The sequence below is a fragment of the Somniosus microcephalus genome, chromosome 17, assembly GCF_052327205.1.
Source record: "Somniosus microcephalus isolate GS21.2 chromosome 17, FLI_Smic_1.0, whole genome shotgun sequence".
NCBI lineage: Eukaryota > Metazoa > Chordata > Chondrichthyes > Squaliformes > Somniosidae > Somniosus > Somniosus microcephalus.
This window is the reverse complement of record NC_141003.1, coordinates 38517981-38806338: the sequence shown is the minus strand read 5'-3', so window position 1 is coordinate 38806338 and position 288358 is coordinate 38517981. Positions and strand designations below refer to the sequence as shown.

Sequence of the window (288358 nt, the reverse complement as noted above, 5' to 3'; positions counted from 1 at the left end):
ACACTGCCATGTAACAGTGGGGGCAGTGTTTCCCAGTGTAGGAAGGGGGACATCCATCTATTTAAACATCAGACCCACTAATTAACCTAGTATCACTTCAGAAGTGGAGAAGCAGTGAATTTATTTTCCTATTGAAATCTCCTATTGCAGTTTTTTGTCAAATTACATTTTTAATAATGCACCCCAAATATACAGCATAATCCCAAAATATTAGTATCGATGCTTATTTGACAGAAATCACTTTATTTGCTGTCATCCACACTTTCGGTGTGCAGGTGCCTTTAATACCTGGTATTTCTGGGATTGTGCTTATTGCTTAATTACTGCCAGTAACTGGAGCTGCCATTTTACTTGCATTGGCACCAAATTGTAATGTCAGTATTTATAATAGATGAAGCCACTGAAGATACTGTTGTGAAAATGAAATCTCCCTAGTGTCGATGAAGTCTCTCTTTCATCAGCTAACAGCCAGGCAATTTTAAAAATTTGTTTTCCGGATGTGGATGATGTTGGCAAGGCCTCATTTAGTCCACCTGAGAAGGAGATGGAAGTGGTTGCTTTAGTAACAGAGTGGCTTTTTCAGCCACTTAAGAGAGCATTAAGAGTCATCACAGAGGCCGGAACCTTACTGGTGCTGCGGATGCGAGTTTGGAGGCGGGTCTGCTGTCAAAATGGCAGTGATTGACAGCGGGGCGGAAGCTCGCTCTGAAACTGCCTCCTTGTTAATTTCCCAAGTGCTGGCTCTGCCTGCGATTTGCAGACCTGGCACTAAGCCAAATTCAGTACCCTGTCCCTGCTTTCTCCCCATATCCCTTGATCCCTTTAGCCTTAAGAAATATATCTAACTCCTTCTTGAATATATTTAATAAGTTGGCCTCAACTGCCTTCTGTGGTAGAGAATTCCACAGGTTCACCACTCTCTGGGTGAAGAAATTCCTCCTCATCTCAGTCCTAAATAGCTTACCCCTTATCCTTAGACTGTGACCCCCTGGTTCTGGACTCCCCCGCCATCGGGAACATCCTTCCTGTATCTAGTCTGTATAGTCCTGTTAGAATTTTCTAAGTTTCAATCTTAGAAACTAGAGCCTATAGGATTTGGAATACACTTTTCAGCTTTGTGGAGGTTTGAAGTATTTGGAGCAAACTCTCTATCTAGTGTCACCTCCCTGGAGCAACCTCTCTCACCATTGACAGATCACTTCTGTCATCTTAACTTCAGCTGCCATCTATTCCATCAGCATCGGTGCCCTTGAAAAAATCTCACCTTGGTCCTCAGAACCTCACCACGATGAGCCCCAGCACCAGGTACACCAGCAGCACCAACAACATCACCAACCTTCTCTGCAATCACCTGATGCTGCACAGGACAGAGGACATCAGCACCCGAGCACATTGCTGCGCAGGAAGCCAGGGATGGCCTCACTATGGCCAGATTTACTTCACTTGATGGCTGCCAAATGATGCGCCAGGTTGGCACCACCCCACACCAACACCATGAAGCATCCCTACAATGACCAAGTCATTCCTTTCATACTCATCACCAGTGCGGGGGGTACCTTTATGTCTCACCATTCACTGCAACTCACTAAACCACTTCCAAAGGTGCACACAAATCTGTCCAAGAAGGCAAAGTGTTGAAAATAAAGATTCCAATGTTTGAAATCACATTAACAGAAACTTTACCTGAACATTGGCAATAACACCCAACTGCCTACCCTTGTGTGTTAGTTGGTATGATTGGACAAGGATGAGGGTGAGTGAGTGTGAGGGGTGGCTAGTGAGATGGGGAAGTGATAATGTAGATAGAGAGGGATAGATGGAAGTGCAAGGTAAATTGGTGTGAGTAAGGATGTGCAGGAGTAGGTAGGGAGTGATGGGGATGCGATGAGTGGCACAGCAGGATGAGGCCGAGTGTGGCTTTGCAGTAACATTTCGTGATCTACTGAGATCATTGAAAGGTTTGCGCCACTGCAGCCAGGTCCTCCTGACCACATCCCTGTTTGTGTCCTATGGAGCATGCAACCAGGCTGCGTTGGCCTCCTGGGGAGGTCTTTTCCGCCCATTGGAACCTCCCTGCGTGCTGTGACTCCCTAATGGGAGAGCCTGGGTGCAGCCTTGCGCCTTTATGCAGTGCTTGTCCGTGTTTGCAGAACCTCAATGCTGCAGAACACTGACAGCACAACTGTCAAAATGAATGTGGGCATGGTCCCTTTAAGGAAACCGGCTGATGACGCATCATCAGACCCGCTTCCTTTTAATTGGCTGGCAACCTCGCAGGGCGGGTTTAACAAGTCCAATCATCATAAAATCATGTTGATGGGCCGAATCGACACAGCTGCCAGGTCGGGACTCGCCAAGAACGTCGCCCGCCCCAGACTTGCCGAGGTTGGTAAAATGCAGCCCATAGTGTGGGACCAGAGTCACATGTAGGCCAGGCCAGGTAGAAATAGCAGATTCTCTTCTCTGAAGGGCGTTAGTGAAACAGTTTGGTTTTTAGGATAACCTAGAAGCTTTCATGATAAGTTATTTTTCCCCCAGCGCCAACCCACAAATTACTAGTTTTATTGAATTCATTTTCACAACTTGTTACTGTGGGATTTGAATTCTGGATTACTAACCCAGTATTATGAACTCTCCGCTACCGTACCTGAATTGTTTGATGTACAGCGGAGGACACCTGTGCACCTATCGGCCAGTCCCACAGTGGTACTGACGGTAGTCACCTGCCCTTCCTCCCCCAGGAAATTATGTGTGACTTAAAAGGAGAAGAGAATGATGGAATAAAATCATTAGATAAAAGCTAGTCTAGGCTCATTGCCATAAAATAAATTATATTTTATTATTAAGAATGAGATCTCTGAAGTTGAAGTTGGAGTTTCCTTTGCTGTTAGTTGCAGTGTTTGAATTTCCCAAGCCCAGAGGATCGGCCAAGGCTGCTCCCTGACTGGTTGAAAAGCTCAAAACACTGAAGCTGACATCAGAAGAAACTTATGTGCACGAGTGTGAAAATATAACACAATCAACTGGGGGCTTCGAGGGCCAGCTAATGGAGCATGCACGACACTCAGTCCTAAAGAGGTACAAAGTAGATTCCAATTCTTGCAAATTCCACAGTCCTCATATTTAAATATATTTTGCCCCTGTGCAAAGGAGACTTAATTTTTCTACTACAGGAGAGGTTGCACTAGATTGCGCTGCACGCAAACAGCTTTCAGATAAGAGATGTCGAAAATGTGGAAAATAGTGGACCCCAGTATTTCTGCGAATTAATTCTGTACTGATCTTGTATTGTCAGCAGATGGCAGCCTTCTCCTAGAACCCAGCAAACAGTCTATAGTAGCCTGGCATTTCAATGAAGATACGTAGAGTATAAGTCTTTTGGAATTTAGTTTTCATAAGTTCTCCATTTTGTCATAAAATGCATCATTTTATTTATATAACACACACACAACTGAAAATACTGAATCTCCTCTTACAAACATTTTTATTCCATGCATCACGCACTATAAAATACCATGGTTAATATAAAAGCTGAAGTTTGATTTCCAACCATTTAGATTTAATTCCCTTCTCTCCTTTGTACACCACAGTAACTTGTTAGTACTTTTCACACAGTGATTTGGCACTTATTGCACTAAATCAAGTCTTCAACTCTTTTTTAAAAAGAATTTCAGTTCCTTGCCATTAGCTGTACCAAAGGTTTTAAGTCTGCGACAGCCAAGGAAAGGCTGAGGGCCAAACCTGCAGGCATGTGATGCTGGCAGTTTATTCCATTTTTGCATGGCCTGGCAGTCAATAAGACCATCTTTGCGGTGGCTTAACAGAGGGGTCCCACATGCCATTGTTTAATATTAAAGTAAATTTGTCTCATGCAGATGCTTGTATGCATTGCCCAGCAGGGAGCATGTTTAAATAACTGAAGAGTCTTAAAAGTATTTTGAATTGCTCCAACTAACATGTTTATATCATTGTCCAAGTATTAACTGACACTGAGGGGAAATAGTGAAATCGATTACATTAATCGCTGCCACACGTCAGGAAACCATAAGGTGTTTGATTTAAACAGAGCAAGGCACCCAAACTATAAAATCTGGATTGAATCAAATTAAAAGGAAATGTAATTAAAGATTGTACTCTATTATCCCTTTGTAAGTAACCATTGGTAAAATAGAATTCTGTCCGATAAAGCGTATATCAGGAGATTAGTTAGGGCATTTAAGTGAGTAATTATGGAGTTATAAAAAATTAATTTGTTTGCAGGTCACAGTGGATTTGATGAAATATTAAGCCATCATTGTATACATTTTAAATGTGAATATATTACATTGAACACAAATGTTGGCAAGCATATACTAATTGCTATGCTTACTGCAATAATAAAAATAAGATGGAAGAAAATAAATTACTTTCAGTAAAACATTTTACAATAGGTTTATCAGTGTTAAAAGCAATTGCAAAAAAGATACAATGCCCCTCGATGGGTCCATAATTAAAATTCCCAAGGTATAGGTAGAGGCTAAGAAGGCATGCCAATGTTAAAAAATTTCTGTGCTCTCATATAATTAGCGTTTTTTATGGTGTGTCTTTTGCAAGGCCATTATTGCAATTTATTCAGTCCTCCTGGAATTATATTGCTGCTGCCTACTCCAACCTCCCTGAATGCCTCTTTGGCCAGCTGCCAGGAGTGAGATACTGACCAGGCGGGTTTACAATGTCCAATTTTGACTTCCTCTACTGGGAGACACTGCAGTCTCCACCAGTGGCATAGCTAGTTTTAGCCGATTGGGGGCACACGGTGGGTGGGAGGTGGTCATCAAACTCGAGATTTGGCCGACTTGGCAGGAAGGGGACCAAGCTGGGAACTGGAGCATACCAACATGCCTAGTCCAAAGGCCAAGCCGGGAACGGCACAGACTTGCAGGGTGAACCTGGAGGTCAAAAGCGGGCGACAGAGGTTCTTGGGGGCAATATAGAGGCGGTCCTCCAAAGCCACGTCAGCCGACCTCAAAATGATTGAGGGGGTCATGACCCCTCCTGACACTACCCCCTTCACCCCATGCCCACTGGTTGCCACTAATAATCCCCTAATTTGGATATCTGGTTATTGAGGCAGCAGCCTCCACTGTGCCATTGAACACTTACGGTCCAAAATTGAGTACAATTTCTCCACTTCTTTCAATCATTTTGTTTTTTTTGTTAGGGTGTGGGCAGTAAATGTGCTTATCAAAGGGAAGGCTGTTAATGCTGAGGAATGGAATGTTTCTCCCCTCTCGCAGTCCTCGTCAGGCTCAAACGTGCCCAAGCCAGGTACACCACAAGTTAAATCAAAGATTATTGCTACTTCTCTATCCCAACAGTTTGTTTCAACCCCAATCTCAACAGTTCACCTGGTATCTTAATAGTAGAACAGGATTTGAACACTACATATCGACAAGTTTTGTTTTCTTTTTTCCTTTCTTGTTCCATAGGAATTGAAGATATTGAATATTCAATCACAGTTTTCTTTGTATTTTTATAGAATGGTACAAGGTGTATGTCACCAGCAGGTTTACCACATATTCATGTCCCCAACTCACTGAGTTCATGAGCTGCATCACGATAAATGCCCCAAACAGATAATCTTCCTATTGTGAGGGGAATTTATCACTGGGCCACTCTCTCACATCCTCTAGCAACTGGTTCAGAGGCTTGGGAAGGTGAGAGGAAGAAATAGGAAACAAAGGCAGCTTAAAAAATACATTCATACATTCACAAAAAGAAACATTGTGCAGGAGCTGGTATTTCGAAGTGTAATTCAGTTTCCCTGCTATTTATTCCGAGCTGCCGCACACCATCTTAGTCACAATGCAACAAATTACTGTATATTAAATTCATTAACTCTTTCAGAGATTAAAGCACATTCTTGAAGTTTAAAAAGGATTGATTCAGAAATATACAACAAATCTGTAAGGATTATACATTTTAAAATAGTAGAAAGTCTTACTGTAACCTTATTTCTCCATCAGTCCAATGAAGACCAACAAATTAACAAGAATTGGAAAAGAGTGAGATGATTTATAGTATAATGTCTTCATGTTAGTCATAGATTACCTACAGATATATAAATGTGACACTGCTTGTATGACTAATGCATTTAATAATACATGAGAGAGTGAACATGACGCACAATAGACCTGACTGCAGACACATGGCAAGCCCAGTGACACATTCGCTGTAAAACTGCATTGCAAATTATGGGTTTTTAGAAAATTCAACCCTTTGAGGACTGCTCTGCAGCAATTCAAGAATACTGTCATCCAAGATGATCAGAATATTCAGAAAGTAGGAGTCTTAAATCTTACTTTTGACCATTAAAGATGAAAAATTATGAATTTATCTTGCTGTCGAACTATAGAAAAATCAGCTCAGAATAAAAAAATGATTAAAGCTTTAGTGTCGCACAGTTGCCCCATCTGCAGATTTGTTCATAATCTAAAACACTGACACAATAAACGACTGGAGTGAAATGCTCTCATTTGGTTTACTACAATCGGACTTTCATAGAATGGCTGGCAAGACTCTCTATGACTTGCCTTGCGTTAATGTGCTTTAATTTAGAAAGATACATGTTGGATGTACAATTGTGAATAAACGGATTTTAGTCACGGCTGCCAGTACTGTTTGTGGTTGCAATCGGTATACCCTGTGGGGAGATTACAGAGTAAGGGCTTTATAGTGCAGTCTACACTACAAATGCCATTGAATGATTGATGCAGTGTTCCTGGTGAAATAATATCTACCAAGAAATCTTTTACAGTTGAAAAGAAAAAGCTACATCTGAACAGTTATGTATCTGAATTATGAGCAGCTCCAGGAGATGCAATCAGTAGAAGGACTTCCCACAGGGCCAACAGAATCATCATAAGCTGCAAGCTTCTCGGTGAAAGTATGAGCACAAAATTGAAAAGTACAAGAGTCAATAGTAACACTATAGAGTTTTCAGCTGTATTGTTACATTATTTCTTCTAGTACCATTGTTAAGTCAGAACTGACTTACCCACAATCTATTAATATTCTGGTTTGCTGTTTTATGTGGTAACCACGTCTACTTTCAGACCCTATGAATGAAGTGAATGCAAATTAAAATCTGGAATAATATGTGGTGCATCTTGTGAAATGCAAAGCTGGCCTTTTGTTATCATCCTTTGATCTTCAGGTCAAAATACTTGAATTTGAATATTATTATAAATTGAACATCACGCTTAAAAATTGCTGTTATAAGTGGTGTTAAATGGAGTAATTCACTAGCATGCTGTAAGGCCCAGTATTTCAATTGTCAGACTGAATGAAAATGTTATTGGCATTGGACATTTTTTAAATGATCTCTAAACATATACAAGGATAAATGTAATGTCTATACATTTATCATACTGCGCCATGGGGCAACATGTGTTATAGTGCTATTGGTGACTGACTACACAAATCACTTCCACTGAAAATCATAACATAATTATATTCAAGTTCCTTTGTCAGCCTGTATATTTTTAAACAAACAATGTAATCTCCAAAGTTATAAATTTCCTGTAATTTTGCACTTCAAGCATCTGTTGCCATGTGCCTATGACATCAAACAAGAAATGCTATTTATTGTCAACAGCCTCTTCTGTTGTATAGTGCAAGATAGTAAGTTGAGATACATTAAATTAAAAAGGCTATTTAATGTTTAAAGATTTTATATTAGCTTTATTTTTAAAACTTTTAGTACGGGAATTGTTCTTAAAGTCACAAGAAATGGAGAAGGGAATAAGGATAATGATCTAAAAGTCCTGGATTTCAGACCATGATATTGTCTCAATAGACATCTACAAATATGCGAACCGAAGGACAATACAGAGGGTCTGTAGAGAAAGATTCAGATGATTAGGGGGCCTGGTCATTGTGAAAAAATCACTGACGATGAGTTACAGAGGTAAACCATAATAGCAAAAAAATCTTCCAATCTTCAAACAGCAAGAGGTTTGGGGTTGAAACTCTAAAGAAGTCATATTGATTTGGACATGAGGAGCAGGAGATAGTTAACAGGCTAAATGACTACCACTTGGCTTTTGTTTACCAGACAGGATACTAACCATATCAAACACATTGTGTGTGCTCCAAGACTTTGATGTTTGTGAAGTAAAGGTTTTAGATCGGCTGAACACCAATAGAATATCTGGGGTTGGTGAACTATATCCCAATATACTTAGAGAGAAAAAGGAGGAGATTTGGAAAACATTAATGGTTATTTCAAGAAAGTCAAATGAACACTGTGGAGGTTCCAACAGATTGGGAACAGGCAAATGTAGTTCAAAATATTGAAGAAGAGTGACAAGGATAAACTTAATAATATAGACCCATTAGCCTGAGCTCAATAATTAGGAACAAAATGGAAAAATAGCCAAATAAATGACAGCCAACACAGCTTTAGACCTCCCCTGATCAACTTCATAGACCTTTTTGAGAAGTGACATCCGAAAATGATGAACAGAAGCCATAGGGCGTGGTGTACCTTGACTTCCAAGATGCCTTTGATAAAGTACCACATCAGACTGCTTTACAAACTAAGATCAGTGGTTATCAAGGATAAGATAATGACACAATTTAGCAACCAGCTAAAAGGAAGGAAGCAGAGGGTAGTCAAAAAGGCAGGTAAGCCGAAATGAAGGGGTGGGTCGCCCAAGGGGACCCTCCTAGAACGCTTTCTGTTCTTGGTATACATAAAAGACCTGGAATCAAGGCAGTTAAATTCACATAAGATCAAGCTAGGGGTAATGTAGACTTAGAAGATTTTACAGAGAGCCTAAAGGTGTTTGAAGCGATACTGCGAAAAAAGAGAGCAATAACTTACTTTTATGCTGCTCTTTTCACATCCTTGGGATATCCCAAAGTGCTTCACAGCCAATGGATTACTTTTGAAGTGCAGTCAGTCGGGCATGCCCAGGGACCCCACCCAAATATGAGGCCCTTGGCTCATGACAAAGGTTAGGGCATATGGAATCTGGAGACAAATAGCATATTAGCTAAAAATTTAAAGCAGAGAGTAGGGATAAAAAGGGTAGTTACTCAGATTGGAAGAAGGTAGAAAGCGGTGTTCCACAAGGATCAGTGTTGGGACCACTGTTATTCATAATTTACATGAATGATTTGGACTTAGGAATAGGTAACTCAATATCAAAATTTGCAGATGATACCAAACTGGGCAGTATAGCTAAGACTGAGGAAGAATGCAACCTAATACAAGAAGACATTAGAAAACTTGCAGACTTGGCAGTTAACTGGCAAATGAACTTTAACATAGATAAATGTGAGGTGATGCACTTTGGTAGGAATAACAGAAACATTACCTACACCTCAGAAAATAAGAAACTCAATGGGGTAGAAGAGCAAAGGGATCTAGGGATACAGGTGAACAAATCATTAAAAGCAACATTGTAGGTCAGTGTTGTGGGATTTCTCTCTGCCCCAAAGCAGACGGAGACAAGCATGTACTGGTTCCAAGCGATCTTTATTCAAACACGTGCAGGGAGAGGCCCTCTCAGTCTGAGCTGAGACGGGTGTCTATTTTTTACATTCAAGCAGTTGGCTTATATACAATCTTACATCTTGTTTCCTTCACATCTTCAGGACTTGGCCAATTAATTGTCCAACACTTAATCACATCTCCACAAAACACATCTTGTTTATCTCATTTGCCCTCTTTCCACATATGCCATTGTTCTACTCTTTAGCTCTTATCCAATTTCGTACACTTAACCACATCTTCGCAAATCACATTAGCAGCCCATTGTTCAATGTATGGCCTCCTTGCCTTCTTTCACTCCCCCAATCATCGTGTAATATGCTTTTTCCAACTGTCTTTGCTCTGCCAGACTTCTCCTTTATTACATCAGCCAGCTAGTCAGTTAAGCTACTAATCTATCCTTTAACCCCTTCAGTCCCCCCTTTTGGCCCTTGGTGTTAGCCCAAGATGGCTGTGGTAAACCACTGTTATAACCTGTCTGTGTCTGTATGTGTATTCCACTCGGTACAGGTCTGGACATGCCTCGGCTGACTCCTCCCACTATTCCAGGTATATAAGTGACTACCTCCCAGTCCCTTAGTATTCTGGACGGGTCGACCACTCGAGACAAGACCTTCATTCTTTAGTTAATAAAAGCCTGATTGTTACTCGCTCAACCTCAGTCTTTTGAGTAATTGATGGCGCATCAATTTTATTAACTAAATTTTTTATAATGGAGAAGATCCTCACACCAGCATGCCTGGACCTGGACAGTCGGGAAGCGGACGCTTCCACCAAGTTTGCTCACCGGCTCACGTGCTTCGAGACATTCCTGACTGCCTCCACTGCAGTCGAAACGGATGCGGACAAACTGTCTGTCCTGTTCTCCAAGGTGAACCACCGAGTGTACTCAGTCATCCGGGACGCGACCTCGTACACAGCCGCCCTCCAGCTCCTCAAGACCCAGTACACGCGCCCTGTGAACGAAGTATACGCTAGGCACCTTCTGGGGAGTCGCAAGCAACAACCTGGGGAATCGACTGAGGAATACCTCCAAGCACTGTCCGTGCTTGGCCGGGCCTGTGGGTGTAAGGCGGTAACACCCACTAAGTACATGGAGGAACTGATCCGGGATGCCTTCGTAGCGGGCCACAGGTCCAACTACACCCGACAGCGACTGCTGGAGCAGAGTGACCTCACCCTCGACAAAGCCTCCGACATCGCACTAACGCTGGACGCAGCCTTCCGGGGCATGGATGCCTACTCCTCTGCACCGTGGACGCCGCGGGGAACGACAACCTGGGACACGGTAGGACAGCCCCATAGCACCGTGCCACCCCAGCCACAGCCCAACAACGGCCCAACTACCGCAGCAGTGTCCCAAAGCCAGACAGCAGTATCCCAAGGCCAGAAATGCTACTTCTGTGGCCAGGCCAAACACCCCAGAGCGCGCTGCCCGGCGAAGAATGCGACCTGCTCGGGCTGCGGGAAAAAGGGACACTACGCCAGCGTCTGCAAGGCCAAAGCCACCCCGAACGCCAGCAGCGCCGCGTGTGGGCCGTGTGAGCCGCCATCTTGGGCCCCCAACAGCGCCGCGTGCGGGCCGCCATCTTGGGCCTCCCCAGCCATGTGCGAACCACCGCAGCAGCAGCCATCTTGGACGACTCCAGCCACATGGGAATCATGGACGCAGCCATCTTGGACACCAGCCGGGACGCAGCAGATCGCCAACCCCCCCTCATCTGATACTCGCAGCGACACACCGACCCCTACGCTGGCCTCTGTGACGCTGGACCAAACGAGACCGCACCAGCTAGCTCGGTCCAAAATGGACGTTAAGGTAAATGGCCATGCAATAAACTGCCTTTTTGACTCCGGGAGCACAGAGAGCTTCATCCACCCCGACACGGTGCGGCGTTGCTCTCTCCCAGTCCTGCCTGCGCACCAGCGGATTTCTATGGCCTCCGAGTCCCAGTCAGCGGACATTGGCGGCTACTGCGTGGTGGCACTAGTAGTAGACGGGACTGTTCAAAAGTTTTAAACTCCTGGTCCTGCCCGACCTCTGCGCTGCCATTCTACTGGGGTTGGATTTCCAGTGCCACCTCAAAAGTGTTACGATGGCGTACGGTGGCCCCCTCCCCCCCACTCACAGTCCGCAGCCAGCAGCCTCCAAATTGCCCGCCGCGCACCAGATGCAACCTCTCCACACTCAGAGTCCCACCCCCCCCCCCCACTGTTTGCTAACCTCACCCCCGACTGTAAGCCCATCGCCACAAAGAGCAGGCGATACAGTGCCGGGGACAGGGTTTTCATCAAAACCGAAGTGGAACGGCTCCTGAAGGAGGGGATTATTGAGGGCAGCTCCAGCCCCTGGCGAGCCCAGGTTGTAGTCGTTAAGACCGGCGAGAAACAACGCCTGGTCATCGACTACAGCCAAACAATAAACCGCTACACCCTGCTGGACGCCTACCCACTCCCCCGCATAGCTGACATGGTCAACCAGATCGCGCAGTACCGCGTCTTTTCGACCATTGACCTGAAATCAGCATACCACCAGCTCCCCATCAGCCCTGAAGACCGCCAGTATACTGCTTTTGAGGCAAACGGCCGCCTCTATCACTTCCTTAGGGTTCCCTTCGGCGTTACTAACGGGGTCTCCGTCTTACAAAGGGAGATGGACCGGATGGTCGATCAAAACGAGCTGCAGGCCACTTTCCCTTACCTAGATAATGTGACCATCTGCGGCCATGACTTGCAGGACCATGACGCAAACCTCGAGAAATTCCTCCGCACCGCCCAACTCCTGAACCTGACATATAACAAGGAGAAGTGCATATTCCGCACAGACCGCCTCGCCATCCTTGGCTGTGTTGTGGAACACGGGGTCATCGGTCCCGACCCGGACCGGATGCGTCCCCTTATGGAACTCCCACTGCCCCACTGCCTAAAAGCTCTGAAGAGGTGCCTAGGGTTTTTTTCCTACTACGCTCAGTGGGTCCCCTACTATGCAGACAAAGCCCGTCCGCTGATCAAGTCCACCTCTTTTCCCGTGACGGCAGAGGCCCGCTTAGCCTTCCACCGTATCAAGGAAGACATTGCCAAAGCCACCATGCACGCAGTGGACGAATCCATCCCCTTCCAGGTGGAAAGCGATGCGTCCGACTTCGCTCTGGCCGCCACCCTTAATAAGGCGGGGACACCTGTGGCATTCTTCTCACGAACCCTCCAGGGCCCGGAGACCAGACACTCCGCGGTCGAGAAGGAGGCCCAGGCTATCGTGGAGGCTGTGCGTCATTGGAGGCACTACCTGGCCGGAAAACGATTTACCCTGCTCACTGACCAGCGTTCAGTTGCTTTTATGTTCAACAACAAGCAGAGGGGCAAAATCAAAAATGACAAGATCTTGAGGTGGAGAATCGAACTTTCCACCTACAATTACGAGATCTTGTACCGGCCTGGGAAGCTCAATGAACCCCCAGATGCCCTATCGCGTGGCACCTGCGCCAGCGCGCAGATCGATAGGCTGAGGGCCCTCCACAATGACCTCTGCCACCCGGGGGTCACCAGGTTCTTCCACTTTATCAAGGCCCGCAACCTGCCTTACTCCATCGAGGAGGTCAGGACCATGACCAAGAACTGCCAAGTCTGCGCTGAGTGCAAACCGCACTTTTATAGACCAGACAGAGCCCACCTGATAAAAGCCACTCGCCCTTTCGAACGCCTGAGCGTCGATTTCAAAGGGCCTCTCCCCTCCTCCGACCGCAATGTGTACTTCCTCAACATCATTGACGAGTACTCCCGGTTCCCGTTCGCTATCCCCTGCCCGGACATGACCAGTGCCACGGTCATTAAATCTCTGAACAGCCTCTTCACCCTGTTCGGTTTCCCCAGCTATATCCATAGCGACCGGGGCTCATCGTTTATGAGCGACGAACTCCGCCAGTACCTGCTCGCTAGGGGTATAGCCACAAGCAGGACCACCAGTTACAACCCCCGGGGGAACGGACAGGTGGAAAGAGAGAATGCAACAGTTTGGAAGGCCGCCCTACTAGCCTTAAAGTCTAGGGGCCTTCCGACCTCCCGCTGGCAGGAGGTGCTCCCTGATGCACTCCACTCGATTCGGTCACTGCCACCAATGCCACCCCTCACGAGAAAATGTTTGTCTTCCCAAGGAAGTCCACATCGGGGACATCGTTACCGCCATGGCTGACGTCCCCAGGGCCGGTACTACTGAGAAGACACGTGAGGGCCAATAAAACAGACCCCCTGGTCGAGAGGGTCGACCTGCTCCACGCCAACCCCCAGTACGCTTACATTGCGTACCCGGACGGGCGGAAGGACACAGTCTCCATACGAGACCTCGCACCCTCGGGGACCGCTGTAACCCACTACCCATTACCACCCCCCCCTCCCCAACGACCCGATATCCAACCCCAGCAGCCGGTTGCCTTGGACCGTCACCCACGAGGACTACACTCCAGGGCCCCAGCCTACACGGGACGCGACGCCGGAAGCTCCACCACCCCTGCCGTCGCCACGTCGATCACAGCGGCAGACAAGACCTCCGGAGAGACTCCAATACACGAACTTTTAAATACACTTCACCCCACCGGACTCATTTTCAAACAAGGGGTGAATGTGGTAAACCACTGTTATAACCTGTATGTGTATTCCACTAGGTACAGGTCTGGACATGCCTCGGCTGACTCCTCCCACTATTCCAGGTATATAAGTGACTACCTCCCAGTCCCTTCGTATTCTGGACGGGTCGACCACTCGAGACAAGACCTTCATTCTTTAGTTAATAAAAGCCTGATTGTTACTCGCTCAACCTCAGTCTTTTGAGTAATTGATGGCGCATCAATGGCCAACTAACTTCACCTGCTCGTGCTCCTCGCCCCATCACTGCTGGCCAGGCAGATGGTTGGACTTGCATGAGTGTGGCTACTTAAACCACCTCTAACATTCCCTGCTTCTCTCCCAATCTATACTGTGTTTTAACAACGGTTTTAGCAATGGGTCGGTTATGGCATCATTTACATCGAGTACAATACTCAAACATAAGTATGATGACAATTAGCAACTGCACCACCACCAATACATGAGATGCAATTCTGAACCAGGGGTGCATGTCCACCCTAATACCCCAGTCCCAAAGTGTCTGCCACCATGAGGCATCTTCCAGCTTGGCCTCCACATCCTTCCCCAGTTGTTTGACCTCTTGCTCAATTCGGTGACACTGCTTAATTATTGCCCAGGCCTCTTTCCTCAGTTCCAGTAGGTGTTCTGGTCGTTTCGGGATGTCCTTCCCCTCAGGGAGTACATATTTGAGCATGCTGTCCTTCAGGTCCTCAGTTGGACTCGCCCGTTCCTCGCGGGGCGACCGTAGGTAGGTTATGGTTGCATGTCCGATCGTTGTTGGGGCCCGGAGGCGGAAGCAGAAATTTGAGCTGGTCACTGGATGTTACCATACTGGTATTGAGATTCACTGGTGGTCACACGGTATTCTCCTTTTCCCCGGTGTGCTGCTCGCGTTGGCTCATGGCGGACGCTGGAAATTTCAACGGTACAGTTAGGGTGGTGTTGAAGCTGCACATGGTTCCTGGCTCCGTCCCCACGGGATGTGGGCAGACTACGTTACTCCCCCTTTTTCTGCATCCCTCTAGCGAGATCCCCGTCATGAAGGAACCTTTCTGGGTTGCATAACTGGGTGCGTGTTGGTACCTGAGCCAATTGCCATCTCTTATGATCCTGACATTCTCTACCTCATAGAGGGGCTTGCGTTCCCATTCCTGCAGACTGGGTACAGTTAATACCATTCCTATCCAGGGAATTAACTGTGGATGTCCCTGCACTGTAAGCAGTGGCTATGTCATTTACCAGGTTCCCTTGCGGCGAGATAGGCTCGACCGCACGTGTCCCCCCAGAGGCCCAGAGGGCATCATTGACTGTCATGTCGAGGAGCCGATGGTAAAACGACCTTGTACGCCACTCGCACCATTTGGATAACCCCATCTAGCTAATATTGAGGACAACCAAAACTATCTCATGATGTACATTCTCAAATAAGCGCCGATCAGAATCCCAGATCACGAGCCCCACTTTGGGTCCCGAGCTAGGCTGTGGTCACCTCAAGAGTTCCTCCGTAGTCAAAGTGGTGGGCTTCGGGGCTCCTGTTACTGGGGTGGTCATAGAAACATAGAAGATAGGAGCAGGAGTAGGCCATTCGGCCCCTCGAGCCTGCTCCGCCATTCAATGAGATCATGGCTGACCGTCCAAATTCAGTACCCTGTTCCTGCCTTCTCTCCATATCCCTTGATCCCTTTAGCCTTAAGAAATATATCCAACTCCTTCTTGAATATATTTAATGAATTGGCTCCTACTGCCGCCTTTGGTAGAGAATTCCACAGGTTCACCACTCTCTGGGTGAAGAAATTCCTCCTCATCTCTGTCCTAAATGGCTTACCCTTATCCTTAGACTGTGACCCCTGGTTCTGGACTCCCCGACCATCAGGAACATCCTTCCAGCATCTAGTCTGTTGAGTCCTGTTAGAATTTTATAAGTTTCGATGAGATCCCCTCTCATTCTTCTAAACTCCAGCGAGTACAAGCCCAATCGACCCAATCTCTCCTCATACGTCATTCCTGCCATCCCAGGTATCAGCCTGGTGAATCTTCGCTACACTCCTTCCATGGCAAGAACATCCTTCCTCAGATAAGGCGACCAAAACTGCACACAATACTCCAGATGTGGTCTCACCAAGGCCCTGTACAACTGCAGCAAGACATCCTTGTTCCTTTACTCAAACCCTCTCGCTACGAAGACCAACATACCATTTGCCTTCTTAACCGCCTGCTGCACCTGTATGCTTACTTTCAGCGACTGGTGCACAAGGACGCCCAGGTCTCATTTGCACTTCCCCTTCTCCCAATCTATTGCCATTCAGATAATAATCTGCCTTCCTGTTTTTGCCACCAAAGTGGATAACCTCGCATTTATCCACGTTATATTGCATCTGCCATGCTTCTGCCCAATCACCCAACCTGTCCAAATCATACTGGAGTTTCTCGGTATCCTCCTCACAGCACACACGCCCACCCAGCTTTGTGTCGTCTGCAAACTTGGAGATATTACATCTGGTTCCCTCATCCAGATCATTCATATATATTGTGAATAGCTGGGGTCCAAGGACCGATCCTTGCGGTACCCCACTAGTCACTGCCTGCCACTCGGAAAAAGAGCCGTTTAGTCCTACTCTTTGCTTTTTGTCTACTAACCAGTTCTCTATCCAAGTCAATACCTTGTCCCCAATCCCATGTGCCTTAATTTTACACGCTAATCTGTTATGCGGGACCTCATCAAAAGCCTTTTGAAAATCCAAATACACCACATCCACTGGTTCTCCCTTATCTATTTTACCAGTTACATCCTCAAAAAATTCCAGTAGATTTGTCAAGCACGATTTACCTTTTGTAAATCCATGTTGACTTTGTCCGATCCTGTCACTGTTTTCCAAGTGCTGTGCTATTACATCTTTTATAATGGACTCTAGCATTTTCCCCACTACCGATGTCAGGCTTACCGGTCTGTAATTCCCCGTTTTCTCTCTACCACCCTTTTTGAACAGTGGGGTAACATTAGCTACCCGCCAATCCATAGGTACTGTTCCAGAGTCTATCGAATTTTGGAAGATGACCCGCAATGCATCTACTATTTCTAGGGCCACTTCCTTACGTACCCTACGATGTAGATTATCAGGCGCTGGGGATTTATCGGCCCTCAATCCCATCAATTTCCCTAACACCATTTCCCTACAAATACTGATTTCTATCAGTCCTCCCTGTCATTAGACCCTATGTTCCCCGACATCTTTGGGAGGTTATTTGTGTCCTCCTTTGTGAAGACAGAACCAAAGTATGTATTTAATTGGTCTGCCATTTCTTTGTTCCCCATTATAAATTCCCCTGATTCTGACTGCAAGGGACCTACGCTTGACTTCACCAATCTTTTTCTCTTCACATATCTGTAAAAGCTTTTACAGTCAGTTTTTATGTTCCCTGAAAGCTTACTCTCATACTCTATTTTCCCCCCCTTAATTAATCCCTTTGTCCTCCTTTGTTGAATCCTAAACTGCTCCCAATCCTCAGGTTTACTGCTTTTTCTGGCCAATTTATATGTCCTCTCCTTGGATCTTATGCTATCCCTAATTTCCCTTGTTAGCCACGGTTGAGTCACCTTTTTTGTTTTATTTTTATGCCAAATTGGGATGAACAAATTCTGTAGTTCATTCATGCGATCTTTGAATGTTTGCCATTGCCCATCCACCGTCAACCCTTTGAGTGTCATTCCCCAATCAATCCTACCCAACTCGCACCTCATACCATCGTAGTCCTCTTTCTTTAAATTCAGGACCCTAGTCTCTGAGTCAACTATTTCACACTCCATCTTAATGAAGAATTCTATCATATTATGATCGCTCCAACCCAAGGGGCCTCGCACAATAAGATTGCTAATTAATCCTTTCTCATTACATAATACCCAGTCTAAGATGGCCTGATCTCTAGTTGGTTCCTCGACATATTGGTCCAGGAAACCATCCCGTATACACTCCAGGAATTCCTCCTCCACAGTATTGTTACTAATTTGGTTAGCCCAATCTATATGTAGATTAAAGTCACCCATGATAACTGCTGTGCCCTTATTGCACGCTTCTCTAATTTCCCATTTAATACCATCCCCGACCTCCGCATTACTGTTTGGAGGTCTATATACCACCTGGTCGGTGTGGTTGTGGTGGTGGGAGTATCCCGGTGGTTCAGCTTCCAACACCAGTCATCAGAGTTGGTGCACTTGGACGTTGGGTACAGTTCCCACCCTCCTCCTTCCTGCTGGGGTACCCCGGACATCTGAGTGAAATCCCTCCCACATCTTACTTGCACAGTTCCTCTCTGTAATGTATCATCACTCTTCTTCCTGAAGCATACCATGCTCATGTTTGTCCATTTAACAGCTATCCCCGTGTTACCCCTATCCCCTGTATCGCCTGGCTTGTTGTCAACATAGAAACATAGAAGATAGGAGCAGGAGTAGGCCATTCGGCCCCTCGAGCCTGCTCCGCCATTTGATGAGATCATGGCTGATCATCTAAATTCAGTACCCTGTCCCTGCTTTCTCCCCATATCCCTTGATCCCTTTAGCCTTAAGAAATATATCTAACTCCTTCTTGAATATATTTAATGAATTGGCCTCAACTGTCTTTTGTGGTAGAGAATTCCACAGGTTCACCACTCTCTGCGTGAAGAAATTCCTCCTCATCTCTGCCCTAAATGGCTTACCCCTTATCTTTAGACTGTGACCCCTGGTTCTGGACTCCCCCGCCATCGGGAACATCCCTCCTGCATCTAGTCTGTCTAGTGCTGTTAGAATTTTATAAGTTTCAATGAGATCCCCTCTCATTCTTCTAAACTCCAGCGAATATAAGCCCAATCGACACAATCTCTCCTCATACGTCATTCCTGCCATCCCAGGTATCAGACTGGTGAATCTTCGCTGCACTCCCTCCATGGCAAGAACATCCTTCCTCAGATAAGGCGACCAAAACTGCACACAATACTCAAGGTGTGGTCTCACCAAGGCCCTGTACAACTGCAGCAAGACATCCTTGCTCCTGTACTCGAATCCTCTCGCTATGAAGGCCAACATACCATTTGCCTTCTTAACTGCCTGCTGCACCTGCATGCTTACCTTCAGCGACTGGTGCACAAGGACACCCAGGTCTCGTTGCACTTCCCCTTCTCCCAATCTATTGCCGTTCAGATAATAATCTGTCTTCCTGCTTTTGCCACCAAGGTGGATAACCTCGCATTTATCCACATTATACTGCATCTGCCATGCTTCTGCCCAATCACCCAACCTGTCCAAATCATACTGGAGTTTCTCGGCATCCTCCTCACAGCACACACGCCCACCCAGCTTTGTGTCGTCTGCAAACTTGGAGATATTACATCTAGTTACCTCGTCTAGATCATCATTAATATATATTGTGAATAGCTGGGGTCCTAGCACCGATCCCTGCAATACCCCACTAGTCACTGCCTGCCACTCGGAAAAAGACCCGTTTATTCCAACTCTTTGCTTTGTGTCTGCCAAGCAGTTCTCTATCCAAGTCAGTACCTTACCCCCAATCCCATGTGCTTTAACTTTAAACGCTAATCTCTTATGCGGGACCTTATCGAAAGCCTTCTGAAAGTCCAAATACACCACATCCACTGGTTCTCCCTTATCTATTCTACCAGTTACATCCTCAAAAAATTCCAGTAGATTAGTCGAACATGATTTATCTTTTGTAAATCCATGTTGACTTTGTCCGATCCGGTCACTTTTTTCCAAGTGCTCTGCTATTACATCTTTTATAATGGACTCTAGCATTTTCCCCACTACTGATGTCAGGCTTACCAGTCTATAATTCCCTGTTTTCTCTCTACCACCTGTTTTGAATAGTGGGGTAACATTAGCTACCCTCCAATCCATGGGAACTGTTCCAGAGTCTATAGAATTTTGGAATATGTTTACGCCGGTTAACCCAGAGCTACAATTTAAATACACTGTTTTATCAACCGTGACAGTTACCTCCCCACGTTCCCGATCGCAACTGACGTCGCTCGAGTTCTTGTAATACAGGCCTCGTCGTTCCCTTCAGTCGACCGATGTGGCTCCTTCTGTGGTCGCTGTGGCCAGGCATATCAGTAAGGTCATCCATATCTGAGTCCTGTAGAAGGAGATAAACAGTGGGCACCGGTCATCACCGGTTTCGTCCTTATTATTTACTATGCTTTAGAATTTCTTAAGTTGCGTCCAGTGTTTCCACCAACCTTTTCCTTTCATATTTACGCATGCGCAAGTGTCGCTGGTCATTAGGACCTCATAGGGTCCCTGCCAGCGAGGTGCCCATCCTGGTCTGCCGGGTAAGACCCTTACCATCACCCTGTCCCCTACTACTGGTAAATTTTGTTCTTCCTCCGTTTCCTCCAATTCCATATCCCTTAATATTTGTTGGTCCCTGACTGCCTGTCTCAGATCATGCAGTTGTTTGCATAGTTCCTTAATAAACCACCTAATCCTGTCCTGGGCTGGTACCACGTCCTCACTACCCGTGATCGTGCCCTCGGGCAGTCATTAGTTCAAACGGGGTTAGTCCGGTTGTGCGATTGGGCATAGCCTTCAACCTCATTAGGATGCTAGGTAGTAGGCCCGCCCATCCCCTGCTGGTCTCGGCAATGGCCTTTGTGAGTGAGGCCTTTGAGGTTCTATTCATTCTCTCTACCATTCCTGAGCTCTGGGTGGTATGGTTTGTGAAACCTCTGTTTTACTCCTAATAGGGTGCATGTCTGCTTGATGCCTTTGCCAGTGAAGAGTGTTCCCTGATCTGAGTCTATTTGCAGTGGCACCCCCCCATCGGGGTACTATTTCCTCAGCGAAAATCTTTGCGATGGTGGTAGCAGAGCAATCCCTTGTAGCGAATGCTTCTACCCATCGTGTGAACTGGTCTATCACCACTAGGCAGTACGTTTTACCTTGGCTAGGGGGCAGTGGTCCGGTGAAGTCTATCTGGACCTGCTCCCAAGGCCCCTTAGGCCGAGGCTGGTGGGACAATCTGGTCTTTACGGGCTTGCCGGTATGGTACTGGGCACAGGTAAAACATCTGTGGCAATATTTTGCTACGTCCCTGCCCATCCCCGGCCACCACCAGCACCGTTCTATACTCCAGTGCATAGCATTTCTTCCGGAGTGTTAATTCCCATGATAGATTTTGAGCAGATTTTGCCGTATGCATTCAGGGGCTACTACTCGTCCCTCCTTTTTCCAAGTCCCATGCTCATCCTTGCCTGCCCCTTTCTTTCCCACCCCTCCTTCTCTGTTAAAGTCATTTCCTCATGTAATTTTTGCACATTTACTTCCTCTGGACCGATAGCACCAAGCTGCCAATGGCTCCAGCGTCTCCATCTCCACAGCCCCCTTTGCTGCCTCGTCTGCCCACTGATTTCCCCTTTGGATATCATCCTGGACTTTCTGGTGTGCCTTGACCTTTATTACTGATGTCTGTCTGGGCAGCTTTGCTGCCTCGACCAATTCCCTTACTGTCTCCTCGTGTCTACCTCGGTGGCCCACTCCACAACTTCCTCAATGTCAGTTCCCACCGGTATTCCTAATTCAAGGATCTTCTGGTGTTCTGCACTAAGTCCTTCCTTCAACATTTTTAGAAACACTGGATCGTCTCTGCCTGGGTTATCTGTTCCCGAGAAGTCGCAATACGTGGTGTATTTTCGCTCCGCGTACTCATGAACCCTTTCGCCTTTATTCTGGGTTAGTCCCACCACCGCTGACCAGTTAGATCGGGCTTCCCCATGTCTTCTCTTTACCAATCGCTTAAAATGGTTGCATTTTCCTAGCTGATCCAATTCCCGCGCATCCTTCCAATTTCCACTAAAGATTAAGTTGGGCATCCCTAGCCAGGTTTGCTGGAGTACCTTGGACTTTACGAGGACGAGTATATCTTCCGGGTGAAGTGAGTGTACATCTATCATCTCCTTTAACTTATTCCAAAAGCCGGTGTTTGCATGGTTTGTTTTAGGGGTCGGGAGGTCCCTCGTCATCATCTGTTTCTTGGCTGGAGTGAACGGGACATATCGTACTGTAAGCCTGCCCATTTCCCACTTGTCTAATCTCCGTCATAATAGGGGCCATGGCCATTCCGACCTTCGTCCCGGTTTTCGGCAGTGGTGGGGCCGATGGTCCCTTTGTGTTATATTTAGGTGGGGGCTCCCAAACCCTGTCATCGTCCTGTTTGTCGTAATCTGCGGCTTCCTTCTCTAATTCTCCCCAGTCCGTCATTATCGTCTGTCGCTCTAAACCTTGGACCCGGTGCCCGCACCGCACTGACCTTAACCTTTTCTTCTTCTGTATAACTTTGCACATGTTTACTGAGTCGTAAGTAACTACTAATAATTATAAGTATTTCTTTCTCCTCCTTACCCTTACACTGGGCGCCTCACCATTCCCTTTGCCTGTCCGGACTCCAGCCTTAAAAGAGTCAGAGTTATTCAGCACAGAAAGAGGCCCTAAGGCCCATCGTGTCCACGCCGGCCATCAAGCCCTGTCTATTCTAATCCCATTTTCCAGCACTTGGTCCGTAGCCTTGTATGCTATGGCGTTTCATGTGCTCACCTAAATGCTTCTTGAATGTTGTGAGGGTTCCTGCCTCTACCACCCTTTCAGGCAGTGAGTTCCAGATTCCAACCACCCTTTGGGGGGAAAAGTTTTTCCTCAAATCCCCTCTAAACCTCCTGCCCCTTACCTTGAAACTATGCCCCCTGGTTATTGACCCTTCTACTAAGGGGAAAAGTTCCTTTCTATCTATGCCCCTCATAATTTTGTACACCTTAATCAGGTCCCCCCTCAGCCTTCTCTGCTCTAAGGAAAACAACCCCAGCCTGTCCAGTCTCTCTCCATAGTTGAAGCGCTCCAGCCCAGGTAACATCCTGGTGAATCTCCTCTGCACCCTCTCCAATGCAATCACTTCCCTCCTATAGTGTGGTGACCAGAACTGCACACAGTATTCCAGCTGTGGCCTAACTAACGTTTTGTACAGCTCCATCATAACCTCCATGCTCTTATATTCTATGCCTCGGCTAATGAAGGCAAGTATCCCATATACCTTTTTAACCCCCTTATCTACCTGTCCTGCTGCCTTCAGGGATCTATGTACATGCACACCAAGGTCCCTCTGATCCTCTGTCGTTCCTAGGATCCTACCATTCATTGTGTATTCCGTTACCTTGTTTGTCCTCCCAAAATGCATCACCTCACACTTTTCAGGGTTAAATTCCATTTGGCACTGTTCTGCCCATCTAACCACCCCGTCTGTATCGTCCTGTAGTCTGAGGCTTCCCTCCTCGATATTTACCACTCCACCAATTTTCGTGTCATCTTCGAACTTACTGATCATACCTCCTGCATTCATATCTAAATCATTAATGTACACTACAAACAGCAAAGGACCCAGCACCGATCCCTGCGGCACACCACTGGATACAGGCTTCCAGTCACAAAAACAACCTTCGACCATCGCCCTCTGCCTCCTGCCACTAAGCCAATTTTGGATCCAATGTGCCAAATTGCCTTGGATCCCATGGGCTCTTACCTTCTTGACCAGTCTTCCATGTGGGACTTTGTCAAAAGCCTTACTGAAGTCCATGTAGACTACATCACTACATCAACTGCACTACCCTCGTCCACACACCTAGTCAACCCCTCGAAAAATTCAATCAAATTGGTCAGACATGATCTCCCCCTGACGAAGCCATGCTGACTATCCCTGATTAATTCCTGCCTCTCCAAGTGGAGACTAATTCTGTCCCTCAGAATATTTTCCAATCATTTCCCTACCACTGATGTTAGGCTCACTGGCCTGTAATTCCCTGGTTTATCCCTACTACCCTTCTTGAACAATGGTACTATGTTAGCTGTTCTCCAGTCCTCTGGCACCTCCCCTGTGGCCAGAGAGGTTCTGAAAATTTGTGTCAAAGCCCCTGCAATCTCCTCCCTTGCCTGACACAGCAGCCTGGGATACATCTCGTCAGGGCCTGGGGATTTATCCACTTTTAAGCCCACTAAAACCGTTAGTATCTCCTCCCTCTCAATACTAATTTGTTCAAGTATATCACAATCCCCCTGCCTGATTTCTTTGCCTATATCACCCTTCTCCATTGTGAACATAGATGCAAAATATTAATTTAAAACCTCACCTACATCTTCCGGCTCTACACACAGATTGCCACTTTGGTCCCTAATGGGCCCTATTCTTCCCCTGGTTATCCTCTTGCCCTTAATATACTTATAAAACACCTTGGGATTTTCCTTTATTTTGCCCGCCAGTGTTTTTTCATGCCCCCTTTTCGCTCTCCTAATTTCTTTTTTAAGTACCCCCTGCACTTTCTATACTCCTCTAGGGCTTCCACTGTTTTTAATCCTTTGTATCTGCTAAAAGCCTCCCTTTTTTTCCTAATCCATTCTTGTATATCCATTGACATCCAGGGTTCCCTGGGCTTGTTGGTCCCACCCTTGACCTTTACGGGAATATGTTGGTGCTGTACTCTCCTTTCTGAAAGACTTCCATTGCTCTGATGCGGATTTTCCTACAAGTAGCTGATCCCAGTCCATTTTGGCCAAATCCTGACTTATCATATTAAAATCGGCCTTCCCCCAATTTAGAACCTTTATTTCCGGTCCATCTTTGTCCTTTTCCATGACGACCTAAATCTCACCGAATTATGGTCAGTCACCAAAATGCTCTCCTACTGACACATCTACCACTTGCCCGGCTACATTCCCTAGAATTAGGTCCAGTTCCGCCCCCTCTCTTGAGGGACTTTCTACATGCTAGCTCAAAAAGCTCTCCTGGATGCACTTTAAGAATTCTGCACCCTCTAAGCCTTTCACACTCTGACTTTCTTTTTCATTTTGTCTGCTATAAATTTGGTTATGGATCCTTCCGGTTCCCAATCTTCCCCTCCTGTGGCCATTTTTTTTTATACCTCTGGCCTGCGCAAACGGTATCTCTGACCTTCCTGCTACAACGCGGTTCTGGTTACCTACAGCGGCTCGCAGTTCTACTGCGCAGAGATCACTCCAGTACCCGCTCGTCTCCTATTCTCATTCCCTCCAGTCTCACGTCCAGCCTTCTGGGGTTCCACACCTAACTATGGGTGGTAATATAAGGTACACACCCGACTTGCGGTCCCATTATGGTTGGTCGTTTGACTGCGTCCTGGGAATCCTGCCGACTACGCCAAGTTGTTGTGGGATTTCTCTCTGCCGCAAAGCAGACGGAGACGAGCGTGCACTGGTTCCAAGCGATTTTCGTTCAAGCACATGCAAGGAGAGGTCCTCTCAGTCTGAACTGAGACGGGAGTCTAATTTTTACATTCAAGCAGTTGGCTTATATACAATCTTACATTTTATTTCCTTCACATCTTCGGGGCTTGGCCAATTAATTGTCCAAGTCACATACAGTTAATCACATCCTCACAAAACACATCTTGTTTATCTTGATGTAAGATTGTATAGGCGCGAGTTGGGTAGCATTGATTGGGGAATGTTACTCAAAGGATTGACGGTGGATAGGCAATGGCAAACATTTAAAGATCGCATGGATGAACTACAGAATTTGTTCATCCCTGTTTGGCATAAAAATAAAACAAAAAAGGTGAATCAACCGTGGCTAACAAGGGAAATTAGGGCTAGCATAAGATCCAAGGAGAGGACATATAAATTGGCCAGAAAAAGCAGTAAACCTTAGGATTGGGATCAGTTTAGGATTCGACAAAGGGATTAATTAAGTGGGGGGAAATAGAGTATGAGAGTAAGCTTGCAAGGAACATAAAAACTGACTGTAAAAGCTTCTATAGATATGTGAAGAGAAAAGACTGGCGAAGTCAAGCGTAGGTCCCTTGCAGTCAGAATCAGGGGAATTCATAATGGGGAACAAAGAAATTGCAGACCAATTAAATACATACTTTGGTTCTGTCTTCACAAAGGAGGACACAAATAACCTCCCAGAGATGTCGGGGAACATAGGGTCTAATGAGAGGGAGGAACTGAAAGAAATAAGTATTTGTAGGGAAATGGTGATAGGGAAATTGACAGGATTGAAGGCCGATAAATCCCCAGGGCCTGATAATCTGCATCCTAGGGTACTTAAGGAAGTGGCCCCAGAAATAGTAGATACATTGCTGGTCATCTTCCAAAATTCCATAGACTCTGGAACAGTTCCCATGGATTGGAGGGTAGCTAATGTTACCCCACTATTCAAAAAGGGTGGTAGAGAGAAAACGGGGAATTACAGACCGGTAAGCCTGCCATCGGTAGTGGGGAAAATGCTAGAGTCCATTATAAAAGATGTAATAGCAGAGCACTTGGAAAACCGTGACAGGATCGGACAAAGTCAATATGGATTTACAAAAGGTAAATCGTGCTTGACTAATCTACTGGAATTTTCTGAGGATGTAACTGGGAAAATAGATAAGGGAGAACCAGTGGATGTGGTGTATTTGGACTTTCAGAAGGATGTCGTTGAAGTCCCGCATAAGAGATTAGCGTGTAAAGTTGAGGCACATGGGATTGGGGGCAAGGTACTGACTTGGATAGAGAACTGGTTGGCAGACAGGAAGCAAAGAGTTGGATTAAACGAGTCTTTTTCCGAGTGGCAGGCAGTGACTAGTGGGGTACCGCAAGGATCGGTCCTGGGACCCCAGCTATTCACAATATATTAATGATCTAGACGAGGGAACTAGATGTAATATCTCCAAGTTTGCAGACGAGACAAAGCTGGGTGGGCGTGTGTGCTGTGAGGAGGATGCCGAGAAACTCCAGTATGATTTGGACAGGTTGGGTGATTGGGCAGATGCATGGCAGATGCTGTATAATGTGGATAAATGCGAGGTTATCCACTTTGGTGGCAAAAACAGGAAGGCAGATTATTATCTGAACGGCAATAGATTGGGAGAAGGGGAAGTGCAACGGGACCTGGGTGCCCTTGTGCATCAGTCGCTGAAGGTAAGCATGCAGGTGCAGCAGGCGGTTAAGAAGGCAAATGGTATGTTGGCCTTCGTAGCGAGAATGTTCGAATAACAAGGATGTCTTGCTGCAGTTGTACAGGGCCTTGGTGAGACCACATCTGGAGTATTGTGTGCAGTTTTGGTCGCCTTATCTGAGGAAGGATGTTCTTGCCATGGAGGGAGTGCAGCGAAGATTCACCAGACTGATACCTGGGATGGCAGAAATGACGTATGAGGAGAGATTGGGTTGATTGGGCTTATACTCGCTGGAGTTTAAAAGAATGAGAGGGGATCTCATTGAAACTTATAAAATTCTAACAGCACTGGACAGACTAAATGCAGGAAGGATGTTCCCGATGGCCGGGGAGTCCAGAACCAGGGGTCACAGCCTAAGGATAAGGGGTAAGCCATTTAGGACAGAGATGAGGAGGAATTTCTTCACCCAGAGAGTGGTGAACCTGTGGAATTCTCTACCACAGAAGGCAGTGGAGGCCAATTCATTAAATACATTCAAGAAGGAGTTAGATATATTTCTTAAGGCTAAAGGGATCAAGGGATATGGAGAGAAGGCAGGAACAGGGTACTGAATTTGGATGATCAGCCATGATCTCATTGAATGGCGGAGCAGGCTCGAGGGGCCGAATGGCCTACTCCTGCTCCTATCTTCTATGTTTCTATCTCATTTGCCCTGTTTCCACATCTGCCATTGTTCTACTCTTTAGCTCTTTGTAGCAATTTCGTACACTTAACCACATCTTCGCAAATCACATTACCAGCCCATTGTTCAATGTATGGCCTCCTTGCCTTCTTTCAATCCCCCAGTCATCGTGTAACATGCTTTTTCTAACTGTCTTTGTTCTGCCAGACTTCTCCTTTATTACATCAGCAGGCTACTCAGTTAAGCCGCTAATCTAACTTTTAACCCCTTCAGTCAGCAAAGCAATTAAAAATGCTAACAAAGCACTGGGATTTATTTCTCGTGCCATAGAATTCAAGTCGTCTTCTTAGGCAGCCCTTCGGAACCAAGGATGACTTGCTTCCACATTAAAAATGAGTTCGCAGGTGACTGATGAGCCCAATGCGGGACCTACAGTCTCTGTTACAGGTGGGGCAGATGGTGGTTGAAGGGGCTGGTGGGTGGGGTGCTTGGGTTGATGTGCGCTGCCTGCGCTTGGCTTCAGCTTGCTCCCGGCGAAGAGACTCGAGGTGTTCGGCGCCTTCCCGGATGCTTCTCCTCCACTTTGTGCGGTCTTGGGCCAGAGATTCCCAGGTGTCGGTGGGGATGTTACACTTTTTCAAGGAGGCTTTGAGGGTGTCCTTGAAGCGTTTCCTCTGCCCACCTGGGGCTCTCTTGCCATGCCAGAGCTCCGAGTAGAACGCTTGTTTTGGGAGTCTCATATCGGGCATGCGGACAGTGTGACCCATCCATCGGAGCTGATTGAGCATGGTCAAAGCTTCGATGCTGGGGATGTTGGCCTGAGCAAGAACACTGACGTTGGTGCGCCTATCCTGCCAATGGATTTGCAGGATGTTGCGGAGGCAACGTTGGCGGTACCTCTCCAGTGCTTTGAGGTGCCTGCTGTACATGGTCCATGTCTCTGAGGCATGCAGCAGGGCGGGTATCACCGTGTAGACCATGAGCTTAGTGCCAGGTTTGAGGTCCTGGTCTTCAAACACTCAGTATGCAGACGACGCTTGCGTCTGCGCTCACTCGGAGGTCGAACTCCATACCGAAGTGTACGAGAGCATAGGCCTTACACTAAACATCCGTAAGACAAAGGTCCTCTACCAACCTGCCCCCGCCACATAATGCTGTCCCCCAATTATCAAAATCCACGACAAGGCCTTGGACAACGTGGACCACTTTCCATACCTCGGGAGCCTACTGTCAACAAGGGCAGACGTCGACGACGAAGTCCAACACCGCCTTCAGTCGCCTGAGGAAGAGTGTGTTTGAAGACCAGGACCTCAAACCCAGCACTAAGAATTCAAGTAGTGAAGTTATGTTAAACTTGTATAGGACCCTGGTCAGGCCTCACTTAGAGTACCGTGCACAATTCTGGTCTCCATGCTATAACAAGGCCATAGAAGCACTGGAGAAAGTGCAAAATCGATTTAGAAGGATGGTACCAGAACTGATAGATTACAGCTATCTGGAAAGATTGAACAGGGAAAAGAGAAGACTTAGAGGAGACCTGATAGTGGTCTTCAAAATTATTAATGGTTTAGACAGGGTAGATGTGGAGAAAATGTTTCCACTTGTGGGAGATTTCAAAACGAGGGGCCATAAATACAAGATAGTTACTAATAAATCCAAGAGAAATAGGAGAAATTTCTTTACTCGGAGAATGGTTAGAATGTGGAACTCATTACAACAGGAAGTGGTTGAGGCAAATAGCTTAGATGCTTTCAAAAGGAAACTAGACGAGCGCATGAGAGAAAAGAGAATAGAAGAAATGCTGAAAGGCTAAGATGAAGTAGATGGAATGGGTGAAGATTCGTGTGGAGTATAAACACCAGCATAGACTCATTGGGCCGAATGGCCTGTTTCATGCTGTATGTTCTATGTAGCTCATTGGAACGCAGAATAACTGCATACAACCACTGGATGAAAATATTCTAACATTTAAAAATACTGCTTTTTTATTAATGCAGTGTCAACATTCTATGAGCCTATTTTTTCATACATTTTACCACTTGTTACCGTTTTAATGGACCTGGGGGAGGGGGTGTTGTTGCCCCGAATGTTGTTGGTTCCCAGGGCCCCAAGAATTATTTATCGCTGTCTGCAGTCACTCTCGTTTTGTAGGCAAACACAGCAGCCAATTTGCACACAGTAAGGTCCCAGAAATGGCAGTGAGATAAATGATCAGTTAATCTGTTTTGCTGATGTGGGCCAAGATATTGGGAGAACCTCCCTGCTCTTCATTGAATAGCACCATGTGCTCTTTACATGCAACTGAACAGGCAGACGGAGCCTCAGTTTAATGTCTCCTGCAAAAGTTGGCACTGCTGCCAATGCTGCACTTTCTCAGTACTGCACTGAAATGTCACCCTAGGTTATGTGATAAACAATGGCCCGTAATTTCCGATCGGAGGCTTCCTGCGTGCGGAGGCCTCCGATCTGGAAAAAATCTACCCCCTTACCTGAGGACTCCGGAGGTCCGGACATTTCTGCTCCTGGACCTCTGCTCTATGAAATGCGCAGGGCCCAGGTATCCCAGGGGCACATGCGGTTCGCAAGCATCCCCGGGATCACGTGGGCCATGGGGAACCAATGAAGGAAGGGAATCCCCCTTCATACTTTTGACAGGTCTCAGCTTAGACCCGTCAAAGTATGAATGGGGATCACTCGAAAAACACATCAAAGCATTAAATAAATTTTAAAGACTTTGGCCTAGAAATTCAGTTGGGCGCGCCAGCTGTTAGCGCCTTAGGAGGAGTAGATCTCGAGCGCTAGGCGCTTAGCGCCCGGGCGCAGCGCGATCTGCGCCTCACCCCAACTTCAGTACACATTTAGCGCCGGCGCAAAGTCTTAGCGCGCGCCCTGCTGCGCGCGCAGATCATGACGTCATTTACTAGTGCAACGCCCTTTGTGCGCCCCGAACCGGAACTTCACTCGCGCCGCCCCCATTGTGCGCCGGGCGGCCCGAACGACTGTGAAGTGGAACGGTACACAGCCGAGGTGGGCCGCGGGGAGCGCTAATTAAAGGACACTTACCCTGCACTATAAAGGGCAGCCATTTTGCAGCATTCACTCTTGTGCAACGGTTTTTTGGAGAGAGACCAAGGAGGAGAGCTTACTGGTTTGGACCAACACTAGGACAGGTATTTTTGGCTCAGGCCAGAGCTTAGCAATTATCTTTGCCTTCATTGAGAGCTCATTGTTTCCCAGCATATAATGGGGGCTGCATTGGGTGCCAACGCTGACTTTCAGCCTTATGCCAGAAGGGCTTATAGACGCCGTGAGAGAGTGGCAGCCCTGGCTAGACGCAGAGGGGGCAACAGGCGTCGCCAACTGAGGCCTTACCCACCCAGGGTATACCGCCAGCAGTCCTCCTATCTGACCATGTCTGCCGCGATGTGTGTAAGGAGGCTGCGATTCAGAAGGGAGGTGGTTGCAGACATCTGCCAGCTGCTTCAGAGAGATCTGCAGCCACAGCTGATGCGCAGGACGTCTCTGTCGGTGGCAGTGAAGGTGACGGTGGCTCTCAACTTCTATGCCACCGGCTCCTTCCAATCCGCTGCTGGGGACATCGCTAACATCTCCCAGTTCGCCGTGCATTGCTGCATCCGCCAGGTGACCGAAGCCCTTTTCACAAGGAGACATCAATTCATCTCCTTCCCCATGACCCTGGACAAGCAGCAGCGTGCAGTGGGATTTGCAAGAATAGCGGGCTTCCCCATGGTGCAGGGCGCCATTGACTGCACGCATGTGGCTTTGCGGGCACCTCTGGAGCATGCCGAGGATTACCGCAACCGGAAGGGCTACCATTCCCTCAACGTACAGCTGGTGTGTGACCACAGGCAGCGCATCCTAGCTGTCAATGCCCGCTTTCCAGGCAGCAGCCACGATGCCTTTCTCCTGCGACAGACAACTGTGGCTGACATGTTCCAGGCACAGCCTCCCCCAAGAGGATGGCTTATCGGGGACAAAGGCTATCCTTTGTGTACCTGGCTCATGACCCCGCTCCGCGCGCCCACGACCCCTGCTGAAGAGGCATACAACGAGAGCCATCAAGCGACTAGGAACATCATAGAACAAACAATCGGCGTCCTCAAGCAACGGTTCTGCTGTCTCGATCGCTCCGGGGGAGCCCTCCAGTATTCGCAGGACCGAGTCTCCCAATTCGTCGTCGTTTGCTGCATGCTGCACAACCTGGCTATCCGCAGGACTCAGGCACTGCCACCTCACGTTGGACCCCCACCTCAGGAGGAGGAGCAGGAGGAGCATGAGGAGGAGGAGGACGAGGAGTACCAGCCCAGGAGGGAGGCACAAGGTCCAAGGGCCGCCCGTCGGCGGCTTATTGAACGTCACTTCTAGGCCCTCTGTCAGGGAATGGCTTGTGCCAATGAAAGAACATGATTGCAGCCGCTCCGCAAGCCCTCAGGCGGTTAAGGCAACAAACACTTCAAAGATCAAACATGGACAATGTTAATAAATAAAATGCTTTATTGTACAAACTCAGGGCCCTTCCCACATGAAAACCAAAAACAGACGAAACCCCCAAAAAACACTCAAACACATTACTCGCTCCCACAACCTGGAGAGGATTAACAAAACAGTGCAACTAAAATGGCCGTCATCCTCGGACTTCGTAAAATACAAACATCACATCCTCGGCCTTCAAAAAACAAACATCCAATTCTTGGCCTCAAAAAACAAACACAACTGGCCACACATTCGACTTTTTGGCCTGCTAGGTCGATGCCTTGGCCATCTTTGTGTGGCCCCTGCCCGCCCTGCTGCTCCTCAAAGTAAGGCCATTGGCTGCTGCAAGGCTGGGGGCAGGCTCCAGAGGGGCACATGTCGTGACGGCAGATGCCCTTGGGGGTCGGCCTAGTCGAGGTCTGGCCGTCGAGCGGGCGGCTGTTGAATGCTGCAGCTGTGGCTGGCCAGCATCAGTCGCTGCAGCAGCTCCTGGCAGCTCCACTGGGGGAGTGGCAGTGGCGGCTGGAGGAATGGGGGCAAGCTGGCGGATGGCAGGCGCTCGCTGGTCGCCTGAGACACTGGCACTCGCCCGGGCCAGCACTGCAGCATGCGTACCAATCTGCCGAGGGACAGACCGCTGTGCTGCTGCAGCGCGCCGGGTGCCCTGGCGATGCCTGGCTGACACAGCGAGTGTGGCAGCAGTGAGTGCCCGTGTTGACCTGTTCAGTGACCTCATCAGAGCACCCAGTGACTGCACGGCACCACTGATCAGCTGCCTGATCTGCCCCGAATGCCGCCCGACTCGCTGCCTGCTCTGCCCCGAATTCCGCCAAACTGATGGCCTGTGAGGCCCCGACGTCGGTGACACTCCGAGAGAGGGTCTCGATGGCCTCAGGCAACCGTGCCACTACCCCCATGAGCTCCGTGTGCCGGCGCTCCGAGTCCGCGGACAAGTCCTCGAGGCGTTCCATCTCCTCGGCGAAGACCATCTCCGGACTGGAGGCCGGACTCTCCCTCTGGGGAGAAGGCCGCCGAGCTGTCCGACCCTTCCTGCGTTGCTGGAGGCCGCTGGGCCCAGCAATTGGACTCCCCTGCGACCCTTCCCCCCTCTGGGGAGTAGGCCGCCGAGCTGGCACCCCCCTCCCGCGTTTCTGCAGGCCGCAGGTCCCATGAGCTCCCCTCCCCTCCGACACTTCCGCAACGCTCCCCTCCAGGGAAGACGTGTCCCCTACATTGGCATGGGTTGCCACGGCTGAGGGTTCCCCTGATGGGCCGCCTTCCTCTTGCTCCTCCTCCTCCTCCTCCTCTGAGGGGCTGTCACTGGCAAGTTCAGGGACCTCCTCCTCACCATCTGAAACCAGGAAGGCACAAGAGTAGCTTTAGAGTGAGGAGAGGGCGTCAGCGAGGGATGCATGAGTGGTGGCATTCAGCGCATTAGTCGGACAGTGGCAAAGGATGTAGATCTGATGCGCAAGTGGGACGAGAGAGGTCCAAACGTGGATGTCCTTACCATTGGTGCCCAGAACAGGGTCGGCATCTCCACATGCAACGGGGCCAATCACCCGGGCACCCATGATGCGCTCCACGCGATGTTGAAGCTCGGTGAGCTGCTGGATCTGGGGTCGGCCTCCCCCGGTCGCAGTCCGGCTCTTCCGATTATTAGCCAGCTTGGCCTGCAAGAGAAAGGACGGCCTCTAAGTACAGTGTGTCGCCCTGATCTTGTGTGCACTGCCTCCCATGGTGGAAGAGCCTGGCCAGTGTGTCGCCCTGATCTTGTGTGCACTGCCTCCCATGGTGGAAGAGCCTGGCCAGTGTGTTAAGTGCAGAATGTGCAATTGATGTTCATGCCTGTTCCATAGCTGCTGGATGAGGGCTGGCCATTAGGGCTTTCAGGTCCCTTTGCCCATAATGTGAGGTGCACATGCAAGGATAAGGAGGTCACTGGAAAGGGTACTCACCCTGACAATCCGCGTGAGGTCATTAAACATTTTGCGGGATTGGACACCGGTCCTGGGGACCTTGCTGTTGGCTGACACCTTGCTGGCGACATGCCTCCAGGCTCTCCGGTAAGCGCGGAGCGGCGCCTTCCTGCCGGGTACAAAATATGGCGCCTCTTCTCCACACCACCAACCAGCACACTCAGATCACGCTCTGAGAAGCGCTGCGCTCGTTCACGGGCCCTCTGCATGACTTCAGGCGCTATTTGGGTCCAGCAGCAGTGTTCAGGCCTAGCTGGAGGGCTCCACTATCCAGGGCGTGGCAGCAGACAAAGTCGACCCTTCCCCCTTAAGAGCTGGCCGGCGCCAGGGTGTCTGCTGTCAATCACGAGATGGCCGCACCTGCGCTGCGCCCGGCCTGGGCGCTCTCGCTCAGCACCTCCGGCTTAGCGCCTAAAGAGAGGCGTCCAGCACCAGTTTTAGCGCTCGAGCACTCTTAGGGCGAAGCTAATGAATATCGCAGAAGTGGCCTCGATTTGGCGGCGGGCGCAAACTTTAGCGGCCGCCCGACTTTAACGCCCCAAAAGTGGCTACAATGAATTTCCAGGCCTTTGTTTTTAAAATTACATTAAATTAAATATTTTAAACAAAAATTTAATTTTTTGAAAAAAATAAGTTTTTTTACAGGGCTAAAAATAAACTTTCTTTTGTTAAAAGTATTTTTTTTTAAATTATAAATGAGTGGGGGAAAAAAATATTTTTACTTTTTTAAACTCTTATGCTAGTACAAGCATGCCTTACGCCTGCTTTAACCAGGCATAAGATTTTTAAGGGATTTCAGTGGGCAGAGGTTGTGCAGAAAGCGGAACTCTCTCCCCGCAGAGGCCTTTCTCCAGGGCAGGTGGAGGATCTGTTGACAGATCCGGAAGTGCCGGTTTTCAGCTCGTGCGCTTCGCATGCCTGAAACCGGCACTTGCGAGGTCCCTATGGGTGTGTACACACCTCAAACACATCCGTAGGGATCAGATAATATGGGCCAATGTGGTTGACTCTTAACTGCCTTCTGAAGTGGCCTAGTAAGCCACTCGATTGTATCAAACAGCTCACAGCTCAAGAAGGCGGTCAACCACCACCTTCTCGGGCAACTATAGATGGGCAATAAATGCCCGCCATGCCAGTGATGCCCACATCCTGAGAATTTTTTTTTAAAGAGCTGGAGTGGGTGGAGCTTGAACTCATAATCTTTTGACTCTGAGATGAAAGTGCTACCACCAAGGCAAGCTGACACTTCAAAGTAAAATAGCAGGTATGTGTACTCCCTGGGTGGGATAGAACTTGCCTAGGGAATGTTAAGAGATCTCGGGCTGTTGGTCGATTCCTATCTAAATAGTGTGAGGTGGCAATAAACAAAATGAGATTGCTGATTATAACTCCCAAAATGAACCGATGTGCTGTCAGCCAGTGCACTACAACTGCCTCCAAAACAATGCCCGCTTCTACCTCCTTCCCAAGATCCACAAACAGGACTGCCCTGGTAGACCCATCCTTTCAGCCTATTCTTGCCCCACGGAACTTATCTCTTCCTATCTCGACTCTCTTTTCTCCCCTTGTCCAGTCTCTTCCCACCTGCATCCGCGACTCTTCCGACGCCCTCCGCCACTCTAACAGTTTCCAGTTTCCTGGCCCCAACCACCACCTTTTCACCATGGACGTACAATCCCTCTACACTTCCATCCCCCACCAGGATGGCCTGAGGGCGCTCCGCTTCTTCCTTGAACAGAGGCCCGACCAGTCCCCATCCACCACCACCTTCCTCTGCCTGGCTGAACTTGTTCTCACATTGAACAACAACTCCTTTGACTCCACTCATTTCCTCCAAATCAAAGGTGTTGCTGTGGGTACCCACATGGGTCCTAGCTATGCCTGCCTTTTCATGGGATATGTGGAATACTCTTTGTTCCAGTCCTACTCGGGTCCCCTCCCTCACCTCTTTTTCCAGTACATTGATGACTGTATCAGTGCCGTTTCCTGCTCTCGCCCTGAACTAGACAATTTAATTCACTTTGCCTCCAATTTCCACCCTTCCCTCACCTTCACATGGTCTATCTCCGACTCTTCCCTTCCCTTCCTCGACTTCTCCGTCCCCATCTCTGGGGATAGGTTATTGACCAACATTCACTACAAGCCCACTGACTCCCACAGCTACCTGGACTACACTTCCTCCCACCCCGCCTTCTGTAAGGACTCTATTCCATTCTCCCAGTTTCTCCGTCTCCACTGTATCTGCTCCGACGATGCCACCTTCCACACCAGTGCTTCCGACATGTCTTCCTTTTTCCTCAACCGAGGATTCCCCTCTACCGTGGTTGACACGGCCCTTGACCGTGTCCGTTCTATCTCCTGCACTTCTGCCCTCACCCCTGCTCCTCCCTCCCGGAACGATGACAGTGTTCCCCTTGTCCTCACCTTTCACCCCACCAGCCTCCACATTCAACGGATCATCCTCTGCCATTTCCGCCACCTCCAACGTGATCCCACCACCAAACGCATCTTCCCCTCCCCTCCCCTTTCAGCATTCCGTAGGGACCGCTTCCTCCGAGACACCCTAGTCCACTCCTCTATCACCCCCAGAACCCCTTCCCCTTTGCCCGGCACCTTCCTGTGCAAGCGCAGGAGATGCAACACCTGCCCTTATACCTCCCCCCTTCCCATTGTCCAAGGCCCCAAACACCCCTTCCAGGTGAAACAGCGACTTACTTGTACTTTTTGCAATTTAGTATACTGTATTCGCTGCTCACGATGTGGTCTCCTTTACATTGGGGATACCAAACGCAGATTGGGTGACCGCTTTGCGGAACACCTCCGTTCAGTCCGTAAGGGTGACCCCGAGCTTCCGGCCGCCTGTCATTTTAATTCACCGCTCCATTCCCACTCAGACCTCGCTGTACTCGGGCTCTTGCATTGTTCCACGGAAGCTCAGCGTAAGCTCGAGGAACAGCACCTCATCTTCCAATTAGGCACTTTACAGCCTTCCGGACTCAATATCGAGTTCAACAATTTCAGATCATAACCTCGGCCCCCATTACATTTTTACTCATTTTTTATCCACACCTTTGTTTGGCCCTCCCCCCTTTTTTCTCTCCCACATGGCAGCTGTCTCCCATTCTGCCAGCGCATTTCACACCTAACCTAGAGCCGTTTTCTGTCTCCAGTAGTCCTATCACCATCTCATCTCATTTTGAATACCTCTTAATGTCTCTTCACTTCTCTTTTGTTCTCTCCCAGCCCCCAGACTGACCTTTTAATCTGTTTCATTTCCTGTGCTTCTTCAGTCTTGACAAAGGGTTTCGACCTGAAACGTTGACTCTATTTCTCTCTTCACGAATGTTGCCTGGCCTGCTGAGTTTTTCCAGCATTTTCTGTTGTTAATGTAGATAAGTTTTCCACTGCTGCCACGAACGTCACTGCTGAAATTGGACATCTTTACCTTGATTACTCCCCATTAACACCACCTTCACACCCATTCATGAAGAATTGAGTCGTTGCTGCATCTGGCTGTGTAGAATACTTTAAGGAGCTGTTGGTCGCCTTGACCCTTTTCTCATCATGAATCTTGTGTTCAGCTCCCTGCATCCGATAGCAGAGAGCTCTGTACTTACTCATGATTTAAGATACTGTTAGCTTTGTTGCTATTTTTATATGCCTGTCCTTTGAGGTGATATTTAAACCTGTGAAAACTTTCCACATTATTCCAATTAATCTTTAAATATCCTTTAAGAATGAGCAACAGAGGTCTTCAGGCTTCCAAATCTTTCATGAAATCCAGCTAACCAACAACCTTAGTCTTCTAAATATTATAATAGTTCTGTACTGTGGACCATTAAAGTCAGGTTTTGTTGCCAGTTTAAAAACCTGTTTTGGGGTATTTTTCAGATTTTATCTTTAAGCTTCAAAAAGTGGGAAAAGCAGAAAAACCTCAAAACAAATCCAGGTAAATTTAGAGAAAATAAATATTTATTTGGAAAACCACTGAAACTCCAAAAAAAAAGGCAGGGACTTAAAAAAAAAAAAAAAAAAAAAAAAAAAATTGCTTTATTGATGAAAGCAATTACTGAGACTCTAGACCAGTTGTGTGAGGCACTGTTGAGCTATAAGCAAAGCCGCATGCTAGAGGTGAACGGACAGTGTTGGGCCACAGCACCATCCTTAATATATCTTTACATTTTCAAGTGGCAGTGACCCGGCTATTAGTTGGCACCAAAGATAGGTCTGGAGTTAGTTGTTTAGATCAAGAGTGATGGGTGGGGTATTTGTGAAGCTTCCTCATGAAGAGCCGTTTGAGGCACCTGTGCGCAGTAATACATCCCCAACCATTAAGTCGCAAAACCACCATTTCTTTTCCTGTTGAAAATTGGGACTCGAGATGCGTGTACATTGGATTTGTGATGTCATCACGCACATTGTGTGCTGTACTAGTTGTGCACAATACCTGGTACCTTCAGCTTGCAGTGCATGTGATAACATCACCAATGAGATGCACATGCATCTTGGAACCTGATTTTCAGCGCAAAGAGCGGGAAGATTTGTTTTTTTAAATCGGGAATGGTATTTTATCAATTCAGCAACCTGAAAAAAATAGTGGATTTATGATGAAACTTTTTTTTTTAATGGCCTTCAGTGACCCTTACAGACATAGTTATAGGTGCTGCTGTTATACAAGAACTTTTTTTTTGCTTTTCCAAAGGAAGAAAGCAAATTCAGTAAAATTATAGCCCCGATTTTAACCGAACCCACCCAACCGACAAGAAGGGGCTGGTTTGGGTCGGATGCTCGCTCCATGGGCATGAAATCTTGCCGGGCGTAGTTCAGGTGCCTGAGCAGAACCCACCCTGTTCTCGTCAGGAGGGTTTAGCTTGAAATCGGGGCTACTGGCACTCTCCGAGCCTTCATTGCATTTTTCTCCAACCTGCAGCAAATATAATAAGTTACCATATTTATCATTGTACTCTTACACCCGAAACATTGTTACAAAATTGTTGCTTAACATAGGAAATTTTGAAGCATGGAAGAATGGCAATAGATACTTTTTTGGTTAATGGAAACATTTGGGCAGTAGAATAGTTATACAGCTTTTATTTACATTCAAGTGATTTTTGTTCACTCGAAGTGAATTAGGAGAGTGATCATTGGTGATATTATTTGAATAGCTACTCAACACTGGAGAACTATCCATAGAAAATGTGAGACCATCTTGTGGACTACACAGAACTTGATCATCTTCCCCTGAGCAATAAATTATCAGTGAATGAAACACACCAATTCATCACAAAAAACATTGTGAAGTGATTGTGTGACAGTAATTGCTTTCTGAATTTATCTTTTCAAGTTTAGGGGAGATTATGTGCAAAGAACCTGCCAACCGTTCCTTATTTTAATTGGTTGCAGTATCTTGTCAAAAATAGAACATTCTTTATATGAACAACTGGAGAAATTAAAATGCATTTAGTCTTAACGCACAAGTTTAATCAAGTTTAAAGAAGCTTCGTACAATCAGAGACTTAGTAGCCGAATTGAAGTACATTTTCAGACTTCAATACACAATATTGTATTTACAGTTCAACCACCACCAGTATTGGTGAGATTTTCAAAGCATTGTTCATAATTTCATTACAGCAGCAGGAACATAGGAACAGGAGTAGGCCACTTAACCCCTCGTGCCTGTTCCGCCATTTAATGAGATCTCGGCTGATCTGTGACTTAATTCATATAGTAGGGCGGTGCATTTTATAGAACAAGGTTTAAAAGTAAGAATTAGTAATAACTTTTTTTAACTGAGAATAATTGCTGTATTCCTGGTCCAGATACCTACTCTAGTTGCTGTGTTTCCACTCGGCCAGCTGCCCAAGTCCCCCTGAGCTGGTTCACTCTGAGTTCTCCAGCTTTGCACTCGGCCCAAGCAATTCTCCCATACTCGTACTCTACACACCCATACCAATTTGTTTATTTTCAATTTTCCTAGCCTCAACAGCTTTTTAGGGGAGAAAGTTACAGATTTCCACTACCTTTTTTGGGAAGAAATGCTTTCTGACATGACCTCCAAATGGCCCAGCTCTAATTTTAAGGTTACGCCCCCTTGTTCTGGACTCTCACACCAGAGGAAATAGTTTCTCTCTTTCTACTCTATCTAATCCTTTAATCATCTTAAACACCTCAATTAGATGTGAAAGGATCCCTCAGTATAAAAGGTATAAAATATTTTGGTATTGATTTTGGCAATTCTCAATCACTTCTAATGAAATATAAACAAAAAGTTACATGACGATATATTTAAATCAATACTATTTAGTTACAGTGGCAATAGCAGCAGATGTTATGATGTTACAACTGTAGGGGGGATATACATGGGTGTGTGATTTTGACCAATAGGTTAGGAGGACGTGACAGAACTGGGAGCTCTTTAGGAAAGAGACCAAAATGAAGAACTAGATCCAGGGGATCACAAAAATGCAAGAACAAAATGGAGAAAGGTGGAAGCTCAAAGCTGACTGGGCTAATTAAAGAAAAAAAAAGAGAACACGAACAAAAATCTACAGGAAGATGGAAAAAATAAACAACATTAAACAGAAATAGAATAGAAAGACTGAGAACTAAAAATAAGTTAGGAGAAACAAAATAAAGAGTAAGAACAAAAAGAAAAGTGATGGGAAAATAGGATATGAAAAGGAAATGAGGAAAATGTAGTGAAAGATAGGGGAATATGAACAGAAGGTCGCAAGGAGGAAAGAGAGGTAGTGGGAATGGTGGCATAGTGGTTATGTTACTGAACTAGTAATCTAGAGGCCTGGACTAATGATCCAGAGACGTGAGTTCAAATCCCACCACGGCAGCTGGGGAATTTAAATTCAGTTAATTCAATAAATCTAGAATAAAAAGCTAGTATCGGTAATGGTGACCATGAAACTATCAGATTGTTGTAAAAACCCATCTGGTTCACTAATTTCCTTTCGGGAAGGAAATCTGCCATCCTTACCTGGTCTGGCCTATATATGACTCCAGACCCACAGCAATGTGGTTGACTCTTAACTGCCCTCTGAAATGGCCAAGCAAGCCACTCAGTTATACACAACCGCTACGAAAAACCATAAGAATAAAACCGGATGGACCACCCAGCATCGACTTCGGCACCGGCTACGGACACAACAATGGCACACCCAACCCAGTCGACCCTGCAATTTCCTTCTCACAAACATCTGGGAACTTGTGCCAAAATTGGGGGGGCTGTCCCACAGACAAAATCATCCTCACAGAATCATACCTTTCAGCCAATGTCCCAAACTCCTCCATCAACATCCCTGGGTATGTCTTGTCCCACCGGCAGGACAGACCAGAGGTGGTGCACAGTGGTATACAATGGAGGGAGTGGCCCTGGGAGTCCTCAACATTGACTCTGGACCCCATGAAATCTCATGGCTTCAGGTCAAGCATGGGCAAGGAAACCTCCTCCTGATTACCACCTACTGCCGTCCCTCAGATGAATCAGTACGGCTCTATGTTGAACACCACTTGGAAGGGCACAATGTACTCTGGGTGGGGGACTTCAATGTCCATCACCATGAATGGCTCGGTAGCACCACTACTGACATAGCTGCCAGACTGGGGCTGCGACAGGTGGCGAGAGAAACAACACAAAGAAAAAACCTACTTGACCTCGTCCTCACCAATCTACCTATCGCAAATTCATCTGTCCATGACAGCATTGGTAGACGAAGTCCCATCTTCACACTGAGGGCACCCTCCATCGTGTTGTGTGGCACTACCACCGTGCTAAATGGTATAGATTCAGAACAGATCTAGCAGCTCAAAACTGGGCATCCATGAGACGCTGTGGGGCAGCAGCAGAATTGTATTCCACCACAATCTGTAACCTCATGGCCCGGCATATCCCTCACTCTACCATTACCGTCAAGCCAGGGGACCAACCCTGCCAGGAGCAGCACCAGGCGTACCTAATGAGGTGCCAACCTGGGGAAGCTGCTACACAGGATTACATGCATGCTAAAAAGTAGAAGTAGCATGCTATAGACAGGGCTAAGCGATCCCACAATCAACGGATCAGATCAAAGCTCTGCAGTCCTGCCACATCCAGTCACGAATGGTGGTGGACCATTAAAGAACTAACGGGAGGAGGAGGCTCCATGAATATCCCCATCCTCAATGATTTTGGAGCTCAGCACGTGAGTGCAAAAGACAAGGCTGAAGCGTTTGCAACCATCTTCAGCCAGAAGTGCCGAATGGATGATCCCTCTCGGCCTCCTCCTGACGTCCCCACCATCACAGAAGCCAGTTTTCAGCCAATTCAATTCACTCCACGTGATATCAAGAAACGGCTGAGTGCACTGGATACGGCAAAGGCTATGGACTCCTACAACATCCTGGAAATCGCGCTAAAGACTTGTGCTCCAGAACTGGCTGTGCCGCTAGCCAAGCTGTTCCAGTACAGCTACAACACTGGCATCTATCTGACAATGTGGTAAACTGCCCAGGTATGTCCTGTCCACAAAAAGCAGGGCAAATCCAATCTAGCCAATTACCGCCCCATCAGTCTACTCTCAATCAACAGCAAAGTGATGGAAGGTGTCATCGATAGTGCTACCAAGTGGCACTTACTCACCAATAGCCTGCTCACTGATGCCCAGTTTGGGATCCGCCAGGACCGCTTGGCTCCAGACCTCATTACAGCCTTAGTCCAAACATGGACAAAAGAGCTGAATTCCAGAGGTGAGGTGAGAATGACTGCCCTTGAGATCAAGGCAGCATTTGACCGAGTGTGGAGCCCTAGTAAAACTGAAGGGGTGGGGGGGGTGGGGGTTGAAACTCTCCACTGGCTGGAGTCATACCTAACATAAAGGAAGATGGTTGTGGTGGTTGAAGGTCAATCATCACAGCCCCAGGACATCCCTGCAGGAGTTCTTCAGGACAATGTCCTCTGCCCAACCATCTTCAGCTGCTTCATCAATTACCTTCCCTCCATCATGTCAGAAGTGGGGATGTTCGCTGATGACTGCACAGTGTTCAGTTCCATTCACAACTCCTCAGATAATGAAGCAGCCCATGCCTGCATGCAGCAAGACCTGGACAACATTCAGGCTTGGGCTGATAAGTGCCAAGTAACATTCGCACCACAGAAGTTCCAGGCAATGACTATCTCCCAACAAGCGAGAGTCCAACCCCCCTTGAAATTCAACGGCATTACAATAGCCGAATCCCCTACCATCAACATCCTGGGGGATCACCGTTTACCAGAAACTTAACTGGACCAGCCGCATAAATACTGTGGCAACAAGAGCAGGTCAGAGGCTAGGTACTGTGCGGCGAGTGTCTCACCTCCTGACTCCCCAAAGCCTTTCCACCATCTACAAGGCACAAGTCAGGAGTGTGATGGAATACTCTCCACTAACCTGGATGAGTGCAGCTCCAACAACATTGAAGAAGCTCGACACCATCCAGGACAAAACAGCCCATTTGATTGGCACACCATCTACCACCTTAATCATTCACTCCCTCCACCACCAGCGTACCGGGGCTGCAGTGTGTACCTTCTACAAGATGCACTGCAGCACTCGCCAAGGCTTCTTCGGCAGCACTTCCCAAACTCCTCTACCACCTAGAAGGACAAGGGCAGCAGGCACACGGCAACACCATCACCTCCAAGTTCCCCTGCAAGTCACACACCATCCTGACTTGGCAGTATATCGCCGATCCTTCATCGTTGCTGGGTCAAAATCCTGGAACTCCCTCCTTAACAGCACTGTGGAAGTACCTTCACCACATGGACTGCAGCGGTTCAAGAAGGCAGCTCACCACCACCTTCTCAAGGGCAACTTGGGATGGGTAATAAATGCTGGCCTTGCTAGCGATGCCCACATCCCATGAACGAATAAGAAAAATATATATTTTTCTCTTGAAACCATACACCTTATAGAGTTGAGCTATTCTATGGATAAATAATACTCCAGCTTGTTTTAAGCACAAGGACTGAAATGTTGAACCAACTGCAGCAAAATTACAATTTGATAATTTAATACAGGAAACTTTCGATTAACTGGCCACTAAATAACCGGAAATGTCGGTTAACCGCAAAATTCAGGAGTCGGTTCAGATAACTTTTTTTTACTTTTAGTTACTTTTTTTTACTCATTTCTGGCTGTGCAAGCGTCTAACTGAAGCTGTTGCTAAGCTACAGAGACGCTTGCAAGCTGTGCTGATTGTTTTGAAGCTGGGTTTGTTGCCTTAGACGGAGCGCTGAGCTCCGTATCTTTTAACTATAGCGCTCGATTCTCTGGCATTGTTGATAGACCGGCACCAGCTCGGTCCCGTCCGTGCCGGATACCAGAAAGTTTCCTGTAATCTTCTTTAGAAACTTATTTTTGTCATTTTTAGTTTTTTTTTAAATTTGCTGGTGTGGCTTCCTGCATTAAGTTCTGATTTCCAATTACATGCTACCATTAACAATTTTACTTTAATGTTCTACGGCTTAAATTTAAATGAGTCTAGCTCAAATTTGTATTCAGTTCACCAGTTTCTATGTAACTTGAAATGGTGAACTGAATAAATTTCAGATCAACGATTTTCATCCTGTTTGTGACATCCAGTTGCATTACAGGGCCAGTGACGACAGACAATCTGAAATTGTCTGCAGTTATATCTCTCACAACCAGTTCTAAATCAGATTACAATGCATCAGTAAACATTGTTCGTTTTGTTCAATAGTCTTCAAAATGTTCACTTCCCTTTCAAAACCAATTTGAAGGATACTTAATGGAGGCTTAAGAAATGCAAAGTTTATTCCACATTCTAAGAACATCTGCGCACAAGTAGCAAATCATATGAAATTGTTATTAAGATCAAGATTGGTCTAGTCGATAGAAATGAAATATACCACTATCACTATAATTCTTTTCACAGCCCAACTGATATTAAGAGGTGTTTTAACATTTCTTTTTAGTGCATACTGAGTCAGAAAGCTAAAACTTTTGCTTCATAACTCAGTGTTCCTGTAGGTTGGGGCCAAACTGGCGCATTTGTGCTATAACTTCAGGAGTGTGCCACAAGTGCTACAACTCAGGCTGGGACCTAGTGACACTGGATCCAGCTTTAGGGATTCCATGGGGTCTGCTAAGGGGCGGTACCTTCACCTTCCCCAAACAGGGCCAGAGGTGTTGGAGGAGGCGGGGAGGTAGTGGACAGGGAATCCCAAAGCCGCAAGTTTCTGCGTCCCCCAGCCTCTCAGTACAGTAGTTGGATGGATCATTGGCAGCCAGTGTGCTGGGTGAGACCAAGATCTGGTGAAGAGTGCCACAGTTTGAAGCCTCTTTCCTACTGGCATCTACGTCCACTGGAATCTACATCAGGTAAAAGAGGGAATTTCCCCCCAACCCCAGAAAGTCTGCCATGCTCAGCGCTGGAGATTCATGGCGGGCACAGCCCGGTATTTAAGCTCGGGTATAGCCACTGCAGATTTTTGTGACCCCCTTCTATATTTGAGTTAGAGTTCGCTGACGAATTCCTGCAAATCCCTATGAATATTTTCAATGTGGCGATAAAGAGATAGTGTGGGAGTGGGATGGAAAATGTTGCAAGAGTTTTAAGAATATTAAAACGTACCAAATTTCCTGGCTGTCTTCATTTTTTTTTGTTTGTATTGCTCGGTACACCAGGTAACAGAAACTCCCTGATACCAGGGGGTATTAATGTCAGTGTGTGGCCAACAGCTGACCTCAGTTACAAATGTATGATGATATAATTTTCTATTTTCCTGAAGTCACTTGAGATCTAGGAATGAGTGATGTGCTGGGGAGAAAGCAGTTGATCTTCTTTCAAGCGTAGCTTTTTGCTATGGGACAGCTTTAGCATTATATTTGTCTTGTGGTTTAGAAAAGCAGTAAACAATGGAAGAGAAATAATAGCCTAGATATTGCTGTCCGGGTTAAGCTTGATGCCGATGGCAACTGTCCGATTGTGGTTAGCAATTTCAGGAGTGCGATATAGCACTTGCGTCCCACCATTTTATAATTGTTAGCAGAGTTTGTAGTTTCAATTCATGCAGTAACTGAAATTGCCCAGCAAATTAGATACTTAATCGTGTATTGCTGTAGTAAAACAATGCTCCCTTGATGAATTAATTTTGTTCAGATGGGCGAGGCTCCAGTGAGAAAGATGGATTTTTCATTTAAGGATAAGTTACTGCAAATTTTCTTTCCACATTATCGACTTGTGTACACTAACTAGCACTGCACTTGGCAGAGGAAGAGCAGCGAGAGCACCAAAGGGCTGGCTGTGATGGCTTGCAATGCAAGCTGTCAGGTCTTGCTACTCTGCTATATAATGGGTCTTCCGTATCAGACACAGCTACCCGGGAATGACAATAATGATGTGAATAAGGAAGCATCAATACAACTATGCCATCTCCTTCAGGGGTACCTCCACATAACATGTAACATCCATATGGTACAGTTGCAGGCAGTCAATGTAGCTCCCAAGAACATAAGTAGGAGCAGGAGTAAGTTATACGGTCCCTCAAGTCGCACACCATCCTGACTTAGAAGTATATTGCTGATCCTTCGTCGCTGGGTCAAAATCCTGGAACTCCCTACCTAACAGCACTGTGGGAGTACCATCACCACATGGACTGCAGCGGTTCAAGAAGGTGGCTCACCACCACCTTCTCAAGGGCAACTAGGGATGGGCAATAAATGCTGGCATTGCCAGCGACGCCCTGATCCCATAAATGAATTAAAAAAAAACTATCCATCTAGGGGAAACAGCCTCTTAGCATCTAACCTGTCAAGCCCTGTAAGAATGTTACATATTTCAATTAGATCACCTCTCATTCTTCAAAACTCCAGAGAATATAGGCCCATTCTACTCAATCTCTCGTAGAACAGCTCTCTCATCCCAGGAATCAATCTAGTGAACCTTCGTTGCACCCCCTCTAAGGGAAGTATAATCTTCCTCAGGTAAGGAGATCTACGCTGTACACTTTACTCCAGGTGTGGTCTCACCATTGCCCTGTATAATTGCAGCAAGACTTCCTTACTCTGTGGGTCTGAGCACGTGGGAGAATTGGCGGCTCGGCTGGGCTCAGTCGGAGTTGGGCGGCAAACAGTAACGCGGGGTGGGGGTCACCGGTGGAAAGTGGGCCCAGCAGCAGCAGTAATGGTAACGAAGCGCGGGCACAAAGACACCATGGGGGTGGAGAAAAGCCTCCATTTTAAGGGGAGGGAAGGTGGGGGGGGGGGGGCGGGGGCGGCGGGAGGTTGAGTTGGGAGCAATGCGGGCAACGGCCTGAGGTGAACGCCAGCACGCAAGTGGCAGGGGCGGGAAGGTGTCGAGGCCCTTGGTTTCCAGAGGGGGGAGGGGCTGTCAAGTTCTCTCCTCCCTCCCCCACCCCCCCCCCCCCCCCCGTCGTTGGGTGGATGTGAGTGCGCACGTGCGCCTCCTCGCGGCGGCTTGTTGGGCACACCCTGGCTGCTCCGCCGTGGACCGTGGAGCCTATAGGTTAAACTGCGAAGTTCGCATTTATTATCGGTTGGAACTTAATTGATGGCACCCATCAAAAGGCAGCAAGTGCCCCCCCCCCCCCTTAAAGGAGCACATCCAATAAAACTAACTTAAACAGTTACATGGAGAGGCTGGGGTTGTTCTCTTTCGAGCAGAGAAGAGTGAGAGGAGATTTGATAGAGGTGTTCAAAATCATGAGGGGTCTGGACAATGTAGAGAGAAACTGTTCCCATTGGCAGAAAGGTCGAGAACCAGAGGACACAGATTTAAGGTGATTGGCAAAAGAACCAAAGGCGACATAAGAAAAAACTTGTTTACACAGCGAGTGGTTATGATCTGGAATGCACTGCCTGAAAGGGTGGTGGAGGCATATTCAATCACGGCTTTCAAGAGGGAGTTGGATAAGTACCTGAAAGTAAAAAATTTGCAGAGCTACAGGGAAAGGGCAGGGGAGTGGGACTAGCTGAAGTGCTCTTGCAGAGAGCTGGCACGGACTCGACGGGCTGAATGGCCTTCTTCCGTGCCGTAACCATTCTATGATTCTATAATCCCCTTGCAATAAGGGTTAACATACCATTTGCCTTCCTAACTGCTTGCTGTACCGGCATGTTAACTTTCTGTGATTTGTGTACAAGGACACCCAAATTCCTTTAAATACCAACACTTCCCAGCCTCTCAGCTTTTAAAAAAAATTCTGCTTTTCTACTCTTCTGACCCAAGTGGATAATTTCACACTTCCCCGCATTATACTCCATCAGACACCCTCTTGCCCACTCACTTAACATATCTGTATCTCTTTGCAGCCTCACAGCTTACATAAGTGTTAGCCGTGGCTCAGTTGGTTGCACTCTCGCCTGAGTCAGAAGGTTATGGGTTCAAGTCCCACTCCAGGGACTTCAGCACAAAAAGCTAGGCTGACACTCCTGTGCAGTGCTGAGGGAGCGCTGTCCTGTCGGAGGTGCCTTCTTTCAAATGAGATGTTAAACCGAGGCCCCGTCTGCTCTCTCAGGTGGACGTAAAAGATCCCATGGCACTATTTCGAAGAAGAGCAGGCCAGTTATCCCCGGTGTCCTGGCCAATATTTATCCCTTAATCAACGTCACTAAAAACAGATTATCTGGTCATTATCACATTGTTGTTTGTGGGAGCTTGCTGTGTGCAATTTGGCTGCCGCATTTACAACAGTGACTGCACTTCAAAAAGTATCTTCATTGGCTGTAAAGTGCTTTGGAACATCCGGGGGTTGTGAAAGGCATGATAAATGCAAGTCTTTTTTCTTTACTTTCCCAGCTATCTTTGTATTGTCAGCAAACTTGGATACATTACACTCGGTCCCCTCATCTAAGTCATTGATATAGATTATAAATGGCTGAGGCTCAAGCACTGATCCTTGCAGCACCCCACTAGTTACAACCTCCAACCTAAAAATGACCCGTTTATTCCTACTCTCTGTTTTCTGTCCATTAACCAATCCTCAACCCAAGCTAATATATTAACCCAATCCCATGAACCCTAATCTTGTGTAACAACCTCTTTAACACCCTTAAAAAATCTAATGGATTTGTAAAACACGATTTCCCTTTCATAAATACATGTTGACTCTCCCTAATCATATTATCATTTTCTAAGTGCCCTGTTACCACGTCCCTATTGATAGCATTTTCCCTACTACTGCTATCAGGCTAACTGGCCTATAGTTCCCTGTTTTTTTCTCTCCCTCCTTTCTTGAATAGCGGGGTTACATTTGCTACCTTCCAATCCATGGGGACCGTTCTACATCTAGGAAATCCTGGAAGATCAAAACCAATGTATCCACTATCTCTGCAGCCACCTCTTTTAAAATTCTAGGATGTAGGCCATCAGGTCCAGGGGATTTGTTGGCTTTTAGTCCCATTAATTTCTCTTTACTTCAAATTCCTCACTCTCATTAGATCCTTGGTTCCCCACTATTTCTGGTATTTTTTTGTGCCTTCTGCTGTGAAGACAGGTACAAAACATTTGTTTAACGTCTCTGCCGTTTCCTTATTCCCCATTATAATTTCTTCTGTCTCAGCCTCTAAGGGACCCACGTTTACTTTTGCTAATATCTTCCTTTTTACATACTTGTCGAAGCTCTGATCAGTTTTTATATTTCTTGCTAATTTACTCTCATTCTATTTTCTCCCTCCTTAGCAATTTCTTGGTCATCCTTTGCTGATTTATAATGTGGTAGGGGATAGTAAAGTCAGGGCGACAGGTACTGTTCTCTAGCTGTGACTGGGTGTCCCGAAGTCTGTGACACCTGACTGCTGTCAGAGTTAAGGACATTCCCTCGTAGCTGGAGAAGAACTTGGAGCAGGAGGGGCCGAATCCAGTTATCGTGGTTCACGTAGGAACCGACGACATAGGTAGAACGAGGAATGAGGTTCTGCTGAGGGAGTTTGAGGAGCTAGGGTGCAAATTAAAAAGCAAAACCTCAAAGGTAATAATGTCTGGATTACAGATGGACTGTTTGTTTTATTCATTCTTGGGATATGAGCATTGCGAGCAAGGCCACTATTTAGTGCCCATCCCTAGTTGCCCTTGAGAAGGTGGCAGTGATCCTCCTTCTTGAACTGTTGCAGTCCATGTGGTAAAGGTACTCCCACAGTGCTGCCAGGTAAGGAATTGCAGGATTTTGACCCAGCAAAAATACGTGTCCAAGTCAGGATGGCGTGTGAATTGGAGGTGATGGTGTTCACATACACCTTTTGGGTGTCTGAACTCACATTCTCTGGATTACTAGCCCAGTAAAATAATTGCTATGCTACCGTACCCCCTCTGAAGGTAGGTAACTTTTGAGGAAGTAATAGTCTTGTTGGTCTTTTGAAAATGCAAATGTCACTTTGTTTTTCCTTTTTTTTTAAGGTTAAAAATCTTTCAGTTGTGAAGTACAAAAATGCTTAACGTTAGCCAGAATACATCATTTTAATATAAAAGTTTTCTAGAGGAGCATGCCCCAGAGATCCCTAGAAATGCACCACCAATTGTGCCCCTTCAACTTTTGTATTTGCCCATCAGGTTTCAATATATATTTTTTACCAAAACAAGTGAAGGAATATTGGGTATACCTGTGCTGCCTTCCTTTAGGAATTTATGTTAGTTTTCCAGTTAATTCAGGGGTTTGAGTAATTTGGGTCGATTTCCATTGTGTGCCGCCACCTAGTGGATATTTGGTACCTAGCAAGTGCGGTAAAGCGCAGTAAGGTGCAGTAAAGTAAACTGTATATCACAGACCTGCAGCTCGACACGTGGTCTGGCAGTTATTTTCTTGTTACGCTCCGGCCTTGGACACTATTTGTCTGTAAGTACTTGAGAATGTTATAGATGATTAGTTTACACTATATTTTGCAGAAAATGTTTAGTTTGTAACTTTTCTCTGTAAGCAAACTTACACAGCTAGCCGTGAAGTGCTCGCTCTCTGTCTAGCTGGTTAACTTGTAGCTGTATTTTGATGCACTATGTACAGGGCTAATTTAAAGTGAATGTAAGAGAATGCCTTTCAGTTTGCTAAATGTATATTAACAGTAAGCTGTGCTTCCACGTGTTTTGGTAAGTTACATGCCAAATGTACTGTGTTGCTCAGGCTTACCTAAATTTGTGTATGCATATCAGTTATGTGCTTGTATACTAATGTGTGCTTCCATTCCTGTATTGTATTTCAGTTTCACAATAAGAATCTTTCAGTAAAGTTTACAAGAAAAGTCAAGCCTTGTGATTTTTATGGGAAGATATCAAGTTGTTAGCTACCTGTCTAGCTTTGCATAGGAACGTGCTGCAAGGGCAGAATAATACCCTTAGTTTAAATTATAAAGCCTGTATAACTACTTGTCTCCACAAGTCACAGGCTTATAACCAGGGCTGTTCGTATGTTGTCAACTTTTTGGGGGCTGTTAGGTCAGCTTTTGCTGTCTTTCTAAGTTGTTATGTATGCCTAACCAGTCACTCCTTTTACTGGCTGACTGCATGGCTACGTTGACAAGCTACTGGGGGTTGTGGGGGGGGGGGGCGGGAGGTTGCGGTGGTGAGCGGGATTTTTTAAAAATTCATTCCTGAGATGTGGGCGTCGCTGGCAAGCCAGCATTAATTGCCCTTGAGAAGGTGGTGGTGAGCCACCTTTTTGAGCCACTGTAGTCCGTGTGATGAAGGTACTCCCACAGTGCTGTTAGGGAGGGAGTTCCAGGATTTTGACCCAACGACGATGAAGGAATGACGATATATTTCTGGATGGTGTGTGACTTGGAGGGGAACTTGGAGGTGATGGTGTTCCCATGTGCCTGCTGCCCTGTCCTTCTAGGTGGTAGAGGTCATGGGTTTGGGAGAAGCTGTTGAAGAAGCCATGGCGAGTTGCTGCAGTGCATCTTGTAGATGGTACACACTCAAGTCACGGTGCGCCGGTGGTGGAGGGAGTGAATGTTTAAGGGGGTGGATGGGGTACCAATCAAGCGGGCTGCTTTGTCCTGAATGATGTCGAGCTTCTTGAGTGTTGTAGCTGCACTCATCCAGGCAAGTGGAGAGTATTCCATCACTTGTGCCTTGTGGATGGTGGAAAGGCTTTGGGGAGTCAGGAAGTGAGACACTCGCCACAGAATACCCAGCCTCTGACCAGCTCTTGTTGGCACAGTATTTATGTGGCTGGTCCAGTTAAGTTTCTGGTTAATGGTGACCCCCAGGATGTTGATGGTGGGGGATTCGGTGATGGTAATGCCGTTGAATGTCAAGGGGCAGTGGTTAGACGCTCTCTTGTTGGAGATAATCATTGCCTGGTACTTGTGTGGCGCGAATGTTACTTGGCACTTATCAGCCCAAGCTTGAATGTCGTCCAGGTCTTGCTACATGCGGGCACAGACTGCTTCATTATCTGAGGAGTTGCAAATGGAACTGACACTGTGCAGTCATCAGCGAACATCCCCACTTTTGACCTTATGATGGAGGGAAGGTCATTGATGAAGCAGCTGAAGATGGTTGGGCCTCGCACACTGCCCTGAGGAACTCTTGCATTGACTTCAGTTTTACTAGGGCTCGTTGATGCCACACTCAGTCAAATGCTGCCATGATCTCAAGGGCAGTCACTCTCGCCTCACCTCTGGAATTCAGCTCTTTTGTCCATGTTTGGACTGAGGCTGTAATGAGGTCTAGAGCCGAGTGGTCCTGCCGGAACCCAAACTGAGCAGCGGTGAGCAGGTTATTGGATGAGTAAGTGACACTTGATAGCACTGTCGCCAACACCTTCCATCAATTTTCTGATGATTGAGAGTAGACTGATGGGGCAGCAATTGACTGGATTAGATTTGTCCTGCTTTTTGTGGACAGGACATACCTGGGCAGTTTTCCACATTGTCGGATAGATGCCAGTGTTGTAGCTGTACTGGAACAGCTGGGCTAGAGGTGCGGCTAGTTCTGGAGCACAAGCCTTCAGCACGATAGCCGGGATGTTGTCAGGGCCCATAGCCTTTTGCTGTATCCAGTGTGCTGAGCCGCTTCTTGATATCACATGGAGTGAATCGAATTGGCTGAGGACTGGCTTCTGTGATGGTGGGGATCTCAGGAGGAGGCCGATATGGATCATCCACTCTGCACTTCTGGCTGAAGATGGTTGCAAACGCTTCAGCCTTGTCTTTTGCACCCATGTGCTGGGCTCCACCATCATTGAGGATGGGGATATTCATGGAGCCTCCTCCTCCCATCAGTTGTTTAATGGTCCACCACCATTCACAACTGGCTGTGGCAGGACTGCAGAGCTTTGATCTGATCCGTTGATTGTGGGATTGCTTAGCCCTGTCTATTGCATGCTGCTTCTGCTTTTTAGCATGCATGTAGTCCTGTGTTGCAGCTTCCCCAGGTTGGCACCTCATTTTTAGGTACACCTGGTGCTACTTCTGGCTTGCGCTTCTACACTCCTTATTGAACCAGGGTTGGTCCCCTGGCTTGGTGGTAATGGTAGAGTGAGGGATATGCCAGGCCCTGAGGTTACAGATTGTGGCGGAATACATTTCTGCTGCTGCTGATGGCCCACAGCGCCTCATGGATGCCCAGTTTTGAGCTGCTAGATCTGTTCTGAATCTATCCCATTTAGCACGGTGGTAGTGCCACACAACGCGATGGAGGGTGTCCTCGGTGTGAAGACGGGACTTCGTTTCCACAATGACTGTGCGGTGGTCACTGCTACCAATATTGTCATGGACAGATGCATCTGCGACAGGTAGATTGGAGAAGATGAGGTCAAGTAGGTTTTTCCCTCGTGTTGGTTCTCTCACCACCTGTTGCCGGCCCAGACTGGCAGTTATGTCCTTCAGGACTCGGCCAGCTCGGTCAGTAGTGGTGCTACCAAGCCACTCTTGGTGATGAACATTGAAGTCTCCCACCGAGAGTACATTCTGTGCCCTTACTACTCTCAGTGCTTCTTCCAAGTGGTGTTCAACATGGAGGAGTACTGATTCATCAGCTGAGGGAGGGCGGTAGGTGGTAATCAGCAGAAGGTTTCCTTGCCCATGTTTGACCTGATGCCATGAGACTTCATGGGGTTGGGAGTCAATGTTGAGGACTCCCAGGGCCACTCCTTCCCGACTGTATACCACTGTGCCACCACCCCTGGTGGGTCTGTCCTGCCGGTGGGACAGGACATACCCAGGAATGGCGATGGAGGAGTTTGGGACATTGGCTGAAAGGTATGATTCTGTGAGTATGACTGTGTCAGGCTGTTGCTTGACTAGTCTGTGGGACAGCTCTCCAAATTTTGGCACAAGTCCACAGATGTTGGTGAGGTGGACATTGCAGTTGGGAGGGTGTGCCTTTGTCCTGCCCAAAGCCAGTGCCAGGTGGTCCTTGACCTCCTTGGGCCCTGCATTGCGATGACCCTTCATGTGAGTCAGCCACATTTTATGGCTGGCTGGTGTTGGCTGCTTTTAGCCACCAGATTACAAACAGCAATGTCCTGTAAACCAGCAGGCTTTACTCACAAAAGCCTTCCCTAACCCACAGTTATCCCCTGAATATCGAGCATGCTATCAACAATTTCTCGGCTAAGAGATGTCTTGCCGTGGATTGAGATATTGTGAAATTTTTGGTTTTAATTGCTTTACTTGTTATGTATGATATATGTTACTCTGAGGTTAATGTGTGTTATACCCTTAGGTCACACCAAATCCTATCTGATTGTAATGCAAATAGACATTTCTGTAATGTTAATTCCACGACTACAAATTGTCTCATAATGCAGGATGACAAACCCGAATCTTCTGGCAGTCAATTACAAAGCCAACCGATTAGCATAGTTAATTCAAAAGAAGAGATTGAAGCAGTGTTTTGTAACACACTTGTTTGCCCAAACTGCACAGAGATTGAGTACCCAGCAGCGCTGCTGTTAAATCTAAACCCTGTGCTTCATTTAATCCCAAAGTCTCTAATCATGTCAAAAATTTTAATTAAAGGGTCTTTATATGTCAATTGCATATCCTCAATACGCCACGCAGTATACTACATGACCAAGTTTATAATACCTTATCGAGGGCAACTGGGGATGGGCAATAAATGCTGGCTTTGCCAGCGACACCCACATCCCATGAACGAATAAAAAAAAATAGTGCACTCGAGATCAATTTGTAAGATAGCTTAGGGTGGTAGAGACAGATTTGAAGAAGGGTCAAACCCGAAACGTCAACTCAAATTTCTCTCCACGGATGTTGCCTGACCTGCTGAGTTTTTCCAGCATTTTCTGTTGTTATTAGAGACAGATTCTACTTTTGCTAAAAATCTACTTTTTGGTGAGGGAAATGTAATCAGTGGTTCTAGACCCCGCTTCCATTTGCCCTTGAGAGAAACGGGTATATTTCTATGTTATAAATAAACAAATCAGTTCTGTGACATTGAAGCTGGATGCACAATTTATTAAGACATCACCATGAGTCAACAAAATGTGCATATCTTGTCTGCCTTACATTACATGATGTGATATGATCTGTAAGCAAAGTCAAACAAGTTGGTGCTTTTAGGTAGATTTTATTTGCCAATAAAATTCTATCTCACAACAAAAATGCATTGGATGTGAATTGGTGCCAACTATATATCCTCATTTAGACACTAATCCCATACTGCTAATTCTTTAAGGTCATCATTGTTTACATTGTTTACACCCCCTCCGAACCAGGTCTCCCATCAACTGTTTTGAAGAAGGGTCAAATTTCTCTCCACGGATGTTGCCTGACTTGCTGAGTTTTTCCAGCATTTTCTGTTGTTATCTCCCATCACCTTACTCAATTAAATCATCTTCCCCATCCTCCACACTGTGCATCTCCTCATCCTTGGTGACGTTGACTTGCACCTAAACGCAATGGAATATTCTGAGTTTTCAGCCCTTCTGCCCTTTCTGAAGCTTATTCTTCTCACAAACTCCTCCACCCACAACCACACGCCTGGCTTTGTCATTACACAAAGCCTCACTAGCTTTTCCAGCCATTTTCTTACCTCTATTATTATAAAATTGCTTGCCTGCCTCTACTGCCTCCAACCTCTCCTTTTTCCTGTAGAAAATCTATCCCTCACTCCCTCACAAATTCCCCCTCCTATTTCCAACTCCATCAGTCTGCTGCACAGCAGACTTGCCCGTTATTGACATCCTTGTCCACAGACTTGTCTTCCACTCCATCTCTGTCTTCCATCCTCACTTTGGACACGAAGTGTGAGGAACTCATTGCATCAAAAGTTGAGGTCACAATATGGCTGCCACTCTCTTCTCCTTTCTTTGCTTCCCACTCCTTCCATCTCAGCCCCTTCCAGATATGAGCATCCTGTCACAAATTCACAAGTGGGGGAGAAAAAGAAGAGCAGCAGCAGACAGTTGTGGGGAAGAGAAGAGAAAGTGAAGCAAGGAGAGGGGGAGAGAAGCAGAGCTAAAGGGATGTGCAGGGACAGTGAGTGAGAAGGTGATTAGAGGATAAATATCTTCCATATATATGCTGACAACACTCAACTCTACCTATCTGCTTCCACCATTGAATTCTAAACTGTTACTATAATTCCTGACTTCCTATTCAACATCAAGGCCTATTCATTGTTGACTGAAACCATCGTCTTGGCCATCTGCCAGCACTTACATGCCTCTGGCCTTGTCTCCTCCTTGGTTGCACTCAGATTCAATCTGAATGTGCCCGGCCTCAACATTTTGTTCAACCCTGACCTGAGCTTCCTTCCCCCAGATCTGGTTTGTTGCCATTACTGTTCTCTTTCACCTACCTAGCATTGTCGGCTTATGTCTCAACTTCTCCCTCACCATTTCTAAAATCTTTGTCACATTTACATCACCTTGACTGTTGCCTTCTCAAAAGCTTTTATCCCCAAATTCCCTGTCTTCACCATATATACAATCTAAGTTATTCAGCATCCCATGGCCTATATCCTGTGACTGCACAAAGTCTTCCACAACCATCACCCTTGCTCTTCCAAGGTCTACTGGCTCCCTGATAGCAATGAATCAACTCCCTCATATTTGTTTTCAAATCCCTCCATGGCCTCACTGCATTCGAAATGATGTTCTCCATCTGTCTTTCCAACACTCAGTTCAGTTCAGTTCAGTTCAAATGCTTTATTGGCATGAAAGTTTACAGAGAACCATATTGCCAAAGCTTACATAGCAAAAAGGTACAGTTTTCCAACATTCTGTAGGTGTCAATCGATTTGACATTTGTTGGGTATATACAATATTACTTTTAAACAATATTAATTTTAAACAGTCTTTCTACTTCATTTGGTACGTTCAATATTAATTTTAAACAGTCTTACTTTTAAACAGTCCTCAGGTTGTGACATGTTGTTACATATTTAGCCCCAAGGTATGGTCTGTCTCCTTCTCCTAGGACTAATCTCAATTTTGACAGATCATCCAATTCCTTGAAATCTGGGGTTGTTTGGCTTAGCTTGTTGAATAATATGTTTCTTGATGTGTTGAATTTTTCGCATTTTAGGAGGAAATGCATTTCTGTTTCAACCTCGCCAGCCAGACATTGATCGCATATTCTATTCTCTCTAGGCTGCCAGGATTTCTTGTATCTGCCTTTTTCAATTTCCAGTTGGTGGTCGCTTAGTCTGTACCTGGTGAGGGTCTGTCTCTGTTTTGTGTCTCTGATGGTCGTGAGGTAGTCTGCCAGTTTATATTCTCTTTTTAGGGCCCGGTAACATTCTAATCTGCTTTGGCTTTCGGTTATTTTGTTCCAATGTTCCAGGTAGGTTTCTTTGCATTTTTTAATGATTTGGTTCACTCGGATTGGTGTTTGGACGGCTGTATTGGTCTGGGGCTGGTCAGGGTCCGGCTGAGTACTTAGTTTCAGTAGCAGCTGACTCAGGGGACTCTTTTCTGGGTTTAGCTCTTGGGTCTGAAAGGCTTTGAAATGAAGGGTGTCTGGGGAGCTAGATTTGAGGTGATTTAGGAAGTTTAGTGCTCGTTTTTGGATGTTTATTATCAGTGGGTATCTGCCTAGTTCGGCTCTGCATGCATTTGTTGGCGTTTTTCTTTGGGTGCGAAGGATGCTTCGGCAGAATTCTGCATGTAGGGCTTCTATTGTGTGTTTTTCCCATTTAGTGTAGCTTTGGTGATTTAGCGGGCCCCATACTTCACTACCGTACAGTGCAATGGGCAGGATTATGCTGTCAAAAATTTTGAGCCAGATTTTGATTGGGATTTGGATGTTGTAGAATTTTCTTTTTATTGCATATAGGGCTCTTCGGGCTTTTTCTTTTAGTGCATTCACTGCTATGCTGAAGCTCCCTGATGCTGTAATAGTTAGACCAAGGTAGGTGTAGCTCATAGTGTGTCCTATAGTGGTATCACTGAGGGTAAACTGGTATTTGTTTTCCTGACATCTGGGTCTTTTCTGAAAAATCATGATGTTGGTTTTCTTTAGATTTACTGTTAGAGCCCAATTTTGGCAGTATTTGTCGAGTAGGTCTAGTTGTTGCTGTAATCCCTGTTCTGTGGGAGACAGCAGAACCAGGTCGTCCGCATAGAACAGGGACTTCACTTCTCCATCCAGGAGACGGAGACCTGGTGACTCGCTTTGCTCCAGCATGTCTGCTAATTCATTTATGTATATGTTGAACAGGGTCGGGCTCAAATTGCAGCCCTGCCGGACGCCTCTTCTCTGGGTGAAGAAATCGGTGCGTTTGTCTCCAATTTTGACCCCGCATTTGTTTTTCAGATACATTGATTTAATAAGGTCATAGACTTTGCCCCCTATTCCACACTGAAGAAGTTTATAATAGAGCCCTTCGTGCCATATAGAGTCAAAGGCTTTCTTGAAGTCGATGAAACAGGCGAATATTTTCCCATTTTTTGTTTGGTGTTTATGTTTTTCAATGAGGGTGTGAAGGGTATAGATATGGTCGGCGGTGCGGTGTTTTGGAAGAAAGCCTATTTGGTTTTTTCTGAGGATATTATGTTTGTTAAGAAAATCAAGTAATCTACTATTTAGAATACTGCAGAATAACTTCCCTAGACAACTGTTGACACAGATGCCGCGGTAGTTATTTGGGTCTGATTTGTTTCCACTTTTATATATGGGGGAGATTAGTCCTTGGCACCAGATATCGGGAAAACAGCCTGAGCGTAATATGATGTTGAATAGTTTGAGTATCGCACCCTGCATCTCCATATTGCTGAACTTTAGCATTTCATTTTTGATGTTGTCTGGGCCACAGGCTTTCTTTAGGTGGAGAGATTTTGTTTTTGTGGCCAGTTCTTTCCATGTGATTGGGGAGTCTAGAGGGTTTTGGTTGTCTTTAATTGTTGCTTCTAATGTGTGGAGTTTTTCTGTGACCTGATGTTGACTTGGGTTTGTTTTGTTTTTTGGGATGTCTTTGTAGAGGTTTTCAAAATGTGTTCTCCAGATGTCGCCATCTTGGATTGGTAATGCTTGCAATTGTGTTGTACTCAGGTTATTCCACATTTCCCAGAATTGTTTTGGATTGGTGGAGTTTTCAATTTCTTCGAGTATTTTGTGGGTATAGTTTTGTGTTTTGTTCCTAATGGTGTGTTTATATCTTTTGAGGGTTTCATTGTATCTAGTACGTAGGTCCGGATTGTTTGGTTGCCGATGCTTTTGGTTTGATATTCACTCACTCTACACTCCTATGATACTATTTGTTCTTCATCCACCATGGGAGATGATTATTTCAGTAACTACTCTCTGGTACCTGCATTCTCCCCTCAGATCACTTTACCTCACTACAGCCTTCCCCCCAAAAGCCATTTGAAAACCATTGGGCCAGTAATTCCGGTCCCAACGCGTGAGTACGGACGAGGTACTCGCGTGGGCCTGTTGGAAGTGCCGGATTTCAGCATGCAAAACGCACGCGTGGGAAACCGGCATTTCCTCCAAGGGGTTCGGAGGTCCAACGCGTGCGCGCAGGACTCTGCGTGCACGCGTTGAACTTCCTTCTTTTTGACAGGTTTGCCCGTGTGTAAGGGCCTGAACTTTTTAGAAATGTAAAAAGGAGATGTAAGGACTTGATTCTTTAAGGTAAGTGGTCTATCATTTAAAATTATAACATTTTTTCCACAGCTTTATTGTTTTTAAGGACTTCATAGTAAGGTAAGTTTATTTTTAGACCCGATTTCTTAAAAAATTATTTTTTTCAAAAATTTGATTAATTGTTTAAAATAGTTTTTTAAAGCTATTTATAGTTCATTTAATTAGTGGGATGTTTTTAAAAAATTTATTTAAAGTTTAAGTAGTGTTTTGGGCGCCCGTAGTTTTCATGAGTTTGACAGTTCTTACTATCAAACTCATGAATGAAGTTTTCCCTCCCCTGATTGGCTGCCCAGTGCTCACCTGATCCCAGCCGGCACATCGAACTAACTACGCCGCTGGATCAGGCAAGCACAGCGCGCCGACAGCTGAACCGGGCCAGTGACAGGAATTCCAAGCAGTCCCAGGCTTCAGTTGTCGGCGCGCCGGGTAAGTGCACATCGGGGGCTTGCACGCGCGGCAAGCCCCCGAACCTAATTTCTGGGCCATTGTATTTGAGCAGTCATTCTTTCCACTCTCCACCTCACATTTCTCTTCTTGGTGCTCAGTACCTACCTTTACTACCTTGTTGAGTCCTCTGAGATATTTTATCTCGCATCAAGAGTGTTCTGTTTATATTTGTAATGGATTTGTTATTCTCCAGCACATTCCGGTTACTGAAAGTAAACTTCTAACAGTTCTTTCTCCAGACAACTATTTGGAAATAGACATTTGCTAAATATGTGATAAATTAAATTGAGATCATTCAAAATGTGGCCGTTTTGGAAAGCTGCACAGTTTTCTATAGTCTTTTATACATCTTATTAATTTAAGAGTGCAGTCTTTGATCGGCAATCTAATCCCTAAACAGCTAACCTGGAAGTACTATCCAGAGGGAAATAATATTCTTGCACAGAATGTTGAAAAATGTAAATTTTACGATTTAGTGCTTCTGGTGTGAAGAGCCATATAACGAGAACACATCGTCTGCTCGGGCTTGGCGGTCAGTGTGCCTAATTTAGCTTGCATGATTTTGTCTTATTTAAGAAAAATTGTGTGGGTTGGAAATTGGCCAAATTAGTGATCTGGGCTCCTGTTGTATGAGGCCCTTTCCAGGAGTGCTAAGTCATTAACCCATTATTAGGAAGAATAAATCAGTGGAAAGCATCAAATAGCAATTTTATTTGGTCAATTAAAAGTGCAGGAGATCACAAAGTCACAAGGTAGGTTTGGATGAAGAAGGCCTGTCACCCTATTTGATCTCATCATTCAGAATACCAGCCCTAGACGATGTGATCTGTCATGCCATGAGCCAGATTTTACTCATGCCTTTTTGCATTTTTTATTTTATACCTCACAAGTTTGAAGTTTGTTTTGAAGCATTTAACCTTTCCCAATTGACTCACTTTATAGATCTCCTCAGATTAAATTTCTGAGGTGATCCCTGGTGTGCGGAGTATCAAAAACTAGGGAACTCATTGGGATTCCTATACAATTTTGAAAACTCCTCATACCCTTTGTGTTGATGATACATCCTTTGAATACTGGCTATTCGTTTCTGGCAGCAATCTAATTTATTACAATATAAAGGCAGATACTTTAGAGATAGTGCTATTCATTATTTCTGTGTGATTTTCAAATAACAAACCCTTCGGTGATTATAGTTCCAAAGTTTAAGGCTCCCTCTTGAATGAGAAACCACAGAAAACGCTCCTATTTGCTTCTTGTGTGTGTTTTTGTATGTCTCTCAAAGCGAGCCTTTTACCAAGTTGGTGCATAATTGCTCATTTATGTTCTAAATAACTAGCTTGAAACCATTTTCTCTAAACTAACTGTAGTAGAGTTTCTGTTAGTAATATCAGTGCAATCCGGGCGGATTCGGCCGAACCAGCACAAAAGATCGGAGAATTTTAACCGTAAGTGAGTTACGCCCAAAAGCACTTAGGCTCGTGTTCTCCACGATCTTTTACCCTGGTTTAAGATTCAATTCACCTGAGTCAGGCCCCACCCATAAAACTGGCCGCGTGAAATTGAATGATTCCACCGATTGTGCTGGCTCTGGAAGGCTCTTCAAATCGCGCTCAGTTTCTTAGGCGTACAGGCAGGAGTAGGCACATTTTAAAGTGTTTTTCATGTCAAAAAATATTTAATTTGCTAAGAAACTGGCTAGTGTACACCAATTAAACTATTGAATGGTCCAGTAATCGGGTTACTCACAGGTGGAGGACTGAACCCTCTTATTAGAAATGTTTCTTTTTGGTGATAAACCCATTTTCAGTTGTGTTAATAAAACTGTACCAGGTCACTACTCTTAAATACATCCAGGAGTATTTTTTAAAGGCAAGAAAAAAAAAGAAACAAATATGTTCTATTACGTTGTGCTGGTTCATTGAAGATTTTACATTTGTGATTACGCAAATTAATTTTATCAGAAACTTTAACTGTAACCTCTAACCTGTGCATTTTGGGCACAATTTCCCACTAAATCCATTCACAATGCGATAATCGTGTGACCTAGCAAAAATATTCTGGCATTGGTTGACATGTTACATCACTTCCCCCCCCTCCATTGTGTCCATCTCTAATATTCACAATACATATCAAAAAGCCAATCTAGTAAGAAGCTTGATTCTGTATCTTGTTACTGTTATTTGCATTAGCTTCCAGCAAGAAAAATATAACTGTGTATGTCTGCTGCTGTGGAGAGGACTAGAAAACATTATGTAATAAACCCATCTCAGACATTAACTTTAAATATTATTAGTTCCCTTTAACAGATGCAGAGGTAACATTGAATTAAAAAAAAGAATAACGAAATTCAATCCAGATTTGTGGATCACCAACCAAAATCCCTGCAGTCAAAGTAAATTGGAATCTAATAAATGTGGCATGCTATAAATTATATATGATTCTTGTAAAACAGACCACCAACAATAAATTGAAAAGATTCTAACTGCTCAAAAATGCTGCCTTTTCCAAAAAAAGATTCTACATCTGGACAGCGCACACAGTTAGAACCTATAGCATAATAGAGCCTATATCCTAAAATTTGGCAAAATCTGGAAGGATGGATGTGATATCACCTTTCGCAAATGATAAAGGCTTTACGCATTTTGTAATTAATCATAAACACAACGTAACTTTACAGGATCACTTTATTTAACACTAATTTTTACTCTCTGAAGCCATGCATTGCTTCAAAACACAACTCAGTAATGCATATTGAAATTAATTTAGCAACAATTTTCTTAAACCCAGCCATTTCATATTGATTCCTTCATATTTCTCTCTTTATAAATGACATTACATTGTTGAGATACCGCGGCAAACGTGGGAGTCGAGACCAGAGCTAGTAAAACACAACTGCTTTATTCAACCTCATGGCAAAGAGGAACTGGAAAAGCCCGCGCATCCACTTAAATACTCCCCAGACAGGAAGTGCTCCCGGCAGCCTGTCCCTGCGGGAAACAAGTTGCTGGAGGAAAGGGCCCCCGGCTGGGGGCGTCTGCTTAAACTGTCCGTGCTGCCGTGAGCGGATTATGTCCAGTGGTGGCGTGTCGCCACAGAGCTCCCCCCAGAATCCGCTTAGGAGGAGTGGACGAGTCGTGACGGTGGTCTGATGGTTCTGCCGCAGCGGCTCTGAGTGGTCGCCAGTCTAGTTGGTGGGGCCGGGCGGTTCGCCGCCGGCTGTGCTGGCTTGCTGGCGGGACGGCCTCTAGTTGGAGGCCGGGCCACGGGGATCTGTTCCCCTGGTTCTGTGTGTGCTGGTTTGAGCCAGTCAATGAAGACTGTGTCGACCCTGTCGCCGAGTCGCAGCTTGAAGACCTTGTCCCCGGTTTGGAGTACCTCGTACGGTCCATCGTACGGGGGTCGCAGGGGCCCGCGGTGCGCGTCGTGTCGCACGAAGACGAAGCGCGCCTGCTGTAAATTTGGCGGGACGTGAGGTGCGAGTTCGCCGTGTCAGTTGACCGGAAGTGGGGCGAACTGCTGAGCGGAAGAGAAAGAGTTGAGCCGCTGCTGTTCGGCCGACCAAGGCGTGGTAGCCTCCGGAAGGAATTCGCCTGGGACGCGCAGCGTTTGTCCGTAGACTAACTCCGCTGCCGAGGACTGGAGGTCTTCCTTGACCGCGGTGCGTAGGCCTAGTAGCACCCACGGTAGGCGGTCAGTCCAGGTACTGTCCTGCAGGCCGGCATGGAGTGAGGCCTTGAGTGACCTGTGGAAGCGTTCACACAGCCCATTGGCCTGCGGGTGGTACGCCGTGGTTCGGTGGAGCGTCACCCCGAGGTTGCGTGCTGTGGCCGTCCAGAGTTCGGAGGTGAACTGGGCGCCTCTGTCGGAGGTTATGTCGGCTGGTCCGCCGAACCTTGCGACCCAGGTGTTAACGAACGCCCTGGTGATGTCGGCTGCAGTGGTGGAGGGCAGCGGCACTGCCTCAGGCCAGCGTGTGTAGCGGTCGACCATCGTGAGGGGATAAGTTTGGCCTTGCGATGGTGGCAGAGGACCGACGATGTCGACGTGTACGTGGTCGAAGCGGCGGCTGGGTACCTCGAAGTCTCCCAGGGGTGCTTTTGTGTGAAGCTGTACCATAGCCCGTTGGCAGGCGAGGCAGGAGGTGGCCCAAGTCCGAACATTTTTGCTGAGGCCGCGCCAGACGAAACGCTGGGAGAGGAGTTTGACGGATGCGCGGGCACCCGGATGGGAGAGCGCGTGTAGCACGTCGAAAATGCGGCGGTGCCAGGTTGCAGGGACAACCGGCCTGGGTTGGCCGAGTGAGACATCGCAAGTGACTGCCGTGGCTTCGGGCCCGTGCGTGACCTTGGCTAGGCATAGCCCTGGCAGGCTGGTAGCCGCCGAGAGGAGGTCTGGGTCCGTGAGCTGGGCCGCTGCTAGTTGCGCGTAGTCGACCGCGAGGTGATTCGCGCAGATGGCGGGACGGGAAAGGCAGTCGGCGACAACGTTGTCTCTACCGGAGACGTGCTGGATGTCCGTAGTAAACTCGGACACGGCCGCGAGCTGGCGTTGCTGCCTAGCGGACCAGGGTTCGGTGTGCTTGGCCATCGCGTATGTGAGCGGCTTGTGGTCCACGTACGCGGTGAAGGGGCGGCCTTCCAGGAGGAACCTGAAATGGCGGACCGACAGGTGGAGCGCGAGAAGCTCGCGGTCGAAAGTGGAGTATTTGACCTCCGGGGGGCGCAGTTGGCGGCTGTAGAAGGCAAGTGGCTGCCACGCGCCATTGACCCACTGCTCGAACACGGCTCCGACTGCGTGGTCGGAGGCGTCGGTGGTGAGCGCGACCCGGGCATCGGCCCTCAGGTGCGCGAGCAGGGTGGCGTCGGCGAGCGCGTTTTTGGTGGCGTCGAAGGCGGCTGACGTGTCAGTGGTCCAGGCTACGTCCATCTTGCCGGATTTACCTCGGAGGGAGTCGTATAGGGGCTTCATGAGGGCTGCAGCTCTGGGGATGAACCTGTTGTAGGAGTTCACCATCCCGAGGAACTCCTGGAGGCCCTTGGTGGTTTTGGGGCGGGGGAATTGCTGGACGGCCTGCACCTTGTTGGGCAGGGGGACGGCCCCAGCATGGGTGATGTGGTGACCGAGAAAATCGATCTCGGTTAGGCCGAATTGGCACTTCGCCGGGCTGAGGATGAGCCCGTGTTGGGCTAGGCGCCCGAACAGGATGCGAAGGTGTTCGAGGGGTTCCTGTTTGGAGGAGCTGGCCACGAGAATGTCGTCTAGATAGACGAATAGGAAGTTCAGGTCCCGGAGGACTGAGTCCATAAGGCGCTGGAAAACCTGGGCTGCATTCTTGAGGCCGAAGGGCATCCTCAGGAACTCGAACAGGCCGAATGGGGTGATGACGGCCGTTTTAGGGATGTCCGCGGGGTGTACGGGGACTTGGTGGTAACCGCGCACCAGGCCGACCTTGGAAAAGACGGTTCGTCCGGCCAGTCGGGCCGAGAAGTCCTGGATGTGTGGCACCGGGTATCGGTCGGGGGTGGTGGCATCGTTGAGGCGGCAGTAGTCCCCGCAAGGGCGCCAGCCTCCGCCGGGCTTGGGGGCGATGTGGAGGGGCGAGGCCCAAGGGCTGCTGGAGCGGCGGATGATGCCGAGTTGTTCCATGGTGGTGAACTTGGCCCGCGCGATTTCCAGCTTGGCCGGGTTGAGTCTGCGGGCGTGGGCAGAAACTGGGGGGCCGGTGGTGGGGATATAGTGCTCCACACCATGTTTGGCGGCTTTGGCCGAAAAGGTCGGGTTAGTGAGGGCGGGAAACTCGGCTAGGAGTGCCGAGTAGTCGTCGGTGGCTCTGGCGAGGCAGTAGGTCGTCAGGCCGGCCGAACGGGCCGGGGTGAATGCGCCGGGGATGGGGGCCATAGTGTTGATGTCGACAAGGCGGTGCCTCGGAATGTCGACAAGGAGGCCGTGGGCGCGTAGGAAGTCGGCGCCGATGAGTGGGCAGAGGACCTTAGCTGTGAGGAACTCCCAGCGGTAGCGGCGGCCTGCGAGGTCGAGCGTGACCATGCGGGTGCCATATGTGCGGATGTCAGAGCCATTGGCTGCGGCCAGCGTGATACCCCGTGTGCCACGTTGGATTTCGAGGGCGGAGGCGGGGGTGATGCTGTGCTGGGCCCCTGTGTCGCACAGAAATCGGCGGTTGGTTCTGTCGTCGGTGACGTAGAGTAGAGGCCCCTTTTGCCCCGCGGCCATCGCGGGGGCCGGTGCGGGGGGGGTTTGAAAGTGCACGGTGGCGTGCAGCGTTGGGCCCTAGTGCCAAAACGTGTGTGGTAGTAGCAGTGACCCGGAGTGGTAGGGCGGTCGGGCCTAGTGGGCCGGGAAGACCGCGTGGTCGTTGCCGTGAGGTCGGGCGCGACGTCGCGAGCGGACTGCGCAGAGAGCAGCCGGTCGGCCTTTTCGGCTATGTCATTCAGGTCCGTGGAGCCAGATTCCACAATGAGCGGGCGGATGCTGGCGGGGAGCTGCCGAATGAAAAGCGTGCGAAAGAGGGCGCCGGTGTTTTTGTCGTCCGAGAGGGACAGCATGTGGGAAAGCAGATCCGAGGGTGAAGCGTCACCAAGGCCAGGGAGGTCAAGGAGTTGGCAGTTGCGCTGGTAAGAGGACGTTTGAAATTTTTTAAGGAGCGCAGCCTTCAGATGTTCGTACTTGCCTTCCACTGGTGGATCCTGCAGCGCTGCCCAAACCTTGGGGACTGTGGCGTAGGTGAGAGAGGAGACGAGGTAGTCGTACTTTGTGGCGTCAACTGTAATGTGTTTCAGCCGGAATCTGGACTCAGCTTGAACAAACCAGGCTTCGGCCAGGTTCTCCCAAAAGTCCGTTAGTTTAACCGTGACTGCGTTTGTATCCGCCATGCTAGCTTAGGATTCGTCCTGAGCGTCGGGGTCACCAGTGTTGAGATACCGCGGCAAACGTGGGAGTCGAGACCAGAGCTAGTAAAACACAACTGCTTTATTCAACCTCATGGCAAAGAGGAACTGGAAAAGCCCGCGCATCCACTTAAATACTCCCCAGACAGGAAGTGCTCCCGGCAGCCTGTCCCTGCGGGAAACAAGTTGCTGGAGGAAAGGGCCCCCGGCTGGGGGCGTCTGCTTAAACTGTCCGTGCCGCCATGAGCAGATTATGTCCAGTGGTGGCGTGTCGCCACAGCATTATCTTAACTAGGTGTGTTAACTCCAGAAGAACAGAACAAGTCATTTTAGCCTCTGTTACAATTTTGTGCGATAGCATTTGCCTACATCAGTTTCTAAATCTCTTTGAGAGCAATACTTGAGGGTAGAAATTCGTCTGGGCCTATTTTTCTCTCTAGAATTGGCACCCCAGCACGGGAGGCCCCGAAGATGGCCTTAAATTTGGCTTTGGGCCTTGTTTCAATCATTTAGGCAAGCTGCCGGCACTTGCTGGGATAGGGAGGGAGGTCAGTGGGAGGTTGGGTGGTGGGGGGTTGGCGGGGTGCCTGTTGTGAAGTCAGGAGTAGCACTCCTATTCCTCCTGGATCCACATGAATTTTTTTTTTAATGTAAATTTACCTTTTAGGCAGCAGCAGGTTCCTAGGCTGCATCCATGCCAGGAAAAGCTGAGCGGAGCAGGCTGCTCAGAGTAGGCCATATCCTCGGAGGGGTGTTAGGCCCATTGCATATGCTAATGAAGGTCCAAATTCCTGTTTTAGGCAGCCAGAGGCCTGAAAATCTTCCACGCCCAATATGGCATCAGATATTTTTCAGGCTTCCCTGGGGCCCAGGGCATTGTGAAATTGATAATTTTTGCCCCTATTTGCCAGACGGCAAATGAGCCAGGAGGAAATCCTGAGGGAGGATATGACCCAAGTATAAGACCATCCGCTATCCCTGAGGTTTAGTCCCAAGCAGGAGATTATATAATTTGTTTGGAAGATTATCTAAGAAAAGTAAGAGACTGCAAAATCTAGCAGCTGATAAAAATGCATCAGTTTAAGAGCAAATAGCCATTTTCCTGTCTCATGTACTTCCTCAAAAGGTAGAAAGCTTGTTCTTCTATATAAATATTCAGTATTAACTTTTTTTTAAACAAGGAGTAAAATATAGTATAGCAAGCGTTCTTATTCTATATCATGCCAAGAATACCCATTTGACCATGGGGATTTTTTATGTGTAAATGTTTTTAGCTTCTACAAGTATGTAAAAAGGAAGAGTAGCAGGAGTAAGCGTTGGACCCTTAGAGGCTGAGACAAGTGAAATTATAATGGAGAATAAAGAAATTGGAGTCTTTAATCAAATATTTTGTATCTATCTTCACAGTAGAAGACACAAAAACATACCAAAAATAGTGGGGAACCAAGGGTGAGGAACTTAATGGCCCAGAAATTCCGTTTGCAGCCCTCCCGCAGGCTGCGATCCTGAAAAATCTGCGCCTGGACCGGAGGGCTCCCGGGACACACAGAATTCCGTTGCTGTGCCTCTTCAAACTGCCGGTGTGCAGGGCACGTGTACCCCAGGGGCGCAGGCGGTTCGCAGCGTCCCTGGGATCACGTGGGCAATGGGGAGCCAATTAGAGCAGGGAATCTCCATTCATAGATTTGACAGGAAGATCTGTCAAATCTATGAATAGAGATCTGCCCCAAAACATAAGTAAAACTTCAAATACATTTTTTTAAATCACATTTTTTAAATGATTATAAATGACATATATTAACTATTTTAAACAAAAATTTAAATTTTTGAAAAAAATAATTAAAGTTTTTAACGGGGTTAAAAATAAACTTACCTTTCTTTAAAGTATTTTAAAATGATAAATCAGTGGGGGAAAAAATGTATTTTACTTTCGTCACCTCTTACCTTGTTAAAAGCAGGCCTTGTGCCTGCTTTTCTAGGCGCAGCTGTTTCAGACTTACCTGGGCTGAAGCAACTGCTGAAAAAAATGGAAGTTCCAGCCGTAAGCGCTGCCTCTCCGGCGCAGGCATTTGACCATTGAAGCCCTTTCTTTGAAGAACGGAAGTTCCGGTTTCCAGCGCATGCGCAGTGCATGCATAAAACCGGCACTTCCGTTGGCCCTACGAGCGAGTACACAGCGCGTACACACCCGTAGGGAATGGAATTTATGGGCAATGGAATTAATATCAGTAGAGAAAAAGCACTTGAGAAACTAATGGGACTGAAAGGCAACAAATCCCTTGGACCTGATGGGCTACATCCTAGGGTTCTAAAAGAGGTGGCTGCAGAGATAGTGAATGCATTTGCTGTGATTTTCCAAAATTCCCTCGATTCTAAAACGGTCCCAGCGGATTGGAAGGTAGTAATTGTAACCCCACTATTCAAGAAAGAAGGGAGAAAGAAAACAGGGAACTGCAGGCCAGTTAGCCTGATATCAGTCATTGGGCAAATGCTGGAATCCATTATTAAGGAAGTGGTAACACGTCACTTAGAAAATCGTAATATGATTAGGCAGAGTCAACATGGTTTTATGAAAGGGAAATTGTGTTTAACAAATTTATTACAGTTTTTTGAGGATATAACTTGTAGGGTAGATAAAGGGGAATCAGTGGATGTAGTACATTTGGATTTCCAAAAGGCATTTGATAAGCTTCCACATAAAAGGTTGCTACACTTGATGGGGTTGGGGGTAATATATTAGCATGGATAGAGGATTGGTTAACGGACAGAAAACAGAGAGTAGGGATAAACGGGTCATTTTCCGGTTGGCAGGTAATAACTAATGGGGTGCCGCAAGGATCAGTGCTTGGGCCTCAGTTATTTACAATCTATATTAATGACTTAGATGAAGGGACCGAGTGTAATGTATCCGGGTTTGCTGATGATACAAAGCTAGGTGGGAAAGTAAGCTATGAGGAGGACGGAAAGAGCCTGCAAAAAGATATAAGGGGTAAAATTGGGTCGCGCCCCCTTTGGGGCGTTAACTTCGCCGGGGTGCTACTTTTCACTGGTAGTGCCCCAAGAGGGAGGCGGGGCGCAACTGGAAGCGCCCCACCTCCCTCTTGGGGCGCTACGAGTGAATATTGCGGCGCTACGTGCCGCAGTACTGCAGGCCTTCCTCCCCTTATTAAAGGGGAGGGGCCTTGCACAGCGAGTCCCGGGGCCCAGCTGGGCCACCAGGGATTGGCGTGCCGGCAAAAGAGCCTGGTGCTCAGAGTGCAGCTGGCAGCCCGCAGGGGAGCTTCACAGGAGGCCGGGAACGGCAACGAGGGCAGGTGCTGGCAGGCGGCCATCAACAAAAATGGGCGCCTGGCACCTCCCCTTTAATTTGCACCACCCCGGCCGCAGGTAGGCCCCCTTGACCCTGTCGGACATAGCGTCTGGCGATAAGTCAGGGGGCGCTACCGAAGATCGCGAGCGGGGCGCTGTGCATGGCGATGACATCGCCGCAGGGCACTAACATTTAACCTCCCACTGAATTTCACCGGAGGTGTTAGCGGTGCCGCACCCGGGTACTAGTTGCTTTGTGTCCCGTTAGCGCCCTAGGCACTAACGGGAGGCGCAAATCAACCAAATAATTCCCCCATAGGCCGGTTAAGTGAGTGGGCAATAAGGTGACAGCTGGAGTATAATGTGGGGAAATATGAGGTTATTCACTTTGGTAGGAAGAATGGGAAAACAGAATATTTTTTAAATGGTGAGAATTATTAAATGTTGGTGTTCAAAGAGATTTCGGAGTCCTTGTACAGGAAACGCAGAGAGTTAGCATGCAGGTACAGCATGCAATTAGGAAGGCAAATGACATGTTGGCCTTTATTTCAAGGGATTTGGAGTGCAAGAGTAAGGAAGTCTTACTACAATTGTACAGGGCTTTGGTGAGACCACACCTGGAGTACTGTGCACAGCTTTGGTCTCCTTACCTGAGAAAGGACATACTTGCCTTAGAGGCGGTGCAACAAAGGTTCACTAGCTTGATCCCTGGAATGAGAGGGTTGACTTATAAGGAGAAATTGAGTAGATTAAGCCTATACTCTTTGGAGTTTAGAAGAATGAGAGGTGATCTCATTGAAACATATAAGATTCTGAGGGGGATTGACAGGGTAGTTGTTGATAGGTTGTTTCTCCTGGCTGGAGAGTCTAGAACTAGGGGGCATAGACTCAGGATAAGGGGTTGGCCATTTAAGACTGAGATGAGGAGGAATTTCTTCACTCAGCGGGTTGTGAATCTTTGGAATTCTTTAGCCAAAAGAGTTGTGAATGCTGAGTCGTTGAGTATATTCAAGGCTGAGGTAGATAGATTTTTGGACTCTAGGGGAATCAAGGGATATGGGGATCAGGCGGGAAAGTGGAGTTGAGGTCGAAGATTAGCCATGATCTTAGTGAATGGCGGAGCAGGCTCGAAGAGCCATATGGCCTACTCCTGCTCCTAATTCTTATGTTATGTTATCAACCACTTCCTAAATTTATTTTCAGTTGTGGGAGAATTCAAGATGGGTATATTGTTGTCTAACGTCAATTTTATATTTCATGACTTAATTTCTTTGAAACATAAGCAAATACGCATCAGTAAATAAAATGACAATACTCCTAATGAATGTGGCTGTGAATGGAAATGATTATCAAGTTATGACATTCAGTAATAAATTAGTTATCTGACTGCCAAGATACAGGAATGCTATCATTATTTTGCATTTCAATCGAGGATCTGAAACATGTAAAATTACCCCCAATGTAAAGTTAAAACGAGACACTTAAAAGTGACAAAATACAGCACTTGCCAGACTGCTGAGTGCCAAAAGTGAGAGCATACACTGCCTTGAGAATTGAAACATGCACTAACATTACTAGGGCCACACAACAGTTAACCCATGATGTGTGGAAGTTTACAGTCAGAGCTCTATGGTTTGGAATTATAGACATTGTGCTTTTTTAAAAATTTTGCCTAGTTTGGAAAACACTGATTTAAGAAGTGAAACGCAGTGGCTGCATTGCCCAATGTTATGTTGAACTTTGTGCTTCCTCTGGTCAAAGGGATCGAAGGTGGCAGTTGACAAAATGTTCTTGTCGGATGTAGTCATGTTATTTCTGATTTAAGTCTATAAATGTTTGATTTTCTCTATTACATGACCTCCTTTATGCATAGAAAGTAAATATACGTAATACTAAGTAATCTACTTTTTACCAATCTCTGTACATATCATCTAATTCGGTTTTCCACCTCTGTCCGCTTAGTGTTGTGCAGTTGTTTATTACCAGGGCAATTTATATTTTTTATGTTTCTTTGACTTTATCTGGGAGTCATAGGCCAGGATTTTCATTGGGCCGTGGAGGCGTAATTGGAGGCATGTGGGGGGTTAAAATTGCGAAAACTGGCGGTCGGGACCACCCCCTGCCTGGTTCCCGACTCCGAGCAACTTTAACTCAGTCGTGTCTAATGGTCCCGATTCCGTCCCGCCTCCAACAGGCGGGATAGGTCATTAAGGCCCTTAACAAGCACTAAATAGCCTCTATAATCCTATTTTGAAAGGCCCTTGCAAATTTAACCCTTTCACAATGGTGAAACCTGGCGAGAGCACTATTGGATTGCTGACTATCAGCTGCAGGTCAACCATTATTCAATTCAATTTTATTCAATTCAATTTTATTTGTCATATATGCAGCAGATGTGTGTACTGCACAATGAAATGTTGATTTTTACGAGTCCTCCCAACATTGGAAAAAATATGGCATAACAATGATAAAAATACTAATAGAAAGACAGTAATAATAAATAAAACAACAGTAATAAATAATAAATTAATCGTTCATGAGTCTTATGGCCTGGGGGTAGAAGCTGTTTCGAAACCTGTTGGTACGAGACCGTATGCTTCGGTATTTCTTACCGGACGGGAGCAGGGCCAAGAGGTTGTGGCTGGGGTGACTCACGTTTTTAATGATTCTCAGGGCCTTCCCCCGGCACCTCTCGGGGTAGATATCCTGCACAGCAGGTAGTTTAATTCCTATAGTGTGTTGTGCAGCTTTCACTACCATCTGTAGAGCCTTGCGGTCTGTGGCGGTGCAGTTGCCATACCAGGTAGTGATGCAGCCGGACAGGATACTCTCGATGGTGCACCGATAGAAGTTGGTGAGAATCTGGGGGGCCATTCCAAATTTCTTCAGTCTCCTGAGGAAGAACAGGCGTTGGCATGCCTTCTTTGTTACAACGTCGATGTGATGGGACCACATTAAGTCCTCCGTAATGAATACACCCAGGAATTTGAAGCTGCTGACCCTCTCCACCTCAGCCCCTTCGATGTAGATTGGGGTGTGTCCCTCCCCCTGCCGCTTCCTGTAGTCCACGATCATCTCCTTTGTTTTGCTGATGTTGAGGGAGAGGTTGTTGTACTTGCACCATTCTCCTAGGGCTCTTACCTCCTCCCTGTAGCCTGTCTCGTCGCCATCTGTGATCAGGCCTACAACGGTAGTGTCATCAGCAAACTTGATGATGGAGTTGAAGTTGTGCGTGGCCACGCAATCATGAGTAAACAGGGAGTACAGAAGGGGGCTGAGCACATAACCCTGGGGAGCTCCCGTGTTCAGGATCAGTGTGGAGGAGGTGTTTCTGCCTATTTTCACCACCTGGGGTCTTCCCGTCAGGAAGTCCAGGATCCAGTTGCATAGGGAGGTGTTAAGTCCTAGCTCACTGAGCTTGTTGACAAGCTTGGAGGGGATAATGGTATTGAATGCTGAACTATAATCAATGAACAACATTCTCACATAGGTGTTCCTCTTATCCAGGTGTGATAAGGCAGTGTGCAGTACAGTGGCGATGGCATTATCCCTAGATCTGTTTGGGCGGTAGGCAAATTGGAGTGGGTCCAGTGTATCAGGTAGTAACGAGTTGATGTGGGTTTTGACCAGCCTCTCAAAGCACTTCATGATGACAGAAGTGAGTGCTATGGGGCGGTAGTCGTTTAAACAGGTTACTTTTGTTTTTTTGGGGACTGGAATAACCGATGTCATCTTGAAGCGGGTGGGGACTACAGACTGGTATAGTGAACGGTTGAATATATCCGTAAACACAGCTGCCAGCTGGTCAGCGCATGCTCTAAGGACACGCCCAGGGATTCCAGAGGAGATTTGATGAGCCATCATTTGCAGGTGGCAGGACTTTGTTGTCTCGGGTCTGGGGGAACTTTTAGAAGGCATAATCATAGCTGTGGAAGTTTGGAGCCTGACACCCATCTCCAGTGTGACCTCCTGGGAAATCCCTCTCGCCACCCTCACTGAGCGCTTCCTCAACTAAGGCATATACCAGAAGCATGGGAGCCATTTATTTCCTTCCCTTCTGGGCATTAGATGAGCTCGAGCACCAGCCGCGGCACCAGCAGAACCAGGAACAACAGCAGCAGCAACAGGAGCGCCAGGCTGCTGCTCACCCACCTGAAGCTGTACAAGCCAGAAGAGGCCAGCGCTTGGAAGCCTGTCGATGCAGGAGATACCCCCCAAACAGGGTCTACAGACACAGGGTCAGCTACCTCAACATGTCCGAGCAGCAGTGCCAAAGGCGGCTCTGACTTTCGCGAGAGGTAGTGAGTGACATCTGCGCAATGCTGCAACAAAGTGAGAATGAAGGAGTGCGTGTAGAGATTCCATAGCATCGATACTTAGAAGGAGACAAAGATGGAGTGAGGTGGCAAGACCAAGGGCCCTCCCTGTGTGTTGTCAGTTGTTTGCAAAGCATCAGAGTGATAGGGAGTGTGAGGGCTGCATAGTCAAATAGTTATGTGAATGTGACCATAGAGAGAAAGGGAATGGGTAAGGGTGCATGAATGTCAGTGTCAAGTGGGATGTGGAAGAAGAGATTGCAGAAGCAGCCGAGTGCTGGTGAGGAAAGGCAATGGGGATCAGATTGAGGGTGATGGGAAAATCATACTCACTTTTCCAGTGCGGAGAAGGTCATGAAATCTCTTGCGGCACTGAATCCAGGTTCTGCGGGGGATTCCCAAGGAGTTGACCTCAGCCACCTGCATCCACACTGCCTTGGTCTGCTTGGGAGGCCTCTTCCTCCCTGTAGAAGGGAAGAGCACCTCCCTGTTGGCTGCAGCCCCATCTACTACAGCCTGCAAGGCCACCTCGTCAAAACGAGGAGCTGATCTGGGTCTCCCACTGCTCGTGGTGCCTCCAGGTCCCTCTCACTCCACAGTCAAAAAGCTTGGCAGTCTGCAGAAGAAGCAAGGCTTGCTGTAGACCTTAAATGCAGCAGCAATGATGACATCATCGGAGGCAACTTTCAGTCAGGAGAAACTCATTTGCCAAGGGTTCCCGCACGTTGGAAATCAATTGGACAATTAAGTTAAAATTGCATCAATCTCCCACATCCATTTAGATTTGTGTGGATAACACGAAATGCGGATTACACGACACCAACCCGCACCTGAATGAAAATCCAGCCCATAGTGTATTCATTCTGCTTCAGGGACTGTTGCATTCTCATTACCTATTTCAGATCCTTACCTATTTCAGATCCTAACATTTTCCCCAGATGTACTGGGAGGGCTAAAAGTTTGCACTAAGAAATAAAAAACTAAGTTGGAGAGTCAAAAATAAGCGGGGAGCAGTAAAGCTAAAGGTATAGAGTTAAAAATAAAATATATGGTTTAGATCACAGCTCTCCTAATTAGCACATTTAAATTCTGTATCTCATGTTCATGGATTGAAATGGTAGCATTGCATTAGGGAGAATTGAAGTAGACCCAATTACAAAAGTTGGTGCTCCATTACTATAGTGGTTCACAAATGTTTACCACCAAAAAATTCTTAAAGCCTTTTGCAATCCCACTAGTTATGGATAGTGTTTCTAGAAATAGCTGGAGAGGGCTAAAGATGTTGGATAAATATTTCCAGCGTTGGGTTCTGGCAGCATTCTTCCCTGCCTCATGAAATTTTAACTATTTGATGCATTTTCCATTTTTGAAGTTGAGTTTTCATATAAGTGTCCCTTGATGTGCAATTTTTCAAAAAACTTATGATTCAATTTATCTGTGAAGCCCCTTAGGATGTTTTATGCGTTAAAGACGCTATGTAAGTATGAGTTGCTGTTGTTATTTCATATGAGATAGCTTAGTGTTAAAATAAAAGAATATACCCCACCGAGCTGGATAGAAATCAACTATAGTGATAAATCATGTGTACTATAGTAATCTATCGTTAGCAAAATATTTTCCTTTTTTTCCTTATCTCTGATCTGTTCTTGCAAATTCCCCATTTATTTTATTATATTTTTCTTCCATATGAACCTAATTTGGTTTCAGTTACTAACACTCTTTCTTTGTACTAACCATTCCCATTCTTGTTTTAATCTCTTGTTTACTATTTGTTCACCACACTTGTTTCTATACTTGCCCTCTCACACCTACATCAGACACCCGTCAACAATCTTTACTTCTTGTGCACTGATCACTTTCCTTCCCGCTCTTTCCATTGGCCATTTATTTTTATCTGTCACAGTGCAGTGTGCTCCAGGAGAATTTGCAGGAAACATAGGGTCTTTTGAATTGTCTCCTTCGTAATTCTGTACTCGGGTGGCCAACTGCTTCAATGGTTTTAATCCATGCTTCCCTCACAGCTGCAGATCAACCTAGATGTTCTCCCCTGGGTGTTTCTGCATTTGAAAGCTCTGCATATATCTGTAGCAAGTTTTTCTTTCGGGCAAAGTGTTAATTCGGAGAAGCTTAAAGATGCCTTGGTGTTGAGCAGGGAGTAATTTTTGAAATGTCCTTGGAACCATTCCATTCCATCCTGGGTGACAGAGAGGAAGCAGCACAAGGGTTTCTGCAATAGTTGTCAAAACTTGTCATCCCAGCACATTTCCCGATACCTTTCCCAAAAAAAGACTTGATTTTTCCACTTGTGGGCGAGTCCAAAACTAGAGATCATAAAAATAAGATACGTCATTAATAAATCCAACAAGGAATTCAGGAGAAACTTCTTTACCCAGAAGGCGATTAGAATGTGGAACTCGTGGAGTGGTTGAGGCGAATAGCATCGATGCATTTAAGGATAAGTACATGAGGGAGAAAGGAATAGAAGGATATGCTGATAGGGCGAGTTAAAGTAGGGTGGGAGGAGGGTCCTGTGGAGCATAAACACCGGCATAGACCAGTTGGGCCGAATGGCCTGTTTCTGTGCTGTGAATTCCATGTAATATAAATGCAAGTTTTTAAAATTATTTTGATCCTACTGTATTACAGAACAATCTCACTGCATATATATTATCTCCATGATGTTACACAGATATGTGTACACCTTATGTGAAATAAAACGGGCACAAATTGAAGGTTACAGACAGGAGACTCTTCTACCACCGCAATCCCTCCCCCACCACCCTTTCCCACCAGAGTGATCTCCAGTCAGTGTAATTGGAGCTGCCCTATAATAATTCTGATGATGTGACAATTTGTATTGATCTATGTACAAGTAAAGTTTCTAAAGATTTTTTAAAAAAAATTCTTACTTGGGTGGAACATAGTGCCACTAATAGGGCTTTATAAATCCTGTTTCTTCCACTTTTTCCCTTGCCCTCAATTTCATTGTCCTCTCATTGGTGGTTCTTCAATGTCAGAGCAGGTTAAGGTTCTTCCATATTATGGAATGCTTAGCATTTAGTTTAAAATTCAAACAGATGGGAGGTGGCAGCAGGACGGGAGAGTCGGGAGGGAGAAGGCAGCAGGACGGGAGAGTCAGGAGAGAAGGCAGCAGGACGGGAGAGTCGGGAGGGAGAAGGCAGCAGGACGGGAGAGTCGGGAGGGAGAAGGCAGCAGGACGGGAGAGTCGGGAGAGAGAAGGCAGCAGGACGGGAGGGGAGGGAGGGAGAAGGCAGCAGGACGGGAGAGTCGGGAGAGAGAAGGCAGCAGGACGGGAGGGGAGGGAGGGAGAAGGCAGCAGGACGGGAGAGTCGGGAGAGAGAAGGCAGCAGGACGGGAGGGGAGGGAGGGAGAAGGCAGCAGGATGGGAGGGGAGGGAGAAGGCAGCAGGATGGGAGAGTCGGGAGAGAGAAGGCAGCAGGACGGGAGAGTCGGGAGGGAGAAGGCAGCGGGAGGGGAGGGAGAAGGCAGCAGGACGGGAGAGTCGGGAGAGAGAAGGCAGCAGGACGGGAGAGTCGGGAGGGAGAAGGCAGCAGGACGGGAGGGGAGGGAGAAGGCGGGAGGGGAGGGAGAAGGCAGCAGGACGGGAGAGTCGGGAGAGAGAAGGCAGCAGGACGGGAGAGTCGGGAGAGAGAAGGCAGCGGGAGGGGAGGGAGAAGGCAGCAGGACGGGAGAGTCGGGAGAGAGAAGGCAGCAGGACGGGAGAGTCGGGAGGGAGAAGGCAGCAGGACGGGAGAGTCGGGAGAGAGAAGGCAGCAGGACGGGAGAGTCGGGAGAGAGAAGGCAGCAGGACGGGAGAGTCGGGAGGGAGAAGGCAGCAGGACGGGAGGGGAGGGAGGGAGGGAGAAGGCAGCAGGACGGGAGAGTCGGGAGAGAGAAGGCAGCAGGACGGGAGAGTCGGGAGGGAGAAGGCAGCAGGATTTGAAATTTGGACAGGAGGTGGCTGCGCCCGGTGGGAGGCAGCTGGTCAAAGGTAGTGGCAAATTAGGAGCTGGCAGTTATTTTCATACCCCTCAATGTATCCCATGCCATGCCCTGTGTCTCACCATTGGGGCACAGCCCATGTTTTGAGAACCATTACATTATGACTGAGGATTTTTACAGATGTAGTTTGCTATATAACACAGATCACTCAATATATAACGCAAAATGGAGGACGCTCTTTTGGTCGGAAGAAGTTAGCATAAAGCAGTAGTTGTTTGTTTTCTTGTTACTGATGGACTTTCCTGCCTGAGTTTATTAACTTATTTAGGATAGATGCAGTATGTATAGTTCAATTGTAAAAGTAAAGCATCAAGATAGCAATTCTATCTACAATTGGTGTGGTAATACCTGTAGTTAAAATGTATACAATACTTTATATCCTGAAAGGGTAGGGAACTAAATTCTTTCTCTCGTTCAATTCATATATAGATCTGGTTTCCAATAGTGGTGGTGTAGACATTGAAAACCAGCAACACTTTTGTATGATTGGTTAAAATTCCCCGAGAGAAAATTGTTCTGCTTCCATAAATTATTTAACAAAAAAAATTGTAATATTTTGCTCCTAATTGATTTTGATGGATTGCTGTTCCTGCCTTCTCACCATCTCCTGGTGCTGGTATATGGCATATGTTGCTACTTTGAATAATATTATAAGGGTCTATTTTGCATATTCTTTCTAAGTTACTTTTTTTTTCCAACAGCGAGACCGTCCATCTCCTCCAATAAACCCGCCACAGACAGATGAGGAAGAAGGAGAGAAGAGCTGTGGGCCAGCAAGACTATGGGAAGCTTTCACTCCCTGTAATGGCTGCCGACCACTTGGTTTCCCAATTTTAACACAGGTTGACATTTTACTTTCTGTATGACACTTTTCTGCTGGAATAACATATCCATCAAATAGATAGCTGTTCTAGTTAAAGAAGCTCTTTGTTCATAAGTAACAGTCCAGATAGGAATATTCTGAGTTCAAAACAGAAGGAGTTTAATTTTGAATGAATTTAACACGTTGCAGTTAAGTTTCAAAAAGATTAGTCTCATGCATCTGTGAGTCATGCATACTCATGGGTTCTCCTGTGCAAACTGGGAGTAGCTTTGCAGCAATGACCTTATTCTGTTTAAATGTTGCTGCATCTGATGGTGTGCGATCTAGGACACTCCGCTAGCTTCAAACGCCGGTCACCATCAAATCCACCTAACTCCACTTCCACCTCCGCCTGCCTCCAACCCTACCCCACCCATGTTGCTACTGAAAATTCCATAATGCACTTGTCCCCTCTCTTCACCAGCCTCCTCGAACTATGCCCCTTCACAGCCTGCATCCTATCCTGTATAAAGTTCCCCATATCCATCACCCCTGTCCTCATTCACCACCTCCACCTGCTCCTCAACCCCAGCATTTTGATTTTAAAATCCTATTCTTTGTCTATAAATCTTTACATGGTATTTCCCCACATTACCTTTGCAACTTTTTCCAGCCGTGTCCCAGTCACGCCTCCACTCTCTTGACTCTGGTCTACTGTGCATTTCCTCCTGCCCTCCTGCTCCTCCATTAGTGGCAAGAACTTGCAGTTGTCGCACCCTTAAGCTCTATTTTCTTCCTACCCTCCCCCCCCCCCCCCTCCATTTCTCACTACATCTCCCTACCCTTTCAAATGTCTCCCCAAAACTTATCTTCCACCACACATTAGTGACCTCTCCTAACTCTGCCCTAATTCTTGTGCAGTATCCGTGCCCCCCCCACCCATCCCCATGAGGTGTTTGGGATATGTTGCCATGTTAAGGCCACCATATAATTCCAAGTTATTATTTTATCGTTTCTAACCTGGTGTGAAATTTTCTAAAATCCTGGAAGCTCATGCATTCATCCTGCTGCACTGAATATACTGGTCTTAGTATTAAAAAAAAACTAGAAATGGCAGGAAATGTTGTTTTGGATTCCTTTTCTTCACTTTTTTTTTGAAGTCTAACCACTTATAAAATACAATTGTTATAAACATTTCCTTTTATACTTAGTTGTTTTTATAAAGATATAATTGACTATGAGTAGTGTTTTGTTAGACAGTAAAGACATTTTAACCAGTGTATCACTGCTGAGCTGCAGGCGTCATGATAGCCTCGTATTCTAATTCCTAGTGTTCAAAGTTTGAAACAGACGAGCAAGCTAAGAGCAGAGAGGAAGGAAGCACTATATTTGGGTATAGAAGGATACTGGTCTGTAGTGATGGAGTGTTATGGTAATGAACAAAAACTGTGAAGCTGAACAACCTCCAGGTCTGACGTAGGAATAATTGTGTCTATAAAAATTCAAAAAGCACAGGACAATTTTTTTTAACTCTTTGAATGCTGTAGTAGAATTTATGCACTAAAATTCAAAAAATAACCTGCTTAAATCATTTCAATTTATTCAGATTCTACTGATAACAAACACATATTCTGTGTCTTTGTACATTTCTCCAATTTACTTCATAATCAACATTACAGATTTATATAAGATTGGTGGAGACTATAAGACAACAGAGGTGCATATTTTGGAAGGGGCTGTCCAATGAGTTCAAACAGTGCACAGAATTTGAGGTGAATGAATTGGTGGCCAAATACCTATTCTTTCACTTATGATGCGTAATAACAGTTAGGGTGTTAAAATACGTTTAGCCTTTTCATCAAGTACTTGCCAAGCGAAAGATTCATTAGTAATGTCAAGAACATCACACCCACACAGTCACACTGCAGTGAATGCATAAGAGACTCTAATACGTATTCAGGAGATGAGTAATCAGCAGGAGCTAATGATACCCTGCTGTACACTGATGTTAAATGCACATATTAAAAAGAAACACAAAAGGAAGTGTGCATTAGCAACTTTTTTTTTATGTCATTGTCCGAGTTTCTTGTATCTGGATGATGAAAGAAGAGATTATTGATATTTTAAATGCATATGTCTGTGCTTCCTTAATTTACAAAACAAAGGCAGGGGACGCTGTACACATCCTGTTTCCTTTCAGCATTTTCTTCCTCAAAGAAAATTCATCATATTTATTTGTACAGCAGGAGTTGCTGTTAGCAACACAAACACCTTAGATACCAGATTTTTAAAAACTTTTGTATGCTCATTGCAAAGATAAAAATAAATTCAAAACAACGCATGTACAGTTTCAAAATGCTTGCTGAAGCCGACCATATTATCTTTGCATTATTCTCTCAGCCCCGATACTGACATTTTATTTCAGTCTAGAACATCTTTGGGTATTTTTAGATAAGAGAAAAATAGCTTACAAGACTAATTTATATTGAAGTTCAGCAGCATCAGTAATTAACTCATAAGTAATAAGTTTCAATCACTATATAGATCATAAATATTCATGATAAAATATTTAAAATTAAACGTTACCAGCTATTCATCAGGAAAAATAATACTTTAATTTTCTGGAAAATATTTTTTTGAAGTGTTTTAGGAAGTAAATGTTTTTTTTGCCCCTTTCGTTTAATTTGGTAGTGAACTCTCTACTGCAGGTTTAGTATGGAGAAAAATTAGTTTACCAGTATTACTTGTCACTCTAATTACATTATAAAATCAGAGGTGGCTGTGCTGGACTCCCATTTTGAGGGCAGCAGTTTGAACCATAGCCCTCTGAGGAGCATTTGAACTTGGCTGCTGTCATTAATGACTTTTAGCTAGCTCTTGGCCATGCTGCTTCATGTCAGCAGCAGCAAAATAAAGAGTAGAATGAGTAAAGTACATCCTTCTTTATTTACCATCGTCCATGCACAACAAAAGCTAGGCCTAGCTTGATGGCTTCCGGGGAAACTATTTGAATGTAGCATTCACTAAAAAAAAATGTGTCAGAGACTGGCGGCACTCAGTGTAGTCTCCTACTCTCAAAGCCTGTGAAGTGCCAGGACTGCACAATATTACATAGAATTTACAGCATAGGAACAGGCCATTTGGCCCAACTGGCCATTGCCGGTGTTTATGCTCCACATGAGCCTCCTCCCACCCTACTTCATCTCGCCTTATCAGCATAACCTTCTAATCCTTTCTCCCTCATGTACTTACCTAGCTTCCTCTTAAATGCATCTGTGCTATTTACCTCAACCACTCCTTCTGGTAGCAAGTTCCATATTCTAACCACACTCTGGGTAAAAAAGTTTTTCCTGAATTCCTTACTGGATTTATTAGTGACTGTTTAGATTTATGACCCCTGGTGTTGGATTCCCCTACAAGTGGAAACCTTTTCTCTACATCTACCCTACCAAACCCCTTCATAATTTTAAACACCTTGATTAGGTCACCCCTCAGCCTTCTCTTTTCTAGAGAAAAGAACCACAGCCTGTTCAGTTTTTCCTGATAGTTATAACTTCTCAGTTCTGATAGCATATTTTACCCAGTTAACATTCTTTGCTCCTAAAGTCACATACCCAAAGTCAAATTGGATCAGTGCTTTAACTTATCGCTGCTTGTAGGTCAGAAGAGATAGGATTTAGCACAGTTTGTATCTTTTCTTTTCAAGTTTCTATTTTTGGACCAAGGGTGTCAGTATGAGCTGATGCATTTCAAACAAAGAAACAAACAATCATCTTAAGATTCCAGACATCAGCACTGTTTGGCACTGGCCAAAGTGCTTTAAAAAAGCTTGCATTATGAGGACACACAGAAAATAACTTGCATCTCCACAGTTCTCCAGGTAAAAATCTCAGAGAACTTTGCAATAAGAAGGAAAGAGGCACAATGAAAACAGCGCATGGGGAAAAATAGCAAATGGGGAACTAAAGGCATGGTCGAAGAGGAAGTTTTTTGAATGTGTTTACCACCTATTTTGTGCACCGCCGAAGTTCAGTTTTAACCTGAATCAATGTTCCCTTATAACCATCGGCCGTGAGCAAACACAAATACTGCCTGCATCCAATGTTTGCATCAACTTATGACAAAGAATTAAACAAAGTTCAAAATCAATAACTCATTCACTATCACCCATGGGCATGAAAATATGCCTTAATTATTCGTAACATATTACATGGCACCAAGTCATTGGTTCATGCTGAATATCCTAAGGCAGGTTATATCCAACCTGTTGCAGGAAGAAGCCTTGGACTGGTAGGACAGAATTAAGGACAGATCCAAAATTATTTTGTATGTTTTAAGAATCATGGATGAATGCAATTCCCTTTAGTATGTTTCATCAAAGTCAGTGTTTACTTGTAACCCAGTACCTTATTTGTTTTTTAATACATTATTGCCACTAAACATTATGTTGGTGGTTTCATAGATTTAACCATATAAACTCTATCACTTTTCTTATGAGCATGTTCTACTATTGTTCCATTTAACGCATACTTCCTCTCTTGGTTACTTGTTCCCATACTAATTATTACATATTTATCCACATTAAATTGTATCTGCCACAAATTGACCCAGTTATCTAAATCCTTCTGACTATGCTTGTGTTGTTCCTCATTATTTGCCCTGCCGCCTATTTTGGCATCTGCAATTTTTACCATTTTACTTACTATACCCTCATCCAAATCATTAAGTTACCACCCTGGTTAAAGAAAAATGCATAAGGAGTTGGAGCGGACCAAAAGAATATTACACTACAAATTAGGATCAAAGTGTGACTTGCATGTAGCGATCATAACTCTGGTGGCTATGATAATTCAAATATTAATGAAAAATTCTTAATGCGCTTATTACTACAGGATAGCCACATTCATTTTCATTTTAGATAAGGCTACCGCAATGTGATCTGTAGCCTCCCACACCAGTGTGCTGCATTCTCAATCAGAGGATCTGAGTGGAATTCAAACTCGGCCAGAAGTAGTGGTTATCAGCAATAAATAAGAAGAAAGTTTAACACATCTGGTGAAGAGATGCTGCCAGTCTTAAGGTAGCTTAACGCACAGCAGCAACATCAAACTAATAATAAAGACCTCTAGTATGGAATAAATTGATTCTTCAGTACAGTGTTAGCACATCTGTAGTGCCATAAAAATCCGGGTATATGTTGTATCCATAATCTTTGCGCCAAGCTTCATAAAATCACTTGCACTGGTCCATAAATTATACATGCCATAAATAAACCTAAGCACTGGATAGGGGCAAACTTTGATGAGCTCGATGGTCTTTTCTCATCTGTGATCTTTGTTATGTACTTGTGCCAATATCGTGGTTGTCAACTATAAAACTTAATGATGGTTGAACTGACAAATATTTCATTGAATTAACATTTTCAAGTTGTTGCTTGACAAGTGCACTTTTATGGGTTTTCTCAGAGTAGCAAGTAAGATGCTATTTATCATTTTAACATTCTGAGATAAGTACCTGTCATCAAGCTTAGAGCTTAATCATGTCCAGTCACAGTATTTAATAGATGAGTTATCAGGAAATAAAGATCCTTCATACAAAATGCCATTTATCATTTTTGTGCATAAATGTTCTAGACAAGCCAAGCCAATAATAAATACGTTGAATAAAGTAGCAAATATAGAATATTCAGTTCTAAAGCAGATTGAATCTCGAGTTCATTAAGGAACACCAAACAGGCTTTCTCATAACTTGTATACCATTTTTTAGTACTATAGGCCACAACTTGTATGAAGTTTTTACACTTCAAGGCAACTGATGTGGCTTTTATGCATGCGGTTTTATGCATGGTGAGTACAGCTGCAGAGCATGACAACCACGTCTCTGGGTGTGTAGTGGAAGCTCTGGAGTTAGGTGTGGCTCCTTAGGGCTCAATTTTCATGCAATGTATAGACTGTGATTGTGATCTGTGCAGACGGTGGATGAAATACAAACATGGCTGATAAGCATTAACCTTCAGAAATGTGAGGCAGTTTGTGACGGGTATATGCATGAACTATGGTATTGAGAGAGGCTGAGGAACTGGATAGGTTGCTGTTGAGGGTGACTGGGTTTTGGCTTATTGGTGGCTGTGATGTCATGGCAATGCCTAGGGAGATAGCGAGATGGAGCAGGGAGGACATGAACTGAAACGCAAGTAGTTCCATGCACCAGCCTGAGGACCACTGGCAGCCACAGGAATGCATGTGCTTTTGCATAGTTATGTTATAAAAGGTCCACACTGCTGCCAGAAATAACTGGTTGACAACGGTCTTTCTACCCTTGTCCAAACTGGGGAGAAAATTATCCAAGTAGAGAGTTAGTACCAAGGACTAACGCACCATGTTTTACTTTTGGATTAGCCACTGGATGAGTCATGTATACTGTCAGCCTTTCTTCTATCTAGTTAAACTGTAGTCAGTGCAGCCTGTCTCCAGTCAGTGCACAGCAACTGAATCAGTTCTGGACCCATATATTTAAACACAATGGCCTGGATTTTGTGGTCAGCGGCAAAGGAACGGCGCTCGCCTTCATTACGCTTACAGCTGCCACAGACTTTTCGTGGGCTTTTGAGCGGCAACTTGCAGTTACTGGAGATCCTTTACAGTCCGGCCCCTCTACAGGGGATCTGTGGCATGTGTGAGTGGGACAAGCAACAGCGTGTCGCTTCAACCAATCAGATTGAAGAATTCTCACTGAGACACGCAGAGTCTAAACCAGGAAATATAAATTAGAATATTTAATTCAATGTAAAATCATGTACAGAAAGTTTAATAAAGAGAAGGAAATAAAGATGTTAGATGAAAGAAAAAGTTTTTTTTAAATTAATTTTTAATTAAAAAGAAATCTCCAACAGTAATTAAAATCTGGAGGAATGAGATTCCACACATGTAAAATTACATTTTCAGTGCCAGAGAGGCTGTTTGGCAGTAATTAAGATTTATCACACCGTTAAAAATTCACTTACACCTGAATGCACAGGCCCTACCTTTTTCTGGCATGTTTAGTGGGTAACCCAACCCCACGCCCTTCATGTGTTTCAGTGCCGAGTCTTTCGGCAAGGTACTGATAAGCAAAGCTTGTGGAGGAGCAGGGCAACTCAGACAGCAACTTTGTGATTTCCGTGGTTAACTGTGCATGTACAGACACCGGAAGTTGCTGTCAGATTTACTCCATAATAACAGTTATCCTGATAGCCTCACTGTTATTCTTAACACAAAATCCAAGCCCATGTGTAATAGTGATCAAAGGGAAATGCTAAAAGAAAGAAGGCAGTTAAATCACTCCATATATGGGTATGGGGCCTAACTCCTTTCTTACTCAAAAGCTTTGACTAGGTGTGTGCTATCTACAGTGGTAAATATTGAGCAATATGCCATCTTTATCTATACCACTTGATATCTTTTTCTGATATTAGATAACAAGTACATTTTCTTGAGATCAAACCTAAAACAATTTCAGCTTCTTGAGCAGCAGTTTATATTCAAATGTGTTAAATTACTTATGTAGGTCACAAGAGACTTGGCCAACAATTAAACTGCAATCAAACTCTGATGAGATATGGTGAATAAATTATGCGAGAGCTTTTAATACTGAAATGTTCTGATCTGAAGCCAGATTGAATCTGGTTACTGAGTCTGCTGGAATCAATGATCATTACATATTTGCCAAAATAATGACATGCTTTGGACAATAAGGCATTGAAATAAATAAGGATAAATCTTGGGGTGATATTTTACAATGATATTTTCTTTAAAGGAACAAATGCCATTGGGGGAGAAATTCACTACCTTAGCACCACCCATTAGCACGGCATTAAGTCAAGAAAGTGGCAGCCACCGCTCTTCTGCCAGCTGGTGGTGGGTCCTGCGGCATCTTCCATTTTCGACGTCCTGGTAGCGCTACTGTTCTTAAGTAGCGCTCTGAAAAAATAAAGCGGAGTGGTGACGCACGCCGACTTAACGTCACCACTGCGAATTTCGACCTTAGTGCTGAGTTCAGCACTGGGTCCTAAGCATGCCAGGTAAACCTAGCGTGCAAGCACATTGACAGAAGTGCTGTCAGCACCTCTTAAAGGGATCACACACATCTTTCAGGTAAGTCCGCACTTAAACTTTTGGCCTTTTTAAAAATTTTATTAAAGTAGTGGCTTGGGCAATAGCTGTTAAAAGTTTTAAGTGTGCAGGGAGTTCTGCTGGGTGTGTGCAAGGCTTCGGATGGTAAAGGAAGGTCTCTGAGAAGACAGAAAATGCTGCAAATACTCAGCAGGTCAGGCAACATCCATGGAGAGAGAAACAGAGTTTACGTATCAGGTAGAGATGTTGCCTGACCAGCTGAGTATTTCCAACATTTTATGCTGTCATTTCAGATTTACAGCATCCGCTCGTATAGGGAGGAGGAAGCTGAAGGAAGGATGCAACCCAGACAGCCCCTTTCTGGCCATGGTATCCAAGATGGAATCATCCGTCTGCGGTCCCAGTGACCACAACCCCAATTTCCCTTTCAACATTAGTCCCACACCTTGCCTTCCCTCTGTTACTGACCATCACAGCGTCCTTTTGGCCACAATGCTGAAATAAAAGCCACCACAAAGCAAAACTTCCAATCTAACTTTGTACATCTAAACATCCAGTATGACATCAAGAAATCAACTTATCATTATACATTCCCTTCGTGACTGTCTTGTGTGTGTCTTTGCCTATCCTACTGATGTCACGCAGTGCTACCCCAGTGGCTGCAGCATGGCTGGTGGAAGGCTGCTGACTTTCAGTGGGGGCCACTGCAAATTGCCTTTTTGGTCAACCTTGAGGAGCTGGTGGCTGGGGGTGTCAAATCAATCATCTTCATTACTTTCCTCTCCCTCTTCTTGGCCAACCACTGGCTGGGCAGGCTGCATTTCTTGGGTGTGTGAAATGAGGAAGGCACAAGGGTGGAGTTGTGGCGAGGGAAGGGTGGGAAAGAAAGACTGACTTGCATTTATATAGCGTCTTTAATGACCACCGAACGTCCCAAAGCACTTTACAGCCAATGAAGTACTTTTTGAAGTGCAGTCACTTTTATAATGTAGGTTAAGCAAGATTTGCATGCCAGAAAGGGGATAACGTATGAGGATAGCAACATCTTGTATTCTTTCTGCCCCATCGCTGGCCCTGCCAAGAATGTCCTGCACTGTCTTCTCCAAGGGGGTGAGGTGAGGGTAGGAATGGGAGGTGTGCCTTGTGATTGGTACAGATTGTTGGTAGGTGAATGATTGTTGGGGTGGGGGTGGGTGGCGGAGTTGTGCATTGAGCAGTGAGTGAGGCTAGTAGTGCAGTTGGTAGGAGACTACTCTTGAAGATGCATTCATTGACCTTGACCTCGGGCCTGAGGTCATGAAGCTTCTTTGGGCACTGGAGCCAGGTGGTGGGAGCGACACTGCTGGCAGTGACGGTCTTAGTGATGTGATCCCACATCGTTTTTTCTGGAGGGCCTCCAGGTCTCTGTGGGTAGAGGACCCTTCTTGCAGTGTTGACCCCCTGCACAAAGCTGGAGTGCAGCGTGCGAGACCCTGGGTGCCCGTCCCTGGCTTGCTGAGCCATTTGTTAGTGCTGAAGCACTTTTACCATTTTTTAGGTGCACAAGACAATTCAGCTTTAAGAGCTGAAGACTGCCATTTGGGACTTATTTTTAATGTTCATGTTTTTTTTTGAAAGGCTGTAAGGGCTGAAAAATGCATTTTTTCACTTGATTTAATTTTTATTTGTTGGGAACGCAGTGCCCCTTTAAATCATAGCCCTTTTAATTGCCCACAATTCATTGCGAACTCCACAGCCTCGCTCCCAGAGGCTGTAAGAAACTGCAACGCCGCTCCTGGACGGGAACTTCAGGTCGGATGCCTCCACTAATGCCACCAGGTAGTACTGCGGACATTTTCAGCAGCTGTAAATCTGAGGCTGCGGTGACAACGCTAAAAATAATTGGGGAAAAATTGGACATTGGCAGGTTTATGTCGATGTCCAATTTTTCCCCAATTATTTTTAGCAATCTGAAATCAAAGATAACCAAACCTTTCTGAAATTATTCTTACTGGTATTTGTAATTTAAGACATGCAGTAAAGCCACAATTGATACCACTAGGCATGTATTGCCGTGGAGTGCCAAAGTTATACTTGTGCTGCCTTTAGTTGCACAGTCATTCTTATGAGGTCCACTCTTAGTCTTTTCCTATGATGTCAATGTGCGATCACAGAGTACACTCATTCTGTCATGGCATAATCTGTGCTTTCATCACCACAAGGTTACAACAAAAGGAAGGAATTCAAGTGTGTTCAAGCATTGCTGGTCACTTCTTGACGCATACATCCCCCTATCATTAGGAATGACAGGATGGCCAATGAATTATAAAATAAAATTTACTGTGCCATGTCTTGCCTTCCGGGCAATTTAGAATCTCAATGTTGATTGGCTGCAGAAGGAGATAAACATGTTGACATCCTCTAGTATTTCTTCTCAGAGTTTTATTTGTATATGTTTATGTTCATTGAAGACTGTCAGCAACTTTGTCTTCTCAAAGCTAATTGCAAGTCTACAGGCACTGTCAACATCACGCACTTTAACGATTTCTTTTGAAGGTTTTTCTCTGTGACCAAAATAAATGCAATATTATTGGTGAGTGTCAAGATATTCAATTGATCACACACGTTAAAACTTGCAGCCATCTCCTTCACAATCACGAGCATGACAACAAGTGTAATCTATGGTGATAGTGCACACGGCTGTGTTTTTGCTACTGCTTTTACATTTAAATTACCATAAATAGAAAGAAAAGAAAGAACTTGCATTTATCTCACGTTTCACGACCTCCGAACGTCCCAAACCACTTTACAGCCAATTTAGTTCTTTTGAAGCATAGTTGCTGTTGTAATGTAGGAAACACAGCAGCCAATTTGCACACAGCAAGGTTCCACAAACAGCAAATAGATAAATGACCAGATTATTTGTTTTTAGTGGTGCTGGTTGAGGGAGAAATATTGGCCAAGGATCTTTTGCGCCCACCTGAGAAGGCAGATGGGGGGCTTGGTTTAACATCTCATCTGAAAGATGGCACCTCTGACAATGCAGCATTCCCTTATTATTGCACGGAAGTATCAACCTAAATTATGTGCTTAAGTCCCTGGAGTGGGACTTGAATCAAAGATGTTCTGACTAAGAGGTGAGAATGCTACCGCTGAGCCAAGGCTGACGCCCTAAATATGCATGTACTGTTAAAAACTAAGTACATTTATCTTTTTATGCTGGTCATTTAGTCCAATTTCTATAGATTTTTAATATTTTGGTATGGAACTGTTTAGTTGTACAGTGCTTAAGTTAAAAGATTGATTATATATATTTTATTTGTTGAAAATGGAGTCTGTAAGGAACATAATCTAAATTTCAGTATTTTAAGTCACATATATTTATTTCTTCATAAAATTCAACAATTAAATGAGTTGAAGACCAAGCAGCTAACTGGGATTGTTTAACTGATTTGATTGAGGTTTCATTTGAAACCCTTATTGTTTAGTTCAACTTAAACCCACATCCTCCTCTGTTTCTATTCGATCTGTAAATTACCAGAAATTATCTCATTCTTTATTGCAGATGATGCAGTGCAATAAAGTCTCAGGTATGCGTAGAACATAGAAACTGAGCTCTAACATAAACGTATGGAGCCCAAAGTTTGTGTGATGTAAAACTGGTGGCGTAGCAGACTGGAATTTGAGGCGCCTGCCAGATACACCAGAATTACAGCTATCCTAAAATAGAGGTTAAATTCCGATAGAATTGGCTGCTAGCCCCCAAAGTGGCAGGTATGCAAATTACTGAGGATACTGAGGGTGAAAGTTGCTGTCCTAGAAATTATGCCATTTGCATCAGAATTACACCTGACTTAAGTTAAGCTTGTAGAAAAGAGGGGCAAGATATCTGCTAACATTCCATTAGCTTTTTAATTATTTTTTGCACCTGTCCATTAACTTTTAGTGATTTCTGTACTTGGATCCCTAAATCTCTCTGCTACTCCACAGTTCCTAGCTTTTAACCGTTTAGAAAATACCGTGATCTATCTTTCTTAGGTCCAAAGTGGATGACCTCACACTTCTCCACTTTAAACTCCATCTGCCACAGTTTTTCCCACTCACTTAATCTATCAATGTCCCTTTTTAGCTTTCATCTATACTACTTGCTGTGCCACCTAACTTAGTGTCATCAGCAAACTTGGATATACGGCTCTCTATTCCTTCATCTAGGATATCATATTGTATCATTAGCCTCTTCAGATTAAAGGCATTCATTTCTATTTTACCTTATCATGTCTCTCTCAAATGCCTGAAACCAGAATTATGTTGTAGTGCATGTTGATGTATAGGCAAACATAGCAGCCATTATGGGTGCAGGAAGATCCCTCAAACCTAAGTGAGGTGAAATAACAACAGAAGATGCTGGAAAAACTCAGCAGGCCAGGCAACATCCGTAGAGAGAAATACAGTCAACGTTTCAGGTTGAAACCCTTCTTCAGAACTGAGAAAAAAAGGCAGGAAATGAAACAGATTAAAAGGCAGTTTGGGGGCTGGGAAATGGGGGAGGGATGAAAGAAGAGACATTAAGAGATATTCAAGGTGAGACGAGATGGTAATAGGACAGGTAAAGAAACAAACAATGGCTCTAGATGAAGTGTGAAATGCGCTGGCAGAGTGAAAGACAGCTGCCATGTGGGAGGCCCCTATTATATTTTCATATTTTTTATCCACACTTTCAGTTTGTGCCTTTTCCTTTTTTTTCTCTCTCCCAAACTTTTTTTTAAAGTTTGTTCACTAACTGATCCAATGTGAGCAGTCACTGGCCAATTACATATTGATGGAATATAACTCCTTTCTATGCATGTAGGCCATTGCATTATGGCTAAGGGCCTAGATGCTCACTGAGGTACCATCAATCATTCCATATATTTTCAGAAAGCTTGCATCTGGTGGAATTGGGCAGCTCTGTCATACTGCTGCTGCTGTTCAGTGGGGAAGAAAATTAGAACACTTACTCCTGAATAAAGCATTAGTCATCTTATTACTGGGCATCTGTAAACACCACATTGGCTGACACTACCTGCATTAGCCTGGAAGGCACCAGAGGCTTAAGAATTGAGGATTGTGGTCACCTTGTCGGCCACTGGCAATGCAGTCCCTATGTTTGAAGTTGTTTGGAGGTCTTTGTGAAATAGATGACATAGCTCTGTACCTGACTCCCTGCTAAACTTGAGCCTCTGGCAGCAGTACTGTTCAGTTATTGTCAGGTAGCTGTGCCTCAGCCTGTAGATGTGATGGGTGTTGACAGTATGCATCTGGTGCCGTTTGACCCTTGGCAGCTCTTCTCTGCTCCTGCTCATCGTCCTCTGCTAAGCCAAGTGCCAGGGGTGCACTGAAGGCAACTCTGATTGTATTGTACTGTAGATTTCTGCCATCTCATTTGCCGTTAGATGTTGCATAAGAATGGCCTGGGAGAAACTGCCCTCTGATCCTTTTCCAACTGTTCCTGTGGGTAATGGCTGTTGTGAGACTAAATCCCATGCACCCTAAGGTTATGTGACATCACATGAGAGCTTTCATGGTAAAAGAAAAAAAAACCTGCATTATAACACCCCTTGGTTTATTTGAGGATTTATGATTTAAACCATTTTCTCACACTTCCCTGCAAAATAATGGTCGGGAATTTCCTTGGAGCTGCTCCTGCTCTGCCAAGGTTTCCGCCGCACTTCTGGTGAAGTGACAGCAGCAGAGCGAGAGCAGCTGTGAGGGGTCCAGGCCAATGTTTTATGAGGGACCAAAAGAAATGCATTCAGTCCTAGGACAAGATCACTTCCTTTTGCATCCTTGTACTCCCATTAACTTAATTGGGAGAATACGTAATGACACGTGCTGTCCACTGCTGTGCCATACTGCAGGCATAATGGTAATGTTTGCTTTTTATATAGAGTACATAATATAGTAAATTTATACTTCTAAAAATGTTGTATCCAAAATAAGCTAAATATCTTAGAGATGTAACATATTGGGAGCTTGGGGAAAAAGACAGAAGCCATCAGCTCTCTCAGACATAATGGTCCCCACTGACTCCATGTTATCCAAACTTCACCCATGTCCAGTGAGCCCCATAAACTATATGCAGTCCTCAATCTACATATCTACTGTTGCCATGTAACATCTAAATGTCCTGCATTACAACAGTGACTATACTTCACAAAGTACTTCACTGGCTGTAAAGCACTTTGAGATATCCTGAGGCTGTGAAAGATGTGTTATAAATGTCTGCCTTTCTTTCTTAAATTACCATGACCAAAGAAAGTGTGTAAACTTTGCTGAATTCAATTGCAAAAATGATTATGCATCGAAGAAACATCAATGTTAACTATTATTAATGTTATTCCATAAGGCGAAAGGACTTGATTAAATTATAGCATTTTATAATGTTATAGTTTTCTGCTGTCATTATCAAAATTGAAACAATAGTGGATGTATTATGAATAAATCACAGTAGTGGATCACTGGATTTATCACTCATGAGGGATATTGCAATTTACTTGCATCTGTCATGCTCATGAATTATGGGGTTTTCATAGTCATGAAATAAACCCAGTAATGAAACGTCACTAATGTAATATCTTCTGTATAACTAAATTACATGCATCAATGAAATAACCAAGGTTAATTTTCATAGATAAAGGCATTCTAATTGTTTAAATTAAATCCCTGACCTAACATCATTCACTTTTCAATTCTGACAGCTGTTGGTCCCTTACTAGGACCAAGTGTTCAACAGTTTCAGAAAGAAAATCTTGTATCCGCAACTGAATTTGCTCAGATTTAGACCATGGCTTTTTCAGTCAAACAGTCCATCAAGAACAAGGGAAATTCAACAACAAACCTAAACGTATTTTCAAGATTTTAAACTTTGAATGTGTTGTTTTAATAAAGGTTCTATTACTTTTGAGAATTTTGAGTTATTCAATTAGATTGGGGATTTACTGTTAACTTTAACAGGTTTTTTATGCTCAGAAAAGTGCACTTATAAATGTTATATTGCCAAATACCCTAAACATAAATCATTGGGCTAGATTTTCGGGGAGCCGTCAGGCGGGGTTTCAGGCGTGTGGGGGGCGGGGGGGGGGAAATCCCGAATTTGGGGGTCCTGACACCACCCCGCCCAAAACCCCGCCCCACGTAAGTTTCAGGGTCGGCGGGTACCCGCCCCGCACTGGGACCCACCGAAACCAGGCGGGAAGGGATTCGTGCTACTTAACTGCCTGTTAACAGGTAGTTAACAGGCAGTTTTTAGCCTAATCCCTATTTTGAGGGGTTTCGTGTGGGTTTCCCGATGGCTCCAAACCACGCCAGGTAGAGCAGGTGGGCCGTCGGGTTGAAGGAGCTGGAGGGGTCGCGATGTCGGCGCTCAGGTGAGTGATGGGTGCATGAGTGCAAAGGTAAGTGTGTTTGGTGTGTCTAAAGTGTGTAAAGAACTTTTACTTACCTGTACTTACCTTAACAGCCTTTCTTCCTGTAGCCGTCGGGAGCGCATCACTCAGCCGGAACTGAAAGCTGAACGGCTGCGATCTGTCAAAAGTGACAGCCTTCAGCTTTGAGTGCCGGTGTGAGTTCTAACTGAGTCTGTGCAGAATGACTCATGTCAGAACTCAGACTCAGTGTTTCACAGCTTCAAACAGCTGTCAAACGCTGATATTTCATCTGTCAAGGACTCTTGACAGATGAAATTTCAGTCTGTGACATCACCTGTTGCCGGGTGGCCCTTAATTGGCCTGCTGAGCCCGCTGGGCGGGCTCAACAAGGTCAATCAAGGGAAAATCGCACGGATTGGCTGGACGTCGAAGTAGGCGGGTCAAAAACCCGAAAGGGGAAGTCCCGCCGCCTTCTCGACAGGTTCGGCAAAATCTACCCCATTGTCTTTATATTTGACTAGTTGACTGGAATTGAACTGCTCCAGTTCAGGCTGCATCAGTATTGCCAGATGTGTTTCCTGAAAAGTCCACAGCAAATCTTGCATATCTATCTGTAAATGTTTATAAGTTAAAGGAACTCTGGGTTTAAGGTATGGCATAGGTTTTGAATAAATGCAATCACAGAAATCTCCCAGCTATGTAGTCTCTTAATACAATTTTAGGACATAGATTCGAGCATAGTTGATATGATAGTGAAATGATAACATATAAACCATCTTGTGCTGCAATACAGTAACATTTACTTAGTTACTTTTACTGTATATCACTTTCCACTTTTGTCACTATGGGAGATTGGAACACTGTACTTTTTGTTCTTTAGTTCAATATTCCCAGATCTACAGACAGGAACCACATTGTGAACTGACATCGGGGCAGGAAACTGTAGACCTGTTCAATGGGGTTTTGTTCCACAGATTTTGAGCTCACTTAGGAAATGTCGAACACTGTAGAAAATAAAATAAGAATGGGAAGGAGAACAACAAAAAAATCATGGAAAGAAATAGCAAGGAATAAAAGAAGCAGTGAAACTAAGAGAGTTGAGCAGAACAGCAAATGGAGAGCTAAAGACAAACTAAAAGACTGGAAAAGTAGGACGTACAGAGCTGAAACAGAAGGACAGATGCAACATATACCATTTCCACAGAAATGAGGATGGAGAGACATGTTGCACAACCACATATACTCCCCTACTAATTACAAGTTTTCTTACCATAGATTACTGGTTTCCAAAGTTGCTACTCATTGCTTGTTTTGATCATTAGCAACAATCACATATTGCACTTATATTCAGAAAGCTGTTTATCAACTTGTAATCTCCAAGTTGATAATTTCACTGTTTAATGATTTCATTTTTGACTGATAATTTCCTTTTTATTTAGCATAAGGATAATTAATGACATGCACATTCAGTGTGTAGGTCATTAATTATCCTTATGCTGAATAACAAGGAAATGGGAAATTCTGAAATTGTACTCTGAAAAAGCTACTGAATACTATTATAGCAGTGCATAAATAAACTGAAACATACTGGTTTACATTTGTAACAAGTGTACCATGGTTTTCAAATAGTTGATCTAATGTAAGCTGTATTTCTTTTTTAAAGTTTTGAAGTAATCAAAAATGGATCCTACTGTATAAGTGCTCCAGGTAAAGATCAGAGTGAATCTTTCAGTTGAATGGAATTAGTTGGGCCACATTCATGACAAGAACTCGCTTGACTGGGAATTTATGGCTTTTTTTTTGGTTTCCTCTGGGGTTTTTGTTTTATTTCTGGCACAAAATTCTCAAAACAGGTAATTTTTCATTTTTTCCTGGGAAAGGTGAGTGAATCTGCATGTTATTGGCTAACTCTTACAAATAGCCTTTGTAATGTATATACCTTTAAGGGGGGAACTATCTTTTACAGCTCATGTATACTGCAGTACCGGCAGTGACCACACCTGTATATAGTACTGAGTAGTAATCTGTACAGATCAGTTCCAGTGTGAGCCACGTTGAGTAAACACCTGTTGTACTGTTCTCCTGCAGTCTGTGTCTTATTATACACAGACACAACATTGGCGACAAGGCAAGTTCGAACCTACCTGTAACTCTGCATCACCTCCCGGGGATTCGTTGCTGGAGGTCAGTGGATTGGAGGTCAAGGCCAGAGACTCGGGCGTCGACCACGGGCAACCGCCCAGTCATCCAGCAGAGACTCGAGAATTGCGGGGGAGGCTGTCGAGAGCCAGGCTTGGCTTTCCAGTCGAGGTGGTCCAGCAAAACAGGCTGGCAACAGGTAGTGCGCAGACCCTTCCCGGACAGCGGCGGGCTAGAGCCCGACCGAGTGGCACAGCAAAGGGCCGAGCAGCGTCGACGGGGGAGAGAGAGAGAGGGCAGAGCGCACAGGGCGCAGCCGGTGTTCAGGGGCCGAGCAGCATCGAAGAGGGGGAGAGAGAGACGCGCAGAAACCTGCGAGGCGCCGCCATTGCCACGAGGACCGCCGAGAGCGGCGTTGGCAGCAGCGCAGGAGAAGCGCGCGAAACCTACAGGGCGCCGCCATTGAACCGAGATCCGCCGGGAGCGGCGTTGGCAGCAGCGGGGGAGGAAGGAAAGCGTGGGAGACGCCATTTTAAACCACACCCAAAATGCCGAAGAGTGGCAGTATCACCGCATTTGACAATGAAGTCGAAGATTGGACTGCATATGTCGAACGAATAGAGGTATACTGCAAGGCAAATGAGGTGTCAGATGACAAGAAAGCGTCGGTATTGTTAAATTTAATGGGTGCAAAGACGTATGGTTTATTACAAAATCTAGTAACCCCAACGAAGCCAATGGAGAAGAGTTTTGAAGACATCGTAACGATACTACAGGAACATTTAAACCCCACACTGCTGCTGATAGCAGAAAGATTCAAGTTTCACAAACGGAACCAGCATAAGGATGAAAGCAATGCTGATTATTTAACAGAACTGCACAAACTATCGAAACACTGCCAGTTTGGAGCGGGACTGGCAGATACCTTAAGGGACAAGTTTGTGCGTGGGCTTCAAAGTGAAGGAACCCAGAAACGGCTTTTATCTGAAAAGGACCTTACGCTGGAAAAGGCTTTCAGCATTGCGGTATCATATGAAGCAGCAGCACGGGGCGCTGCAGAGATACAACAGAGACCGCAAGAATATGGCACAAACGAAATGTCATATGGAACAGAGAAGTGCTATCGCTGCGGCAGAACAACACACGACCAGAATGATTGCTGGTTCAAAGACAAAGTGTGCAGACAGTGTGGAAAAGTAGGACACATAGCACGAGTCTGCAGGTCGGGAAAGAAAACCAGCAATAAGAAACCTACCAAAGAAAAGTACAAGAAGGTACATAAGATGACAGAGAATAGTTCAGACGAACAAAAGAGTGATAACGACTCCGAAAGCAGGGAACTGAGTTGTCTGAAACTACATAATGTGATCACAACGGAGGATCACCGAACCATTTGGGTCACTCTCAAGATAGCAGGAGTCCAGGTAAAGATGGAATTGGACACAGAATCAGCCCTAACAGTCATAAACCGACGGGACTACGAGCGGCTATTCTCACACATACCCTTGAGAGACACACACATTATTTTGAAGACGTACACGGGGCAAAAAGTCTACCCCAAAGGAAAAATAAGGGTGACCGTTAAATATAACGGTAAGGAAACACCAAAACTAGACCTGTATGTATTGCAAGATGGAGGACCACCATTACTGGGACGTGAATGGATCCGGAAAATACAACTGGATTGGCATTCCATACAGGCACTGACTGTGGCTGACAAAAAGGATGACGACGTCACACCTGGGCGACTGTCAAAGATCCTAACTGACGCGAAAGAAGTGTTCCAGCAAGGACTCGGAACACTAAAAGGCATGACAGCGACGATTAAAATTGAAGAAAACGCAAGCCCAAAATTTTTTAAGGCCTTATGCGATCCGCCCAGCCGTCGAAGCAGAGCTGGAGAGTCTGGAACGTTCAGGTGTACTGTCCGAGGTAGACTGGAGTGAGTGGGCTACACCCATCATCCCTGTGATGAAAAAGTCGTTGAGCAGCACGCCTGGGGAACCAAGGAAGGTTCGCATCTGTGGGGACTTTAAGGTAACAGTGAACCCAGTCCTTCGTACCATACAATATCCACTTCCGCGGATTGAAGATATTTTCGGCACGCTATCTGGAGGGAAACGCTTCACTAAGATTGATCTGGCCCAGGCATATCTGCAAATGGAGGTAGAAGAAGCATCAAAAAAATACCTCACAATCAACACCCATAAAGGTCTCTACCAATACAACCGGCTGATATTCGGGGCAGCATCAGCTCCGGCTATTTGGCAGAGGGCAATGGAACAAGTCCTGCAAAGGATCCCAGGGACCCAGTGTTATTTGGATGCCATCCTGGTCACGGGTGAAAATGACAGTGATCACCTTGCCAACCTGGAGCAGGTGCTCACTAGATTGCAGGAATGTGGGCTCCGAGCTAACCGCCCCAAATGCGAGTTTTTTAGAAAACAGATCTCGTATTGTGGCCACGTTATCGATAAAGAGGGGTTACATAAGTCCCCAGAGAAGATTGAGGCAGTAGTCAAGGCTCCAGCACCGGAAAATGTGTCACAACTGAGGTCGTTCCTTGGGCTGGTAAACTACTACCTTAAGTTCTTGCCAAATTTGTCTACAATACTACACCCACTGAACACCCTACTGCAAACTGGGGTGCCATGGAAGTGGAGTGACGAATGTAGATGAGCTTTCCAGAAGAGCAAAACACTAATCACATCGAAAGAGGTATTGGCCCATTACAACCCGGCATTACCAATTCAGTTGGCATGTGATGCGTCACCCTACAGCATTGGAGCAGTGCTGTCGCACAAATTCTTGGACGGCTCAGAGAGGCCAATAGCCTTTGCGTCACGATCACTAACCTCAGCCGAGCGTAACTACGCCCAGATTGACAGGGAGGCCCTCAGCCTAGTGTGGGGAGTGAAAAAGTTCAATCACTATCTGCACGGGCAGAAATTCACCTTGCTGACTGATCACCAGCCTCTTGTCTCCATTTTTAATCCGAAGAAGGGCGTTCCGGTGATGACTGCGCAACGACTACAAAGATGGTCACTTTTTCTAGGGGTGCACCACTATGAGATTGAATATAAGGGCATGAAACAGCATGGAAATGCTGATGGGCTATCACGCCTGTCACTGCCTACTGCGGAGGAAGCACCAGCAGTGGATCCTGTCGAAATATTCCATTCGACTATAGTTGAATACCTACCGGTAACTAACGTTTGTATCGAAAAGGAAACCCGAAATGACCCGACACTGTCTCGGGTATATGATTTGACGGTGAAGGGATGGCCAGCACATGGCGACTCACTGTTGCCAGCATTCTCGACAAGGAGAGAACAGCTGTCAGTGTGCCGGGGGACCTTGATGTGTGGATCCCGAGTGGTAATTCCACCCAAGTTAAGGGATAGAGTGCTCAATGAGCTTCATGGGGGTCATCTGGGAGGGGTAAAAATGAAAAGCCTAGCCAGGGCTTATGTGTGGTGGCCGGGAATCGATAAACAAATCGAGGACCTGACCAAGAGCTGCTCAGGATGCCAGAAAGTCCAAAATGCATCACCACAGGCCCCTCTACACCCATGGGCATGGCCCTCATCTCCATGGCAACGGGTGCATATTGATTTTGCTGGTCCATTCATGGACTCAATGTTTTTAATAGCCGTGGATGCGCACTCGAAATGGCCTGAGGTCATCAAAATGCCCTCCACCACCACGGAGAAAACTATTGCAGTCCTACGGACCATTTTTGCCAGGAATGGCTTGCCAGAACAGATTTGCTCCGACAACGGACCACAGTTTGTGTCCGAAGAGTTCCGTAGGTTCTTGAAAAAGAATGGGGTAAGGCATTACACATCCGCCCCGTATCATCCAGCCACAAATGGATTGGCTGAGAGGTTCGTACAAACCTTTAAGAAGGCAATAAAGGTTATGTACAATGACAACATGCCGCTGCAGCACAAGGTGGACAATTTCCTGTTCGCCTACCGGAATGCGACACATGCAGTCACCAACCAGGCCCCAGCCATGATGTTCTTTAACCGAAGGTTAAGATCTCGCCTGGATTTGCTCAGACGAAACGTATGAAGAGATGTTGAGAGTAAGCAATTCCAGCACATCCATGAGAAGCCAACAAGGAGCTTCAATGTAGGGCAACCAGTCTTGGCCCACGACTACCGAACAGAAAAATGGCAGCCAGGAACGATATGCACACAGCAGGGCCCACTAATGTACACAGTGGACGTTGGGGAGAGCATCGTGAGACGCCATGCTGACCAGATCCTAGAGTCACAGGAACAAGTCAACCCCATGCCTCGCCCATACGTACCTGGTGATGAACCCGACGTACAGGTCGCATCCTCCCCCGAAACGGTAGCATTGGAAGCTGATGAACCAACCGACGACAGGGGGCCAGAATCGCCTCCGCACCAGAGCAAGACACTCGGGAAAGGCGCTATCCAGAAAGGATCAGGAAGCCTCCCCAAAGACTGAATATATAAAGAGACTATTTTCAGCTAATGTTGCATGTTAAAAGTGTTAATTGTAATTAGTTTGATATTTAATTGTTAAATGAGTGTTATGGTACTGTTAATCTAAAAGGGGAGGAATTGTAATGTATATACCTTTTAAGGGGGGAAACTATCTTTTACAGCTCATATATACTGCAGTACCGGCAGTGACCACACCTGTATATAGTACTGAGTAGTAATCTGTACAGATCAGTTCCAGTGTGAGCCACGTTGAGTAAACACCTGTTGTACCGTTCTCCTGCAGTCTGTGTCTTATTATACACAGACACAACAGCCTTAATGATTGAAAACAGCAAGGGACTTCTTGAGATGCAAGAACTTGGGGGTATATTTTTCTTCATTCTCTGGAAAAAGTGTCATGCGCATAGAAATGTTTATCTCTATTTTGTTTCCCACTTCATACGCTCATCCACATTTTCACTAAAATTTGCACAGAAAAGAAAATGTAGCCCTCTGTTTCTAAAGTTCAAACTTCAGGAGCATGCTTTAGTTTGTCTTGCTGTAGACACAAATCCATATTTTCACTATGTGGTAAACCACGTTCACTATCGTTAGCACTGTTCACCACTGTTCGTTATAACTGTATCACTGACCACTATTGTATCACGGTACGAGGTCGCCTCTTGCCACACTGCTATACCTGGGATGACCACTGCCGACTCCGCCTTGGCTCCACCCACCAGGCCAGGTATAAAGGTGAGCGACTGGCTGGTATTCCTCCTGCTTGGATCGGATCACCCACGAGAGTGGGCTGTTATTTAGTCAATAAAAACCTTTAGTCACCTTCGTAACTCTTCGCCTTTTATTGGAGGAATTGATAGGTATATCAATTTTATTGACTAAATTTAATGATGTCCGACAACGAGTCACAACCGGCGGAGGAGCCACCAGCGCAGCTCCCAGGAGCACAGCCACACCAGCCAGCTTGGCTGCGAGCCCTCAGACCGCCGTACCTGGACCTGAACCCACGAGCAGCAAACTCAGCCGCAGACTTTAAACACTGGCTGGTCTGCTTCGAATCATACCTGAGAGAATCCAGCGTCCCTCAGGCATCCAAACTAAGTGTCCTGCAGGCACAACTGAGCCCGAGAGTATACACTCTCATCGAGGACATGACTACCTACGAGACCGCCATCAACCTGCTGAAACAGAAGTACCGGACCCCGGTAAACTACATGTACGCTAGGCACCTCCTAAGATCACGGCCGCAACAGCCAGGAGAATCAGTAGCCGAATTCTCACAGGCGCTATATGCACTCGCCAGGAACTGTGACTTTAAATCGGTGTCGGCAGCCGAAAATACTGAAGATAATATCCGCGACGCATTCCTGAAAGGCCTACGGTCCGAGTACTCACGGCAAAGACTGCTGGAAGCTAAAGACCTCAGCATGGAAAAAGCTGAAGCCCTCGCTATCTCCCTGGAAGTGGCCCACCAAGATCAGGAAGCATTCACCAGGTACTGCTCGCGACCCTGGGACTCGGGCCCGACCCCTACCACAGCACCCTTCCCAGCGCCGCCCCCGGGACCTACCTCTGCGTCGGCGTCCCGGACCCGACCGGCCCCGCCACCCCCGGCACCGGCCCCGACATCGGGCATCCGCGATCGGGCCGCCGGCTGTTTTTTTTGTGGCCAGGAGAAGCACCCGAGGTCGCGCTGCCCAGCCAAGAACTCCATATGTAGAACCTGCCTGAAGAAAGGCCACTTCTCCAAGGCCTGCAGGAGCGGATCCTCAGAGGCCAGCAGTGCCGCATGCGAACTATGGGGGCGGCCATCTTCGTTTAGGGCAACTGAGGCCAGCATCCCCACACATGAGTCATGGGGGCGGCCATCTTTGTTTAGGGCAACTGAGGCCAGCATCCCCACACATGAGTCATGGGGGCGGCCATCTTTGATTAAGGCAACCGACCCCAATAGTGCCTCATGGGGCCCTACCTCGTGGGAGACGCCATTTTACTCACCACGCCCGACCGCCTCGCCCGCAGATGACAACGACTCGCTCAGCTACACACTAGCTTCCGTCACCCTGGACCAAGCCCGCCCGCACCATCTGTCCAAGTCAATGATGGACATCAAAGTGAACGGCCACGCCACGACCTGCCTGTTCGACAGCGGAAGCACGGAGAGCTTCATCCACCCAGACACGGTGAGCCACTACTCCCTCTCTGTCCTACCAACGCGCAGCCGAATCTCGATGGCATCGAGGTCCCACGCCACGGACATCAGCGGCTACTGTGTCGTGACCCTGTCGGTTAAGGGCACGGAGTATAAAAACTTTAAACTCCTCGTCCTCCCCCATCTCTGCGCTGCCGTCCTACTAGGGCTGGACTTCCAATCCCACCTCCAAAGCGTAACCCTAGCATACGGTGGACCCCTCCCCCCACTCACAGTCAACAACCAGCAAACGTTAAACCGCCCACCGCGTAACACCTGCAGCCTCTCCACCCTCAAGGTCCCGCCACCCTCTCTGTTTGCTAACCTTACCCCTGACTGCAAACCCGTCGCTACCAAAAGCAGGCGGTATAGCGCCGGGGACAGAGCCTTCATTAGCTCTGAGGTGCGGCGCCTCCTGAAAGAGGGCATTATCGAGGGGAGCAGCAGCCCCTGGCGTGCCCAGGTCGTAGTCGTAAAGACCGGCGATAAAAACCGCCTGGTCATCGACTACAGCCAGACCATAAACAGATATACCCAGCTGGACGCATACCCCCTCCCCCGCATATCTGACATGGTCAATCAGATTGCACAGTATAAAGTATTCTCGACCATCGACCTGAAGTCGGCCTACCACCAACTCCCTATCCACCCTGAGGACCGCCAGTATACCGCCTTCGAGGCGAATGGGCGCCTATACCACTTCCTTAGGGTCCCCTTCGGTGTCACTAATGGGGTCTCGGTCTTCCAAAGGGAGATGGACCAGATGGTTGACCAGAACGAACTGCAGGCTACATTCCCCTACCTAGATAACGTCACTATCTGCGGCCGCGACCAGCAGGAACATGACGCGAATCTGGAGAAATTCCTCCGTACGGCCCAACGGCTGAACCTCACCTACAATAAGGAGAAATGCGTGTTTAACACCACGCGCCTTGCCATCCTCGGCTGCGTAGTGGAGAACGGAATCATCGGCCCCGACCCAGAAAGAATGCGCCCCCTCATGGAGCTACCCCTCCCCCACTGCCCTAAAGCACTTAGGAGAACCCTGGGGCTTTTCGCCTACTATGCCCAATGGGTACCCAATTACGCGGACAAAGCCAGACCCCTCCTGAAAGCCACTTCCTTCCCCCTCACGGAGGAGGCGTGCGCGGCCTTCTCCCTCATTAAGGGAGACATAGCCAAGGCCACGATGCACGCAGTGGACGAGTCCATCCCCTTTCAGGTGGAGAGCGACGCCTCCGACTTCGCCTTAGCCGCCACCCTAAACCAGGAGGGGAGGCCAGTGGCCTTCTTCTCAAGGACCCTACAGGGCCCCGAGATCCGACATTCGTCGGTCGAGAAAGAGGCCCAGGCGATCGTGGAGGCAGTACGGCGCTGGAGGCACTACCTGGCAGGCAAACGATTTACCCTCCTCACCGACCAGCGTTCGGTGGCTTTCATGTTTAATAACAAGCTGAAGGGCAAAATCAAGAATGACAAGATTTTGAGATGGAGAATCGAGCTCTCCACCTACGATTATGAGATCTTGTACCGGCCAGGCAAGCTGAACGAATCCCCTGATGCCCTTTCACGAATGACATGCGCCAGCGCGCATATCGATAGGCTTCAGACCCTCCACGACCAGCTCTGCCACCCCGGAGTCACCAGACTCTACCATTTCATTAAGGCCCGCAACCTGACCTACTCCATCGAGGAGGTCAGGACCATGACCAGGAACTGCCAGACCTGTGCGGAGTGCAAACCGCACTTCTATAGGCCGGACCGAGCAAGCCTGATCAAGGCCACCCGCCCCTTCGAGCGCCTGAGCATCGACTTTAAGGGGCCCCTCCCGTCCTCTGACCGTAATGTGTACTTCCTCAACATCGTTGATGAGTACTCCCGTTTCCCCTTTGCCTTCCCCTGCCCCGACATGACCAGTAGCACGGTCATTAAGTGCCTGAATGCCCTCTTCGCCTTGTTCGGGTTCCCGAACTATATACACAGCGACCGGGGCTCCTCCTTCATGAGCGAGGAACTCCGGCAATTCCTCCTAGAGAGAGGTATTGCAGCAAGCAGGACCACCAGCTACAACCCCAGAGGTAACGGTCAGGTGGAAAGAGAGAACGCGACGGTATGGAAGGCCGTCCTCTTAGCCTTAAAGTCTAAGGGCCTCCCAACCTCCCGCTGGCAAGAAGTCCTCCCGACAGCGCTGCACTCCATCCGGTCATTACTTTGCACGGCCACTAACACCACCCCCCATGAACGAATGTTCGTTTTCCCCAGGAAGTCGACTACGGGAACCACTCTACCAACCTGGCTGACCGCCCCGGGGCCGGTCTGGCTGCGGAAACACGTGAGGACCCATAAAACGGACCCCCTGGTCGAGAGGGTGAACCTCCTGCACGCCAACCCCCAGTACGCCTACGTGGCGTACCCAGACGGGCGGGAGGACACTGTCTCCCTACGAGACCTCGCACCCTCAGCCGATCCGGAAACACCGCCACCACCCCCCCCAACCTCAGTCCAGGTAGACGGCATGCCGGAACCCCACGAGCCCTCGCCGACCACGCAAACACCAGCATCAACACCGGATAAGGCACCAGCACCGGATAAGGCAACACCACCGCTGCGGCGATCGGAGAGGCTTACGAAGCCTCCGGACAGACTGACCTACCAGAATTGGTAGTACACTTCACCCCGCCGGACTTAATTCTAAACAAGGGGTGAATGTGGTAAACCACGTTCACTATCGTTAGCACTGTTCACCACTGTTCGTTATAACTGTATCACTGACCACTATTGTATCACGGTACGAGGTCGCCTCTTGCCACACTGCTATACCTGGGATGACCACTGCCGACTCCGCCTTGGCTCCACCCACCAGGCCAGGTATAAAGGTGAGCGACTGGCTGGTATTCCTCCTGCTTGGATCGGATCACCCACGAGAGTGGGCTGTTATTTAGTCAATAAAAACCTTTAGTCACCTTCGTAACTCTTCGCCTTTTATTGGAGGAATTGATAGGTATATCACACTATTTTTGAAATCCATTGAATCAGTGAAGAAAAGCTTTTGTCTAAATGTATCTGTGCTGTGGGTATTGTACTGGCAAGAAGGGGAAGCATTTCAATGTCTGCTTGAATTGCTGTGCCACTAATTTAGGCCAGTGTGTGTTCTTCACTAAATTACTAATGGCTTCCTAGGGCAAGACTGGTGCTATGGCAATCCATGTGGGCATTAGAACCATTATTGCTGATATGTTGGAAACAAAGCTAGCTCCACGGAATATTCTTTTTGGACAGCATTTGTAAATAAATTGAAATATTTTGAAGCAAGTATTCCACAGCTGTCAAATAGTTAACTGAATATAATGTTGGATTCTGCCCTGTACTGCCTGTAGGCTGAGTGTGGGAGAAACTGATGGAGAGCTTTTCCTGGGGGAGGAGAGGATGTTTTGAACATTTCATTACCTTATCATATCTTTTTAATTGGTTAACTTGAGCATGATTAGGTTTTTATTTTATTTTTCAACTAATAAAAGTGATACAGTAATGAGAGTGGGGTTCCCCCAGCCACCTGAAGAGCTGATTTAAAGCATGTCCCTGTATGAATCGAATGCTATGAAGCTGAAAGACTTGCGTCAGTTGCTAGGATGCATCAAATCCGGAAGGTGCATGGGTGGGGAAAAACTCTCACTGCGTCAAGCACTGTTTGTCCTAGTTTTCCCACGCAGCTATGTAATAAAGCTGAATCAGAGGTGCAAATAATTTTTAGAAAGTTCCTACTGTATGCTCATCAGCCACTAATGAGCATCACAATGTTCCTAGTCGCTGGCAAATTTAGGCTATATGACGTGCATTAAAATAAGAAATCACACGGTACCAATTGCAACATCAGTAAGTGGATTTAAAGATGACTCAAGTTTTTACTGGCAGATATATAGAGATGTGTTGGTTTACAGCCCACTGACGCAGCAGACTGTTGCAGTGACGCGCTGTGCTGTAGAATGTTATAATGAGGGCAAGCCCTGTGGCTCTCAACACAGTGCAGCCCTGGTATCAGCTGGGCTATCTCAGGGAGGTACAGGAAAACAACCAAGTAACTTCTTCAGAGAGAGGGCAGGAAATCAGAGAATCAATTAACCCACACTGTTACTGTGTATTTCCCAACAGCCAGCTCTAGAGTAACTTTAGTTGCGGTTTGGATCAATACTTAACCTGCTTTCTTCTCTCATTTGGGGAGTTGGGTCTGGTGAGGCAGTCCTAAAATGGCCAGAGAAATCAGGTTTTAAACATGGGGGAGATAGTGGAACTCCACCAATTAATGAAGGAAAAATGCTGACAGAAATGTAACCAATTTACTGATTGGCTTGTTATTGAACCTGTTGATATAGGTGTGGTGCTGTACAGTACACATGTAATTTGGTCATGTTGTTTACTGCAGCAGACTAGTGATACAGTTTATAACTAATACTGAAAAGCATTTTAGGTCTTTATCTTATTAGCTTGACGAGAGACATAAATATTTGCTGAAGATAGCTAACTTCAATGAGCATGTGCTCAGTCATCCTAAAGTTCATACACTGGTGTGCACTGAATGCACGTTTAACCAAGAGGTTCCAACATCTGTATGATAGGTTTATATTTGAGGATTCAGTTTTGCAGGGTATTTGAAGAATGTATTTAGAAACCACTTTGATCCAAGATTATATAACAGGTATTGTATGTGGAGCTAATCTTGTGACTCTAATTTGAGAAGTTGTTAACCTTTTTAAATCTCAATTAAAGAAAGTGTAGAAAATTATAGTTCATTCTATTCAGTAGCATTTCCTCTGCCAGTATAAATTGGTAATATGCAAAATTATGTTGTGAACCAATTAACTTTGGGGAAAAAATGTAGCTTCTATTTTTTTTCAAAATGTTTGTTTTTCATATGGCCTGATTGTGAGCAATAAAATAGGAATATGACCATATATAAAATACATACCTGATTGGATACTGGGTTTTAAAATTGACATTAGAATAAAGAAACACCAATGTGCGATAGCGTGAGGTATGGGGATGTAGGTTTTATTCCTTCATTTTGACGGGTTCCCCATCTCGGCCATGCTGCCAAGTAGATTTAATCACGATTCTCGTGCCCAAAAATAAAATTTCTGAGATATTCTGACCAAAACACGGCCTACAACGCCTACAGAACAATGATAGTCCATGAAAAACATTCATCACAGAGTAATTAAAAAAAAAAAATTTCATCAGGATGTGGGCAATGGTGTCCACTTTTGTCTGATTACACTCTGTTAAGCACCCTGGGATATTTTCCTCTGTTAAAGGGACTATATAAAGGCAAGTTGCTGTTGGCATGTTTGGCTGAAGTTGCTTGCTTTTCTCTTGCACTCACAGGCTGCCACCATAGTTGAGGATGAAGATGTTCATGGAGCTTCCTCCCCCTGTTAGTTGCTTGATTATCCCCACCATTCTAAAGTAATGTCTGAGTATAGAATTACAGAGGGATGATTCTGTGATTCTTCACTCCCAGTGGCAGAAGCTGCATTCGCATAGAGTATGCATCACAGATACGGCGAAAACATTGTCGCCCCATTTCTCGACCCTGTGACTGCAGCTCCCTGCTAGAGGCACAGAATTACCGCTTATTCCATATTTTCTTGTGTGGGAATGTTTTCATTGATTTCATACAGCTAAAATACAAGCTTACTTCACAAAATTGGAAGTTTTGTAAATTGAAAGGGAGTGGAAGAAAAAACTTTTAACAAATCTAGTTAGTTAGGATTTGAGCTGCTTTAATTTTTTACAATAGAGCTGCTCTGAAAGCCAGTAATCAATAGGCCAGAATATTTCATTTTTTACATACAAAGGTGAGGCTCCCTTTTGTTTCTTCAATTCCTATTGGTCTTCCTGCACCACACACCAAGGTGGGCAGGTGTCCAGCTAGTGGCCCTCTGCCAATACTGCCGTGCAATTGACCAGTGAGAGGTATACACAAGTAGCCTGAGATAAAGCTTTCACTTTTTCTCCATGTGAGGAAGTGATTGAACTCTGGGTGTCTCAGCTGGACGGCTAAAATAAAGGAAAAAAGAACCAAAAGAAAGAACGTGCATTTATATAGCGCCTCTCACATCCTCGGGACGTCCCAACATGCTTCACACCCAATGAATTGCTTTCAAACTATAATCACTGTTATTTTGTAGCCAAATGCGGCAGCCAGTTTGCACACAGCAAGGTCCAACAAACAGCAGTGCGATAAATGAGCAGAAAATCTTTCTTTGGAGGCACTGATTAGGGGATAAATGTTAGCCAGAGATCTGGAATAGTGCCATGGGATCATTTATGTCCACCTGAACAGGCAGACAGGGCTTGATTTAACACCTCATCTGGAAGCCACCACCTCTAACAATACAGCATTCCCTCTACTGCATTCATGAATCAGCTGAGATTAAGTGCTCAAGTCGGTGCGTGAGACTTGAACCCACAACCTTCTGATTGAGAGGTGGCAGAGCCAGCACTGGGCCAAGCTGACAATTAAAAGAGTTTTATATGCAGGAATTGCTGGCACAAACTTGTATGCTTCCACTCCATGGCAGCATATGGTACCACTATCAGAATATATTGTTTTAATAATCAGTAGACAGTTACATCACCAAATGTGTGGTTTCCACAGCATGGCACAGGCAACTGATCCAGTTAGTCCTTTTTGCCTTTAATCTTAAAAACTAGCAAGACAACAACAGCTTGCATTTCTATAGTGCCCTTTTCTACAGAAAGATGTTTTCAAGCAATTTACAAGGTGGTGGAAACCATTAAATCGCAGGGTAGGAAGGGAAAGGTCTGGTTGAAGAGAGCGGTTTTAAGGAGGCATTTGAAAGTAGGAAGAGAGGTGGCAGGATGGAGGGATTTAGGGAGGGAGTTCCAGGGAGCAGAGACAGTGCAACTGAAAGAGCTGCCATTGATAGAGTGAAGAGAGTAGAACAAGGGGTAAACTTGGCTGCCCGTGTCCTAACTCGCACAAAATCCCGTTCACCCATCACCCCTGTGCTCGTTGACCTACATTGGCTCCCAGTTAAGCAGCACCCCGATTTCAAAATTCTCATCCTTATTTTCAAATCCCTCCATGGCCTCGCCCCTCCCGATCTCTAATCTCCTCCAGCCCCACAACCCCCTGAGACATCTGCGCTCCTCTAATTCTGCCCTCTTGAGCATCCCTGATTATAATCGCTCAACCATTGGTGGCCGTGCCTTCTGTTGCCTAGGCCCTAAGCTCTGGAATTCCCTGCCTAAACCTCTCTGCCTCTCTTTCCTCTAAAACGCTCCTTAAAACCTACCGCTATTCATCTGCCCTAATTTCCCCTTATGTGGCTCGGTGTCAAATTTTTTTCTTATAATACTCCTGCGAAGCGCCTTGGAACGTTTTACAACGTTAAAGGCGCTGCATAAATACAAGTTGTTGTTGTAAACCAGTTTCAAAGGCGGTGCATTGAGTAAATTCCTGAGATAGGGTGGAGCAAAACTGTGGAGGGATTTTACAGTGAGGGCAAAGACTGTGACATTGATTGAGTTGAATGAAATCACAGAAGTGATGAATAAACTTCACTAAACTATTAAAAACAATTGAGTGGATAATTACATCATTTAGGTAAATAGCCATGTTTCCATTTTAAACCTGTCAGAAGGCTGTCTATCAGCAGTCTATGAAAAGTGCTGGGGCGTAGACATAGTCGAACAGTATCTTGTTGAATTCACTGATGTCTGTATAGAGACTTCAATTTGCAATAGCCTGAGGCAAGATTGTTCCAAAATATCAGGCATCAGCTGAAATATCCATCATATTACCTATTCTTAGTGCACAAAACATTTATTTTTTCCACATTTAATTGATAGTAACCAATACAAATTCCTGCTGAGCCCTTTTATATTTATAATAAAATGGGCTGACAAATGGCAAGTAACATTCGCACCACACAAGTGCCAGGCAATGACCATCTCCAACAAGCGAGACTCTAACCATCTCCCTTTGACATTCAATGGCATTACCATTGCTGAATCCCCCACTATCAACATCCTGGGGGTTACCATTGATCAGAAACTGAACTGGACCAGCCATATAAATACTGTGGCTACAAGAGCAGGCCAGAGGCTGGGAATTCTGCAGCGAGTGTCTCACCTCCTGACTCCCCAAAGCCTTTCCACCATCTACAAGGCACAAGTCAGGAGTGTGATGGAATACTCTCCACTTGCCTGGATGAGTGCAGCTCCAACAACACTCAAGAAGCTCGACACCATTCAGGATAAAGCAGCCCGCTTGATTGGCACTCCATCCACCTTCAACATTCACTCCCTCCACCACCGGCGCACGGTGGCTGCAGTGTGTACCATCTACAAGATGCACTGCAGCAACTGGCCAAAGCTCCTTCAACAGCACCTTCCAAACCCGCGACCTCTACCACTTAGAAGGACAAGGGCAGCAGACGCATGGGAACATCACCACCTACAAGTTCCCCTCCAAGCCACACACCATCCTGACTTGGACCTGTATCGCCGTTCCTTCACTGTCGCTGGGCCAAAATCCTGGAACTCCCGTCCTAACAGCATTGTGGGTGTACCTACACCATATGGACTGCAGCGGTTCAAGAAGGCGGCTCACCACCATCTTCTCAAGGGCAATTAGGGATGGGCACTAAATGCAGGCCTAGCCAGCGACGCCCACATCCCATCAATGAATAAAAAAAAAGGAGCTAGCTATGAACTAGATGGTGGCCTAATCAGTATCTTAATTGAGCTTGTATTACATTAAGTTTCTAATAACTGGTCATTGTATTACCAGAACCTTGTATTGCTTCATCGATAGGAGTTGTATCCTCTATTGGTAATCTGCCTTCTAGATCATTGTCACCTTCTGCAAAGATATATTAGTAATGGTTCATAGGCACTGCAGTACGTGAAAGGTTCATTTGAATTAATTTAGGGCTTCATGTGTTTTGTGATCATATTGTATTTTTAATGCATATTCCAATCAGTTTTTGGATGTGCTTCCACATCCCCCACTCACTTTGCCCACCATGGGCAGCCATGCCATCAGCCGTGCAGGCCCTAAGCTCTGGAATTCTCTCCTTAAACCTCTCCGCCTCTCCACATCTCTCTCCTCCTTTAAGGTAGTTCTTTAAATTTATGGTGAAGCTTTCAGTCACCCCTCCTAATATCTCCTCCTTTGGCTCGGTGTCAATTAATTTGTGAAGCATCTTGTGGCATTTTCTACGTTAAAGGCACTATGTAAATGCAAGTAGTTACTGTTTTGTCAAACAATCTATATATAATTAACAGTCTTGCATCTATCGTCAGTCTGTGGCATAACTTCTTTCAAAGGTGTCATACCTGAAACTATAGCCTCAGAGGTGAAATCTGACAAAGCATCACTCATCCATGGGAAAAATAGTAATTTGCTGAAAAAGCACTTATCTTTTACGTTACCAATATTGGAACTTTAAACTTTAGCTTGGGTGTAAAACAGGCGCTATCGGATCAGCCGCCTGTTATACATCCCTCGTGACTTGTCTTTCTGTTGAAGCCAATGGAAAGGAAAATTGGGCATAGTGTTTAATGGGCAGCCTCCTAAAAATGCAAATCAGATGCTGTCACTTAGATAGGACACAATACTATTTTACCTGCTACGTGGGGCCCCCACGTGGACAATCCACTCAGGAAAACTTAGCGGACACCCAGAGGCTCTGTAAGGCAAGTGTAAAACTTGCCGTTGTAGGGCCCAGAGGAGCAGGAATCTTCGCACTGTTCCAGGGCGAGCAGCCCATGTGTCTCTCCAGCTTCCCACCCGGGGTGTTAAAATTTCCCCCTCTGATTAACTTAGTGACCAATATGGGATGAGTAAGCAGCGGAACACTGAGCAACCAAATAGGCCAATCTTTTTTTTCCACAGCTATCAATCCCAAACTGGCATGTTGCAGACACCAACCAATCAAATCACCCAACTAATACTGTAAATATATTTTGAACCACCACCTTGGTTTTTCAGCTAGCTGAATATATGCCCTTATAGGTAATAGTTCTAACATAAGGAATCCGTTGTAAATGACAATTGAGGATAAACACTTATTCTTATTCATAGAGTCACCTGTACAGTGTTGTAAATTCTTGGAAAACATTTTTGTGTCGAGGTTAATGTCAGCAACCTGGGGCCCAATTTTGAGTACTTGCCTGGAACTTCAATTATTGACTTAGGTTTTGCTTTTTTTGGGCTGGAAAAGATTCCTCAATCACGCATACAGAGCCCAACAGCTGTGATTAACATTCAATGCCAGCTCCCTCTGCCCAAATTATTGATGTTATGCTGCTCCCTTCTCTCCCAATTCCCTGAAGTTGTGCTGTTCCTTTCCCACCTGTTCCTTAATGTTTAGCTGCTCCTGTCACCCAGTTCCCCGAGTTGTGATATTCCTCTCCGGTTCCACACCTCGATGTGCAGTTGCTACTGTACCCATTCCCTATTTTTTGACATTCTATTCCCTGATGCGATGCTGCCCTTCTCTTTCCCCCATTCTCCAATGTTATGCTGGATTCAGCCCACCTTTACCAAGAGGAGATCAGAAAACACATTTTATATTTAGATAAATTTTATGAAATTTTCTTTTCTAAACTTTGATAAAATATGCCGAATCACAGGTAAAATTACTATAAGTAAAATGAATGTAAATAAAATCTATTTAATTCAGTGGATGTTTCCTGTAGATTTGTGAAGCATTTCTGTCTGTTGGTGTCTATATCTTATCTTCTATCTTCTATCTATCTTCTTCTATCTTCTATATCTTATATATATATATATATTTATATATTTTTTTATCTATATATATAAATCGGTACTTCTGTCTGTCATTCTGTCTGTCATCGCGTGTACGTCTTGCGGGTATGCGCTCGAAAGTTACAGGGCGTACCTACGCGCGCGTTACCTCCAAAGAAAGCTTACGCTTCCGAGACGGTTTTAAGCGTATTTACGTTTCGGCCGGGCTAAAATTGCGCCCGCGGTATCCCAAAAACCTTCAACATTCCGCTCATTAGCATCTCCTTATCCGCTCATTAGCGACAGAGTGACCTCGAGCTCGACCAATCGTACGCCGGGTTGCTGGCGTGTGCCGCCGGGCCAATCGGTGCGTGTGTGGCCGGGCTTTATCGTTCTGAACCGAGGTGAGTCGCCGCCATCTTGATTCCAAACTTTTCCTTTCTTTTTCCCGCTTTCTGCGTCTTAAAAAAAAACGTTGCTTTTAAAACACGTATTGTTTTTTAAAAAAATGATATAGAAAGTAATTAACTTATCTAATCTCATTAATTTTCCTACCTTTCCCCGTTTTTCCAGGTAGGCCTAGAAGCCTCGGCGTCTCCTCCGCACCCACGCCCGAGCTAGGCACCTCCCGGCCCCACTCGAAGGCTGGAGGGCCGAGCCTCAGCCCAGCGCCGCTAGGGTGCGCGCGCAGCAGGAGCTGAGACGCGCTGTCTCTCTCTGGCCGGCCGGGGCTTGCTGAGCGTCAAGCGTTACCCTGGCAACCCCGGCCGGCCGTCTCGCACAGCCGCAATCGGCGGTCTTCACCTCGGGGGGGGGGGGGGGGGGGGCGCCGCGACCCTCGGGCGGGGGGGGGGGGCGCGCGCGCAGCAGGAGCAGCTGAGACGCGGCGTCTCTCTCTCTCTGGCTCGGCCCGGGGGCGGGGCTTGGTTCGCGTCACAGTTACCCTGGCAACCGGGCCCGCCGGCCGCCAGAGAGAGACGCCGCGTCTCAGCTCCTGCTGCGCGCGCAATCGGCGGTCTTCACCTCGGGGGGCGGGGGGGGGCCTCCCGCCCCGCCCCCTTTCACCCTCCGCCCTCCCCCCTCCCTTCCCCCGCCCTCCCTCCCCCCTCCCCTCCCCCCACTCTCTTCCCCCCCCACTCTCTTCCCCCCCACTCTCTTCCCCCCCACTCTCTTCCCCCCAGTCGCTCTCTCTCTTCCCCCCAGTCGCTCTCTCTTCCCCCCAGTCGCTCTCTCTTCCCCCCAGTCGCTCTCTCTCTTCCCCCCAGTCGCTCTCTCTCTTCCCCCCAGTCGCTCTCTCTCTTCCCCCCCAGTCGCTCTCTCTCTTCCCCCCAGTCGCTCTCTCTCTTCCCCCCAGTCGCTCTCTCTCTTCCCCCCAGTCGCTCTCTCTCTTCCCCCCAGTCGATCTCTCTCTTCCCCCCAGTCGCTCTCTCTCTTCCCCCCAGTCGCGCTCTCTCTTCCCCCGTCGCGCTCTCTCTTCCCCCCAGTCGCTCTCTCTCTTCCCCCCAGTCGCTCTCTCTCTTCCCCCCAGTCGCTCTCTCTCTTCCCCCCAGTCGCTCTCTCTCTTCCCCCCAGTCGCTCTCTCTCTTCCCCCCAGTCGCTCTCTCCCTTCCCCCCAGTCGCTCTCTCCCTTCCCCCCAGTCGCTCTCTCCCTTCCCCCCAGTCGCTCTCTCCCTTCCCCCCAGTCGCTCTCTCTCTTCCCCCCAGTCGCTCTCTCTCTTCCCCCCAGTCGCTCTCTCTCTTCCCCCCAGTCGCTCTCTCTCTTCCCCCCAGTCGCTCTCTCTCTTCCCCCCAGTCGCTCTCTCTCTTCCCCCCAGTCGCTCTCTCTCTTCCCCCCCCAGTCGCTCTCTCTCTTCCCCCCCAGTCGCTCTCTTCCCCCCCAGTCGCTCTCTTCCCCCCCAGTCGCTCTCTCTCTTCCCCCCAGTCGCTCTCTCTCTTCCCCCCAGTCGCTCTCTCTCTTCCCCCCAGTCGCTCTCTCTCTTCCCCCCAGTCGCTCTCTCTCTTCCCCCCAGTCGCTCTCTCTCTTCCCCCCAGTCGCTCTCTCTCTTCCCCCCAGTCGCTCTCTCTCTTCCCCCCAGTCGCTCTCTCTCTTCCCCCCAGTCGCTCTCTCTCTTCCCCCCAGTCGCTCTCTCTCTTCCCCCCAGCCGCTCTCTCTCTTCCCCCCAGCCGCTCTCTCTCTTCCCCCCAGCCGCTCTCTCTCTTCCCCCCAGCCGCTCTCTCTCTTCCCCCCAGCCGCTCTCTCTCTTCCCCCCAGCCGCTCTCTCTCTTCCCCCCAGCCGCTCTCTCTCTTCCCCCCCAGTCGCTCTCTCTCTTCCCCCCCAGTCGCTCTCTCTCTTCCCCCCCAGTCGCTCTCTCTCTTCCCCCCCAGTCGCTCTCTCTCTTCCCCCCCAGTCGCTCTCTCTCTTCCCCCCCAGTCGCTCTCTCTCTTCCCCCCCAGTCGCTCTCTCTCTTCCCCCCCAGTCGCTCTCTCTCTTCCCCCCCAGTCGCTCTCTCTCTTCCCCCCCAGTCGCTCTCTCTCTTCCCCCCCAGTCGCTCTCTCTCTTCCCCCCCAGTCGCTCTCTCTCTTCCCCCCCAGTCGCTCTCTCTCTTCCCCCCCAGTCGCTCTCTCTCTTCCCCCCCAGTCGCTCTCTCTCTTCCCCCCCAGTCGCTCTCTCTCTTCCCCCCCCAGTCGCTCTCTCTCTTCCCCCCCAGTCGCTCTCTCTCTTCCCCCCCAGTCGCTCTCTCTCTTCCCCCCCAGTCGCTCTCTCTCTTCCCCCCCAGTCGCTCTCTCTCTTTCCCCCCAGTCGCTCTCTCTCTTTCCCCCCAGTCGCTCTCTCTCTTCCCCCCCAGTCGCTCTCTCTCTTCCCCCCCAGTCGCTCTCTCTCTTCCCCCCCCAGTCGCTCTCTCTCTTCCCCCCCAGTCGCTCTCTCTCTTCCCCCCCAGTCGCTCTCTCTCTTCCCCCCCCAGTCGCTCTCTCTCTTCCCCCCCAGTCGCTCTCTCTCTTCCCCCCCAGTCGCTCTCTCTCTTCCCCCCCAGTCGCTCTCTCTCTTCCCCCCCAGTCGCTCTCTCTCTTCCCCCCCAGTCGCTCTCTCTCTCTTCCAACAACAACATGCCCTCGAAAAAGCCTCGGCACCGCCGGGCACTTCAGCTAGTATAAATATAAATCGGTACTTCTGTCCTTCTGTCTGTCATCGCCTGTGCGTTTGTCGGGCTATGCGCTCGAAAGTTACAGGGCGTACCTACGCGCGCGTTACCTCCAAAGAAAGCTTACGCTTCCGAGACGGTTTTAAGCGTATTTACTTTTCGGTCGGACGAAAATTGTTCGCGCCTTATGCAAAAAACCTTCAAAATTAAACTCATTATCTGCTAGCATTGATTGACTGACGTCAAGGTTCCACCAATCCTGTTCCGTCACGATTGACCAATCCTACAGTACGGTCCCCTGATGGTTGGCCAATCGGTGTGTGTGTGGGCGGGACTATTCGTTTTCATCTCGGGGATGTGGCAGCCATTGTTTCACTACCAGCTCTGTTCAGCTTCCAGCTCAAATGACTTCAGCTTCCAGCTAAACCTACTTTGAAAGTTAGTATCTCTTTTAAAAATAACAAGATTTACCAAAAGCGTTTTATAAGTACTTTCACTTTCATTTTTCAAGCTTTTAAAAGGTAGACAGGGCCCTAAAGCCTGGCACTCGATTTAAAATGTTGCCCAGCACCAGATTCACAAAGGGACACAGACAGGGCCCCAAAGCCTGGCACTCGATTTAAACCGCCTGCCCCAAAACAGCCCTGGCAACGCCGGGCTCTCCAGCTAGTCTATAAAATAAATTGACTGTCTTCAGTGTCCCCAAAAGAGCTGATTGGTTTGTGGCAAGAATATGTTTGAAAATTCCTATCTATCGCTTGGCCTTGGTAACCACTGCTCATTGGTCCTTAGTAACCACATGATTGTTTCCATGGTAACTACAGCTCATTGAGCCCTGTTAAACACATGACTATTTCCAAGGTAACTGCTGTCTTTTGGCCCTTGACTATTCAGCATTTAAAATAGCTGTGCAGATTGAGGTATATAGAAAGCTATTGTTCATGTCATTGGTCAGCCTGGCTCAGTTGGTCGTCCTCTTGCTCTTGGATAAAAAGGCTGTGATTTAGGCCTCTTTATTCAAAGTAATTGACATGTTTGCTCACGTAACAATAGTCACTACACTTCAAGGAAATTTACTTTATGTGAACTACTTGGAGACGTGACAATACTAGATCATAGAATCATACAGCACATCTTTTAAAGAAAGCCTTCGAACCAACACCTTCATTTCTTTTGAGTTCTGTGATTGGTCTGTGGATCTAAATATTCCAAACTGATATTTTCACTGTGAATAAAGTCACAGGAGATCAATTATACTGTATAGTATATGGTTTAAAGCTCCAGTATCCACTGAGTGGTGTCAGCCATGGCTCAGTGGTAGCACTCTCGCCTCTCGTCCGAACCTTGTCAGAAGGTTGTGGGTTCAAGTCCCACTCCAGAGACTTGAGCACAAAATCTAGGCTGACACTCCAGTGCAGTACTGAGGGAGCGCTGCACTGTCAGAGGGTTAGGGTTTGTTGGGTCATTGATGATGTCTCAGAAAGTTAGGGGGATTGTTTGATCAACTGCTAATTGCACACCACAAAATGGGGATTAAGTCAAAATCCACATTATTGCTGAATTTTAAATATGTATATGTCCTGGAATATGAAAAAAAATGGATACACGCAAAAACATTAACTGAGTGGCAGTAACACCCAAACACATTGCTTGGGGTTGATTATGACTTTTGGACAACGAACTGGCAGAGCAATAAAATAGCAGTTGGGATCCTGTACCTTGATTTGCATGTTAAAAGGGGCCTCCCGCCTGAAACCGCGGGTGCTTTGGATGCCCAGCCGTAGGCCCCTTCCAAAATGTCGCCAGCCGCATCGTTAGGGTTAACGGGGCGGTAAGGCTACCAACTCCATTTTGATGCCATTACGCCAGGCGAAACCAGCTAAAATCGACTCCTTTGTGTGGAGAATCAGAGACTGGGGCCACTCGGCAGATTCAGTTTCTTTTTAGATATGTCGTCATGTGTAATATAATCTGCCTCTGGGCGTATGAAATTTTCTGGTGTAATCTTCCAAGCTGAGGTAACGTGACTATTACAGCACAAAAGCATTAATCAGGAGGGGATAGAGAGGATGAGTTGCTAAGATTTTGGTTTGAACATTGCAGGCATACCAACAGGAATTTTAGCCTTATCAGACACTGCCACACTCTGAATGGCAGATATAGGGTGCTAAGCTGGTTTTAAGAATTCATGCAGTGGCTGAATTTTCAGAGTAAATTTAATTCTAGAAATAGAAGAAGAAGCAGGCTGTGAAAACAAACTGCAGTTCGTTGCCTAGGAAATGCTCTCCACATAATCACTGCAAATTTAATCTGTGTGAGCACTGTAAAGACCAACCGTGGCAAAATTATACAGATCCCTGTTCCTGGTCTCATTAAACTGAAGTCATATTTGCTACATTTTTGGCCAGGCACTGAGTGTTCACCGTAAGACTAGTAATTTGTGCTCTTAAAATAAGGTGAAATAAAATGACATTTGTCGTGGCATATTATATATATATATACATGTTAGATGAAAGCTATAGAAAAGGACAACCTTAAAATAGTTTGCCCTTTAGGTGGCAAGTATAATAGCCAAAGCTTGTATAACAATCACTTTCGCTAATGAGATGCCACTGGACTCGGCCACACAAATGTTTCATTATAAAAAATATAGGGAGGCCAAGGTCCAGTTATCTGTAGAATTACCCAGTGCGAAAGATTTCATAAATTTCAGGAATAATGGACGTATTAATTTTCAAAATTCTCACCTTTATTATCTTCTTGTGAGAGGAACACCATCATGGATTTCAATGTGACCCTCCATCATTGCCATTCCATTCAATCCCACATCTTTCCAGTATATAATAGTTCTTGTTCAGCAACCTTTAATTGGTCTTTTTGCATTGTTCATTGGCATTGAGTGGCTGGTCTATTGCTCTCTTACCTGGCCCATTGCCTAGCTGTTACTGTCAGTCCATTGGAACAATTATTTATTCGCCTGGTACGTATTATTTATTTCCTCACACCAATCTGTGCTTAGACCTCTCTTAATGGTGTTTTTATAAATGATGGAGCTACAAGAGCAGCCCAAGCTGATGCTCCCTACCTACAGGGAAGCACACCTCCTCCAATTTCTAGTTCCCCGAGATGGTATGGCTTTCACTGGTAACTCATTGTAAGGGAAAATTTCAAGAGCAGAGGAGTGTCAGTGGTAGCACTCTCACCTCCGAGTCATGAGGTCATGGTTCAAGCCTCACTCTAGAGTTTGAACAAGTAAACTAGGCTGGTGCTTCAGTGTAGTACTCAAGGAGTGCTACTTTGTCGGAGGTGATGCTTTTTGAATGAGGCATTAAACCAAGGCCCCATTTGTTGTTTAGGTGGGCATAAAAGATTCCATTGCACAATTTGAAAAACAGTAGGGAAGTTTTCCCATTGTCCTGGGCAATATTTATCCTTTAACCAAAACGATCACAACAGCTTACTCTCATTTGCTTCTGTGGGACCTTCCTGTGTGCAAATTTGTTGTTGCATTTGCCTACATAACAGTTACACAAGTAATTCATTGGCTGCGAAGCACTTTGGGATGTTCTGAGGACATTCTTTATTTTTCTCTGTGCACTGTATAGTAAAATCATAAACCTGTTCTTTACAAACTGGTTTATGACTTTGTTAGACATGACCCACAGAGGAAACCTCCCCACTTCCCCTCTCCCCGTGAGAGGAATCTCGGGGACGAACCCTATCCTCGTCTCTTTACTTTCCGAAGACCATCTCATTTATTATTCAAACTTTCTATATGATGGTCAATACAATTTTGTAATTGCATAATTTTGAATGCTGGAAGCTTCTAGTCCTTCTACAGTGTTCAAAATTTGTCGGATCACTCACACTTTCACAGCCTCACAATGAATTGTGTGTTGAGAACCATGATTATTTTTGCTGTGATGTATTTGGAGATCTCATTGTAATTCAACATCAATCCTTAAATGCCTGAAAGGTGGCCAATTTGTTGAACATACTAGCATTCTGTCCAAGCTCTGATTAGCTAGTCTAGTTGATGTATTCATTTAGAACCATTTAATATTATCAATAGTAATCCTCTGTCCATGTTTATTATCTCTGCATTCAAGCAGGATTTTCAGAGAGAAAAACATAAATGCTCAAATGTAGAACAAAAGCAGAACAATCCAGACAATGTACAATAGTTGAGTCACCATCCAAAAGAGAAATACATGTCAACATTTTGGGTGAGATTCTTCATGAGAAGTGACATGGTAAAGGGAAAACCTTGTTATAGAACTTACCAGAAGAGAACTCTTGAGTACAGAAACTGTAACTGATTTCACAAAGAGGGACCAAATAGAATTATCAACCTGTAAATATATATCGAAATGCAGGAAAGAAGGTATAAAGTGTTGTGTACTGTACAAAGATCAATTCGGTCATATGAAAAGACATTTGGGAAGACAAAAGGGTAAATGAATGTCCATTCCATATCCAAGAGAAAGTGATGTAATATGGATAGGGAAATCCAGCAGGGAAGGTGGGTACATTGTTGGGGGAAAAATTCGGTTGGTTACTGCCTCCCGTTAGCGCCCGAGTGCAGCGATTTTAGCGCCGCTTGCGAAATTGACCAGTCATTTTGTGGTGGTGCTAAACACTACCGCCATGATCTCCTGCGTCCACAGATTGTGACGTCAGTCAAGCGTGCAACACCCCGGTAGCGCCCCAGACCAGATATTGAATCGCGCCCCCTGCCTTAGTGCCTGCCACTCGGAACGACAGGTAGAGGGGAACGTTTTCAAGTAGGGAAGGGGCTGGGGGAGCGCTATTTAAAGGCGGGCACTTCCTGACTTTTCTTGTCGGCAACATTTTTGGTTTTAATGCTGTCCTAAGGCGTTTGGGCCCTCAGCACCGCTAGTGAGGTTCCTAAGCGCTGAGCTCTTTCCCTGGACCTATCCATTAGTGCTTCCAACACAGTTGCTTTTGAAGTCTCTCCAGGCCGAGATTCAAGGCTGCAATGAGCAGGGTGTGGCTGGCCAGCAAGATGGCCCCTCTCCTTTAAGAACTGGACAGTGCCAGTCTGTCTGGCTTCCATGGTAATTGGCATCATCTGAGCTTCGGTAGCGTTCTGAGGTAGCGCCTCACCCCCTGATGTTTGCACCTTAAGAAAGGTGTGTAGCGCCTGATTTAGCACTCAAATCACCTCCCGGGGCGATAGAGGTGAATTTTGCAGTCTGAGGCAACAATTAGCACCGGGCGCTAAACTTTGCGCCCGGCCGATATTAGTGCCCCAAAATGGGCGATACCGAATTTTTCCCCCTTTATGTTTGAAGTTGTTGAAGAAAGTGTTCAGTCCAGTGAGTTGAAGTGCACAAGAAGTTGATGAGATACTGTTCCTGAAGTTTGAGTGAAACTTAATTCAAACAGTGTAGGAGGCCAAAGACAGAAAGATGAAAATAAAAATGGGAAGGGGAGTTTAACTGGCAAGTAGGCAGGAACATACTTTGGTCAGAATGGTAAAGTGATTTCCTGAACTGCACCTAATCTTCCAAGTGTGGATGAGAACAACCAGTCAATATAATAGAGTAGAGGAGGTACATATCAATCACTGTAATGTCTTGCCCAGATTATACTACCCTCTACCTTATGGTATAAATCTTCAACAATGCAACAAGATTTGGTTATATGTTGAACAAGTTGTAAAATTCATCGTGCTACATTTCAGACATGGTTAGATTTTTTTTGGAGATCAATAGTTACACACTGTAGCTCCCTTTGTTATTCCAAATATGTTCTTGATATCTTTCTAAGAGTGAAAATCGACTCAGCTAAACTGTACATGACCAGAAGTCAGATTGTCAATGCATTATTTATTCCTTGGTGGTTTCCTGCATAACCTTATTGTAAGGCAAATTAGATTGATAATATGACGCTTTTAGTACTAAGATGACTCTCCCTTTCAATTTCCCCTCTCGTCTGTCGAAGTCTGTGTGGGGAGTGCTATATTTTCTGTGTGTCGGATATAATTTGTTATCTTAGATGTAAAAGATTCCATTTCTTTCCAATGTTCTTCCCTCCTTGCCTTAAGATGCAGACTCTTTCTGGATTTCAGTTAACCAGTTACCAGAAGCCCTGCAGTGCCTTGCCTCAGTGCCCATCCTTCATAAGTCAGCCTAAGCAGTAAGTGACCGTAGAGGGTGTCACAACAAAGGGCCCATACACGCGTATTTTCCAACAGTAGTCACTGGATAGCTATCGGGAGTAGGTATCTTGTCTGATTTTTTTTTTTCCTTACTAGCCCAGAGATGGTGAGGCACCAGCTGAAATCTGCTAACTCCATTCATTCAGACTGGGAATCAAACCTGAGGCCACCTGGTCTGCATTTCTTCATGTTAAATCGGGCAGTCCCTCATTACTGTACCTACTGGGTCATCAGGGGAGCAAGTTTGTCACATTTTAACTATATTTGGCAAGTCCTATCCTGATTACCTCAGCTTGCTCTTTAGAAGCAGACAGGCTGGAATTTTCATAGTCCCCTGTTCCATGTTGTAAGAAGTAATGTGGCATCTCAGCTAGATTTTCTGCTTTTAGAAATTTTTGTTGTATGTTAGCAGTGGTGAATAGAAGTACAACGTTTGTTTAACAGGAGTTTGTTAGCAATACTGGCAGAAACCTGGCCAATCAGGACTCATCTGTAATAATATCAATTTTGCATCTTTCAAGTAGTTTAACTGGTCAAGTAATAGACAAGGATGTGAAATCAGGCAGAACAGTGAATTTCTCCATCTTGTCTCACTGATGGTCATTTCTGGATTTTTATCTCGCGGTATTAGAAGCAAGCTATTTGCTCGTCTGTGTGTAATCAGCCTCAGTTTTGAAATTAGTAACAGAGGAGCTTATTTTAACCTGACATGTCTGGCGAGAAACTCATTGGATCAGATCGGCCAATCGCCAAAACTATTGATCTCCAAATCAATCGAGAGTGCAATGGGGCAGGGTGTAAAACGGGTGGACGATCCAATCCCATCATAGAAACATAGAAGATAGGAGCAGGAGTAGGCCATTCGGCCCTTTGAGCCTGCTCCGCCATTCAATGAGATCATGGCTGATCATCCAAATTCAGTACCCTGTCCCTGCCTTCTCCCCATATCCCTTGATCCCTTTAGCCTCAAGAAATATATCCAACTCTTTCTTGAATATATTTAATGAACTGGCCTCCACCGCCCTCTGTGGTAGAGAATTCCACAGGTTCACCACTCTCTGGGTGAAGAAATTCCTCCTCATTTCAGTCCCAAATGGCTTACCCCTTATCCTTAGACTATGACCCCTGGTTCTGGACTCACCGGCCATCAGAAACATCCTTCCTGCATCTAGTCTGTCCAGACCTGACAGAATTTTATAGGTTTCGATGAGATCCCCTCTCAATCTTCTAAACTCCAGCGAGTATAAGCCCAGTCGACACAATCTCTCCTCATACGTCATTCCTGCCATCCCAGGTATCAGCCTGGTGAATCTTCGCTGCACTCCCTCCATGGCAAGAACGTCCTTCCTCAGGTAAGGTGACCAAAACTGCACACAATACTCAAGGTCTCACCAAGGCCCTGTACAACTGTAGCAAGACATCCTTGTTCCTGTACTCGAACCCTCTTGCTACAAAGGCCAACATACCATTTGCCTTCTTAACCGCCTGCTGCACCTGCATGCTTACCTTCAGCGACTGGTGTACAATAACACCCAGGTCTCTTTGCACTTCCCCTTCTCCCAATCTATTGCCATTCAAATAATAATCTGCCTTCCTGTTTTTGCCACCAAAATGGATAACCTCACATTTATCCACATTATAGCGCATTTGCCATGTTTCTGCCCAATCACCCAACCTGCCCAAATCGTACTGGAGTTTCACGACATCCTCCTCACAGCTTACCCTCCCACCCAGCTTTGTGTCGTCTGCAAATTTGGAGATATTACATCCAATTCCCTCGTCCAGATCATTAATATATATTGTGAACAGCTGGGGTCCTAGGACCGATCCTTGCGGTACCCCACTAGTCACTGCCTGCCACGCGGAAAACGACCCGTTTATTCCAACTCTTTGCTTTCTGTCCGCCAACCAGTTCTCTATCCAAGTCAATACCGTGCCCCCAATCCCATGTGCCTTAATTTTGCACGCTAATCTCTTAAGTGGGACCTTATCGAAAGCTTTCTGAAAGTCCAAATACACCACATCCACTGGTTCTCCCTTATCTATTTTACCAGTTACATCCTCAAAAAATTCCAGTAGATTCGTCAAGCATGATTTACCTTTTGTAAATCCATGTTGACTTTGTCCGATCCTGTCACTGCTTTCCAAGTGCTCTGCTATTACATCTTTTATAATAGACTCTAGCATTTTCCCCACTACCGATGTCAGGCTTACCGGTCTATAATTACCTGCTTTTTCTCTACCACCTTTTTTGAATAGTGGGGTAACATTAGCTACCCTCCAATCCATGGGTACCGTTCCAGAGTCTATCGAGTTCTGGAAGATGACCAGCAATGCATCTACTATCTCTAGGGCCACTTCCTTAAGTACCCTGGGATGTAAACCATCAGGCCCTGGGGATTTATCGGCCTTCAGTCCCATCAATCTTCCTAACACCATTTCCCTACAAATACTGATTTCTTTCAGTTCCTCCCTTTCATCAGACCCTATGTTCCCCAGCATCTCTGGGAGGTTATTTGTGTCCTCCTTTGTGAAGACAGAACCAAAGTATGTATTTAGTTGGTCTGCCATTTCCTTGTTTCCCATTATAAATTCCCCTGATTCTGACTGTAAGGGACCTATGCTTGACTTCACCAATCTTTTTCTCTTCACATATCTATAAAAGTTTTTACAGTCAGTTTTTATGTTCCCTGCAAGCTTACTCTCATATTCTATGTTCCCTTTCTTAATTAATCCCTTTGTCCTCCTTTGTTGACTCCTAAACTGCTCCCAATCCTCAGGATTATTGCTTTTTCTAGCCAATTTATATGTCCTCCTTGGATCTTATGCTATCCCTAATTTCCCTTGTTAGCCACGGTTGAGTCACCTTTTTTGTTTTATTTTTATGCCAAACTGGGATGAACAAATTCTGTAGCTCATCCATTCGGTCTTTGAATGTTTGCCATTGCCTATCCACCGTCAACCCTTTGAGTGCCATTCCCCAATCAATCCTACCCAACTCGCTCCTCAGACCATCATAGTTTCCTTTATTTAAATTGAGGACCCTTGTCTCTGAGTCAACTACTTCATTCTCCATCTTAATGAAGAATTCGATCATATTATGATCGCTCCGACCCAAGGGGCCTCGTACAACAAGATTGCTAATTAATCCTTTCTCGTTACATAATACCCAGTCTAAGATGGCCTGATCTCTGGTTGGTTCCTCGACATATTGGTCCAGGAAACCATCCCGTAAACACTCCAGGAATTCCTCCTCCACAGTATTGTTACTAATTTGGTTGGCCCAATCTGTATGTAGGTTAAAGTCACCCATGATGACTGCTGTGCCCTTATTGCACGCTTCTTTAATTTCCCTTTTGATGCCATCCCCAACCTCCGCCTTACTGTTTGGAGGTCTATATACCACTCCCACTAATGTTTTTTTCCCCTTAGTATTTCTCAATTCTACCCATACAGATTCCACATCATCAGAGCTAATATCCTTCATTACAATTGTATTAATCCCTTCTTTAACCAGTAATGCTACCCCAACTCCCTTTCCTTTTTGCCTATCTTTCCTGAATATCGAATACCCCTGGATGTTGAGTTCCCAGTCTTGGCCATCCTTGAGCCATGTTTCCGTAATCCCAACCAAATCATATTCGTTTACCTCTATTTGCGCAGCCAATTCATCCACCTTATTACAAATGCTCCTCGCATTAAGACACAAAGCCTTCAGGCTTGTTTTTTTTAATGCTCTTAGACCTATTAGAATTATTATTTACTGTGGCCATGTTTGATTTAAACCGTTGATTTCTCTGACTGCCACTTTTGTTTTTCTCCTTCCTATCTTTTGCTTTTATCCCTGTTTTCCTTTCCTCTGTCTCCCTGCTCAGGTTCCCAACCCCCTGCCATTTTAGTTTAAACCCCCCCCGAACAGTGCTAGCAAACCTCCCCGCAAGGATATTTGTCCCGCTCTGGTTCAGGTGCAACCCGTCTGACTTGTACAAGTCCCACCTTCCCCAGAAGCAGGCCCAGTGATCCAGGAAGCTAAAGCCCTCCCTCCTGCACCAACTCTTTAGCCATGCATTCATCAGCTCTATCCTCCTATTCCTATACTCACTAGCACGTGGCACCGGGAGTAATCCAGAGATTACAACCTTTGAGGTCCTACTCTTTAATCTGCTACCTAGCTCCCTAAATTCTTGCTGCAGGACCTCATCCCTCTTCCTACCTATGTCGTTGGTCCCAATGTGAACCACAACCTCTGCCTGTTCACCCTCCCCCTTCAGAATGCCCTGCAGCCGTTCAGTGACATCCTTGACCCTGGCACCAGGGAGGCAACAAACCATCCTGGAGTCGCGTCTACGGCCACAGAAATGCCTATCTGTTCCCCTTACGATAGAATCCCCTACCACTATTGCTCTCCCACTCTTTTTCCTCCCTTCCTGAGCAGCAGAAGCACCCCCTGGTGCCAGGAAGTTGGCTGCTGCTGCCTTCCCCTGGTGAGTCATCCCCCTCAACAGTATCCAAATTGGTATACCTGTTTGAAAGGGGGATGGCCACAGGGGACCCCTGCACTACCTGCCTGTGCCTAGTACTCTGCCTGTTGGTCACCCGTTCCCTTTCTTCCTGTCCAACCTCTACCTGTGGTGTGTCCAACTCCCTAAACGTGCTATTCACGATGTCCCGAGCATCGCGAACGCTCCAGTATGCATCCAATCGCAGCTCCAGCGCCGCAATGCAGTCTGTCAGTAGCTGCAGCTGGGTGCACTTCCTTTAATTAATTGAGTTTAAATTAAATCAATCAATCCCACTAATTACACTACAGTTAAATAGTTTACCAACAGTCCCCGCTACACCAGAGAGACCTTAGAAACTATAAACCAAAGTTAAAGTTTTATACCTCGCCGTGCTCGATGCTGCTCTCCCCCAGGTCCAGCCGCTGTGGTCGGGCCTCGTTCGCTGCCGCCGGTTTTATACCTCGCCGCGCTCGATGCTGCTCTCCCCCAGGTCCAGCCGCTGTGGTCGGGCCTCGTTCGCTGCCGCCGGTTTTATACCTCGCCGCGCTCGATGCTGCTCTCCCCCAGGTCCAGCCGCTGTGGTCAGGCCTCGTTCGCTGCCGCCGGTTTTATACCTCGCCGCGTTCGATGCTGCTCTCCCCCAGGTCCAGCCGCTGTGGTCACTTTCCCACTGTCGGGTTAGATTAAAATGACCCCAAAGAATAAACTACAGTCACGCATTAATAATAGTGTTCATTGTCTACTGTGGAGTTGTGTCTAAAAAAGCAAGCTTCCAACAAAACCTACCTTCATGATGCCTGTTTATTTACTCATTCATAAGCTGGGATTCAATTGTGTAGTTGGTGTCAATGTCAGTTTTCTTCTTGTGATGTTATTGCATGGAGGGAAACTCAGTTTTTTGTGGGATATATTTAATAATACATTGCAAGGAAGTGATTGAATGTTTTCACATGTTTGTATTATAATTTGTAATTCTAATTGAAAGAACGTGTGGGAAAGATGAAAGTGGCACTCATAGTTGCAACATCAGTTTCAGGGAGTGGGAGTTCTAATTCCTTCCTCGTCTCGGTGACCAACTGCACCCTCATCCCTAATATTACATTTCGTCAAAAGGCTAGTTCAAATTCTAGCTCGGTAACTCGCTATCTCCTCCTCAGCAAAATATACTTTTAAACATGATAAAGCTGAATATCAAGGGATCACAATCTTACAATATTCGCAATTCATGCTCTGTATTTTACAGCTCAGTGACTTCTGCTCAGTGGACATTGAAATATGTATGTGATGAGAGGACTGCATGAACTGTGAGACAAAGCTAGGGTTAACAATTCCAATAAAAATGCAATCCTTAACTATTTAACTTTTATCATGTTAAAAACTGGGTAAGAATCCAAGTTAGAAACTTTGTACATGGTTCTGTCACAAATAAGTAATATTTAATATTGTGTCATTGTACACTTTCAAATTAGGCTCCAGAGACTAGATTTTCAAAGAGCCACTTAAAATAGCCCTCTGCTCTAATATGTGTCTATATTATAATGAATACAAACAAGATTTAGAAATAATAGTAAATTTAATGGAGCAAACCAAATACTGTATGAAATGAGTGGTAACCGAAAAATATTTTCCTTTTATGGTATTGTCTGTAGCTCATGAGATCTTTTGTGAGTCATCCAGCTACCCACTCATGAAAATAATGTTTAACAAACACCCTCACACTCACCAGCAACAGGGATTTGAACTTCTTGTTTTATAAATAAGTCTTTGCTCCCAACAACGACCTGCTTCCTTCCCCGTAACTTTGACTTTGTCACTCGGTTAGTTCTAACTCCATTACCCAAAGCCAGTGTTTACAGATAGATAAATAGATGTAGTTTGTAGTTTCCAACTCATCTAATACTGAAAGGAACCTAAGAATCCAAATATTACCTACTTTTCTTCAAGTTTTCTGTTTTAAGCTAAAATGTTCAAATGCAGAAAATTTAGGGATCACAAAACTTGCATGTATTTTTAAGGATTGATGCCACTGGCCAGGTTTTGTGAAGATCCAAAAATATTGCTTTCACTTGGTTGTGCGGCCTGTTTTCTCATGTTGTTTAATGACAGCAACCATGGAAAAAAACAAAAGATGAACGGAAACCACAATTTCCCCCCCCTCCCCCCCATTACACACTCAATAAACACGATTCAAATTGGTTTAAAAAGAAATTGAAAAATCTATGATTGCTTGTTAAAGCATTGTTAATGAGCTTTCAGCAAAAGGCCTGGCAGTTTATTTTGAGGGGGAATTACATTGACAAGATTGAAATTAGCTCACCTGCTGAGCTGAAGTCAAATCAACAGTAAAGCAGCTAAATTATTTGCCACAGTAGGGCCAAATTTCCCACAACCTGAGGTTTGTCAGCACAGAACATGCAGTCATGGGCTGGGACGTGACGTGTAACTCCCTTGCATCCGTTCCCAGTCTGTTTCACTCTGAGCTTGAACCCTGCCTGGATCTATGTGCGCTAGAGTGTTCTTGCATGAAATGTGCAGGAGCTCCATTACAGGGCTGAAATTTATTGAAATATGTTCAAATTCCCCGAGGGTGATATTTCTGCATATTTTTGTGCTGGGAAAGCACAAACTGGCCTTTGAGAGATTGGAGCTTTTCTTCCTGGAATTTGCTTCTTGGAATTGTGCTTTATGCTTTTAGCTTTCCTGCATTTTCATTGCATTTGTTTTGGAATTGTTTTCCATTTTTGTCAGCTTTTCCATCTTTGGATACCTAAGAGCTGCAATTTCAGAACTTGCCCTATGGAAAGCCACTCGCACTCGTAACTTCACCTAATGTTACTTCCTGAAACTTACGACCTACGTCCATTGGAGTAAGTGTACCTGGGCTGGTGCTTGTGAGAGTGAGTGATGCAGGATGTTATGAGGTGCTGGGCTTATTGTCACAACTGCCATCTGCTTCTGGATCTTCCTCGATTTCTGTATGTTAGCAAGACACATCTTCAAACAGTGTTCACATGGCACGATATGCTATGGAATCCAATGTGTGTCCGCATGTTACTGAGTAAGAGGAAGGAAGGAAATAAGAAAGGATGGTACGATTGGTAATCTTTGACCTCTCCCTACCCACTAGCTCTCTGGACTGCAGCCCCAGAATTTTCAGTGCACTGTCTGAATGACTTCAGGACCAAAATTTGTGAGCTCCCCTCCTCTCTGTGCACCATTGCTCATGTCTTTCGTATGCCATCATCTCCTGCATGCAGAAACAAAGTGGAGAAATGTTGGAATTTTGAAAAGCAGAGTCAATTACATCCAAGTGATGGTTCCCTCCAAAAAGGCAGATAATGCGATGCCACTGTAATCTGATTTTATTTTCCCGATTACATAACATTTACAGCGCAGAAACAGGCCATTTGGCTCAGCCAGTCAATGTGCGGTGTTTATGTTCCACACGAGCCTTCTCCCACTCTATTTTGTCCCATGAACATTTTGTCAGATAATCAAGAAGTGGAATGAATGTTTTCCTGTATTAACACGGGAATGTGCTCAAGCACATAATTCACTTTCCTTATGTGACACTTTTTTGTTGATCAGCCAGATTTCAAAAATGTGGCAAACCCATCAGCATGTTTAAGAATCTCCAAACCAAGGTACTGAGAAATGCACACAGGTAAAGATTTTGTTTTCCTTGAGCAGAGAGCATACTCTCACTTGTGTGTGAATGAATGAACATGCAGCGTGCACCTATCTTTTCTCAAAACCAAGCTTTCCAAACTTTGTGTGTGCCAGTTGTTGCATATTTCAGTGCCACATGTGTTATGGACATGCCTGTGTGTATGTGAAAGAGCTGAGAGGTTGTTTGCATGCTGTCTGGTGAACCTGTGCCAGTTTGAAAGTGAACTCTTTGTGCCATGCATATTGTGGCAATATACTTTGTTTAGACAAAGCTGTGTACTCTTACCATGGCTATCTTCCTGAAGTTGCCCAACTAACTACCACATGGAGTGATTGAGGTGAATAGCATAGATGCATTTACGGAGAGGCTAGTTAAGTACACGCGGGAGAAAGGAATAGAAGGATATGGTGATGGGGCAAACTGAAATAAATAGAGTGGGAGAAGGCTCGTGTGGAACATAAACAGCGCACATTGACTGGCTGAGCCAAATGGCCTGTTTCTGTGCTGTAAATGTTATGTAATCGGGAAAATAAAATCAGATTACAGTGGCATCGCATTATCTGCCTTTTTGGAGGGAACCATTTGTGGATAACTGAGTCCCCAAATTTTGGACTCTCTCATATGGTACAGCAATAATCACGGCATGGGAATGCAGACAAGTACAATCAAACAACATAAACTGAGTTTAATCTTTGTTGTGCAGTGAGGTTGATTTGTGTCAGACCAGAGGCAATTAGTGTTGGTGAACCGTGCAGTGCTACGTCTCGCACAAGGCTTTGTCCCATGAACATTTTGTCAGATAATCAAGAAGTGGAATGAATGTTTTCCTGTATTAACACGAGAATGTGGTCAAGCACATAATTCACTTTCCTTATATGACACTTTTTTGTTGATCAGCCAGATTTCAAAAATGTGGCAAACCCATCAGCATGTTTAAGAATCTCGAAACCAAGGTACTGAGAAATGCACACAGGTAAAGATTTTGTGTTTCCTTGAGCAGAGAGCATACTCTCACTTGTAGGAATACATCACACCAACCTAAATCCAGATAGTTTAGGCGCAGGTTCACAGAGTCAAGATTTAGGGCCCCAGTTGTGGATTGGAACATTACTGGAGTTTAACGAACTAAAGTCATGTACCCTGCCCATGTGACAATTGAAACTTCGTATTTATGATTTTACGTTGCTTGTTTATGTTGTAATATGTTCTAAATGGTTAAGAGCTGTTGAAAATATTTTTAATAGAGAATACAAAAACAGCAAAAAAAAGTTACCAATGTTGAGTCTGCCCCGGATTCAGTCTCCTTTAAGCAGACCCTGCATCCCTTATGATCAGGAGTTAACCTTTACTGCCCAGTATCTTGTCATATGATCATGAGACCTGCGTGCTGTAACAATGAAAAACTTCGCAATATGAACTGGATGCTGGAATTATATATGTGCTGCCATGTACACGTCCCCAATCTTCCTAAAGGTGGAACTGATTAAAACTTTAGTAAGACGAGGTCAAATATATGAATTGACAAGCTAATTTATTTTACAAACATTGAATGAAATGAACAGAGTAACCATTGCAACAAATTATAGTTTATTTTGTAACATTCTTCGTAACATGGAAAATAAAACATGAAACCCGTCACACTGTCTCTGTTAGCAGGCTAAATATAACTTTTCTTATCAGTAGTTCCTCTGAACCTGGTCAGTTCTATCATAAGGCGGGCATTCTTAATCCCTGTGCTTGTCTTCTTTATCGGTTCTTCCAATCTAACCAGAGCCATGCATTTATTTGTCCTTTTGTTTCTTAGCTGGATGGGAAGCTAAGGGCTTGACTTCTGATCCCCCTTCCTCTCTATGGCTAGGGACTGGCCAGTTGAGCTGCTTAATAAGCCTTGTACTCTCACTCCCACATCCCCCCGCCCCCCACCCCAGCACAGGCAAGTGCTCGCTGTAACTATCCCTTGCTATTCTCAGATCAATAGGCCATTAGGCCATCCCAACATATTGATTACGGAAATGGCTAAATTACTTCTATTGTCTCAATTTGGAGTAGTATGCCTGAGCGCCATTCTGGATGGACAGTTCGTCTGACTTCGAATCCACATCTCCCAGCACTTGACCGCTCTGTTGATTTAATGGCCCAGAAATTCGGGTCGGGGGCTTCCTGCGGGTGCAAGCCCCCGATCTGCACTTAGCTTGTGCGCCGGCCGTTGAGCTGTGGGCCCCCGTGGAATTCCGATCTGGGGCCTGGTCCAGCTGCCGGCGCGCAGTGCTTGCGTATCCCAGGGGCGCAGTTAGTTCGATGTGGGCCATGGGGAGCCAATCGGAGCAGGGAATGCTCCATTAATAAATCTGACAGGGAGTGCTGTCAAGACTTATAAATACTACGGCCCCAAAACAGCACTAAATCTTCAAATAATTTTTTTTCTAAATCACATTTTTTAAATAAACTATAAATTACATGAAATAACTATTTTAAACAATAATTTAAATTTTTGAAAAAAATAATTTTATTTTCTAACGGGGCTAAAAATAAACTTACCTTGCTTTAAAGTATTTAAAAATAATAAACCTGTGGAAAAAAATGTTTTAATTTTAATTAATTCACCACTTACCTTGTAAAAAGCAGGCCTTATGCTTGCTTTTTACATTTCTAACTTCTGGAGACTTACCCTCCAGGGGAAAACCTGTATATTAAAAAAAAAAAAAAACAAGTTCGATGCGCACGCGCAGCCCTTCCTGTGCACGCGTTCGACCTCTGAACCCCTTCGTTCAGAGGAACGGAAGTGCCGGTTTCCCGTGCATGCAGGAAACCAGCACTTCCATTGGGCCTATGGGTGAGTACCCCGTGCGTACTCACCCGTGGAGACCCGAATTTCTGGGCCATTCCCTTTCACTGGGGATTAAATTAACAGTGTTAATCTTCATTTGTTTCAGAAAATGTTTAGTATTTTGTATGTAGTGACAGCATCAAACATGACTAGATGATTTGCAACACAAATCAGATGTGATGTCAAGCTAATCTCCATATTATCTTTATTTGCAATCTGAGTTTCCACTGCACCACTGTGACTTTGTGACACCTTGCTTTCTGGTCTAAATTTACCATTTGATACACTGGCAGAAACAGATATTATCAGCACAGAATAATTATGTATAAGTGTATATATATAATATATATATTGTGTGTGTGTGACTAAGAAAAATGATACCAACAGTATATGAGACACTTGGAGAAATCGGATGTTTACGTAAGGCTTTCATTTATTATACAAATATCCATATTAAAACTTTTGTTTTTGTAAGAATTCATGTAATTCTTATGTTGTTAATTGTAGGGCATCATAAATGTTCCATGTTAGCCATACATTAATTGGTCACCTGGACCAATCAGATCCAGTAATGTCGTATTTACATCTGTTTCTCGTTATTTTCTACTTTTTTGGAATTTTTTTCCCTTTCTCCTCCGTCTCCCAGTGTCCTTCTGACTACCTGTTCTGGAGCCCAACTATAGTCTCATCCTAGGATAGATTCTATTCAAGGTGCCGCTCCAAACTTCCGAGCCCCCCAGCATTTATGGTATGCAGCCCCTTTATGCAAATGAACCCATCCCCAGGATGTGAGACAGGGTCAGTGCCAGGGCAAACTGGTAGGCATGAGTTCTGCCAAGACTTCCAGGAACATTCTCTTTATACCCCTCTTTGTGTTGGTGTTTTGGTTGTTATCAGGTCTAGCTTTTGCTCACTCAAAACACTAACCAGTCCCAATGTCAGTCGTCATTTATCTTTTTCCTCAGTCATCATGCTGCTGTGGTAGTCGGGAAAATTTAGCCGCTGTTGTACAGTACTAGTAAAGTGTAATGCTATTACTCACAGCTTCTGGGCTATTTGACAGATTTCAGTCAGTACATCGGTAAACCAACATTTCAATTATCTATCAGCTTGTTTTCTAATGTTCTTTTCACCCTGTTGTCTCCTGAGAGCACCAACTTTCACTGGGTTATGGTTGCATAGACACTGCCCCTCCCTGGCACTTTGCCAAAGTGACCTCCTTCATTTTGGCTTTTTTAAAAATCGTGCCAGACATTACAGTTGAACTTGATTTGTCTTTAACCAATGTCCACCTGTGCTTTCCATCAGGGACTACTGGATAAAAGAAAGGAAGATTTGTATTTCTATAGTGCTTTCCACAACCTCAGGACGTCCCAAAATGCTTCACAGCCAATGAAGTGTAGTTACTAATGTAGGAAACGTAGCAGCCAATTTGCGCACAGTAAGGGCCGACAAACTGCAGTGAAATAAATGACCAGATCATCTGTTTTGGTAATGTTGGGTGAGGGAAAATATTGGCCAGGAGACCGGGGAGAACTCCCCTGCTATTCTTCGAAAAGTGCCGTGGGATCTTTGACGTCCACCAGAGAGGGCAGACGGGGTCTCGGTTTAACGTCTCATCTGAAAGATGGCACCTCCAACAATGCAGCACTCCCTCAGTACTGCACTGAAGTGCCAGCCTAGATTATGTGCTCATGTCTCTGGAGTGGGCCTCCGAGGCGAGAGAATGCTACCACTGAGTTACCGCTGACACTTAGGGTCTTTAACAATTTAAATGCCTGATTTTTTTTAAAAAAAGGAAAATTGTTATTGGGTATGTTTTCCCTTGGCCTTTCATCTGAATTATAACGTTGATTTTTCCACTCTGGAGAAAAATATACTGCTCTGTTTAAGAGAATGTGTGGAGGTCAGGCTCTGCATTCTAAAAAAGAATGCATCATAAGATTGTGAAACCTCAAATTTTATTTTTAATATGGCAGATGGATTAATCACTTGAGCCACATTATCTCCTCAAACAAGAAACCTAGGAGGTTGATAACCTGGATGTATATTTAATACTTGACGCTAACTGAAGCTACCCCTTATACTTTATTTTGATTATGGAGGAATCATTAGCAATATTCTAACTTCTGCAAATTTATGTGCAGTAACTACATCAAAGTAGCTTTGGCTTTAACCATTTTGCATACTGTAACTTTTGAAATTTTCAGCCTCTATGTCTTTATCTGATCAAATTAATTAATTTTTAAGAGAAGAATTAGCCTGGGACTTGACGCATGAGTTATCAGTGATATTAGCAGCATCTTAAAAATTCTGATCGGCGAGTCAGTGTGAAAAATATAAAAAAGTCAATAAGTTACATTCATCGACACATTTGATCTTCTGAGATGTGACATATGGACATCAACATTGGAATCATACTCCATTGTACTTACTGAAAAAGACTATTGCTTTATAGATGAAGTGACTTCAAAGCTGTTGAAAATATGTCAAGATAGATCTCGCAGTGCTAAGGTCACCAATTTATTACTAGGATGGTTTGCCTGGAGATTGCGTAAGATCTTCTGAATAAGATGGATAAGCCAGTCACTAAGCTCAGGAAGCATAGAAAGCAACTGTGATACAGCTACACGTAGGGGAAAAAAAAGAAAATTGATTGGAGTTCAAAATTGGTCTAGGGATGCTGTGATTGTCATGGAACTATTCCTTTTATTATAGACCATGACCTCAATTTCTGAACCCATGACTAACGGAAACCTTTTATTTTTCTGAAGTTACCATCCCAATCAATACCAAGCTGCTTCACCTATCATTCTACTCTTCTGAGCTACACCAGACTAGTGTTCCAAATGAATTTTATGATGTATTAACAGTGTTATCAGTTTCTGTTTATAATGAAGCAGGATAGGCGCACCAACGTCAGTGTTCTTGCTCAGGCCAACATCCCCAGCATCGAAGCTTTGACAACGCTCGCCTGATACGAGACTCCCAAAACAAGCGCGCTACTCTGAGCTCCGGCACGGCAAGAGAGCCCCAGGTGGGCAGAGGAAACGCTTCAAGGACACCCTCAAAGCCTCCTTGAAAAAGTGTAACATCCCCACCGACACCTGGGAATCCCTGGCCCAAGACCGCACAAAGTGGAGGAGAAGCATCCGGGAAGGCGCCGAACACCTTGAGTCTCTTCGCCGGGAGCAAGCAGAAGCCAAGCGCAAGGAGTGAATGTCAACCCAAGCACCCCAGCCACCCGCCCCTTCAACCACTGTCTGCCCCACCTGTGACCTCATCCTGCAAACTCATTTTTAATGTGGAAGCAAATCATCCTCGGTTCCGAGGGACTGCCTAAGAGAGATAATGAAGTGAATACTTGGAAATTACATTAGAAATGTTTTCCCTTAAGTCAATTAATGAAATGTCCTAGTTTGATACTCATACTGCTGTGCTTTGATAAGGGCCATGGTCACTTAACAACAGCTTCTTTAGCAAATGGTATAATACAGCTTTCTCCGTGCTGCAATCAAGATGAAATGAGACAGGATGATTTAAAGGGTGGTCATAAAGATCCTGGGCCAAGTCTTGCTGGAGCGGGGCATCTCGTCGCAAGTGTTGTAAGATTTTTTTCTGCGCCCTTCAGCTCAAATCTTTTTTGTGCCTTAACTTGCTGGAAAGTGCGAACTGACAATGGTGCGGCGAGGCAACAGAGCATCTGGGACCTGAGTGCACAACGGGACCAACAGTGTGTCTCTTTAACCCATGCGGTTTAAGGATTGAGAAAGAAACAGGAACGATGGAGAAGGAGGGTAGAATCGTAGAAAGTTACAGCACAGAAGGAGGCCATTTCAGCCCATTGTGTGCACGCCAGCCGACAAAGAGCTATCCAGCCTAATCTCACTTTCCAGCTCTTGGTCCGTAGCCCTGCAGGTTACAGCATCCCAAGTGCACATCCAAGTACTTTTAAATGTGGTTAGGGTTCCTGCCTCTACCATCCTTTCAGGCAGTGAGTTCCAGACCCCCACAACCCTCTGGGTGAAGAAATTTCCCCTCAAATCCCCTCTAAACCTTCTACCAATTACTTTAAGTCTGTGCCCCCCTGGTTTTTGACTCCTCTGCTAAGGGAAATAGGTCCTTTCTATCCACTTTATCTGTGCCTCTCGTAATTTTATACACCTCAATAAGGTCTCCCCTCAGCCCCCTCTGTTCCAAGGAAAACAGACCCAGCCTATCCAGTCTTTCCTCATAGCTAAGATTCTCTACTCCCGGCAATATCCTTGTAAATCTCCTCTGTACCCTCTCTAGTGCAATCACATCTTTCCTGTAATGTGGTGACCAGAAATGCACGCAGTACTCTAGCTGAGGCCTAACTAGTGTTTTGTACAGTTGAAGCATAACCCCCCCTGCTCTTGTATTCTGTGCCACGGCTAATAAAGGCAAGCATTCCGTATGCCTTCTTAACCACCTTATCTACCTGGCCTGCTACCTTCAGGGATCTGTGGACATGCACTCCAAGGCCTCTTTGTTCCTCTACACTTCTCAGTGTCCTACCATTTAATGTGTATTCCCTTTCCTTGTTAGCCCTCCCCAAATGCATTAGAGCCAAATCAGAGCCAGAAAGGGAAAGAAAGACCGTATTAAGAAAGAGAGAAAAAAGAGTCAGAAAGGAAAAGTAAGTAAAAAATGTAAAAATTTTCTATGCTTTGATTTAATTAATTTTCTGTTTATAAAGCATAGCATTATTAGTCAGACCCAAGTAGTTACCTGATATCAGTCACGAACAGATACCTGGTTTTATCTATGTTGTGTGGATGAGAGTCACATGTAGGCCAGACCAGGTAGGGAAGGCAGGTCCCCTTCCCTCAACAAGTTGGGTTTTTACAATAATCCAGCAGCTTTTATGATCATTTTTCTCCCTTGCTATCCCACAAATTACCAGATTTATTGATTAAATTTCACAACTTGCCATGATGGGATTTGAACTCACCATTGTACCATACCAAAGATATATACAAACTGTCCTGCAATTTCCACTAAGTTGAGACAGCAACTTTCCAGTGGTGAAGGGTCTAAAGTATTCACAGTATGCATTATAATCAAGAACCGTCTGTAGACTCAAAAGAAGTGTGGTTGCTATGACTACTAAAGAAAACACAACCTGTGCAATCAGCCAAATAGGTTGTAAATGCTGGAAAAATAATAGAACAAAATAATAATGTGTGGGCATTGCATTTCATTTTGCACAATACTTTCAAAAACTCTGTTCCTGAGTGATGCCTCAAAACTCCCAGGATATACATTTCACAAACTAATTAGTGCGCTATACACAGGTATAACACACCTCCTTTCATATAGGCCCACCTCAAGAGAGTTGACCCTTTCTGCTGCGCAGCAACTCATAAGAGAGCTAAAACTTTTTTTTACCTTTAACTTTGGCATTAACTCACTTATTTTGAATTACCAACATTACCCTGTAGCTTAACTTTTAACATTCCCAGTACTCACCTGAACCAGCTCCTGAGAATATCTGCCTCATAGCTCTTATTAAATAACCAGCTTCAGTCAGTCTTACTCCTTTGATATTCTGCAAATCATTCTATATTTCACTCAGCTAAGGAGGTGGTATCATCGATCTCTTCCTACATCCAGGTATGAAGGGCTACTTTGGTGCAGGAAGTTAGATTATATTGTAACAATGTGGAAAGCTGCCCAGGTATATCCTGTCCACAAAAGAAGGACAAATCCAATCCAGCCAATTACCACCCCATCAGTCTACTCTCAATCATCAGCAAAGTAATGGAAGGTGGCATCAATAGTGCTATCAAGCGGCACTTACTCACCAATAACCTGCTCACTGATGCGCAGTTTGGGTTCTGCCATTACCACTCGGCTCCAGACCTCATTACAGCCTTGGTCCAAACATGGACAAAGGAGCTGAATTCCAAAGGTGAGGTGAGAGTGACTGCCTTTGACATCAAGGCAGCATTTGACCTAGTGTGGCATCAAGGAGCCTTAGTAAAACTGAAGTCAATGGGAATCAGGGGGGAAACGCTCCACTGGCTGGAGTCATACCTAGCACAAAGGAAGATGGTTGTGGTGATTGGAGGTCAATCATCACAGCCCCAGGACATCGCTGCAGGAGTTCCTCAGGGCAGTGTCCTAGGCCCGACCATCTTCAGCTGCTTCATCAATGACCTTCCCTCCAACATAAGGTCAGAAATGGGGATGTTTGCTGATGACTGCACAGTGTTCTGTGCCATTGACAACTCCTCAGATAATGAAGCAGTCCATGCCCGCATGCAACAAGACCTGGATGACGTTCAGGCTTGGGCTGATAAGTGGCAGGTAACATTCGCGCCACACAAGTGCCAGGCAATGACTATCTCCAACAAGCGAGAGTTGAACCATTGCCCCTTGACATTCAACGGCATTACCATCGCTGAATCCCCCACCATCAACATCCTGGGGGTCACCATTGACCAGAAACTTAACTGGACCAACCACATAAATACTATGGCAATAAGAGCTGTACCATCTAGAAGGACAAGGACAGCAGGCGCACCACCACCTCCAAGTTCCCCTCCAAATCACACACCATCCTGACTTGGAAGTATATCGCTGTTCTTTCATTGTCGCTGGGCAAAATCCTGGAACTCCCTCCCTAACAGCACTGTGGGAGTATCTTCACCACACGGACTACAGCGGCTCAAGAAGGCGGCTCACTACTGCCTTCTCAATGGCCATTAGGGATGGGCAATAAATGCTGGCCTTGCCAGCAACGCCCACATCCCATAAACGAATAAGAAAAAAAATACTCTTAGTGCATTGAGAATGTGTTAAATGTGAGTTCAGCTTTCTTGCATTTGTTTTAATGTACTTTCTGGCAATTACAGCTTTACTGTGTATGCTTTCTGCAAGATTGAGTCCAATAAGACCAACACATACTGAGTAGTAATCAACCAGAAAACAGCTGCAATAATGGTGCAGAATCACCTATAACTAGCAAATGGCCACTTTACCAGTATAAATAGGACAAGGTGGAACAGTTCAGCTTTCGATCATGTTATATTGAGTGGTCCTGGAGTGAGAATCCAGACTGTACAAAGCCCAGTTTACTGAGTAGGCTCTGCATGTTATGATAAATGATCTGATGACACAGCAAAGGATGGAAGAACAACCCACTGATATACAATGTTGCACCACACATAGGAGGCAATCAAGCAGGCACTGGACATGATTTCACCCAACTGCCACACATGGGAAAGTGTGAGCAAGAAGGTGTCTGACATGAAAAAAAAATGCAGAGGTGACCAATAAGGATGAATGTGAATAATCTGAGTCAGCCATATATGGGTATTAATGTATATTGCAGGTGTCAAACGGGTTTGTTTGACCAGCTGTACAAATAGTATACTTAACCTGAATTTATCCACTGATGTGGTAGAACTGCAGCTCAAAGGAAACTAATGAAGATTGTTGAGAAGTATCAGAACAGGCTATCTAAGAACAACATCCAAAGTACTATGCATAACGTGGCCTGCAATAAGTGAGCGTGGCACAGCAGAAAAAAAAATCACTTGCATGGTTTGAGGAGGCCATATTGAAAATCATAGCTTTGGAAGGCTGTAGAGGGCTTGAATGCTGCACAACCTGGAAAAAATGACAACACTCCTGGTTTGACCAATTCTTTCTATTTACATATATTAGCCAAGCCAATGCATGTGGCGTGGTTAATTTATGAAGTGCAGCAACATCATGCCTAACTACACTCATACACATCATGCACCATAGAAATGTCACCATCCCATAAGGAGCAAGCTGAACATTTGGGAATATATTGCATTTTGCATCACAATTTGAAGCAGAGACTTGCTCACATGTACACACTTCAGATGCTTTCTGTGAATTAGAGGAGGAAACATAATATGTGCCACACCTCATGGGTTTGGAAGGGACAGAGCTGAAGACTAAAGACAAGCTGTTGCTGCTGGGCAGAGGCCTCGCTTGACCAGCACCACCCCCCACGCCACCCCAACCCACCCCACTGCTGTGTTGCATCATGATTCAATGCAATAGAGGTTGTTTTTCAAATGGGAATGTGTCTCCTTGTAAAACACACAAGAAGCAGGTGTGGTTAGTGTTGTCACGTCTTTACGGTCCAAACTGCAAGATGCAATAAACCCTGTGGTCACTGTGCAAGGGGGCAAACTTGGGACAACCATGACTTGCTGAATCATGATTCCTGGAGCATGGAATCTGTAGTTTGCCCATTGGTACCAAGTACAATTTCTAGGCTCTTGGCAATGACTAGTTCATTGCATTTTTCTCTGGCTGTATTTTGCTGCTATTAATCTCTTTCACAGAATTATCCTCATCATTTGTTGGAAAGCCTTTACAACTTCATTCACATCCTCCAGCCCTTGGCTAAAGAAACTACTCTCCATATATTGAGGACACCATTCAAAATGTCACAGTGCAACTCAGAAGTCTTGCAGATCTCTCTACTCGAGACTCCATACAACTTTTGAAATGCGTGGTGTGAAATATTCAAATTGGGCTCCTGGATATTGCAGGATACTCAGACTAAGATAGTTGATCTTGTGTGAGGTGGCTATCTGTTTTTGGGGAACAAGTCCGAATACTCCAATGTGCTACAGGAGTCAGCAGACCATGAGAATGATCCCAAATGGTTTAGGCCTGCAAAAACCCGGCACAACTTCCTCTTCTAGCAATAGGGTCAGTAAGACTCTCTGGCCTAGAAATTCGGTGGGCTGCGCCACCAGTTAGCGCCTAAAGAGGGCACTCAGTGGCTTTAGCGCCACTGGACGCGCCTCCCACGATATTTAGCTGGGGCGCCAATGGCGGCGTTAATCTGTTGCGCTGCGCCGCCTCCGATGACGTCATCGGTGTGCACAGCGCCCCGCTACCACCCCAATTGCGATACTTGGCAGCGACCGTCTCTGTGGCGCCATTCGCAAATGGCGCCCGGTTTACGGGGCCTTCCTGTGGCGGCAGTGGCGCAAATTAAGGTGGAGGTGCGGGGCGGCCATTTTTTCGGCGGCCGCCTGCCAGCACCTCCGTCCCCGGCCTCCTGATCGTCCCCCCCCCCCCGTGGCATTGCCGGCTGTTTTCCAAGAGGCCGGCACTTCTCGGTGCCGGGCTCTTTTGCCGGCACTCACGATCTCCGATCGCGCTGGTGCAGGCCCCTCCCCCTTAAGAATGGGAGGAAGGCCTGCAGTACCGCAGCGCGCCGTGCCGCAGCGATATTCAGTTTCAGCGCCCTAAGAGGGACGCGGAGCGCCTCGAGCCTCGCCCCGTGTCCCTCTTGGGGCGCTCAAGCTGAATTTCCGGCGGTCGCTACTGCTCCAAACGCTGCGCTAAATCTGGCGCCCAGGCGAGCTTGGCGCCCCGTTTGCGGCTCCACCCAATTTCTCCCCCTCTGTTTCACGACTTTCCATATTCATGTGAATGATTTACTAACAATACCACTGTGAATCTCAGCACATGAATACAACTGAGAGCTGATACTACTATCTCCTTCTCCCCTTCAATGCTATGCTCACACAGTCTAACAGACCTTCACAAATAATCCTTGCAAACTCATTTTTTGATTCTCCACCCGGGAGCAACGAATATCAGACAACTGGGGAAATTCCTTTATAGGCATAATATCACTCCAACTCACCCATTGTTCTGATATTCACTGTGCCCAGGTGATCCACTGCATCTGGGCACAGACACAGGGGAATTCCCCTTCTATCTGTTGTTTTTTGACATTATAATAGGTGCAGAATGAAGGTATTCCTCCTCCTGTAAAAGGAAGGGGACATACAGTGTTGTCTTACTGGGCTAGGATTGGATCAGCCTCTTTATTGTGTAATGCTGAGGTTCAAGGTACATCTCAATTTTATTTGCAGAAAAATACCAGCAGAATTGAAGGGAATCTTTCCACCTAGATAAGAAAGTCAGATCTGTCCTAGGTCTGGAGGTGGGATGAAGTCTGTGGCTCATATTACGTTTTATTTTTTGATAGCGTTTATAGGCCTTGAGATTTTAGTTACCTTCTTCTCCTCGGACCCCCTCCGCTTTTCCTGGCCACTCAGGCCACATGTCAACTGCAGCGGAGAGGGTGGGCGTGTGATCTGCTCCCAATCCTCCTCTTGCATGCTAGGAGAGCAGCTGATTGACTTTTCTTGCTTGAGTTTCCTTTCCATCCCTTACCCCTGTGTGGAAGCACCAGACCTCTTCAGCAAATTTCTGACACTCCATGGTGTTGTGAATTAGAGCTTCAATCCCGTTTGCTACCATACTGCTGACCTTGGATCTTAGAGACCTGTTCTAAACCCAATAGTACTGGCGTATTGAAACTCACTTTGTTAAAAATGCTGCGCTGCTGATTTGTTATCATAAATAATAAGCATGGCTTATTATTTCCTACATCCTTATAACCTGTAAATGAGATGAGTAAAGCCTTAAGCAACATGGCAGTATCTAATATATATAAAATCCACTATTTCTTTGTGTATGATTTGGAAGTGTGAGTATTCCACTACTCAGCTGATTTTTTCCCCCATTGCTGTGGTTTGTGTACTGCGCTAAAGTCTTACTCATTGGAAGACAAAAAATGGGACAATAATGAATGAATGGTATTGAACTGGCTAAGGCGAGGCTGAAAGAGATTTGGGTGCAATAGTAGACTCATCACTGGCCTTTGTCCAGTCATTGCAGAGCAACAAATAACAAAGCAAAAAGAATGCTGGCCTTTATTGCCAAGTCAATAGAGCTGCAGTTTGACATATTCATGTTGCAGTTATATAGTGCACTGATCAAGCTGCACCTTGATTACTGTTTTCAGTTCTGGTCACTCACTGAGGCACAACAGAAACATCTAAATTATAGAAATAAATGCAGAGAGGGGCCACAAGTCCCAACCCTAGTGTCAGAGGACTGAGTTATGAGGAAAGGTTCTGAAGACCTGAACTCTTCAGCCGTGAAAGAAGATAGGACCTTGTAAAGGTATCTATCTCTATATATAAAAAAGGATCGTGGTGTCTGTGTGCCTGTCTGTGTGTATGTCCGGGCTTCACTCAACAAGTTATAGAGCGTACCTACACATATGTTATATCAAAAGAAAGGTTATGATTAGGGGAGTGTCATAGGCGTATTTACTTTTAAAAAACGTTCAAAAGACGGACAAAATCCGCTGATTAGCGGTTGGCCAATCATACGGGGGAATCCGCTCATTAGCATTGAGTGACGTGAAGGTTGACCAATCCTACAGGGGGAGCGCGCTGCGTCACAGGGGGCGTTTCATGGCGTGTGTGGGCGGGGCCTAATCCTTCAACCTGCCGTTAGTGCGGCCATTGTTAGTTTGGGCGTGTTGCTAACTCTGCCTCTGTCTGACCATGGGCCCCAGTCGCACCCTCACCCTCCTCCTCCTCCTCCGCTTTCTCCCCTCTCTCCTGTCACCCTGGCCTCTCCCCCGGGGCATCGTGGCCGCTTTCGGAGTAGCCTGTGTAGGACAGATTTACAGGTGAGGAGGGTGTTTGTTGTTCACGTTGGGCGGCGGTTCGGAGCGGCAGCTCATCTCGGGTGACTCGGGCCGGGCCTCAGGTGCTATGCCGCCCACGGGGTCTCCGGGGCGGCGGGACGCAGCGCGAGCTCAGCTGGGGTGACTTGGGCTGGGCCTCTTCCTCTCTTTCCCTCACTCTCTGCTTCTCTCTCTCTCTCCTTCCCTCTCTCTCTCCTTCCCTCTCTCTCTCTCTATCTCTCTCTCCTTCCCTCTCTATCTCTCTCTCCTTACATCTCTCTCTCCTTCCCCGCAATGTCAATCAACAAGGCACAGGGGCAGACTTTGCACCGGCACCGCTGGGCACTCCAGCTAGTTTAAGATAAATAGGATAGGAAAGGTTCATCCTCATCACTTTTTTCAAGTTAAACCAGAATTGTAGAACAAGGGGACATCAGTACAAACTGGTAAAAGATAAGCTCAAGACTAATGTCAGGCAACACTTCTTCAAGCAAAAAGTGATTAATATTGGAATGACCTTCTAGGTAGGATGATGGAGGCACAAACTTTGAAATAATTCAAGAGGCAGTGGATGCTGTGGAAGGATGAGCTGAATTCCCTCCCGTGTCTGTACATAGCTTTGTAACAGCTGCATAAGTTAAACATTTTAAAAACAGTGATGTTTTGTCCAGTTTCATGGCCTGCCAATGTCTGTTGAGGCTGAGAATAGCCAATAGTTGGAGCGGAGAGGATATAAAATGTTTTTCAAGAATAGACCTATGAAGAGAGGTAGAGTAGTTGTACTATTATTAAAGAAGGATGTAACAGCTATAGAAAAGACAGATTTCACAACATAAGGGGAAAGGTTAAAAATAAATTATTAATTGCTAATGGCTATAGATTACCAACTATCTGTGATTTTGCCACATTCCTTTGTAGACTGGAGCAGGTGTAATATAATTCCACTTATTGGATCAGTCAGTAATCAAGCCCATGTTGAAAGGTAATGGATGGGCCTCATGTGAAATATTTGTAAAGTTAGTGATGCAGCCCAGAATAGGATTTGTTTGGTATTGTAGAACTTATTAATTTGTCTAAAACTTTGTGGACATATGAAATTGGTTATCTTTGCCAAATAGTACTGTGTTATTCTGTTTTATGGCAATGGTCTATATAGCACATCAAAGATACAGCACCAATAAATGCAACACAAAAATTGCGTTCTGTAAATAAACAAGAAATAAATCTGACTTACAGGCCTGGATTTTACAGGGCCTATGACTGCATACGCGACCATAAGTGCCCCACAAGTTCCGGGTTTCCACATGCACGAAAACAGGCTACTTGCAATCTGTCAAGTTTCAGCTCGACAGATCATCCGCATGTGCAGGAAATGGACATTCGCTGGCGGCGATTACCGCCCAGCGAATGCCCGTGAAACCCTTACGCCTGGTAAAAGCAGGCTTAGGGGTCTTCTTTTACCAGAGAAAGGGTGAAAATAAATAGTAAAATTTAAAAAAAATCATTTAAACATTTAAAAATCTTTAAAAATTAGTTGAGATTATATTTGGCCCTTTTAAAAATGTTTACATTTATTTTTCAAAAATTACATTTTTGTTTTAAATTGTATTTTTATTAATTTTAAACCTGTAGTGATTTATTTTTATTTAGGTTGTGTGGAAGTGTGTTTTTTATGTCATTCCTTATATGTTTATGGGGATTCCGTAACGTAAATGGAATGCCATAGGCATAATGGGAATCCCCCTTTTTTGATTGGTTGGGCCGGCCCACGTGATCCCAGGGACGCTTGCGAACCGCCTGCACCCCTGGGATACGTGGGCCTCTACGGAGGCGTACTCCTGCAGGACTGCAAAAGTCCAAGGATACAGAGGCACCAGGCAGGTGTGAACTTTTCTTGTGGATCAGAGGCATTTGCCCACTGGAAGCCTCCAACCGCAATGTCAGGGCCATTATGTATTTTTTGAAATATTGCATATGTATACTGATGTAAAAAGACTACTGAATGCTTGGTTTGAGTATAAAACAAGGCTTTAATCAACTGTTTCAAAACCATGAGATTTCTAGTTACATCACTAGTTCCTGGTTACAGAAACATCCTGAGCAAGCTGGGCCCACGCCCGAGTATTTATACTCCTTGGATGGCGCCACCAGCTGGCCGCCCAGTGTTACTTCATGAGTTATTTCTTCATGAATGATGAGATTCATGACATATACCACAGATAACAAAACATTTATTTTGTCAGAGTGAAGAAAACTACTTTGAATGCTTATTTGTGACAGTATAACATAATCAGATAAAAATATTTAAACCTCCTTTTGTGATATTTTGCAGGAATCAGAAACAAAGAAAGACGACCAGACTCTGGACATAAGGTTGTCTCCGTCATTGGACAGTTTCCCTCTAGAAGAGGAGGACAATCCTTATGAATTCTTGGCTACAGCAGTCACCAAGAAACCCCGTTCATTGGAAATATCCAGGGTGTCTTCAGGAATAACAGGTATTGGAACTTGGGAGCCATTGGGTTTTTGTATTTTGCTTTCAACTCCTGGACTTGGGTTCAAAGTTAGCTGAGATAAATATAGGGGGGAATGAGGTGGTACTGGTGAAACACCGCTCGGACATCAGCTCCTCAGGCACTGCACGCACCTGCACCCCACTGAGCTGATCTGACTTGATAATACAAGGTTAGCTCATTTAAATATTTTTGAGAGATTTCTGGCACTTGGTGCATGATGGGTTGGAGCACCAATATGGTCAGAATGTCAGATGACAGCAGATAGAAACATAGAAAAATAGGAGCAGGAGTAGGCCATTTGGCCCTTCGAGCCTGTTCCACCATTCAATGTGATCATGGCTGATCCTCTCTCAATACCATATTCCTGCTCTCTCCCCATACCCCTTGACGCATTTTGTGTCTAGAAATCTGTTGTGTCTCAAGGGTTTTTTATACCCTTACCTAAATAACAATTAACTAAACTCTCCCCCCCGGAGTCCTTCTTAACGGCCATTTTATTTACAATGTGCTTCTTCACTCAATGCACTACATTTCCCATAGTGCATTGCAAATCACCACTACGGCATCCCATGTGGGACAATTCTAATACACATTCAAAATACACAACATATTTCCTCCCCCTTAAAATAGAATGACCACAAAACAGAATAACTGAAAATGACTATAACTTTGGAAGAGAGGGTAGACTGCCTCTACATTCCGCTAACCCTGGGGATTATTCTGCCCCATGCACACAAGTTAGCACTAACTAACTAAGGCGCTCTGGAGGCTGCCTTTCTCTTTGGGGGTAACGCCTAGTCTCAGGAGCAGGCTCTGGCTGGCTCTCCCGTGACCCTGCAGGCGTGGCTTCCTCCCTCGATGGCACAAGAGTGGATGGTGCCACCGTCTCAGGGTTGGACGACCAGTCCCTGCTGGAGCCCCCAGCAGGTCCTTGATCCTCTGTTTCTTGGGTTACCTGTGGCGACTGTCTTGGCAGTAACTGGTCTACATCCCGTCTCCATGTTCGGTCGTTTCCGGTGTGGACTCGATATGAAATGGGGCCCGTCTTTTGAATGACCGTAGCCGGGACCCACCACTCCGGGGTGGTGTAGTTACGTGCGAGGACTTTGCCCCCCACCACAAAGTGTCGTTCTTTGGACCTCTGAGCTCGTCTGCTGACTTGATCCTGCTGATTGGCGTGCACCACTGCTTCTGTGGACGTTGGCCTCAGCAGGTCAAGGCGTGTCCGTAGCTGCCTTCCCATGATTAGGTAAGCAGGAGATGCTCCAGTCGTAGCATGAGGTGTGTTTCAGTATTTCAGCAAGAAAGCATTAAGGCGCTGCTTTAGAGGAGCATCACTTCTTGCCGCTTTCAACGCGCGTTTCAGCGTTCTAACAAATCCCTCCACCAATCCATACATGGATGGATGATAAGGTGCGGAGAACGTGTGCTGGATTCCATTGCTCTTGAGGAACTCCTCCATCTCCTGGGATGTGAACTGTGTTCCATTGTCGGTTACGATCTGCTCCGGCAGACCAAATCGCCCGAACATCTCTGAGTCTCGATGGTTTTCTCCGTAGTGGTAGTGGACATTACTGCAACCTCTGGCCATTTGGAATGGGAGTCCACCGCGACCAGGAACATCGCTCCTTCCACTGGTCCTGCGAAGTCCAGATGGATCCGTTGCCACGGTGTCGCCGGCCATTCCCATGGATGCAGCGACGCTGCTCTTGGCGTATTCCTGGTTGTCTCGCATGATGGGCATGATTTTGCTTCAACTTCAATTTCATGATCCAGATCGGGCCACCAGAAGTAGCTTTGTGTCAGCTCCTTCATCCGGACAATACCACAATGTCCTGAGTGCAGCTCGTTGAGGACATGTTTCCGCATCTTTGGTGGTATGATCACTCGCATGCCCCAAAGGAGGCATCCTGACGTGACAGACAACTCCTTCCCTCTTGACAGGTAAGGTTGGAGCTCAGGTGGTGCGTCTGACACCCGTGATCCGTCTCCTCGCATCACCCGATCCAGCACCTTGGATAGCGTAGGGTCCACTCTGGTCTCTTTCTTGACCTGCCGGGCCGTGACAGGGGCATTGCTCACCATGTCAAAGTAGAAAATCTTCTGCTCACAGCCTTCAGAGGGCACAGGCAGCGGAAGTCTTGACAATCCGTCCGCATTGCCATGTGCTGCTGACCTCCGGTATTTGATGTTGTAATTGTGAGCGCTCAACATCAGCGCCCAGCGCTGCATCGTGCACGCTGCCAGGGAGGGTATTCCCGTGTGTGGACCAAAGATCGATGTCAGAGGACGATGATCCGTCAGCAAGGTGAATTTCCTTCCGAACAAGTAGTGATGGAACTTTTTGATTCCAAAGATGATGCCCAAAGCCTCTTTTTCGATCTGCGGGTATTTCACCTCCGCCTTGCTCAGGGACCTTGACGCGAATGCAATCGGCTTCTCTTCGTCTGAGGGAAAGATGTGGGACACGACCGCGCCGACGCCATAAGGCGATGCGTCACAGGCCAGCTGAATCTGCAACGACGGGTCAAAGTGCGTCAACACTCTGGGGTCAGTCAAAGCTGCTTTGGCTTTCTTGAATGCAGCTTCGCACTCCTTTGTCCAGGCCTTGCCCTGACACAGCAACTCATATAATGGCTTCAACAGTGATGCCAGCTGTGGAATAAACATTCCGTAATAGTTCAGGAGACCTAAGAATGACCGCATCTGGCCGACATTCGTAGGTGCAGGAGCGTCGGCAATGGCTTTCACTTTCGATGGTGCTGTGTGTAGGCCGTCCGCGTCAATGACATGGCCTAGGTACTCCACTGATGGCTTGAAAAATTCGCATTTGTCCTTGCGAACGCGCAAGCCATATTCGTCAAGGCTTCCCAGTGTCTTCGTCAGGTTCTGCAGATGCTCCTTGTCGTCCTTTCCTGTGACCAGGATATCGTTAAGATAACATTGTACCCCTGGAATGCCGCTTAAGATCTGGTCCATAGCCCGCTGAAACAATGCTGGTGCTGACGTTATACCAAAGGGTAGGCGGCAGTACCTGTAGAGGCCCTTGTGGGTGGTGATGGTGAGGTACTTCTGTGAGTCCTCTTCCACATGCATCTGCAAGTAGGCTTGGCATAGATCAATCTTGCTAAACTTCTGACCGCCTGCTAGACCCGCGAAAAGATCTTCAATGATGGGGAGGGGGTACTGTTCAGCTGAGAGCACAGGATTCACTGTTACTTTGAAATCTCCACATAAGCGAACCGCGCCGTCACTCTTCATCACTGGTACCACGGGCGTGGCCCACTCACTGTGCGAAACCGGCACCAGGACCCCTATCTTGACCAGACACTCCAGGTCAGCCTCCACCTTTGGTCTGAGGGTGTAGGGAACGTTCCTGGCCTTCAGGAATCGTGGCTGGCTGTCAGGCTTCACTTTGAGTTTGACCGTAATCCCCTTCATACTCCCCAATTCTCCGTCAAAGACAGCCGCATGCTTTGTCAACACTGCCGCTAGCCCCGCCTCTTCGACTGACACCGCATTCACTTTTTTCCAATCCAGATGAATTTTCTCCAACCATGGCCTGCCCATCAGGAATGGATAGTCACCCTTGACCACGTAAACTGGCAGCATCACGGTTTGTCCATTAAGCTCCACCTTGACCTCCGTCTTACCCAGCATTGGGACTGTTTCCCCAGTGTAGGTCTTTAAGATGAGCTTGGCCGGCATCAGTGATAGGTGGTTCAGTTTTTCTTTGAATAGCTTCTCTGAAATCAAGGAGACAGCGGCCCCCATATCCAGCTCCATTTTGACCGGTATTCCCTCTAGTGGTGGAGTGACTCCACAGCCTGATGAACCTCCATTCACCGTTAACACATGGAGATTCAGCTCCCCATCAGAGTCTGTGTCACTGTCTTCCTGTTCTTGTTTCACCATGTGTAGGTTTTTCTTTTTAGAACGCCAGTTGGATGTGTTTCCTTGTTTGTTTTTGTGTCTCTCTGTGTAGGATGGTTTGCTTTGCCCTTTGCACACACGTTCAATGTGTCCTTTTCACATTTCCGACAGGTCAGATCTTTACACCAGCAGTCAGATGGCTGATGACCTGACCTTCCACATCTGTAACACACTCTGGCGCCCCTTGCATGCTTATCCGGTGTAGCTGCTACCCTGTGCACTCTTGTTGCAGCCCCCAACAGCTGTGCATCTTTAGCTGCTAACTCCATAGACACAGCGAACTCCTCTGCTGATTTAAGCGTCAGTTTGTCAGTCGTGAGCAAGCGCTTCTGTGTTGCTTCACATCTTAATCCACACACAAACCTATCACGGACAGTGTCATTTAGAGTTTCACCAAACTCACAATGCTCAGTTAGCTTCTTTAGCACTGCAACATATTCGTCTATGGACTCACCCTCCCCTTGGTTTCGTTTGTGAAACCTGAACCTCTCGGCAATCAGCAGCGGCTTGGGTGCGAAATGTGTTTCCAAAACTTCCACAATCTGATCATATGTCTTAGCGCCGGGCTTATCCAGGTGCATCAAACTCCGTAACAAGCCAAATGTTTTTGCTCCGATCACACTGAGGAACGTCGCCACTTTCACGTCATCTTTAATGCCATTTGCAGTCACGAAAAATCCGAAATGCTCTGTATAAGCACTCCATTGCTCCGCCGTTTCATCAAATGGTCCAAACGCTCCGGTTAGCATAGCCATTTTGTTTTATTTTTTTAAATTTTTACAGTCCTTTTCCTCCACTTCGTTTCACTGTATCGTTACTCTCCCCCTTCTTATTTGTGTAATACACGAACCGCCACCTTTACGAGGCTGTTGCATCAGCACTAACCTGCAGGCGCGCCATTAAGAAAAGACAGGAACTTCTTACTTTAAACATCGCCGATTCCAGTGCAAAGTGATGCGCAAGTCCGTCGTCCTCGTCGCCAGTTTTGTTGTGTCTCAGGGGCTTTTATACCCTTACCTATATAAAAATTAAGGAGGACTCTGGGGTGGAGAGTTTAGTTAACGGCCATTTTATTTACAATGTGCTTCTTCACTCAATGCACTACATTTCTCATAGTGCATTGCAAATCACCACTACGGTATCCCATGTGGGACAATTCTAAATCCGATTCAAAATACACAACAAAATCTCCTTCTTAAATATATTCAGTGACTTGGCCTCCACAGCCTTCTGTGGTAGAAAATTCCACAGGTTCACCACCCTCTGAGTGAAGAAATTTCTCCTCATCTCAGTCCTAAATGTCCTACCCCTTATCCTGAGACTGTGACCCCTCGTTCTAGAGCCCCCAGCCAGGGGAAAACATCCTCCCTGCATCCAGTTATCGTTGCTTGACTTCAAAGTGACACACCTTTTCCAACTGAAAATCCGTCTGAGGCACGGCGGCCCGCTTTGATCGATTGGCCTTTGGAGATCAGAGAGGCATGGTGTTGGAACAAAATATGGCTCTATTGATAGGATAGGACCACGCAGGAGGCAAAGGTCGCCGCTGAAGCACCTGTTCCAAACAGTTGCTGACCATTTTCGCCGTATCATGGGAAGGGGGGAGTCCTTAATTAGCATTCAAATTGGGCCTTAATCCTAGTGCACAGTTTGTGCATGGCTCCCAGTATGTAGTAGGCCTTCGATCTTCCAGTGCAAAGTGCTGAGGTGCTTTAGGCACATGACATCATAGTATCAGCCCAATAGGATTTTAAGTGAAATGAACTAGTCAATTTCAATAAATTTCATTTTGTGCTAAAATGACAGGCATATTTGATACAAAATAAAATAAATTGATATATGTACATATTTATTTCCCATGACGTTTCACACAGCATTCAGAGAATATGATATGGTCAGAAATACTCAGCAGGTCAGGCAGCACCTGTAGAGAGAGAAACAGAGTTAACGTTTCAGGTCACTGAGCCTTCGTCAGATTTCCAGCATCCACAGTATTTTGCTTTTGTAATATGATATGGTCTATCTGTTTCATGTCTTTGTGTTGTTTTTTTTCCTGTTGTTCCTCTTCTGCCTCTCTTCAGCTTCCCTCTTTCTAACTCTTATTGTTTCACTCTCTGTCCTTTTGCCTCGCTGTCTTTTTCTTTTTTTTAAAGAGTTGATGGGTGGCATGTCACATGTTTTTGGAGGGAAAGGATCCACCAACAACTGCAGACTGCATTTGGGGGGAGCGGGTGGTGGGGGATTGTGGCCCTCAGTATCTCCTTTCCCATCCACTCCTCAAATCACTTGTGCTTCCCCCACCCTCTCACTCCCATCATTTATCCTGCCCCTTCACCTTCCCAGTTCCTCCTCTGCTTCCTGCCACGTTTTCACTTCCAACACTACACCCACCTCTTTCCTTTCCTCAACCCCTGTCCCATCCTCTTCCCCCTTCCTCTATTGTGATTCACTTCACCCTTCATCCACTCCCTGCACTCCTACTCTCTCCCTCCAAACTCCTACTTTCTCCACCTTGGATGGGTGGCAAGAAGCCAGCGGTCCTCTCCCCTCTCCTTTCCCCTTTTTCCTGTCACCCCTACCCTCTCACCTTTCCTTCCTCTCTCCTGCCCCTGTCTATTTTCCTTCTCCCCTCTCTCCTTCACCCTCCCCTTACCCTTTTACCTCTTCCTTCTTGACTCTCCCCTTTCACCTCTTGCCACCCTCCACCCCACCTTCACCTCTGTTGTTTTTCTTTGCAAGCACTAACATAAAGAAAGACACACTTGCTCTCGCTTTCTTTTTCACTCTCTCAATTTTATATACTTTCTGAAGTTTATAGAGTACAATTAAAAAATTACGATGCATGTCTAATCAGAACACTGTCCTTTTTTCACATTCACAGACACCCTGCCTGCTTTTTAAAAATAAGTCAAATAAACTTTGCTGCAATAAAGCTTTTCAAATATGTCCTCTTAATTGTGTAAATTGTTTCACCTATTACCTAAAAAAATTTAATTATTAAAATTTATGCCCATCGACTGCTTAAGAATCCAAAACAGAACAGGCCTGACTACTGTTACTGCTCTGTGATATCCAGTTTAGCAAAGGAGACCCAAATCAAGCTTTAGGTCTCCATTTACATGAATAAGGGGCCTGACACCTGAAAAATGGCTTGAGCTAATATCAGGTTAGACGTCTTTCGGGTGTCCTTTGGGCTTGGGATGTTGGTCCCTATAATTGATCTTCATTGTGCCCATTTCACGCCTGTAAAACGGATGCAACCAGATTCAATTTCTACCCCAATGTGTATTCAACCATCAAAAAAGTCTAGTGTTACACAATTCAGCCTATTATTAATATCCTTTTGCAGAATTAAGTGTAGACCCCACACATTTCCATCACCAAACATTTGTTTTCTCATTTTAACTCGAGTTTTATGTTAACTTGTGTTATTTATTTTTAATCAGACAGGTTTTTTAAATAAGGGCAAAGCATTAATACGTTGAGCAAGGTGATGTGTTTCAGTAATACATGAATGTTTAAATGTTTAAAATGACGTATGAGGAGAGATTGTGTCGATTGGGCTTATACTCACTGGAGTCTAGAAGATTGAGAGGGGATCTCATCGAAACCTATAAAATTCTGTCAGGTCTGGACAGACTAGATGCAGGAAGGATGTTTCTGATGGCCGGGGAGTCCAGAACCAGGGGTCATAGTCTAAGGATAAGGGGTAAGCCATTTAGGACTGAAATGAGGAGGAATTTCTTCACCCAGAGAGTGGTGAACCTGTGGAATTCTCTACCACAGAAGACAGTTGAGGCCAATCATTAAATATATTCAAGAAGGAGTTAGATATATTTCTTAAGGCTAAGGGGATCAAGGGATATGGGGAGAAAGCAGGAACAGGGTACTGAATTTGGATGATCAGCCATGATCGCATTGAATGGCGGAGCAGGCTCGAGGGGCCGAATGGCCTACTCCTGCTCCTTTCTTCTATGTTTCTATTCTCTGAGGAGTTGCGAATGGCACTGAACACTGTGCAATCATCAGCAAACATCCCCACTTCTGACCTTATGATGGAGGGAAAGTCATTGATGAAGCAGCTGAAGATGGTTGGTCATACAAATTCACAAAAAGCTATTATTGCACATGCTGTGTAAAGTTTGTAAAAAAACATTTACATTTTGAAAATTGCCAAGTACACGTGTACTTTAAAGCTTGTAGCTTAATAAACGCTGTTCATCAAATTTGTGCTATAAAAGATTAAAATCGAGCCGTGTCAAATGCCAGCATTCAATTACAACTACTGCATTATTTTGATTTGTTACATAAGTACACCCTGCGGCAAGACTGAATAAATTGTTACATATTTACTTGCAAAGTATTTCATATCTTATTGAAAGAGTAACATGGTCAGTACAATCTGTGGAATTACAAATAAGTTATTCACCCCCCCCCCACCCCAACAATGAGATCCTGATCCTTGTTGTGACACGAGAATGAGGGAATTATTGGAGGTCAAGCAGTTTCACACTGGGACATTGGAAAATTTAGTGCATGAGTCACCGAGTGAAATTATCATCTAGTGCCTGGATTAATTGAGCTGCTAGATTGCCAGCCGCTTCCTCCGGGAGATAAAATCAGGTGTACGAAACTCATTTTTGTAAATATAAAAAAAGCAGATTAATCCTTTGCTATAAGTAGTTAGCTATAAGGTCAAACAGCAAACCATAAATGTAGTTGGAAATCTGTGACTGACACCTCAGAATCAGCAAATTTATCGTTGGTGACCATGTACCTAAAACAAGCCTCACTAAATGAACGGTCCATGCAAGAGAGATGGATTATATTCTCACAATGTTTACACGTGTCATCTTATATCAGACCATTTTTTAAAGTTATTTTTCCTCCCCCACACCAATTCTCACTCTGTTAGAAACAAGCAGTGGTCTGGTCTAGCAGATCAATTAATTCTCATTCTCATGTCACAACAAGGACATAATCTCATTGTTGGGGTAGGTGATTGGAGGGGTGGTGAATAACTTATTTTTACTTCCACAGATTGTACTGATCATGTTACTCTTGCAATCAGATGAAATACAGGTACTTTGCAAAGTAAATATGTAGCAAAATCAAAATGATGCTGTAGCTGTAATTGGATGCCGACATTTGACATGGCTTGATTTTAATCTTTTATACTACAAATTTGATCGCTCAGCATTTATTAAGCCACAAGCTTAATTCATTGACCATTTAAAGGTCTAAGTAATATGTCTGTTTCAAACTTATAAAAACTGCAGCATCCATGTTATCATGTACTTGGCAATTTTCAAAACGTACATTTTTTTTGCAAACTTTACACAGCATGTGCAATAATAGCTTTATGTGAATTTGTACGATCAGCTGTATACAGTGCCATAGAATATTTACTACTTTGTTAAATTTTCTAAATAAAATGGATGTTGCAGTTTTTATCAGTTTGTGACTGCAGACCTTTAAATGGTAAAGGCTTTACCGATTTTAACAGTCCGGGCCTCAGCTGAATCCTGCTTCTCAGCTGCTCTGCAGATAATGGAGGCTGGCCGGCGGGGAAGGACGACAATCGGGCAGCCCCATGGCCGCCTGCTGGCACCAGAAGGCTGCCACCGGCAACAAGGTAAGTCCCGGTGGGCGGGCTGTTTGAGGGTCTTGCAGCCTGAGGCAGGGGGTGGGGGGTAGCCTGGGGCAGTAGAGGCCCAGACATCCCTTGTGGGTCCCAGAGGAGCGCTCTTTATCCTTCGGGCCCCAATAAAGGAAATTTTATCTTAACTTATGTCAGTGATGCTCGCTGGCTTCATGCCAGGTTTACCCTCAAGAGCTGATTGAAATTCCATCGGTGGCCCATGTACATACAGTATATGGGACTCCGATTACATTTGTTAGCGAGGCTCCCGCCAGAGTTCAGCAGAAGTCTTAACCTCCGCCAAAACCAGCAGCGTTAAAATTGTAGATCGGTGGGAATGGAGCGGAAAATGGAGCCATTCCATTTTAACTGCTCCCCGCTCCGTTCCTGCCGATCAGGGAAAGTGAAAATCGCCCCTTGTGTTTTTTTGTTGCTAAACCCAAAGCTAATGATAACAGTTAATGTTGAGAGTGTGTTGGTAATATGTCTCTAGTGATTATTCCCAATATGGTTCCAGTGAGTCTTAATTGTAACTTACATATCAGGATCTGATTTATTATCACAAAGCTTGCTGCCAAAATTACTTAATATTTGAGTCTATCCCAAACATAATATAAGCAAATTCATTGATGGATTTGACCCATGAAAGCTTGTTCTACTAGTACTCTAATTTGTCCATCACAACATGCAACTGTATCTTGAAGACCATCATTGTTTTTGTCTTTATTGTCCTGCCTGATAGACAGAACCTATGAATGAGCAGGACTGGAAATGAGCATGGCAATCTAACTAGCTGGTCTCCAAGTTCAGTAATAAACTATGGGAGAGATTTTCCAGTTGGGCCTAAAACAGGCACCACATTGACCCAAAAAACGATCTGTCTCCCCATCTCCCTAGACAGTCTTCTGCACATTCACCACCCTGTGTGTGATGTACTTGCATCTAAACTGTGTTAGCTTGTCCTATTCTGAGCTTTAGTATGCACCCATTGTTCACAGAATTTGTGCATATTTTGAACAATTTTTATTAGAGTTTAGTTTCTCTACATCCCTTAAAATCTTGAAAGCTTTGCTTACGTCTTCCATGAGCCTTTATTCTCCAGTGTAAATGTTCTCAGTTGCCAAAGCTTCTCCTCGTAGCTCAGGTACCTAATCCCCAGATCAAGCTTAGTTTCCCCTCCTCTTTACCCTCTCCAAACGGTCCCCATTGTTAACAAAATTGTATGCCGATCTCCAGCTGATGCGTGCTGTATACACGCTTGCTACTATCTTATGGGGGTTATGTTCTATCTCTCTGGCATTTCATCCTAAGGTTTTGTTTACCTTTACTGCTGTTGTATGCTAGTCTGATGGTTAAACAGCTATATACCAGCAACCCCCAGATCGCGCTCTCATTTTGTGTCCTGTTGTCTACAGTTTATCGTATTGCACTGTATAATTCCTCTTTTGTAGTCACATGACCTTGCATTGGTCCACATTAAGCTGCATCTGCCCATTTATCTTCCACACTGTCCAGGAGCTCCCATATATGGTCCACTTGTCCTCTGCTTATCTCCAGTCCCCCTGCCTCCCACCTTGTATAGACAGTTCCCTTTTTATCCCCACTTCCAAATAATGTAAATAATAATGGCTCAAATATGATTCCTGAGGCACCCTGCTAATTATATTTGTCCATTCTGTTTCAGTTCTATGTACAACTGCAACAACAACTTACATTTATGTAGCACTTTTAACGTAGTAAAGCATCCCAAGAAGCATCACAGGAGCATTATCAGACATAATTTGACACCGAGCCACAAAAAGAGATATTAGGACAGGTGACCAAAAGCTTGGTCAAAGAGGTAGGTTTTAAGGAGCATCTTAAAGGAGGAGAGAGAGGTTTAGGGAGGGAATTCCAGAGCTTATTGCCGAGGCAGCTCAAAGGGATGGCTGCCAACGGCGGAGCGATGAAAATCAGGGATGTACAAGAGGCCAAAATTGGAGGAGTGCAGAGATCTCGGAGGGTTGTAGGACTTTGCTTCTGATTCACTCTCGAAGCTTCCCCTGAAATTCTGTGCCTTCTGCCTTTGTGGACCAGCCTCCAGGTGTCTTTGCTAAAATCAAAACATCCAAGTCCTGGAATTGTGCAATAATTTCAAGGTCATTCCTGGGTGGGGTAAGGGTCAAAAAATTGCTGCCCAGCCAATTGCTCCATCTCCTTTATGTCATACTGCTAATTGAGGGTCTTTACAGGCATATTCCTGGACTTCCTCAGGATTTCTACCAGAGGTGGCCCTGTGAGCCCGACATGTGCCGAGAGCAGATGTTGGTTCAGGTGTGGGCCGACATTGGGGCCTAAAGTTGAAAAGGCAAATGACAATCAATCCCAGAATGATCAATTGCATTGCAACAGCGCCCAGATGTTGAGGGGTTTAAAAAGAAGAAAGATTTTTGTTATCTATAAAGTGTGATGCAGAACTGGAAGTTCGGAGTTATACTGCCAAACTCCATTCACCAGCTTCTGAACAGTGGTTACATTTTAATGTTCTCGAAGAGCTAGCAGGATCGTAAATTCTCTGCATACATTAAAAGTATTAACATTAAGCTTAATAAGTACCCAATGGACCATGCACAATCCTTTTAAATTTAGCTTTCCACTTGACTACAATTACTCTGCGTGAAACGCAACTTGTATGAAACTTTTGGAGGCGATTTTAACCCTACCCACCTGACGCAAACCAGGCAGGCGGGCAGTTCAAATCGCTCAAGTTACTTATCTGTCCTGGAGCCGCTGGGTGTTGATGGGTTCTGATTTTCACCTGCTCGCTTGAACAGGCGGCAAGGACAGCTGCCCAAAGCCACTATTAATATAGGCATCCAGATGACATCATCAGAACCTAACTGCCTGAGCATATGTAGCAGTGAGTTCCCTGCTTGGCCAACCCAGCGACGAAGATGATCTGGGCATTAAAAGGCACAACCAGGTAAGTTTTTAATTTAACTTTTCTTGTGGGGCCAGGAGCAGCAGGAGTGCTCCTCTGGGCCCCACATGGAAAGCTTAGACCTTCCCCTCCTCCCAGCTCTGAGCCCAGGACCCTCCGTGGGATACGCGACAACTGTTCCCGCCACTAACCTTCTGTCAGCGGGCCAGGCAATTTTCCACCAATTCCCACCAACCACAGGTGGGAAGCCAGCCGGTCGGATTTAAATGTGGCCCAGGAGTTAAAATACCTGACTATTTCCCAAGCTGTGGGTGAATTTCTAACTCACACCGCTGCTCACCTACCGTAATTTGTACCAGAGTTAAAATCGGGGCCTATCTCCTGACATTCAGCTTGCGTCTCTTACCTATAATATGTTTGGTGGTCAGGTTACCAACCTACCAGTCAAACAATTTGCTTCTGTAGGATTTTACCCACTTTGTAGGATTTCACTCTAATGTCTGTAGAAATTTAAGTTCAAATCCAGAGGCAAGATCAGTCACAGACATAAATCAACTTAATGGTAAAATCAACAATGCTTCAATAGACAGTTAACAATAATACAACCCTAAAAGAGAATCTGTATAATGCCCAAAACAAGTGTTTATCACACCCTAGTCTGAGCGTACAGTTTTGACATCTTCTTTCATCTTGGAAGGTGGACTCTGTCCCTGCCGACTGCAACCTTGTCTCTTCCTCTTTTAGAGGGTTAAACAATCCTTCTTTATACCCCGGCTGCAGGCAAACTAAATTTCTCAGTAACTTTCCATCCTCACGCTCGCTCCCTGATGCAGAAGCAGTTTTATAATGTTCACACAGTCTCTCAAGGTTTAGCTGGGCAGCTGTCTTCTTCAACCTTGACCATTATCTTCACGAAAGTACATTGTCTCATTTAGCCTTGGAAGCAGTTAGGTGAACAATTCTGTGTTCTATCTATTGTTAATACTTTTAACCAAATCCTGCTTTTTGAGCAATCCAGGGTTTCTTTTTGGTTCCTTAAAACTGGTAGTTTGTGTAAGTGGCCATTTATCAGTAAAGGGTGATTGACTGCTTCTAATTGGTTTCAATTAGCCATCTTGCAAATTGCATGTAGGCTGAAAAAGTAACAGATTCATTCTCTCTAACCAGAATTTGCCATGACACAATCAAATCCATTATTGTTTAACCTTGTTTTATTAATTGATACTGATTAGTTAACACATTTTTGAAATGGGCTAAGAATTTCTCTCAGCCTGCCTTTGCTTTTCTGGGGACATTTTATATTCTTAACATTTTAATCATTATAATGAAGATTTTGTGATTATAAGGATTATATTCTGTACTATTTATAATGCGGCTGAAGGAGATTTTTGCAGAAGAGTTCTACTGAAAGAATCCTTATGAAATATTTATAAATGATTATGACTGTAATGATTTCTATCCAAAGTTTTTTTGTATTCTTATAACTCAATTTATTATAGTGATGATGTTACAATACTTGTACTTTTCTAGCCAGATTCTAAGCATGTGAAATTTAAATGATATTTTCACTGAGGCATCCCCATGCACTATTGGATGCAGTAGTCACAAACTGCCCACTGCCCAGGATAAAGTCTCCTGCAACTGGGGAGGTCACATCATGGGGTAGATTTTAACCCCCCCCCCCTTGCCTGGCAGGAACAGTATGGGTAGTGGGGGGAGGTTAAGATGGTAGCGGGGATGGGGTGGGTGTTGCTCAAAGTTCCTGTTCCTGCCATCCCACCATCTTTACTTACCTTAACACGGGAACGGCACACGCTCCTGGCAGGCAAGAGAGCGGGGTGGGGGGGGCGGGTGCGGGTGAAGGGGCTACATTACATTTCCTGCAAACCAAAAGTATGAACAGGCAACCTATTCTCAGGGCTCTACCAATTGCCTTCCAAAATACCCAGTTTTATGCACATGACAGTAGGTGAGAATAATTATCACTCTGATTTTCCCATCGGTTTTGTGAGGCGAATCATAACCACTGCTCCTTTATCTCCCAAAGCTGTATGACTGAGATCGGGAATACAGAGCATGGAGATCAAACTTTCCTCCATGATTATGTATACTGGTGCTTCAATGCCAAGCACCAATGCAGCTCAACTTTGACTTCTGTAATAGTGAAATAATTGGGAGAAATATTGCCAATGACATGACATTTTCGATCTATGGCAGGAAGTGATTGACTGCAATTTCTTGCCACAGCAACAGAAGTCAACTACAGTACATTGATATTCTGACACCAGCATGTGTGCCTCGTTAGATCCACACGATATTAACTATACCACCAAATTATTTTTAATTTTCTCCACAATACTAAACTGGATTCGATATTGCCCAGAATTTCTACGTGATTGTACTCTGTATTAACAGCAAAAGGATCATCTTGCCATCTAACAATAGTTTGTTTTGACTTCAGAAGATATTAAGAAACAAAAAATGAACTTGCATTTATACAGCGCCTTATCATGACCTCAGGATGTCGAAAAGTGCTTCACAAACAGTGAATGACTTTTGAAGTGCAGGCACTGTTATATAAGCAAATGTGCCAGTTAATTTGTGCACAACAAACTCCTACAAACAGTAAATGAGTTAATTTGCTTTTAGTGGTGTTGATTGAGGAATTATGTTCACCAGGACATCAGGTAGACTCTCTGCTGTTCTTAAAATACTTGACTCGGAATACAGTCTTCTACTAACTGAGTGAAACTGACTCCTGACATTCATGCTTTTAGACAGATGTGTAGATCTCACCGAAAAAAGTAAGTGGATAAGTACAGCGGGAGTTGAGATACTGATCCATCAATATCAACAAGGTCCCCAGATTTGATCTGTGCTTAGCTTAATTTCATTTGCGCCAGTGTTGGGCACAGAATAACCCCAGTCACGATAGGAGCCAATTTTCCTGTTCCTGATTGCTGTCCTTTGACCCCCTGCTACATATTGGCATAGTGGATATTGCATGAATACCGGATTGGGCTCAACTCTAATCTGTGTTCAGATTGCTTGCCAATGCTCGCTGGATAGGCTTGCACATTAAAAGTGGCTAGCTGAATGAGGTACTGGAGACGTGCCCCTATCTGTACCCCAGCATGAGTCTAGCTTCAGGAGAGGAAGGGAGAAAAGGGGATGAAAATTTTAATGAAAATATTCTTTAAGAATTACAAAAGTCAGATTATAGACTGTATATCAAAGGCTGTATGGTACCGATTGTAAGCACAGCCAATGTGTATGATGTTGATGAGAAGTTTATGGGGACATTGAAAAGTTAAGCAGAATGTATATTTTTAAGACTTGCACATGCTACAGAAAGTTTAACATCATGATGTCATGTTGCCCGATATCATCTCCCATCGTTTTTTAAAATTTGTGACAAATATAACCTTTAAATCCATTTTATAAACAGAAAACATGCCAGAATCCCTTTGGATGTGATATTTTACCAATGAATTGATCTGAAATCATTGCTGTTACATTATTCAAGAAGATCAGTCTATTGCTTAAATATTAAAACCAGCTAGTCCCCCATGCGAGTCTTTATTTATTGTTGTTTTCAATTTGCCAGCCAAAAAAGTGGCAAACAGATGGACTGCACTCTAATATTATTGTCACTCCATAGTATGGACATTTCCTTCGGGAAACGCTCACAGAACACTTGTGTTGCTATAAAAAGATTGTGCAATAATTATTTATCTATTTCTCATTGCATGCTCCTGCAGAATTATCGGCATTTTGACTGCATTGCAAATTCAAAGGGAACACTACTCCTCTGAGAGCATCCCTTCTCCTTTTGTACACAGAGCTTGTTAAACAGCAGGGATCCACACATCAAAGGAAATGCACAATTGTATTAGAATATACACCAATTAAAATCTGGCGAAGTAGAAATGCGGATCAGACGAACTGTTTTGATAATGTAATATATGTAACGCCATTAATTCTTGGAGCCATCAATAGTACATGATAATCCTTAAACATTGACTGCAATTAATGATGGGAAAAACCTTCCATTCAATTGTTCATGCAATGAGAAGTGTTATTAATTTGAAAAGGAGATAATGTACACACACATTGATACGGTGCGTTTTGTACAGTTATGATTGTGATCCATTTTTGTTGTATTTGTCCCATATCCATTCCATTATCAGGGCTACCTTCATCCACCTGTTTACAAACATTCCTCAGCCACCCTAGATCCCTCTTTCTCACCAATCTCTGAAATCAAAGTAGTTTGTTGCTATTTTGAACTTAATAATGAAGATGTGAAAATAAATTAAAAAGCAGGACCTCAAAGGTAGTAATCTCAGGATTACTCCCAGTGCCACATGCTAGCGAGAGCAGAAATAGGAGAATAGACCAGATGAATGCGTGGCTGGAGAGATGGTGCAGGAGGGAGGGATTTAAATTCCTGAGGCATTGGGACCGATTCTGGGGAAGGTGGGACCTGCACAAGCTGGACGGGTTACACCGCAGCAGAAATGGGACCAACATCCTCGCAGGGGGGTTTGCTAGTGCTGTTGGGAAGGATTTAACCTAGTTTGTCAGGGGGCTGAGAACTTAAGTGTGGGCCCAGAGCACAGAGAAACAAAGCTGGAAGTGCAAGTTAGAAAAGTAGTCAGCAAAACTAGTAGGGAGCAGAAACAAAGGCCAACAGTAAAGAGGGTCAAAGTGCAGAAAAATATTAAACAGGCAAAGTTGAAGGCACTTTATCTAAATGCATGTAGCATTCGCAACAAGGTGGATGAATTAATGGCACTAATAGAAGTAAATGGGCATGATGTAATTACCATTACAGAGACATAGTTGCAGGGTAACCAAAGCTGGGAACTGAATGTTCCAGGGTACTCAACATTTAGGAAGGACAGACAAAAAAGAAAAGGAGGTGGCGTAGCGCTGTTAATAAGGGATGAGATCGGTACGGTAGAGATAAAAGATCTTGGCTTGGCAGATCGTGATGTAGGATCTGGAATCAGTTTGGGTGGAGCTAAGAAAAAGCAAAGGGCGGAAAACATTGGTGGGAGTTGTGTATAGGCCACCTAACAGTAATGGTAATGTAGGGCACAGTATCAATTAAGAGATTAGAAGTGCATGTAACAAGGGCAATACAGTAATCATGGGGGACTTTAATCTACATATTGACTGGGCAAATCAAATTACCACTGTGGGCCCAGACGGAGAGAAACAAAGCTGGAAGTGCAAGTTAGAAAAGTAGTCAGCAAAACTAGTAGGGAGCAGAAACTGTGTGGAGGATGAATTCTTGGAATGCATGCGAGATCGTTTCCTGGATCAGTATGTGGAGGAACCAACCAGGGAACAGGCTGTTCTGGATCTGGTATTGTGTAATGAGAGAGGGCTAATCAATAATCTTGTGGTAAAGGGGCCTTTAGGGACAAGTGACCATAATATGATTGAATTTTACATTACGTTTGAGAGTGATGTAGTCCAATCTGAAACTAAGGTCTTCAATCTAAACAGAGGAAATTACAGGAAACTTTGTGCTATCCGGAGGTGAGCTATCCGGCAATCTGGAGCCTCCGGCAAAAATCAGCAGCTGTTTTTTATTCTTTTTGTTTGTTTTTTTTTGCTTTGTTTGAACAGTCAAGCTGTGCAAGGTCTGTAGCTATAGCAACAGCTTCAGCTACAGAGCTTTAGGGCCACACCCGAGTGTTTAGAAGCTGTTGCTAAGCAACAGTGTTTGTTGTCAAATACGGAGATAAGAATCTCCGTATCTCTCAACATTAACTCTGGAGAGTACAGCAGTTTTGAGGCAACGGCAGCAGCTCGGTCCCGTGGTTGCCGGATAGCACAAAGTTTCCTGTACAAGGGTATGAGGGACAAGTTGGCCATGGTAGATTGGGAGACTACACTAAAAGGTATGAAGGTGGACATACAATGGCTAACATTCAAGGAAATAATGCATAATTTGCAACAAACATATATTCCTCCAGGGCATAAAAACCCAAAAGGAAAAGTGATCCAACCATGGCTAACAAAAGAAATTAAAGCTAGTATTAAGTCAAAGGAGGAAGCTTATAAAGTTGCCAGAAAAAGCGGTCAGCCTGAGGATTGGGATCTTTTTAGAAATCAGCAAAGGGGGACCAAGAAATTGATAAAGAAGGAAAATGGAATATGAGCCTAAACTAGCGAAAAATATAAAAATGGATTGTACAAGCTTCTATAGGTATGTGAAAAGGAAAAGACTGGCGAAGGTAAATGTAGGTCCTTTACAGTCCGAAACGGGAGAATTTATAATGGGGAATGAGGAAATGGCTGAGAAATTAAATAAATACTTTGTTTCTGTCTTAACAGAGGAAGACACAAAAAACTTCCCAGAAATACAAGAAAACCAAGGGTGTGACGAGAATGAGGAACTTAAAGAAATTATTATTAGTTAAAAAAAACAGTACTAGCAAAATTAATGGGACTAGAAGTTGATAAATCTCAAGGAACGGATGACCTACATCCTAGGGTTTTGAAAGAGCTGGCCATTGGAATAGTGGATGCATTGGTTGTCATCTTTCAAAATTCTATAGATTCTGGAACGGTTCCTGCAGATTGGAGGATAGCAAATGTAACCCCGCTATTCAAGAAAGGAGGGAGAGAGAAAACAGGGAACTACAGACCTGTTAGCCTCACATTTATGAAAGGGAAATCCTGTTTGACAAGCCTATTGGAGTTCTTTGAGGATGTAACTAGTGGAGTAGACAAAGGGGAACCGGTAGATGCGGTGTATCTGGATTTTCAGAAGGCCTTCGATAAGGTCCTACACAAGAGGTTGGTGAACAAAATTAGGGCACATGGAATTAGGGGTAATATACTAGCACGGATTGTGAATTGGTTAACAGACAGAAAACAAAGAGTAGGGATAAACGGGTCTTTTTCAGGATAGTAGGCTGTGACTAGTGGGGTACTGCAAGGATCGGTGCTTGGGCCCCAGCTATTCGCAATCTATATCAATGATTTGGATGAGGGGACTAAATGTAACATTTCCAAATTTGCTGATGATACAAAGCTAGGTGGCAGTGTGAGGATGTGAAGAGGCTTCAAGGGGATCTCGACAGGCTCAGTAAGTGGGCGAGAACATGGCAGATGGAATATAATGTGGATAAATGTGAAGTTATCCACTTTGGTAGAAAAAACAGAAAGGCAGAGTATTTCCCAAATGGTGAAAGATTGGGGAATGCAGATGCTCAAAGGGACCTGGGTGTCCTTGTACATGAGTCACTGAAAGTGAATGTGCAGGTGCAGCAAGCCATTAGGAAGGCAAATGGTATGCTGGCCTTCGTTACAAGAGGATTTGAGTACAGGAGTAAAGAAGTCTTACTCCAATTATATAGGGCCTTGGTGAGACCACACCTGGAGTACTGTGTACAATTTTGGTCTCCTTACCAAAGGAAGGATATACTTGCCATAGAGGGAGTGCAACGAAGATTCACAAGATTGATTCCTGGGATGGCAGGGCTGTCGTATGAGAAGAGATTGAGTAAACTAGGCCTGTATACTCTTGAATTCAGAAGAATGAGAGGAGATCTCATTGAAGCATACAAAATTATTACAGGGCTTGATAGGATGGATGCTGGGAGAATGTTTCCCTTAGCTGGGGAGTCTAGAACCAGGGGCCACAGCCTCAAGATAAAGGGTAGGCCATTCAGGACTGAGATGAGAAGAAATTTCTTCACACAGAGGGTGGTGTATTTTTGGAATTATCTACCCCAGAGGGCTGTGGAGGCTCAGTCATTGGATATATTCAAAACATAAATCGATAGATTTCTGACTAGTAAGGGCATCAAGGGATATGGTGATTGGGCCGGTGAATGGAGTTGAGGCAGAAGATCAGCTATGATTTCATTGAATGGCAGAGCAGGCTCGAAGGGCCGAATGGCCTACTCCTCCTATTTCTTATGTTCTTATGTGGATGGTTCATCTGTGGAGTTAGAAGCAGAACAAGTTTTGGTTTCATTCATGATTGACATTTAACAAAAGCTTTGTTTGGAAAAAAATTTTGAGCAGAATGAAAATTAACTTTGTAGATGTTTAAACCACCAAAGTTGAAAAAGCATCTGATTAAACATCAAAAGAATTTAAATAAGTTTTATTGTACATTATTGCAGTGCACATTAGGTGATGGGAGGATGTAATATATGAATTATTAGAGATAGAGATATAAAAAAAGCAAACTTAATCAAATCAGTGGAGTCAGGTCCTTGTTCTATGAAATAGTTGGGTAACCATCTGTTCTCCTGTTAATTTTCCCTCTTTGGACATGTTTAGATTGTTCAAAGTAATCTTTTGTTTTTTAAATTGGCCCAGTACTTCCGGTCCCAACGCATGAGTGCGGACAGGGTACTCACGCGTGGGCCCGTTGGAAGTGCCGGATTTCAGCATGCACAGCGCATGCGCGGAAAACCGGCATTTCCTGTCCTCTGAACCAAGGGGTTCAGAGGACGAACGCGTGCGCACAGGAGTCTGCGCGTGCGCGCTGAAATTCCTTTTTTTCCCCACAGGTTTGCGCGTGTGTAAGGGCCTCTCCTTTTTACGAATGTAAAAAGGAGACGTAAGGACTTCATTCTTTAAGGTAAGTGGTCTATTACTTAAAATTATAACATTTTTTCCACAGCTTTATTTTTTAGACCCTATTTGTTAAAAAATTATTTTAAAAAAAAATTTGATTAATTGTTTAAAATAATTTTTTTACAGTTATTCATAGTTCATTTATTTAGTGGGATTTTAAAAAACTTTTATTTGTAGTTTAAGTGCTGTTTTGGGCGCCCTGAGTTTTCATGAGTTTGACAGTTCTTACTATCAAACTCATGAATGAACTTTTGCAACCTCCCATTGGTTGCCCAGTGCCCACGTGATCCCAGCCGGCTCATCAAAATAACTACGCTTTAATTCTGTTTAAAACTACTTTACATTCTTCAAAATAATGTAAAAGTATTTAAAACTTTATAAAAGTTACCTAAAGATTAATAAAAATACAAAAAATGTATTTAAAATGCTGCTCTGCATATAAAATTGCTTTGCAGCTTGTGTTAAAAATTGGGGGCGTGGCCTATGTTAAGGAGACCTCAAGGGGCGTGTCTAACTTAGACTCCGCGCTCGAGGCTTCGTGCTGGCTGCACTCCTGGGCGGCGTGACGTCAGACGCTGCCCGGGAATAATCAACTGAAAACAGGAATTGCAAGCGTCCCGGGAGCAGAACGGCAGGTGCGCCGGGTAAGTGCACATCGGGGGCTTGCACGCGCAGCAAGTCCCCGAACCTAATTTCTGGGCCATTATTTCATTGGTTGTTCAATCAGTTGGTATACTCTCTGTTGTGTATGTGCCTTTAAGAGCCCCAGGTGTGCTGTAATGCCGGTAATGGCCGCTCGGGCTATATAAGCCTGTATATTGTGTATATCCGTTAGAACCCCCCCCCAGACTTTGCTTAGTAAACACCAATGAACCAACTCCTGTCTTCAGTGTCTTTATCAACACACGGACACTACAGTGGCGACGAAGTGGAAACGGACTTACCTGCAATTCGGCAGCACCTCAAGGACATCGATTCCTCGGGTGTCCAGAAGACTCAAGAAAGTGAGAGAAGCTGTGGTTTCACCAGCTGGCCAAGCTGGTGGCAGGTACTGCGCTAATCCTTCCTGGGCGTCAGGCTGGGGCTCCAGCGGCTGGCTCTACAGCTGAGACAGGCAGCGAAATCGGAGGCAAGCAATAACGGACTGGGAGGGAGCACTCGGGAGACGGCCGGCGCTGCAAGCAGGTCAGCGTTCAGACCTGGAGAGAAAGTCCGGCGGGAACAAGTCTCCAACTGTAAATAAATTTTAAAAAAATTAAAAAAAGAACGGGAACCGCGGGAAAAAGCATTGTCATCGGCAGCAGCGGCAGGAAAGTGCGGGAAGCGGCATATCTTTGCTGCAGAAAAGAAAGAAAAGCGCGGGAAGCGCCATATCTTTTCTGAAATGCCTAAGTCTGGCAATATTGATGCTTTTGATAGCGAAATAGAGGATTGGACCACATACGTGGAAAGAGTAGAGGTATATTGCACTGCAAATGGAATAGAAGATGGAAAAAAAAGCTTCAGTACTGCTGAACCTAATGGGCGCAAAGGCATACGGGCTGTTACGAAATTTAATCACTCCAGCCAAACCAAAGGACAAGAATTTTAAAGAAATTGTTGATACCCTGCAGGAGCACTTAAACCCAACACCGCCGCTGATAGCGGAACGATTCAAGTTCTTCAAGAGAAATCAACACAAGAATCAAAGTAACGCTGATTACCTAACCGAATTAAGAAAGCTATCAAAGTACTGCCAATTCGGGGCAGGACTAGCAGATTATCTTCGAGACAAATTCGTCTGCGGTCTCTTAAGTGAAGGAACACAAAAAAGGCTGCTTTCTGAAAAAGATTTAACATTGGACAAAGCTTTCAGTATGGCTGTATCATACGAAGCAGCAGCAAGAGGAGCTGCAGAGATACAACAAAAGACACAGGACTTCGGCACCCGTGAAATGACACAGGGTTTCGAAAGATGTTATCGCTGCGGCAGATCCACCCATAACCAGAGGGACTGCTGGTTCAAGGACAAAGCATGCAGGCAATGCGGAAAGATTGGACACATTGCACGGGTATGCCGATCTGGACAAAATAAATCCACAGACAGAAAAAAAAAAATCAATAAAGGAAATTACAGGAAGGTACAAATGATGACGGACAGTAGCTCCGAAGACCAGAAGAGCGACAGCGACTCCGAAAACAAGAGACTAAGCTGTCTCAAATTACATAATGTACTTACCAAAGATGATTACCAAACCATTTGGGTTACCCTCACGATAGCAGGGTCCCCAGTTAAAATGGAGCTAGATACAGGATCAGCTCTAACCGTAATAAATCAACGGGATTACGAGAGGCTATTTTCGCATATACCTCTAAAAGACACATCCATTATCTTAAAAACATATACGGGGCAGAACGTATACCCCAAAGGAAAAATAAGGGTGCCTGTTGTATACAACGGCAAAGAAATACAAAAGTTGTATTTATACATTCTACAAGATGGTGGTCCACCGTTGTTGGGACGTGAATGGATCAGAAAGATACGTTTAGACTGGCACTCCATTCAGGCACTGACAGTGACCAGTAAGAAAAAAAACAATGATGACATCATACCTGAACGATTGAAAGACATCTTGGCCAACGCCAAAGAAGTGTTTCAAGAGAAACTAGGAACCTTGAAAGGCATCACCGCCTCAATAAAAGTGGAAGATGCAGCAATTCCCAAATTTTTTAAGGCAAGACCGGTGCCATACGCAATTCGTCCAGCAGTCGAGGCAGAGCTGGAGAATTTGGAAAAGGCAGGCGTATTATCCAAAATAGATTGGAGCGAGTGGGCAACACCCATCGTTCCAGTCATGAAAAGAGCATTGAATAATGATAAATCTGAAGAACAAAGAAAAATTTGCATCTGTGGAGACTTCAAGGTAACTGTAAACCCGGTCCTTCACACAGTACAGTATCCTCTTCCGAGGATAGAAGATATTTTCGCCTCACTATCCGGAGGGAAACGTTTCACCAAAATTGACTTGGCACAGGCATATCTACAGATGGAGGTTGAGGAGGCCTCTAAAAAGTATCTCACGATAAACACACACAAAGGCCTGTACCAGTACAATCGACTGTTTTTTGGAGTAGCATCAACTCCAGCTATCTGGCAAAGAGCTTTGGAGCAAGTCCTGCGAGGGATTCCGGGGACTCAATGCTACCTAGACGACATCCTTGTAACAGGAGAAAACGACAACGAGCACCTTGCCAATTTGGAGCAGGTGCTCACTAGGCTGAGAGAACGGGGCCTACGAGCAAATCGCCCCAAGTGCGAATTTTTCCAAAATCAAATATCATATTGTGGCCACATAATTAATAAGGAAGGGTTGCATAAGTCACCTGAAAAAATTGAAGCGGTCATAAAAGCCCCAGCACCTGAAAATGTTTCACAATTAAGGTCGTTCCTGGGATTAATAAATTACTATCATAAATTTTTACCGAACTTATCAACTCTTCTACACCCTCTTAATGAACTGCTACAAACAGGAGTGATTTGGAAATGGAACGAAGACTGTAAACGTGCCTTCCATAAATGCAAAGACTTAATCACATCCGAAGAAGTTTTGGCTCATTACAACCCATCACTGCCAATCAGACTGGCGTGCGATGCATCCCCTTACGGCATAGGAGCAGTATTATCCCATAAATTCCCTGATGGCTCAGAACGGCCGATAGCTTTTGCGTCACGCTCATTAAACTCAGCTGAGCGTAACTATGCCCAAATCGACAGGGAAGCACTCAGCCTGGTATGGGGAGTGAAGAAATTCAACCATTACCTACACGGACAAAAATTTACCTTCTTGACTGACCATCAACCCCTCATCTCCATATTCAACCCTAAAAAGGGTGTTCCCATTATGACAGCGCAAAGGCTACAGAGGTGGTCCCTTTTTCTAGGGGCACACCAATACAACATAGAATACAAGGGATCAAAACAGCATGGGAATGCTGACGGTTTATCGTGCCTACCGTTGCCAACGGTAGAAGAGGCACCTACAGTAGACCCAGTGGAGATGTTCCACTCTACCATAGTGGAATGTCTACCAGTAACAAATTCTGCCATTGAAAGGGAGACGAGAAATGACCCGACTCTCTCACGGGTCTACGATTTAACAGTGAAAGGATGGCCAGCACATGGCGAACCACTGTTGCCAGCATTCTCGCAAAGAAGAGAACAGCTGTCAGTGTGCCGAGGAACCTTGATGTGTGGATCCAGAGTGGTGATTCCACCCAAACTCCAGGATAACGTGCTAAAGGAGCTTCACGAGGGGCATCTGGGTGGAGTGAAAATGAAGAACCTAGCTAGGGCGTTTGTATGGTGGCCAGGTATCGATGGAGACATCGAAGAAATGACCAAGAGCTGCCTAGGATGCCAGAAGGTCCAAAACGCTCCACCACAAGCCCCTCTACATCCATGGGAGTGGCCCTCATCTCCCTGGCAAAGGGTGCACATCGACTTTGCTGGTCCATTTATGGACTCAATGTTCTTAATCGCGGTTGATGCACACTCCAAGTGGCCGGAGGTAATAAAGATGTCCTCCACCACCACGGAAAAAACTATCACAGTATTAAGGACCATATTTGCCAGGAATGGGCTGCCGGAACAGATATGTCCTGATAATGGACCGCAATTTGTGTCCGAAGAATTCAGGAAGTTCTTAAAAAACAATGGGGTTAAGCACTACACGTCCGCCCCATACCATCCCGCCACCAATGGATTGGCTGAAAGGTTTGTCCAGACCTTCAAGAAGGCCATAAAGGCCATGGGTAATGAAGACATAAAACTTCAGCACAAGGTGGATAACTTCTTATTCGCATACAGGAATGCAACACATATGGTTACCAACCAAACTCCCGCCATGATGTTCTTCAATAGAAACCTAAGATGCCGGCTGGATTTGGTCAAGCCCAACATCAGAAGGGACGTGGAGAACCGGCAGTTTCAAGGCATGAATGAAAGGCCAACTAGAACCTTCCAGATAGGTCAACAAGTTTTGGCCCGGGACTACCGTACCGAGAAATGGCAGCCTATAACTATCTGCACACGACTAGGACCGCTGATGTATACCGTGGACATCGGAGAAAGCATAATAAGGCGCCATGCTGACCAAATCATAGAGTCATCCGAAAAGGGACAACCTACACCACAACTCTATACGTCTAACGATGAAGTAGAGATACCCATATCTACCTCCGATCCGGTGATACTGGAACCCGATGAACCCGACACTGGCAGTCAAGCCGAATCAGCCTTGCCAAAAGAACCTACTACACCACCAGAAACTACTACACCCCCGAGGCGTTATCCGGACTGAGTCAGGAAGCCTCCTGAGAGACTGACTTATAATTAATTAACTACAGCAATGTATATATTATTTTTCTTATAACATGTAATTAATAATTATTTAAAATATGTACTGGTTAGCTAAAAGGGGAGGAATTGTAGTGTATGTGCCTTTAAGAGCCCCAGGTGTGCTGTAATGCTGGTAATGGCCACTCGGGCTATATAAGCCTGTATATTGTGTATATCCGTTAGAACCCCCCCCCCCCCAGACTTTGCTTAGTAAACACCTATGAACCAACTCCTGTCTTCAGTGTCTTTATCAACACACGGACACTACACTCTCCACAATCTTTTAGATTCTACTCTTTTTACAAATAAGCTCCTTAATGGGTTTCACATGTTGGTGGTTGGAATTTTATCAGAAATAAATCTTGGGACTTAATGAACTCTAACAAGTATTTTCAACGAGGCATTGGAAAACCTCCCATTCCACTGTGTGCCTCTGCTCGATACAGTTTTCCACTCCTTGCTATCTGTGTGAAGTGGGGAAAATTCCGAATCATAGAATAGTACAGCACAGGAGTCTGCGGCGGTTCTTTCAAAGCGGAATCCAGTTAGTCCCACTCCCCTGCTCTTTTCCCATATCATACAAATTTTTCTCTTTCAAGTATTTATCCAGTTCCCAGGATTTGACAAAAGATGGCAAATTATAGAATAGGTAACTAATGTACATCTACTGAAAAGCATTAGAACTTTGAAAAAACGCAACAAATAAGGAGTAATAAATAGACCATTGCTAATTGGGCTGTGTTCTACTAAACTACAAATCAGTTCCTATTCTAAACTATGCCTTTGTTTCCTACCACAGGTGGTCATTTTAAATTCACAAGTGGATAGCTTAGCCTTTGAAAGTCACTTTATGCTGAACATGGTGCCATTTAACGGTACAGGCATGGTCATAGGCTGGCTTCCAAGCACAGGACTGATGATGTTCCTCATTCAACCAATCAAATTGGTCACAATGTATACATTGGCCCTGAATTTGCGGTCAGAGGCTTCCCACGGGGAAATGCCTCCGATCCGCAAATAAAATCCGCGCCTACCTTGTGGTCTGGGAGGTACGGAGACTCCGCAGTCCTGGGCCTCTCCGGGTACCCGCGGGAAGAGGCCCACGTATCCCAGGGGAGCAGGTGGTTCAAGAGTACCCCTGGGATCAGATGGGCCGGCCCAACGAATGACAGAAGGGGATCAACATTCATTCTTATTGGGATTCCGTATGTATGGAAACCCCATGAGTATGAATGGGAATACCCCAAAAAATACACCCAGACATCAAATCAAAAAAAAAATCACATGTTTAAAATTATTTAAAATGGCATTTCATTAAATATTTAAAACAAAAATTTAATATTTTGAAAAGTAAATTTACATGTTTTAAAGGGGCTAAAAATCAACTGACCTTATTTAACAAGTTTTTAAATGTATAAGTTATTGATAATTTTATTTTTCTGTTTTTTAAAACTCTTATGCTGGTAAAAGGAGGCCTTACGCTTGCTTTTACTAGGCGTAAGAATTTCACGGGCATTTGCTGGGCAGAAGTTGGGCAAATAGCCCAACTCTCCACCCACAAAGGCCCTTCTCCCAGGGATGTGAATGATCTGTCAAGATAATTCTTGACCGAGCACAAGTTCCAGGTTTTAACACATGCGCAGCGCACGCCTAAACCCGGAACTTGCGCGGCAAATTACGGCCTATTGTGCTTGCGCTTTATTTCCACAGAGCTGCCTGTGGCTAAAAGGAAAGCCAAGTAACCGACCAAACAACCGCATCCATCAGCTTTACATCGTTCAAATAATCATTTAAAATTCATTTTGGAATTTTCATGTTTCCTTGAAAAATCAAGTGTTGAATGTACTGATGGAGATGAGTTGTCACTGATTTGAAGTGACACTATTGGAAACAGGATCAGCTTTGATAAAATGAATCTATTTTTTACAATATATGGAAGCAGTTTTGCTTTATAAAACCAACCTTGATTTGCGTTTATCTACAAGTTACCTCAGTATTACAATAAAAATGACTAAATATTTTAAATAGCCGTTTTGTTCAACTCTCATCCTTTGTGTAGCAGTGACAGATTCAAATGTTTTATATCAGCAGATTCTCATGCTTTAGTAAGGAGATCTTTAGTGCTATTGTGGCGGAGCCACTAAAGGACTCAGACCGTTTGTATATTATTCCCTTTAACAACATGTTAGCTACAGCCTGAGTCTGTATCTTTATTTATACTGTTTACTTGTATAGAGCGTGATTGCTTTAACAGCACGGGTAAACGCGATGACGTCATGCCGTACATCACGTGGTCCCCCACTGGCGGGAAGAACGTCATGACGTCAACTACGGGACCAGCCAGCAGTCCTCGTGGAGCCTCTGAACTGAATAGACCTACACTCGATGTTCTCCTGCAGTTACTTGTTTAAACCTGTTAGTTTCCATTAAACTTCGTTTTGTTTAAGCGCCTGAGTGGACCTCAGTCTTTGGATAGGAACGAGACATTCCTACATTGGTGACCCCGACTTTTGCGAACGGTTTTCGCAGAGGATAATTAACATGGAAACGAATGCCGTTACCTTGAAGCTACCGCAGTTCTGGGAGCAACAACCAGCCGCGATGTTCATCCAGGCTGAAGCTCAGTTCGCCATCAGGGACATCGTTGCAGATCAGACCCGTTATTATTACGTGGTCTCCGCCCTCGACAGCGCCACAGCCTCGCAGATCGTCAGCCTACTCGGTAGTCCGCCTACTGATTGCAAGTATGACACCTTAAAGGCGCGGTTGCTGCGGGTCTTCGGGCTCACGAAGTCGGAGCGCGCCCGCCGGCTGCTCGCTATGCCCGGCCTCAGGGACTCCAAGCCGTCCGAGCTCATGAGCCAGATGCTCACGCTCCTCGGGTCCGAGCCGGAATGCTTCCTCTTCAGGGAGCTATTCCTCAGCCTACTCCCGGAGCAAGTTCAGGCTGCCCTAGCCAGGTCCGAAGTCACAGACTACGCGGAGCTTGCTGCCGAAGCGGACAAGATCTTCGCGGTGACACAACAGCACTGCGCGGCCACGAGGCGCCCATCCCCCACAGACGCTGCACCAGCTCCTCAATCAGCGGGGTTGTGCTTTTACCACGCCGGTTTGGCGCGAAAGCAAGATGCTGCCGCCCTCCCTGCAGCTTTTCGCTCAAAAAAACAAAACATCTTAAGACACCCTGGCGAAAGAGGACCGGGTCTAACGAGCGGCTGCAATGGCCATCGGAGACTCAGGGAAGCTTCTCTTCATCACCAACTCCCTATCTGGTCGATGTTTCCTTTGCGACACCGAGGCGCAGTGTAGCATTCTACCTGCGTCAAATCTCGATATACTAGCTGGGGGCCACGGCCCCGCCCTCGCGGCAGTTAATGGCGCAGCCGTTCGGACCTTCGGAAGGCGGCGGGTCCAGGTGTGTTTCGGCGGTCAGCGTTTCCACTGGGAATTCATCACGGCCAAAGTCACGCAGGCCATCCTTGGGGCGGATTTTTTGTGCGCCAACGGCCTCCTGGTCGATGTCAGGCCCCGCCAGTTGATCAATGCGGCCACGTTCCACTCCATCCCATGCCACCGCGGTAACGCCATGCCGCGCACTGTCTTCTGTGCGGTCCCACCTCCGGATGACTTCACTCGGCTCCTCGGAGAGTTCCCAGATCTGACCAGGCCCACTTTCTCCTCCTTGGCTACTAAACATGGTGTGGAACATCACATCACCACCACCAGCCCCCCGGTTTATGCACGGGCCCGACGCTTCGAACCCGGCAAGCTCGCGGCTGCGAAAGCGGAGTTCGACACGATGGAGCGGCTGGGGATTATTCGCTGGTCGAATAGTCCCTGGTCTTCGCCTCTCCACATTGTCCCGAAACCCGGCGGCGGATGGCGGCCATGCGGCGACTACCGACGCCTGAATGACGCCACTACTCCTGATCGGTACCCGATCCCGCACATCCAAGATTTCTCGGCCCATTTGGCGGGAAATACTTTTTTTTCCCCGAAAGTCAACCTCGTCCGCGGTTACCACCAGGTTCCCGTGCACCCGCAAGACGTCCCAAAAACCGCAGTCATCACCCCATTCGGCCTGTTCGAATTTCTGCGAATGCCATTTGGCTTAAAGAACGCTGCACAGGCTTTCCAGCGCTTAATGGACTCCGTGCTGCGGGATCTAAAATTCCTCTTCATCTACCTCGACGACCTCCTCATCGCCAGCCCTAGCAAAGAGGAGCACCTCTGCCATTTGCGTACCCTCTTCACACGCCTCGGCCAACACGGTTTGATTATCAATCCGGCCAAGTGCCAATTCGGCCTGCAACGGATTGATTTCTTGGGCCACCGCATTACATCAGACGGCGCAATTCCCTTACAGACGAAGGTCGAGGCGGTTACATCTTTCCCGCGCCCGCAGACCGTCAAGGCCCCACAGGAGTTCCTCGGGAAGGTAAATTTCTATCACCGGTTCGTCCCTAAGGCGGCTCTGCTTATGCAGCCCTTGTACGAGGCCCTCAAGGCCAAGTCCGGTAAGGATCCGATCAGCTGGACGGCCAAGATGGACCGGGCGTTCGTCGATACCAAAGGCGCCTTGGCTAATGCAACCATGTTGGTGCACCCGCTTCCAGGTGCCACCATTGCTCTTACCACCGACGCGTCGGACTACACAATCGGCGCAGTGCAGGAACAGTGGGTGAATGGGACGTGGCAACCTCTTGCATTTTTCAGCCGTCAACTACGGCGAAACGAAAGAAAGTACAGCACTTTCAACTGGGAGTTGCTGACCCTTTTTCTAGCCATCCGCCATTTGCAGTTCTTACCAGAGGGACATCCGTTCACGGCTTATATGGACCACAAGCCACTAACGTACGCTATGGCCAAGACCGCCGAACCGTGGTCAGCTCAGCAACAACGTCACCTGACGTTCATTTCAGAATTCACCACGGACATTCAGCATGTGTCCGGCAAAGACAACCTGGTGGCGGATTGTCTCTCCCGCGCGACTGTGCACGCAGTCCAACTCTGAATCGATTATGCCCTCATGGCTGCAGATCAAGCCTCGGACCCGGAGGTCCGAGCGTACAGGACCAGCCCCTCTAGCTTCCAAGCGGCCGACGTCAAGTTCCATGCCGCAGGCACCACGCTACTTTGCGACGTCTCCATGGGAGTTCCCCGCCCTATTGTTCCTGGCGCCGAAAAGTGTTTGACGCCATACACGGTTTGTCACACCCTGGCATGAGGGCCTCGCAAAGGCTGATGTCGTCAAAATTCGTCTGGAGAGGTATGCACCTGGATGTCCGCGACTGGGCCAACACCTGCGTGGTCTGCCAAAAGGCCAAGGTACAGCGTCATGTAAAAGCTCCATTGGCCACCTTCGCTGTTCCGGAGCGTCGATTCGCCCACGTGAATGTGGATCTCGTGGGGCCGCTTCCACTTTCTCAAGGTTTTACACACATCCTCACAATGGTAGACCGCACCACTAGATGGCCAGAGGCAGTTCCTTTGGTTTCCACCACTTCGGCAGACGTGGCCAGAGCTTTCATCTCCTCTTGGGTTGCTCGTTTCGGCGTACCGGCGGACATCTCTTCCGATCGTGGACCGCAGTTTTCCTCTGAGCTCTGGAACGCTGTGGCTCAGGGGCTCAGCACCAAACTACATCGCACCACCGCCTATCATCCACAGGTGAACGGCCTGTGCGAGCGATTCCACAGGTCCCTCAAAGCCGCTCTGCGGATCAGTCTTCAAGGCACGGGATGGGTACGGCGCCCAAAGAAGATTTACAATCCTCCTCGGTGGAACTCGTATATGGCCAACCACTACGGGTACCAGGGGATTTCCTCCCGTCTCCAACAGAGCCATGGTCCGCATCCCAGCAACTCGTCAGCCACCAGGAAGCGGCCAGATGTTTCGCTCCAGTGCCTATGTCGCATCACGGCTTACAGAGCTCCCACGTCCCAACTGAGCTGAAAAGCGCCGAGTACGTGTTTATCCGCCACGACGCTCACCGGGACCCGCTCAAGCCTCCTTACACTGGTCCCTTCCGCGTCATAGAGCCGGAAGACAAATCCTTTTCGGTCGATGTCGGAGGAAAACCAGACCACATATCGGTTGACCGGCTGAAGCCGGCGCACTTAGACCTGGACAGCCCAGTCGAAATCGCTCAACTGCCAAAACGGGGCTGACCGCCCACAGTCGCCGTGCCAGCTCCACCACAACCGCCCGACAGCTCGACCACCGGCCATCAGCTTCCACTTCAGGGTTACTGAAGCCGCTCGGACAGGCTTGTCCGGCCTCCTCGCCGTCTCACTTTTGCTGTTAAAGACAATTCTGGGGGGGCGCATGTGGCGGAGCCACTAAAGGACTCAGACCGTTTGTATATAATTCCCTTTAACAACATGTTAGCTACAGCCTGAGTCTGTATCTTTATTTATACTGTTTACTTGTATAGAGCGTGATTGCTTAACAGCGCGGGTAAACGTGATGACGTCATGCCATACATCACGTGGTCCCCCACTGGCGGGAAGAACGTCATGACGTCAACCACGGGACCAGCCAGCAGTCCTCGTGGAGCCTCCGAACTGAATAGACCTACACTCTATGTTCTCCTGCAGTTACTTGTTTAAACCTGTTAGTTTCCATTAAACTTCGTTTTGTTTAAGCGCCTGAGTGGACCTCAGTCTTTGGATAGGAACTAGACATTCCTACACTATTACAGTTTGTGCAGACACTGGTATCAGTGACAAAACAATGTCGAGCAGGAGTACAAAGTAAATAAGATGGGATTCGACTCACATGGCATTAAATAATGTCCAGTCAGTAACATTATACAAGAAATAGATCTTATGTAAAGAAAGACATTAGATTTGAGCAATTGGAATACCCCACATAAATGTTGGAAAGTTTTCTGTTAGTTATGGAATCATTCATAAGCAACAACTTCTAGCAGGCATATAAATCTCTACATTGTTACCAATGTTGGCTACTGTTCCATTCTTCAAGTCAGACGAAAAATTACGAAGTGAATATCGACACCCTTGTGCCAGCCAATGAGTTGGAGGCGGGACATGTAGTTTAAATTTACTCATAAACTACAGCAAAGAGTCTCCAAACTCATGACTGAGATTACAGCAGAGTCACCCGAAAACAGCAGGATTATTTCTCCAACAAAATGCAGTGAGTGGAGGATAGTAACATCATACAAATTATGAGCGTAAATAAAATTCCAGTTACTTCCAGGCGTGATTGACGGGGTCATTATCCAATCACCTCCATTCTGGCTGGGACTTCTTGTGTCACTATTTGCAGCCTAAAAATTATGTAGTCATTATTCCAAAGAACAATCTGGAATGGATTTTCAGTAAAAGTTGAAGTTGTTGTTGTTATGTGATTCCATAGGCATCTTTTTTTCTGCTTGTATTTCCATTTTTATATTCTGAGTTTTCTTTATTGACAGATGCAATAAATTGAAAATCCAAGATGAGACGTTGATATTTTAATGCAGTAGAATACAGACAAAATTGCTTTGAGAATGGGGGAATTTCAATTGTGTTTTTTATGGATGTAGCAATGAAACACGTTCTCTTGAGCTTTAGAAGAGGACATTGAGTCTTGACAGGACCAGGCAATAAAAAAAATGCTTGTCTCCATGGTGATTAATTGTGTTGATTTAGCACAAAAGCGGTCAAGTTTTGGACTTTCACGGGTGATAGCAATTTTTTTGTCACATTGGTTACTCGGTAGTTACTGTGAAATGCTTCACTTACTGAAGAAAGTGGGTAAAGGAGGGGATGTGTATTCTAGAGATAACAAATAACACCAAAGACTGCTTGAGTGATGCACGGACATTGGTGAAATCTGAACCATATTCTCAACCTGTTGGAAATCACAAGGGTATTGTGTAACAGGAATTATTCCTCTGTGTTAGAATGACAGTGCACATTGTTTTTATTATACAGGGGTCATACTCAGTTTCTTGGCTCAGTGGGTAGCACTCTCAGCTCCGAGTCAGAGACTTGAGCACAAAATCTAGGCAGACACTTCAGTGCAGTACTGGCAGAGGTGCCATCTTTCAGATGAGACATTAAACCGAGGCTCCACCTGCCCTCAGGTGGACGTAAAAGATCCCATGGCATTATTTCAAAGAAGAGTAGCACAGTTCTCCCCAGTATTCTGGCCAATATTTATCCCTCAATCAACATCACTGAAACAGGTTATCTTGTCATTATCACATTGCTGTTTGTGGGACCTTACTGTGCACAAATTGCCTGCCTTGTTTCCTACATTACAACAGTGATTACACTTCATAAAGTACCTCATTGGCTGTAAAGCACTTTGGGGCGTCCTGAAATCGTGAAAGGTGCTATATAAATGCAAGTCTTTTTTTCTTTTAGACAAACAGTTGCCAATCCTGTCTGTGGCCTCAGAGATGGAAAAATATTATGTTCTTTTGACTTAAGAGATTAATGGAAAGTGTTAATGTCACAAAGATTCAATGATCTGTCAAATGATTATAAAGTAAATTCTAAGGAGGCTATTAATTATTACTGAAAATAACATGCAAGTTTCTGCATATAGACGGATATAAGGTTTAGGTAATTTGTTTTAAAAATGTACTAAAACATTTAACAAGAAAAGGTCATCAACACTATTCTTTCAACAGACAAGTACAATCAAGTCTATCATGGACTCCAATCTCTTTGAGAGAGAGGTCTTCATAAATATCCTCTGATCCTCAGCTTAATCGAACAAAACTCCAAAATCCATCCTCACAGTTTCCATTATTCAACTTTGGACTGCTGCCCTCCACAGACAGCATTTCCCTCCCATCCCTGCACCCACCCCCCCAGCCCCAGCATTATGTCCCAGTGAATGTTTAATAATCTTAGCTTACAGCTATCCCTATAACCAGTTATGCAGTTCAACATCAGATATTCATTCTCTTCAGTTGGATTGGAACCTGGCACAGTGCATTATTGGTGTGGACTGTTACTTAGAATGGTGAATACAGACTCAGTTGAAGCATTCAAAAAGTAAATGGACAAATTCTTGTTTTGTCAAAGAGTAGAGGGTGCTGACAGGAGGCAGACAAAAATAATCTGAACAGATCCTGTACACATGCCTAGCAAGCAAGTGAACTGGGTAGGCTGAATATTCTTTTTCTCTGTTATAACTTGTACTATTTGTATCATTTTATTAGTGTTATTGACATTAGTGATACGTCAACACTGGAAAACTAATGTGGAGATCAATGCTGCAGCCTGAGTCCTTCCAAGAATGCTCTGCCTTCAGGATGTGCCTGCTGTTTATTCTTTTATAATCCACATGTTCCATTAATGTTCTGTTTTTGGACATAATGGCCCAGAATTTGCGGTGGGTAATAACAGCGAACGAACTGCGTTTGCTGTTATTCCCTCTTTGAAACTGACCGCAACTTCAGGATTTAGCGCATGTACATCCTAATGCGCAAATCCTGAAGTTGCGGTCAGTCATTGACTGCTCTGACACTGGCTGCGCTGTGGACCACCCCCCATAGCCTGTAATCAGGGAAATCAGTGAACCTGACGAAAACTTGGGCTTTTCCGCAGTAATATTGCTGTTAAATACCCCATTATAAGTTAGACCCTCTTGGATTAACTGTAACTGGGGTTTTAACAGCGTATTGACTGCTAAACAAATGTTATGGCCCTGAAAAACTCATTTTAATTTTGTGGAGTGTCAAATTTATCTATTTTAATAAAAATTAAAATTTTTAAGAAACTTAAAATAAAAGGTTTTTGTTTAAAAAGTTTGTTCATCTTCATTTCAGGTTTACCTTTTCCCATGTGAGAGCCCCAGTCTTTGTTTTGCTCTCTCTAACATTTTTAAAAAGTCAGAATAAAAGGAGCTGATTCACTTCCTGGTTCCCAATCTGTGAGAATTCTGCATTGTGATTGGCTGCTTAGACAACTTGTTAACGTCACAGCAGCTCGCGTTATGGGATTCCCCATTAACTTACACTGATCTCAACTGAACGTCGAGCTTCTAACCACAGAGATCGCAAGATCTTTGTGGGAAACTTTCTTCGGCGCCAATGGCGAACACCTTTGATTTGCCGCTGACCGCAAATTACGGGCCAATGAGTATTTGGGATCTTGCCAAAAATATATTTCTTTAATATAAAATGGATAAATGTTATAGCAGCTAAGATGATAAAGGGAATCATAGACTGGAAGATAAATGTGTAGTCATAAGTTAGAGAAATTAAGTGAGGAATGATCTTCAAGCCTTTCAGTTCCGGAGAAGAGACATTTTGCAAAAGCACTTTCTGAACATTTTTGCGAATTTTTATTAACAAAATAAAAAGACATGAAACAGCAATCGAAGATGATGAAAGCATGATTGAAATATATTTAAACAATGTATTTTATCTGCAGAAGTTGCACCACACGTAACTATTACTGCACCAGAGGGTAATCACCAGGGGAAAAGTACAGGCCCCACCCCGGACTGCTCACCTCCATCCCCAGATACAGCACTGAAAAACATCGAGAAAGTTATCCGACCCCAGGTGAGTTGAGTTAGAATGATTTAATGTGTTGAATATTGTTACCATTGAATAAAGACGTTGCAAATAGTAGCCTAATGCGTCACTAACACAAATCACCAGATGATGTAGTGCTGATCGTATGAAACTCCTGGGTTTGTTTAGTTGGTGCTAATAATTCTGAAATATTTGAAGCAGAATTCACTAAAATTTGATTTTTTAATAAAAGGAATATCGAGTTTATTTCTTTTGACTTTGTGACTTCAGTCGATGTCTAACACACTGCAGGTGACATATTGATTCCTTGCTATTTGTTACTAATATTGTATCTACACTGAGTTCAGGTGCTTTATTCCTTGTTCAGTGTATTCAATCCATGTGAACAGGCTGGCTTGAACTAGAGTTATACAGCACAGAAAGAGGCCCTTCAGCCCATCGTGTCCGCGCTGGCCATCAAGCCCTGTCTATTCTAATCCCATTTTCCAGCACTTGGTCCGTAGCCTTGTATGCTATGGCATTTCAAGTACTCCTCTAAATGCTTCTTGAATGTTGTGAGGGTTCCTGCCTTTACCACCCTTTCAGGCAGTGAGTTCCAGATTCCAACCACCCTCTGGATGAAAAAGTTTTTCCTCAAATCCCCTCTAAACCTCCTGCCCCTTACCTTGAAACTATGCCCCCTGGTTATTGAGCCCTCTACCAAGGGGAAAAGTTCCTTTCTATCTACCCTATCTATGCCCCTCATAATTTTGTACACCTCAATCAGGTCCCCCCTCAGCCTTCTCTGCTCTAAGGAAAACAACCCCAGCCTGTCCAGTCTCTCTTCATAGCTGAAGCGCTCCAGCCCAGGTAACATCCTGGTGAATTTCCTCTGCACCCTCTCCAATGCAATCACATCCTTCCTATAGTGTGGCGACCAGAGCTGCACAAAGTATTCCAGCTGTGGTCTAACTAGCATTTTGTACAGCTCCATCATAACCTCCCTGCTCTTATATTCTATGCCTCGGCTAATGAAGGCAAGTATCCCATATGCCTTTTTAATCACCTGTCCTGCTGCCTTCAGGGATCTATGTACATGCACACCAAGGTCCCTCTGATCCTCTGTCCTTCCTAGAGTCCTACCATTCATTGTGTATTCCCTTGCCTTGTTAGTCCTCCCAAAATGCATCACCTCACACTTTTCAGGGTTAAATTCCATTTGCCACTGTTCTGCCCATCTGACCAACCCGCCTGTATCGTCCTGTAGCCTGAGGCTTCCCTCCTCGCTATTTACCACTCCACCAATTTTCGTGTCATCTTCGAACTTACTGATCATACCTCTTACATTCATATCTAAATCATTAATGTACACTGCAAACAGCAAAGGACCCAGCACCGATCCCTGCGGTACACCACTGGACACAGGCTTCCAGTCACAAAAGCAACCTTTGACCATCACCCTCTGCCTCCTGCCACTAAGCCAATTTTGGATCCAATGTGCCAAATTGCCCTGGATCACATGGGCTCTTACCTTCTTGACCAGTCTCCCATGCGGAATTGCTGTCCCAATTGTACTGCTAGCTCATTTGTAGGATGATCTCTCAGTGGAGCTGCTCTGTGCTGTAATTAATTCATTTTGTTTTCATACATCAACATGGTGTGTGTCACATACAGAAAAATAATATGTTCGTTTTAATTGTGTCGTATGCCGGCTAAAATGGGAGGACTGATGGTATGGGGATGGGTGGAACTAAGAATGGCATCTTAGTCAACATATAGAGAGACATATACAAAATTGAATGAGTGGAAGCCGTGGCATATATGTCTATAAAGTGGATAATCACTTACACGCAGAGGCCTCCGAATTGGTCCCAGGGACTGAAGTGGTTCAAGAAGGCGGCTCAGCACCACCTTCTCAAGGACAATTAGGGATGGGCAATAAAGGCTGGCTTTGCCAGCGACACCCACATCCCATGAACGAATCAAAAAAAGGATCTTACACCAGAAGTGTCTTTTGCTTCAAATGTGGAATCCAGCATTTGTGGTACCCATGCTGTCAGTCAGGAATCAGACTGTTGTACATTTTGGGTCTGTTCTGACCTCTGTTTGCCAGAATAGATTGGGTGACAGATAATTCTCATTGTGCTGTTGGCACACTGTAAAATTGAGCAATCAAAAATATACGCTTTCTTCTTTCACTTCATTTTGTGCAGTAAGTGATGAGTTAATTTGAAATAGCTTATATATTTGCATAAGACCATGGGCAATACTCTTGCTTCAATATTTGTCTTGCAATGAATTGTTTCTTAATTGAAGATATATTAGGTCAGATAGTGATGACTTCAAATGTGAAAAGCTAAGAGTATGAATATGACTCTAATATGACGTCTCGCTGTTGACAGATTATAGATAAAATGTTCTGCTTCGGCACTTCCAGCACATGCCAGGAGCACACCCTTTTCCCACGATTTCCCATTTTGTAAACTGAATGGATGGAAAATCATGGGCTGGAGGGACACTATTTCCTGATATATGCTGCAGGAATCGCAACGTAGAAAATCTCCCTAGTATGCTTAAGTCACAGATGGGGATGGCCATAATGTCTTATTCTATATGCAGTTCCACCCATTTTAAAACTGTCATGCATGGTCACTGACATACTGAAGGAGACCTTCCAGACTTATTAATATCTTATGAGTCTTAGGGAACAGCAAATTTTCATTAAGAAAGAATGAACTATCATTTATTTAGCACCTTTCACATCCTCAGGATGCCTCAAAGTACCTCACAAGGGGCCCAAGCAGGAGGCGGGGCGCTACTGGAAGCACTCCCCCCTCCCTCTTGGGACGCTCCCATTTAATATCGCGGTGCTACGTGCAACAATTCCACATGCGTTGGTACATAGCACCGCGGTACTACAGGCCTCCCTCCCCTGCTCAAAGGGGAGGGGCCTAGCGCAGCACGCACCGGGGCCCTGCTGGACCACTGGGGAGCGGGGTGTCAGCAAAAGAGCCCAGCACTCGAGGAGTGCCGGGCTGACTGATCGCGGCCAGCACCCCGCAGGAGGAGGCGAAAGGGGGAAGGTGCTGACGGGTGGCCCAAAGAAAAATGGCCGCCCGGCACCTGCCCTTTAATTTGCGCCACCCTGGCCACAAATACGGCACCCTGACCCTGTCGGACATAGCGTCCAGCGGTAGGTCAGGGGGCACGAAGGAAGTTTGCGGCCGGGTTGTTGTGCACGGCAATGACGTCATTGCCGCGGGGCGCTTCCGACTACTGCCACCACTAACCTCCCGCTGAATTTCGCAGGAGGTGTTAAAGGTGCCGCCCCTGGCGCTAGGTGCTTTGCGCCCCGTTATCGTCCCCTTGGGCGCTAACGGGAGGCACAGAGCAACCCAATTTATCCCCCGATGTCTTTTGAAATATAGGCACTGTTGTTTTGTAGGCAAACACAACATCATCAATTTGCATTTATATAGTGTCTTTAACATAGCAAAACATCCCAAGGCACTTTACAGAGGCATAATTAGTTAAAAATGGATGCCAAGCCAAAGAAGGAGTGACTTGGTCAAAGAGGGGAATTTTAAGGAAGGTCTTAAAGGAGGAGAGGGAGTTTGAGAGGCAGAGGGGTTTAAGGATGGAGTGTGGGGCCCAGATGGCTGAAGGCACAGCCACCAATGATAGGGCAAAGAGAGGGGTGCTGCACAAAAGGCAAGAGTCAACAGAATGGAGAGTTCTGGGGGGTCGGGCGCAGTGCTGTCCGGCTGGAGGAGGTTATGGGGATAGGGAGGGGGCGAGGCTATGAAGCAATTTAAATATGAGAGTGAGAACTTTAAATTGGAGGAGCTGGGAGACAGGGAATCAATATAGGTGAGCAAGGACGGGGTGATAGGTGAGCAAGGACAGGAGTGATAGGTGAGCAAGGACAGGTGATAGGTGAGCAAGGACAGGTGATAGGTGAGCAAGGACAGGTGATAGGTGAGCAAGGACAGGGGTGATAGGTGAGCAAGGACAGGAGTGATAGGTGAGCAAGGACAGGTGATAGGTGAGCAAGGACAGGGGTGATAGGTGAGCAAGGACAGGGGTGATAGGTGAGCAAGGACAGGTGATAGGTGAGCAAGGACAGGTGATAGGTGAGCAAGGACAGGGGTGATAGGTGAGCAAGGACAGGGGTGATAGGTGAGCAAGGACGGGTGATAGGTGAGCAAGGACAGGGGTGATAGGTGAGCAAGGACGGGTGATAGGTGAGCAAGGACAGGGGTGATAGGTGAGCAAGGACAGGGGTGATAGGTGAGCAAGGACAGGGGTGATAGGTGAGCAAGGACGGGTGATAGGTGAGCAAGGACAGGTGATAGGTGAGCAAGGACAGGTGATAGGTGAGCAAGGACGGGTGATAGGTGAGCAAGGACAGGTGATAGGTGAGCAAGGACAGGTGATAGGTGAGCAAGGACAGGTGATAGGTGAGCAAGGACAGGGGTGATAGGTGAGCAAGGACAGGTGATAGGTGAGCAAGGACAGGTGATAGGTGAGCAAGGACAGGTGATAGGTGAGCAAGGACAGGGGTGATAGGTGAGCAAGGACAGGGGTGATAGGTGAGCAAGGACGGGTGATAGGTGAGCAAGGACAGGTGATAGGTGAGCAAGGACAGGGGTGATAGGTGAGCAAGGACAGGTGATAGGTGAGCAAGGACAGGGGTGATAGGTGAGCAAGGACGGGTGATAGGTGAGCAAGGACAGGGGTGATAGGTGAGCAAGGACAGGGGTGATAGGTGAGCAAGGACAGGGGTGATAGGTGAGCAAGGACAGGGGTGATAGGTGAGCAAGGACAGGGGTGATAGGTGAGCAAGGACAGGGGTGATAGGTGAGCAAGGACGGGTGATAGGTGAGCAAGGACAGGAGTGATAGGTGAGCAAGGACAGGAGTGATAGGTGAGCAAGGACGGGTGATAGGTGAGCAAGGACAGGGGTGATAGGTGAGCAAGGACAGGGGTGATAGGTGAGCAAGGACAGGGGTGATAGGTGAGCAAGGACGGGTGATAGGTGAGCAAGGACAGGGGTGATAGGTGAGCAAGGACGGGTGATAGGTGAGCAAGGACAGGAGTGATAGGTGAGCAAGGACAGGAGTGATAGGTGAGCAAGGACAGGAGTGATAGGTGAGCAAGGACGGGTGATAGGTGAGCAAGGACAGGTGATAGGTGAGCAAGGACAGGGGTGATAGGTGAGCAAGGACAGGGGTGATAGGTGAGCAAGGACGGGTGATAGGTGAGCAAGGACAGGTGATAGGTGAGCAAGGACAGGGGTGATAGGTGAGCAAGGACAGGTGATAGGTGAGCAAGGACAGGGGTGATAGGTGAGCAAGGACGGGTGATAGGTGAGCAAGGACAGGGGTGATAGGTGAGCAAGGACAGGGGTGATAGGTGAGCAAGGACAGGGGTGATAGGTGAGCAAGGACAGGGGTGATAGGTGAGCAAGGACAGGGGTGATAGGTGAGCAAGGACAGGGGTGATAGGTGAGCAAGGACGGGTGATAGGTGAGCAAGGACAGGAGTGATAGGTGAGCAAGGACAGGAGTGATAGGTGAGCAAGGACGGGTGATAGGTGAGCAAGGACAGGGGTGATAGGTGAGCAAGGACAGGGGTGATAGGTGAGCAAGGACAGGGGTGATAGGTGAGCAAGGACGGGTGATAGGTGAGCAAGGACAGGGGTGATAGGTGAGCAAGGACGGGTGATAGGTGAGCAAGGACAGGAGTGATAGGTGAGCAAGGACAGGAGTGATAGGTGAGCAAGGACAGGAGTGATAGGTGAGCAAGGACGGGTGATAGGTGAGCAAGGACAGGGGTGATAGGTGAGCAAGGACAGGGGTGATAGGTGAGCAAGGACGGGTGATAGGTGAGCAAGGACAGGTGATAGGTGAGCAAGGACGGGTGATAGGTGAGCAAGGACAGGGGTGATAGGTGAGCAAGGACAGGGGTGATAGGTGAGCAAGGACGGGTGATAGGTGAGCAAGGACGGGTGATAGGTGAGCAAGGACGGGTGATAGGTGAGCAAGGACGGGTGATAGGTGAGCAAGGACGGGTGATAGGTGAGCAAGGACGGGTGATAGGTGAGCAAGGACAGGTGATAGGTGAGCAAGGACAGGGGTGATAGGTGAGCAAGGACGGGTGATAGGTGAGCAAGGACGGGTGATAGGTGAGCAAGGACGGGTGATAGGTGAGCAAGGACGGGTGATAGGTGAGCAAGGACAGGGGTGATAGGTGAGCAAGGACAGGGGTGATAGGTGAGCAAGGACAGGGGTGATAGGTGAGCAAGGACGGGTGATAGGTGAGCAAGGACCGGAGTGATAGGTGAGCAAGGACAGGGGTGATAGGTGAGCAAGGACGGGTGATAGGTGAGCAAGGACGGGTGATAGGTGAGCAAGGACAGGGGTGATAGGTGAGCAAGGACAGGAGTGATAGGTGAGCAAGGACGGGTGATAGGTGAGCAAGGACGGGTGATAGGTGAGCAAGGACAGGGGTGATAGGTGAGCAAGGACAGGGGTGATAGGTGAGCAAGGACAGGGGTGATAGGTGAGCAAGGACAGGGGTGATAGGTGAGCAAGGACGGGTGATAGGTGAGCAAGGGCAGGGGTGATAGGTGAGCAAGGGCAGGGGTGATAGGTGAGCAAGGACAGGGGTGATAGGTGAGCAAGGACAGGGGTGATAGGTGAGCAAGGACGGGTGATAGGTGAGCAAGGACAGGGGTGATAGGTGAGCAAGGACAGGGGTGATAGGTGAGCAAGGACAGGGGTGATAGGTGAGCAAGGACAGGGGTGATAGGTAAGCAAGGACAGGTGATAGGTGAGCAAGGACAGTGGTGATAGGTGAGCAAGGACAGGTGATAGGTGAGCAAGGACGGGTGATAGGTGAGCAAGGACGGGTGATAGGTGAGCAAGGACGGGTGATAGGTGAGCAAGGACAGGGGTGATAGGTGAGCAAGGACGGGTGATAGGTGAGCAAGGACAGGTGATAGGTGAGCAAGGACAGGGGTGATAAGTGAGCAGGATCAGGTGTGCAATAGGATATAGGCAGCAGAGTTTTGGATGAGCTAATGTTTACATAGGGTGGAGGATGGGATGTTGGTCAGGAGAGCATTGGAGTAGTCAACTCTGTTGCTTCTGAATCCGTACTGACTAATTCTTACAATCTCTGGGTTCTTTAAATTAATTTAGATGATTCTTTCAAATTTCTTTCCCACTAATAATGTTAGGGCAGTGGATCTTTAATTGTAATGTTCATGTCTTGTGTCCACTTTTGGAATATCAGGGTAATATTCATTGACCTGCAGCCCATGGATGCACCATCAGTATTTATGGAACTGGAAAATATTAAACAGAGCCATTTTTTATCTATTTCCTACCTCATTTGCTTGAAGATTTTAGGATGTATCCCATTTGGCTCAGGTGACTTGTAAAAATGTAATGCTTTGATTTTCTGCATAGCCCAATGATCGACTGACGATTAGTTCTGTCCTAGGTCCCTAATTCAAAATGAATGGATCTGGAATTTACCCATAGTCTTCATCTATGAAGACTAATGAAGAATTAATTTAAGCATTTGCTAACCTGATTTTTCTATGGTATTTTGGCCCAATTTATCATTTGAATGACCCAACTGATCCACTGCTAAAATAGTTTTAAAAAAAAACTATTTTGCCCCCTTACTTCAAATCCATCTCACCCTGTTTGTTCCTGCCTTTTATTCTGATTCAAATCCCCATCTCCTGTTTGCCCATATTGTGTCGTCATCTCTTGCCTATCTTCATCTCCTGACCCTGCCAACTCTCACTAGCCATCTTTCTATCAACAGTTTCTCCCTCTGGTTCTACAAATTCCATTTTCTTAAGCTGCCTATTTCTACCTTCAACTGCTAATGGAAAGTTAAGGCCTGATCTCAAGAATTATGTTGTCCAGTTGCTGCACTGGACATTGCCCTGCATAACTACACACTTCTCCCTTCCTTGGCAAAAGGAGTTTTATTTAAAATTGTTTTCAAATGTTTCAATTTGATAACTATATATTTTGTGGTGTAAATCATCTGACAGGAGTGATTTATTGAGAAATGAAGCCTCTTTATAATGTCAAGGCACCATTATTCTGTGTCTGGTCTGGTAAGCTACTCCCTCCTGATCGCTTATTTGCAATAAATTCTGTCGGTGTTGAGTTGTTTTTTGTATCTGGCTGCTTTCCTTAGTTTGTGAAACATTCTCAACATTTCATTGTAAATATATAAACGTAACTATGAATTCAGTGATTATTATATTAGGTCTCGCGTATGTTACAGTTTTTTTATTTAGAAACCTGATTTCTTGTTCCTCTTGACAAAATGCATCGTTTGTACAGGGTAATTGAATGAATGAGTGCAGTCCGGTCTTTAATTAAAGCATGTCTAAAAGGACTACATTTTCATGATCTAATATTCATTACTGTGATTAGCTCATGTTGTTCAATTCATAATGAATTCACCAACTTGCTTAAGAGGTAATTGAAACACACTTTGGAGCAGAAGATGTGCACAAACTGGACAATACCCTGGGTTGTTATTTTTAGCATTGTGTTATGCAGTATCAGTGCAGTTGGACATTGCAACTGGCTGTGACAGAAAATCCAATTTAATATTCATTTATGTTTAAATTATGCATAACACAGTTTCACTTGACTAGTCCAGCATATGTATAACTTGTAATATAAATTATACATTTAGTGTAACAAAAGGTTTAAGTGTGCAATTTACAGCTTTTCACTGTCAGGAAGAAGAGAGCAATGCAATAGTGCTCCACAACAATACTTGGAGTTGTTTCTACCACAATGAATAGAACGCTTTTTATTTCTCGTTTTAGTGAGGATCAATATTTTAGTCTGTCTACTCTAAGATCAAACCAGTATTTCAAGAGCCACAGTGAATAGTTGAGCTTTATCCTGTACCATTGTTGCCAGTGTGCAAAGCTGTATAGATTTTGACTGAAAATTATTTTGGCCTAAATTGAGCTGGACATTTATCTTGTAGACAAAAAGATTCTGAATAGCTTATGTTGCTATATCGATCATCAATCTGTAGAGAATATCAAGCACAGATTTATTTACAGTATAATGTAGTACCACATTAAACAGAATTGTGAGTTTAGTATTGAACCCCGAGCTTCATCACCATAGTCCAAGATGGACTCCTGCCTGAACTTGGTGGCATTGATGAGAAGGTCAGCGGGCAGGAATCCAAGGGAACGGTCCATGGCAGTAAAGTAAGTCATCGAGGGGAGGTCAGCTTTTTGTGGTCAGGAGAGGGAGGGGAAGCCCAGGGCAAGGGAAACAATAGCTTCTACTTTGCTGAATGTCCGTTGCATTTATCACACATGATATCTGTTCTGTATTTGGTGAAGTAGCTGTTCTGTCATCACAGTTCGTTATTCTGCCTACTCGGTATTTTCTCCTAATCATTGAGCGTTAGCTTTACTTTCATGTGGATGGGTTAAATGCATCAAACTGTGCTTTGTTGTAGAGGCCTATTTCTGCTGCTGTACTTTTATTTGTTTAATTAAAACAGCACTGATAATTTACAGTGGCTTCAAAACTTAAGATGACTATCATTTACTTAATTAACATTCTGTTAACAGATTACAAAAATGAATTTATGATTGACATATGGAGAATGTGTGTTGAATTCTAAATAATTATGGTACTGTCTATTTGACAGCATCATGTAAGCCATCATTACACTTGAAATTGTATTTTGCAGGCTGCGCGTTAACTAACAGCATATATGTGCAAATAAAACAACAACAACAACTACTTGTATTTATATAACGCCTTTAATGTAGTAAAACATCCCAAGGCATTTCACAGGAGCGTTAGCAAACAAAATTTGGCACAGAGCCACATAAGGAAATAGTAGGGCAGATAACCAAAAGCTTGGTCAAAAAAGTAGGTTTTAAGGGCGTCTTAAAGGAGGAAAGAGAGGTAGCGGCGGAGAGGTTTAGCGAGGGAATTCCAGAGCTTAGGGCCTTGGCAACTGAAGGCATGGCCGCCAATGGTGGAGCGGTTAAAATTGGGGATGCGCAAGAGGCCAGAATTGGAGGAGTCCAGATATCTCGGAGGATTGTAAGGCTGGAGGAGATGACAGAGATAGGGAGGGACGAGGCCATGGAGAGATTTGAAAAAAAGGCTGAGCCTTTTAAAATTGGGGCATTGCTTAACCGGAAGCCAATGTAGGTCAGCGAGCACAGGGGTGGTGGGTGAACGGAATTTGGTGCAAATTAGGACACGAACAGCAGAGTTTTGGATGAACTTAAGTTTATGAAGGATGGAAGATGGGAGTCTGACCAGGAGTGCATTGGTAGTCAAGTCTAGAGGTAACAAAGGCATGGATGAGGGTTTCAGCAGCAGATGAGCTGATGCCGGGGCGGAGAGGGGCGATGGACCGGAGGTGGAAGTAGACGGTCTTGTTGATGGCGTGGATATGTGGTCAGAAGCTCATCTCGGGGTCAAACACAACACCAAGGTTGCGAACAGTCTGGTTCAGCCTCAGACAGTTGCCAGGGAGAGGGATGTGGTGGACAGCTCCTTGTATTAAAATAACACCTGGATTGGCTGTCATTTTTATTTCAGGGGTTGGTCTGATTTAGGTTCAGGTAAGTGGGAAATCTGAATTGAAACCGATTTGTCAGCTTTGCAATAATAGAAAGAGCACATGATCACAATAGCCTGAGTTACATCGTTATCTTCAGGACTTCTGTCCCCAAGAGTGTTCTGTAATTCTTTTTCTTTGCCAGTTTTCACCCTCCTCCTCTCCTGAAAATTGTTAAAAATCTGAATCCCGCCTCCATCCCACCCACTTCTGGTTTTAGCGGATGCAGGATGGGGGGCGGAAAACCAACCCGCTCCCAGGAGGCGGGTTGGCAATTTAAATATTATAATGGCCCGTAATTCGCTGCTGGCCCTGAAGAAAGCTGTCCAAAAAGATCTCATGATCTCTGTGGCGAGAAGTTTGGCTTTTTTGACGTGCAGCTGAGATCAGTGCAGTTTAGTGGGAATTCCATCGCGAGAGCTGCTGTGATGTCAACAAGCTGTCTAAGCAGCCAATCACAATGCAGAATTGTCACAAACATGGAACCAGGAAGTGAAGAAACTCCTTTTATTCTGACTTTTTAAAAATGTTAGAGAGAGCAAAACAAAGAATGGGGCTCTCACATGGGGAAAAGGTAAACTTGAAATAGATTGGAACAAACTTTTTTTAAAATATATAATTTTTTTTAAAGTTTCTTAAAAATTATAATTTTTATTATAATGAAGAATTTTGACACTCCAATAATTAAAATGAGTTTTTCAGGGCCATAACGTTTGTTTAGCAGTCAATACGCTGTTAAAATCCCAGTTACACCTAATCCAACAAGGTCTAACTTTTAATGGTGTATTTAAAGAAAGACTTGCATTTATATTGCTCCTTTCACGACCACTAGACGTCCCAAAGCGCTTTACAGCCAATGAAGTACTTTTGAAGTGTAGTCACTGTTGTAATGTTGGAAGTGTAGTCACTGTTGTAACAACGATATTACTGCGGAAAAGCCCAAGTTTTCATCAGTTTCACTGATTTCCCTGATTACACTGATTGCTGGCTAGGGGAGTGGTGGGGGCACAGATCAGCCTGTGCCAGAGCAGTGAATGGCTGACCGCAACTTCAGGATTTCTGCATTAGGATGCGCATGCGCTAAATCCTGAAGTTGCGGTCAATTTCAAAGGGGTAATAACAGTGAACACCACAATTTCCGGGTCATTGAGGCTGTGTGCCTCATATTTAACCACCATTTAAAATTTAACTCTGGCCGGCCAAGTTTTCTGGGCCTCGGGAGGCGAGGACTGCTGGATCCAGGAGGTAAGTACCTTTCCACTTCATTAGCTGTAAAGTGCTGTGGGTCGTCCTAAGGTCGTGAAAGGCACTATATAAATGCAAGTTTTTCTATCAGGGTTAAAATGTAAGTTGCCTAGATTAACTGTGACAGGATTTCAAAGCTAATCCGCTGGCTATAAAGCACTATGGGTTGTCTTTAAGCCATGATAAGGTGCTATATAAATGCAAGTTCATTCTTTACAGAACAATTGGAAAACTAGATACACCTTAGGACCTGTTTCCCCATTGAAGACAGAAATCTATTTTTTGCTGGACATATTTATTTGCTGGGGGAAAAAAAACTTGATAGCACAGCTGTGACTTTAGTGTCAAAGCTAGGCAATTATGAGCCCCACTGGGTAAATCCATCAGTGATGAACATAAATTTACAAATATGACCGTATAAATGTTTGTAATTCAATCTCAGTTTACAATGTAGAACCTCCTCCAGATTGACTAATATTGTAAAATATTGGCAGTGGTGCTAAACTTAAAAGAGTGCATTGCACAATTTTCCAAAATGACTTTGAAGCAGAAGCTTGGCGGAGGAGGTTGCACAGACTCTTACGCCATCCCAAATTACACTTGTTTACACTGGTAAGTGATTCCTCTGCATGCATTTGGTCCCCGGATATGGGGAGCCAGCTGGCTGCCAAGGGGCCTGAAGTACAGCCAGTGAGGTTATACGCAGAGTCCAGGAAACTCAGAGTTTCATGTTTTTTCTGGAATGTGATTGGAGAACAGTATGAGTTTGGCCAGCTTCAAGCTAGTGAGCATGGACTCATACCACAACACTAATTAGCATTAAAATGGTAATCTCATTTGGGGGATTAATTTCCTTACAATGGGATAGCAATTACATTAAAATACCCAGTGAAAATTAAACACTTCAGAGAGACCATATGGGTAGCTGGTGTAGGAAATGGAAAAAATTCTCAGCAGTGTAGTAGGAGATGCTCTTCAATTGACTTCAATAGAAAAGAAAATTGGGCAGGGTGTAATACGGGCTGACGATTTGCTATTACCCACTTTTGCCAAAAAAAACAATTTCACCGCCTTTGTTTAGTTCAGAGTCAAAGGAGCATTACCCTGTATCTGGTCAAGCTACCTGTGACTTATTTGTGTTTGAAATGGCAAAACGTTCCATTTCCCAGCACTGAGATACCTCGCTTTCACGAGCAAAAACGTTCCTCAGAAAAAGTTCTCAGTCTGTTCCTGTGTTGTATTCATAGAATTCGTCAAGAGTTGCTGGTTTATAAATAATTAACCACTGTGCTGATGCCCTTGTGAATCACCCACTCATTGTTTTTATTTTCCATTCACTGCCGGTCCCCAGTGTATATCCTCAGTTTGTACTGTGCTTTGGGAATTTGTTCCATTACAATGGTACACAAACTTTGAGCAGCAAACTGATTGTGAACTTTCTTAAATCTGCTCCTATTGCGACTGTGTCACTGAGAGTTCACAGCTCTGCCACCGCACATGAATATTAACTGCAGGGATGCTTCCTGCTATGAGTAATTACTGTCTTTTCAACATCTCCTATTTGAGGGAGGGGCTGAAGCCAAGGACATTCACAGTGGTAAAAAATGAAAGCTCTACTTTTCATTTCTAATTAATTTCACTGAAATTACACTCAAAAGTTAGGGAATCAATAGGGAATTTGTTTTAAATTTGAAGTGAAACACAAATGACTGCCACGTTTTTCAAAATGTATTAATTTAATTCTGTGCAATGTTTGATTGCTATTAATGCCTATTTAGTACCTTTTCAGAATATCACCGGAGCAACGCCTTTTTTTGGCTGTTAATGGCTTTTAAATGGCTACATTTTCTTTTATTTCCTGTTGAGAATTGAAGTATATTGTTACTGAATACTTCCCTCATCCAGGAGATAATCAGAAACACTGAAAGTGCTTTGTGGCTATGTTTTTTTTTAGCCACAAGAGCTGTTTAAAACAATTCAGCAGTAAACATTTTTCCAAACTATCCCTGCAGGTTAGCTGCACTGCACAGATAATATTGAGTCGAAGTTGCTCATTTGGATCCAATGCACTACGTTTTCTATCCTGTTCGGTTAATCCTCGAGGCACCTTTTATCGATGCCGTAAAACTCAACTTCTGTCTCAAAGGCTTAATGTTAGTTCTAATGAGATGCCAGAAGGCCTATATAAATATGTATTGTTCCAACCCAAAGTATTTTCTTTGTACATTGTATCTCTTTAAAAAAAAAAGCGACCATCTGACCCAACTACTCTCAAAGCTTTTAAGGCTTCTCTCGCAGTCCACTATGCTTGATAAATAGCTAGAAGATACCTTTTTTCTTGTGCCTTTCCTTTGAAGAATAATTTCCATTCGACTAATTTTATTCAAGACTAATTTGTAAATTGAAGAAACCATTTTGGAAGTGAGAAAAGAATACTTGAGGTTACAGTGAAGATGATATATTCAGCTGGACATTAATATTTTCTAAAACAGGAATAGGGGAAATAGACCATATGCTTATTGTTTTTCATCAGCAGTGTCAGCTGTGGCTCAGTCGGTAGCACACTTGCCTCTGAGTCAGAAGGTTGTGGGTTCAAGTCCCACTCCAGGGACTTGAGCACATAAAAAAAAAAGCTAGGCTGACACTCCAGTGCATTACTGAGGGAGCGCTGCATTGTCGGAGGTGCCGTCTTTCGGATGAGACATTAAACCTATGCCCTGTCTGCTCTCAGGTGGACGTAAAAGATCCCATGGTACTATTTCGAAGAAGAGCAGGGGCGTTATCCCTGGTGTCCTGGTCAATATTTATCCCTCAACCAACAACATCTGGTCATTATCACATTGCTGTTTGTGGGACCTTGCTGTGTGCAAATTGGCTGCCACGTTTCCCACATTACAACAGTGACTCCACTTCAAAAAGTACTTCATTGACTGTAAAGCGCTTTGAGATGTCCGGTAGTCATGAAAGGAGCTATATAAATGCAAGTCCTTCTTCAAGTCCTTCATCTGCATGGACACTACAAATACGAAAGAAAAGATTCCAACATTTAGATGGTTTACTGGCTGTTCTCTACAAGGTCACTCGTAGGATTTAGCAGCATTCTGGTGGTCTTATTTCTTCATACCCAAACCTGTCTTAAATATGCTCTCTGATTCCGCAGCGCTGGTTACTTCCATTATATCACTCTCTACCCATATTCCCCTTCCCCCTCCTAAACCCACTTCTTTTCATATCTGCCCCTGGAAATAAATGATGGTAATGACAGAGCCAGTATCTATAAGCATAATCTGCTGCCGGCCCCCCTCGAAGACAGCGAGGATAACTGGCTGCCCGTTACCGTCACGTCGGAACCCCACGTCCGACCATTCTAAGGGGGCCAAATCCCTTCATGCGGAACCCTCATTGGATTCCCTTGTGGAGGTGCAGACGGTTGTGTGACTGAACATACTGTGGAGCTCTGACCTCCCGTGGTTATTTGGGTCTGCATCAAGGAAATTAGCTTTGCCAATTGCTGCTGCATCCCAGAGGGCTTATAGTCATCCCTTGGGATTTGTTGGGGCGGCGGTTCCCACCCTAGATTTTGTCTCGGAGCCAGAATCGGCCTGCTACAGTCCTTTGCTATATGTCCCATTTTTCCCACAGTTATAGCAGGGCCCAGCGGCTTCCTGCCATACTGTTTGGGTCCTTCTATGGAGACCACGTCCTTTTTCAGGGGGCTGATCGATTCTTTTACCATATCCCATGCTCGGGTGGCATTGGCCTTTACAACCGTCCACTGATCCGTGGGACGGGTAGATATCCCCAACGGTATCTTGACCTGGGGTTGAAGTTGGCTTAAAAAGATGGATTTAAACTGAAATTGGTCCTTCCCCACGATCCGGTTTATGGGTGCCACACTCTGTGTTCTCTCATAGAGATCATACAGGCGGTGAGCAAACGCTCGAGGAGTCTCATCGGGTTTTTGTTTGGTCTGGTGTAGCAAACCAACTAAATTTAAATTGTTGATACCCAAAGCTGTAAGGATACTTGTACAAGCCTGAGCCGCTGGGGTTTCGGCCTGGTGGACGGTGTCTGGCAAGCCGTCCCTAAAGCAACTAGTGCAGCTGGCGAGAAGGACACGCTTAAGGTCTACGTCCTCTAATTCCAGGTGACCTTGTCTAAAATTAGCCCACCATCTATTAACATCTAACGGATCATCTGTGGCATTGATAGGGCCAACCTCATTGGCCAAGATCCCAGTCTCTGAGGGGTTTAAGGGCTTAAAGTATTGCGTTGTTCCTCTCGGGGCTCCAGCCGCATCTAGCTGGGTGCTAGTGGTAATGAGCGCGCGCCACTGGCACATGTGGACCATCAGGTCCCATTTTTCGTCCGGCCAACCGTCATCATTTTTATACTTAAACGCCTCATTCCTCAATTGACCCCAATCAACTTGGCTACCGGACCCTTGATCCCAATTGACCGGTACACCCGATATAACGACCGAAACGAGTGCCTGTTGTTTCCCTAATATCCCAGTAAGTTCTAGAATCTTAAGCTGACATTGAGTATGATCTGCTTGCCTGTGAGGCTGTTTAACTGCTTCCTCAATGCTCCTCTAGCATCTTCTAATTCTTGTTTCAGCTGAACATTTTCTTTTTGACATGATTTTGATTCTCGCAGACCTTGCTATGCCTCTTCCAAGGCAGCGGCAGAAGTTAGGGTATATACACTCTGTTGCAACAGCGTGGCTGACTGTTCAGCTCCCAACTCCAATGCACAGACCTGTCGGTTCAGTCTATCAATTTCCTGATCTTTCTGAAACCTACATTCCTGCAACTGTCGTTTTAATTCTTCAATTTCTTGTTCCTTTTCCTTAAACAACTTGTTATCTCTTCGAGCACAGTAATGTGCTCCATAAGCCAAAAGATTTTTGGCCTTATCTGGTTTTAATTTTTTCTCGTTTACCCGTTCCTGAATAAACGCAATTACTTCCAAAAAAGGCGTCCTCTCACCCTTGGTGAGGAAGGTCACTAATAAGTCCTGCACATTATTTGCAGGTAACTTCTCCTTATATACCGATGCTACATCCTTCGATTCCATCCTACCAATTCCTAAGTCTTACAGTGCGCCTTTAAATTACTGGCAGTTCTCACAATGAGTCTCCGCACTCCCGTTAGCAGTTTCTCCTCCCGAAGCACGTGTTGGCTGGACTCGTAACTCCAAGATTCTGGGATATCTCAATGAGTGACCCAAAGTCGTCTCAAGCCAGTCCTGCTGACCCAGGAGTTGTAGTTGCTGGGCGGCTCACTTCTTTCTTCTTCTCTGTATGTTTCTTCTTCTTTGTCGCCGCCTAAGAGTCCTACAGGTCTTTCCTTTATACCATTTACAGAACGTGATCATCACGTCCTCGATCCATGGTTCATAACATGATTGCATGATTACAGTAGTATAGTTTGTACAGCCATTAACGTGATTACAGTAGTCTAGTTTGTACAGCCATTAACGTGATTACAGTAGTCTAGTTTGTACAGCCATTAATGTGATTACAGTAGTATAGTTTGTACAGCCATTAACGTGATTACAGTAGTATAGTTTGTACAGCCATTAATGTGATTACAGTAGTATAGTTTGTACAGCCATTAATCCTTACACTGGCAACTGTCTAAAGCTGACCAAATCTATTTGCAACCTTGGTGTCATATTTGATCATGAATTGAGCTTCCAACCTCATCCGTTCTATTACTAAGACCACCCATTTCCACCTTAGTAATATCGCCCTCTACGCCCTTACCTCAACTTATCTGCTGCCAAAACCCTCATCCATATCTTTATCACCTCCAGACTTGAGTATTCCAACGCACTCCCGGCCGGCCTCCCTATTTCCACCCTCCATAAACTTGAGGCCATCCAAAACTCTGCCGTCCATGTGCTAACTCGTGTGCCATCTACCCTGTACTTGCTGACCTACATTGGCTCCCAATTAAGCAATGCCTCAATTTTAAAATTCTCATCCTGGTTTTCAAATTCCTCCTTATCTCTGTAATCTCCTCCAGCCCTATAAACTAGACCTCTGCTCTCCGCCTAATCTGGCCTTTTGAACATCTCTGATTTTAAATGCTCCACCATTAACGGTCGTGCCTTCAGCTGCCTAGGTCTTAAGCTCTGGAATTCCCTCCCTAAATCTCTCCGCTTCTCCACTTCTCTTTCCTCCTTTAAGGCGCTCCTTAAAACGTACCTCTTCGATCAAGCTTTTGGTCATCTGCCCTAACATCTCCTTATATGGCTCAGTGTCATTTTTTTTTTATATAACACTCCTGTGAAGGGCGTTGGGACGTTTTATTACATAAAAAGGTGCTATATAAATATATGTTGTTGTTGTTATTAGCCAACATTGTGTCTTATGTTCAGGAGTGTTCCTGTACAGCCCAATATCTAATCATATGATTGTGTAACCCAGGGGCGTTTCAACAGTACCCAGATTTGATTTGAACCGGATATCATGTATTTTTGGATGCACCCTTGTGTGTGCTTCTCCAGCCTTATGGTAGGTGGACTAATAATACTGAGACAAAGACAGATGTGAATCATTAAGCTGATGCATTTTACAGACAGCAAGTGAATGTACAGTGTAAGAATTATCAGCAAAGCTCACCTTAATCCAACTAACCTCTGTTCCCGCCTTGTGAAGAAGACTAATAATATAAATATGTACATTGATCTCCTTAATGAGCTTAAAAAAAAAAAAGTTTTCTTTTTCTCTGGAACCTATCTAAGCCAAGGGTGACCTGCGTGGACCGTACTTGCCTCCTTCTCAATAGACTTCACCAAATGACTGATTGTGAACATATTTTTACTTCTGACCACAATAAACAGTAGGGGGAAGTGCAGGGGGGAATAGGGATGACTTATTTTTCCCATTTTGTGATTCACTAGTAGGCTTGTGAATAAAACTGGCCACCTCCCTCCACGAGTGTATCCTCAGCAGACACCCCATGCTGTGCTCAAAAGAATTGGTTCATCTGAACTATAATAGGTGTGGATATTTGTAGGAATTCTGAAATTAGATAATAAATGACCTATTGTCCCCACATCTTCAATGCCAGGTTCATTAATATATAATGGGAGTGAAATCAGTCTTGCGCAGTAGCGCAAAATGGACAATAGCAAAAAGGCACTGAGTTTTACACTCCGCCCAATTTTCCTTTTCTATTGAATTCCCATATCTTCTAACATCTCTTGCATACTTCAACAGGATATAAAAAGAGGCTTATCATCTGACAGGGGATCCTTCTCTCACTTCTAGCCTCCACCTTTTCATTGCATTTCAACATGTCTCGTCTCTATTGTATTGATGCTATGGTCAGTACTCCTTTGAACTTTCTTTTCACGTCCCTTAGAAACTACAAAGATACTGTCCTACATATTCTTCCTCCTCACATCCTATCCTGGAACAACCTTCAAGGTTTTAAAATCTAACCTTGATATCATCTAATCACTACTTTCAAATGTACCTCATCATCTCCTTTACCTTTTTTGATGGCCCTACACTTTGGGTCCTGGATTTCTTAAAAAATCAAGCACCGAGTACCCTACATGGGTAAGCAAAATCAAAGAATAATCAATGGGCTACTCCAAACAGCTCATCTAGAGTTATTCTATTGATCACAGCCAGATTAGAGAGATAAGAAATAATGCAGAGAGCTTGTATACTTACTAAAGGAGAAAAAATACTGTGATTGGTATTCTCTCAGAAAACAGTCAATGGAAGGGTTTTGTGTGTAAATGTTATTAATGTAGCACACTGCAGAAATAAGATGTTGCCTCTTTCATGCCATTACAAATTATTAACTTCTATACACCTAGATCTTAGTCGAATTTGTTTTAATTAGAACCACCAGAATAAATGGGATGAACTTTCTCTTACTGGAAAGTTAGGGACTTACCTGATTTATTATAAGCAGACATTAAAACACTAGTTAGCCCTCAGGTGCAGTATTGTGTTCAATTCTGGGCACCGCAATTTAAGGCCTTGGAGAGGGTACAGAAGAGATTTATGAGAATGGTGCCAGGAATGAGGGACTTCAGTTATGTGGAGAGACTGGAGAAGCTGGGATTGTTCTCCTTAGAGCAGAGAAGGTAAAGAGGAGATTTGATAGAGGTGTTCAAAATCATGAATGGTATTGACAGAGTAAATAAGGAGAAACTGTTTCCAGGGGCAGAAGGTTCAGTAACCAGAGGACACAGATTTAAGGTGATTGGCAAAAGAACCAGAGATGACATGAGAAAATATTTTTTTTATACAGCGAGTTGTTGTGATCTGGAATGCACTGCCTGAAAGGGTGATGGAAGCAGATTCAATAATAACATTCAAAAGAGAATTGGATAAATACTTGAAGGGAAGTCATTTACAGGGCTATCAGGAAAGATCAGGGGAGTGGGATTAATTAAATACCAAAAAGCCGGCACAGGCAAGATGAGCCAAATGGCCTCCATCATTCTATGTGTAGCCTGGCAAAATGGAGCAGCACAGGACACAGAACTTTCTTTTTTCTGGGGTTTTTTATTCTGAATTAATAACTTGGGTTCTAGGCTTAGGATGTAGTTGTAAATACATAAAACCACATTTAATTGTATAAAATACGGAAAAGACGGAAATACAGCAAATACAAGAAAACACAGTCGATAAAATACGGCAGTGGCTTGCTGTAGAACAGAACACGAGGCAAACCACAGGTGCAGTTAGTTAGTTAGCTAACAATCATTATACAAAACAAAACCAATAGTACAATACATTCTTATGTCCCGTTATCACTGGTTACATCTTACAAGAAAACACAGAATATTAAACTCATTCGCAACGTAGCCCCCAAGGACTCAACAACAATTTTAGCAAGTGTTAACACCAGCACATGGTGGGACAATCTGCAAGCATCCCCATGGTATCGAGTGATTTGGGAAACAATATCACTTTAAAACTATGTCTGGGTTGCACTTAATACTGTTTTAGTTGTACTTTACACAGAATAAGTTCATTTCAAAAGTCATATTCACCCCAGCTCTCTCAGAGCAATCTCCCACGCTGGATGTAGAAAATGGAGGCTGTGAAGAAAGGGGAGGTTCCTTTGGCATCACATGGTCCTACCCATAACCCTTTTCTCCTTGTTCAAATTACTAAAGGGGAAAATGAACCGTGCCATCTAGTGGACTTAAATATTCACTGCATTTTCCCCACTTGGCTACATATGATTCTATTCTTTAGCAGTTCATAACTTTCATGTGACTTTTTAATTGCATGAGTTTACCAAGAGTAATGGAAATGAATCAACCTTACAGCTGCTGCCAGCCTGGAGCTTCCGCCAGCTTGTGCTGGTTTTTACAGCATGATTTGCCCAAAATCGGCCAAACCAGCACAAAGGATCGAGGAATTTCAAGCGCAAATTACGTCCAGTGCAAATCGAGTTTCCGCGAACTTTAGCGCTGGTTTAAATGTGGGTCCCACCCACTTAAAGCTGACCACACCCTCAGATTGAATTAATCACCATGGCGAGTTTAAGCTGATTGCGGGTCTTTGAGGAGTCTCTTAAAATTAAGTTCGTTTTTTTTAGCTGCAAGGATATCAATAGGCACCTTTTAGAAGCTTTTAAATAATTTTTTTAATTTACTAAGTAACTGACTACTGTACCCCAATATAACTAGGAAATGGTCCGGTGTATTTTTTAATAGTCATTTTCAGTCACTTAAAATCGGGTTACTCGCAGGTGGTCGATTGACACTGTGATTAAAAATGCTTATTTTTTTAATGATAAACCCACTTAATCAAACTGTACCTAGTTACCACTCTTAAATATATCGAGGCATATTTTTTAATGCCAAATTAAAAAAAAAAATTCTTCTAAAACACTGCCCAATTCCGCTGGTTCATGGAAGATTTTAAGTTTGGCAATATGCAAATGAGTTTGAGCAAAAAAAAATCTCTTCTGAAAACTAGCCCAATTTGCGCCCAGATTGCCGATTGCGCCCTAAGCGGAAACTCTACCCCACTGTATTAAGCACAGCAGCCTTACTATAACGAACAGGTTAGAGAACATTAACTGTGTTCATAATGCCAGTGTTTATTCTTCTTAACTATATTGTACTTGCTGACTGTTGGTGTAGCTCTACATTTGGCCTCTGACCACTGAATTTTGAGATCAAATTAAGTGCTCTACTTCCCACAGCATCACAAGAACAGTCAACAAGTACATTAGATGGGTGAGAAGTGAGGAGTGGGTGGGAGCTAAACACTGAACCACAGCATCGCAAGTACAGTCGGCGGCAAGAATTGAGTTCAGTATAATTGTGCCTTTGTTCTAACAATGTTTGTTAAAACGAAGTGGCAATGTATAGGACATCTCATTTTGCAAGTTCTGTTATTTCTCTTTCTTGTTTCAGATTAACAGTGAACCTCATTGCTGCAATGAGGGAAACATTTGTCAATATAAATTAAATTGAACCATTGCTACATAATTCACTGTTGCACGGTGTACATAATAAAATAATTTCACTGGTATGAATGCATTTGCATATTTCATTATTGCATTAAAGCAAAATAATCTTCCATGCATTTTTATTAGTGTAACCTCTATCTAATTTCTACTAAAAATGTTTACTGAAATATATTTGCTGCATAGAGGAAGGTTTGTTAAAGTTGTAATTGCAGTGCACTGTGTGGTAATATATTCATGTCGCATATACTGAAGATAACATTAAAAACTCAGCACAAACATAATTTACGGAGTAGGAACTGAATTTCACTGAATGCTTGGGAATATAAAAGCATATAATTATGCCACAGTTTACCCAATAGTGCTCAATCACCAGTTCTGTAAGCTGGAACCATAAGTCCATCTTCAATTTATATAGGGAGAAGATAAACAGATCTTAATACTGACAAATTTGCATTAATAAGTACGCAGACTAAGTAGCAGCATATGGCATTACTTTAAAATGTTAAAATGAGATGCTCAACACTGCCTGCTTCCCTTTTTTATTTTTTCTCCCTTGCCCTTTGTCTTAGGTCACCCTGCACTTTGCACCATTTGTCACTAAGAGCACAGGTAAACAAACTGCCCCTAAGCCGTCAGCAGTGGTGCAACGTTGCTCTGAAACTAGCTACTAGAAGATGAACAATGATGACTTAGGATGACTCCTTTTAGCATGTAATGCCTTGCCTCTGCATGCTGCATGGCTGAGATCAGGAGCAAATTTGTTATCAATATAATCATCACAAACCTTAAGTGCTGCCTATTAAGATAAATTTCTTACATATGACATTTTACCAACATGTTACAGATTCATTGATTCACCATGGTTTAATAAACACTGATAAAACAATAATGAAAGATAGATGCTTGTATATTGGTAGTCTTATTGCAGTAGTGATGAGACAAAGCTCGGCTAAAATGATAATGGCATGGCATAAGCCTTGATGTACACATGTTCAACTTGACTATTACATTTAGATGCACTGTTCACTGTTCTTTTCAGTAAAATCAATTCAGTTTTAAAAATTAGCTGAAACTCTTAAAAGAGGTCTGTAATTAATGTATAAAATTAGAATGATTATTACACTGGCAGCGGGTAGATGTTTATGCTGAGTGAATGTGCCAGAGGTTTAGCAATTGTCTGATAGTCAATTAGTGCTGATACTGATTCCTGACGTATTTGCTAAAGCACAAGGGAAACATTTATGCCCTGGAGGTGGTACAAAGAAGAGCGATAAGCCTGATCCCCAGTGTCAGAGGAGTTACAAGGAAAGACTGGAGAACTTTGGGGCCCTCAAACTTGAAAGGAGGCAAGTGATAGGGGCGTAGAAGATATTTAACAGTATGGAAAAGGTAAATCTGAAGCACTGCCATGAAAGTAGAACAAGGGGACATAGGTTCAAACTGAAGCCACTACAAAAGGACACTGTTCAAAAGGATGTTATTCAAAAGGTAATGGAACTCAGAACATAAAAGCAACCAAGCCTGGCTGGTATACATCCAAAATGTAGAAGGAAGTTGGGGAGAAGATAGTTGAGGCTCCACTCAGAATTGATTATACCGGTGTTGCTCGGGTTTAGTGGGGCTGAGGAGGGGTGTCATGAGCTATGTGTTTAAGGGGTATCCCTTGTACCCCAACAGCCATCCTGTCAAGTTGGTAGAAGGCTCGAATCTTGGGGGGATGGTTGAATGTTGCAGGATAAATGCATCTTGACAACTGCATGGGTACCTTGCACAAACTTGCATGAGACTATTTCTGAGATCGAAGACTAGCTGGACGTGAATAGAGTGGTGCCACTCCCTATTGACAAATGCTGGTGTTCTGGTGCCCCGATGGTAACGTGTGTGCAGTCAATGAGGTGCTGGTCACGAGGAAAACCAGCCACTGCTGCAAGCTCTGAGCTCTCTTGTGTTGACTGTTAAGGTCAGTGGGGAAGGTGATGTACTGGTTAGTCCTGGCAGACAGGCCATTGGTAACCTACTTAATACAGCTGTGTACTGCAGACTGGGTGATGCCCCCTGTAGCAAACTGGAAGGAGCCAGCAGCAAAGAAATTAAGGGCTGTTGTGACTTTGAGAGCCACTGGCAAAGCATGGCTCCCATTCCAGCAGGCAGCAGGTGCTGTCGTAGGAGGCTGCAGAGGTCTAATAAAAGATCAATGTAGGAATCCCAGGGTATACTAGGCAATAAGCAGCCTGTGCTTGTTGAATAAATGCAAAGACCACCAACTGAGGTGTTTATTAGTGTGCACATTTTTTTTTGTTGCTGAGGATACTTGGGGATTTCCAGTTTTATTACGATTGTATCATAGAATCATAGAAATTTACAGCACAGACGGCCATTCGGCCCGTTGTGTCCATGCCGGCTGAAAAAGAGCTATCCAGCCTAATCCCATTTTCCAGCTCTTCGTCCGTAGCCCTGTAGGTTATAGCACTTCAAGTGCATATCCAAGTACTTTTTAAATGTGATGAGTGTTTCTGCCTCTGCCACCCTTTCAGGCAGAGAGTTCCAGACCCCTCACCACCCTCTGGATGAAAAAAGTTCTCCTCAACTCCCCTATAATCCTTCTACCAATTACTTTAAATCTATGCCCCCTGGTTATTGACCTCTCTGCTAGGTGAAATAGGTCCTTCCTATCCACTCTACCTAGCCCCCCCATAATTTTATACAGCTCAATCAAGTCTCCCCTCAGCGTCCTCCGTTCCAAAGAAAACAGCCCCAGCCTATCCAATCTTTCCTGATAGCTAAAATTCTCCAGTCCTAGCAACATCCTCATAAATCTCCTCTGTACCCTCTCTAGTGCAATCACATCTTTCCTGTAATGCGGTGACCAGAACTGTATGCAGTACTCTAGCTGTGGCCTAACTAGTGATTTTATACAATTCAAGCATAACCTCCCTGCTCTTATATTTTATGCCTCGGCTAATATAGGAAAGTATCCCGTATGCCTTCTTAACCACCTTATCTACCTGTCCTGCTATCTTCAGGGATCTGTGGACATGCACTCCAAGGTCCCTCTGTTCCTCTACACTTCTCAGTATCCTACCATTTATTGTGTATTCCCTTGCCTTGTTAGTTCTCCCCAAATGCATTACCTCACACTTCTCTGGATTGAATTCCATTTGCCACTTTTCTGCCCACCTGACCGGTCCATTGAGATCTACCTGCAGTCTACAGCTTTCTTCTTCATTATCAACCATGCGGCCAATTTTTATATCATCTGCAAACTTCTTAATCATACTCCCTACATTGAAGTCTAAATCATTCATATCGACCACAAAAAGCAAGGGACCTAGTACTGAGCCCTGTGGAACCCCACTAGAAACAGCCTTCCAGTCACAAAAACACCCGTCAACCATTACCCTTTGCTTCCTCCCACTGAGCCAATTTTGGATCCAACTCGCCACTTTCCCTTGGATCCCATGGGCTTTTACTTTTCTGACCAGTCTACCATGTGGGACCTTGTCAAAAGCCTTGCTAAAATCCATGTAGACTACAACAACCACGCTACCCTCATCAACCTTCCCTTGTTACCTCCTCAAAAAATTCAATCTAGTCAGATACGACCTTCCCTTAACAAATCCATGCTGACTGTCTGTGATTAAACCATATCCGTATCAAACATTATAAAAGTAGAAAAATTGTAAAAGCTGTTGTGGTTACTGACGTAATAAAGACTCACTACGCACTTGGTTGTACATAAAGCAAGGCTTTAATCAACTTGTAACAAAACATGGAGGTCTAGTTAGTAGTCACTAGCTTCCTGTTTCCAGATTCTCTCTGGCCAAGTTGGGCCCATGCCCAACTATTTATACTCCTCGGATGGCGCCCTCAGCTGGCCATTCAGTAGTAGTTCCTGAGTTACTTCTTGTAGAAGTTGCGATTTATGACATTCTTCCTCCCTAAAAGGTTTGGAAGTCTAGTCTTCCTTTAACCGGCTAGGCGGACCAAAAATAGCCGTAGTCGTTTAGCTTTCTGCTTGTGACCGGAAGGCACGTCTCACCGGACCGTGTCCTGGTCCCTGGGTTGCTTGGCCCGTACCGGTAAGTCGGTAGAGTCCACGTCGTCCTGTGGAGGCCTGGGAATATCATGACTCCGGGTGCGGGTCCCCACTGGTGCAGAGCCGGCCTCATCCTGGGTCGTAGCCGGAGATTGTCCGGCGTCCTGATTTCAGGTGGCCATCCTACAGGGAACGTTCAGCTCCCTGAGTTGATCCGGCAGCACTGCCGGCAGATCCCTCGATGTCCCAGGTAGGGCGTCGTCTTCATAGGGGTGCGGAGTGTTGACATCATAGTCGTGGGATCCTTCATCATTTGGGCCCGTGTGACCGGTTGGGCAGGGAGCCAGATCTCTGAGCGAGACAGTGGACTCCCGCCATTCGGGTACCGCACGTGCGCATACGTGGGGTTTACCTCCGTTAACTCCACCTCGTCAATGAGAGGGTCGTTCTTGGCAGACCGGACGAACCTCCGGAGTAGCACAGGGCCTGGAGCCACCAACCATGACAGTAGAGATGTCCCATGTGTAGAGCAATGCCGGAACTTGCAGAATCACTCATGAGGTGTGACATTAGTGGACGTGGAGAGAAGAGACCTGATAGAGTGTAACACGTCGGAGAGCACAGTTTCCCACTGCTGGTCTGGTAGGTTGCGTGACCTCAGTGCCAGACGGACAGCGTTCCAGATGATACGAATCGGTATCGTTCAACCTGCCTATTGCCGATTGGGTGATATGGTGTTGTCTTACTCGAGGCGATTCCCCGTTGGGAGAGAGAACTTTTAAGTTCACTCGACATAAAGGAGGGACCCCGATCCGTGTGGATGAAATTGGCCGTCCCGCAAAGAGAAAAGACCTGATCGAGGCATTTAATTACCGTAGAGGTAAGCATATTAGGACAGGCAAAGGGAAAGCGTGAATACTCGTCTACCATCGTAAGTAGGTAGGTGTTCCGCGTCGACGAAGGCAATGGCCCTTTAAAGTCTATGCTGAGCCTCTGCATAGGCTGCATTGCATGTATGAGTCAGCCATCTGATGGGCGGAAGAATTGTGGTTTCAATTCTGCACAAATCCTACAGGAGGAGTATGTTTTCTTTACGTCCTCCGTTGAGAATGGTAGATTTTTGGAGCGCGCAAAGTGCAACATACGGGTAACGCCAGGATGGCATAAGTCCATATGCAGATCTGCCAGAGTCGACGTTGACATTGAAGAGCAAAATGCCCGTGTGAAGGTATCTGGGGCCACATTCTGTTTGCCGGGTCGGTAATGGATAGTATATCCAGAGTTGAATTTTATTATTTTTGATTTTCGTGCGCTTCCGGTTATCCAACATGAAGGCCACGGAGCGCTGGTCAGTTATGAGCGTGAAATGACGCTGAGCAAGAAAATGACTCCATTGGCGTACAGCCTCGATGATGGCTGTAGCCTCCTTCTCGACGGGGGGGGGGGGGCGGTGGTAATGGAGCTCACTACCCTGTAAGGTTCTGGATAGGAATGCCACGGGTCGACCACCTTGATTCAAGGTAGCCGAGATCGCCACCTCCGATGCATCGCATTTGACCACGAAAGGAAGGTTTTCGTCAGTGGAGCGGAGCGTGGCTTTCTCCAGCTGTCATTTGAGGAGGGTGAAGGCAGAAATAGCCGTTGCTTCCAATGGAAAAGACTTCGCATGAAGCAGGGGCTGTATTTTAATCGGAGAAGTGAGGCATCCACTTTGCGTAATAAGCAAACATGCTAAGTGCCCGACGAAGAGAGCCGAGATTTGTAGGGGGAGGGAGCTCCTGAAGTGGACGAAGTTGCTCTGGGTCCGGTCTAATAACACCGTTGCCCACTCAGTAGCCGAGAATGTTCACTGATGGCACTGATTTCACCAATTTGGATTCATTTAACGTTAAGTGGCGACGACGGAGAACATCAAAAAATCTCTGAAGATTGGCGTCATGCTCCTTTTGATCATGGCCGGCAATAGTGATATTGTCTAAATACGGAAAGGTATCCGTCAAGTTCTCTTGCCGGACTAGACCATCCATTGCCCGTTGGAAGACAGCCACCCCATTGGTGACCCCAAATGGAAGGCAACGAAATTGATAAAGCCGACCATTGGCCTCAAAGACCGTATACTTTTTGTCAGTCTTTCAGCGTTACCTGATGGTACGCGCTCTTTAAATCGAAGGTTGAAAATACCTTGTATTTGGCAAGTTTGTTGACCATGTCATCTATGCGTGGTAGCGGGTAGGCATCCAGATCGGTATGTTGATTAATAGTCTGCGAATAATCAATACACAGACATTTCTCATGTTGTTTTAAAGGGTTTTTCACAACGACGACTTGAGCCCGCCAGGGAGATGAACACGGCTCGATAATACCGTCAGCTAAAAGGCGAGAGATTTCTGCCTCGATAAATGCTCAGTCGTCTTGGCTAAAGCGCCGCGATTTGGCGGCTATGGGTTTACAGCGGGGGGAGAGATTGGCAAACAGGGAGGGCTCACCGAGTAAGGCCGCCAAGAGCGCGCAAAACGGCACCTTAGAAATGGTAAGCTCCGGCTTCGACTCTCCAAACTCAAAAGTGAGTCTTTTGTGCTGCTTCTGGAAGTCCTGCCCCAGAAGCACATCGCTACATAAGTTTTCGAGTGCTCCGAGCCAGGTGGAGGGATACGTGCGACCATTGAGGATGAGGTTGACAAGACAGAAGCCAGAAGAATTGGTGGTCAGAGTCGTCAGAGCCATTGCAATCTCCCTGTCCGAGGGATAAATACGCAGTTTTAACCTGCTGACAGCCCGCTTACTAATGAAGCTGTCAGAGCTGCAGGAGTCGATTAGCACACTTAGAGTGTGCCCATTTACTGAAACCGTCGTGGCTGCATGGGACAAACTTTGGGGGAAAAACAGCTGTGATGGGAGGATGGGTAATTTTTCCTTCGGCAGCTGTAGCCTTTGCAGTGGTTCTTAGGGGAGGAGCAGCTCCATAGATAGCAGCTGTGAAGCTAACGGGCTCTCAACCGGTATACTTCAGAGGAGTGGCCTTTCTTGTTAGCAGAGGCCCGTGACTGGCATACCTTGGAAAAGTGTCCTTTCTTGCTGCAATGATTGCAGGTCGCATTACGAGCCGGGCAAAATTTTCTGTAATGGAACGTACTTCCACAAAAGAAACACTTTCTTTCTGATTGCCAGGATGCTGCTAGGGCAGGGTCGTCATCAGCAAAGGCCTCGAGGGTAGGGTCGTCGTCCGTTAGAGTAGAGTCATCATCAGCGGGGGCATCCACCCGAGACCTATCGAAAGACTTTGTAAAGGTGATAGCCGCCGCCCGTGCACGTGGTGGGAGATAAGTGTCTGCATTCTTCTTGGCCAAGTCCAGGGAACACAACACGCCTGGTCATAAGCAGCCCGTAAATTGAGAGTTTTATTTTCCAGCAGGCGCTGACCTATAAAAGGGGACGCAATCCCATTGATAAAGGAATCGCGGATTAGTTCCTCTTGATACTGTTCAGCTGTAACCGCCTTAAGGTTACAATCTTTGCTGAGCCTGCGAAGTTTCTGGAGGAATTCATCAAGTGATTCCTCAGGCTGCTGCCAAGTTGTGGCCAGTAGGTGTCGAGCAAAGATTTCATTCGGGGACTTGATATATAGCTGCTGTAAAATTTGGATAGCAGCGTCGTAGTCTATACAGTCCTCAATATAATTATACACATGAGGGGATACGTAGTTAATAAGCATTCGTAACTTATTAGAGGCACCCGCCCCACATTCTTTAAGAAAGTTGCTAAAGGTACGAAACCAATCCTTCCATACCTTCGCTGCCGCATGTGCATTCGGGTCCAGGTCGAGACGAGCGGGCCTAAGGAGTTTTTCCATGATGGATCAGTTTCTTGCCCAAGTCCCTTTCTGCGGTTTGAGTTGCAGCTGGTTGTTCCGAATCACCCAAGGGGTGGAGACGATGTCAAGTCGATTAAATTGACGTAATAAAGACTCACTACGCACTTGGTTGTACATAAAGCAAGGCTTTAATCGACTTGTAACAAAACATTGAGGTCTAGTTAGTAGTCACTAGCTTCCTGTTTCCAGATTGTCTCTGGCCAAGTTGAGCCCACGCCCGACTATTTATACTCCTCGGACGGCGCTCTCAGCTGGCCGTTCAGTAGTACTTCCTGAGTTACTTCTTGTAGAAGTTGCGATTTATGATAGTTACCTTGAATTTTGAAACCCATGGCCTTGTTATTACCATATAATTTAGGAGCTCCACAAATACATCAACTGTAACTAAGACTGAACGATAGTAAATATTATCCTAACATTCAAGAAAGGTATAAGACATAAACTGGGTAATCATGGAACAGTTATTCCCATACTAGTTTCAAGTGAAGTGTTTGAGAACATTTTACAGGACACTATCAATGTCCCCATAAAGAATGTGCTAGCTATGAGGAGTAATCAGCATTGTTTTAGAAACAATAGATAACATATCTGATAAATGCACTAGAATTCTTTAAGGAGGTTACTAAATTAGTGGGCAAATTCTTTACTTGGATTTTCAGAAGACATTTATTAAAGTTCCGTATGTGAGTCTTTTAAAGAAAATTAAATGACATATAATTAACAACAAATTTAACTTGCTGCATTGGAAATTGACTTTGCAATGAAAAGCGGACAGCAATGATAAATGGGAAAAAGCTCTGGTTAGGGGGATGGTGAATAGTCGAGTTGTGCTGGGATCTGTTCTGGATACCTTGGTACTTATGCTATTCATAAATGATTTGGCAAAGAGCATTCCTGGTAATGTAACATTTTCTGATGACACCGTGACTAGCCCAGATGTCTAGTGCAAGAGAAAGTGACAGAATTCAAAGGGATTTGAGCACATGACATGAATAGGCTAAGATGTGAAAGATTAATTCACGAATAATAATTAAAGATTATTAATGTGAATAAATGCAAATTATGGCACTTTGAAAGATGAAAAGTATAGCAACATGAAAATTGCATACTAAGAAAGGATATCCATCAGCAAACATGCAAAAAGAGAAGAATTTGATGATTAATTGATCATTCACAAAAAGCATCTTGTCATCTCAAGGACATTTGATTATAAACAGATTATTTTAACCTTGTATAACTCTTTGATGAGGTCACATTTGGAATATTATGCTACAAAAGGACCTTGATGTATTGGTAAGAGTTCAGAGGAGAACATTAAGAATGATGCTTGTACTTAGAGCTCTAAGTTATAAAGAGGGAGTCACAGAACCTTGATTTGAGTAAGAAAAATCCAGAAGCATCATGATCCATCATCAAAATATAAAAAGGCATGGATAATGTAGATATAATCAAAGATATTTAACTCAGACTGTGGTTGTAAAGCTGGAAGATACAAGTGCAACATTGATAAGCCTTGGACAAAATTAGAAACTTGAAGAATTGTTTTCCCATTTAGTTGTAGATTTGTGGAGTAGGTACATTGCAAGTAGTTAATGCTGAGTTATTTTAATTCCTGTAAACAGATCTGGTTGAGAATAGGATTGAAGGTTATAGTGATAAGCATAGGCATAGATGATAAAATACTTTATTGAGCACTGGGGTCATGGAAATTTCATTTGTAAGATACAGCTGGTTAGGATTGTATAAATAGATTAATATCCTGTAGTGTCACTGAATTAACTTAAGTGGTCAGTGAGAAATTCCCCAGAGCTCTGTCGTCTTATATTCTTACAGTTGCTAGGTTCTAGAACCCTATAGCTAATGTATATGTATGATGATGATTGTACTAACGTGGGAGGTTGGTTCTCAATCTTAATACAGTATAGAGCGAAAAGTCCAGAGGTGCAGGGTTTTAGAAAGACTACTGAAACCACACTGAACATATGCACAGATTTGAGTAACACATTGAGTAGCAACGTCTGTCTTTCCCTACCCGGTGACCTGCCTACCTCTCTCTACAATTCACAGAATCATAGAAATTACAGTACGGGAGAAGATCATTTGGCCCATTGTGCCTGTTGATCTTCAACTGGCGCTATCTACTCTAATTCCCAATTCCGTGCCTACCTTTGTGATGCGTGATTGTTGGATTCGCAATTGTGGAAATCTCCCATGCAACCAGCCTGCCCCGGTTGCCTTTGCTTTGGTCGGGGTGGGTTAATTGCAGGGAAATTGTTGACTGGCTGCCCACTAGTTAATTCAGTCAATCCAAATTTCCCATGCTCCAGGGAGCCACAGCAATTGGTAGGTTGGCTCCCTGCAGCAAGGAAGTTTGGAATTAGCTGACTACAAAGGGAAAATTGTGTTTGTCGCTCCACAATGTATGTCAAGTTTTATGTCTCCCTTCATTGCAGAAAGTGGGTTTCATATCTCAATGGTTTTGTCTCTCTCTTGCTGAATTTGTTTTTATTCTCTTGAACACAGATAACACAGAAAAGGTTTTATTTTTGAAGTATGGGATTGATTCTTCACTGCACTTTGTCTTGCCAATATTGTTTCATGTCAGGCACACTTATTTCAAGAGGATGTTTTAGATTTACAGATTACACCTGACACCACATAAGAACATACATGATGAATCACCTGTGGTAGGTACATTTGTAAAGATTTTTTTTCCATCTACGGAATGTAGTGGCAAGATTGATGCATTTACTTACTAAGTGTCATTAAGTCTGTGGCATGTTATCCATCAGATTTGTGACTGCAGTGTTACAGTTTTTATGTTGTGTTCCTGATACCTGAAAAACATTCCAATCCGATCAGAAGCATTTCCTTAAGTTGACCTGCCTGAAACAGGTGGGAGCCTTATTAATCTCTGTGACCTGAGGCCCTACCACATACATAGCAATCCGATGCAGCTTTTACTGGCTTAGCATGTACCACGGACATTGCGCTGAGTAAAACCTGACTGTCAAGAGGAAGAGGCCCCAAAAAAGCTAAGTCGGAAATTACTTGTGTGAGACCAGGAAGAACAAGAGTGCTCCTCCGGGCTCTGCAAGAATAATGTGTGCAGCAGCCGAATTGAGCCCCCCTCCAGACGTACCTTCCTGCCAGCCGCTATTGGGTGGGCCCAGAGCCAGCGAGCTGCAACGCGACACCTGCCCCGGGGCGTGAAGCTTCCTGGTGGCATGTTAGTGAGCCCCAGATGTCCCGCTGGAGGGATTGAACAGCCGGCCAGCTTGCTCTACTGGTCAGCCGCCCGATAGTTAGAATCCCCTCTCCTAAGTTTGTACATGTGGATTTGATAAATAAATTTCTTAAAAATTGCTCCTTGCACCATAGGACCTATCAAATCATCCAAGAATATCACGAATTACCTGTTCCGTACCCCCAGTGTTGCAAGTGAACCTCCCAACTGGACTGCTGCAGACATGGCATTGGATCAGTGTAGTATGATGAAGACCTGTCTGCAAGAGTTGGGACAATTTGAGGGAACCCTCCCAAATTGATTGACAGACGTGTACAGGGGAATTTTAACTTTTGGACCCGCCGAGTGCAGGGGGGGGGGTGGCCCGGTAGCGCACCTCATTATCATATTTAATATGCCAGCATGCCACCTGGGAGTGGGTTGGTTGCCCGCCCGCCACAACCCCCCCACCCCCGCCATCCCGCCTCCGTTAAAACTGGAAGTGGAGGGGTTGGAGGCGGGTTTGGGGTCAGGATTCAGATTTTTAACACTTTACCTCCCACCCAACCCAAACCCGCCCATTTTTTGGAGTTAAAATCCCCCCCGTAAGGTATACATTTGAGGTCTCCTTCTAGGACACATTAACCTCCCAACAGAGAAGCCAAGCAACCTGCTCTCAGGTCTCTGAATCACTGATGTTGAGGTAACTAGCTTAAGCTTCCTCTACTTCGAAGCAAAGCTTCATAAATTTGGCCTATGTACATGACAGGAAAAAAAAAGCAAAGAAGAATGTGGATTCAAGTTGCAACTTTCCACTAAAACCTCAGTTTTAACCAACTGAAAATGTCATTGGTGAATCCAGGTGCTTTCCAACAAGGACCAAGAGAGAAATGATCTTATGGAGCTCTCGGATGCTGCTATAGAGCAGCATTGGCAGAGACCTGAGAACAAGTCTCCTGCCCAGGCACTTTAGTTGGTGAATGATACATGGCAGATGGAGACCTGAAACAAAGATTATAGATCTTTACAAAGTAACTTTGCAAAGTAACTTGCTTAATAAAAAGCAATAGCCTGCATCAAAACAGGAGGCCATGAAATTATATCTGGAGGGGAAAAAAACAGACTTAAAGGAATAAACAAAAACTCTTGCGTTCATCAAATGCTTATATCCACCATGTAATGTGTCCCAAATGGTTGTGAAGTCAACATAAATAGTAATGTTAATGAGCTCAGTGCCACTAGGACAAGATGAGGAATTTGCTATCTTTAGTAGTCAAACACATTGCTGCATTTACTGCCAGAAGCTCTGTTGGTACCATGGGAAAGGCATTTTGAGCCAGCATGGTTGAAGATTTTGAAAGACTTATTTTAACAGAGTTGTCTTAAGTATAAACTGGAAGAGCTAACGTTGAAATAAAAAATCACTGTTGACCCCTGATCCTCAAGAATCTCTCACCAGACCTAATCTTGGAAATCTGTGGGCACACCAATTAAATTAACTGGGGGACGTGGGCAGCCCTTAGCCTTTACCTAGAGGAGTCACATTTGATTGAGAAAATGAAAATAATCTTGTGGAGCTGGCTATCTATACAGGATGTAAGCTGAACAACAAACAGAATAAGATCAGTTTAGGTTACGGTGAAGCAATTAATCTGCCACAATTGTGTGTATAGAATTTTGTATATGGACTGCAAAAGTGTATACTTGAGTGAAAATTACTCATTATACAAAGCTTTTAGCAATAGTTCTTGCCATAACTGGCACTAGATCAGCGTGTAAAACACTACAGTGTTTAATTTTACGCCTCATTCAAGCAGGCCTTTTACAGCTGTACACTTCCAACAATAATGTTGCTCCACAAATTAACCCAATGGCAGAAATAAGTCAGTGAACTGTTTCTACTACAAAATATCCACAATCACTCACAGATCCAGAGTCACAGAGGTTTACAGCACAGAAAGAGGTCATTTGGCCCTACTTCTGTGTGCTGGCACTTTGATTGATAGAGCAAATCAGAATGAGTCCCACTGCTCTGCTCTCTCCCCATAACCTTGCATCTCCTTTCGTTTCAAATATTTATCCAATTTTCCCTTGAAAAGTGCACTCCTACTCCTCCTGGCCCCACATGTAACAAAAACACTTACCTCTTTGGGCCTCTTCTCGCCCCGCCGCCTACTCCCGCAGTCTTCCCCCATCAGGCCACCAGTTAAAATTGCAGTCAGGTCTCAATGATGTCTTGCATATGTAAAGAAGGATCACGCAGGCTTTGGATGGGTGGAACAGAAGGAAAAGCACTGGTCAGTGTCCCTTTAGGAGTTCGGAGCCACATGGGAGCCATGCCTAACAGAGTCCTCACTTGCCTTGCTGTGTGTAAGGCATCGGCTGGTATTGCACTTCAGTTCTATGTTGATCATGGTTCATTCTGGTGTTACACTCCAGGGAATACACCCCACTTAATTTGATTGTTGCCTTTTTAAGTCATGCAATATGGTGTATAATTCTCTGGCATAGTCTTTCCAAAAGTTTGTCCAAGAATTAAAACAACATTTCACCTTTCTGCAATCATCATATTGGCTCCCAGGTTCTGAATACATTTTATTTTCAAATTAAATTCATTGGTCAAGGGTTAATTTGGCTCGTGTCAGATCTGTAGAAAACCTCCTTTTGCTAGATTGTCGTTGGCTTTGGTTGATGCCATGGCCCAGATTCAAGAATTGAACATCTTGGCACAGTTTCTTTCCAGTGCCACTTTCATCATCTCCAACATAAATACAATTGTTTGATGTGTACAGCCTGCTCAAGACTCATTGTGAATAGTCAAAATGCTGGAAGGTGGTTTTGGAAGATAGCATTGCCTGACACTCTAGAGAGGCCTTGGAGTCTACCTCCTCGATAAAATACGAGGGGACAGATTTTCCTCGTGACTGCAATGGTGATGGATGTTTGACAGACTGGACTTGCACCAGCTGCCTGCCTCTTCATCTGACCCCAGTCCATTTCTCAGGGTTACGTTAATTTAAATATTTAGGGAGGGCACTGGGGCCAATTACTGCAGTGCTGGGACACCCACCTTAGGTAGGGGGAGAGAATTTACTGTGGAGCTTTGCCGCAGCCTAGTGTGGCCAATGATGCCAGCTGAAGATTATTACAATAAATCTTTTTTCTTGGATTTTAAATTTGTGGCATGACTAATGTAATCAACCTCTCTGATCAATTATAAATAAAAACTGAAATTGCTGGAAATACTCAGCAGGTAAGGCAGCATCTGTGGAGAGAGAAACAGAGTTAACGTTTCAGGTCGATGACCTTTCATCAGAACCCTTAGTTGCCTTAGTCAAAGTAGCCATTTACAAGTTAACTTCCGTTCCTTCCATCGCCCGTAGAAACGTTGGACACCAGCAATACTCCCCATCTGATCATCTTCCCCTGCCTGCCCAGGTTATGCTACGTAACTAAGTAGGGAAATCAGTGGAACGAAGATCAAGCAGGTTCTATAATGGGAGGGCGATCTATTCCGCCAGGTTACTTCCCAAGCGGTGAAATTGAAAATTACCTCCATTGTAATTGGTGCACCAGTATTGGTTCAGTCTTCCTGTGTTTCTTCTAAAAATGTTCTTGCCCCCACTCTGCTGAGTAAAGTGACTTTTTCTGGGGTACACTTCAGTCAGTTCCAACAACCATCCACCTGGTCCTTGTTACCCAAGTGACCATCCTTGAGTGAGCTAGGACAGTAAAGGGTAAATTCAGCGCTACCATGCTCCCAGCTCTGAGCTCAGCTGGATGGGAATGTGGATTGGAGAATTAGGGCTGAAGTGTTGTACCACTACCCAGCTGTGCTTCCTCTCTTACCTCAGTGGAAGCCAGGGGGTTGGGGGGAAAAGATTGATCTGTCCTTGTCTAACCTGTGGATGTTCAGACTTTCCAGCGGGGATACTCAATAGACATCTGGATCAGAACCCTTGTAAAAATGATCGGCTATTTTTCCATGTGATCAACTTCCAACATGTACTTCCCCATACCATTTTAAAAAAAAATCTATTTCATTAAATCAATTAGAATTTGTTCACGCATAACATTAGTTATTTCTCCGGTGATTCCACATTTATCCTGCTTTTTCACATACGAGAAAGCCACATTTTTTACCGGTTTGTTTATCAGTGTAGAATCATAGATGGTTAGGTATTAGTAAAAGATTGGATGGCCGTAGGTTAGTGATTGTGCAGGTGATTAACTGTGGGTGTCTGCGTGGGATGAATGTATATGTGGGAGGTTTGTATTCAGCTGAATTCTCTCCTGGATTAACCATTACTGGAATCACAAACTTCTAAAATGGGGCTTAACTTTTTATTTGTAGATGAGCCATTATGGATGTTAGTTTCTTCCAGTGTAGCCACATACGCACGCGTGATGCGTATAGATAGACAGATCATTATAAAGTACCTTTGCATCGTGCTGATACTGCTGACTCCTGCCACATGGGTCCAACTCAATGGCATGTGAAATCAGGCAGGTTCCACAATGGATGGATAATCCGCTCCACCAGATTACTGCCAGACAGTGAGTGAAAATTACCCCTCATATCTTCTCTACTAGCAAGACTGCTTACTTCCACCTCTGCAGCATTGCCCACCTCTGCCTTATCTCATCTGCTCTTCCGCTGAAACCCTCATAAATGCCTTTGCCACCACCAGACTCAGCTAGGCCAATGTTCACCTTGCTGGCCTCTCATCTTGCACCCTCCACAGACTTCAACATATGCAAAGGTCTGCTGCAAGTAACCTGTCCTACACTAAGCCCAGCTTGCTCGTTACTCCTGGCCTTGCTGAATAACATTGGTTTCCTGTCCCACAATGCATTCGCTTTTAAATCATTATGCTCATTTTTCAAACCCTCCATAGCCATGCCTCACCCTATCTTTGCAACCTGCTTCGGCCAGATTCCCCACCCACCCACAAACAATCCATTCTTCTGACTAGCCTTTTTTGCATCCCTCCTCCCTTTGTCGTTTCATAGATGGCAGATCCTGGATCCCACACACTCTAAAGTTGTCTGCCTCTTTCCTTTAAATACCTTCTCAAAATTCATCACTTTGGTCGCCCTCTGATTTGGCACCATTTCCCTTATGCCTATCTGTGGGGCACCTTTATATGTTCTTTATATAAAAAGGGGCTATACGAGTAGAAGATATCCTTGCAGAGGAGAAAAATAAGATACTGATACCTATGAAAATTCCTGGTTTATGGTTAAAAAAACCCACTTCAATCACAAAATTCACTGATGCTTGTCGCTGCGTGCACCAATCTGCTGAATTTGAGCAGGAAACGCCATGGAGAATTTTTCGATTGGGCTTACTGTTTCTAGTTTTACCACAGACAGTGTTTACCTTTAAAACATTAAAAAAATAAGCTTTATTACAGCCACTTGGAAAAAGAATTACATTTTTGTGACAGTAGACAAGACTACAGGATCAGATGTCAGGCATAAGGATAATTTATAGTAATTTGTAGTACTGGACACAATAGATTACAGCGCCCATTTGCCTCTGCAGTAGTCAGGACATCTTATAAATTTTGTAGCAGATCCAAGCTTTGATAAATCTCGAGGCCTTTTTTAATAAGAGTTGGTACAATTTAAATTCCCATTGTCTCTGGAATAATTTCTTTCCTGCAAAAAAAATCTGCTCGGATTTGTGCTTTATAACTCATGTTTAGTAGCAACATATTTCCTTTATTCTGTTTGGCAGAAACAGACTCAGCAAGTTCATAAGCAGCTTGCAATTCCTTTCTCATGTCAGATACATACTTGAGGTAAGTTCTCTGTGATGTGCCATCACTGGATACACCGAAACACAAATCCACCGGCATCCTCGCTTCACGTCCAAACATGAGGTAGTACGGTGAAAAACCAGTAGCGTCATTTCGGGTACAATTATAAGAATGAACAAGATGTCCAATGTGCCGACTCCACTTGTTCTTTCGCTTTGAATCCAGCGTTCCAAGCATGTCTAACAAAGTACGGTTAAACCGCTCAGGTTGAGGATCTCCCTGAGGATGGTATGGAGTTGTTCTTAACTTCTCAATCCCGAGCATGGACAACAACTCATGTATAAGTCTACTTTCAAAGTCTCTACCTTGATCACTGTGTATTCGCTTTGGCAGTCCATAGTGGATGAAGTATTTCTCCCACAACACTTTGGCAACGGTGGATGCTTTCTGATCCTTTGTGGGAAAAGCTTGGGCGTAGCGAGTATAACGATCTGTAATGACCAAGACATTTGCGGTATTGCTGGAATCGGGTTCGATGGACAGAAAATCCATACAGACAAGGTCTAGAGGTCCATCACTTTGCATGTGAAACAGAGGAGCAACTCTTTTAGGTAGTCTTTCTCTGGACACAACGTGCACAGGACTTGCAGAACTCCTCAACCGCAGACTTCATACGCGGCCAATAGAATCTGTCCTTGACCAACCCATAGGTCTTATCTACTCCCAGATGACCTGCGTCATCATGCAAAGACTTCATCACTATTTCCCTGTACTTTTCAGGCAGGACCAACTGTGAATGACATGGTTTAGTGGGTGGGTGAGTGATTCTACACAACACTCCCTCTTTAATTTCCAAGTGGTCCCATTCTCTTAGGAGCAGACGACAGTCAGGATGTTTTGATTTGTCGATCTGTGTAATATCACCCAGACGGAGAGCTGAAAACACCTCATGAATACAGGGATCCTCCTGTTGTGCTTTGGATATTTCAGATGAACACAACATGGGTAAGTTTTGTACATCCAAACTGGAAAGGTTGCAAAATGCCTGGGGAACAGCATGCATTGACGCTCCCAAGTGGTCAATCTCTCGGGCATGAAATGAATTCTTTGGTCCAGATACCACGGACATCTGACACATTACTTTCACATCTGCTGAAGCAACATCTTTCCACTCTGGTTTCTGGTAGTGTGGGCGACGAGACAGAGCATCTGCATCAATGTTCTGGTTCCCAGGTCTGTACCTGAGACTAAAGTCGTAAGCAGATAGTGCAGCAAGCCAGCGGTGGCCGGTGGCATCAAGTTTTGCCGAAGTCAACACATAGGTTAATGGATTATGGTCTGTCCTCACTTCAAACTTCGCTCCATACAGATAATCCTGCAGCTTATCCACCACCCCCCACTTCAACGCCAAGAATTCTAGCTTATGAGCTGGGTAGTTACGCTCTGATGGCGTAAGACTGCGACTGATGAACGCTACGGGTCTCAGCCCTGCTCCTTGGTCCTGATACAACACACCACCCAACCCTTCTTGACTGGCATCCACGTGTAGCACATATGGCAGCTGTGGGTTTGCAAAAGCCAACACGGGGGCTTGAGTAAGACTTTGCTTTAAGGTGTGGAAGGCCTCTTCGCATTTCTCATCCCATCTAACACCAAAAGGCTCAGACGGTTTGAAGTAGTCCTTGTTCTCTTTACCTTTAGCCTTTTTCTTCCTCTCGGCTGGTGGGAGGTAACCAGCCAGCAGCTGATTCAGAGGATGGGCCACTTTGGAGTAATCCTGCACAAAGCGCCTGTAATATCCGCAGAACCCAAGAAATGACCGCAAGGCAGTCACTGTGTTCGGTTTGGGCCATGTGGTAACAGCTTCGATCTTGGATGGATCTGTGGCTACTCCATCCTGTGATACAATATGCCCCACATAGGACACGGATGTTTGGCAAAACTGACACTTGTCCAATGATAGCTTGAGACCTTCATCCTCCAGGCGACCAAGCACTTTCAGCAACCGAGCTTCGTGTTCTTCAAGGGTTGCCCCAAACACAATGATGTCGTCCAAGTACACCAATACTTCGAGCAAGTTCATGTCCCCAACTGTTTGTTCCATTATTCTTTGAAAAGTTGCTGGAGCGCCTGAAACTCCCTGTGGCATCCTTTCAAATTGGTAGAACCCAACTGGACATATAAAGGCTGTCTTTTCTTTGTCCGATTCACTCATCGGTATTTGGTAGTATCCACTTCTGAGATCCAACACACTGAACCACTTGCTTCCATTAAGACAAGCCAGTGCATCCTCAATTCTTGGAACGGTGTATTGGTCAGGAATAGTACGTCTGTTAAGCGCCCTAAAGTCCACACACATCCGAATCTTTCCGTTCTTTTTCCTCACCACCACTATAGGAGATGCATAAGGACTCCTGGACTCGGTAATGATCTCAGCTTCTTTTAACTGCGACAAGTGTTGTCTCACTGCTTCGATGTCAGCTGGTGCCAGCCGTCGAGACCTCTCCCGAAAGGGTTTATCCTCGGTAATTCTGATAGAATGGCGAGTACTCTTACTACAACCAACATCAAACTCATGAGTAGAGAAAACTCCTCTCCGCTCCATCATCGTCCTGACTAATCGGTCCTTCCATTCTTTAGGAACGAGTGAATCTCCAAAGTTGAAGGAGGAGGGTGTCAGATCTCCGGTCGAGTTAACTTTGGACTCTTCCTTCACATGTGACGACAGTACATTTACAGGAAACCGATGCGCAATCGGCATTCCTTTCCTCAATGTGATTCCTTTGCCTGACACATTCCTCACGGTCACTGTAACTCTCCTTGACATCACAGCTGTCGGGGTCTGCAACTCTGGTCTCACCAGAAGCTCATTTGGAAACGTGACTCTTCTGCAGGATCATCAGGTGACTCTATCAGAATGGCTTCAGTACCTGGCGTTCCAGGGAATTTTGGTATCCCAGGGATTCTAGCCACTCCTCCAGGACGCAGGGTGATAGGTTTGGCTCGAACATACCACACAGTTCCTCTTTTGTTATCATCTACGTCGGAAGAAAGGTCAGGCAGTTTCTCAAAAGCCTTTTTGAAAACAGGGTGAATGTGTCTGGTGCTCAAGAAGTTTTCACCTCCCTGCTCTTTGCAGCTTGTCAGGAGTCGTCTCACTATGGGTGTATTGCTGCCAACCAGTATGGAAACCTCACCTTTCACCATGGGGTCAGGGCAAACCAACACAAGTGCATCAATGGTCTCAGTGGTCCCTACATCAGCTTCCAAGAACTCCAACCTCAGCGACAAATAGCCATCATATGGGTAATCAGCAGGACTAAGGCCCCAGATCTGCAGAAGACTGATTGGGGTTAACGGCAAATGCGTCAGGTATCGGTCATAGAAGGATCTGTACAGTATGGTAACCTGAGAACCCGTGTCGAGGATAGCTTTAGTATAAATGCCTTCAATCTGTATTGATACAGCCGAACTCGGCCCTACTAAACCTTCAGGTATGATGTCTTTCATATCCCCTCGTCTATTATTGCACTTAGCGGAACGTGTCTTAACTACAGGGACAGCAGGCCGTTCCGTTACTGTGCCCCTTTGTAGTTTCCCGACTTCTTGGTAAGTTTTATGAGACGGTCATTTACTTTTTTTAGATTTTCCTCACCTCTACATTCTCGCTTGAAATGTCCATCCTTTCCACAGTTATAACAAAAGACTCCAGGTCTATCTCCTTCATGGGGATATCCTTTAGAGGAATCATTCATTTTGCTGTTAGACTTCGCAGGGTGTTCAACCTTTTGCACCCGTGCGTCATCCCTTTCTGTGTTGGGCTTAGACCGAAAATATGCCATCTCGGCTCTCATGACATTTATTTCCTTCTTCAGCTGTTCCATCTCAGGGTTGACATCACCCTTAGGAGTAGGAACTGTAACAGGAGTCACAAGCTTGGACATCACAGCACTCTTTGCTACATTCCGGGCCTGAAGCATATCCTCCTCCTCTCTGACTTCCCTTAGCAGCTCAGTGAAGGTAGGTGGATCTCGCAACTTATGGGTCATGCGTATGCGAAGAGCAGTCACGTCTTCGAGCAATGCACCTCGCACAACCTGTTCAATGCGGAACCGATTCATTTCAGGCAACTCAATCCCTCTTTTCCGTAACATACAATGCAGCAGTTTGTCTATTCTCAGCAGATAACTGGACAGCTTCTCTCCCTCACACTGGAATGTGCTTCTGAATCTGACCATCAAATCTGAAATGGTTTCAGTAGTTCCAAAGGCAGTTTCTAGAGCCTGCATGTAGTCAAAGGAAGTAGCAGAGGTGTTCTGCGCCTTTAAGAATCTTACAATGTCAGCAGCAGGACCCTTAAGGCTTTCTACTATTCTCTGCCTCTTCACATTGTCACTGCACTGCTATTCCTCTAGCAGAGGCAGGGTCTGCTCAGCCCAGGCGTCGTACTCCTCTTCCCCACTGGGAGTTGGTCTCACTCCTGAGAACATACGGAGCTTACGATATCCCTGCGCCTCGAAGGGCAGATTGGTGCATTTATCCACCAGAGAACTAATGGCACTGATCAACTGAGTGTTCATATCCAGGGCCGAAGGACCTATCAGACCTTTGACATCAGCAACAGTCTTTCCTTCTTGTCTCAAGAATGACAACAACTTGGTCTGAAACCCTTCTTCTTCCTTAGTAGTAATAGGGACAAACTGAACTGGCCAGGGACCAGCCTCTTCAGAAAGCCCAACTGCCTCAGGTAAACCATGACCTCTCAGGTTCTCTGATGTCTGGATTAACACAAACTGCTTCTTGGTAGCTGTATCCAAGCAGCGCTCAACTATCCTAACCTTTCCAAAGGCTTTGACACAATTCAGAGCCCTTAGCAAGACATCATCAGGGTCATCATTAGCAACACCATTCAGCACAATGGCATGGGTAGCAGCTATCTGCTTCCATTTGCACCAAGCTTCAACCTCAATAACATCCATCTTTTATGCTCAAACAGCCCAGTAGAAACCACAAACCACTCTCTTAGCAATGAGCATTCAATACTGTTAGTTTACTGACATAAATAGACCACGATCCCGGACGAGCCCCCAAAATGTAACCCCTTTCACGGTTCTCTAGATATATGTGAGATGTGGTCTCTGTTGTAGACAGTATTCTATAGTCCAGTAAGGAGATCACTACTTGAAATAAAGAATAGATTTGCCTTTCTAATCTAGGCTTTATTAACTTTAAAAACCCAGTAGCACATCTTTCAACACCAGTCTCCAACAATGACTAGAGAGAACTGAATTTAAGATGGCCACCACAAATCACCTGACATCCACTACCAATGAGTTTACAACATATATCTCAAGGTAGAAACAAACAACCAATTACAATACTTCTTACTAATACAGAGAACAACCACCCCATTCACCAATCACAATACTTATTAAACATAGGAAATAATCACCACACTACTACAATGGCTTAATTCTAATTATCTTACTTTATAGTTTTAACATCAGACAGTATAAGAAGATTACAGGTCAATGAACTAAGTTAGACATTTGCATGCATTAGAATGAATCTAGACATAATAAACATACATTCTCCATTTACATGGATTCAAAGGAGAATCTGTCCATGTGTCCAAATTCGAGTGCACTCTTTCGTTGGCGCGCTTAAGTTGGAGCTCATGATATGTATAATGTCTGCAAGACTTACGACTCCGAACCCCTTCGTTGAATTCTCTTCACGATCACTGAATCCCACTTTGAGTTCTGGATGCAGAGCACACAGCAGCAGCTGGAGTTGGTGACTCTCTCTCTCTCTCTCTCTCTCTCTCTGCAGCTTTTCCAAGTAGATCCCCATCAGCACGAGGCAAGCAGCTCTCCCCAGACCTCTGCCTTGCAGATCTGGGTTCAGACGACGATCCCCTGGTACTGGTGACTTGCAGCCAGCCAGTTCAGGATGCAGTGCCACTAATACGAAGGGCGGCGGCCGATTTTGGAAGCCCGGGACGGGATGCGGCAGCCGTTTGCCTCCTGAGCCCTCTTTTCAGAGCTCCTGCCCTCTTCTCTTCTAGTCGCTCTCTGCAGCTTTTCCCGCTCGAAAAACCCGACTCCACCCCTTCCTCCTGGGGTTTCTGCCTGGAGACTGCGCAGCCTCACTGTCTGCAACAGTTGATACTGGTGCAGAATTATGGAAAGTCTGCTCTTAGTCACATTGTGTCCTTAAAAGTTCTTGCCGTACCTTCACATGGGTAACTTTAACCCAGGGATTTATAACAATGATTATACAGTGTCTAAGTTTAAGATTGATAACCATACTTAGCGTACATAACATTTCCAGTGGGTATTACAAATAAAATACCTATAATATGTTAAACATCTTGCATATAATGTGCACTTGCTGTAAATATAATACTTAATTTCTGTCACTCTTTCCCCATCACTTTCTTCTGAATATCCCAGCATTCCAGCCACAGAAAATATGTCCTTGTAGCACTGTCCTTCCAAAGTTCAACAAAATGGCACATTTGTATTTAGAGAAGACACTAGGTAAAGAGTGTTCAGTGATTTCATATTTCTTTTACTGTAATTTATAAATGTAGTTTGAGTGCTCTGTTGTATTGAAGCACCAGTGCATAGAGCCTTGGAGTCCTCAAACAATAAGTTCAATCCCATACCTCAGTTAGTCCCTGATCTCAGTTGTGCTGCTCTGGGGAGTGAAAGCCAGTTGTGCGTTCATAGAGAGGATTAAGAATTTAACACAGAGTCATCACTGAACCACCCCCTAGTGTCATCTTGCAGCTGGTACAGGGCACTGCTACAACAACAACTTGCATTGGGCTGGGGAGTAGCTTGTTTGCCTTCTCACGTTTAATAGCTACATGACCTAGTGAAACTAGAAAAAAGAGAATAATGAGGGTGAATCATAGAATCATAGAAATTTACAGCACAGAAGGAGGCCATTCGGCCCATCTTATCCATGCCGGCCGACAAAGAGATATCCACCCTAATCTCACTTTCCAGCACTTGGTCTATAGCCTTGTAGGTTACGGCACTTCAAGTGCATATCCAAGTACTTTTTAAATGTGATGAAGGTCTCTGCCTCTACTACCCTTTCAGGCAATGAGTTCCAGTTTCCAGCTTTGCTTCTCTCCCTTCTGAATCAACTCTCAGGTTCCCATCCCCCTGCCAAGCTAGTTTAAACCCTCCCCAACAGCACTAGCAAACCCCGCCACGAGGATATTGTTTCTGGTCCTGTTGAGGTGCAACCCATCTGGCTTGTCCAGGTCCCACCTCCCCCAGAAACTATCCCAATGCCTCAGGAATCTAAAGCTCTCCCTCCTGCACCATCTCTCCAGCCACGCATTCATCTGCTCTATCCTCCTGTTTCTGTACTCACTAACACGTGGCACCGGGAGTAATCCGGAGATTACTACCTTTGAGGTCCTGCTTTTTAATCTCTTTCCTAGCTCCCTAAAATATGCCTGCGGGACCTCATCCCTCTTTCTACCTATGTCGTTGGTACAGATGTGGACCACAACCTTTGGCTGTTCACCCTCCCCCCTCAGAATGTCCTGCAGCCGTTCAGTGACACCCTTGATCCTGGCACGAGGGAGGCAACATAGCATCCTGGAGTCACGTCTGTGGCTGCAGAAATGCCTGTCTATTCCCCTAACTATTGAATCTTCTCCCACTATTGCTCTTCCACTCTTCTTCCTCCCCACCTGTGCAGCTGAGCCACCCATGGTGCCGTGGACTTGGCCCTGGCTGCACTCCCCAGAGGAACAATCGCCCTCACCAGTAACCAGAACTGAATACTGGTTAGCGAGCAAGATTCGCTCCTGCACTACCTGCCTGGTCCTCCTCTTCTGTCTGGCGGTCACCTATTCTCTCTTTTCCTGCACACTCTTAAGCTGTGGGGTGACTGTAAAGTCTGTGGGTTGTGCAGTTAATAAATACACAGACTTCAGAAGTAACAAACAAACAGGTCTTTACTATTCGAAGGTCCGGGCGAATCTGCCCCAGCAATCCTGCCACAACACTTATATACTGGTGTGGTCACTATCGGTATTACAGTATACAGAAGCCAAACAAATAGTGCCACACCTAAAGTAGTTCTCTTAAAGGTGAACGGTTGCATTCAATAGTTCCCTTAAAGGTAGACGGGTACATACACTACAATCCTCCTTTTTTAGCTTATTACTTACAGAGTCCCCGTTAAACATACATATCTTCAACTTCCTATAAAACAAATTACAGATATAATCTCGGTGGAGTCAATGTCATATAAAACAATTTACAGATATAATCTTGGTGGGAACAGTTCACAGGTTCAGTCTCTGCGGAAACAGTTCATAGAGTCAGTCTCTGATCTTGACTCGTTCCAAACAACATCTCTTTGGTGTAGCCGGTTCACATGGCTAGAGTGACTCCTCCATAGCCTTTTTCTTGACGTAACAGCTTGAACTTTCGTCCTGTTGAACCAGCAGTGCGGACTTTTACAACCAACTGGCTGTCTTGACATTTTCCAGTTTTTCAACTAATTTAGCTCCTCTCGTAGTGTCCCGCCTGAGATGGTAGAAGTGCTAATATTTTAGACAGTTATTATCTTCTGCTTCTTCTTTTTCTTTTCTGCCTTTTTGAAACTCTCGGAGCTCCTTTCTCGGCTGCCAGCTGTAGCGCCACCAACTCTCTATGTTCCTTAGACCTTAAGTGCTTCATCCGGATTTCAGCACTTCGGGAGTTTTCATCACAAGCTGGGCAGACCACATCCTCGTAATATTCAGTGTCACTCAACAGGTCATGGTAATATTCGGGTTCGTCCTGAGTTAGGCCAGCGAGAGAGCCTTCTTCTTCCTCCTCACCCGTCTGGACGTTAGCTGACGGTGGTTCCTTCCCAAGACATCTTTCTTGAAAAGACTTCTTCATGCATTCATATTCATCCCGCTCTTCCTGGGTTATCTGCCATTCCTTCACGACGGACCTCATTTGTGAGTTCAATACCTTCCCTTCCATCGGGAATTGCGTTATCAGGCTATTTAATCCTTCTACTGAAGTAACGGTTTCCACATTCTTCTGTTCACCTTGACATGATTCAACGTACTTTTGGCATCCTTGTAAAATTTGTGTTGCCACCTCAGCTATCTCCGTGACTTTTGAGAGCTCCGAACTCATTCCCCCTGAAGATTGAAGCTCGTGTTCAGATTGTTCCCCTTGCAGAGTCTTGTCCTTCAGCATATGAAGGAGTTGGCTGACCGTTAACTCTTCCCTGGGAACACGGTGGATCAGAGTCTTCTCCATTTCATCCACCTTTTCCTCCAATACTTCCACCTTCTGTTCCTCTTGAACTTTGGCTTTCAGCGCTCGGAAAAGTTGCGCCCTGATGCTCTCTAGTTCATGTTCAGGGACCATTCTTACAGTCTCTGAGTTTCTTACAGTTTCCTTTTCTTCCACTGAAAGGATTCCCAGTTGAATCTGTTCTTCAAGTTGTTGAACCTCGGTCATTGCCGCCTCATATTTGTCTTGGGTGTCCTTCAATGTTTTTATGAGTTCTTGGACATCCTGTCTTTCATGCTCTGCCATGTTTTTCACCTCTAATTTCTCATCTATGGATGGAACTTCTACCGATGAGTCTGTCTTGGCCTTGAGCTCATCAAGAATTTCCTGCAGCCTTTGGACTTCTTGCTCATGTTCAACCTTTAGTTGTCCATATGCTTCTACTGAAACTAGCTTTTCGGAGGTTGCCGAGTTAACCCCCTCCAGAATTGTAGCCTGGGCCTGTTCATACTGTTCTTTCAACTTCTCACACTCTGCTTGTAAGGAGTCGTAGAGAAGAACTGGGATAAAATCCTGGCTTCCTGAAGATTCCTCTTCCTTTGGTTCGTTCTGTAAATATTCTAGTTCCTGAACAGCATCAGGGGAATGTGATTGGTATTTGGCCACGGTGGCTCTATGGTCGCTCTCTGCTTGAGCTAGCTGTCTCTGTTGTCTTTCCAGGTTCTCCCATTCGGTGTCCCAGAACTTTTCCATATTTTTCATCTCTTGTACGAGACGGTCACTCAACTGTTCTAATTGTTGTCGTACTTTGACATAAGTTTGAGTCCGAACTCGGTGTTCTTCCGTCGTGGATGAATCCTTTGCTTGAACAGGCTCAGAATTCTCTGTCAACCTGGAGTTCTGCTCTGCAGCTTTATTCTTCTTGGTAACATAAGTCCTTCTGCATGTCTTCGTTTTCTTCCCCATCGTCGGCAAGTCCCTTTTTGCCTTGTCTTCCATATTCGAATTGGTCTTATCATCATCCATTTCAGAATCTGAGCTAATAGCTTGCACCGAGTCCTCCCTCATTATGGCCTTTAGGTAATGCCCTTCCATGTCTATTTTCTTAATCCACTCCCGTCCTAGAAGTGGTGGTCCTCCCTCAGGTAATACGTACAAGTTCATTCTTGGGTGTTCTTTACCCCTATCTCTCACCTTGACTCTTATTTTCCCCACGGGGTATACGTTATGCCCCGTGTATGTCTGTAATACGAACTTGGTATTTCTTAAAGGTATGTGAGAGAATAGCCGGTGGTAGTCCCTTCGGTTGATGACTGATAGAGCTGATCCAGTGTCCAGCTCCATTCTTACTTGGACTCCAGCTATTTTTAGTATGACCCAGATGGTCTGTAGATCCGTTTCTTTACCCACATTGTGGATTCTCAGACTACCCAGCTCCTGGTTGTTTGGGTCTGAGTCTGAATTCTGTTCGTCTGAACTCTTCTCAGCCACCTTGTGTACCTTGTTGTACTTTTCTTGTGGTGGCTTCCTTTGATTGTTGGTCTTTTTCCCGGACCGGCATACCTTCGCGATGTGACCCAGTTTGCCACATTTCTTACACTCTTGGTTCTTAAACCAGCATTGATTCTGATCATGCGTTGTCTTCCCACAACGGTAGCATTTTGTTGTGCTTGAAGTAATTTGGTCCACCCCGAGTGCCGCCGCCTTTAGTTGCATTTCCGCCGTTCCTTTCGCTGCGGCTTCGTGCGATGCAGCTATAAGGACAGCCCTGTCCAGTGTGAGGTCGTTCTCTTCCAGTAGTCGCTTCTGCGTCCCTTCTTTGGACAATCCGCATACGAACTTGTCCCGCAGCGCTTCTGTCAGATTCCCTCCGAACTGGCAGTATTTCGCTAGCCTACGCAGTTCGACCAAGTATTCCGCATTGCTTTCGTCTTTCCTCTGCGTTCTTGCGTAGAATTTGAATCGTTCAGCCAGCATCAACGGTGTGGGGTTCAAGTGGTCCTTCAGCACAGCCACAATCTCTTCGAATGTCTGATCCGCTGGTTTATTTGGTGCTATTAGATGCTTCAAGAGCCCGTATGTTTTTGCCCCCATCGAGTTTAGCAATGTTATCGCCTTGTCGTCTTCCTCTATTTTGTTGGCTTCGCAATAGATCTCTATGCGTTCCACGTACGTGGCCCAGTCTTCTATTTCAGAATTAAAGTCGTTAATATTCCCTCGCTTAGGCATCTTTCTTCCCTTGGGAGCAGCACCAGTATTTCTTTAAGTATTCTTATTTATTTGTTTGTTTCTAAGATGGCGGTTTTCCCGCGAAATCGGCGGTTTCCCGCTCTTTCCTTCTCTCCCCGCCCACTTCAATGGCGGTATGTCAGTTAAGATGGCGGTTTTCCCGCGAAAATGGCAGTTTCCCGCTCTTCCTTTCTCGCCCCGCCCACTTCAATGGCGGTTTCCCGCTTCTGGCGTCTTCTCCGCCTAATGGCGGCTTCCCGCGTTTCTTCCCGGTGGAAGGGGTACGCTTCCCCCACAGCGGACAGGTTCAGCCGCTGGCTGGCTTCCGCACAGCTCCCCTTACTCGGCTCTGTCTTTTCCTCCCGCCCGCACGGCTCTACCGGCGCTGGGTACACCCCGTTAACGGAGGACAGTTCAGCCGCTGGACTGGCTCTCGCGCAGTCTCTCTCTCCGTACCCGGCTCTGTCGCTCTCTCTCCCGCACGTTCGGTGCTCCCGGCCCTGGGTACCCCGTTGGTGGAGAACAGTTCAGCCGCTGGACTGGCTCTCGCACAGTCTCTCTCCCCTTGCTCGGCTCTGTCTCTCCCTCTCCCGCACGTTCGGTTCTACCGGCTCTGGGTACCCCGTTGGTGGAGGACAGCTCAGCCGCTGGACTGGCTCTCACGCAGTCTCTCTCCCCTTGCTCGGCTCTGTCTCTCTCTCCCACCCGCACGGTTCCTGTTCGCCTCCCAGCCCTCTCGCAGACCGGTGTTTCCCTCCCCGGCTGCGGCTGGGTTTCTCTTCCCGCGCCTACTCACAGTCTCAGCGCTTCGTGGCTGCGGTCGCTGCCCGGCTTTTCCCGCCGATCGAGGTCCGACTGTCTCACGACGCCGTTGGACCCGACTTTCTGACCGGCTCCGTTCCCCCTCGACCGTGGTCGAGTGCACAGCCCTTATCCTCCAGATATTCTCTACACCTTCCCCTACTCACAGTCTCCGCGGCCGCCTTGTTTCCAGCTGATCGGCTCACTCCGCACCGTGGTAGAAGGGTAGTCAGTGCCTGTTGCAGATGGAAGCTTTTATTGCTAAAGTCTTCCTCCTTCCTCCTGCTGCAGCCTCGTGTTTTCTTTCAGCAGCACGACGAGGGCGGTTGCCTCTCTTCGACGCTCTTCGTTGCTTTGGTAGTCTTGCCGCAGGGTACGATCGGACTCGTCGCCACTGTAAAGTCTGTGGGTTGTGCAGTTAATAAATACACAGACTTCAGAAGTAACAAACAAACAGGTCTTTACTATTCGAAGGTCCGGGCGAATCTGCCCCAGCAATCCTGCCACAACACTTATATACTGGTGTGGTCACTATCGGTATACAGAAGCCAAACAAATAGTGCCACACCTAAAGTAGTTCTCTTAAAGGTGAACGGTTGCATTCAATAGTTCCCTTAAAGGTAGACGGGTACATACACTACAGTGACCACCTCCAGAAACGTGCTATCCATGTAACTCTCAGCCTCACGGATGCACTGCATTGACTCCAGCCGCCGCTCAAGCTCCGAAACCCAGAGCTCGAGCTGCTGTAGTTGGTGACACTTTCCGCACACGTGGTCGTCCAGGCCACGAGAAGCGTCCAGGATTTCCCACATGGCACAGATTGTGCATTCCACGGGGCTGAGCTGCCCTGCCATGCCTCCATATAATATAGTACGAACTACCTTGACCGAAATAAACTTAAAAACTTAACAAAAAACACTCACCAGCTACTCACCAATCAGCTCTCTCCCTCTATTAATAGGCAATGAACTACTTAGCAGAAATACACTTAAAACTTAACAAAGAAATGTGACAGAAAATACCCACCAGCTACTCACCAATCAGCTCCCTTGTGCCGACGTCACTTCTGAATTCTGACATCACTCCTATGTTGAGTTCCTGTCGCCAACCCTGTGCCTCTCGCAGGTCTGCCGCTCAGCACCGATCCCAGGCCTCCTCTCTGCGCTCCTTTAATCCTCCTTTTGCCGACTCTCTGAAATTAGTAAGTAAATGCTTACCTTCCTCCCCTCTCCCAAAAATTGCAATCCTTTCAATCTGTAAATAAAAAAGTATATTGTCTAGTCTTATAGGAAACCCCTCTGCTTTGTTGAAAATGTGTTCGCCTCAATGTCCTGAGTTTGAATCTTATCTGACCGGTTGTCTTTCTAACAGTTTTAATGGTCTTTAATCAAAATTAATCCAAGCAGTCACAGAACAAAAGCATTCTCAGGTTTAGCACTAATTAGGATTAATATCGTAATCCGAAAGGTCGAGGGTGCCGTTAAAATATAAGGAATGATGAACAGAACTTTGCCATCCATGAGAAACATGCTCTGTTGACATTGAGGTGAAACTGGGATAATGTAGATGAAGCTCCGCACTGTACTTGACCATTCTTGAGTAAAGACTGTTTAATACTGGAATAATACTGAGGTACAAAGTGGTAATGTTTCATTTTCCAGAACTGTTAGCCTCTGCTTGATGGGCATTCATGGTCCAAAGAGAACAACATTTAGTACTGAATGAGTTGAATGTATAAATTATGCAAACTGTCACATAAATGGTGCATTAAACTTAACCATCAGTATTCTTAAAAGGAGGAAACTTTGTGTGGATTTTGCTTTTCTGCCGCCTTTTCACCAATGGAAATATCTAGTTGGTTATATTGTCAGTTTATCTTTGCTTTGAATAATTTGATCTGTGTACTATTACACAGAACCTTATGACCTAGGAGGCAATATATTGTGAATTCTACAGATGTGAAATGGTGCACAGATACCCACAAATGTGGGTGCTACTTGAAGTAGCTGATTTGGGGCTCCTTGAGCTGGTTATTATATTGATTTGATAACCGTTGTGTATGACAGTAGCTTGCAATTATATAGCGTTTCTCGTATGTAGGAAGTTGTCGGAGTGCCTTACAATAAGGAGGAAAGGATTACAGTGGACACTGAAAATGGGGGAAGGGAATGAAGAGGCTGGGATGTGCAAGCAAAGACATGGTTAAAGAGTTGTTTTAAAGCAGGGAAGGAGGAAGCAAGACAGAGAGGACTGGGTAGAGACAGGAATTAGTGGGTGAACGAATGGCCACCAGTAGTCGAGTGAGAATTAAGTAGGAATCCAGTGTCAGAGGAATGGAGGGTTCATGCAGGGACATAAGGAAGGAGAAAGTCACTCAGGTAAGGTGGGGCAAAGCCATGCAAAGATTTGAAAACAAGGAAGAGAACTTTGAACTCAACACAATGGGGCATGGGGAGCCAGTGGATCTTGAAGGGGATGTGGATTACAGGAGTGTGGGACTTAGTGCAGCGACGTTATATGAAGTTGCAGGGCGTGGAGGCGATGCAAAATAGCTGGGAATTGGAGAAGTCAAGCCTTAAGGTGATGAAGGCATAGACGCAAAGGATTTAGCAGCAGTAGGGGAGAGGTAGGGTCGGAGGCAGGCATATTGCAGGGTTGGAAGAGGATGGTTTTGGTAATCTAGGAGATGTGAAGGACAAAGCTGAGCTGGGGATCGGGCAGAAGACCAAGATTATGCACTTTCTGGCAGCCAGGGAGCTTGATGGAATCAAGGTCAGTGGCATAGAGGTGATACTAGGTGCCGAAGAGGATGGCCTCAGCCTTGCAAACATTCAGCTGATGAAAGTTTTGGTTCATTGCGGCCTTGATAACAGACAAGCAATTTGAGAGTGTGACAGCTACTTTTCGGTCAATGAAGGAGGCAGTGAAGTACAACTGGTTGTCACATGTGGAAGTTAGCCTAAAACTTTTGGTTACCATCGTTACGGGTAGCATATAGATGGTGAAGAGGAGGGGTTCCAAGGATGCATCACTGGGGTACACCTGAGGTGACAATGCGAGCAGAGAGGAGAAGCAATAGGCAGCAATCTAACACCTGTATTGAGTCATGTAAGAGCAGAGGCCGGAGAGAGCAAACTGTGAAGAAGGACTATAGAGGAGTGATGTTGCAGGAGGATAGAGTGGTCAGTGGTGTCAAAGATAACAGAGGGGTCAGGCAGAATTTTTAGACAAGAAAGAAAAAACATACACACGCTGCTCCAATATGCTTTTTATTCCTAAGTAATTAAAGCCAGGATGTGTGTGTGTGGATGGGGAGAGATATCCTTTCCCCTAACATTCTTGATCAGTTACTGATGCACTTGTGTATGAAAATATTTGTTTTCTGTAACAGAATCATTTTCATCAAGGTCTTTAATAGCTCATTATTTGTAACTGCAGGACACTCTGAGGGGGGAGGCTGAACAGCCAGAGGTCGTTGTCCATATCGGTACCAACGACATAGGCAGAAAGAGGGATGAGGTCCTGCCGACAGATTTTAGGGAGCTAGGACAGAGATTAAAAAGTAGGACCTCAAGGTAGTAATCTCCGGATTACTCCCAGTGCCACGTGCTAGTGAGTACAGGAATAGGAGGATAGAACAGATGAATGTGTGGCTGGAAAGATGGTACAGGAGGGAGGGCTTTAGATTCCTGAGGCATTGGGACCGTTTCTGAGGAAGGTGGGACCTGTACAAGCCGGATGGGTTACACCTCAACAGAGCCAGGACGAATATTCTCGCGGGGAGGTTTGCTAGTGCTGTTGGGGAGGGTTTAAATTAGCTTGGCAGGGGATGGGCACCAGCATATAGGAATAGAAAAGAGGATAAGGTGCATTAAAGAGTGATTGTGTTGGATAGTACTAGAGACGAAAGTAGTACTAGAGGCGGAAGTAGTACCATATTAGATAGGAGCAGACTAAGAAAGACTACAAAAAATTCAAAAATGGGTTTACAATGCATGTATGTAAATGCACAAAGTGTGGTGAATAAGGTTGGTGAGCTACAAGCACAATTAGCTGTGTGGCAATAATGGAAACATGGTTTAAAAACAGTGAGGACTGGGCACTTAATATTCAAGGGTTCAAGGTGTTCAGAAAAGATAGGGAAGGAAAAATGGTAGGTGGGGTGGCAGTGCTGATTAAGGAAGACATTGTAGTGTTGAAAAGGGAGGATGTTCTTGAGGGGACAAGGACAGAATCCATTTGGTTAGAGTTGAGGAGCAAAAAGGGTATGATCACGCTATTGGGGTATTCTATAGGCCTCCAAATAGTGAGAGGGAGGTGGAGGAGCAAGTTTACAGGGAAATTGCTGAGATATGCAAGAGTATAGAGTGGTGATATTGGGGGACTTTAATTACACAAATATCGATTGGGATAATGCTAGGGTAAAGGGAAAGGAGGGGGAGGAATTTCTTAAATGTGTTAAGGAGAATTTCCTTGACCAGTATGTTCTTGGCCCAACTAGGAAGGAGGCATTGCTGGATCTGGTGCTGGGGAATGAGGTGGGCCAGGTTGACCAAGTGTCTGCGGGAGAACACTTGGGTACAAGTGATCATCGTATCATAAGATTTAGATTAGCAATGGAGAGGAGCAAGGAACAGTCTAGAGTGGAACTTCTAAACTGGAATAGGGCTATCTTCAGTGGGATGCGAAAGGATCTAGCCAGGGTAAAAGGAACCAAAGACTGACAGGAAAAACTGTAACGGAACAATGGGTGCTCTTTAAGGAGGAGATGCTCCAAGTACAGACTAGGTACATTCCAACAAGAGGGAAGGGTAAGGGAACCAAAGCAAGAGCTCCTTGGATGATGAGGGAGATAGAGAAGATGATGAAACAAAAAAAGAGGGTGTATGCTGCATGTCAGGTGAATTCTTCAAGGGAGAACCAGACCAAATATAATAAGTTGAGAGGGGAAGTGAAGATTGGCAAAGAGAGAATATGAGAGTAGAATGGTGGTTAACATAAAAGGGAACCCAAAAATCTTCTACCGGCATGTAAATAGTAAGCGGGTACTAAGAGGCGGGGTGGGACCTATTACGGACAAAGGTGGTGATTTATGCTTAGAGGCGTAGGGCAAGGCTAGAATACTCGATGAGTACTTTGTATCGGTGTTTACTAAGGAGGTGGATGCTGACAAAATATCGGTAGAAGTGGAAAAGGTAGAAGCAATTGAAGGGGTGAAAATTGATAGACAGGATGTACTAGAAAGGCTGGGTATGCTTAGTGTGGATAAGTCGCCTGGTCCAGATGGCTTGCATCCCAGGTTGCTAAGGGAATTGGGGGAGGAGATAGCGGAAGGGCTTGCCATAATTTTCCAATCTTCCCTAGATGCGGGGGAGGTGCCTGAGGATTGGAAAGTGGCAAATGTGACACCATTGTTCAAGAAAGGGTGTAAGGACAATCCTAGTAACTACAGGCCAGTCAGTTTAACATCATTGGTGGGTGAAGTTTTAGAAACAATAATCAAGGAAAAAATTAACAGGGAGAGCCAACATGGATTTGTAAAAGGCAGATCCTGTTTGACTAATCTAATTGAATTTTTTGATTAAGTAACAGGGAGGATTGATGAAGTGAATGCAATGGATGTTGTCTACATGGATTTTAGGAAGGCGTTTGACAAAGTACAACATAGGAGGCTGGTTAACAAAATTGAGGCTCATGGAATAGGTGGGTCAGTGGCAACTTGGATAAGGAATTGGCTTAAGGACAAAAACAGCGAGTTGTGGTAAATGGCTGTTTTTCAGACTCGATGATGGTAGACAGTGGTGTTCCCCAAGGGTCAGTGCTGGAGCCACTGCTTTTTTTTGATATATATAAATGATCTGGATATTGGAATACAGAGTAAAATTTCTAAATTTGCCGATGACACCAAGCTTGGGGGTGTGGCAAACAGTGAGGATGATACCAATCAACTGCAATGGGACATAGAAAAGCTAGCAGAATGGGCAGACAAGTGGCAGATGGAATTTAATACAGAAAAGTGTGAGGTGATGCATTTTGGCAGAAGGAACAGGGAGAGGCAATAAACACTTATTGGCACAGTTTTAAAGAGTGTGCAGGGACAGAGGGACCTGGGAGTTAATGTGCATAGGTCCCTGAAGGTGGCAGGACATACTGAGAGAGTGGTTAACAAAGCATATGGGATCTTGGGCTTCATAAATAGAGGTATTGAGTACAAAAGCAGAGAAGTTATGCTGAACCTTTATAAAACGTTGGTTAGGGCACAACTGGAGTATTGCGTCCAGTTGTGGTCACCACACTTAAGGAAGATGTGAAGGCCCTTGAGAGGGTGCAGAAGAGATTTACCAGAATGGTGATGGGGGAATCTTCGCTACAAGGTCAGATTGGAGAAGCTGGATTTGTTTTCATTAGAGCAAAGGAGGTTGAGGGGTGATTTGATAGAGATGTACAAGATTATGGCGGGTTTAGATAGGCTAGATGGGGAAAGGCTGTTCCCACTAGTTGATGGTACAAGGACCAGAGGACACATTTAAGGTTTTGGGCAAGAGATACAGGGGGATGTGAGGAGAAACTTTTTTACGCAGTGAGTGGTGAGGACCTGGAACTCGCTGCCGATGGAAGTGGTGGAAGCGGACACACTCAATGTTTTCAAGGGGAGACTGGATAGGCTCTTGAGGGAAATAAACTTGCAGGGCTACGAGGATAGAGCTTGGAATGGGACTGACTGGATTGTTCTAGAGAGAGCCGGCACAGACTCGATGGGCCGAATGGCCTCCTGTGTCGTTATGACTCTATGATATATAACAGTAATGTCCTGTCACAGTGCTCAAATCATGATCATTTTCCCTCAGTATTGCCCCGTTTTCTCTATCCTGTTGCTGGTTCTTCTGCAGTATTCCCTTTACACACACAGATACACTGAAAAATGTAAAAGCACTGAATACTTTGCATGTGCAGAAAAAATGTAGCTATGGCATTATATCTTCTTTGCCTCATCATCCCCTCTCTTTCTATGTGTTTCTATGTACTTTTCTGTATCTCCCTGCTTTCATTCTCTTCCCATTCCCCTTCACTCTGAGTGTTTAAATGTATCCCATAAATTGGTAGGGTATGCCCTTGACCTGTTTCCTTAGATCTGAATCAGGATTCCCACATACTATTGGTAGATATGGAAATGAATAGATGAAATGGTCCAGTCTACAAGGGCAAAAACACCAGTCCCCCGGTCAGCGACGCCTCCCTTCCGGAGGAGCTTAACAACTTCTACGCTCGCTTCGACAGGGACAACAAGGAGCCGGCTACCAAAGCCTTGCCACCCCCGGAAGACCAGGTGCTCACTCTGTCGACCTCCGACGTAAGGGGCGCTCTACGCAGAGTGAACACACGAAAGGCTACTGGACCGGATAGCATCACTGGACGGGTACTCAAGGAATGTGCTGATCAGCTGGCTGATGTCTTCACCGCCATCTTCAACCTGTCATTGGCCCAGGCAGTAGTCCCTACATGCTTCAAGACCGCCACCATCATTCCTGTGCCTAAACAAGCGGCTGTGACGTGTCTGAACGACTATCGACCTGTCGCACTCACACCCATCATAATGAAGTGTTTCGAGAGACTGGTCTTAGCCCACATCAAAGCCAGTGTTCCTGCCTCCCTTGACCAACACCAGTTTGCCTATCGGGCAAACAGATCAATGGAGGATGCAATCACAACTGCTCTACACTCGGCACTGAATCACCTAGATGGTAAGGAGACCTACATCAGAATGTTGTTTATAGACTACAGCTCAGCATTCAACACTATCATCCCCAACAAGCTGGCCACCAAACTCCAAACTCTTGGCCTGAACACTTCCCTCTGCAACTGGACCCTGGACTTCCTAACAAACAGACCCCAGTCTGTCAAATTAGGTAACCACACCTCCCCCCCCCCGACCCTGAACACGGGGGCCCCACAAGGATGTGTGCTGAGCCCCCTCCTCTACTCCCTCTTCACCCACGACTGTGTGGCTGTTAATGGTTCCAACACCATCATCAAGTTTGCAGATGACACCACGGTAGTAGGCCAGATCACCAACAACGATGAGTCAGCCTACAGGGAGGAGGTCCAGCATCTCGTGAAGTGGTGCGCCGACGACAACCTGGCCCTTAACGCCAAGAAAACAAAGGAAATAATCGTGGACTTCAGGAAGTCCAAAGGCGGAAGTCACACCCCCATCCACATCAATGGGGCGGAGGTGGAAAGGGTGGCCAGCTTTAAGTTCCTCGGAGTCCACGTCACGGAAGACCTCTCCTGGTCCCTCAACACCTCCTCTCTGGTGAAGAAGGCCCAGCAGCGCCTATATTTCTTGAGGAGGCTGAAGAGATGTAATCTGTCACCCCTGATCCTCTCTAACTTCTACCGCTGCACTATAGAGAGCATCCTGACAAACTGTATCACGGTATGGTACGGCAGCTGCAGCTCCCATGACCGGAAAGCCCTGCAGCGGGTAGTCAGAACTGCCCAACGCATTACCGGCACCCGGCTACCGACCATAGAACATATATATCAGAAACGCTGCCTACGGAGGGCACGGTCCATCATCAAAGACCCTACCCACCCCAGCCACAGTCTGTTCGCCCTCCTACCATCTGGAAGACGCTACAGATGCATTCGCACCCGTACGACCAGATTTAGGAACAGCTTCTTTCCCAGGGCTGTCATCCTACTGAACTCCACAAATAAACACTAAAGCCTGCACATCTGCCGATGCACTTTATTATGGTCATATTTATGCTAATATATATGTACAAATGTATGTTGAAATGTTTAAGTGTCCTAATCCAAATTGTACACTCTCGGGAGCCGCAAGCCTACATTTCGTTGTACTGCACTTGTGCACTAACAATGACAATAAAAGTTGATTTGATTTGATATAAATAAAAATTGAAGTTCAAATTTCATTAAATTCAGGAAGAGTCAGGCTTTTATACAATATATATATGTTTAAAACTCAGTGTTTTGTCCCTCCACTAGCTTGTGTCCTCCTATGTGTTGTAGAGATTCACGTATCTCTGGTAAACAGGATCAAGTGCAAACCAATATGGTGGGTATATTGTGTTTAATCAGAGTTTAGGACGGAATATAACACACTAGTAATACAGCAAAAACATACGACCGTGACAAGCAACTGATATCGGACCTGGTCGGACAGACGGCTGGCATGCGTAAACAGTTCTCTGGCTTCTGGTCTCTCTCTCTCTCTCTCGGGCCTTCGATGGTGAGCATGGAATCACTCTTAAAAGAGCATTCGACCAGCTGGTCGGCTCTCCCCTCCACCGTCTGTGTGCAAGCCCTTGGGGTGTCACTTTTTATTCTCTTTTTAGGGGTGGGCCTGAGGCCAAGTTATTGACAAGACCATTTAACCTCTAGAGATTCCTCCAAAACTTCATCAACCAATGACAGCTTAAGTTCTTTGTCTTGGTGTTTGGAAGAAAGCCCTCCCTAAAAGAAGGTCTCATTACTTCATCCTTGTTTTTACATTTTGAAGGTTCCTCCATTGGAATCCATCTTATCTCTTTTTACTCTCTCCCTCCTTAACCCAGCAAGTACAAGGCCCCAGTCAGAGCTGTCGCACATTAACCAGTCGCTATCTCACCATTCTGACCGTCACAAGTAAGGTCTATGATACACTCCCTTTCTCTGCTGTGATCTTTTCTCTCAGAACTTTTACATTCCCATGAATTATGGTTTCGCGCTGCTTTCAGTGTTCAATAGCTGTTGCTTTATACTTTTTTTTCCCCCTTTCAAAAATACATGGCAACTTTCAGCTGCGTGGGCTATCTCACCTTCATTTAACAAATCTGTGGAGATTATAATATGGTTATTAGTAATAATGGAAGAAACATAGGTTTCTGGCCAAATTAAAGACACATTAACAAAGTCAAAACCCTAACTTACAAGCAACAGATAACTAGCCTGGCAGGGCCGTCCTATGGGCCCCCGTGTGGAATGTTTATGTTTCACCTAATCTAACTGATTAAAAAGACTGCCTCAAATTCTACTTTAAAAGCCATATACATTTTTAGGCACCCCTAGTTTCTAACAGTGTGCACACAAATATCAATCCTGTCACATGGAAAACGCAGTCAAAATCAATTCTTTATCTTTGAAAACATGTTATATTTTCATTTTCTTGGCTTCATTTATGTTATCTTTAAATCTGTAACTTCCCATTAAAAAAAAGACAAAAATAAAATCATCATGTTGTATAAAACTTTCTATATGATGTCAGACATTGAATGCCAGCCTCAAACTGACAGTACAGTAGCCATATGATGTGATGTCACAAACTGTGCCAGGACATGGTTGTGGACTCTGCAAATCCTAGTAAGTCCCATTGAAAATGCCTGGAAACCAAGTTCAAAATGTTAACTGAAATAAATGACCCTATAGGTATATTATATAAACAGAAGACACAAAGAAGAGTGGATGGTTAACACAAAATAACCCACTCATACTGTTGCCACCATAACTCACTCATCTGTGTAGCACCGATGCAGCTTGGTGGGTCATTTTGCATAAACTACCACCCCGCAACATATAACCCTGATTGTCATTTACTTTCACTGATTCATTCATCTATATATATAAATCGGTACTTCTGTCATTCTGTCTATCTGTCTATTTGTCTGTCATCGCGTGTGCGTTGCGGGTATGCACTCGAAAGTTACAGGGCGTACCTATGCGCGCGTTACCTCCAAAGAAAGCTTACGCTTCCGAGACGGTTTTAAGCGTATTTACGTTTCGGCCGGGCTAAAATTGCGCCCGCGGTATTCCAAAAACCTTCAACATTCCGCTCATTAGCATCTCATTATCCGCTCATTAGCGACAGAGTGACCTCGAGCTCGACCAATCGTACGCCGGGTTGCTGGCGTGTGCCGCCGGGCCAATCGGTGCGCGTGTGGCCGGGCTTTATCGTTCTGAACCGAGGTGAGTCGCCGCCATCTTCATTCCAAACTTTTCCTTTTTCCCGCTTTCTGCGTCTTAAAAAAAAACGTTGCTTTTAAAACACATATTGTTTTTTAAAAAAATGATTTAGAAAGTAATTAACTTATCTAATCTCATTAATTTTCCTACCTTTCCCCGTTTTTCCAGGTAGGCCTAGAAGCCTCGGCGTCTCCTCCGCACCCACGCCCGAGCTAGGCACCTCCCGGCCCCACTCGAAGGCTGGAGGGCCGAGCCTCAGCCCAGCGCCGCTAGGGTGCGCGCGCAGCAGGAGCTGAGACGTCTCTCTCTGCCGGGGCTTGCTGAGCGTCCAGCGTTACCCTGGCAACGGGCGCAATCGGCGGTCTTCACCTCGGGGGGGGGGGGGGGGGGCGGCCGCGACCCTCAGGGGGGGGGGGGGCCGCGACCCTCGGGGGGGGGGGGGGGGGCCGCGCGCGCAGCAGGAGCAGCTGAGACACGGCGTCTCTCTCTCTGGCTTGGTCAGCGTCACGGTTGCCCTGGCAACCGGGCCGGCCGGCCGAGAGAGACGCCGCGTCTCAGCTCCTGCTGCGCGCGCAATCGGCGGTCTTCACCTCCGGGGGGGGGGGGGGGCGCGACCCTCGGGGGGGGGGGGCCCTCCTCCCCGCCTCCCCCTCACCCCCGCCCTCCCTTCCCCTCCCCTGCCCTCCCTTCCCCCCCCTCCCTCCCTTCCTTCCCCCCTCCCCTCCCCCCGCCCTCCCTTCCCCACCCTCCCCCCTCCCCCGCCCTCCCTTCCCCTCCCCCTCCCTCCCCTCCCCTCCCTCCCCTCCCCTCCCTCTCTTCCCCCCACCCCTCCCCTCCCTCTCTTCTCCCCAGTCGCTCTCTCTCTTCTCCCCAGTCGCTCTCTCTCTTCCCCCAGTCGCGCTCTCTCTTCCCCCCAGTCGCGCTCTCTCTCTCTTCCAACAACAACATGCCCTCGAAAAAGCCTCGGCACCGCCGGGCACTTCAGCTAGTTATACATATAATAACAATGGTAAATTGAAAGAGACATCCTTAAAGGCATCCTTAGCAACAGGTGATGCCTGTGGGAGGACTATCAGCTAATCACAGACCTTGCACGCTATGGTCTGGTGCTAGTCCAGCTAGTTAAATTTAATGGCCATATGTTCACACTGTAAAGGTTACGCATTGTTTAGAAATTACAGGCAGGTTGCAGGGCGAGCTATAATTACAATGTGTTTTTCTCCCAATTCTTTGAATGTTCTTTCCAACCACAATGAAAAGTGAAAGAAAATGTCTCATGTTCATTATTTTTTTCAATGCTTCCTTTTGAATGAACCAATTTTCCAAGCACATCTCCAGCTTCGAATCTTTTGTGAATTGTTAAATGATGTATAGTAGCCCAACCAAAAGGAATTGTGCTTCAGTACTGCTTGAACTAGGTTCAAGGATTTTTCTGCCTCCTCCTCTGATTTATGCTTTATTTGCTTTGACAGTTAAACGCAAGCAGTGCAGTTCAGGCATTCGTGGTGAACATGCCAGTTAGTAACGTTTGCTACCTCTATATTTCAATACTGCAGCAAAATTTACATATTTGTGAGGATTAAGCATTTTTAAATTGAGAAATTGACGGAGAATCATTTGCATTATCATTTGACATTTAATAAGCACAGAATGAACTAGTTGTTTCAATTACAAAATCCCCATGGCAGCTCTGCAACAAAAAAAAATCATGTCCAAACCAGCTAGATGATGTAACAAAAATAATGGTTGAATTAATACAAGGTGCTTCATAAAATATTACACACACCTGAATTAGCTTAGGCAAAAATGCAGCATATATTAGTGGTGTGGTATGTTAAGAGAACTGACAGTAGAGAACAGAGAGTAGAGACACAAGTTCATTTTGCCCATGCTCATTTAGTTCCTGATCTCGGCTACCTTGGTGTAGGCAGGCACTGAGTGGACGCCAGGCACCTATCCATAGGAGAGAGAGGAGACTAAGTAGGGAACCTTCACCAGGCCACTGTTGTGCTTCCTGGAAAACAACCAAGGATAGCATTCAGAGGGTGCCTCGCCTCATCTCCTGACTGCTGGGGATCTGTGGTCAATAATAAAGGCCGTGTGCTCTCATGGGAGGGTAAATCTCCTCAAAAATGTACAAGGAGTAATAGTTCTGTAGAGTATTGTTTGGCGGGGGGGGGGGGGGGGGGGTAGTCTCACCTGAAATTCAAATTTCTCCACAGATTAATTAAAGAAAAAGAGCGTGCAATGAAAAATGTTTGAAGACCTTGTGCTGACAGTTTTAACTTTTTCTTGTTTCAGCCTAAGCAGCGAACGTCACTGATTTCCTCGCAAGAGGTATACAGACCAAGTCATGTGTATGATCAGTCAGAGGTCAGTTCATCTGCCGGCTATGCCAGCGTTAATACCACACCTCCTATTAGCCCCGCCAACTACTCCATTGGATCGATGGAAGGCAGTGACCTAATAGGTAAGACAATGGTTAGGAATGAGTAAAAGATTATAGATTTTGTGTTTTTCTGCTTTAAAGGCGCTATATAAATGGAAATCGTTGTTGATTAATGTATTTGCTTCTCTTACATGTTTTATAGTGAACCACAGTTTCACATTTTTCAGCAAATTCAAAAATATATATGGTACATTATTTTAACAGCTTGATAAAGTGGTTGATAAATCGTAACTGTAAGGACCTGCGCAACTCAAAGAGCCAGCCAGTTTAAAATGCACTGTGGAGTATGAAGAGGAAAGCATACTATCTGGTTTGTAGAAGTCAAACAATTTCTACCAACTGGATTCTTAATAGGACCTCACATGATACTTTATGTTACTGTGATCCAGTGTCACTGAGCCATCACTAAAGCAGTCACACAACAGCTTAGATTTGTATTGTTAGGTGTCAGCTGTGGCTCAGTGGTAGCACTCTCGCCTCTGAGTCAGAAGGTTGTGGGTTCAAGTCAGAGGTGCCATCTTTTGGATGAGACGTTAAACTGAGGCCCCGTCTGCCCCCTCAAGTGGACGTAAATGATCACATGCCGCTATTCAAAGAAGAACAGGGGAATTCTCCCAGTATCCTGGTGACACCATCCCTCAACCAATGTCATTTATAAAAGATTATCTGGTCATTTATCTCACTGCTGTTAGTGGGACCTTGATGTGTGCAAATTGGCTGTTGCTTTTCAACATTCCAACAGTAACTACACTTGGAAAAGTACTTCATTGGGAGTGAAGCACTTTGGGATACCCTGAGGTTGTAGAAGAGGCTATATAAATGCATTATTTCTGCCTTTATTCATTCCATTTTGCGTACAGTCAACAATTAAACAAATCTATTGCCTAACACAAGCTAATGGCACAAAAAGTGAAGAAGATAGGAACTTTATTTTAATTTTAAGTCGAAAGGGAATTCTTATGTTAAAATGATGTATGTTTGCTGATACAAGATCAGAAATCTGCGAGTCTTGTAAGCCAGGATTTTTATCTCCAGTCCAATCCCTGGTGGAAGTGTGGTAGGGTGGACTTCCCACCTCCCTGAGCTAGTCAGCGCTGACCCTGGCAAGTGTTTTGGGGCCAGGGCCAGCTCCCAACGTCACCAACTGAAAATTAATTCATTAGCAGGAATTTAATTCATTAATGGGAAATTAACTCATCAGCGGGAAATTAACTTGCCAGCGCAGTTTCTCACTAGAAACTCCCTGGCAGTTAAAATCCAGGCTTTCCATTTGATTCTATCAAACGCCACCTACTCATCACAATTAAACAAAGAAAATGACTCGTACGATAGCAAAATACTGCATTTGCTGGAAATCCAAAAAAACAACAGAAAATGCTGGAAAAACTCAGCAGGTCAGGCAACATCCGTGGAGAGAAATTTGAGTTGACGTTTCGGGTCGAAACCCTTCTTCAAAACTGGAAAGAAAAGAAAATAGATCGAAGGCAGGGCTGCGATCGGACAAAAGAAGTAAGAGACAATAAAAGGTATTAGAAACCAGACGAGATGGTAATAGGCTGAGATTAGGTGTGAAGTGTACTGGCAGGATAAGAGATAGCTGCCAGGTGGTTGAGAGAAACAAAAGGAAAGGGGGGGGGGGCAGAGGAAAGGAAGACCCAAAACAAAGGGGTGGAAAAAATTATAAGTAAAAAAGTAATAGGGGCCGAGGTTATGATCTGAAATTGTTGAACTCGATATTGAGTCCGGAAGGCTGCAAAGTGCCCAGGGCCTTGACCAGGGCCATTTAGGCATTATTTGAGAGAATTACAACCAGTATACAGGAGTAAAGCATCCCATTATATACAATAAGCAACATAACTGTAAAAATTGCAATTGATTTGATAGATTTATGTCTTTTACTATGAAATGAAGTTGTGGCTCATAATACATAGCATGAAAAGAGGTATTTATATATTGATTCACTCTTATTTGACTACGCACTGACAGTGATATGATCATACATGATACCACTATAAATAAATGTGTTGGTTTTAGTAAAATAAAAATACCAACTTAACACAGATAGCATTGGCAAGAGACATTGTCAATTAAAATGTTGTTCAATAATTGTGCTTCTTGTCTCTCTTGCCAATGTGAGGAGGTCTCTTACAGCTCAGCTTGCTCGGGCGCCTCCTTATCAATAGCCCAAGCATGGATGCAATCTTCTGTCATGTTCACACAATGCCAAGGATTATGCAGAATGCAGCACAACATAAAGACTTAAAAAGGCACCTAAATCTCTGCTTTGGTAGACTAAATATTTGAATTATTATTATGGACGGAGCAGACTTATGTGCTTAATTATTCAATTACTCAGCTGTGTGCTTCAGTAGGATCATAGGACATAACTCAAAAGCCAGCATGGAAGTTGGTTATCTGACTAAAATAAACTGAGAAAACGTAACTGTTTCAGGATGAATGTCATGTTGGCTCGCGATAGTTTGGCAGACCTCAGAAAAATCTTTTTTTCTGGACGTTAACACACTACATGCTTACTGAGGGAGTAGAAGCTCTTATGGTTGACATATGCCATTATATTGGCTGATGGTAACTAAATCTCTCCGTGTGGGTTTAGTCAACTGGCAAAATCAGTAATAACACACAATTCTGTTGAATGCCCAACTGCTTCTTGTATACTTAGGGAGGAATGAATAAATTAAATAGCCGTCGAGACCAATCTGCTCGTCGCGTCTTGAATGGAGGTGAACATGGTGCCCTGACTAATACCATAACAATCACTTTCGATTGCTTGCAATAAGCCCATGGCCATAAAACGAATTCTGACAGCTGGGGCATTTCAAGCCACAGCAGAGCAGCTGGAATTATTGAGAACTCGAGGGATACCATTTGGTAAAGCTGCAATATGATTTCCCAAATGAGCCTAAATATAAATCTACAACAACACTACTTTTCTGATATACCTAGAAGTTGATCTGTGGCTGGCGTATCCTTTCCCAGGAGCAATGCTCCCCAACTGCTCCATTGTTGATGATACAGTAACTGCTGCTAACAGAAGCCAGAGCCAATCTTGTTTCTTTCAGCACATTGCTTTTAGTCCTATAGTGCTTTCAAAAACTGGCTTCCTGTCTCTCAGCACACAAGTACCAGACATTGACTATTTCCAACAAGAGAGAGAGCCTTGACATTCAATGGCATTACCATTGGCAAAGGCCCCACCATCAACATTGACCAGAAACTCAACTGGATCAGCCACATAAATACCATGGCTACTACAACAGGTCAAAGGCTGGGTATTCTACAACAAGTGGCTCACCACCTGACTCCCCAAAGCCTTTCCACCACCTACAAGGCACGTCAGGAGTGTGATGGAATATTCTCCACTTGCCTGGATGAGTGCAGCTGCAACAACACTCAAGAAGCTCAACACCATCCAGGGCAAAGAAGATCGCTTGATTGGCACCCATCCACCACCTTAAACATCCACTTCCTCCACCACCGGCGTATCATGGCTTCAGTGTGTACTATCTACAGGATGCACTGCAGCAGGTTACCAAGGCTTCTTCGGTAGCACCTCCCAAACCCGTGCCTCCACCACCTTGAAGGACAAGGGTAGCAGGTGCATGGGAACAACATCACCTCCAAGTCACACCTCATGTCAAACTGGACATATATCGCTGTTCCTTCATTGTCGCTGGGTCAGAATCCTGGAACTCCGTACCTACAACATTGCAGGAGTGCCTTCACCACACAGACTACAGCAGTTCAAGAAGGTGGCTCACCACCACCTTCTCAAGGGCAATTAAGGATGAACAATAAATGCTGGCCTTGCCAGTGACACCAATATGACTTAGTTAAGGCAGTGTACCATTGAGTCATACAAGGCAGAAACTACCAGATTTGATTCTCAGTCTGAGCTAAATGAACTGATTTCAGCTGGAGGTGCATACATTTGCCCTCCGCACCCTCCATTTTAGGGTAAAAAATTAGCCAGGGTTTCTGCTGCAGCTTGTTACCCAGTGACTACGCTGAAAAGTAAACGTTGTTAAATCCATGAATCTTGATGTATGGTGTCCTTCTAGAAATAGACAGAGCCTGCAGAGGAACAATCAACAGGTGTTTACTGGATGAGGGTTACTCTAAAACTAGCAGTACAGATCCCTACTCAGGGTTTATATACAGGTGTGGTCACTGCCGGTACTAGAGTATACAGGAGCTGTAAAAAGTAGTTCTCCCCTTAAAGGTACATACACTACAATTACTCCCCTTTTAGATTAACAGTACCATAACGTTCATTTAACAATTAACACTTTTAACATGCAACATTAACTGAAAATAGTCCATTTATAAATTCAGCCTTTGGGGCGGCTTCCTGATCCTTTCTGGATAGCGCCTTTCCTGAGTGTCTTGCTCTTGGTGCGGAGGCGATTCTGGCCCCCTGTCATCGGTTGGTTCATCAGCTCCCGATGCTACTGTTTCTGGGGTAGATGCTACATGTATGTCGGGTTCATCACCAGGTACGCGAGACATGGGGTTGACTCGTTCCTGTGACTCTAGGATCTGGTCGACATGGCGTCTCACAATGTTCTCCCCAACATCCACTGTGTACATTAGTGGCCCCTGCCGTGTGCATATCGTTCCTGGTTGCCATTTCTCTGTTCGGTAGTCGCGGGCCAAGACTGGTTGCCCTACATTGAAGCTCCTTGTCGGCTTCTCATTGATGTGCTGGAATTGCTTATTCTCAACATCTCTTCGTACATTTGGTCTGAGCAAATCCAGACGAGATCTCAACCTTCGGTTAAAGAACATCATGGCCGGGGTCTGGTTGGTGACTGCATGTGTCGCATTTCTGTAGGCTAACAGGAAATTGTCCACCTTATGCTGCAGTGGAATGTCGTCATCGCACATGGCCCTTACTGCCTTTTTAAAGGTTTGTACGAACCTCTCAGCCAATCCATTTGTGGCTGGATGATACGGGGCGGATGTGTAATGCCTTACCCCATTCCTTTTCATAAATTTCGGAAACTCTTCGGACACAAACTGTGGTCTGTTATCAGAGCAAATCTGCTCTGGCAAGCCGTTCCTGGCAAATATGGTCCGTAGGACTGCAATCGTTTTCTCCGTGGTGGTGGAGGACATTTTGATCACCTCAGGCCATTTCGAGTGCGCATCCACGGCTATTAAAAACATTGAGTCCATGAATGGACCAGCAAAATCAATATGCACCCGTTGCCATGGAGAGGAGGGCCACTCCCATGGGTGTAGAGGGGCATGTGGTGGTGCATTTTGGACCTTCTGGCATCCTGAGCAGCTCTTTGTCAGGTCCTCCATTTGCTGATCGATCCCTGGCCACCACACATAAGCCCTAGCAAGGCTTTTCATTTTCACCCCTCCCAGATGGCCTTCGTGAAGCTCATTGAGCACTCTCTCCCTTAACTTGGGTGGAATTACCACTCGGGATCCACACATCAAGGTCCCTTGGCATACTGACAGCTGTTCTCTTCTGGATGAGAATGCTGGCAACAGTGAGTTGCCATGTGTTGGCCATCCCTTCACCGTCAAGTCATATACCCGAGACAGTGTCGGGTCATTTCGGGTCTCCTCTATATCCGCGTTAGTTACTGGCAAGCGTTCAATTATAGTCGAATAAAATATTTCAACAGGGTCCACTGCTGATGCTTCCTCCGCCGTAGGCAGTGGCAGGCGTGATAGCCCATCAGTGTTTCCATGCTGTTTCGTGCCTTTATACTCTATTTCATATTGGTTCGCCCCTAGAAAAAGGGACCATCTTTGTAGCCGTTGCGCAGTCATCACCGGAACGCCCTTCTTTGGATTAAAGATGGAGACAAGTGGTTGGTGGTCAGTCAGCAAGGTGAACTTCTGCCCATGCAGATAGTGGTTGAACTTTTTCACTCCCCACACTAGGCTGAGGGCCTCCCTGTCAATCTGGGCGTAGTTACGCTCGGCTGAGGTTAGTGACCGAGACGCAAAGGCTACTGGCTTCTCCGAGCCGTCCGGGAATTTGTGCGACAGCATCGCTCCAATACCATAGGGTGATGCATCACACGCCAACCGAATTGGTAGTGCTGGGTTGAAATGAGCCAACACCTCTTTTGATGTGATCAATTCTTTGCACTTCTGGAAAGCTCGTTTACATTCGTCATTCCGATTCCATGGTACCCCCATTTGCAGTAGGGTGTTCAGTGGGTGTAGTACTGTAGACAAATTCGGCAACAACTTATGGTAGTAGTTCACCAACCCGAGGAACGACCTCAGTTGTGACACATTTTCCGGTGCTGGAGCCTTGACTACTGCCTCAATCTTTTCAGGGGACTTATGTAACCCCTCTTCATCAATAACGTGGCCACAATACGAGATCTGCTTCTGGAAAAACTCGCATTTGTGGCGATTAGCTTGGAGCCCATATTCCTTCAATCTAGTGAGCACCTGCTCCAGGTTGGCGAGGTGATCACTGTCATTTTCGCCCGTGACCAGGATGTCGTCCAAATAACACTGGGTCCCTGGAATCCCTTGCAGGACTTGATCCATTGCCCTTTGCCAAATAGCCGGAGCTGATGCTACCCCGAACACCAGCCGGTTGTATTGGTAGAGACCTTTATGAGTGTTGATCGTGAGGTACTGTTTCGAGGCTTCTTCTACCTCCATTTGCAGGTACGCCTGGGCCAGATCAATCTTAGTGAAGCATTTCCCTCCAGATAGTGAGGCGAAAATATCTTCAATCCGCGGAAGCGGATATTGTACCGTGTGAAGGACTGGGTTCACTGTCACCTTAAAGTCCCCACAGATGCGAACCTTCTTTGGTTCCCCAGGCATATTACTCAACGACCTCTTCATTACAGGAACAATGGGTGTAGCCCATTCGCTCCAGTCCACTTTGGACAGTACTCCAGAACGTTCCAAACCTTCCAGCTCTGCTTCGACGGCTGGGCGGATTGCATAAGGCACCGACCGGTCTGGCCTTAAAAAACTTTGGGCTTGCATTTTCCTCTATTTTGATCGTCGCTGTTATGCCTTTTAGTGTTCCGAGTCCCTCCTGGAACACTTGTGCGTCAGTTAGCATTTTTGACAGTCGTCCAGGTGTGACGTCGTCATCCTTTTTGGCATCTACAGTCAGTGCTTGTATGGAATGCCAATCTAGCTGTATCTTCCGGATCCATTCACGTCCTAGTAGTGGTGGTCCTCCATCTGGCAATACATATAGGTCCATTTTTGGTGTTTCCTTGCCGTTTTCTATAACGTTCACCCTTATTTTTCCTTTGGGGTAGACTTTTTGCCCCGTGTACGTCTTCAAGACAATCTCTGTATCTCTGAAGGGTTTTTGTGAGAATAGCCGCTTGTAGTCCCTTCGGTTTATGACTGTTAGGGCTGATCCTGTGTCCAATTCCATTTTCACTTGGACTCCGTCTATCTTGAGCGTGACCCAGATAGTTTGGTGATCCTCCATTTTGATTACATGATGTAGTTTCAGACAACCCAGCTCCTTGCTTCCGGAGTCTGTGGCCTAGAAATTGAGTTGGCGCCGCGCCAGGGCTTTAGCGCCGGAAATTTAGCGCCGGCGCTAATTCCCCCTGCGCGCGCCAAAAATTCAGTAGCGCCGCGCCCAGACGGCTGCCGGCGCTACTGGCGGGCGTGAGCGCCTCCCAATGGGCGCTGACTGCCACATTGCGGCGCTAATCCGGCGCTGCGGGACCCGATGCGGTGCGGCAGGCTGGGGAAGTGCAGGCCTCCTCCATCAGTTAAGGAGGAGCTGCCTGCACCCGCCCGCTGTCCGTTCAAATATTGAAAAAAATGAGCCCGGCACCTCGGACAAGTGCCGGGCTTGCAGGCCAGACGCATCTGTTCCGCGGGGGGGTGGTGGAGGAGTCCGGGGAGGGAGGTGCGGGCAGGCGGCCGGTGGGAAAGCGGCCGGCCGCCGCGCGACCTTAATGCGCCGGCGCTAACTCGGGGAAGACTCGGTTGAAAAAATCTTAGTTGCGGCTGCCACGGGCGAGGCGGCCGCAACTCAATTTCGGCGCTGGGGCCCGTCACCACGGCAACCGGGACGCTGCGCACACCGATGACGTCATCGGTGCCGGCGCAGCGCAACCGGTCTACCGCCGATTCTAGGGCCCCAGGGAATTTCTAAACTGGCCATAACTCCAGCGCTAGGCCCTCTAGCGCCTCAAATGCGGCGCTAAGGCTACTCAATTTCTAGGCCTGTATCACTTTTCTGTTCGTATGAACTACTCTCCGTCACCTTATGTACCTTTTTGTACTTTTCCTGTGGAGATTTCTTGCTGCTGGTTTCCTTTCCCGACCTGCAGACTCTTGCTATGTGTCCTACTTTTCCACACTGTCTGCACACTTGGTCCTTGAACCAACAATCCTTATGGTCGTGTGTTGTTCTGCCACAGCAATAACACTTCACTTCTCCATATGACATTTCATTTGTGCCATATTCTTGCGGTCTCCGTTGTATCTCTGCAGCGCCCCGTGCGGCTGCTTCGTGTGATACTGCCATGCTGAAAGCCTTGTCCAGCGTAAGATCCTTTTCTGATAGGAGCCGTTTCTGGGTTCCTTCACTTTGAAGCCCACACACAAACTTGTCCCTTAAAGTATCTGCTAGTCCCGTTCCAAACTGGTAGTGTTTCGATAGCCCGCGCGGTTCCGTTAAATACTCAGCATTACTTTCGTCTTTATGCTGGTTCCTTTTGTGAAACTTAAATCTTTCTGCTATCAGCAGCGGTGTGGGGTTTAAGTGGTCCTGTAGGAATGCCACTATGCTTTCAAAATCCTTTTCCACTGGCTTCTCTGGGGTTACTAGGTTTCGCAGTAAGCCATACGTTTTTGCACCCATGGAATTCAACAATACCAGTGCTTTCCTGGCATCTGGCACTTCATTCGCCTTGCAGTACACTTCTATGCGTTCTACATATGTCGCCCAATCTTCGACTTCATTGTCGAACGCTGTGACACTGCCACTCTTCGGCATCCCTGGGTGTGGTTAGACTGGCTAAAAATGGCGTCTCCCGCGCTCTCCCTTCTTCTCCGCTGTGGCTCAAAATGGCGTCTCCCGCGCTCTACCTTCTTCTCCGCTGCGGCTCAAATGGCGTCTCCCGCGCTTTCCTTTCTTCCCCCGCGGACGCTGCTCAGCCCTTGAACACCGGCCGCGCTCTGTGCGTTTTCCTGCGCGCCTCTCTCGTTGACGCCGCTCGGTCCTGAACCCCGGCTGCGCCCTGTGCACTTTACCCTCTCTCTCTGCTCCCATCGACGCTGCTCGGCCTTTTCCTGTGCCGTCGGTCGGCTCTAGCCACCGCTGTGCGGGAAGGGTCTGTGCCGTACCTGTTGCCAGCCCGCCTCGCTGGAGTCTCTGCCGGATGGTCGACGCCCGTGTCTCTGGAATCGGCCTTCCTCTGCAGAGTTGCAGGTAGGTTCGAATTGCCTCGTCGCCAATGTTAAATCCGTGAATCTTGATGTATGGTGTCCTTCTAGAAATAGACAGAGACTGCAGAGGAACAATCAACAGGTGTTTACTGGATGAGGGTTACTCTAAAACTACAGTACAGATCCCTACTCAGGGTTTATATACAGGTGTGGTCACTGCCGATACTACAGTATACAGGAGCTGTAAAAAGTAGTTCTCCCCTTAAAGGTACATACACTACAAACGTGTGGCCATTTCTCCAGGACACGATTGGGTTTGGTTGTGAAGCCCTCCACCAATGAATAAACTGCTGACACCGAGGCCCCGATTTTAACTCCGGGCCAGTTTTCAGCAAGTGAGCAACAGTGTGAGTTAGATGAACCGCTGCTCATGAAATGAACCTTGGCGTACGTTGACTCCCGGGCCTCATTTAAATCCCATTCCCAGTGGGAAGTCTGTGGGAAGGGGTGGAGAATTACACGTCACAGAGGCTGCCCGCCAACAGCTGGTATGTAACAGGATCAGCTGCTACAGAAGATGGCTGCTGGGCTGGCAGTTTCTTTCTGAGCTGCTGTTCTCTTCAACTCTATCCGTGGTCATCTATTGCAATCCTTTGCCCTTTCTTGCACCAATCTCCTCTCTTCAATTGCTTAAGATACCCTGCCTCTGATAGTGAAGGCATTTCAGCCCAAACTACAAGTTTAAAGCTCCCCCTGCAGAGTCCACTGCCCATCCCCCAGTGTCTTTGTTCTCGCTGAACTCCTTCAACTGCTGGAACTCTGCTGAACCTTGACCTCCAGCACTGGATTCCTCACGGACAGGACCTCGGTGACTAACACGGTTTGACTCCGGCTGTGGCGCTGCTTTGTTTTTCAGTTACTTCAAGTCTTATGCTGCGGAAGTCTTTTGTCAAATTAGTTTCCGATCTCCTGGACTTCTCCAGACATCTAGACTATATTTCTGCTTTGAACTACATTGGATTACACTACGTTTCTGCACTGGATTACACTGTAAGACTTAACTGCTGTGTCTCTATCTCTGAAAAGGTAAAAAGATTTTTACCTTTAAACTTCCGGCTGTGTGTCTGCTGAGCTGGTTTTTCATCTCTGCTGGCTTGTAGGTAGCAGCTCCACTTGCTGTCCGATGACTTGCTTTACTGGTTTTCAGATTTGCTGGTCACTGGTTTATGGTTTTACTTTTTCTCCGCCGCTTTGATCTACAGTGACCTCCAACTTGCGTCAATTTAGCCATCATCTTCCTGCATCGCTACCGACTCTCATTCCTGCAGCAACAACCTCCATCCTCGAACTCTTTACCCTTCAAATAGCTTCTGGACTTCACTCACCTGCTTTGAACAGCGGTTCATCGATGCTTCGTGCTGGCCCCATCCTGCTCACATGGCTTGTCCTTCCATGGGACCTCTGACTTTGACCCTGGTCTCCTTACTATTATCCCCAACCTATTCCCTGCTACCAGGAAATATGTATTCCATTAATTATTACAGTTAAACAGGCCCATGTAACCTGAGCTTTTCCCGTGTCCATTTGTGTGTGCACTTTGGCTGCCGCTCCGGACCTGAGCCATTCCACTTTTTCCCCCTATTTAACTTTTCTCTCTATCCCTGTCGTCATGCCTCCTTTCCTCTCTCCTCTCTCGGATACACTGCCCTCCCAAATCCCTACCCCAATCCTTCATTACTCTTCGACCTTCCTACTCTCCTGACACCGTCCCAGGCTTGACTCCCTCTTAGATAAGCCACAGCTTTCCTCTGTGCCTCTCTTGGCATCCTATGAAGGGCCCATCGAGTAACTCGTCGCTGCCGCCTTATGAGCAGCAACACCAACTGTCCCATCCTACTCTCGCTGACCTTCCCGCCCAGCGTGCCCACTGGGGGCAAATCTTGCCAATCTCCTCCCCATCCAACTCATCCCCCCGACCCCAGCGCTGACCCTGTGGACGCTGGCAGTGGGGCAGCCATCACCGACCATCTCCGCATCTCCCTCCAGAATGCCTGTTCATTTGCGAACAAGGCCCTTACCATCCATGAGTTTATCGTGGATGACTGTATCGATATCATGGCACTGACGGAAACTTGGTTGAGGGGTGATGACACCTTACCCTTAAATGAAGCCTCCCCACCTAGCTATACTTTCCACCACTTGCCCCGCTCGGACTGCCGTGGTGGCAGTATGGCTCTCATCACCAAATCACACCTTGATCTGTCCCCCTATACCTTTGGCAGTTTCTCATCCTTTGAACATCTCACCTTATTCCACCCTTCTCACCTCCCATTTAAAATTTTTGTTCTCTGCCGCCCACCCAAGTACCATAAAAGTTTAATTACTGAGATATCTTCACTCCTCCCTCTGCTTCTGCACCGAACGACTTCTCATCCTCGGTGATTTCAACCTCCATCTCAATTCATCATGCTCTCACTCCTCTGAGTTCACTAGCCTCCTATCCTCCCTTAATCTCTCCCTCCATGTAAACTCCCCAACCCATATTCATGGCCACCCCCTCGACCTTGCCATCTCTCGTGGCCTCGCTACTCCCATTGTGTCAATTGCAGATAAGGCCATCTCTGACCATTTCCTCCTATCGCTGTCCACCCACATTCCCCTTCCACCCACCCACCCCAACCCTACTTCCTTCTGTGACCCCCACCGCCCCCCCCCCCCCCCCCCGGAAAAAAACTCTCCCAACTTTCTTACAACTGCGCTTATGAAATCCCAACTGTCCGGCCTCTGGCCCTCCATTCACCATGACATTTCTGCAGCTAACAATCTGCTCAACCACACCCTCACCACTATCTTTGATGCCCTAGTCCCTACTAAAAAATTTACCCCCTCTCACCCTGGCCGTTCCCCCGGTACAGCTCTCATCTTCGCTCCCTTAAGTCCAAGGGACGTAGACTCAAATGGATACGGCGAACAACTTGTTTAGCCATTCACCGCCTGATCTGACTGGACCACATAAAGCACTATTGGGCCCTGCTCTCATCTGCCAAAATTGCTCACTATTCCAGAATCATTCTGGAATGCAAAGATAAACCCCGGCTCCTATTGTCTACTGCTAACCGTCTGCTTAAACCCCTCTCCCCTGTCTCCTCCACCCTTACCTCCGATAACAAATGTGAGGAGCTCATGAACTTCTTTGTCTCTAATATTGAGACCATCCATTCAGCTGCCTCTGCCACTTCCCTTCCTTCCCCTAGCCCACTCGGCCAAACTTCCTCTAAAGTTCCCCCCTGGCCTAGCCCTGAACTCACATCTTTCTCCAGTTTCTCTCCGATCTCCCCTCATGACCTCTCTGCGCTCATCTTGTCTATGAGACCCACTTCCTGCTCCCTCGACCCTATTCCCACCAAACTGCTGACCACTCAACTTCCTTTTCTGGCTCCCATGTTAGCTGATATTGTTAACGGTTCTCTCTCCTCAGGTATTGTCCCCCTCTCCCTCAAATCTGCCATCATCATCACCCCTCCTCAAAAAAACAAATCTTTACCCCTCCGTCCTTGCAAACTACCGCCCCATCTCCAACCTCCCTTTCCTCTCCAAAGTCCTTGAACATGTAGTTGCCTCCCAAATCCATGCTCATCTTTCCCACAATTCCATGTTTGAATCCCTCCAATCAGGTTTCCACCCTTGCCACAGTACCGAAACGGCTCTCATCAAAGTCGCAAATTATATCCTTTGTGACTGTGACAAAGGTAAACTATCCCTCCTCATCCTTCTTGACTTGTCCGTAGCCTTTGACAGGGTTGACCACTCCATCCTTCTCCAACGCCTCACCACCGTCATCCAGTTGGGCGGGACTGCACTCGCCTGGTTCCATTCTTATCTATCTAATCATAACCAGAGAATCACCTGCAACAGCTTCTCTTCCCGCTCCCACATCGTTACCTCTGGTGTCCCCCAAGGATCTATCCTTGACCCCCTCCTATTTCTCAGCTACATGTTGCCCCTTGGCAACATCATCCGAAAACACAGCATCGGTTTCCACATGTACGCTGCCGACACCCAGCTCTATCTCACTACTTCTTCTCTCGACTCCTCCACGGTGTCTAAATTGTCAGACTGCTTGTCCGACATACAGTTCTGGATGAGCAAAAATGTTCTCTAATTAAATATTGGGAAAACCGAAGCGATTGTTTTCGGTCCCCGCCACAAACTCCGTTCTCTAGCCACTGACTCCATCCCTCTCCCTAACATCTGTCTGAGGCTGAACCACACTGTTCGCAACCTTGGTGTCATATTTGACCCTAAAATGAGCTTCCGACCACATATCCGCAGCATAACTAAGACCACCTACTTCCACCTCGGTAATGTTGCCTGTCTCCGCCCTTGCCTCAGCTCATCCGCTGCTGAAACCCTCATCCATGCCTTTGTTACCTGTAGACTTGACTATTCCAACGCACTCCTGGCTGGCCTCCCACATTCCACCCTACGTAAACTTGAGGTCATCCAAAACTTGGCTGCCCATGTCTTAACTCGCACCAAGTCCCGTTCGCCCATCACCCCTGTGCTCGCTGACCTACATTGGCTCCCCGTTAAGCAGCGCCTTGATTTCAAAATTCTCATCCTTTTTTTCAAATCCCTTTGTGGCCTTGCCCCTTCCTATCTCTATAATCTCCTTCAGCCCCACAACCCCCCCCGAGATAGCTACGCTCCTCTAATTCTGCCCTCTTGAGGATCCCTGATTATAATCTCTCAACCTTTGGTGGCCGTGCCTTCTGTTGCCTAGGCCCTAAGCTCTGGAATTCCCTGCCTAAAACTGTCCGCCTCGCTACCTCTCTTTCCTCCTTTAAGACGCTCCTTAAAACCTACCTCTTTGACCGAGCTTTTGGCCACCTGTCCTAATTTATCCTTATGTGGTTCAGTGTCAAATTCTTTGTCTTAAAATACTCCTGTGCAGCGCCTTGGGACGTTTTATTACGTTAAAGGTGCTATATAAATACAAGTTGTTGTTGTTGTTGCTGGACTGCTCTTGTTCCTCCTGGCCCCACAAGGAAAGTAAAACAAATAAATTTAAAAACTTACTTTTTTGGGCCTTTTCTGGCCCCGATCATCTTCACCGCTGGGTTGGCCTGGCGGGAGACTCACTGCCGCTTCGCACTCAGGCCTCCGAGTAATAATTGCAGTCGGATCCCAATGATGTCATTAGGACCTGATGCGTAAGATGGGGAGAGGGATCTACAAGAAATGTAACCAGCCTAAATATAAAAAAAACAGGAAAAGAGAGCATAGGAAAGAATAAAGTAAGGGAGGACATTGATGGCAAGGGCATAAATAGAGTTATAGAACAGAATTCTAAAAAGATTGTTAAACATAAAATGAGAGGAATTCCTATTAAAAATGAGTTAAACTGCCTGTACAGCAATGCACACTGTGTCCGTAATAAAACAGGGGAGCTGGAGGCAATCATGCATTGCGAAGAGCCAGACATAGTAGGGATTACTGAGACATGGTTACAGAAAAATCAGGACTGGGAATTAAACATTGCAGGGTATAACATATTTAGAAAAGATAGGGAGGGAAAAACAGGAGGTGGAGTAGTTGTACTTATTAGGGATAACATAATGGCAGTAGAAAAGAGTGATGCAGATATCAGCAAGACAAAAATAGAATCCATAGGGATAGAGATTAAAGATAATAAATGAGCTATCACACTCATCGTGGAAGGGAGGTGGAGGAAGAAATATGCAGACAACTTAGGGAAATGAGTCAAAAACATAGAATAATAATCATGGGGGATTTCAACTACCCCGATATTAATTGGACAGAAAAGGTAGGTAACGGGGATAAGGGAATGGAGTTCCTACAATGCGCATAAGACTCCTTTCTAACCCAATATGCAAAAAGCCCAACAAGGGAGTATTCGCTATTGGATCTAGCAATGGGGAATGAACCAGAGCAGATAAGAGAAGTAAAAGTAGGGGAACATATAGGCAATAATGACCATAATATAATATGCTTTAAGATGATAATTGAGAAGGACATAAGTATGATGAAAACCAGGTTACTAGATTGGAGAAAAGCTGAGAATAGAACTTGGGGGGGGAAAAATGGGCAACAATATTGGCAAACAACGATGTAGAACAGCAATGGGAAACATTTAAAACGGTGTTCAACAGAGTGCAGGAAAAATATATTCTGCTAAAAGGAAAGAACAAACTAAACAATAATGAGACTCCATGGATGAATAAAGCCATAAGGGAACAATTGAGGGTAAGGAAAGAGGCATACATTAAGTACATAGACAGCAGGGGAGTGCATGATAAGGGAGAATATGAAAAGATTAGGAGAGAAGTCAAAAAAAGTTAGGGAGGCAAAGAGGAACTATGAAATTAAATTATCAAGGAACATAAAATAAAATAGTAAAATATTTTATAGGCACATCAATAAGAAAAGGAAGGTTGGGATGGGAATAGGGCCATTAAGGGATAGACAGGATAATACCACAGGTAACGATAGAGAGATGGCAGAAATATTAAATAATTATTTTGCTTCAGTGTTTACCAGGGAGATGGAACAGGTGGACATGACATTGGATGATGAGGTTAGTCATGAAATAAGTGCATTTAAAATAAAATAAGGAGATATCTATATATATATAAACGGATCGTTCTTTCTGTCTGTCTGTCCGGCTATGCGCTCGAAAGTTACAGAGCGTACCTACGCATGCGTTACGTCGAAAGAAAGCTCACCGTTCCAAAACGATGGTAAGCGTATTTACGTTTCGGCCGGACAAAAATTGCGCCCGCGGTATCCGAAAAACCTTCAACATTCCGCTCATTAGCATCTCATTATCCGCTCATTAGCGACAGAGTGACCTCGAGGTCGACCAATCGTACGCCGGGTTGCTGGCGCGTGCGGCCGGGCCCTCCTACGGTCGAGTGACGGGACGATTGACCAATCCTACGCTTTGGTGACCTGATGGTCGACCAATCGGTGCGTGTGTGGGCGGGCCTTATCGTTCTGAACCGAGGTGAGTCGCCGCCATCTTGATTCTAAACTTTTCATTTCTTTTTCCCGCTTTCTGTGTGTTTCTTTTCAAATCTACATCTCCAGCAAAAAAAAAGTTGCTTTTAAAACACATTGTTTTTAAAAAAAGTTAATTAATTTGTAAATCTTTTCTCTAACCTCTATAATTCTCCTACCTTTCACCGTTTTTCCTCCCCCCTCCCTTCCCCCCTCCCCTTCCCCGCATCCCCCCTCCCTCCCTCCCCCTTCCCCCTCCCTCCCCTTCCCCCCTCCCTCCCCTTCCCCCCTCCCTCCCCTTCCCCCTCCCTCCCTCTCCCTCCCTCCCCCTTCCCCCTCCTCCCTCCCCCTCCTCCCACCCCCTCCATCCCCCTTCCCCCTCTGCCCTCCCCCTCCATCCCCCTTCCCCCTCTGCCTCCCCTTCCCCCTCCTCCCTCCCCCTCATCGCCCCCCCTTCCCCCACTGCCTCCCCTTCTCCCTTCCCCCACTCCCCCTCCTCCCCCTCCCCCTCCTCCCCCCCACTCCTCCCCCTTCCCCCACTCCTCCCCCCTTCCCCTTCCCCTTCCCCCACTTCCCCACTCCCCACTCCCTCCCCCCTCCCCCTCCCCCCCCCAGTCGCGCTCTCTCTTCCCCCCAGTCGCGCTCTCTCTTCCCCCAGTCGCGCTCTCTTCCCCCCAGTCGCGCTCTCTCTTCCCCCCAGTCGCGCTCTCTCTTCCCCCCCAGTCGCGCTCTCTCTTCCCCCCAGTCGCGCTCTCTCTTCCCCCCAGTCGCGCTCTCTCTCCCCCCCCAGTCGCTCTCTCTCTTCCCCCCCAGTCGCTCTCTCTCTCTTCCCCCCCCCCCGTCGCTCTCTCTCTCTCTTCCCCCCCCAGTCGCTCTCTCTCTCTCTTCCCCCCCAGTCGCTCTCTCTCTCTCTTCCCCCCCAGTCGCTCTCTCTCTTTCTCCCCCCCCCCCCCCAGTCACACTCTCTCTTCCCCCCCCAGTCGCGCTCTCTCTCTCTTCCAACAACAACATGCCCTCAAAAGACCCTTGGCACCGCCGGGCACTTCAGCTAGTATTAAATAAACTAATCAAACTCAAAGAGGATAAAACCCCTGGTCTGGATGGATTGCATCCATGCATTTTAAAAGAATCTAGGGAAGAGATAGCAGAGGCATTACTATGCATATTTAATAATTCATTAGAAAAAGGTGTAGTGCCAGAGGACTGGCAGGTAGCTAACGTACTACTGATATTTAAGAAGGGGGTATAGAACATGTCCAGGGAAATATTGACCAGTCAGCTTAACATCGGTGGTAGGAAAAATAATGGAATCCCTGCTAAAGGAGAAAATAGAAGAACATCTAGAAACCAAAAATATAATAATGAATAGTCAGCATGGATTTCAAAATGGAATGTCTTGCTTGACCAACCTTATTGAATTTTTTGAACAGGTAACAGAGAGAGTAGACAATGGTAATGCAGTAGATGTAATTTATCTGTATTTTCAAAAGGCCTTCAATAGGGTACCCCATAATAGACTGATGAACAAGGTCAGAGATTGCAGAGTCAGGGGACAAGTATTGCTGGTATTACATTTTGGTAGGAAACATAGGGCTAAAAATTTGGGGCGCCAAGCTCGCCTGGGCGCAGGAAGTCCCGCCCCGGAAGGAGCCGGGAGCGCCAGCCCGATATTCAGTTTGAGCGCCCCAAGAGGGACGCGGGGGGCTGCTCGAGGCGCTCCGCGTCCCTCTTAGGGCGCTGAAACTGAATATCGCAGCGCAACATGCCACAGCGCCACACGCTGTGGCACGGCGCGCTGCGGTACTGCAGGCCTTCCTCCCCTTCTTAAAGGGGAGGGGCCTGCACCAGCGCGATCACTGATCGCGAGTGCCGGCAAAAGAGCCCGGCACCGAGGAGAAGTGCCGGGCTCTCGGGACACAGCCGGCACTGCCCGGGGCGGGGGGGGGGGGGATCAGGAGGCCGGGGACAGCGGCGCGAGGAGGTGCTGGCAGGCGGCCACCGAAAAAAATGGCCACCCCGCACCTCCCCCTTAATTTGCGCCACTACCGCCACAGGTAGGCTCCCCTAAACCGGTCGCGATTTGCGACCGGCGCTACAGGGGGGGCGCGACCCAATATCGCGTTCGGGGCAGTAGCGGGGCGGTAGCGGGGCGCTGCGCACACCGATGACGTTATCGGTGGCGGCACAGCGCTACAGGCTTTCGCGGGAGGCGTGGCCAGTGGCGCTAAAGCCACTGAGTGCCCTCTTTAGGCGCTAACTGGTGGCGCAGCCCACCGAATTTCTAGGTCATAGAATGGATTGCTGGCTGGCTTCAGGACAGAAAGCAGAGAGTAGGGGTAAAGGGTAGTTATTCACAGTGACAGAAGGTGGGTAGTGGTGTTCCACAAGTATCGGTGCTGGGGCCACTGCAGTTCACAATTTACATTAACGATTTAGACTTTGGAATCAAAAACACAATTTCTAAATTTGCGGATGACACCAAATTGGGGGGATAGTCAATACTGAGGAGGACTGCAACAAATTACAGGAGGACCTTCATAAACTTGCAGAATGGGCATATAATTGGAAAATGAAGTTCAACACAGATAAATGTGAGGTATTACATTTTTGTAGGAAGAATAGGGAAGTCACTTATTACTTGGAGGGTGCGGTAGAGAAACAAAGGGATCTCGGAGTACAAATACACAAATCACTAAAAGTTGCGCCACAGGTTAGCAAGGCCATAAAAAATGCAAAGCAAGCACTAGGGTTTATTTCTGGAGGTATAGAATTGAAAAGTAGGGAAGTTATGCTAAACCTGTATTGAACCTTGGTTAGACCACACTTACAGTACTGCGGACAATTCTGCTCACCATATTATAAAAAAGGATGTAGAGGCACTGGAGAGGGTGCAGCGAAGATTTACAAGGACGATACCAGAAATGCGAGGGTATACATATCAGGAAAGGATGAACAGGCTGGGTCTCTTTTCTCTTGAAAAAGAAGGCTGAGGGGTGACCTAATAGAGGTCTTTAAAATCATGAAAGGTTTTGATAGAGTGGATACAGAGCGAATGTTTCCCAATTTCCCAATTGTGGGGAAGAGCATAACTAGAGACCATCAATATAAGAAATACAATAGGGAATTCAGAAGAAACTTCTTTAACTAAAGGGTGGTGAGTGTGGAAACTCGCTACCACAGAGAGTGGTTGAAATGAATAGTATAGATGCATTTAAGGGGAGGCGAGACAAGCATATGAGGGAAAAGGGAATAGAGGGTTATACTGATAGGTTTAGATGAGGAAAGATGGGTGGAGGCTCGTGTGGAGCATAAACGCCGGCATGGACTGGTTGGGCTGAATGGCCTGTTTCTGTGCCGTATATCCTATGTAATCCTATGTATACGTTAGTGAGATCCCTGCCGGCTTTGGGCAGGTGTCCTTGCCACCTGCTCAGGAAAGCAAGCGAAAATCCGAACCTGTCGCTGGATCCCCTGGTACTTTAAAAAGTTCAATTCATTACACTTTATAGTAACAGAAAATGGCAGATTTATTTAAATAAATTGGATTCCTCTCCCCAATAATATGGTAAATTGGTATTTTCAGTCTACAAATGGCAAACTTTTTACCCCTATGTAAAATCCACAATGCGTCATTAGAATCACCACATTCAACTTTACCACTCAAAGTGCCATTTTCTATTTGGCAATAAAATTACAGTCTGCAGACAGAGCCCATAAACTTTTCAAACTACATTTGCACAAATGCTAGCGCAAATTACTTTTTCCTTGTTTCTGTCATTGTTAGAAATGACATTAGGATTGTTTCAGGGCTAAAAATAAAAAAAATGTTTGCAATATAATTGTTTTTGATAGATCTATTTTTTGAAGCTATGAGCAATTTAGAAATTTTCTGATTCAATTGAGGAACGTATTACACTGGGAACATTGCTCTATTAAATCTGTATTCTTAATAGCATAAGCCTTTCTATCTTTAGCAGGAAAAATACTTTGTTAATATGGTAATGTGGATGATAAATAATTTTAATGAAAATGCAGCTGTAGAAGAAATTATTTATAAAACCAACATAGAGATGCATGTCTGCAGCTGTTTGATATTGAAAGAGTACACGATAAACTCATTTTAATCATGTTTAATAATCCTTTTTGTTTGAAGAGTGTACCATCCAACCCAAAAATATTGAACATCCAAGTGCCATGTATATTTGAGGTGAGCACAGACTGTGGCATTTATTCCTGCCGTTGTAGCCCATCTTGTTCTGTTGAAAGGCTCAGTGTGATGTTAGTAGGCGTTGAATGGTGCTGGAACAGTTCCATTATGAGCCCTCTGCTGTTACAGTGAAGCTGCACGAATAATATGACAGTGTGAGTCAGATTGCTTCTGCAGCTGACGCACTCGGGAGACGTTTTGCAGCTCTGTTCAGTCTGGCACTACCACACCTGAAGGGCTTACTTTCCATGGAGAGTACTGATTACTTTGAGTACCAGGTCCACTTCAACTGCTAGCTTATTTCCGAACCATGCTTGGTACAAACTAATGAACTGATGTTGTATTCTTTATTGGGAGTGCTCGCATGGTAATCTGTCAGCAGTGAGCACAAAAGTAGAGTACTATTTTTCCACAGGACTGGATTTTTTTGTGTTCTGTGTTATTAATTTTATGATACCAGCTGTACTGTTTCCAAGGAAACGGGCACTGTGCGAGCAGTGTGCGTATTACTTTGCATTTATCTGTAAGGAAAATGGAAAAGGAGGCTTTAAGCAATCTGTAATAAAGTGGGATAATTTTTAAAGTGCGACAAACATAATTCCATAGTTAATTCATCTTTACGTGGTTCGATGTAGGCCCAACTGCTGTATGTGTGTGTATATATATATACACAAATGCACAAAATAATATACATTATTGAATGCATTGTAAGTGAATTTAACCAAATGAATCTCACTTAGATTGGTGCACCAGAGGAAGAGTTATCTTGGATTATCCCTCACTAGAAATTGGTGCCAGCAATTCTATGGCACTCAACAAGTCAGGCAGTATCTCAGCTGTAGAATGGTGCTCTCATTAATGTTGTGTGGGGTGCATAAGACGCAAGTTAAATTTCTCCAATTCGGTTTCGAACCCACAATCATTATGCAGCAAGATTTGATTTTGTATGAACCATAATTTTTAGCTTCTGACTTGCTGCTTTTAGGTGTGAGCCTTGGCTCATTAGCATCACTCTTGCCTCTGAGTCAGAAGGTTGTGAGTTCAAGCCCCACTCCAGAGACTTGAGCACAAAGTCTAGGCTGGTAATACTACTCGGTACTGAGGAAGTGCTGCACTGTCGACTTATTGAGATGAGATGTCAAACCGAGCCCCCTTCTGCCCTCTCGGTTGGACGCAAATGATCCCATGGCACTTTTATAAAAAGAGCAGGGGAGTTCTCCCGGTGTCCTGGCCAACATTTACCCTCTATCAACGTCATTAAAACAGATTATCTAGTCCAAAAGCAAAATACTGAGGATGCTGGAAGTCTGAAATAAAAACAGTTGGGCACCATTTGTGGAGAGAGAGAAACAAAGTTAATATTTCAGGTCGGTGGCCTTTCCTCAGATTATCAGGTCATTTATTTTATTACTGTTTATGGGAGCTTGCTGTGTGGCAATTGGCTACCACATTTCCTACATTACATCAGTGACGACACTTCAAAAGTATTTCATTGGCTGCAAAGTGCTTTGGGGCATCCTGCGGTTGTGAAAGGCACTATATAAATGCAAGTTTTTTCTTTTTCTTTCTTTCCTCCCTTTCTTTCTTTTTATTTCACCTCACCTCGTGGCCTAACAAACACCTAACAAAACTTATCACAGCTGTGGTTGAGGCTTGAAATTGTGACAACCAATGGATTTGAGATATGTATCTTCTGAACTGTTTATAGAAAAGTGTATGATGGCAAGTGGTGGGATGCACTACACTTTTTATCCATTTCTGTGGTGTATTTGTATGACTCTCAGTAATGTTAATAGAACTTGCTGGTGCTGGGTGCAGTTGCTTCTGTGAGGTTGTATTATGGATGGAGTTATCCAAGTTTGAGAGCTGGTGCTATAATTGTTAAGTGTTGCTAATGCTGACAGTATTTCATGCACTTCTGACAGTGTAGATGTATAGCTGGGGTGTTATAATGAAGTTGGGTTATGAGTTAGACATTGCTGAATAAGTTGACGTGCTCTATTTTTACTGTGAGAAGCTGATTATTTGGCTTGTTAAGGGTGAGATATATTATGATTCACAAAGATGAATGCAGTTGCACAGTAACTTTGATATTTAATGATCTAAAATATGTCAAGTTAGGACCTAATGCTTGATGTGATTGTATTAAAAGTAGTTCCAGATATTGGGGCATATTGCTGGTATACAGTCTACACGTGTTGTGTAAAAATACTGGTTCTATCAAACACTGTCAAGAATGTTAGAAAAATCATAATCACTCTTGGTCAGTCTGGAATGACCTTTACCTACAGTAGAACACATGATGTACATTTGAGTGTTTGGAAACAAATACTGAGAAAATACTAAGTAGCAACACAACGAATGTTATAAATCATCTATTTTTGCACAGAAATTACAATTTCAACACAAATGGATTTCAAAGTCACCTGCTCCAAAATGTATTTCAAAATATTGTCATGGGTTAATCAAGAATTTAAAGGGTTCAAAGAAAAGTCACCAGAATTGTTTTTATTCTTTGCTGCCTGTAAACACTGAAACAGGTTTATACACATAGACACATTGGATATATGGTGATGTTTGCCACAATGGGACAGCATGTTGAATAGTAAAGGTAAGTAGCTTCAATCCCCCCTTTCTGCCCATTCCCAGGAAAAGCGGTGCACAAAGGGTTTAGCAGAAGAACATGTGGCACTTCTTCAAAAAAAAGTGAGCTCACATACCAGCCCTGATATAACCATTTTATACAAACAGTTAGCAACACAGATAAATTCACAAGAGCAGTTAATATTACCTTATATAGGAACAATAACATCTATAAAATATGGATGGGGAAAGTCTCTGTCGTGATGAAAGAATTAATAGAAAAATGTCAGCAAAATTAATTATGTCTTAATCTTCCAGCAGCTGTGAAATGTCATTATCACTTTCACCTGTAATCTACTTGCATTTGAAGCCCATTAGATGTAAAAGTGCTAATGATCAGAACTGTTAATGTTAATAATTGACATCTAGTACCCTTAAAATACTGCTAACGCGTGTTGTTGTCAGTATGCACATATGTGTTTCGATTTGATGTGGAACAGCATATTACAAATATATTCTCAAGCTTATGTCCTTTTGCGGCCCAAACCAGCATGTTTCTAATAGCAACTGTTACGTCATCCATAACTCCAACATTAATTGCACAGATGTAACTGAACCCCCGTGTTGCTCAAAGATGGACTGGCACTCCCATCATATGAAAGAGAGAAAAAGCACTTTTTCTGTCAGTAGCTACCTTCCTTCCTGCTGCAATGGGACACAGTATGATTAAATTACTGTAGTTTGGTACTGAAGATACTTCAGCCAATCAAGGATGAGTGTCTGTAATGGCAACTGTGTTTGTACTGCAGACAGCAATGCTTTACTTAAATCTGAGCCTTTCCCTGCTGAGGAGTTAGGTGTTTCTTTCCATCATCAGTGGATTAGTGACTTTGGCTTCAAAAGATCAAAAAATTCAGAGCATTTAATTTCAATCAATATATACCCATTATTATATTAAAACATCTTGCATCTGTGCACACTTTATTTTATGTCAACTTTTCCTATTATAAATTCTTATTTCCATATTTATAATAGAAACTATGTAAACATGTAATGCTGTAATTACTCCCTCCTCCAGTAGAAGTGCTGCAGCTATTGGCATAGGCATTTATAATGTGAATACAAAAATTAATACAGAATGTATTACTTCAAAATGGGTATTGAATTATTTCTGCATATTATGGTTCAAATATGCCCCGCCCTCTAACCATACTTCACCTAAAGACTACACCTGGTCTTGACTTTCCACGTGCAAGTTTACAGGAGAATGATCACGAGTATATACAGGAAACTTTTTTTTACCCGGCACGGACGGGACTGATGTGGTGCCGGTTCATCAAAAATTCCGGATAACCGAACGCTATAGTAAAAGATAGGGAGAGCTGACCGCTCCGTATAAAGCAACAAACACTGTTGCTTAGCAACAACTGTGGAACAATGGCCACAAGTTCCAAGCGTCTCTGTATACTAAGATGGGAGGGAAAGTAGTGAGTGAGGAGGACATAAAAAACCTGCAAGGGGACATAGACAGGCTAAGTAAGTGGGCAGAGATTTGGCAGATGGAATACAATACTGGAAAGTGTGAGGTTATGCACTTTGGCAGGAAAAATCGTAGAGCAAGTTATTATCTTAATGGCAAGAAACTGGAAAGTACTGAAGTACAAAGGGATCTGGGGGTCCTGGTGCACGAAACTCAAAAGGTTAGTATGCAGGTGCAGCAAGTGATTAAGAAGGCCAATGGAATGTTGGCTTTCATTGCTAGGGGGATAGAATATAAAAATAGGGAGGTATTGCTTCAGTTGTACAAGGTATTGGTGAGACCGCACCTGGAATACTGCATACAGTTTTGGTGTCCATACTTAAGAAAAGACATACTTGCTCTCGAGTCAGTACAAAGAAGGTTCACTCGGTTAATCCCGGGGATGAGGGGATGGACATATGAGGAGGGGTTGAGTAGATTGGGACTCTACTCATTGGAGTTCAGAAGAATGAGAGGCGATCTTATTGAAACATATAAGATTGTGAAGGGGTTGGATCGGGTGGATGCGGGGAGGATGTTCCCGATGATGGGTGAAACTAGAACTAGGGGGCATAGTCTTAGAATAAGGGGCTGCTCTTTCAAAACTGAGATGAGGAGGAACTACTTCACTCAGAGGGTGGTAGGTCCGTGGAATATGCTGCCCCAAAAAGCTGTAGAAGCTACATCATTACATAAATTTAAAACAGAAATAGACAGTTTCCTAGAAGTAAAGGGAATTAAGGGTTACGGGGAGCGGGCAGGAATTTGGACATGAGTCTAGGTTCGGATCGGTCATGGCCCTGTGGGTAGCGGAGCGGGCCCAGGGGCCGTGTAGCCTGATCCTGCTCCTATTTCGTGTGTCTAATTCTGTTAGATTCAGGAGATGGTTCTGTGATAGTAGATTGGCGGTTAGGATCAGATCAGCCATGATCTTATTGAATGGCGGAGCAGGCTCGAGGGGCCAATTGGCCTACTCCTCCTATTTCTTATGTTCTTAGCAACAGCTGCAGCCACACCCTTGCACAGCAACCGATGGAAGAAGGCAAATACAATATGAAGTAAAACCTACTCCTGAATTTTGCCGGTTAACCGAGATTTCCGGTTATTTAGGTGCCGGTAAATCAAAAGTTTCCTGTATAATAAAGTTTTAAGCCATTATATGAAGGTTTTTTTTAATTGGAAAGATTACTACAATAGCAACAAAGAGTAACTGAGATCCCTGTTGACATCACCCCAGCTTAAATACATCCCACAGACCCCTTGAAATGATGTTTGCAATAAAGATACATTTTTTTAAAGTTACTTAAAAGGAATGATGATTCCCACAGGGGCCAATATGTGATGCTGGTGCCCATGTTATCGGGAGCTGAGACCTACTATGCGCCTGATGTGCAATATGACTGGGCGCCTGGGCACAAATTGTACCATGACCTTCCCATAATGTGACTCCAATACTGTGCCAGTTTAGAATGGGTGCTAAAAGGCAGGCCAGAAACATCAATTTTTTTTTAAGAGTTCCAGAGTAGGCTTATGCTTCCAAGAAGTCCACCCTCTTTACTCCAATGGCCAGACAAAGAAAGGGATCACAGGTACGATATCAAAAAATATGGCAGCATTCCATGAGCAGTCAGCAGTCCTTCATGAGCTGTTATTGCCCCACCTTTCAGACCATGTAGCACTCTCAGTGCATCACGGTGCTATGTAAATGAGCTGACCCCCATGTTATGGCAGTGCCAGCACAACAGGGATAGTGGTCCCAGCACTGTGGTGCTTGGATCATATTATCGGCCTCACTGTGTTACATTTCCCTTCAAAATATAAATGATGTTTTGTATATTTGGATTTCCAAAAGGCATTCGATAAGGTGCCACATAAAAGGTTATTACACAAGATTAGGGCTAATGGGGTTGGGGGTAATATAGTAGAATGGTTAGAGGATTGGTTAATGGACAGAAAACAGAGAGTAGGGATAAACGGATCTTTTCCAGGTTGGCAGGCTGTAACTAGTGGGGTGCCGCAAGGATCAGTGCTGGGGCCTCAACTATTTACAATCTATATTAATGACCTAGATGAAGGGACCGAGTGTAATGTATCCAGGTTTGCTGATGATACAAAGTTAGGTGGGACAGTAAGCTGTAAGGAGAATACAAAGAGTCTGCAAAGGGATATAGATAGACTGAGTGAGTGGGCAGTAAGGTGGCAGATGGAGTATAATGTAGGGAAATGTGAGGTTATTCACTTTGGTAGGAAGAATAGAAAAACAGAATATTTTTTAAATGGTGAGAAACTTTCAAATGTTGGTGTTCAGAGAGATTTGGGTGTCCTCGTGCAAGAAACACAGAATATTCATTCAGTGTTTTTGCCATCTCCATATTTCCCACCATTAATTTCCCGGTCTCATCCTCTAAGGGACCAACATTTACTTTAGCCACCCTTTTTCTTTTTATATAACTATAAAAACTCTTACTATCTGTTTTTATATTTTTTGCTAATTTACTTTCATAATCTATCTTCCCTTTCTTAATCAATCTTTTTGTTATTTTTTGCTGTCTTTTAAAGTTTTCCCAATCCTCTATCCTCCCACTAGATTTGGCTACCTTATATGCCCTTGTTTTTAGTCGAATACTATCCTTAATTTCTTTACTTAGCCACGGATGGCTGTCTTTTCTTTTACACCCTTTTCTTCTCAGTGGAATATATATTTTTTTGGAAGTTGTAAAATAACTCCTTAAATGTATACCACTGATCATGTATCGTCTTACCCTTTAATCTATTTTCCCAATCCACTCTACTCAATTCCGCTCTCATACCTTCATAGTCTCCTTTATTCAAGCTTAGCACGCTTGTTTGAGATCCAACCTTCTCATCCTCTAATTGAATATGGAATTCAACCATGTTATGGTCACTCATTCCAAGGGGATCCTTTACTAGGACATTTTTAATTAATCCTGTCTCGTTACACAGGACCAGATCTAAGGTTGCTTGCCCCCTGGTCGGTTCAGTTACATATTGCTCAAGAAACCCATCCCTAATATACTCAATGAACTCATCCTCAAGGCAGCCCTGCCCAATTTGATTTGTCCAATTAATATGATAGTTAAAATCCCCCATAATTATAGATGTTCCCTTATTACAAGCCTCAACTATTTCCTGATTGATACTCCGTCCAACAGAGTTGCAACTGTTCTTATGTTCTTAGAACACTAGCATGCAGGTACAGCAAGCAATAAGGAAGGCAAATGGCATATTGGCCTTTATTGCAAGGGGGTTGGAGTATAAGAGTAAGGAAGTCTTGCTACAATTGTACAGGACCTTTGTGAGATCACACCTGGAGGACTGTGCACAGTTTTGGTCTCCTTATCTAAGGAAGGATATACTTGCCTTGGAGGTGGTGCAACGAAGGTTCATTAGATTGATTCCTGGGATGAGAGGGTTGTCCTATGATGAGAGATTGTGTAGAATGAGCCTATACTCGCTGGAGTTTAGAAGAATGAGAGGTGATCTCATTGAAACATACAAGATTCAGAATGGGATTGACAGGACAGATGTTGAGAGGTTGTTTCCCCTGGCTGGAGTGTCTAGAACTAGGGGCCATAGTCTCAGGATAAGGGGCCGGCCATTTAAGACTGAGATAAAGAGAAATTTCTTCACTCAGAGAGTTGTGAACCTTTGGAATTCTCTGCCCCAGAGGGCTGTGGATGCTGAGTCTTTGAGTATATGCAAGGCTGAGAGAGATAGATTTTTGGACTCTAGGGGAATCAAGGGAAATTGGAGTTGAGATTGATGATCAGCCATGATCTTATTGAATGGTGGAGCAGGCTCGAGAGGCCGTATGGCCTACTCCTGCTCTTTCTTCTTATGTTCTTATGTAACTGTACTACTCATACAGAGAATCAAACATAAACTGCCTGGTTTAGTAGAGAAAGAGATGTTTTTGGTCATGCGCATAAGCAAAAGTGCTGACCTCGCATCAGGGTGTTTGCAAACCTATTTTCTAGGTTTGCATTGCAATCGTTTGTTGTTTCTTGGGGCTGCAGCAAGCAGTCTGGTGTCCGGTATGGCACACGTAGAAAACGCTCCACTGCTGGAGTCATACCTAGCACAAAGGAAGATGGTTGTGGTGATTGAAGGTCAATCATCACAGCCCCAGGACATAGCTGCAGGAGTTCCTCAGGGCAGTGTCCTAGGCCCAACCATCTTCAGCTGCTTCATCAATGACCTTCCCTCCAACATAAGGTCAGAAATGGGGATGTTCGCTGATGACTACACAGTGTTCAGTGCCATTCACAACTCCTCAGATAATGAAGTAGTCCATGCCCGCATGCAACAAGACCTGGACGACGTTCAGGTTTGGGCTGATAAGTGGCAGTTAACATTTGCACCACAGAAGTGCCAGGCAATGACTATCTCCAACAAGCGAGAGTCTAACCACCACCCCTTGACATTCAACAGCATTACCACCGCCGATTCCCCCACCATCAACATCCTGGGGGGTCACCATTGACCAGAAACTTAACTGGACCAACCAGATAAATACTGTGGCAACAAGAGCCGGTCAGAGGCTAGATATTCTGTGGCAAGTGTCTCACCTCCTGACTCCCCAAAGCCTTTCCACCATCTACAAGACACAAGTAAGGAGTGTGATGGAATACTTTCCACTTGCCTGGATGAGTGCAGCTCCAACAACACTCAAGAAGCTCGATACCATCCAGGACAAAGCAGCTCGTTTGATTGGCACCCGATCCACCACCTTAAACATTCACTCCCTCCACCACCGGCGTACCGTGGCTGCAGTATGTACCATCTACAAGATGCACTGCAGCAATTCACCAAGGCTTCTTCGGCAGCACCTCCTAAACCCGTGACCTCTTGCATCTAGAAGGACAAGGGCAGCAGACGCATGGGAACACCACCACCTCCAAGTTCCCCTCCAAGTCACACACCATCCTGACTTAGAAGTATATCGCCGATCCTTCATCATCACTGGGTCAAAATCCTGGAACTCCCTCCCTAACAGCACTGTGGGAGTACCTTCACCACACGGACTGCAGCGGTTCAAGAAGGCGGCTCACCACCACCTTCTCAAGGGCAACTCGGGATGGGCAATAAATGCTGACCTTGCCAGCGACGCCCAGTTCCCATAAGTGAATAAAAAAAGATGAAGCTTCGACAACATTAATAGTAGTTTAATATGGAGCCTCTAATAAACACTTCATAGTTTCTCTTAATTTCCATCCTTAGGTGCTTTCTCTTCGTGAAATTTCTGAACATTTACTTGAAATGTTCAAGTTAGTTTGTGCTTGGGAAGAAATTGATGTGTCGGAGCAGGTTCAAAGAAGTGATAGTTATCCCAGTGTCCGCGCCAACATTCTTCCTCCAACCACCACCACCAACAGATTAGAGTCATCGAGCCATAACCACACAGAAGGAGGCCGTTCGGCCCATCGAGTCCGTGCCGATCGCTGTAGAGCAATCCAGTCAGTCCCATTCCCCCGCTCTATCCCCGTAGCCCTGCAAGTTTATTTCCCTCAAGTGCCTATCCAGTCTTCCCTTGAAAAAAATTAGTGTCTCCGCTTCCACCAGTTCCGTCGGCAGCGAATTCCAGGTCCTCACCACTCGCTGTGTAAAAAATAGTTTTCACTCACGTCCCCCCTGTATCTCTTGCCCAAAACCTTAAATCTGTGTCCCCTCGTCCTTGTACCATCAATTAGTGGGAACAGCCTTTCCCCGTCTAGCCTATCCAAACCCGTCATAATCTTGTACACCTCTATCAGATCATTATTGATCATTCATTCACATTTTGTTTGTGTGATCTTGCTGTGCACAAGTTGACTGCTATGTTTGCCTGCGTATCAGTAACTACACTTCAAAAGTAATTCATTGTAAAGCAATTTGGGATTCCCTGAGGATGTGATAAGGTACTATGTAAATGCAAGCTCAGTTGTTTGTTCTCCCAGTTTACCTCCTTATGTGTGGGCAAGAGCCTATCCTTTGGAGCTTCTGGCATTGGTCCAGCAAAGATCAATAGCTCAGTATATGAGGAATCAAGGGTGCTTCTACATGTCTTGCTAGTTGGTCATATAGCTCAGTGATCTACCATGACTGCCTACTTCTTACTTCTCCCTATCTAGCCCTTACCCCAAGAATCTCCACCAACTATTCTAGACCAGAGGATGAACAGCCTTAGCTTCAAAACTCGATATATGCTATGTAAAAACAGCCCCATAATCAGCTGACCAGAGGCATGTTTTGTGGTGGAACAAGCCACGAATGTCAATTCCCAAAATTGCAAATATTCTGCCCCAGCTTGGCACTCCATGTAGCAGTCTTGTGGCAAACTAATGGTGTCTCCTCTCAACAGTGGACTGTCAGATCAGGTGGCAGCTAACTCAGGGACTCAAATCAATTCTATATTTTTTGGGAGGCACCCCTTCGCTATCTGTGCTACCCACTGACTTCATATTTAATGCTGTGTGTTGCAAAAGATTTTCCATGACGTGAACTGAATTAATGTGTGTATTATATTAACTCTTTAGGTCTATTACAGTAATTAACAGAAGGTTAGTTCTGCATGATTACAGCCAGCTTGCCCCTGAACAGTCATTAACTGTGCCATCAGCAAATATTTCTGAGAATAATATAGAAAGATTAAAGGCACAGGCCCAGAATTTGTAGTCAGCGGTGAAGCAAAGGCATTCGCCGCTGGCCCCGAAGTAAACTTCGCGCAAGGATCTCACGATCTCTATGTCGAGAACTTCAGGTTTTCCAACATTCAATTCACATCAACGGAGTTTAGTGGGGATCCCCTTGTGCGAACTGCTGTGACGTCAACAGGCTGTTTAAGCAGCCAATCAAAATATAGAATTCTCACAGACCGTGAACAAGGAAGTGGGTAAGCTCCTAAAATTCTAACTTTTTAAAAAATGTTAGAGAGAGCAAAACAAAGATTGAGGCTCTCACATGGGGAAAAGGCAAACCTGAAATAAAGATGAACAAACTTTAAAAAAAATATACCTTTTTAAAGTTTCTTAAATTTTTTAATGTTTATTAAAATGGATAAATTTCACACTGCACAAAATGAAAATGAGTTTTCAGGCCCATAGCGGTCAATAAGCTGTTAAAACCCCAGTTACACCTAATCCCTTTGGGTCTAACTTTTAATGTTGAATTTAACAGCGTTACTGCGGAAGAGCCGAAGTTTTTGTCTGTTTCCCTGATTTGAGTTAGTACACTGATTGCCAGCTCTGGGGGGTGGAGGTGGGGGGGACGGGGGGGGAGGCGGGTGATGCATGGCGCAGCTAGTGTCGGAGCTGTGAATGACAGACCACAACTTCAGGATTTTTGCGTCCGCCAAATCCTGAAGTTGTGGTCAGTTTCAAAAGCAGAATGATGGCAAACGCTGCCAGTTTGCTGTCATCTGGACTGCAAATTCCTGGCTACAGTGTTTTCATGAAAAGTGTTTGCAAAGAGCTATGGGAATCATGTAACATCACAATGATGCCACCTGCCAGTAACATGTTATGACACAATTTACATCATGTCATGAGTTTGTATACAAAATAAAGGTTTTCAAAACACTTTTCCATTTAAAAAAAATTGAGCCCTTTCAAAATTTCAGAAGCCAAAACAATTTCCTAGATTACTTATGGGTAACTTTTTTCATTATAGCAAATTCCAGTCTTGCCTATTACTCTCAAAATGGTTTTCTCTGTAAAATCATTTGTGTTTCTACTTCTAATTAAGATATGCTAGAATGCTAGTTCAAATGATGATTGAAATTTTGGGATGTTATTGATTACAGCTATAGATTATTTATATTTTGCATGTACTGCACAATCATCCGAGGTGGAATAGTATAATACTGCCCGTTAGTGCTGTGAAGACATCAGTAGGCAAATATTTCTTGCTGATGTAATATTGGAATGTATGATATTCTGCTGATACTGAGGTTCTGTAATCAGTCATAATTTCTTATTGTAAGGAGGGACCAATGTCATCAGATATAATAAACCATATTTATCATACAGAGCAATAAGAAACTTGAAATAAACGTTAAGTTTTGTGCAGAAAGGACGTCACTTTCATTTTCACATGCTGTCACTTTTCAGTTTTGCTTCCAAAATTTGTACTTCTCAGAGTTGAACTTGACAACCAGTATTTGTGTACGCATTTGAGATACAAAAGTTAAAGATGAAGGCTTGTGCTTTCCTTTTTTTTCTTAGTGGATGAGGGGGTGGTGTGCCTGGGTGGGTGGACATTTCAGCTGCAGTGTTTGGGTCAGAAAGAGCACCTCTGCAGTTCCTATTTAGTGGGAAATAATTACATTGACATTACAAAAAAAAAACATTCTGCATTGAAATTGCGAGACTAATTTCTTACCTTAGTTAAAAAGTCCACTAGATTTTTGAAAGTGCTCCGATTTCTTCAGTTGTGGCTCTTTTACATTAGTGCTGCACTTCCGAAAGAAACTAGACTCTTGAGTAACCGTTTGACACTTTACTGAATTTAACATTTGAAGGTATATTTTGACAGTTTTAATAATGCAACCACTCTGTTACCCGGTCTCCTTTCTAATCATGGACAAATCTATAAAGATATAAATATACTGGTAGTCTCCTACACTCACTGCCCTCCCCTCTCCCCTCTCCCCACACACAAGGGCTGGAGTTTTCACATTGAAGAGCGTGCGGGTTTTGGGGCTGGTCAGCAGTTAAAAGCATGGAAATTGACAGCGCGTCGGGATCCCGCCGACTTCTGCCTTTAACCCGGGCGTGTTTCGAGGCATGCCACGGACCTGCTCGGGAGAGGCGGGTGACCTCATTGAGGTACTTAACTGCTCATTTACCAACCCTTAACTGCCTTTTTAAAGTCAGGTTTGGCAACTGGTTGCGCACAGGATTCACGCACCTCGGGAACTTCGCCTGCGAAGAGGAGGCAGAAGCTCAGTGTCCATTGTGCGAGTTCATTAAGTGACAGCTGAAAAAAGCACATAAATACTCAGACATTACACATGCTTCCTTGCCTAAGGGAAAGGCTCTCGCTGACACCATTTTGTGCAGGGATATAGCTTTCAGGAGTTTGCAAGTGATTTCTGCAACCTCGGAAGCCACTCTCACCACATTGCTAGTCACTCTCAGTACATTCAAGGATTGTGTCTCTGATCTCCACTTTACCTGGCATCTATTAGATCAGCATGGGCGCTGCTTATGCTGTCTCACCTTGGACCTCAGAATCAGACCAAGATGAGCCCCAGCACCAGCCACACCAGCAGCAGCAGCAACCACACCAGCAGCCTTCTCCTCAATGACCCGACACAGGAGAGAGGGGGTCAAGCACAGGGGGTGTACCGCGCCGGACTCCCAACACAGGGTATACAGACAGCTTCCTGGACACAACTCAACAGCAATGCTTCAGGAGACTCAGGCAATTCAGCCAGGTCATGACAGACATTTGTAGCTTGCTGAAAGAAGACCTGCTGCCCAGAGGACCTGATGGACACGCCTTACCAGTGGCTGTCAATGTCACCACAGCCCTCAACATCTTTGCCTCAGGCTTCTTCCGGGATCTGCAGCAGACATTTGCAGGATTTCAAAGTCGGCCGCCCACAGATGCATCACCCAGGTGATCGATGCATTGTTTCACAAATCAGCCAGTTATTTAAACTTTGCCACTGATGAGTGTTAGTGAGTGGGCGCTGGGCTTTGTGGCTCTGGCTGGCTTCCCACAGGTGCAGGACGTTGACTACACATGTGGCCATCAAAGCACCCCAACATCACCCAGGAGTGTTTGTGAACCGCAAAGGCTTCCACTCCCTCAAACTGCAGCTCATCTGCAACCATAAAAAGATCATCATGCATGTGTGTGACAGATTCCCTGGCAGCTGTCATGACTCTTTCGTGCTGTACCAGTCCACCGTTCCTCAGCTCTTCGCACCTCCAAACAGACTTACTGGCTGGCTGCTTGGAGACAAGGGCTATCCACTGACGACATGGTGGAGGCCATTGAGGAGGCCAAGCAGTGAGGCTGAAGAGCGCAATAATGACAGCCACATGTCCACCAGATGTGTCCTAGAGCAAGCAATCAGCATGATGAAGATGCGCTTCAGATGCTTTGACAGATCTGGAGGAGCCCTTCAGTACACACCAGCCAGGGTCTCTAGAATCATCGTCATATGCTGCACACTGCACAACATAGTGCAGCAGAGAGGATTGGAGCTGCAGGAAGAGCAAGCACAGAGCACACATCCTCTTCGGAGGAGGTGGAACACGAGGAGGAGGAACAGGTAGAACATGAGGAGGAGGAGCCTCAGGTGGAGATGGCACCATCAGCGGTGCACAATGCTGCCCGGAATGGCCTCATAATAGCCCGATTTACTTAACTTGCACCAGTGCACCCATATGGCTCCCCCCCACACCCCCAATAACACCACAAAGCAGTCCAACAATAACCAAGCCATTCCTGTCACCCAAACCCCCATTACTCGAGGTTAAGTAATGTCTTACCATTCACTCCAAGTGACGAGGCTACTTCCCAGGTAGCAGGCAAAAATGGACAAGACAGGAAAGTAGTGCAAATATAACTGAAACTTAACATTAACATTTTGTCAAACACCCATGTGTATGCCCTTGTGCATCGACGATTGTGTCTTTTTTTGTTTCGGCGTGCTTCTGCGAGGTGCAACCCCTGCGGCTTCAGCAGAGGTCGAGGCAGGCTGCTCACTTCCCTGCTGCAACTACTTTGACACTTTTGGCTGATGTTCTCTGGGTTTTAGAACCTGTGAGGGCTCCGCCAAAGACTGCTCCTTCTGCAAATGTGCAGAGGCAGACTCGGCCATCAGGGTCCAAGGCAACATGTGGAGCTCTGACTGAGGGAGAGGCCACAGGGAGAAGTGGGAGCATTTTGAGAAGAGTCCCCACTTCCATGTGTCCTCTCACCCTCATCCCTCTCCTGGGCCACCTGCATTTCCCTGCTAGCAAGGAGCTGCAGAGCACCTTGCTGCACATCAATGGGGCGATGAACGTCCAAATCTACATTGCTATCCCTCCTCGAGATGAGGTCAATGAGTATCTGCAATCTGTTGTTCACAGCAAGCATGTTCTTGTTCGACTGGCACATGTGCTGCTCCATGCAGGTGGCCATCCTTTCCACGGAACAGCACATCGTCGCCATCACCTGCGAGATGGTGGTGCTCATGTTGGAGATGGACTCCTCCATTCTCTGTACAGTCGTTCACATCGTGGCTGCAAAAGCTGCCAGAGCCTCGCGCATTTGTTGCTGCTCCTCCAAGATCACCCTCTTTCTCGACGGCCCCCGAGGTTCAGCATCTGCAGGCAGCTGAGCAGAGCTGGGAGCGTCCTGCATCCTCCAGCGAGAACTCTGCACTGCTGTCCCTGTCTTCACCATCTGCTCGTGCTCACTTGCGATCTGTGAGACACCAGGTGACAACATTACTCTATGTCTCGCTGTACCCACCGAGGTGCGCGTGTCTGCGCTGGTGCTGGGTGCGCGTGGGTCTGGTAACAGTGCACCCTCAGAGAATGGAGCTTCCTCTGAGGAGTCATCTTCCTCCTTTGGCTGGACAGAGTGGGCTAAGGGTGGGTGGGGGGCACTTGATGGACCTGTGGGATAGTAAAGAGATGAATTAGAAGTCTTCTGATAAGAATGTTTAACGTTACCATTATGCATATGATGTCATTTCACTGGCTGCTGACATCAAATCACCATGAGTGACTGTTATATGCCATGTGGCTGTATGAGATTTAATTCTGTCACCAGGTTGCTGGGAGGTCCCTCTCTCTCCATCTCCCACCGCCAGCAGCTCTGCAATTCCAGTGATTTCAAGCGCCTTCTCCTCTGCTGGAGTCAAGTTGGTGAATATTGGAGGGCCACCTCCAATTCATTGCCTCTCCCTGTTGTTCTGGGCTCTCTTCTCCTGCAAGGAGGGAAAGAAGTGAATTTTGAGTGAGAATGATGGAATGAGTGTAAGGAATGGATGGGCTACATCTGTAGAGGGTGACTGAGGGAGTGGCGTGACTTTGCCAAATGGCCGCCTTCTGTGGTGTTACTTCCTATGATTGCATTAGGATGAGGGTGAATATCAGTGGTGGTTAGTCAGATGGGGATGTGAGTAAGTACATAGAAAGTGAGGGATGGGTGC

General features: G+C 45.4%; 1 protein-coding gene and 1 long non-coding RNA gene across 3 annotated transcripts; one reads left to right on the top strand and one right to left on the bottom strand.

Annotated features, from left to right (window-relative positions):
- Positions 1-140077: 140077 nt before the first annotated feature.
- LOC147105657 (ankyrin repeat and sterile alpha motif domain-containing protein 1B-like) lies at positions 140078-272104 on the top strand. Of its 2 annotated transcripts, XM_086010211.1 has the most exons (4): positions 158979-159112; positions 186429-186562; positions 251344-251512; positions 272046-272104. In XM_086010211.1, the coding sequence occupies exons 1-4, from the start codon at positions 159028-159030 to the stop codon at positions 272096-272098; spliced, it is 441 nt and encodes a 146-aa protein (XP_085866337.1). In that variant the 5' UTR covers positions 158979-159027; the 3' UTR covers positions 272099-272104. The 2 variants fall into 2 exon arrangements, 1 of the variants encoding a protein (XP_085866337.1); XR_015081546.1 differs by lacking the exons at positions 158979-159112; positions 251344-251512; positions 272046-272104 and adding exons at positions 140078-140170; positions 149361-149526 and having other exon boundaries at positions 186429-186514.
- LOC147105656 (uncharacterized) lies at positions 272011-285018 on the bottom strand. The gene is made up of 2 exons (XR_015081547.1): positions 284581-285018; positions 272011-272620 (listed from the first exon to the last, which is right to left on the bottom strand). It is a non-coding gene; the product is annotated as an uncharacterized LOC147105656 (long non-coding RNA).
- Between the last annotated feature and the right edge of the window lie 3340 nt (positions 285019-288358).

Excerpts from the sequence above, each read along its gene's own strand:
- LOC147105657 (XM_086010211.1), top strand. The coding sequence starts at position 159,028 with ATGGAGGCTGGCCGGCGGGGAAGGACGACAATCGGGCAGCCCCATGGC. Across the intron at positions 159,113-186,428 it reads AGGCTGCCACCGGCAACAAG|AAGTTGCACCACACGTAACT; the intron begins GTAAGTCCCGGT and ends TTTTATCTGCAG. Across the intron at positions 251,513-272,045 it reads GGAAGGCAGTGACCTAATAG|AGTGTACCATCCAACCCAAA; the intron begins GTAAGACAATGG and ends TTTTGTTTGAAG.